This window comes from Miniopterus natalensis, chromosome 17 (assembly GCF_054644295.1).
Source record: "Miniopterus natalensis isolate mMinNat1 chromosome 17, mMinNat1.hap1, whole genome shotgun sequence".
Lineage (NCBI taxonomy): Eukaryota > Metazoa > Chordata > Mammalia > Chiroptera > Miniopteridae > Miniopterus > Miniopterus natalensis.
In genome coordinates, this window is record NC_142097.1 from 719409 (window position 1) to 960294 (window position 240886).

At 48.0% G+C, this 240886-nt stretch overlaps 1 protein-coding gene and 1 long non-coding RNA gene across 7 annotated transcripts; one reads left to right on the forward strand and one right to left on the reverse strand.

The window, feature by feature from the left end:
* Positions 1 to 65980: 65980 nt before the first annotated feature.
* On the reverse strand, positions 65981 to 73994 carry LOC107539208 (uncharacterized). The gene is made up of 4 exons (XR_001603377.2): positions 73640 to 73994; positions 71907 to 72119; positions 71712 to 71799; positions 65981 to 68263 (listed from the first exon to the last, which is right to left on the reverse strand). It is a non-coding gene; the product is annotated as an uncharacterized LOC107539208 (long non-coding RNA).
* Positions 73995 to 74893: 899 nt separating this feature from the next.
* On the forward strand, positions 74894 to 225415 carry MPRIP (myosin phosphatase Rho interacting protein). 6 transcript variants are annotated; one of them, XM_087825734.1, is made up of 25 exons: positions 74894 to 75061; positions 104671 to 104748; positions 106834 to 106899; positions 156697 to 156848; positions 162610 to 162694; positions 168458 to 168686; positions 169837 to 169996; positions 174625 to 174766; positions 175581 to 175694; positions 177326 to 177382; positions 178586 to 178654; positions 180927 to 181016; positions 185077 to 185186; positions 188518 to 189082; positions 190893 to 191009; positions 193636 to 197499; positions 200980 to 201127; positions 204830 to 204947; positions 206225 to 206384; positions 207392 to 207511; positions 208362 to 208448; positions 209055 to 209217; positions 214504 to 214589; positions 215122 to 215183; positions 218668 to 225415. In XM_087825734.1, the coding sequence occupies exons 1-24, from the start codon at positions 74939 to 74941 to the stop codon at positions 215152 to 215154; spliced, it is 6936 nt and encodes a 2311-aa protein (XP_087681860.1). In that variant the 5' UTR covers positions 74894 to 74938; the 3' UTR covers positions 215155 to 215183; positions 218668 to 225415. The 6 variants fall into 6 exon arrangements, with proteins under 6 accessions (XP_087681860.1, XP_087681858.1, XP_087681859.1 ...); XM_087825732.1 differs by lacking the exon at positions 215122 to 215183; XM_087825733.1 differs by lacking the exon at positions 215122 to 215183 and having other exon boundaries at positions 169840 to 169996.
* The last annotated feature ends 15471 nt before the right edge of the window (positions 225416 to 240886 follow it).

A 240886-nucleotide genomic window follows, 5' to 3' on the forward strand; every position in this document is an offset into this window, starting at 1 on the left:
CTGTGATGGACAGGAGAGGATCCTAGGGAACCTCTGTGCTCACAGGCTGCCCCTGCTCCAGGGGCTCAGGCAGGCAGGGACAGCTTCTCTCAATGCTGTCTTCTCTCAACTGCTCCTCTCATCAGCCCCGCTTCAAGCCAGAAATGATCTTTCCTTCTTCAACACTCCCCTAATCTCTTACACACACTTGTGACTTATTATTTTGAAATGTGTATTACTCAGAATAAACACTAGCAGTCCCATGTTGGCTTCAAGGCATCTCTGAGCACTTCACTCTCCCCAGCCTAGCTCACGGCTGCTTTAGCTCCTTGGCTGCTTCAGGCCAGTCTTGCTTCCAGTCTTTGCAATTGCTGTTCCTCTGCTCAGAATGCTTTCTCCCATTCCCTCACTTCTTTCAGGTCCCTGCTCAAATTTTCTGCTATCAGGAAGATCTTCCCTGGCCATCCTATCTGGTATAGCTCTCTCTCTCTCTCTCTCTCTCATACACACACACACACACACACACACACTCGTGCATGTGCAACTCCTGGGGCTTATTAGAAAATCCTGAGACATGGTACATGGACCCCCTCTGTGGCCGGCTGCCTTTGGGGCACCACAGGATGGATTTTTAGTGAGTCCTGCTGGCACATCCCTCAGTGATTCCTCGGCCATTCAGCTTAACAGACATGCCCTTTCCAATTGCTAATAATCTGACCCATCTGTATTTCACTTAACATTATACCCTCTAAGAGTAAATATAATTATTACAATATTATTGACTGTTCTGTGTGCTGTACTTTACGTCCTGGTGACCATATTTATAACTGGCAATTTGCATACATTAATCCCGTCCTCTTTTTCACTTACCTCCCCAACATCCCTCTTGTCTGGCTACCACCAATTTGTTCTCTGTGTCTATGAGTTTGTTTCTGTGTTGTTTGTTCATTTATTTTGTTGTTTAGATTCTACATATAAGTGAAACCATACAGTATTTGTCTTTCTCTGTCTGATCTACTGTATTTCACTTAACATTATACCTTCTAAGTCCATTCATGTGTCACAGTTAGCTATATTTTATTTTTCTTTATGAGTAAGATTCCATTGTATCTTTTTTGTACCATCAGGTTTTTTTGTTGTTTTTTGTGTTTGTTTTTTTTTTAAGAGAAAGAGAGACAGGAAGGGAGAGGGAGAGAGAGAAATATCGATGCAAGAGAGAAACATCGATTGGTTACCTTTCATACACACCTCAACCAGGGACCAAAACCCAAAACCTGGGTATGTGCCCTGACTGAGAATCAAACCCGTGACCCTTTTGTGAACAGGACAATGCTCCAACCAACTGAGCCACACTGGCCAGGCCATGTTCCAACACTTCTTCAACCATTCATCTATTGATGGACACTTAGGCTGCTTCTATGTACTACTGGCTATTGTAAATAATGCTGCAATGAACATAGGGGTACATATATCTTTTTGAATTAGTGTTTTGGATTTCTTTGGATAAGTAACCAGAAGTAGAATTGCTGGGTCATGTGGTAGTTCTTTTTTAATTTTTTGAAGAATCTCCATATGTTTCCCACAGTGGCTGCACTGAATTACACTCCCATCAACGGGCATGAGGGTTCCCTTTTCTCCAGGTCCTCATCAGCACTTATTGTTATTGATTGATTGATTATAGCCATTCTGACAGGTATGAGGTGATATCTCATTGTGGTTTGATTTGCATTTCCCTGATGATTAGTAATGTTGAGCATCTTTTCACGTGTCTGTTGGCCATCTGTTTGTCCTCTTTGGAGAAATATCTATTCATATCCTTTGCCCATTTTAAAAACCATGTCTTTATTGATTTCAGAGAGAGGAAGGGAGAGGGAGAGAGAGATAGAAACATCAATGATGAGTCATTGATCGGTTGCCTCTTGCATGCCCCCTACTGGGGATCAAGCCCACGCAACCCAGGCATGTGTGCTGACCGGGAATCGAACTGTGATCACCTGGATCATAGGTTGAAGCTCAACTGCTGAGCCACGGGGGCCCGGCTCTTTGCCCATTTTAAAATCGGATTGTTTGTTTTTTGACATTGAGTTGTATGGGTTCCTTATATATTTTGGATATTAATCCCTTGTCAGAGTATCATTTGCAAATATATTCTCCCATTCAGTAGGTTGCCTTTCTTTTTGTTTGTGGTTTCCTTCATGGTGCAAAAGCTTTTTAGTTTGATGTAGTCCCATTTGTTTATTTTTGTTTTTGTTGCCCCTGCCCCAGGAGACATGTCCAAAATAAATATTACGAAGACCGATGTCGAAGATTTTCTTGCCTATGTTTTCTTCTAAGAGTTTTATGGTTTGGAGCCTTACATTTAAGTCTCTACTCCATTTTGAGCTTATTTTTGTATAAGATGTATGAAAGTGGTCTAATTTAGTTTTTTACATGTATCTGTTCAGCTTTTCCAGCACCATTTATTAAAGAAACTGTCTTTACTCTATTGTATGTTCTTGCCTCCTCTTTGTCATAGATTAGTTGACTATATACATGTGGGCTTATTTCTGGGCTCTCTATTCTGTTCCATTGATCTATGTGTCTATTTTTACGACAGTACTATGCTGTTTTGGTTAATACAGCCTTGTAGTACAGTTTGATCAGGTAGCATGATACCTCAAACTTAGTTGACTTCCTCATTATTGTTTTGGGTATTTGGGGTCTTTTGTGGTTTTATATAAGTTTTTAGAATGACTTGTTCTAGTTCTGTGAAAAATGCCATTGGTATCTTGATAAGAACTGCATTGAATCTGTAGATTGCTTTGGGTAGTCTGGACATTTTAACAACATTAATTCTTCCCATCTGCGAGCATGGTGTATCCTTCCTTTTCTTTCTATTCTTCTTCAACGTCTTATACTTTTCCAAGTACAGGCCTTTTGCTTCCTTGGTAAAATTTATTCCTAGGTATTATTCTTTTTGATGCAGTTGCAAATGGGATTGTTTTCTTAATTTCTCTTTCTCATAGTTCATCATTGGTGTATAAAAATCTAACCAATATCTGAATATTAATTTTCTATCCCGTTACTTTACTGAATTCATTTATTTGTTCTAATAGTTTTTTAAGTGAAATATTTAGGGTTTTCTCTCTATAGCATCACGTTATTTGCAAACAATGACAGTTTTCCTTATTTGTTTCCAATTAAGATGCCTTTTATTTCTTTTTCTTGTCTGAGCACTGTGGCTAGGACTTCCAGTACTATGTTGAATAGAAGTGGTGAAAGTGGACATCCCTGTCTTGTTCCTGATCTCAAGAAAAAACTTCCAGCTTTTCACCATTGAGTATGATGTTGACTGTGGCTTTGTCATATATGGCCTTTATTATGTTGAGGTATGTTCCATCTATTTTCACTTTGCTGAGAGTTTTTATAATATATAGATGTTGGATTTTACAAAATACTTTTCCTGCATCTATTGATATGATCATAATAACTTTTATCCTTCATATTTCTAAAAAAATATATCTTTATTGATTTCAGAGGGAGGAAGGGAGAAAGGGAGAGGGAAATTGAAACATCAGTAATGAGAGAGTCATCATTGATCTGCTTCCTCCTGCACAACCCTAACTGGGGATCGAGCCCGGAACCTGGGAATGTGCCCTGACTGGGAATCGAATAGTGATCTCCTGGATCCTAGGTTGATGCTCAACCTCTGCGCCATGCCTGGCTGGGCTCCTTTATATTTTTTATGAGGTGTATCAGGTTAACTGATTTGTGGATATTGAATCAAACTTGTGTCCGAGGAAGAAATCCCACTCAGTCACCGTGTATGATATTTTTTATGTATTGCTGAATTTAATTTGCTAATATTTTTATATGTTTTTATTGATTTGAGAGAGAGAGGAAGGGAGAAGGAGAGAGTGAAACATCGATGTGAGAGAGAAACATCGATCAGTTGCCTTGTTAGAGATCAACCTGCATCATAAGTATGTGCCCTGACCTGAAATCGAACCAGCAACCTTTTGGTGCATGGGACAACACTCAACCAACTGAGCCACACCAGCCTGGGCAGTTTGCTAATATTTTGTTGAGGATTTTTACATCTATGTTCATCAGGAATATTGGCCTATAATTTTCTTTTTTTTTCTTTTTTTGTAGTGTCCTTGACAGCTTTTGGTGTCAGGGTAATACTGGCCTACTCAAATGAATTTAGGAGCCTTCTCTCTTCAATTTTAAAAAATAGTTTGAGAAGGATACATATTAGTTTTTCTTTGAATGTTCAGTAAAATTTACCTGTGAAGCCATCTGGTCCAGGACTTTTATTTGTTGGGAGTTTTTTGATTGCTGATTCAATTTTGTTAGTAGTTATTGGTCTGTTCGAATTTTTTGTTTCTTTCGGATTCAGTCTTGGAAGAGTGTGTGTTTCTAGGAATGTATCCATTTCTTCCAGGTTGTCTAATTTATTGCCATATAGTTTTCTTATAATCCTTTGTATTTCTGTGGTGTCGGGTATCACTTCTCCTCTTTCATTTCGGATTTTATTTATTTGGACCCTCTCTTCTTTTTTCTTGGTAAGTCTGGTTAAAAGTTTATAAATTTTTCAAAGAACTAGCATTTGGTTTCATTGATTCATTCCATTGTTTTGATAATATCTATTTCCTTTACTTTATCTCTGATCTTTATTATTTTTTTACTTCTGCTCACTTTGGGCTTTGTTTTTTCTTTTTCTGGTTCTTTTAGGTATAAGGTTAGATTGTTTATTTGATGTTTTTCTTGTTTCTTGACATAGGCCTGTATTGCTTTGACTTTTCCTCTTAGACCTGCTTTGGCTGTGTCCCACAGATTTTGGGTCATTGTGTTTTCATTTTTATTTGATCAAGGTATCTTTTGATTTCTTCCTTGATCTCATTGTTAACCCATTCATTGTTTAGTAGCATGTTATTTAGCCTCCACATACTTCTTGTAATTGATTTCTAGTTTTATACCATTGTGATTGGAAAAGATACTTGATATGATTCCAATCTTAAATTTATTTTAATGCCACTCATTTTGTGGCCTCATATGTAGAAAATGTTTTACGTGCATTTGAAAAGAATGTATATTCTGCTGCTTTGGGGTGATAAAAATATCAATGAAATCTATCTGCTCTAATGTGCCACTTAAGGCCACTGTTTTCTTGTAGATTTTCTGTCTGGATGATCTATTCATTGATGTCAATGGGGTGCTAAAGAAACCTACTATTACTGCATCATCATCGATCTCTCCCTTTATGTCCATCAAGATTTACTTTATATATTTAGGTACTCCTATGCTCAGTGCATAGGTGTTTACACAAGTTATATCCTCTTACTGAATTGATTCCTTTCTCATTATGAAATGACCTTCTTTGTCTCTAATTACAGCCTATATTTTAATGTCTGTTTTGTCTGATATAAGCTTTTTTGCTTTTATTTGCATGAAATATATTTTTTCACCTCTTTTCTTTCATTCTCTGTGTGTATTTTGATCTGAAGTGGGTCTTTTATAGGCAGCATGTGTCTTGTTCTTTTATCCATTTAGTCACCCTATATCTTTTGAATGGAGCATTTAGTCTATCTACATTTAATTATTGATAGGTATGTAGTTATTGCCATTTCATTATTCCTATTTTTATCTTTTTAAATTTCTCTTCTTAAAGCAGCCCCTTTAACATTTCTTATAATACTGGTTTAGTGGTGATGAATTGGGTAGAGTAATCTTGGTTGTAGGTTTTTGTCTTTTATCACTTTGAGTATTTTTTATCAATCTTTTCTGGTCTGTAAAGTTTCTTTTGAGAAATCAGCTGATAGTCATATGGGAGCTCCCTTGTACATAACTAATTGCCTTTTCTTGCTACTTTTAAGATTCTGTCTTTGTCTTTAACTTTTGGCATTTTAATTATGATGATGTGTCTTAGTGTTCATCTTGTTTGGAACTCCACATTTCCTGGACTTGTATGTCTATTTTGTTTACCAGGTTGGGGAAGTTTTAAGTCATTATTTCTTCAAGTTGGTTTATAATCCCTTTCTCACTCTCTCCTTCCAGGACCCCTATGATGCAAATGTTGGTATGCTTAATGTCGTCTCAGAGGTCCCTTAAACTATCCTCATTTTTAGAATTCTTTTTTTCTTTTTCCTGTTCCGACTGGGTGTTTTCTGTTACTTTGTCTTCCAGATGGGTGGTCCAGTCCTCTGCTTCTTCTAATCTGCTGTTGATTCTCTCTAGTATATTCTTCATTCAAATTACTGTATTCTTCAGTTCTGATTGATTATTTTTTGTGTTTTCTCCCTCTGTATTGAAATAATCACTGAGGTCATCTATTTCTCTCCAACGTCCCTTGAGCATCCTCATGACCGGTGTTCTGAGCTCAGCATCTAGTAAATTGCTTGTCTGCGTTTTGTTTAGTTCTTCTTCTGGTGGTTTGTCCTGTTCTTTCCTTTTGGGACGTGTGTCTTTGTCCCCTCATCTTTACTGTCTCCTGTGTTTGTTTCTCTGTATTAGGTAGATCTGCTACCTCTCCCAGTCTTGACAGAGTGGCCTTATGTAGAAGGTGTCCTGTGAGTCTCAGTGGTGCAGCAGTCTCCCTGGTCACCTGAGGCAGGTGTTCCAGTTGTGTCCCCTGTGTGGGTTGTGTGTGTCCTTTAGTTGTAGTTGGGTCTTAATTGATTCTGGCACATCAGTGCATGGGACAGACCCTCAGGCTGACTGGGTATGAGGGCTGGCCATGGCTATAGTGGATGAACTGTTGTGCACTGGCTGACCCCATGGAATAAGAGTCATTTAGGTAGGACTCTGGTGCCAGCTGAGGTCCCCTGTCAGGTGTGTCAGTTGTGAAACTGATTGGGTAGGGCTCTAGTGTGGTCAGAAGCTGGCCTCTGGGTCCCTTGAGTCTGCCTCTTGGAGGGGCTACTGTGTAGGCCAAGGTCAGCCACTCCTGGTTCCAGACTTGGGGTTGCTTGATTGAAGCTACAAAATAGTCTGTGGTTGGTTGCCACTTGTGCTGGACTTGGAGGTGCTTGGGAAAAGCAACACTTTGACCAAGGCTGGCTGTTATTTTTCCTTGGCTTGGGACCCTTTGGTGGGCACTATGATGTGAGCTTGTTCACATGCCAGGCTTGTTGACACTTAGTTGGAGCTATGATAGGCCAAGACTGGCCGCTGTTTATGCCAGGTTTGGAACCACCTGGTGGGATTTACATTGCAAGTTGAGACTGTTTGCTACTTGTGCTGGGCTTGGGGCTTCTTGGCAGGAGCTACAATGCATGTTGAGGATGCTGCTGCTTGTGTGGGCTTGGTGGACCTTTGGGAGAGTCTGCAGCACAAGCCTAGGAAAGCCACCGCTCATGTGGGTTTGTGGTCCTTTGAATGAGTCCACAGCATGAGGCAGGCTGCTTGTGTAGAGGAGCCACTGGAAGAGACTAGGGCTGGGCAGGTGAGTTGGGTGGGGCAGGTCTCAGTGAATCACCAGGGCAAAGTGAATGATGTTAGCCAGGTTAATGGAGAGCACAGACTTAGGACCTGCCTACACCTGGCAGGATGGGTGTGGAGAGGGCTCAACAAAGTAACAATGGTGCTTGCCAGTGATTCCAGCCCAGGAGAAAGTTTCCTCCAGTGCTCTTGGTGAAGTTAGTCAATTTAATTCCTTCCAGTATGTCCCTGGTCCTTTTCAAGCTGCTGCTCCTGTGTTGCAGCTTAGAGCAAGTGGGTTTGTGGCCAAGTGAGTCTTTGCATGGTCCCTTTAAGAAAAGTGCCTCAGTCTCTAGCAGCCCTTTGTCTTGGTCTTTCTCGAAAGCAATCTCCACTGGTTTTCACAGACAGATGTTATGAGGACTCATCTTCCCTGCTGGGGAAACGTGTGTGGCTGGAATCCCTCCTTCCTCAGCAGGGTCCTCCAAAGCTGAGCTATTTCTCCCAATTCATAATCACCACACCACACATGTGTGCAGTGCATGTGCCTGCTCTGCACCTCTGCCCTTCCTACCATCTTCACATGGCTTCTTTATACCATTAGTGACAGAAATTCTGTTCAGCTAGTCTTCAGGTGGTTCTCAGTGATGGTCATTCTATCATTTAATTGTAATTTTGATGTAATCATGGGATGAGGTGATCTCAGTGTTTTCTACCTCTGCCATATTGACCAGAAGTCCATTATTCTTGTGTTCTTTGTAATTATCTTTACCTCTCTCTAATGAATCCACCGTTTGTTGCACTAATCCTTTGTTAATAATTCTTTATAATAAACACTCCCTATTCTAATGATGGTGTGGTTTCTGTCTCTTAATTGATCACTGATGGATGCAGGGTGACATAGTTCCAGCTCTGTATCTGCCCACAGACCCTAGTGTGTCCTGCATGTTTGACAAATGTTGGGTGAATCCATGGATAAATGATAATTCTCTTTTTGGTTCACCAGTTATAATGGTTTCTGGTTTTCATCCATCTATGGGAGGGAGCAATAAGAAGATCTAAATAGTGTAAATGAGCAAACCTATATTAGGCACCTATGGTGTAAGGTGTTTTCTAGGTGCTGTAGAAGATCCAAAGATAGTTATTTCCAAAAAGAATAGGTAATTTGCTTGCATTTACTCAAGTTTAGGAAAAACCTTTTGTGATTTTTCTAATCCAAAGCCACATGGTGGATCTTACTTCACGGGGTGTGAAGGAAAAGTAACTGACATCAGCTCACAGACTCAGAGGCTCGAACAGTCCTTGTCTCTACCAGGCTGGGCATTCATTCCAGCTGAGGGCTTCAATCAACTTCTGAGCATTGAGAAGCACTTCAATGGAGAAATGACCCTACACTTTGGTTTCCCAGGCTCTAGGAGAGCAATAAGGCATGGAGTCCCTGGGCTCAGAATTAGATCTGGGCTCTAGTCCAAACTCTGTCCTGACTGGCTATGTATCCTTGAACAAGTCTCTCAACACCTGTGAACCTCAATTTTCTTCGCATTGAGCGTCAAAGTTCTGACCAGGCTGGGTGAAAGCCTCTCCTCTCTCCTAGCCCCTGAGTGGTGGTATGAACTGATTAAACTTTCTCTGGAAGGCAGTTTGGTAATATGAATCAAGACTAGGGATCTCACCCTGCAGGGTGTCCAGAGGCCAGGTAGATAATGGAATACAGTGAGCTCCTTTAATACAAGGACAGTTCTGATCTTTTAAAAAACTTTATTGCAGTAAAATTTACTATTTTAACCATTTAAAAGTATGCAGTTCAGTGTCACCTGGTGCACTCACAATGCTGTGCTGCCATCACCACCGCAGAGTTCTGATGCTGGGCACAAAGCGTTTGAGGCTGCCTATCACTGCTTGAGTCAAATTAAGCAGAGACTAGGTTGAATCATATATGAGTGGTTGTTCCAATAATGCCTGCAGTATGGGGAGAGCAGCTGGTCACCCTGGAAATTCTGCTCTGCCTCCCCCTTCACCAGTTGGCTGATTTTATATGGGAGAAAAGGAGAAGATAACAACATTGTAGCTAAGATTATCCTTATTTTCAAAGAGATTGCATCAAGTTTTAGTTTGGCCTACTCATAAACATAATAAGAACAGTAATTGCTCAAATAGATCATATAGGCCCTATAAATTTGCTTTGCTGGAATTTCACAAGGAATCTTCAGGTTGAGCTTTGGTCAGTTCCTCAGGGTGTAGAAACCAAGCCACACAGTTGTCATCTGGCTTTGCCTATAAAACTGCAGGTTTGGGTGGATTCCTCAAGTTTTTGAGGTCCCCAAAGGTGTCTTGAAGTACCCCCTTGCTACATTTCAGGAAAGCAACCTTCGGTCCTTACCTGGAAAGACTGCCATGAACCACATGACCAAGCTAGGTACCAGGCTCTTTCTCCAAAGGGCTTATAGGCTTCAACGTCAATCTTCATTCCTTAAAGCTTTCTGGTGACATCCAGAGTCAAAGTCATGACATTGACATTCCAGTCAGACATGACATTCCAGTCAAAGTCTTGGTTAATAAAACCACACTTGGAAACTGGCTTTAATGTCCTTTTATGAAGTAATCAGGTTCTTTTTTAAAAATATCTTTATTAATTTCAGAGAGAAGAAGGGAGAGGGAAGGAGGAAGGGAGAGAGAGAGAAAGAGAGAGAGAGGGAAACATCAATGATGAGAGAGTCATCATTGATCTGCTGCCTCCTGCACGCCCCCTACTGGGGATCAAGCCCACAACCTGGGCGTGTGCCCTGACCGCGAATCAAACCTCAATCTCTTGGATCCTAGGTCGATGTTCAATCACTGAGCCACACACAGCTGGACTGAAGCAATTAGATTCTTATTTGGTTTATGCAAACAAGCATATTGCTACAAGAATAATAATACTTACTCATTAAGAGTTTCTAAATTCTGGAGGGATAAGATAGGGAGAAAAATGTAAATGCCTCAATATTGCTTATAAAGGTATAATTTACCAAACTACTTTAAGAAAATAAATGTTTCCTTATATCTGGAAAAAAGATTAAAAATCAGCAATATTTTCAACAAAAATATTATAAAAACTATAATTATTTTCAGTTTATTCAGTCCCATAACCAATTCTGTTTCTCCTGATTCTTCTTACCAGTACTTCTATGAATTCAGGTGTTTCCCAGAGTTCTAGTAATCCTCACCCAGTTCAAGGGAATGATCTGAAAGGTCATTCTCAGAGATAAGCAATTTAAAATAAGTCAGAGTCCTTTCCGTGGATCTTTGCAAATGTAAATGCATTATAACAAAACAGTGACTGTCTCAAAATGGCAAAAAGAAACTTAAAGTGACACAGTTATAGTTCTGGTCATAAGTCACACAGAACCCTGTCCTTTTTGTAAACACAACACTCCAGAACAACAATTAGAGTTATAAATGAAAACATATTAGAATTTGTAGACTTCTGGAGATTTAAAAATAATCTCATTATTATTTCTTTATTTGACAGAGCTTCCCATGTACCTTAAATATAAGGGAATGGTGCCTCAATCCTTGAGGCGCCCCAGGCCTACTGGAATGACAAAACGAATTCCAGGTCAAGAAAGGTTCCTTAAAATTCAAACCCTGGGAAGGCTGTCAAACATAGTAGACTAAAAGATCATATATTATGATGATGATGAAACAGCATTAAGTTGTTTATTCATTCAAAGTGACAACCAAAGATATTAAACACAAGCATAGGCTGGTAGAACTTCAGTTCTTACAATTAAGAAGATGGGCTTTCAAGTAATCAAATACCCGATTAACATAACATAACCAGTTCAATTATATATAATATAGCCTCTTAGGAAAATACAGGAAAAGCTCCACTTTCAGCAGACAGGAAAGGGACCAGACAAATTCTGCATTAGTTTACAGCACTTTTGATTCATTTATCTGATTAATTTATTATTCAGTCACATGCTCCTTTTTGTTTCTTCTGTCTACATGATCTTTCTCAACTTGCACAGACCTGCTGCAACTTTCCTAGTCCCTTTCAGTTTTTTTCCCTTAACTCATTCAGAAATAACCAACTTTGGAACCACCTATTTTCAATTCTATATTACCAAAACCTTATCATTTCTTTCCAATTTAATTAGAATTCTTAACTCTTAGAAACCTTGGTCTTTTTAGTGACAAGTAAATAATTAACATTCCTCAGATTTGCAAGTACATTTTATAACTTCAGAAACAGCCCCCCCTTTTTCCCACCAGAAAATGTATTCACATTTTTAAGAGACATAAAATATAAGATATATTCATTAACAGATCCAAATCCATTCTCCAGTGTCTCTGCAATAAGAAGCCAAAAGTAGGAAAACTCAGATCAATAAATATTTCAGTAATCTTGTTATTTCAAAATATCTATATATTTTATATTTTTTATTATTTAACTCAGAAAGCATTTTAAGTTACCAAAGACTTTGGAACACCATATTTAGATATCTATAATTATATTGTAAAACTTTATCAAAACTCTTCATTTTAGTTTTATCTTTTCACTATATCTTAACAACTCTATAAGATTTTAAAACCAATTATTACCCAAGGCATTTTCTGGGCAAATTTTGTAACAGGGATAACATGACATTGACAACTTTTTGGAGGCTGGAGACAAGGTTGGGGGAGAAGGGAGATAACAGTCCCCGAAGCTTGTTCCCAGAACTGCAGCAACTCGCAGGCCTCCAGCGGCTTTGGTGTAAAAGTACCATTTTTTCCTTTACAAGGTGAGGAGTGCCCTCCCCTGCTGCTACTTCTGCAGCCTGCTCGGGGGCACTTCTGCAGCTTTGACCCTCTAGGAGAAAGACTTGAGGGGTTTAAAATATTTATTTCCCATACTTTTCTTTCTGAGTAGAACCCTTATGATGTAACAACATGAAATCTTGCATAAAAGAAGAGGGCTTATCCCATTTCAAAACAGAAACAAAACAACATGTAAAGTAAATAAATGAATACTATCAAAAGGGACTGGGACACTAGCCTTATCTCCAACCAGCACAGCAAACACCCTTGGCAAGGTCTGAGTGGCACAAAGACCAAACAGCAGAGACAGAGGATTCCCTGTGTTCATAAAACAGCAAAGAGCAAACCAAGTCCCCAAAAGATAAGAAAGCCAGCAAAGAACATCTATAACCAAAGTTACATTATAGACAGATAAGAACTCTCACTAGCTAAGCGTTTCCAGCAGCTGATGCCTCGAGAGGGAGAGCAGGAAGGGTCCCCTAGGTAAAATCTCTCAGCAGCTGCTGGGAAATTCCTGTGATCCCAGCCATGGGCTCAGCCCACCACAAGCAGCTGGGGCCCCCAGCCAAGTGGGATTTGCCCCGTCTTTAAACAAATTAAACCATACAACAAAGAGACCCAAAACAACAATCAACAGAGACACTCTTATGTACAATATTTACAGGTGTGCACAACCCCAGACAAGAGCTTCACACCATGCTCCTTGCTTGTCCAGCCACAGAAACCTCAGAACGCCCTGCATTAAAAAAACAACACCGAAGCAGGGCAACGTCTCCTGTCCCAGAGCAGATCAGGCCAAGAGCTCATCAGAGACCAGGCAAGGACTGTGGGAGGTCTCCTGCCACCCAGAGTTGATCAGGCTCTCCCAGATGAGAGGCAGCAAATACTCCTCATGTCATACAAAGAAACGCTTGATTCAACTTAGGTGAAAGGAAGGAGATTGCTGTAGCTAAGAGTGGACTCCTCAGGAAAATTCTTGGCAGTACTGCAAGTAAAAAAGGTCCCAATTTCAGCCCCAGAAACCTGCAGTCCAGGCAGCCAGCAGGGTCTCCAGTACTTACCTGGGAAGAAATCCCACTTGGGGTCCCAGCAGAGTAGTCGCTTTTATATTGGACACAATGCTGAGGCTGCCTGTCATTATTTGAGCCAAATTAAGCAGAGACAGGGGAGAATCATATATGAGTGTTTATTCCAATAATGGGGGAGAGCAGTCAGTCACCCTGGAAATTCTGCTCACCTCTTTTTCTGTCAGCTGGCTGATTATATACGAATACGGGAGGAGATAACTCATGCAGCTTCGAGCTACAAGTGTAACAAAGAAAGGGAGGGTCTGCAGTGGAGGGTCTGCAGTCCGGCCTTCAGGAGCTCAAAGTCGATAACCCAGTGGCCAATCTTCTGTGGTGTTACAAACAGCTCAGCCCTTTCCTGGGCCCAAAGAATGGTCAGCATTCCTGAGGCAAACTCCAGGAGAGGGTCAGGTCTGGGCTCAGCAACCAAATCAAAGTGTGTCCTGTCCTGGTCTGTTCTCAAAATGTATTTCTTTTCTGAGTAATGGGCCCACCAAGGCGCCTTATCTTTTTACAGCCTTGTTTCAGCCTCCAGTTTCCCAGGGTCTGTAAGAAAACCTCTTGTCTTCAGTTAGTAAGGCAAATGATTATTAAACAACTGTGGCTCTATTCTTATTACGTGCCCTTCCCCTTGTCATTTCCAGGACATTTTCATCACCTCAAAACGAGGCCCTGTACCCATTTAGCAGTCACTCCCCATTCCCCCTCTTCTCAGCCCCTGGCAACCACTAGTCTGCTTTTTGTCTTCATCACATATTCTGGATATTTATAAAAATGGAATCATACAATGTGTGAGCTTTTGTGTCTGGCTTCCTTCTTTAGCATGTTTTCCAGGCTTATCCATGTTGCAGTACATATCAGAACTTCATTTCTTTTCATGATTGAATAACATCTCAGTGTATGCACACACCACATTTTGTTTTTCTTCTATTCATAAGTCAATGGACATTTAGGTTGTTTTCACCTTTTGGCCATATGAGTAATGCTGCTGTGAACATTTGTGTACAAGTGTTTATTTTCAGTTATTTTGGGTATATTCCGAGCAGTGGAAATGTGGGGTTATTGATAACCCTATGTTTACTTTTGGGGGAACTGTCCAACTGTTTTTTGTAGAGGCTGTACCATTTTTCATTTCCACCAGCAGTGTAAGAGGGTTCCAATTTCTCCACATCTCTGCCAATACATATTTTACTTTTAAAGAAAATTATAGGCATCCTAGTGAGTGTGACATGGTACCTCATTGCAGTTGATTTGCATTTCTCTGATGACGTTACATTTTTTCATGTGCTTGCTGGCCATTTGTATGTCTTCTTTGGAGAAATAGCTATTTGAGTCCTTTGTCCATTTTAAAATCGGGTTGCTTTCCATTTTTGTTGTTGAGTTATGAGTTCTTTATGTATTATGGACACTAACCTTTATTAGCTGTATGCTTTGCAAATGTTTTCTCCCATTCTGTAGATTGCCTATCTTTTGATAGTGTCCTTCACTGCATGAATGGTATTAATTTTGATGAAATCCATCTTATCCATTTTTTTCTTTTGTTGCTTGTACTTTTGGTGTCATATCCAATAAATCTTCACCAAGTCCAATGTATGGAGCTTCCTCCCTTAGTCTTCTAAGAGTTTAACAGTTTTTATTCTACATTTATGTGTTTGATTCATTTTTAGTTAATTCTCACATACATGTGAGGTGAGGGTCCAGCTTAGTCTTCTGTGTGGATGCTTAGTTGCCCAGCACCATCTGTTGAAGAGTCTATTGAATGATCTTGGCACCTGTCAAAAATAAATGACCAGATATTTATGGATTTACTTGTGGACTCTCAGTCCATTTCATTAATTTATGTTTATCCACATGCCAGTACCACATTGTTTTGATTGTAGCTTTGTGGTTAGCTTGAAACCAGGAAGTGCGAGCCTTCCAACTTTGTTCTTTTCAACATTATTCTGTGTTTTTGTTTTTTGTTTTTGCTTGTTTGCTTTTAGCTTAACCTTTCTTTATTTTTTTATTTTTCAAAATATTACAGATGTCTCCTTTTTTCTCCACTGACCCCTTCCACCCTGCACCCACTCCCTGCCCAGGCCTCCACCACACTATTGTCTATGTCCCTGGGTTATGCATACATGCATATAAATTCTCTGGTTAATCTCTTCCCACCTGCCTGCCCATCCCCAACTTCCTTCTGAGAGTCGTCAGTCTGTTCCATGCTTCTATGTCACTAAGTCTATTTTGTTCGTCAGTTATTATGTTCTTTAGATTCCACATATAAGTGAGATTATGTGATATTTGCCTTTCTCTATCTGTCTTATTTCACTTAGCATAATTCTCTCCAGGTCCATCCCTACTGTCTTAAAGGGTACGAGATCCTTCTTCTTTACAGCTGCATAATATTCCACTGTGTAAATGTCCCACAGCTTTTTTATCATTTTTTTATTTCATTTTATTTTATTTTATTTTATTTTTCCCTTTTAAATTTATCTTTATTGTTGAGAGTATTACAGGTATACCATTTTCCCCCGCAATTGACCCCCTCCACTTCACTCCCACTCCCTCCCCAGGCCTTCGCCCTGTTATTGACTGTGTCCATGGGTTATGCATATATGCATATAACTTCTTTGGTTAATCCCTTCCCACCCTCCACCCCCCTTCCCTCTTTCCCCTGAAATATGATCATCTGTTGCATGTGTCAGTGTCTCTGGATCTATTTAGTTCATCAGATTCTTTTGTTCATTAGCTTCTTCTTAAAGAAGACCCTTCAACATTTCCTGTAGTGCTGGTCTGGTGGTGATGAACTCCTTTAGCTTTTCCTTGTCTGAGAAGCTCTTTATCTGACCTTCAATTCTAAATGATAGCTTTGCTGGGTAGAGCAGTCTTGGTTGTAGTTCCATGTTTTTCATCACTTTGAATATTTCTTGCCACTCCCTTCTGGCCTGCAAAGTTTCTGTTGAGAAATCAGCTGACAGTTGTATGGGTGCTCCTTTGTAGGTAACTAACTGCTTTTTTCTTGCTGCTTTTAAGATTCTCTCCTTGTCTTTAACCTTTGGCATTTTAATTATGATGTGTCTTGCTGTGGGCCCCTTTGGGTTCCTCTTGTTTGGGACCCTCTGTGCTTTCTGGACTTGTAAGTCAGTTTCTTTCCCCAGGTAGGGGAAGTTTTCTGTAATTATTTTTTCAAATAGGTTTTCAATTCCTTGGTCTCTTTCTGCCTCTTCGGGCACCCCAATAATATGAATGTTGGGCCTCTTGAAGTTGTCCCAGAGGCTCCTTATACTGTCTTCATATTTCTGGATTCTTTTTTCTTTCTGCTCTTCTGGTTGGGTGTTTTTTGTTTCCTCGTATTCCATATTGCTGATTTGATTCTCAGAGTCCTCTACTCTACTGTTGATTCCATGTAAATTATTCTCCATTTCAGTTTGTGTAGCCTTCATTTCAAATTGGTACTTTATTATGTTATCGATTTTCTCAGTTGTTTCCTTAACAGTCTGCTTAAACATCCTTATAACCAAAATTCTGAACTCTTTATCTGTTAGCTTGCTTGGATGTATTTCATTTAGTTCCTCTTCTAGAGATTTCTTCTGTTCTTTCCTTTGTGACATGTTTCTTTGCCTCCGCCTTTTGGCTGCTTCCAGGTGTTTGTTCCTATGTATTAGGTAGAGCTGCTATGTCTCCTGAAATTTGTGCAGTGACTTTGTGTAGTAGGTGTCCTGTAGGGTCCAGTGGCTCAGCCTCCCAGTCATCTGAGCTGGGCCTTCTAGGTGCTCCCCTGTGTGGGCTGTGTGCACTGTCCTGTTGTAGTTGAGCCTTGGTTGCTGTTGGTGTCCCTGGGAGGAATTGACCCCCAGGCCAATCAGCTGTGAGGACCAGCTGCAACTACAGCCAAAGAGCTGCTGTGCTGGAGACACCCCTATGGAGCAGGATTTACTCCAGTGGAGCTTTGGTGTTCACCAAGTGCACCCCTTGAGTGTGTCACTCATGGATGTGGTAGGGTTGTAATCCAGCGTGGTGGAGTCTGACCACCAGGTGCACTGTCTCTGGGGCCTCCCTGGAGGTGCAAAGTCAGCCTCTGCCAGTGCCTTGCCCAGGGCCACCCAGCATGAGCTACACAGCAAACCGTAGTTGGCTGCTACTTGTGCTGGGCTTGGTGGTGTCCAGGAGAGGCCAAGCTATGAGCCAATGCAGCTGCCGCTAGTGCCAGGCCTGGGGCCGCTTATCAAGCCGCATGGGGCTAGCTGCTGCTTGTTTGAGAGATTTTAGGAAAGTCCTAAGCATGAGGCTCGAGGGGCCACTTGCACAGAAAAGCCCCTGGAAATGGCCTGGATGAGCTGCAGGTGGGGAGGGGCGGGGCCTCCGGGAATCACAGGGCGGGGCCGAAGGTGTGAGTCAGGTGCTGGCTACCCAAACATGGCGCCTGCCTGCCGGCTGTGTGCGGGGAGGACTTGCCACAGGAGCCATGGCCTCTGCCAGCCCTTCTGCCTGGGAGGAAGCCGCCCTCCAGCTCTCGCCCGGATCTCAGGCAGGTCAGTTCCCCCCGGAGTGTCCCGGGTCCTTTCAGGCTGCTCCCGGCGCTGGGCTCAGAGGGAGCACGTCCGAGTGAGTCCATGCCGGGCCCTTTGAGAGGAGCTGCTGGGGCTCCCGCGGCCTCCGCGACCCTCACGACAGTCCCCGCTGGTTTCACAGCCCGGAGTTGTGGGGACGTCTCTTCCCAGGCCTGGAGCCCTGGGCTGGGGGCCTGCTGTGGGGCTGGGACCCCTCCCTCCTCCCTCCTCCGGGAAAACTCTGCCGCCGAGATTTTCTTCGGCATTTCAACCACACCATCGGGTGTGGGCCCGCGGCCGCGTCTCTGCGATTCAGCCCCGATCCGCCCCCGTCTGCGCCCCTCCTACCAGTCTCGGTGCTTCTTCAGGTCCCTGGTTGTGGGGCTTCTGTTCAGCCAGGTTTCAGGGGCTCTGAGTGAGGGTGGTTCTGTATTTTAGTTGTGATTTTGATGTGGTTGCAGGAGGCGGCGGGTGCAGCTGTTACCTACGCCACCATCTTGTTTCTCCTCTGTCCCACAGCTTTTTTATCCACTCATCTGCTTATGGGCCCTTGAGCTGTTTCCAGATCTTAGCTATTGTAAATTGTGCTGCTATGAACATAGGGGTGCATAAGATCTTTCGGATTAGTGTTTCAGGGTCCTTAGGATATATTCCTAGAAGTGGGATCACTGGGTCAAAAGGCAGCTCCATTTTCAATTTTTTTAGGAATCTCCACACTGCTTTCCATGGTGGCTGCACCCGTCTGCATTCCCACCAGCAGTGCACTAGGGTTCCCCTTTCCCCACACCCTCGCCAGCACATGTCATCTATTGATTTGTTGATAGTAGTGATTCTGACAGGTGTGAGGTGGTATCTCATTGTGGATTTAATTTGCATCTTTGATGATTAGTGATGTTGAGCATTTTTCCATGTCTCTTGGCCATCTGTATGTCCTCTTTTATGAAATGTCTATTCAGATCCTTTGCCCATTTTTTAATTGGATTGTTTATCTTCCTCTTGTTGAGTTGTATGTGTTCTTTGTCCTTTTGAAATTAGCCCCTTATCAGATGCATCCTTGGCAAATATGTTTTCCCAGACCGTGGGGTTCCTTTGTATTTTGAGGCTGTTTTCTTTTGCTATGCAGAAGTTTTTAGTTTGATGTAGTCCTATGTGTTTATTTTTTCTTGTTTCTCTTGTCCTAGGAGATGTATCAGTGAAAATTCCACTATGTGGGATGTCTGCGACTTTGCCGCCTATGTTTTCTTCCAGGATTTTTATGGTTTCATGACTTACATTTAAGTCTTTTATCCATTTTGAATTTATTTTCATGTATGGAGTAAGTTGATGACCTAGTTTTATCTTTTTGCATGTATCTGTCCAATTTTCCCAGCACCACTTATTGAAGAGACTGTCTTTACTCCATTGGATGCTCTTGCCTCTTTTGTCAAATATTAACTGACCATAATGGCGTGGGTCTATTTCTGGGGTCTCTGTTCTGTTCTATTGATCTATGTGTCTGTTCTTGTGCCAGTACCAGGCTGTTTTGATTACAAAGGCTTTGTAGTATAGTTTGCTATCTGGTAAAGTGATCCCTCCAACTCTATTCTTCTTTCTCAAGATGGCTGCAGTTATTCAGGGTCTTTTTTGGTTCCATATAAATTTTTGGAATATTTGTTCTAGCTCTGTGAAATATGCTGTTGGTATTTTAATAGGAATTGCATTGAATCTATAGGTTGCTTTGGGTAGTATGGACATTTTAATGATGTTAATTCTTCCAATCCATGAGCATGGTATATTCTCCCACTTGTTTATATCTTCCTCTATCTCTTTTTCCAGTATCCTATAGTTTTCTGAGTACAGATTTTTTACATCCTTGGTTAAGTTTATTTCTACGTTTCTTATTTTTTAGTTGCAACAGTAAATGTTATTTTTTTTTTTAGTTTCTCTTTCAGAGAGCTCATTGTTGGTATATAAAAATGCCATCAACTTTTGAATGTTAATTTTGTATCCTGCTACACTGCCAAATTCCTTTATCAAATCTAGTAGTACTTTGGTGGAGTCTTTAGGATTTCTATGTATGATATCATGTCATCTGCAAATAATGACAGTTTTACTTCCTCCTTTTCAATTTGGATGCCTTTTATGTTTTCTTCCTGTCTGATGGCTGTGGCAAGGACTTCCAGTAACTATGCTGAATAAGAGTGGTGAAAGCGGACAACTCTGTCTTATTCCTGTTTTTAAGGGAAATAGTTTTAGTTTTGAGCATTGAGTATGCCATATATGGCTTTTATTATGTTGAAGTATGTTCCCTCAATTCCCACTTTGCTGAGAGTTTTTATCAAAAATGGGTGCTGGATTTTGTTGAATGCTTTTTGTGCATCTATTGGTATGATCATGTGATTTTCCCCCCTTCATTTTGTTTATGTGATGTATCACATTTATTGATTTGTGAATATTATACCAGCCTTGCATCCCCGGAATAAATCCCACTTGGTTGTGGTGTATGATCTTTTTAATGTAATGCTGGATCTGGTTTGCTGGTATTTTGTTGAGGATTTTGACATCTATGTTCAGCAGGGATATTTGCCTGTAATTTTCTTCCTTCGTAGTGTCTTTATCTAGTTTTGGGATTAGGGTGATGCTGGTCTCATAAAAAGAGTTTGGGAGTTTTCCATTCTCTTGAATTTTCTGGAATAGTTTGAGGAGAATAGGTGTTAATTATCTTTCAATATTTGGTAAAACTCACCTGTAAATCCACCTGGCCCCAGACTTTTGTTTGCTGGGAGTTTTTTATTACTGCTTCAATTTCATTAGTTGTTATTGGCCTATTCAGGTTTTCTGCCTCTTTTTTTTTTTTTTTTTTTTTAATATATCTTTATTGATTTCAGAGAGAGGAAAGGAGAGGGAGAGAGAGAGAGAGAGAGACATCAATGATGAGAGAGTCATTGATTGAGCCCGCAACTGGACATGCGCCCTGACCGGGAATCGAACCCCAATTGCCTGGATCCTCGGTCGACGCTCAACTGCCTCTTCTTGATTCAGCTTTGGAAGGTTGTATGCTTCTAGGAATTTGTCCATTTCACCCATGTTGTCCAGTTTGTTGGCAGATAGTTGCTCATAGTATTTCCTTACAATCCTTTGTATTTCTGTTGGGTCAGTTGTTATATCGCCTCTTTCATTTCTGATTTCATTTATTTGGGTCCTCTCTCTTTGTTTCTTAATGAGTCTGGCTAAAGGTGCATCAATCTTATTTATCTTTTCAAAGAACCAACTCTTGGTTTCATTGATCTTTTGTATTTTTTTTTAGTCTCCATGTCATTAATTTCTGCTCTGCTCTTTATTATTTCCTTCCTTCTACTTCCTCAGGCTTTTCTTACTGTTCTCTTTCTAATTCTTTTAGTTGTTGTGTTAGATGGTTTAGTGGAGCTTTTTCTTGCTTTTTGAGGCAGGCCTCTAATACTATGAATTTTCAGGATTGCTTTCACTGTGTCCCATAGATTTTGGGTTTTCTGTTCATTTTTGTTTTTTTTCCAGGAAGTTTTAGATTTCTTCCTTGATCCCATTGGTAACACATTCATTGTTTAATAACATGCTATTTAGCCTCCATGTGTTTGAATAGTTTTTAATTTTTTTATAGTGGTTGATTTCTAGTTTCATACCATTGTGATCTAAGAAAATGCTTGATATGATTGAAATCTTCTTGAACTTATAAAGGGTTGTTTTGTGCCTTAACATGTGGTCTATTTTTGGGAATGTTCCATGTGCACTTGAGAAGAATGTATATTCTGTAGCTTTAGGATGAAATGTTCTGTAAATGTCAATTAAATCCATTAGAACTAGTGTGTCATTTAAAGTCTCTGTTTCCGTGTTGATTTTTTGTCTTGATGATCTGTCCAATGATGACAATGGGATGTTAATGCCACTCACTATGATTGCGTTGCTGTTGATCTACCCCTTAAAGTCCACCAAATTTTTTTTTTATGTATTTAGGTGCTCCTATATTGGGTGCATATATATTTATAAGGGTTATTTCCTCCTGTTGGATTGATCCTTTTAGTATTATGTAGTGATCTTCTTTGTCTCTTGTTATGGTCTTTATTTTGAAGTCTATTTTGTCAGAAATAAGTATTGTTAGTCCAGCTTTATTTTCCATTTTCATTTGCATGGAATATTTTTTTCCATCCCTTCACTTTTGGCCTGTGTAAATATTTTGCTCTCAGGTGCGTCTCTTGTAGACAGCATATATTTAGTTCCTGTTTTCTTATCTATTCAGCTACTCTATGTCTCTTGATTGGACCATTTATTCCATTTACAGTTAAGGTTACTATTGATATCAACTTATTTAATGCCATTTTCCCCCTTTATGCTGGTGTACCTTTCTCTCAATATTTCTTCTCCTTCTTAAAGCAGTCCTTTTATCATTTCTTGTAATGGTGGTTTGGTGGTACTGAACTCCTTTAGCTTTCTTTTGTCTGGGAAGCTCTTTATTTCACCTTCAATTTTAAATGATAGCCTTGCTGGATAAAGCAATCTTGGTTGCATGTTCTTGTTTTTCATTACTTGGAGAACTTCATTCCACTCCCTTCTGGCCTGAAGAGTCTCTGTTGAGAAATCAGCTGTCAGCCTTATGGGAATTCCCTTGTAGGTCACTGCTTGTCTCTCTCTTGCAGCCCTTAATATTTTCTCTTTGTCCTTGACATTTGCCATTTTAATTATGATGTGTCTTGGAGTGGGTCTCTTTGGGTCCCTCTTGTTTGGAAACCTCTGTGCTTCCTGAACTTGTGTGGCTTTCTCCCTAGCGAGCCTAGGGAAGTTTTCTGTCATTATTTTTCCAGCAGTTCTCTATCCCTTGCTCACTTTCTTCCATCTCTGGAATGTTGTTTTGCTTCATGCTCTCCCAAAGTTCCCTTAAATTATCCTCACTTTTTAAGTGTTTTTTTTTCTTTTTGCTACTCTGATTGAGCGGTTTTTTTCTACCTTGTCTTCTAAGTCACTTATTCTATCCTCTGCTTCATTGAGCCTGCTTTTAACTCCTTCCAGCATATTCTTGGTATCAGATATAGTATTCTTCATTTCTGATTGGTTCTTATTTATTATATCTAGCTCTTTTTTTCATGCTGATGAAGCTTTCACTAAGTTCCTGGGCCTCCCCATTAAGTGTCTTGTGGTTCTCATAAATTTCCTTGAGTACCTTTATAATCATTACTCTGAGCTCTATGTCTGATAACTTGCTTAACTCCATCTCATCAAGGTGTTTTTCTGGTGATTTTTCCTTTTCTTTAGTTTGGGGGTTGTTTCTTTGTCTCCCCACTTTAGTGACTTAGTGTTTATTAGATATATTTGCTGTGTCCCAGTCTTGTGGGGTGGGATTTTGTAGTGTATGTCCAGTGGGACTCAGAGATGTGTTTTCCCTACACTTCTGAGCTATATGCTCTAGGCATGTCCTTTTTGTGGGTGTCCCTTTTGTAGGTTCTTTGGGCTCGCCTGTTGTGATTGGGTCTAGATTGTTGTTGACCTGTTCATGGGAGGAGCCTCCTCTCAGGTTGGCTAACTATGAAGCTCAGCCACAACCACGTCATGTGAGCTGTTGTACAGGTGCTGACAGGGCAAAACAAAACACAACCAAACTGCCAGGAAACATACAGGAATTTACAAAATATCCTGACAATCACAATGAAAACCACCCAAGAGAAAATAGAATTGGGAGAGTGAGGTGAGGAGAGAAATGCTAAAGCAAAAAAGAGAGAAAAGGATATTATTGCTACTAGTAAAAATAAAATAAAATAAAATAAAATAAAATAAAATAAAATAAAATAAAATAAAATAAAATAAAATAAAATAAAATAAAATAAAAATATTTTTAAAAAGAGAAGTTACTGGGAGATAACAAGGGCAGAGAAAAGATTCTGAAAAGAAAGAAGGGCAAGCAAAAAAAGAAGGGTAGGGAGTAGAAATAGGAAAATGGTTGAAAAAGAAAAACAAAAGAAAAACGCAAACACAAACAAAGAAAAAGACAGGAAGACAGTGGCTAAAAGGGGGAGAAAAAGAAAAAAAATTATGACAATGGAACAAGAAGAGAGGGAGAGGTAAAACAAGGGCAGGGAAGGAGGCCAATAAGATATATAGAGGAACAGTAGAGAAAAGCAATAAACTCATTGGTTATAATGATAATATCCCAGTAATAAAGCAGACAATATCAAGAAAATCTTGATAAGAGAACAACAACAAAAAAACCCAGAACAAAACAAAAACACAAGCAAAGCAAGACAAAACAAATCCTAAAAAAATTAATTAAAAATTAAAATCAATTAAAACATTTAATTGATTAAATGTTTTAAAATTTTAAAAATTTTAAAAATTAAAATTAAAAAAATTTAAAAAGTCATCCAGGTGAGTTTTGTCTGGATGGCTTATGTTGTCTGTGACTCACTGTTTTGTATACTGATTTCAGGCCTCCTGGGAGGTACTTGTGAATCAGCCAATGTCAGGAGCTGTCCAGGTTTGACTCTGGTGTCCTTAGGTAGTTGGATGATCTGAGGCTCTCTGTGGACCACCTCCACTTGTCAGCTATTTTGCCTCCCCCTTGTGGTTGCCTGGTTTTACTCCAGAGTCTTCTGTAGAGTCTTTAGGGTGCAGGGTGGCTAGTGTAGCTCAGGATATTGCTCCCCTTACTTAGAGGTTTTACTGTCAGGGATTCACTGTGGGGAAGTTAGTCTCTGCTCCACAGCCAACTCCTCAGTCTCCATCCTCTCCTCCAATTGTAGTTCCCCATATAGTGGCCTGCTACAGGTTCAGATTGACTTCAGTCTGTTGCCTTTTCTGAAGGGAAAGTTGCAGTGTCCTGGCCTCAGTGGGTTTGATCAAAAGAGACTCTGGTGAGCACATTGCCTGCCCAGCCCCCAGAAGGGGTTTTAAGCTTTTCCTCCAGTTCCCAAACAATAGTCCCTGAGAGTCTTATTCTTGTATTGTTGTCCTGTGAGCTGTTCTCTCTTCCCCCTCAGAACTGTGCCCTGCAGGGAAGATCTGGGGCTTCAGTGAGCTGAACCAGCCCCTTTCCTGTTGGGAGTGGTGTTCCTAGCCTGAGGGAGAGGTAGGCATGCTCCATCCCTCCTTTCCCAGTTCTGATTGGCTGATTTCACAGGGAGCTCAGTTCGAATTCTATACAATGCAGACACAAATCCAAGCTTTCACTGGTCTGTCTCCCCTGTGCAAGTTAGGAAGGTGGATGCCTGTTCAGCAATCAAAAATGCACAAAGCAACAAACAGGCAGAAAATCTACTTTGCAAGGATCTGGCGCCCTTGCACCTACGATCCAAGCAGGAGGGATTGCCAAGTCAGCCCCTGTGGGTTTCCTGTATAGCTGGTCTCAGAAAAGCTGGGGAAGCTCTGTGCATACTATCCCAGTTCTCTTCAGAGCAGATCAAAAATCTCCAATTCACCCCACCAGCAGCTCTGGTGGCTGGAAACCTGATCCACCAGCTGGAGGCTCCAGCCCCTCACTGCTGGTGGGAGGGCTCTCTTCCCCTTCTCCACACCACACAGTTCAAATACTTTCTGAGGTTCTACACAGCGCCTTACAAGAAAACAGAGGGTCCTGTTAGGTCGCTGCTGAGTGCAGCCCTCTGGCCGCTTTCTATTTAAAGCCACACCTGTGGGACAGACTTTCCTGCATTCAGCACCTGGAGTGAAAGTCTCCTGTCCTGGCTGCCACCATTAGGTGCATTGTTTCACTGGGAAGGCACAGCCCCCTCCTCACAGGCACACTGTTCCCCTTGCTCCCTCTGCCTGCCCTGCAGGGGCTCTCCTTCCCAGGTTTGAGATTCCAGCTTTTGGATGCCAGTCCACACTCCCAAGGGAAGGGAGCTTTGCAGCCTCTAACCCTCGAGCCTCACAGCCCAGCACTGGCTTCAGGGGGGACTCCCCCTTTTTAAGCCCCCCCCTTACCAGACTCTATGATGTTTCTTCAGTGCTCCTTACTTGAAATATGTCCACTCAGGTATATTTCTCTTGTTTTTCCAAGCACTATTTTAGCTGTAAGTCCACTTTGTGGCTGGGAGCAAGGGTGGTCTGCTTCTTGTCACAGTGCTGCCATCTTCCCTCTCCTTCAACATTATTTTGGATATTCATGATCCCTTGCAATTCCATATGAATCACAGTATCAGCTTTTCCATATCTACAAAAAAAGGCCATTGGGATTTTTATAGGGTAGTATTGCATCTTAACAGTATTAAGCCTTCCAATCCATAATTTCTTTAATTTCAAATGTTTTATAGTTTTCAGCATACAAGTTTTTCACCTCCTTGGTTAAATTTATTCCCAAGTATTGTGTTCTTTTGGATGTTATTGTAAATGAAATTCTTTTCTTTTTTTTAAATATATCTTTATTGATTTCAGAGAGAGGAAGGGGGAGGGAGAGAGAGAGACAGAAACATCAATGATGAGAGAGTCATTGATCGAGCCCACAACTCAGGCATGTGCCCTGACCGGGAATCGAACCCTGATCACCTGGATCCCAGGTCGATGCTCAACCACTGAGCCACGCCTGGCCGGGCTGAAATTATTTTCTTAATATCCTTTTTAGATTGTTCATTGCTAGTGTGTAGAAAAAAAATGATTTTTGCATGTTAATCTTGTACCTGGAAACTTTGCTAAATTTGCTAAATAGAACTAATAGTTATCCAGTGGGTCCTTGGAATGATCTGCCTGTAAGACTGTGTCCCCTTGTGAACAGAGGTAATCATACTCCTTCCTTTTTGATCTGATGTCTTGTTTCCTTTCCTTGCCTAAGTACTCTGGCTAGTATTCCAGCACTATGTTGCATAAAAGTGGTGAAATGGGCATCTTTGGGTTTTTTCTATCTTAGGGGGAAGCTTTCAGACTTTCACCAGTGCATGTGATGTTACCCATGGGTTTTCACAGATGCCTTTATCACATTGTGGAAGTTTTCTCTATAAGCAGTTGGGTGAATGTTTTATCATAAAGGGTGTTGACTTTTGTCAAATGCCTTTCCTGCATCAATTGAGATGACCATGCAGTTTGTCTGTTTGTTTGTTTGTTTTAAATATATCTTTATTGATTTCAGAGAGAGGAAGGGAGAGGGAGAGAGATAGAAACATCAATGATGAGTCATTGATCGGCTGCATCCTGCATGCCCCCGACTGGAAATTGAGCTCACAACCTGGGCATGTGCCCTGACAGGGAATTGAACCTCAATTTCCTGGACCCTGGGTCGATGCTCAACTGCTCACACCCTTTTTTTTAAAAAAATTTATCTTTATTGTTGAAAGTATTACAGGTGTCCCATTCCCACCCCCCATTGGCCCCCTCCACCTCGTTCCAATCCCCTCCCGAGGCCTTCACCCCATTATTGTCTGTGTCCATGGGTTATGCATATATGCATATAACTTCTTTGGTTAATCTCTTCCCACCCCACCCCCTTCCCTCTTCTCCCTGAGATACCACTGTCTATTGCATGCTTCAGTGCCTCTGGATCTATTTTGTTTGTCATTTTCTTTTGTTCATTAGATTGTTTTTGAAGACCCTTCAAGAAGGGTCTGATACTGGCTTGGTGATGATGAATTTCTTTAGCTTTTTCTTATCTCTGAAGCTCTTTATCTGACCTTCAATTCTAAATGATAGCTTTGCTGGGTAGAGCAATCTTGGTTGTAGTTCCATGTTTTTTCATCACTTTGAATATTTCTTGCCAATCCCTCTGGCCTGCGGAGTTTCTGTTGAGAAATCAGCTGACAGTCGTATGGGAGCTCCCTTGTAGGTAACTAATTGCTTTTCTCTTGCTGCTTTTAAGATTCTCTCCTTGTCTTTAACCTTTGGCATTTTAATTATGATGTGTCTTGCTGTGGGCCTCTTTGGGTTCCTCTTGTTTGGGACTGTCTATGCTTCTTGGACTTGTAAGTCTACTTCTTTCACCAGCTGGGGAAAGTTTTCTGTAATTATTTTTTCAAATAGGTTTTCAATTTCTTGCTCTCTTTCTTCTCCTTCTGTTACACCGATAATGTGAATGTTGGGCCACTTGAAGTTGTCCCAGGGACTCCTTACACTATCTTCATATTTCTGGATTCTTTTTTCTTTTTGCTCTTCTGGTCGGGTGTTTTTTGTTTCCTCATGTTCCAAATTGCCGATTTGATTGTTGATTTCCTGTAAATTATTCTTTATTTCAGTTCGTGTGGCCTTCATTTCTAATTGGTTCTTTATTATGTCATTGATGATCTCACTAGTTTCCTTAATAGTCTTACTAAGATCCTCCAGCATCCTTATAACCATTGTTTTGAACTCTGAATCTAGTAATTTGCTGGGTTCCATTTCATTTAGTTCCTTTTTCTGGAGATTTCTTCTGTTCTTTCCTTTGTGACATGTTTCTTTGCCTCCGCATTTTGGCTGCTTCCTGGTGTTTGTTTCTATGTATTAGGTAGAGCTGCTATGTCTCCTGGAATTGGAAGAGTGGCTTTGTGTAGTAGGTTTCCTGTAGGGCCCAGTGGCTCAGGCTCCCCAGTCACCTGAGCTGGGCCTTCTAGGTGCTCCCCTGTGTGGGCTGTGTGCACTTTCCTGTTGTAGTTGAGCCTTGGTCGCTATTGGTATCACTAGAAAGAATTGACCCCCAGGCCAATCGGCTGTGCCGACCAGCTGCAGCTACAGCAGAAGAGCTGCAGTACTGGAGACACCCCTATGGAGCAGAATTTACTTCAGTGGAGCTTTGGTGTTCACCGAGTCTGTCCCTTGAGTGTGTCACTTGTGGATGTGGTAGGGTTGTAAACCAGCATGGTCAAAGCTGACCACCGGGTGCACTGTCTCTGGGTCCTCCTGGGAGGTGAAAAGTCAGCCTCTGCCAGTGCCTTGCCCAGGGCCACCCAGCATGAGCTGCACAGCAAACTATCGATGGCTGCTCCTTGTGCTAGGCTTGGAGGTGTCCAAGAGAGGCTAAGCTATGAACAAATGTAGGCTGCCACTACTGCCAGGCCTGGGGCCGCTTATCAAGAGGTATGGGGCATGCTGAGGCCAGCTGCTGCTTGTTTGAGAGATTTTAGGAAAGTCCTAAGCATGAGGCTAGAGAGGCCACTTGCATAGAAAAGCCATTGGAAATGGCTTGGATGAGCTTACAAATAGGGAGGGGTGGTGTCTCCGGTAATCCCCAGGGTGGGGTGAAAGGTCAGATCGATGGAGATTCAGAGAAGTTGCCTGCCTGCTGGCTCTGTAGGGGGAGGGCTCGTCAAAGGATCATTGGTCTCTGCCAGCTCTTCTGTCTGGGAGAAAGCTGCCCCTCCAACTCACTCCCTGATTCCAGGCAAGTTACTTCCTCACTGAATGTCCCAGGTTCCTTTCAAGCTGCTGCCCAGTGCTGGAGCTCAGAGGGAGTGCGTCTGAGTAGCCATGTGCGGGCCCTTTAAGAGGAGCTACCTGGAAGTCCTGCAGGCTCTGCATCACTCAGCCACAATCCCTGCTGGTTTTCACAGCCCGAAGTTGTGGGGATTTCTCTTCCCGGCCCTGATGCCATGGGCTGGGGGGTCTGATGTGGGGCTGGGACCCCCCTCTCCTCCAGGAAACCACTGAGATTTCCTCCTGGTTTTAAACTGCAGCACCAGGTGTGGTACCGTGGCCGGTCTCCAAGATTCAGCCCCCATCTGCCCGAGTCTCCACCCCTCCTACCTGTCTCGATGCTTCTTCAGTTCCCTGGTTGTAGGGCTTCTGTTCAGCTAAATTTCAGGGAGTTCTGAGTGATGGTTGTTCTGTATTTTAGTTTAATTTTGATGTGGTTGCGGGAGGCGGTGGGTACCGCGGTTCCCTATGCCGCCATCTTGTCCTATCCTTCATCCTATTGATGTAGTATATTACATCGATTGGGCAGCTCTGATTTTCCAAGATAAGCTGGAGATCTGAATTCTAATAGAAATCTTATTTGTAATAGTTGACATGCATTAAAAAAATTGAGAGCCAAATTGGCTTGGGGACACTAGTCTGAAATCTCTAATCAAGAAACTTAGAAATCATTCCTCCCTTTAGGAATTCCACTTCTAGGGATCCATGCATGCGTAAGAACTAATCCACACTGTGGTTAAAGTTTTAAGCCTACCCTTGAGCCTCTTCCTAAAGAAGTCCATATCTGGAAAGGCCCTGAATGCCCAGCAATAAAGGGCCTGAAGAGCCGTGTTTGCCCCAGTGAACAAATGCTTTGCAGCCACTTAGGGTGGTTTTAATGATGACTGAGGAAAGCCAGCAACAGATGAAGGTGATATAATATTAACAATTGTCATTTAATATAGTTATAATTGTTGTATATTCTAAACATACCCACCCCTTTTTCTTAAAAGAAGCGGAAGGATTCCCCAAGGCCTCCCTCCTGGTTGGGTCAGGCTGGCTCAACAGTGGGTCATTTTCCTGCCCACCTTCCACCTCCCCAATCTTTTCCAAACTGAGCATAATGTGTAGATGTAACTTTTCTTTTTCCTTTTTGGTGCTTTCCACATTTGATTCACATTTTAATCACAGACGCACATTTCGACATGCTTCGTGCTTCCATGTTCCACACACAGATGCCCTGCATGTCATATACAAGAAATGCTTTAGGCCAAAAATTCATTCCCCTACCCAGGCCATCCCCATTCTTTTTTTTTTTTCTTTCTTTCTTTTTTTTTTCTTTTAAATAGATCTATATTGATTTCAGAGAGAGGAAAGGAGAGGGAGAGAGAGAGATAGAAACATTAATGATGAGAGAGTCATTGATCGAGCCCACAACCCGGACATGTGCCCTGACCGAGAATCGAACCCCGATCGCCTGGATCCGAGGTCGACGCTTAACCGCTGAGCCATGCCCGGCCGGGCCCCCATTCTTTCTATGCACTTCAGTGAAAACCATCTGGACCATCATTTTTGGTATTGCTGGCTGGCAGGACCCACCCTTCTTCCAGAATTAAACACCATGCTGCTGCTTTAAACTGTTAAACTGTAGCCCTCTCACTAAGCCACTAGGGTAAAAGCGCCTTCTTGAGATGCAGTTATGAAGCAGGTGCTATGCCACAGAAATTCGATCATTCTTTCTATGGTTCATTCTGTAAAACCTGAATTCCATCTTGAGCACTCCAGTCCAGGCGTCAATGACCCTGCCTTGATATGAGGGAAACATCCTGCTGCAGTTTGAACACTGACTTGAGGACTGTCCCCCTCGTGCCACCTACGATGGGAAGAACAGGGCCTGGGGCACAGGCTGGGCTTCCCAGAAGAGGTGACGCCTCAGTTGGGTGCCAAGAGGCAGATGTAGGGGAGAAAAAGCTACACAACCAATGTGTCCAGTGCAATCACAACTGTGATGTGAGCCCTATCCAGCAACCCACAGGTCCTGCTGGGGCTCAGGAGACAGGAGGTAATCCCAGGGGACCAGGGAAAGCTGCCTGCAGGAGGCAGCATTTGAGCTGGGCCTCGGTGCTGGGCTTAATATTGAGCCCCCCAAATTCATGTCCTCCTGGACCTGTGAATGCGACCTGATTTGGGAATAATGTCTTTGCAGATGTCATCGAGTTAAGATGAGGCCACACTGGATTAGGGTGGGCCCAGATTCAATAACTGATGTCCTTATAGGAAAAGGGAAGTTTGGACCTATATGCTCAGGGAGGAAGGTCATGCGAAGACAGGCAGAGATTGTGCATCTGCAAGCTGAAAGCAGCGAGGGACACGGTCCACCACCGAAGCCCCCCTTCGAGCTTCTAGTTGGAGTGTTGCCCTGCTGACACCCTGAATTCAGACTCTAGCCTCCAGAACCGTAAGAGAATAAAATCCTGTTGCGTTCAATACCCAAGCTGTGCTACTTTGTTACAGGAGTTCTGGACTGCGGCGATGACGGAGACCCTGTCATGAGAGCGCCCTGGCGCCACTTCCCGGGGGAATGCCCTTGCTGCCAGGCTAGGGTCCCACTTCCAACAGAGCGCCGGCTTTCCCAATTGTGACCAGCAGGTGGCGCTCCTGGCCCACGCTTCAGCCCCTCTCCCCTCCAGGGTTCTGGAGCCAGGCCGGGGTAGGGGCAGGCTGCCTGCCCTGGGCTTGCTGTAGGGGGAGCAGGCGCTGGGGAGCGGCAGGGGCAGGGCTGAGGCAAGGAGGCGACGTGGGGGATGTGCACCGGTGGGCCGCACACCCTGCCTTCCCAAGGAGGCTGTGTTGCCCTCCCTTTGCAAGGGACTCCTCCCTAGAGGCAGACGTGTGGGGTGAAGGTCATGATGTCCCATGAAGTCTTTGTGGACAGCATTTCCCAGGGATGCAGGGCTCTGACCAGGGAAAGGGGTTGTTGCCCCCTTGCCCAGGCGCAGGAGGGCTACGGAACCCCAGGCTTGCCAGTCTGTAACCTGCTTCCAGACCCCTGGTGTGTGTCTGAATGTGACAGTGGGGAGGAGGAGCAGGGCCCCGAACAATCAGAATGCCTGGCTGGTGTTCCTTGCAGGCTCAGTTTGGGGGCGCCCCTCACCAAGGGAATGATGTTCACCAGGCTGTTTGTGATTATATATTCTTGGAAGGTGGGAGCTGAAAGGGGCCCTCAAAAGTATTGTTTCCCACCCCAGACAACAGCAATACTGATAGTGACACTAGCCGCCGCCTTTATGGCTCCGTTCCTGGTTCCTGGGCATCACTGGGAGGGCAGACAGGAGGGTCTGGAGCCTTGTGTATAAGAACTGAATTCTGGATACAACAACTCCTGACCTGAGGGGTTGGGAGGAGGGCCTCAGGGTCAGACTCTGGGACAGGGATTCAAGGGCAAGCACTTGATTTAGGAAGTACTGTTGGGGAAGTGGGCAAGTGAGGCAGGGAAGGGAAGGAACTGATAAAGGCGTGTTAAGGATGTTGCCACTGGGCCCGGGGATCAGTCCTGCTGCAAAGCCTGGGAGAGAGCATGAGGCATGTCCCAGAGTCCACCCAAGTGAAGGGAGCTGGGGTCCTTGTGCACCAACCCCACACCCTGTGGGCTGAGAACTGCTCGGCGACAGTAACTCCCAGAGCCCCCTGCTTTAGCTCACCTGCTCTTACACCTGGGAAAAGCCCTAAGTCCCAGACTCTGGCATGAAGAAATGGGTTCTGGGGGTATTATGAGGGGCAGGGCAGCAACAGTGTCCACTTAGTAGCTGTATGACCTCAGGCAGTTACTCCTCTCTGTGTCTGTGTCCTCGCCCGTTAAGGAGCCTGCCTGATTCAGTGAAGGTAGAGGGCTTAGTCCAGTGCGCAGGAATCTGAAGAGTCCACGGGTAAGTCCTGTTTCGTCCCATTTTGCAGAGGAGGAAGGTAAGGTCAAGCGGCAAGCCTTGAGCACACCACCACGCGTCACAAGGGGCAGAGATGGGCCCGTCTGACCTGGAGCCAAACCCTCAGGACTCGCTGTTCAGTGCCCTCCTGGGGGTGGGTCAAGGCAGCCACTGGCCTCTGGGTGCCTCCCTTTCTCCCTCCCTCACTGAGCAGTGACTGTAGCATTCACCCCCGTCCTCAGCAGGACCTCCACCCAGAAGCACCAGCTCTTGGCTGGGCTGCCCCTTGAGGGTCCAAAGGACACAGGCCTGCAGCATTCAGCGGCGGGAAGCCGGAAGAGGAAGGGGCCTGCAGGACCACGCCCCTCCGCAAGCCTGGTGAGTGCCCTGCCCAGCCAGCCCACCGCAGCCTCCGAGAGCCCGGACTGCAGGCCCCTGGCGCCGGCCCCCACGGGTGCGGCTGCCAGGCTGCTCCTTGTGTTCCCTCTGCTGGGCACCCCGACACTTGGAAGCAAACTCTGTGAACAGCTTGGCCTCCCGCAGAGCGACTGTCCACTCACACATGTGCTCATTCATTCATGCCTTTGTTCCCCTGTCTTCTCCAGCTGAGCCCAAGCTGGCACTGGGGTCTGGCCTCTGGCTGTGCCCTTTCCCATGCCTCCCACCAACTTGCAGCACAGGTTGCTTTGGCTGTGCAGCCAGCAGGGTCGGGGGGCAACTGAGCAACTTGTTGGGGGCGGGATGAAATGAGAAAATCCCCATCATAAGCCCTCGAGAAATGTGACCTAACAGTATTATTCTCTTCATTAATATGCAGGGATGCCAGACCCTCTGCCACAAGTTCATCAGTGTGAGAGGATGTGCGGCCGTGAGGCAGGAGAAAGCAGGACCCGGGGTGAGGACGTTTTAATGGAGGCCATTGTGAGCCTTACCCTCTGCCAGGAAGGAAGGGCCCTCCAGGCAGCCCTGCCGACTGCTCCAACAATCATCTGAACAATCATAGTCAACCCTGTGGAGTGTTTGCTGTGCCAGGTACCGTTTCAATCATTCACTCAATCCTCCCAACCCCTCTGTGAAGCCTCCTCTCATTTCAAAGGTAAGGAAATGGAGGCCCAGAGAGGTTCATTAACTTGTCCAAGGTCACACAGCCAGTAAGTGGTAAAATCCCAGTAAAGCTGACTTTTGTGAGGGCTCTAAGCTCTGTGTGCCTATGCACAAGCCAACTGCCCCCTTGAACCCCCACCTCTGCTGTGACAGGACCCACATGCTCTCCATGTCCTCTCCCAGTGGCACCTTCTTGAACTGCAAGCTTTGTCAGTTGATGAATCATCCATCTCCTCTCCAAGGAGAAGCTGGTCCCTGTCACTTAATGGTGGAGTCAAACCACAGACCTCTCCAGCCCACCTTCTCCTGGACCTCCCCCAGAGGCCTCGTCTGCCTTCCCATGAGCCCACTCTTCAGGAGGCCCCGTGTTACATACCCAGCCACCCCGATGACACCGGAGTCTTAGACGACATCCAGGAGCTCTGGGGCAGGCAGCCTCCCATCCGGAGGGCTGGGGCTCAGGATCTGTACGCAGCAGCCATTCAGCAAACACCCATCAACGCTGAATAAGCAGCGGAGGAACGCAGGCTTCGGCGGTGATCTGGGCCCTTGGCCACATTCGGGTCTGGGTTAGAATTCCAGCTCTGGGCCTCGCCCGGCCTCTCAGGGTTGTTGTGGGTGAACATGAGGTGCATAATGCGGTGAACTCTGTTAATGCTCACCCCACATCTGGGTCCCCTTATTCCGATGGGTGCAGCCACCCCCAGCGACTGGCACTCCCCTTCTTACTGCGCCTGCTCCTGGCTCTTCCCCAGACGATGCCAGTGGGCTCGCGGAGCTGAGCCAGGAGTGCCTGCAGTGCTCTCTCCCCCGCCTCGCCCCACTGGCCTCCAGCAAAGGACTGACCATGGCAGAGTCTGAAAGCCCAGCCTCCATCTCAACTTTCTCTGAGATGGAATTTACAACCCTGAGCTCCCTACAGTGTCAGGCTGAGGCAGGGGCTTCTCTGGGATAAACCACCTGCGCATAAGTGCTTGTCTCAGGCCAGCTTCCAGAATCCACCTGGGATCATGCATGCTCTCCCTTCCCCTCCCGAGCGTGAGCCCCCGACACTGTCCTGTAATATAACTTTCCTTATCTCAAGAGCACCCGCGGTTAACAGGCTCTAACGTCTAACTGGTTCTGAGGAAAGGACTGCACTTCTCCCCAGGCCCCCCCACGCGCCTGTGGCGAGGAGGGAGCCAGCAGCAGCAGCGGAGCCCCTGCTAGAGCATTTTGTTTCAGAAATGAGGCCAGCTGGTCTTGGTGATTGCCAGCCTTAGGATCCCTTGCTCCTAATGTCCCAAGTAAGGTGGACGGAACCTGGGATTGGGTGTTGACTAAGAGCCTGCTCATGTCCGGTATCGGTCTTCCCATCCTCACGGGAACTGGGCGAGCAGCTCTAGCCTACATTTCCCACTTCCCCACAAATAAGGATGGCGAGTGAGATCCGAGCAGAGGTGTTGGGCAGGACTCCCAGAAAAAATCCAAAAAAAGCACTGTCCCTGGCCATTCTGGGACCTTGAGGATGGAGCCAAACTAAATATGGCAGAGCAGAGAGGCAGAGGCCCTGCAGGCTCCCGGTGGGGCGCTGTGACAGCCACGCCTGTCCTGGGAGTCCCTGGTGTCCTTGACTTGCAAGAATAAACCTCTTCTTGAGCTAAGCCTCTCCTTTCCAGGGCTCTGCTGCTTGCAGCTGGATACAACTCCTAACTGATAGAGATGTTGCCACAGGTCAGCAGCTTTGATCCTAAGCGAAACAACAGGATTTTCTCTCCCCGGCCCCTCCCTCAACAGGGCCACCTGGTTCTGCTCAGAGAGACTTAATTATAGGAGCAGGTGACTCTTTTACATCATTGAGAAAGCCACAGCAGCTCCGGGGCCCGGACCTGCCCAGGATAATGGGAGAATTCCACCTCTGGAATAGGCCGCAGCCGTGGCAGGCAACACCTGATGCCTCACGGAACAGGGAAACCGAGCGAAAGGCTTTGCCCCGCCTCTCCCTCTGCAGGTCCCACAGTCGCCACCTAATTACAGTGACGAGGAATCCAGTGCTAAAGCAGCCTGCTCACAACGGTGGGCGGGGCTGGAAAGAGCCAAAGTCCTCACACAGTGCGGTGGACAAACAACCGTGCTGTGCTGCTGTGTTCCCCCGGGGAACACGGCGCAGGGATGTGAACGAACTGCTGACGGCTCACACAGAAGGCTCCTGTGGGCGTCATGTCCAACAGACGTCAGTCACAAGGATCATCTCTTATATGACTTCACTTGGGACATAAAGTTTAAAACCAGCTGGGGAGTCAGGATAGCTGCTCCCCTCAGGAAAGGCGGCAGCCAGGGTGAAGAGGGCTCTGGGTGCCAGTGACACCCTGTTTCTTATCTGGGCAGCAGTCTCACAGGCGTGTTCCCTTTCACGACTTGTGAAGCTGTGTAACGTGCTGAACGCGGGAGTCCGTGCTGATGGCGCCAGCGGAGGGAGCTTCTCTCGTTTGTTCAGATCGCAGAACAAAGTGCTCGGCAGGCTCGGCGCCTGGCGGGGCCCTGTGCTCCGTGGAAGGGCGGGCTGTTCCCTGGCATTTAGGGCAGCTTTAAGAGGGGACTTAACTCACAAGAATGACCGTCACTGTGGGCGCTTGAGGTGCTATGGGGGGGGTCGGGTGCGGGGTATATTGAGCATATGTCTAGCCAGACTGCCTAAACCCGCCCTCAGGACCGCGCTGGAGGCCCTCCCCTCCACGGCCACCCTCGCGAGGGGCTCTGTTGTCTTCGTCACAGGCCTGGGGCAGCAGAGGAACAGCATCGGTGACGCACAAAGCTCAGGGCACGTACCTCACACGCATCAGGTTGCCTTTACAGGAAGCCTGTGAGCTCGTTACCATTACAGTCAGGGCTAACCAGGGTTATTGTGGTTGCAAGTGAAGAAAACCAACGCAACTGGCTTAATGAGAGAGAATTAGCGAGAGACAGAGAGAGGAAAGGAGGAAGAGATTGACCTGTTGGTTCAGCATCTTATTTTGGGCTCTTCCCAAAGTCACATATTTAGGGGGTGGTTCCAGAAAGCACTGTGTGAGTGTTGGGAAGCAAGAGGGGACAGGAGGGGCCCAGGTAGGTGTGCCAATGAGCTGGTGACTGCTGGAGGGGCTCCCGGAGCCCCGTAGAACATTTCTTAGGATTATACTGAACACCGAGGAAGTTGGGCAGTTATCACTCAGCTCCTGTCTCTCATTGGTTGAGGGTCACTTTGGGGCACTAACTGGCCTTCTGGCCCACCTCACTTATGTTCAGGTCCCACCAGTGAATTCTGCAGGTAACCTCCATGAAGACAAAGGGGACACAGGCAGGGACTAGATGGCTAGACACGGTCCCTGGGTGGTGTCACTAACTGTGCCTCTCTGTGCCTGGACTTCCCTTTCGTATGTGCTCTCACATCCCCTGAGCCTCCACAACTCCATGGCAGGGAGTGCTGTTCCAGAGAAAGTCACAGAAGGGGCGCTCTGAGTCCAAGTGTGGCCACCTGTCCTTTTTTGGTGTTGTTAACCTCACCTGAGGATATGTTTACTGATTTGAGAGAGAAACTCCAAGCAGTTGCCTCCTATATGTGTCCTGACTGGGGATCAAACACAACCTAGCTATGTGCCCTGACGGAATCGAACCCATAACCTTTCGGTGTATTAGATGACACCTAACCAACTAAGCCACCCGGCCAGGGCCACGTGTCCTTGCTTGAACAACTGCTGAGGCCCTGGGAGTGTCACCGCTCGGTTAGGCCCCTAGCCGTGTGCTCAGAGCTGAAGGGGGCGGTCTGGGCTCCATACACAGACAGACCAATGGTGGCTTTCCAGAGAAAACTCAGCCTGTGAGCCAAGTGGGTAAAAGTGCAAATGCCGTCTACCCTATATGACAGACAGGAAGACTGAGGCTCTCAGAGAGTGTGACTTACTCCCAGTCACATAACTAGTAAACGATGGAGCTGAGCTTCAGATTCAGGCCTGTCTGACTTCAAAGCTCCCACTTAAAAACTGTTTGGGATGTGTGTGGAAGGGAGTATAAAAGTGCTTCATAAATATTTTTCTTGTAAAAAAAATTTCAAACATCCCCGAACATCCCTCTAACGTCCCTGACCCCAAAGTCTTGGTCTTCTCCCCAAGACAGCTGTCCATATAGCATCTTTGGGGGAATTAGAAAAAGGCCCCTTCTCTGAATGAATTCAGCCCTGCACACACTTGGCTTTGAGAATGCTGCACAGGTGGGGCCACACCACCTTCCCCCTGGGTTGAGCAACTTTGTGCAGGGCACACCTGGCCTGTTTGTGCAAGTCCTGCCTCTGCCCCCCTCGCCAGCAGTAGCAACCACTGTCATTTTGGCACATATCCTCAAACACCTTTTTCTAAGTATTTACTTACCACCAGTATGCTGACCCTGGATGCTGGGCTTAGGGTGTTCAGGGTCAGCATACAAGGGCATCATTTCTACTGTCTTCCAGATGCTCTGGAATGATCTAGAATTATGTAAGGCTTTCCCCCATGCTTGCTCCCGCTGATGTTGCCTTTCTGCCTTCTCAGACCAAGCTTTCCTATGTCTAGTCCTGTGACCCGAGCCATGCGCAGTTCCTCATGGCCCATCACTGCCTGTTACTGAGTCTCATGCCTCACCTTCCCTCCAGACCAAGCTGGCCACGCGCCCTCATGGATCAGAAGTCCAGAGAAGCCCGCCAGGCAAGCCCCTACAACAGACTACGTGGTTCTTTTTATAAACAAACAGACCATTAGGAAGCTGTTCTTCTTGCCTCCTGACCAACAGCAGGGCAAGTAGGGGGCATGAACAGCCTTAAAAATATGTCCGCAGATGGAGCTGCTCAACAAACTCCATTCATCCCAATGGCTTCCTGCCTGGGAAGCCAGGAGGACACGCCCTGCGCTGGGCCCGGCTCCAGGCCGCCAGCACGACAGCACCCTCGGTGTTCCCGGCTTCCAGGACCGAGGCTCTCGGGGAGCCCGTGCCAGGATGCAGATGCTCTCTCCGTGCCCTCTGTGGGCTCAGAAAGACCCTGCCAGGCTTGTTCTAACTTTCTACCCTGTTTTCATTGGCAAAGTGTTCTAGCTAATGTGGCAGGGGAACCTCACTCTCAGGTGAACTGGCGAATGGCTTGTCTCCCCTGCTTTGCAATCTGCTCAGGTCAACACGTGTTCACTGAATGCCTCTTACATTGTCTTGGTTTACCTGGGAGATGTCAAGTGCCTGCTATGTGCTAGGACTTCTGTGCGCTGTGTGCTGGGGGATGCAGCCCAGAGGGAGGCATCAGCTCAGTCCTCCAGGAAGACGGCAGCAGATGGAGCTGGAAACGTAAGCTTTGTGTTGGGGGAACACCTGTGGAAGTAAAGGGGGGACCAGCAGCAGGGAGGTCCTGGCCACAGTGGAGGCTGCAGGAGGGCAGGGGGAGCCTCAGCCAAGCTGCTGTGCACTCCAGAGCAGGGCCTGCCCTATCAGGGGCTGCCAGCTGGCTGCTCTGTGCCAGCTTCTCTCTGGAGGGGCCAGCAGGGCGGAATGCAGCGGCCTGCCCCTGGGGGTGCCGGGGGCAGGTGGCACTCCCTGTGCACTGCAGAGGCCCGGTGACAGTGCCTTAAAGGGGGAGAACATGCCCTCCTTCCCTCCTTTCTCCCCCTGCTGCTGAGGGTAAAGCCGAGGTGGCAAGTGAGCCACGCGGGCCAGAGAAACGCTTAGTGAAGGCGGGAAAGGAGCCTGGGTCCCTGAGTGACTGCACGGAGCAGGGTGACCGTGCCGTCCTTGCATGCCTGCCTCCAGGCCGTGCGCAGGAGAAGTGGGCCTCCATCTGTTTAGCCACAGCCGCGCATGCGGCGGAACCTGCATCCGAGACACGGGGCCTCGGTCCCCTCTCACAGCAGGACTCTGCCTAACGGGAGTGGCTGGAAAAAGGCTTGATCAGCCGCAAGCCCCGCCCTCAGCGCAGAAGCTGGGTTGGCAGCAGGCTGGACAGCAGAGGGAGGAACTCCTTTGGGGCACATAATGATTTTTTCTATTGGCAAAATACATATAACATGAAATTTAACATTTTAATCATTTTAAGTGCGTAGTTCAGTGGCATCGAGATATTCACATTATTGTTACCACCATCTCCAGAACTTTTTATCTTCCCAAATGAAGCTCTTCCCTTTCAATACTAACTCCCCGCTCCCCAGCTCCCCGCCCCTGTGAACTATAATTCCACTCTTTTTCCTTGAGTCTGACTACTCTAGGTGCCTCACACAAGTGGGATCATACACTATTTGTCCTTCTGTGTCTTGCTTATTGCATTTGACACAATGTCCTTACGGTTTATTCCTGTTGTAGTATGTGTCAGAATTCCCTCCCTTTTAAAAGCTGCATGATATTCCCTTGTATGTATAGAGCACATTTTATCTGTCCATCCATTGATAACACTTGTGCTATTTCTGTCTGTTGGCTGTTGTGAATAATGCTCTTATGAACATAGGTGTACAAATATCTGAGCCCCTGCTTTCAATTCTTTTGGAGATACACACACACACCCCATATTCTATGCATGGCCTTGTTGTTGTTGCTGTTGCTATTGCAAGGATTTTTTCATTGATTTTCAGAGAGAGTGAAGGGGGGGAGAGGAGAGAGAGAGAAACATCGATGTGTCTCTCTCACATCGATTGATTGCCTCCTGAACATGCCCCAATCGAACCTGCAACCCAGGTATGGGCCTTTAACCAGGAATCAAACCCATGACGCTGTGATGCACAAGTGGACGCTCTAACCACTGAGCGATGCCAGCCAGGGCTCTATGCCTGACTTTTTAACCAGTTTTTAGCATGCTATCTTGGTATGAGAGCTATAAGACTAAATTAAAAAGACAACAGTGGCAGAGAAGTACTGTGGCCATTAGACCCGTAGAGAAGGTAGTCAAGGGCCGCTCCTCTGTATCAGCTCGTCCCTCGTCCCTCGTCTCCCAGCAGGGCAGACTTGCCCCGCCACTGCGCACTCCCACCTCCACAGGTGCTCCCCGCATTAACCCAGCGGCCCTCTCCTCAGCCTACCTCCTCTAGGTTACAAGGACAGGGCCGGGTCCTCTTCGGCCAGTTTGCCATCCAGCCTGACCAGCTGACTTCATCTGCTGCCCAACCAGTGAGGGAATGCCTACTATTACTGAGCCGGCTCCCCTCTACCCTTTACGGGACATTTGGGGGTCATCATAGGTAGATGCCCACAGATGGCTTTGGAATGTAAATCCCCCTGTGTGGGGGCACGTTTCTCCAGAGGAGTCATAGCCTTCCTCCTGTTTTCAAGCTTTATCACTGAAAAGACCCCCCACCCCCACGCACCCTGGCCACGGGGACTGGATGCGTCCACCTCACTGGCTTCCTCTGTGCTGGCGCTTCACTGGTTTCCCTCCATGGAAGCCCCAGCTCCTGTGCATTTAGCATTTCGGATGGAATTGTCCTTCAAAGGTGCGCCCCTGAATTTCCCTAAATCCTCCTCAGGTTGGAGGTGCCCCGGCCCCATTCTCCCTTCTGCTCAAGTGCACAGACCAGCCCTTCTCAGAGCACCCTTCCTGCACCAGGGGCTTCGGGATTGCCTGTGGATGGACAGATGAGAGTGTTGGAAATGCGAACTCCTGGGCCCCCCGGACCCCCTGCCTCAGGGACTCGGATGGGGGCTAGGAATCTGTTTCACTGGCAAAGACAGTTCCAGCTCCCAGCTCCCAGAGCTGCCTGGAGGGTCGGATGAGCTGACAGGATCGGCAGCAATGGATTCTAACGAGCCTCCACTCCTCCCTCTCTCTTCTTTTTAAAATTGATGTATAATTTACAGCAGACTTAGGTCTGCAGCTCATTGTCCCTTACAGGTGTGTACGCTGCTGTAGCTACACCCCAGATAAGAGTATAGACCGTCCCAGCACCTGGAAGGCTCCCTGTGTCTCCTCCCAGTCACCCCCACCCCCAGGAAACCACTCCCCTGATTCCATCATCGTTAGTGAGTTTTGCCTGTTTTTGAACTTCATTTAAATGGAAACATTCAGCTTGTGCTCTTTTTCTATCTGAATGCTCCTGTCCAGCTTCGGGACTCCACCTCAGGTACGGCGGGTGGGGGGCTCGGTCCTCCTTTGCTGTGTAAGTGCCGTGGTACGAACATGCCACACCGATCTCTTCTGCTGCTGGCGAACACTTGTTTCCAGTTTTTGCAGAAGGAGAACACATTATTTGGGAGGAACATAAGCACTTGTTTCTCTTGGGTGCCTCACCCCTTCTCATAAGCTTTCTGACCGCTGCTCATAAGCTCTGTAAGAATAAGGCACTTCCTCTGTCCAGCTCTGTGGCCTGCTGTGCAGCACCCGCTCAGAGTCCAGGTCCCAACAGGGTGGGCTCCCTCCCGGCTGAGAGAGTGCTGCTTCTGTCTCAGCAATCAGCCCGTCCTGTCCACTGGGCGCTAAGCCGGGCCAGGGCCCTGGGCACCGTGACCCAGGTCTGAGGCTTGCGGGTTTACAGGGCTGGGTACCGAGGCTGATGGTGTTCTGTTGGCGCCATCTCCGGGGAACTGGGGGCCCATGGGCACGCTGCTCTGCACAGAGCAGTGATGTAGGACGTGCTTTTCCCCACGGCGGCCTGACAGTGCAGCCTCCTCCCAGCTCGGTGCTCAGACCCGAGGAAAGGTTTCTAAAATGTCACATAGCTGGCTGATTTTCAAACGGGGGTGGTAGAGGTTAGTGTGAAGTAGTGGGTGGAGTTGTCTACATGCCAACAGAAAGGTCACCTGGAGGTCAGGTGACAGGGGCCAGAGGTGGGGCTGAGATGCATCTGCAAGCTCCAGGCTGCTCTCCAGAGGCCAGGATGTGAACAACTCCAGCTAGGCAGTGGGGTGGGTGTGTCCTCTTCAAGCCACCCCACTTGGATGTCCACTTGTGGCTCAAGGTGCCCAGACTCCTCCACACAGACCAGAGGGATCCTCAAGAATACAGGAGTGGGGGGCAGGTTGAGAAGGTGGGGTGAATGGCACCAGGCACCTTCCCTCTTGAGTCATGGGAAGGGAATGGAAATGAAGCTTGGGCTGAACCTGAGATGGCCCAGTGTACCCTCTCGGCCTCACCTGGCTCTGAAGCAAGTCTCACCTGCCAAACTGTGGCAGTGTTGCTGGTAGAAGTGGGGTTCTTGCAGTGTCATGAGAAAAAGCATTTTGGGGGACCCACAAGGGAGGATGAGGTCTGCTGGTAAGACTTGGGTGAAAATAGAAGGCGCCTGGGTTCCCAATGTCCCATCTCTGCCTGTCCCGCCACAGAAAATAGGGCCAGTGTCCAGAGATTCTGTGCTATCGTAAAGCTCAGCGCAGCCCGGCCTTCTCGCCGCCCGGGTAGCTTCGCTGGCTGCAGGCCGTTCCTGTGCTGGGTATCCAGGCCCCTGGGAGCCTGCGCTTGGAGTCCGCATGGCCATGGTTACGGAGAGATGTGTGAGCACATCGGGCAAGCGAGGTCACGGAGAGAGAGAGCTCTTCTTCGTTCCTCTGGGTTTATGTTATCTTGGGCTTGGGAAGACCAGGAGCTTTCTCAAAATAACCAGTCAACTTCCCAAGCCTTCCCTGGCTTCTAATGGGTCCCTTTCCAGGTTAGACAGACAGGCCTCTCTAGTCAAGCATCTCCCCCTGCACCATTTGGACTTCTATCGCCTCCTGCCACCTCCTCAGCAACCCGGTAGTGGAGGGGTGTTAATCCTTGCGGGCAGTGCTGGGAGCCCCTGGAGGGTGTGTGAAGCTGTAGCTTCCTGGTGAAGCAAACAGGCTCCTGCTCCCCCGCTGACCATGCTCCACGGCGTCTGACTGCCTCCTGCATCCTCGCTTTGTGAATACCTAGCTATCTAGCTAGTAACAGTGGGGCTGTCTTTGGGGGTAAAGCTCCCGCCACCTGTGCTGAAGGTAAGTGGGGAGACTCTGGGAGAGCAGGGAGGAACTGGGTTAGCCCTCGAGTAACTCCTTGACCCCGGCCTGGGATGCTGGGAGGCGTCTCTGAGAGGAAGTTGTGAAATCTTCCTTGGGCCTAATTTGGGTTTTGATTTGGAGCCAACCAGGCCTATCCCTATGGCTCTGACAATGTTTTTAAGTGGCGGACATTCCTTCCAGGGCTGCTCTGTGAACACTGAGTTCTTTGGCTCTTCACCCAGCTCCTGTGGTGAGGCCGTTTGGTTGGCTGAGCAAAGCGTTCAGGTTCAGGAAGGAAACGGCTGCACCATGCGGAGAAGGTGCGGACCGCCTTAGTGTACAAATAACGGCAGCACCTTTGTTGTCGTTCATAGTGTGTGTGGCGCGTGGCCCGGAGCACCCCACGTGGGTCAGCGCCACGACCTTCAACAACCTTTCCCCGAAGAGCAGAGTGGGGAGCCCGACCCGGTGGCACGGCAGCCAGCAGCAGAGCCAGGGTGCAGCCAGGCAGTGGCACGGAGCCCGGGCCGCCCGCAGAGGGCTTGCCCCGGGCCGCCCTGCGCAGGGCTGCGTGAGTCACCACCACCCGGCCGGCCAGGAAAACGCAGCCGACCAAGAGAAATGGGCGCAGGACACAAACAAGCGATGCACAGGCCAGCAACAGAATGGACACACCTGCAACCAGGAAACGACCAGGTCCAGCGGGGACGTCTCGGACTGGCCAATGCTTCAATGATGCGTGATAACGGCACGCTCAGCGGGGGCTGGGCCGGCCTCCCTGGCTGCTGGCTGCTGCTCGGCAGGGCCGCCCGATGCCCGCGCGAGCCCAGAATCAGTCCTCCTGGGGAGACTGGCAGGGGCGGCAGGGGGACCGACACAGCTGCTCAGCACAGCATTATTTGCATGGTGAAAACGCAGAAAAATACCACAAATTCCAAAAAACGGGATAATGGGCGTACTGCTAGGGGTCCATTAGAAGTGGAGTTTTTTGAGGAAATTTTCGTAACATAGGAAGATGTTCATGTTATAATGTTACACGAAAAGGGCAGGATACAAAACCAGGCACAGTGTGGGAAGGAGTGTGACTGACTGCTGCGAGCCAGTCCATGCACGAGAGCTGAGGCCGGATCCCAGGTCCCAGGAGAGCCCTGCGCCCGGCACCCGCCTGTGCACGCCTGAGCTCTGTGTGCGTGTGTTATCTTACAATTTTCTATTCTGAAATAATTTCAAACCTACAGAAAATTTACATGAGTTAAAAAAAAAACTTCTGTATACACTTCAACTGGAGGGGCTCATGGTTAATTTATCACATTTATTTTCTCTCTCACCCTTTGTGATAATATATTACGTATTATACATTATATATGCTATGCTATATATAATGTTATAATTATATATCATGATATATATATATAAATATATATATATCATATATATATAAAGTTGTTTTTCTGAACAACTTGTGAGTAGACTGAAGACCTCAGGCCCTCCACCCCAATTATTCAGTTGACTTCCTAAGATCCTAAGATCAAGGGTATCCTCTTAGCGACAGGATGGTGATGAAATACAGAAGTTTATTGTAAATCTATCTAGTATACTGTCCCTTTTGAATTTTGCCACATGTCCCAATAACATCCTTCACAGCACTTTTCCCCAACCCACCCTCCAAACTGTTTGGCCCCCACTGTTTGGTCCTCACAGCTTCTTCGTTCCCTTTAATCCTGGAATAGTCCCTCAGCGTTTCTTTATCATTATTTTTAACAAGCATAAACAGTTGCTTTGTGTTCTAATGTCCCAGCTTTGTGTTTGCCTGGTGTTGTCTTGTGATTAGATTCCCACTGTGCGTTTTCGGAGGATTCGGGAAGTGTGTTGGGTCTTTCTTGGGCATCACAGCAGAGTCACGATGCCGGCCTTTCTCCTCATTGGTGACATTAACTTTCATCAGTTGGTGAAGGTGTGCCCACCAGTTTCTCTAGTGTAAAGGTAGGTGTTCTCTTTGTAATCAGTAAATAATTTCAGAGTGGTATTTCTTTGTAAATGTCCTGTGTGGAAACCAGAGCCATCTGGCTGTAAGTGGTAGCTCGGGTGAGCTCAGGTGCCTTATCACAGGGAACCCAGGGCAGGAGGAACCCAGATTCCTCCTGGAACCACAGGCAGGGCCTCCAGGAGAAGAGGGTCAAGTTCAGGGCAACCTCATCTACTTGTCCCCTCAGGAGCGGATGTCCCTTCAGGGCCCCAGCCAAAGCACACCTACATTTTTCTTGATTTTTCAGCATTCCTGGGCCCTTGGCTTCCTCTGAGGTAGCCTTTTTTCCTGCCCCATCTTTGGTGGGGCTCAAACTCAAGCTTCACCCTGCAGAGAAAAGGGCACCAAGCAGTCCCTTGTCTGACGTGGAGAGTCCTCTTGGGCAGAGCTCTCGGGTCTAGGTACCTCCTAGGATGCTGGTGCCTCCGGCTGGCCTGTAAGGTGGACCTCACCCTGCCTGGGCATATGCTGTGTACGACTGCACAAGTCAGAATTTAACCATGGTGCGTCGGGACCACCATCTCTACGCAGTCCCTCTTCCCTTTCCCCCTTCCCCTGGCACAAGTGGTGTTGGGGGGCATGTGAGGATGTTGCAGGGAAGTGAGCTGGGGCTACGGTTTTGGGGGGGCTGAATGGGCTTTACTTGCGTTCACAGCACTTCCTTGTACAGTTAAGTTTTTTCCAGGCGTCTCAGTGTGGGATTGGCTTCCAGGAATCCTCCTTCCCCCAGGGCTGACTCACCTACCTGGCGTCTGGACCCTGAGGTTCAGGGGCAGGGTGGTGGTCAGCACGTGGGTTGTGGAGGGGAAGCAGAAGCAGAATGCAGGGAGTCTCCCTAGTAAATTATGCAAATGTCCCTCTCTATTAAATTATGCAGCAGGTCCTCTACTCCACGCCAAGATCCCCAGGACGTCAGCGGGCAGCCGCCTCCCCACCACCGCAAGCATGGCTGCCCCAAGAATTCTGCCTACCTTGACCGTCCCCTTTCTTATCTTAGGGCTTGCTTCTGAGAGTGGGGTGTGTAAATTTATGAAAGGAAGACTGAAAAGTAGAGAATCTTTTGGAAAAGTAAATCTTTCCCTATTTTGCCTGCTTTGAAAACTGTAGATTTTCCTGGCACATACTCACCACATCATGCCATTTTCATAGTCATTACATGCTATTTCCATGTTCACTACATACTATTTTCATACTCACCACGTCATTTTTATACCAACCACATGCTGTTTTCATGCTCACCACATACTATTTTCATACTCACTTCATGCTATTCTCATACTCACCACATGCTATTTTCATACCACATGCTGTTTTCATGCTCACCACACACTATTTTCATACTCACTACATGCTATTTTCACACTCACCACATGCTATTTTCAATATAATAGTGGATATGAGTTTGCCAGCTGAGCCAGATTTCAAAACAAAAACTTCAAAACCACTTGCTGCTTCCCAGCTGGGACCTGGGACAAGTGGCTTAGCTCTGGAAGCCTCAGTTCCCCAACCTGTAATAATCAAAAGACCTACCTCATAAAGGTTGTTGAGGGATTAGATGGGATAATGCACATATAGTGCTTCCCCCAGCGTGTGGCACAGACACTGCTCAGTACATGTTAGCTGTTGCTGTTGTCTCCAGTGTTTTCATTAACGTTACGGCACTGCTGAGGAGCCGTCGGGCACAGTGCAGGCCCTCTGTGCACGTGGGAAGGGGGGAGTAAGGAGCAGGCTGGGAGAGGGGGCGCTGGGTCACAGCTCTCAGAAGCAGACCCTGCTTTGTAGGGCACGGTGTCTAAGGACGGGCACCCTGGGGAGGGTGGGGGGGGAGGAGGGAAGCAGACAAAGAAGAGAAGAAGCCAGGCAGGGCTGTGAGCCCAGCAGAGACCTACCAAGGGGAGCTCCAGGTACCCTCCCCCACGGGGGACTGAGCCACAGCCTTTTCCAGCCCGAGCAAAAATGCTGGGCTCTCATGCTTCCCCACCTGTCAGTGACCAGTTAAGGGCCATCCTGAGGGGTGGTAACAATTCCAGTTCTCTTCAGGGAGGGACAACAGCTCCAGCAGTATGAGGACAGGCCCCTGGGAAGAATCTCAAGTGAGAACCATTGGGAGCGAAAGCACACTCAGGCCAGGCAGGGCTGCATGGAAACACCGGGATCCGACCTGGGTAGAGCTAGAGCCGGAGCCACCGTGGGACAAAGGGCTGTATCCTGAATTAGGAGGCAGGAAACCAAGGCTTTAACAATTGTTTGTGATACATAATGCTCTGCCCTTGAACCTACATTTCACGTAATAGTTATCTAGGTGATCATTCCAGATGGAACATAAAAAGGGCCTCACCCTTTTTTAACAGCTTCCATGGTCGTTGAGTGAATCTGTTATTGTGGGGCTTACCATCCTCGACGAATGGGCGTTTAAGTTGTTTCCAGTCTTTTGCTATTAAAACAGTACTGCAGTAAGTCTCCTGCACCAGTGTCACTTGTGCATATGCCAATGTCCCTGCAGGACAAACTCCTAAGAGTAAGTGTTTAGGTCACCAGGCATGTGCATTTAAACATTTTTGATAGCGGCTGTTCGTCCAGTCATATAGGACAGTGCTTGCCTCCCGCCCCCACACCAAAAGAGTGTCATTGACGTTTTGGGTCCCTGCCCATCTGATAGGCGGAAAATGGCGTCGGACTGTAGTTTCAATTTGCATTTCTGTTTTGAATAAGACGAAACACCTTTTCATAAGTTTAAGAGTCGTCTATATTTCCTGTTCTGTGGGCTGCCTGTTCGTATTCTTGCCCATATTTCTATCCTAGTTTTATTTCTCTTCTTGACTTATAGGTCCTTACATATTAAGAAAATTTGAGTCTTGAGCAAAATGTCTCAAGGATGGAAGCAGAGGAAGTACATTCATCCCAAAGGCTGCCCGTGAGTTTTGTTTCCTAAATCTCATGACCAGGTCGCAGTGCTTGGTCTTCACTTGTCACATTGCTTCCGTGAGCCCATCTGGCCCTCCTGAGGGCGTCCCTACTTGCCTTGTTTTGACTTAACATACCAGTGGATTTCCGCGGCTTCAGGAACCTTGATGTGTATGCGCTCCTTCACCAGGGAGAGAGCCTGAGCTGGGGTTGTCTCCCTTCCTCCAGTAGGGACTCTGTTTTCTTCACAGCCATCTCCCACTGCCGGACCCAAGATTACCCTGCCAGGCATTTGCAGCCTTCTCTGCCCTGTCCTTACACCTAGCCCAGGGTCTCACTCTTCAGTTGGAAGGTGATTGGGCTAAGAGCTTCTGTGCTTCTGGCTCTGGGAATGTGGGCACCTCATCTGCCTTAATAATTATGTCCTAGAACCTCAAAGGGCAGAGACAGCAGAGACCTCGGGGCATGTGGGGACCAGTTGCCTTCGTGGGTGGAGGAGACATGGTGCATAGGAGATGCTTGCCAAGGTTGAGCACCTAGTCAGGGATACCTGTGGGCCTGGCACTCCTGTTCAAGATCACTGTTGAATGTTTGTTCATTTGTTCAGCAAATATTCCTGAATGGCTGAGCACCATAGCAGCAGACAGGGCGACTCAACAAGTGAGCAGCTAACCTCATCTGAAATACAGCCCTGATAACTGCTGTGCAGGGACAAGGGGGCCATAGGGAGAGTGTCCCAGTGTAGAGGAGTGTTGGTCAGGAGACCATTCCTGAACAAGATGAGGCAAGAATGGAAACAACAGGGCAAACTGCATACAAGGCAATGGGAACGAAATGAGAAAGGCCTTGGAGCTGGAAAGGGCTGCCAAGGTTCAGGGAACTGTTGGAAGCCAGCCTGGCTGGATGCTAGTGGGATCCAAGACACATAAGGCTCAGGCCATTGCAGTCCACACTGACCAGAGAGACAGACTTTTATTCTGAGTTTTCTTGGGAATAACTGGGTGTCCCTCAAAAGTTTGACATGCTCATGTTGAGGTGGTGGGGGTAGAGGCGAAGAGGTGTGACTTAGTGTAGAAACCATCATTCTTTAGATGGCCTCAGAAAGATCCTTAAAGGTTATAGCTGAAGCAGGCATAGAACTACCTTGAGCCTTCCCCTGGAAGGGCTTTTTCTGTGACACACTGAGCCCCAGGGGAAACTGCAGAATTAACCCCGTCACCCTCAACCCTGGAGCAGCCCACAGCCAATGCCTAGTGGGAAGGGTGGCACCAGCTGGCTGGTGGTGGGACTGGGCTGATTCTGGGGGGCATTCTGCAGGGAAGGGAGCTCCCAGTGCCCGCTAATGCAGCCCATCTGGGCTCCTTCATTTTCCGGGCTTGCTTCCCCACTCACTATGGGTGTTTTAGGATCATTTCCATGTAAACCACCTGCACTCAGATCCTTGTCTCAGGCTGGGGGACTCTAATGAAGGCGGAGCTCTTCCACACCAAGGCCACAGAAAGCTGGGATCCCACTCTTCCCGCTCTGCTCACTGCTGGCCCCCAGCCCAGGCAGAGTACCTGAAAATGGGAGGCACCTGGCAGATGTTGTTGGGGTGTGGTTCCTGCAGAGAAGGCCAGGAAGTCTGAGGGATGTCTCTGAGACCTTGGAGAGGCTCAGCCAGATCTCCTGGGCCCAGGACTCTCAGGCCTTTTACCAGGTGAGCTGACCACAGGTGTCAGGATGGGCTCTTCTGCAGGGCTAATCACCGTCCACAGCAGTCCTGCCAAACCAGATGGGGAGCCTGTCTGGCTGGGTGCAAGGTCCCTGGGACCCCACACACTCACTCAGGGGCAGGTGGCAGCAGACAAGCACCATGGCAGCATCCCCACTCCCGGACCCCCTGATAGGGCCCACTCCAAATCTGCCCTGGTGCCACACCCGGGACAGGCCTCGACTTTAGGAAGAACCCAGGGTGGACTTCAGAATAGCCTCTCATCATTTAGCATTTCCAGTGTATGGATGCTGGGCTAGGGCAGTGGGGCTCTGCTGCTTGGTCCCATGGAACTTGCAGCCTAGTGGGGGGGGGATTAATGGAGCAAGGGTTCGAGTTCTCGAAGCCTTTAGTGCTGGGCAGGAGGTGAGGAGGCAGCTCTGAGGGCCAAGTACAGAGGCGCCTGTTTAGGGCACAGGCAGGGAAAGTAGCTCAGAGAGGGTGGCCTGCAAGGATTAGTTCGGGCAGGGTGACAACAGGGAGAGAGATGAGGCAGGAAAGAGCAGGTGTTTCGAGACCCAGCAGGGGAGAGAGATGAGGCAGGAGAGGGAAGCAAGGCCAGGCCGTGCGGCCAGGAAGCCCTGGGGGCCGACCATATGTAGTCCTAGGTGTGCTGAGAAGCTACGGGGGGACAAGCTGAGCAGGAAGGTGACCAGGACTGAGCCCTTTTTAATAACTCCTGTGCTGTTGGGACTCGGGAAGAGGCTGTGACCATTCTCACCACATGGGACGTGGGGAGGGCCTGGGCAGGAGTTGGGCCCTCACAGCTTTCGATTGGTGACCTTGTTCACTGCCGACGTCTGCCCTCTGCCCCGTTTACACATGAGGGAGCTGGGGCTCAGAGTAGGAAAGGGGGTTGCCAGGCCCCAGCTCGGCCGGGACGAGGTCAGCTGATGCCACGCTGCTTTCTTCCCGCCGTCCCATGTGCCTCGGGCAGCTGCTGAGGCGCCTTCACTTCAGTGAGAGCATTTCGGTCTGTCGGAAAGAAATACTGGGAGAGAAGAGAGTGGAGGAAAGGTGAGGGGAGGGAGGGTTCACCTGTACCTGCCTGGTGGCCTTGTGTTTCCGCTGCACACGCGGGTACAGCAGCTGCACCCGGTGACCAGCCCTGGCCCTGCTTCCCCCGTCCTCCCCCGGGTGCCCCAGGCTTTGTTTGGCACTCATGCCCCTGGCCAGGAAGCTAGAGCACACAAGGATGACAAACCAACAACTAGGCTGCATGCGATTCACAGCCAGTGGGGAAACAAGGCCAGTGCGCCAGCCTCTGCTTCCGTGTCCTCATGGCCTAGCTCCACCCACGAGGCCAGGGGGCTCTGACCTCGGCTCTGACCCACAGCACCGACCTCACCTCCTCCTGCTCTCGCATCTCTCATTCCGCGGCTGCTGGGACAGCCTGTTTCACCCCTCTGGAGCAGATGATCCTTAGAGATCCTTCTGGCAAGTCCGGGCGAGCAGGGGCTAAAGGCCAGCCTGCTGGCTCCTCGCCCAGCTCTCTGTTCACAGCATCTGGTGTCTCTACCAGAAACCCATCACCACCAGCCTGTGCTGCTGGACTGGCCTTCCCAGGACTGGCCCTGAGGCGGGCCTGAGTGGTCTGGTGCATTCTTTCTTAGAGAGAGGTCGAGGGCAAGGTTCCTTTGCACTGACAAAACTGTCATGCCCTCAGGCAAGTCCCTGTTCCCTCTGGGCCTCAGTTTCCCCTTCAGTAAGGAGGTAGAGGAAGGTCCCTTCCAACTCTGAGATCTGGCAATTTGGGGGGGGGGGGGGCAAAGAAAATTCCCAGAATCCCTGGGAGTCCTAAAATTGCCCGTGCCCTTTGTTCAGCAATCCTGAGAAAGGCTGAGCTCATAAGGCCGTGAGTAGCCAGATGGCAACATTCTTGGGACTCCGCTGAAGTAGGAGGAGCCCATCAGCTCAGCCACATGTGGCTCAGGGCAATAGGGGCTGAACATTTGGGTCACAGGCAGCCGGGTGCCTGGCCTTCCCAGAATTTCAGTGATGCCTCGGAGTGCCGGGCCCCAGCAGGGAGGCTACACAGTCTTATTTTGCAAGGTTTCAAGGAAAGAATGCCAGTCTTGTGGGAGGAGACTGGGTCTGCCTTCCCTCCCATCCCCTTCTTGGCTTCCCCTAAAGTCATTCCAGAGAAACACTACTGTACCTTCTCCCTGAAGGATGGGACCTGCTGGCCTCCTTTCTGGGCTCAGCAGGTGGGGGTGGGGCGGGGGGGGGCCTTTCCTTAGACTGGGGTGAGCATGACCTCCTCTACCTCCACTTCCAACCCACAGGAGGGTCCCAGTTCCTCTCCTCTAGAACTAGGGCTGCATTTCAGCCACCACGCCTAAAATTTCACCATCATGGCGCAAGTCTTGCCAGTTAAGGCATCACTGTGTGCGAATATGTAGATTTTCCTGCCATGAAATACACACAGGATGAAATTCCAACAGGCTCAGGAGAACATAGTCGGCTTTGCTTCACGCCTGCCACAAACGCCCGGAAAAAGCTTCCATAAACAAGCAGGGCCTGGGAGCCCAGAGCTGCACTGCCCCAGATGGGCCCTGTAGGCTGCTCCCATGGATTAGGGGAGCTGGGACCCCATGATCAGCTAAGATGGGGAATCCCAGGGCCTTAGATCTGCTGGTGCTGTGAGTTAACAAGGAGGGCGTGGGGATAGAATAAACTTGAGTCTCAACTGTGCTCCTTCCCAGCCATGGGACCTCTGGCCAGGGCTTTGCCCCCCTGCGCCCCATCTTTCAGATGGGGTAATTATGGTCCCCCTCTCAGAGCTGCTGGGAGGCTACAGCTCGGCCTGAAGCCCAGAGCTGCTGCCTGGCACACATTCAGCATTTGATGAGCAGCAGTGATGAGTCATATCGTGCGTGGCTCCCAAACATATTTGACCTCCGAGACCTTTACGTTGGGCCATGCCACCGGACTGCCTCTCTACTGGAGGGACATCCTGGGGCTCCCATCCCTGGTGGTTGGCAGAGGGAGGGCTACTTGGTAAGGCAGGGGGCTCCTCATCAGTGCATGAAGCAGGTTACTGAAGCCTGGTCGGGGTGAGCCTTCGAGTAGGGGGAGGGGCTGAGACACTGGCCCAGGCAGGGCCCAAGGGAGCGTGGGGGGCTCCTTCCGATAGTGGCTGGCCCACTGCTCTCAGGAGGCAGTCCACACTCGCTCTGAGCTCGGACCCGAGCAGGTCCCTGCTAGGAAGGCAGTGAGAACACCACAGATGTGATCTCTGTCCTCGCAGGGCTTATGTCCAAGGCTGTCCAGTAGCACCTCTGTCCCGGTCACAGGGTCACAGGGAAACAGGACTCTGGGAAAGAAGGCTCTGGACCCTTCTTGTTTTCCTTAATATTAGACCTGCCCCTTCCTTTCGTGCGTCAACAACGATTATCTCCCTTCAATGGTTGGGGACTCATTCTCTGGTATGTATTTTTAAAATATATTTATTAGCATTAAAAAAGATGAAACTTTTCAAACATCCAGAAGAACGTAAAGAAACAACAAATGTCTATGTTCTCAGTACTCTGACTTAACACATGCGAACACACTGCCACACCTCAGATCCCTTTCTAAAACAAAATTAAATTGCACACCAACAAATGAATGGATAAGTAAAATGTGGCATGCCTATGCAATGGAATATTTATTCAGCCTCAAAAAGGAATGGAATACCAATACATGGTACCACATGGATGACCTTGGAACACATTATACTGAGTGAAAGAAGCCAGTCACAAAAGACCACATCGTGGATGATTCCATAACTATGAAATGTCCAGAACAGGCAAACCAACGGAGGTAGAAAGTAGACTTAGCAGGTGTTGGGGGCGGGGGGCAAAGAGGTTGGAGACTGACTGCTTGTGGAGTGCAGACCGTGCCCTGTAGTCAGATCATGGTGCCAGTCACACAACTCTATGAATAGAATAAAAAGCACTGAATTGTACACTTGAAACGAGTGAATTTTTTGATATGGGAATTACAGTTGACCCTCGAACAAACATGCACCAACACCCACCCCTGCCCTGTGCAGTCAGAACTCTGAGTATAACTCGATTCCCTCAAAACTTAACTGCAAATAGCCTAATGTTGACTGGGAGGCTTACCAGTAGCATAAACAGTCGATTAACACATATTTTATATGTTATATGTATTTTATGCTGCATACTTACAATAAAGTAAGCTAGAGAAAAGAAAATATTATTAAGAAAATCATAAGAAAGATAAAATACATCTACAGTACTCTACTGTATCAATACTATGAGTTTGTCATCTGTTTATAAGATGAATCGTTTCTCTATCAGTACCTACATCAATACAATGTTGTCTTATCTGATTCAAAACACTAAATGCTATACATGTTACTAACACTAGGCATAAAAAAATGAAAAGATAAAGTGAAAAAGAAATTCACATTTATTTAGAGGCACTAACGATTCATACATTGCTAACAAAGCAGCAGCAATATGATTGCTTCTTGATAGCTTAGCCTACGCACTAATGAATGGTTACAAAATGTTATGGCATACAGCATTACAGTCGTATTCATAATACAGCACTGGAAACATTGTGACATTTTTAAAAATCACTTCTCTGTGATGACAGGCTGATCGAAGTTTCCCCAATGATGAGTGAGACAGAGGGGGACACTATACAGTAATATAATTCTTTGGAAGCAAAGTTATAAAACAATAAGAAAATTAACACATTAATTCTGTGTTAAATATCACTCTCCTTATGTCTAAGTAAAAACACGCTATCCACTTCCACACCAGTCTTACACACAACGCTCTGCATTGTGAATCCTTAGGCGAAGACGAGAACAGTGACACAAAGCTCCCACAGTTCTTGCTACAGTTACTAGGCTTCCACACAGACGCGCCCTGCGGCCTGGGCGCGAGGCAGTGGCCCACCCGCGTCGCCCTCCGGCGTGCGGTGGGCTGGGGAGGGGGCGGGGGAGAGGCAGGCACGCTCAGTGTAACTTTATGGAAATACATCGTAATTTCTGTCCCACTTCTTTGCTTTTTCATTCCTTTAAAAACGTCCCCAGCCCAGCCAGTGCAGGTCAGCAGCCGAGCGTCGACCTAGGACCCAAGGGGTCATGGCTTGATTTCTGGTCAGGGCACACGCCTGGGCTGCAGGCTGCACCCCCACTGGGGCAGGGCAGGAGGCAGCCGATCACTGACTCGTCGCTGACGTTCCAGAGCTCCTCAGAACAATGGCATCTTCAGTGGTGTGATCCTTCTGGACTCTCACGGTGTTCTCTCTGCTGGGGTTCTCTTCCATAGTCTCGACAGTCCTAATCCTTTCCACAGAGTATCGCGTGTAATGAGCCTGAGAGGTCCTATGACCCTTGGTCTAGAGGCTGATTTAGGAACATTGTGCTTGGGGTAAGTAGGCCACTTTGATGCCATCGGTGTTGAACTCATAGGGTTCTGGGTGGCCAGGGGCATTGTCCAATGTCCAAAGAACTTGAAAAGGGAGTCCCTTACTGGCAAAGCACTTCCTGACTTCAGGGACAAAGCACTGATGGAACCAATCCAGAAAAAGAGCTCTCGTGGTCCAGGCCTTCCTGCCGTACAACCAAAAGACTGGCCACTGATATTTACCTGTTCCCTTCGAGGCTCAGGGGTTAGCAGATTTATAGATAAGGGCAGCCCTGATCATAAACTCACCTACATTTGCAGAAAACAGTAGGCTTAGCCTGTTCTTTCCTACCTTCAGTCTGGGTGCTCGCTTCTCGGCCTCATTAATAGATGTCTGATGTGGCATTCCACCCCCCCCCCCCCCCGAATCGGGCACTTTCATTAAAAACCTATTCAGGAAGACACTGTTTCTCCTTAATGATTTTCTTAATGGCGTCTAGGAACTCATCTGCTGCCCCTTGGTCAGCAGGAGCTGCTTCTCCTACTATCTTGACATTTTTAAGCCAAACCTGTTTGGCTTACATTACAAGAACGTAATGCCAGGAAATGCCTTCCTTTTGCTTTACGTTGTCACATAATGACTTCACTTTTTCTCAAATCATATTAGTCTACAGGTATGCCTTTTTATAGCAATCCTGCACCCACATAAAAGCCGCATTTTCAATACGAGATTAAAAGGTATTTTGCAGAAAGTGCCAGGTTTCTGTGCCTGCTCGCGGAGCTGCTGCAGTGGCTTCACGAGTGCCCTCCTCTTTCTTACCGTGGTCCTTAGGCCAAAGTCATTTTTCTTGAACTGCTGGGCAACCAGAGCTGCAGACCTCATCTATGGGACTTATCAAGCAGCTCGGCTTTTCCTGTAATGTTCTGACTTTTCTCTGCTTCTTGGGAACACATCTGGCATCACTAGTGGCACTTTGTACGGGTCCACGGAGGAACGCGAGGTTTACGGTGCTGCACAGCACAATGAAAAATACACACGAAGCGGGGGAGATCACTTTTTACTGCAACGTGCAATTTACTGGAAAGACAAAATGCTCACATGGAGATGATCAGTGTGGCACGGTGTTTAAGCAGATAATCTCAACACGAGCTCCCTGAGGCAGCAACAGGAGGTGGCGACGAAGTGATTCCAGCAGCGCAGCTCGTGCCACAGCTGATTTTGCGCAGCGATGACCTAATGCTCATCTTTACGCTTGCTTACGCTTCTCCTCACTATGAACAGTGCCTTGTAGGGTCTGTGGTTTTGTGTGCAAATGTTGATAAATTTTAGCTTTTTATAGTAGATTTGTGTATATTTTATGGTAGTAATAAAATAGACTAATATATAGATATATTTTATGATTTTATGACATACCTAACTTTTTCTAAATTTTAAAAAATATTTCTGGGCTACACAGTTTGAGTTTTTTCAAATTATTGCAAATCTCTAAAAAAATTTCCAATGTTTATTGAAAAAAACCTGCATATAAGTGGACCGGTGCAGTTCAAACCTGCACTGCTCAATGATCAACTGTATAGCTCAATAAAGCTGTGTATCAGTTTGGTAGGGCTGCTGGCACAGAGCACCCCAGAGCTTAGAAGGGGAGCTTAAAAGACAGAAACTTACTGTCTCACTGTCTCACGTTCTGGAGGCTGGAGGTCCAGTCTCAGCAGGGCTGGCTCCTGCTGAGGCCACGAGGGAAGGGTCTGCCTGGGCCTCTCTGCTTGGCTGGCAGGAGGCCGTCTTCTCCCTGGGTCTCTTCACATAATCTTCCCCTATGCATGTCTGCCTGTGCGTCTAAATTCCCCCCTTTTGTAAAAGCACCAGTCATGTTGGATTAAGCCAACCCTAATGACCTCATTAAGACTTGACGCCCTCTGTAAAGACCCTCCCCAAGGAAGGCAACGCGGTCATCTTTCCCATTGCTGTGGTTATTAATGTAGAGTTTGGGAGCATTCACAGCCAGGGTAGACTTGAAGCGTCCGTGGCTGTTCGAATCCAGGTCTGCAGCATCTCTCTGGCCCTCTGAGGGGCTCTGCCACCTGCACCCCAGACTCCTGATCCAACACTGCCCTGGGCCCTGTGGTCCCAGCACTGAACCCCAGGGCAGCCTAACCGGCCCTGCAAAGGTCCCACAGACCCAGAGGCCATAGGAGCAGAGTGCAGGCTGGCAGCTTCAGAGACCTTCAGGGAAGCCCATCCAGCCTTGGTGCTTGTGAGTTGCCCATATCCCTGTGGGGCCAGAGCTGGGTGTTTGGGGTGCTCGGGACACGGAGGGGCAGTGGGGCATCCGAGGGATGCTCTGGAAGATTCCTGCCCTGGGCGTTACCTGACTCCCCTCGGTGGATGGATCCCCTCTTCCTGGGGCCAGGACCAACATGTGGTCCTACTGAAGCTTAGCCCTCCTTCCCTAGGTGCCTGGGGCCACTGGAGGGACCCAGGGCTGGGGAGGGCAGCCAGGCCCTGGCCAAGGCCGCAGCAAGGCCCCCTGCTCTCTGCAGACCCTTCTGAAAGCGAGCGGGCTGCATGGCTAGCTGTCCTGGAGCAGCGATTTTCAACCGGTGTGCTGCAGCGCGCTGGGGTGCCGCAAGAATTTTTAAAACATGCAGTACCTGGCTATTTAGTAAGGGTGCTGACCTCGTTTCCCTTAGATAGTTACATAAAAAAAACTGACAACAGCCAACACAACAGCAGCCATCCAGTGAGAATGAATCAAAATTATACCTCTTTGTCAGCTAGGCAAAATATGTATTTTTGGGTGTGCCACAGAATTTTAGTAATTAGTTTATGTGTGCCGTGCAATGGAAACGGTTGAAAATCGCTGTGCTGAAGAGCAGCTGGACCCATAGCCCTAGCCGATGCTCCCTCTGGTTCTCCACCACGTGGCCAATGACCAGCTCTCTCAGGTGCGTTTCCTGAAAAGCAGATTCTGAGACAAGGACTTGGGGAGAAGTCATTTTGGGAGGAGATGGTCCCAAGGAGCACCAGTAGGAAAGTGAGAAGGTTGATGGAGGGGGCGGCCAATATAGTGAGCATTAGTGAGTAGGCGGGGAGACAGGAGGCCGGCTCACGCCCCCTAGGGGCCCACGGAGCCGGCCCCCACTCCCCAGTTCTACCCCGGGAGGCAAGGAAGCTGGGACTCACTCACTCACATCCCTCCTTGGAATGAATGCTCAGCACTTCCATCTGCCCCTCCAGAGGTGACGAGCACAGAGGGCCACTGGCTGGGCAGGGACCTCTAGAAAAGCCAGAAAAGCCAGTGTGAGCCCCAGCCAAAGCATTTATCAGCTGTGCTACTTGAGGCAAGTCCCATGCCTCTGTGATGAATGAGCGAAGGAACCAGAATGTCTACTCGTGAGAGGCAGAGACAGGGCCAGGCCTGCGCTGCTCCCTGCTTCTCTGCAGAGCCCAGGTCCGCCCAGAGTCGGCACGCGGAGAACTGAGTAAATATTTGTGGAATACACGTCTCACGGCTTGTGGTATAAAATTTTCATTATTGATAATAACTACCAGTTATGGAATACTTCCTCTGGGCCAGGCACCGTGCTAAGGGCTTTACATCCCCTCTCGCCCCTGGAGGGTGTATCCCCCTCCTGAGAGGTGATGGCCCCAAGAGGCAGGGAAGGGGCTTAACCATGGCTGCTCAGCATGGACGCAGCACCGAGATTTAAGCCAAGCTCCTGTGTTTCTTTTTTCAGATTTATTCATTTAAAAAACACAAAATCACCCAACTATGTATAACGCCCATACCATAAAGTGCATATATCTGAAGGGTACAGCTTACTGGACACATGCACATGTGTGTGATTACCACCTAGATCAACACCAGAGTATGTCCAGCAGCCTAGCAGGCTGCCCTGTGCCTCTTCTAATGCAACACCCTCCTCCACAAGAGGCAGCCACTCGTCTGACTTACAGCACCATAGATTCATTCGTCTCTTCTTGAAATTCTTGTTAATGGATTCACATAGCACGTGTACGGCTTTTGTGTCCGGCTTCTTGAACTCAGTATTATGTCTCTGACCTTCGTCCGTGTGACTGCACTTATCTGCAGTTTATTTCCCAGTGTTGAGGGTGAACATGTGTAAACACACTATGGTGTGAATATATCCCATTCCCATTTCCAGTTCTTGGAAATAAATAAAACCACTATGAACATTTTTTATGTCTCCCTAGGTGGACACAAGCACCCGTTTCTGTTGGGTTGATGCCCAGGAATGAATGACTCAGTCATTGAGTACATATCTGTTTAGTGTCAGTAGGTTCTACCCAACAATTTGCCAACGTGCTTGCACAGGTGGAGCCTGCACTTTTAGCCATCAAGGCACATTGTGTCAGGTGATCAATAAAGATTTTTCTGAGCAAATTCTGGACCAGCCCCTGTGGAAGGGTAGGTGACTTTGATGTGGTCTCTTATGTGCAAGGAACATAATCAAGATGAGGATCATACACTAATAACCACCCTAGAAATTAGACTCTAAGAGACTCTAAGAGTACTTTACAGTTTGCATCCAGGACATTTCAGTCTCACAACAAACAGCCCCTGGGACACTGGTGTGTGTGGGGGTCATGACCCAGTCCCTTTATAGACGAGAAAACGCAGACCTAGTGAGGGAGGTGATTTACCAAGGTCATGAATAAGAATGGAAAGAATGGAACAGAGCTGGGACACAACCTCTGGGTCCTAGCATGTGGTTCCAGAGCCATGTCTGGTGTCCACCATGCTTCTGAGAGCTGTTCGATGTCCTTGTTTAAGAACAAGGAGGATCGGGGGCCATGCTGGGTGTGAGTCCTGGCTCCTATGTTCACTAGCTCTGTGAACTTGGGCAAGTCACCCAGGCCTCGGATTCTCCATCTGCAAAATGGGAATGAGGATCACACTTCCTCTTCAGAGTTGTGAGGACTGAATGAGTTAGTGCCCTGAATGGTCATGACGTTGCGTAAGTATGATAGATGTTGTTTTTATAGTATGTCTTATTTTTTTCACTCTCATTTTAAAAGTCATCTATGTGTTTGAAAGGTGATAGTGACATCCTTATTTCTGGAGCTGCTCGGACCATTGCAGGGAAGTGGAGGCCAGTCTTCCTCTAGCACCTCCCCAGTCATCCTCTCAGCCTGGACAGACACCCTCTGGGTGGGGTTGTCAGGAAAGAATCTTGGCAGGTTGCTAACAATGAGCTGCATTCTTCAGAGGCGGCCCAAGTCCACCCAGCTGATGTAAGCCCAGGGTGTGACCAAAAGCACCCAGGAGGGCAGGTCTGCCTGCCCCGTGGCCAGTGGAGACACCAAGTGCCAGGGCTTGGTCCATTAGCAGGGCCAGGTTGAGGCCACAATAAGCATGACTTTCAACTGTGGCTTTCATTAGCTGTGTGACAATGGACTGCAGGGCCCGGCACTGTGCACCACAGGCAAACACTCCCAAGCTGCAATCATGCTTACGGTGGGTGGGAGTGTCCAGGTGGAGCTTGGCAGGAAGCAGAAGCTTGAGGATGAATGGAGAGCTGGTATGTGGAAAGGGAGTGTGCTGGCAGCCTCACCCAACCTCTATCCCTCCTGCATCCCCCTCCACCCGGCCTCTGAAGCCAGGCCTACCACTTACTGCCTGTGCAACTTTGGGTGAGTAACCTCACCTCTCCCAGCCTCCAGTTCTGGATCCAGTCAACAGGAGTGTGGACCCCTTCGTCCAGGGGCTGTTGGGAGGGTGCAGTGAGGTGTGGGGTTGCCTGACATGCTCACCTGGGCCACACATTCATTCCAGAAACCTCATGGAGCCACTCCCATGTCCCAAGCACAGTTTCAGACACGAGTGTGCAGAAGGAAACAAGACTAACAACAGCTCTGCTTTCGGGGAGCTGAAAAACAGACGACTTCAGAGCGAGAAGTGCCAATCAGGATGGAGAAGGAGCCATCCTCGGGATCCTGGAAGAACCTTCCAGGCAGAGAGAAGGGCAAGTGCAAAGGCCCCAAGGGGAAGTGATTCGGGCATTTGAGGAACAGACAGCAGGCCTCTGCAGCACCACCCCTGGGAGCGGGTTACCTGACCCACTCCTAGGGCCTTTACGGGTCCCTTCCATTGGTAATGCATGGCTATGCCATCAGCTTTTTTACAGGAGAATTTTCTCCCAAGGTCAAACCAAAATCCCTATGGTTATTGCAAACTGAAGCCTGAGCCTGCTCTTCTAGTGCCCCCTGGACCCAGCACAAACTGGTTCTTCCTGTCTCCTCCTCATTAGCTCTGAGATAATCATCGGGTAAAACACCAAACATCTTCCCATGAACCCAAGACAAGTAGATGGGCCTATCTTATCAGTCCCATGAGTGCAGAGAGAGGGTCCAAACCCTGGAAAAGAAACTGGACCCAGGGCACCTGGAGAAGCCTGTGTGGGAGGGGAAAGAGATGGGTGATGCTAATGAAGGTGAGTCAGTGCCCAGTAACCAAGAGGAGAGAAGGAGGAAGCTTGGTGATCAAGTGAAGTTAGCCTCAGGTACAGCTCGATCCAGGACTCCGAGGTTTGGGATGTGACTGGTGGCTCTCTCCCTTTTCCCCTCACCACCTTGATCACAGTCACCTTCTTCTTTGTGACACAATGTCATTCTCACTAGGTCTCCCTCCTTTCACTCTTGCCCCCATGAACCCATTCTCCACACATTCTAAAAACCTTGTCATCCCTGCTTAAACCCCCCATGGCTTGCTGATATCCTTAAAATAAAGCAGAAACTCCTATCAAGTCCTCAGAGTCTCCATTGACCTCCCTAATTGCACTTACTCTCCTCTCCCCTCACTCTTTCCCTTTGTCCCTTAAACACACCGTTCTCCTCCCTACCCACAGACTTTGCATCTGTCGTCCCCTCTTGGTACATCATCCTGTAAACGGCTTCCTTTCACCAGGACAGCACAGATGTCACCAGCTTGGGCCATCCAACACCCAGCCCTTCTGTTGACTCTCCAGACCAGCGCTGTCCAGTAGGACTTTCTGTGATAACAGAAAAATTATCTCTCTGTGCCACCAAGCACAGGACCCACCAGTACCATGTGAACCTAATGAACACCTGAAATGTGGCTACTGAGACTGAGGAACTTCTCATTTTATTTAATTGAAACTTAAATTGGTTAGCAGCTACCGTGTTAGACAGAGTGATTTTAATGTATCGCAGGGTGTACTTTTATTTCCAAACCTTTGGGACTACTTGACATTTTCTTATTTCTTTGTCTATTATCTGTCTCTCTGAATAGAGTATAGCTTCATGAGAGTAAGGGCTATGCCTGTCTCATCCATAGCTATATCCCCAGGGCTTAGAACTGGGCCTGGTATGTAGTAGATACTCAGTACTTATTTGTTGAATGAATGAATGAATGAATGAATGAATGAATGAATGAATAACTCCTATAAACCATGAACTCTGGAGCTAGCCAGCTCTCTGAAGGGAATGCTAGTTTTTCCAGGACTTGCTGTGTGACCTCAGGTCAGGATCCTGCCCTCTCTGGGCTCAGTGTCCTCATCTGTAAAACGGGACTGAACCAGAGGTTATCCAAGGGCCCCTCTGGCTCTAAGTCTCTGAGGCTTCCTTCTTCTTTTATTCTGCCCAAGTTGCCTCCAATTTGCCCATATCCTTGATTCCCCATACCTTCCCCCAACTCCCCCAGTTACATCATAGGAATGGTGATGAGACAGGCTTCCTATACCCGAAGCCTGTGTTTGGGGACTGATCAAATCAGGCTGGGCTATGCTCATCTTCTATAAACAATGGCTTTCATGTAGCTTTGTGGGAGTTGATGAAGTGGTGGCATGCTGTGGGAACTGTGTCCTGCATCAGAGACTCTCTGGCCAGCCAAGGGCCCCAGGAGCCAGGCCAGGGAAGCTGTTGCAATGTGTGTGTGCACCAGGAGTGGATTCCAGGCTCTCCAAGCCCAGACCCTGCAGCCAGCCCACTCCTACCCTTCTCATCCTGTGGTTAAGGCTTGAGCCTGGCAGGGGTAGCTCAGACCCTACATGCTTCTTTTGAGGACTTGCAGGAACCAAGAACAAGGAATCAAGAAGCTGGTGCTAATTGTGAGTGACTTGAACCCTAACCTCCTGATCCCCAGCTCCAACACTCACACACATTCACACATACACATGCTCAGCCAGAGACACACATATCTACAGACACTGACATATACTCACACAGAGGCATGGACACAATTAAAATACCCATCCATAAAACAGGCATGCAAACAAACACAATGCAACAAATAGACAGACGGATGCATCTGTACAACACACACACATTCATTCAGTTACAGACCCATGGATAAACACACCAATACATATGTACACACATAACATGGTCATGCCTATGTAAGGCCTCAAAGACAGCCAGGCCCCACCTGGACATGCACGACATAAACCCCCAAAGAAATGCTATATCCATCACACACACACACACATGGATAAACACACCAATACATATGTACACACATAACATGGTCATGCCTATGTAAGGCCTCAAAGATAGCCAGGCCCCACCTGGACATGCACGACATAAACCCCCAAAGAAATGCTATATATCACACACACACACACACACACACACACACACACACACACACAGCACGACATAAACCCCCAAAGAAATGCTATATATCACACACACTCACACACACACACACACACACACACACACACACCCCCCACACACACACACACACACACACACACCCCCCGCCGTGATCTGGTGAACCAGAGGGTTAGAGCCCAGGCATCAGGTTCCAAGCAAACCCCACCCCCAGCCTGGAGCACGCACAGCTGCAGGCCCGAAGAGCACAGCCTCTCCCTGCCCTCGCCCGCTGGCCCTCCTTCAGGCCCTAACACAGATGGGCACCAAGATGGGCTGAGTCCAGCTGGCAGCCTACGCCGCCTATCCCGTTCAGTGCCAGCCCTCTTCTGCCTGGCCATGTGACCCTGAAGGCCCTCCTCCAGCTGAGTGAGCCCTGAAACTTTATGTAACAACCAGGATTTTCAGTTTGTTTTGAAAAAAGAGAAGATCTGTCAGGAATAGTTCCAAGGGCTACAGGACAGAAACTGCTCGGGCCACAGAGCTGCTGCCCATTTTAGAAGGATGTTGAATACTCCATCTCACCAGTCACTGCAGTCTTCACAGCGTGGCCGCTCGAGGCTTCTGGGCCTGAAGCCCCAGAAGTATATGCTTCCAGACTTTTGTTTCCCTACATGTGTATGTATATGTTCATGTATATTGATCTAATCATGTATATGCACACACCTTATTAATTTTTTAACAAAAAAAATGGGTTCATTCAGCAAAAACTGTATGAGACCCATATGCAGATTTCCCCTTCATATATCATGAATACATATCTATGCTAATAACTGTTGTCAACCAATGATTGCTGGAACCAATTCAACCCCAACCGGAACCCCCAGTTTGGGGTGTGGTGAAGAAGGAAACTATTCAGTGCAAAACTGCTCAAATGTCATACAGGAGGACTATGAAAACAACAGGACTGGGAGGAGGCCCTGGGGGCCAGGTCCCTCTGCTGAGACAGCTCTGCTCCACTGCTCGCTTTCTATGCTGTTCTGGCCTGCTCTGTGCCCGTCTTCCCTGGCCCGTGCTGGTTGGCTCTGCTCTGCCCCCTTGAGACATCATCTGTTTCAGCTCCCCAGGAAACAAAACCTTCAGCTTTTGGTGGGAAGGGAAATTGTGCTCTCAGAGCCAGAGGGGAGCTGGCTTATATAGACAGAAGTCCCTACCTCCAGTCCCTGATTCTCTGTCCTCATGCAAATAAGGACTCCAAAGCCTTGCAGTTCGATTGGTTCAAAATGTACTTTCCTGATTGGTCAGAATGGAGCCACTCTGCTCTGTTGGTGAAAATGCTGATAGGGATATAGATGTGCAGCTCCAATTGGTTGAAATAGGGTTCCAGGCTCTTTTATAAGGGCTGGCTCAGGTGGCGGGAACACAGTGCAGTTCAGTGCAGAGGCAGGTAGATCAGTGCAGGCTTCTCAGTAAATTGCAATTTGCATAAGAGGTCCCTGTGCAGAAATGGTTGCTAGGCTCTGTGTGTATTTTTTTATTTTGAGCCCAGTTAGCCACCAGGAGCCTTTCTTAGTAGGTATCTTCTTTCTCAAGGTCCACAATATCTATATTGTTTTTTTAAATAATACTAAATTTTTGGTAACTTTTGATTTAGAGCAAAGAGAGCACAGAGTTCCAATATACTCATCCAGCTTCCACTAATGTTAACATCTTACATAACCATGGTACTTTTGCCAAAACTAAAAGAACTTAGGTTAGTAAAATATTATTAACTAAACTACAGACTATATTAGGATTTTGCCAGTTCTTCCACAAATGTTCTTTTCCTGTTCCAGGACTGCATCTGGGATCCCACATGCATTCAGTCTAACTTGTTTCCTTCAGCTCCTCTGGTTGGTGACAGTTTCTGAGTCTTTCCTTGTTTTTCATGACCTTGACAGGTTTTTTGTTTTAATATATCTTTATTGATTTCAGAGAGAGGAAAGGAGAGGGGGGAGAGAGAGAGAAACATCAATGATGAGACAGTCATCACTGATCGGCTGCCTCTTAGACACCCCTGACTGGGGATCAAGCTCGCAACCCTGGCATGTGTCCTGACCGGGAATAGAACCCCGATCGCCTGGATCCTAGGTCGATGTTCAACTGCTGAGCCACGCCCGGCTGGGCATCTTGACGGTTTTGAAGAGTGCTGCTCAGGTATTTTGTAGAACGCCTCTCAATTTGAGTTTGTCGGATGTTTTTCTCGTAATGAGACTGGGGTTATGGTTTAGAGGGAAGACCACAGAGGTGAAGTACCCTTCTCATTGCATTACATCAAGGGGCACTTGATATCCACATGATTTGTCACTGCTGATGTTAAGGTAGGAAGCACCTCCTGGGTTTCACCCTTGTAGAAGTACCATTTCCGGCCCTTTTGTTCTACATTCTTTGGACACCAATCATGAAGTCCATGCCACACTCAAGGGAAGGGAGACTAAGTTCCATCTCCCTGGGGGGAGAATCTATATGTGTTATTACAAACTGATTTTAAAAGCCAGAACAATATTCCATTTTATGGATCTGCCTTCGTTTAGCTGGTATCCTAATGTCATACATTTCTTGCTTTGGTTTTTCCTTTTACAAAAAAAGCTGCAAAGAATCTCAACTTCAGATTCAACAAATATTTTTCAAGCAACATCTCTGTAACAGGCACTGCACACTCTGGGGAACAGTGTCTGTGTACCTCTTTCATTTTGTTTTCTTAGAACAAATTCATGGGTTGGGATTGCTGGGTCAAAAGATAAGCACATTTTTAAGGCTTTTGATAAGCATTACTAAACAAACCTCCAGGAAGGCTGTACCAATGTATTCTCTGATTGACACTTTTTGTTTTCCAACTTTAAAAAAAAATTTATTGTTGAAAGTACTACAGATGTTCCCTTTTTTCCTCCATTGACCCCCTTTACCTTGCCCTACCCCCAGGCCTTCCCCACACTATTGTCTGTGTCCATGGGTTATGCCTATATACATATAAGTTCTTTGGTTAATCTCTTCCCACCCACCCAACTGTTTTTTTCTTGTTACAAAAATAATTCATGTTTTTATAAGATAACTAAAAATTATTTACTAGACATTTGATAATATTAAAGAATTATTGTTGTTTTTTAGGTGTGATATGGTATTGTGGCTACTTTTTAAAAATAGTCCTTATCTTTTAGAGACATGTACTGAAGTACTTATGAAAGAAATGATATGAGTTGGAGATTTGCTTCAATATAATATGGGAGGTGGCTGATGGGTGGGGTGTGCCTGAAACAAGACTTGTTGTAAGTTGATGATTGTTAAAGCTAGGTAATGGGAACACCAACCTTCATCATATGACTTTTTATATATTAGTGAAAAACAAAACTCTGTTAAAAATTTTAAACACACTATAAATCTAAAGATTAGGTGAGAGTCCTCATTCTTTTACCTCCCAGGGTTAATTACACTGTATGTGTTTCCAGTTTTTGTTTTAAAAATTATGAATATTGTAGATACATATATACTTACAACAGGAATGAGCTATCACCATACACACCATTTTCTCACTAGCTTTTAAACTTGACCACATTTCACGTATGGTTGGTCACTTCAACACCTTCCATTCTTTCATAGTTTTGTGGCATCCCCTGTATAAAAAAAACATGATTTATTTATCTGACCCTCTAATGGCAGACAGTTGGCACATCTCCAATTTTTTGTTTTTAAGAGTGATGCAGTGAACATCCTTTTACATAATATACTTTTGTGTGCCTGGGTGAGCAATTCTAAAAGTGGAGTCACTTGTCCAAAGGGTGTGCACATCTAAAATTTTAATAGACTGACTAAATTGCTCTTCGGGTGGACTTTGTACATCTAATGCTTTGGCATTCCCTCCTGGTATAAATCTTAGGACTATTGTCATTTGGTGTCTGCAGTAGAAAAGCATCATGGAGCCCTAGCTGGTTTGGCTCAGTGGTTAGAGCATTGGCCTGCAGACTGAAGGGTCCCAGGTTCAATTCCAGCCAAGGGCATGTACCTCGGTTGCAGGCTCGATCTCCGGCCCAGGTATGGGCAAGTGCGGGAGGCAACCAATTGACGTGTCTCTCTCACATCGATGCCTGTCTGTCTCTCTCCCTTCCCTTCCCTGAAAAATGAAAAGCAATGGAAAAAATATCCTCAGGTAAAGATTTAAAAAAAAAAAAGAAAGAAAGAAAAGAAATGCATCATGGAGTTAGAGCTGGAAAGTGCCTCTGAGATCCTCTGATATTGCTTCCTGTTTCCAGGACAGCCACCTTAGCCTCAGGGAAGGGCACGGCCAGGCATCCCGCCTCCCAGCAGGGCACGCAGCATCCTTGGCTGGAGGTTGTGTGAGCAGTGGTTATAAATATGCTGCCCATGTCTGAATCCAGGCTTACCATTTACATTGTATAACCTTGAATAAGGTACTTGACCTCCCTGTGCCTCACTTTCCTCATTGGTAAACTGAGAGTAATACTAATCCTGGATGGCAATCAGGGAGGGGGTGGGTATATTAATTAAACATACGTTAATTACAACAACCATTTTAATTAAAATATGTGTTCATTTGGGGTGGCTTTGAGGACACTGACAGAAGATGAGGGGAGAGTCCTAAGGACCCCTATCAGGCACCACTTGACACTGCCAGAGGTGACTTCAAATGGTGATAATCGGGTTGAGATGATAAGTGTCAGATATGCAGCACCTAGTACAGAGCTAGCACACTGTCAGTGCTCCAGGGCGATGGAGCACTGACCAGGGAGACCAACCTTTCTGAAACCCTGGCCAGAGAAGGAAGGCCCAAGCAATAGGAAAAGAGGGGTCCCAAGAGACACGGCCAAATCTGAATCACTATTTGTTGTTATAAAAGTTTTATTAGGACACAGCCACATTCATTCATTCATGTATTGTCTATGAATGTTTCCATGTGACAGTGGCAGAGCTGAGTAGTTGCAACAGAGAACATAGGACCTGCAAAGCCTAAAATATTTACTATCTGGCTCTTTACAGAAAAAATTTTCCAAGCCCAACATAGGAATTATAGGCATAATAAAAAATAGTTTTTGAGCACTTACTATGTTTTAGATACCATTATAAAAATTTCATGTATGTTAACTTACTTAGTCCTCATAGTAACTTAATGAAGCAGACACTATTTGTGGTAGCTAGTCTCAGAGATGGCCCCAGTGAACCAGGTCTCCTGGAATTCACATCCTGTGTAGTTCCCTGCCCACCTTGAGTTGGTGATGGCTTTGTGCTGACTAATCGAAAGCAGAAGTGATGCCACACCAGTGCCCGGCCTAGCCTCTTAAGACAACTGGTAGCTTCTGCTTCCCCTGCTTGGAACACTCTGGGGAACCCTGAGGTGCCACTTAAGAGACTCAGGGAGAGACCCTGGGGAAAGGAGAGGCTCTGAGACAAGGAGAAGGGAGCAGTCCAGCCTGGTCACCATCTGATTGCACTGGCATGAAAGAACCCCAAGCAAGACCAGCAGAGCTGCTCAGCTGAGCCCAGTCAACTCACAGAACAGTGGTTAAGCCACTCCTTTCAGTAGGAGTGGGGTAATTTTATGCAGCAACAGCCACCTGAGATGTAACCTCTACTGGGACTACCCCAGGTCTGACTGACCTCAAAGCCTTTTCCTCTCCACTCTCCCTTAATGGCTGACATTAGAATCTCCCAAGGAGCTTTTCCAGATGCTAATTAAATCAGAATATCTGAGAATGGAGGCCAGGAGTAGGTATTTTTAAATTCCCCAGGATTTGAGAACCTTGGCTCCACTCACTGTTTCTCTGCCTGGCACACTTATTTAAAAAACAGATTCCTGAGCTCAAAAAATAAGAAATACTGATTCTGAATGTCCATGGGAGGGCCCCAATAACCTGTAGAGTTTAGCAGTCCCCCCCCCAGGTGAATCTTATTATCAATTATTAGAACAGAAAGTGTGAGAGGACAGCCAGCTCTCAGGTTCAGAGAACTGTTTGGCAGTTTCCTATTAAGTGAAACGTACACTTATGTTGACTCTGAGAATCAATGTACCTGTTAAGAAGGGCTCCTGGTGGCTGACTGGGTTCAAATTTAAAAACAGAGCCTAGCAGCCATTGCTAAATAGGGGCTTCTCATGCACACCACACTTCAGGGAAAAGCCTGCACTGAACTGCCTTCCAGCACTGTGCTCCCACCAGCTGAGCCAGTCCTTAAAGAGGAGTTACCGGAATTGTATTTCAACCAACAGGACCAAAATGTTCCCTGTCCAATTGGAGCTGCACTACTATAATAGCCTCATTAGCATCTTCACCAACCAACCAGAGTGTATCCATTCTGACCAATCAAGACAGTGCTTTTTGGGCCAAACTGTGAGGATTTGGAGTTCTTATTTGCACGAGATCATTCAGGGATCCAGGTGGTGATAGAGATCAAATGTGGCTACCTTTGTGGGTGTGTGCCAGTGTGTGTGTGGCACGCAAGTTCTGCTCCCTGACAGGTTGCAAGGACACTTTCCAGGGCAGCTGTCAGGTGCACAGAGCAGAATTTACCTGCATTTGGGGCCCACTCGAGAGGCCTTTGCATGTTTGTTTATTATTTCTTTGAGATGTATTCAATAAAGTGAGTACATCTTAAGTGTATAGCTCAGCCCTGGGCGGTTTTGCCCAGTGGTTAGATCCTCAGCCTATGGACTGAAGGGTTGTGGGTTTGGTTCTGGTCAAGGGCACGGCTGCAGGCTCGATTCTTGGCCTGTGCAGGAGAAAACCAATTGATGTATCTCTCTCACATTCGTGATTCTCTCTCTCTGTCTCTCCCCCCTTCCTTCCATTCTCTCTAAAAAGGCAATGGAAAAAATATTCTCAGGTAAGGATTAACAAAAAATAAAGCACACAGCTCAGTGAGTGCTTACATGTTTACACGATTTTGCCCTTGAGCATAATGCTGTTCTAGGCCCCTGAAAACGGAACCCATGACTATACAACACAGACCCTGTTTGCGTGGGTTGGGTTTTATAATCTGGGTGGCAGATATGACAATTAAAGAACAGCAAGTATCATTTATTCACTTATCATGTGCTTTTTGAGCACCTACCCTGTGTGAGGAACTGAATTAGGCACCAGAACTGCAGCAGGAACCTGGATCCAGTCTGCCCTCATGGTGCTCATAGTCTAGTCAGGTCCTGAAAAGTAGCACAGTGAAAGGTTAAATATACTTATTTTACTTCCTAAATATTTCCCAAATTCATTATCTTCTTCCCTTCACCCTACCCTTAGTTCAGGTCCCTACCTTCTCTACTCTCCGGGCTATTGTAGTAGTTTCCTGATTGATCACGCTTCCAGTCTTCTGCCTCTGATTCATTCTCCAGACCAACAGCCCTTATTTTTATCTAAAAAATTGAGCTAATGGTTCTCCATTGCGCAGGCAACTCTGGTGTCAGCCTGTGTGAGCTTCAGTCTTCACTTAGAGGGTCTACATTCTGACCACAGACAAGTATGTTTTCTGTAAAATGGAGATAAAATAATTATACTGCAACAACACCTATCTCCCTGAAGAGTCTGAACTCTAATCTGTCATAATAGGTATTCCTATGCATATGCTAAACCTCCACATGCACCAACTATTTAATTCTCCCAATCATTCTCATTGCTTGTTACTGTCATCGCTCTGAACTATCCAGTAATATCAAGATGCTTGTGTTCATGGACACACCCACTGCTTTCAAAGCCCTGAGCGCTCTCAGTCTGGAATGTCTAACCTCTCCCTCCTCCCGGCTGGGTCTTAGCTCAGGACTCAGCCCGGGCATTGCCTCCTCCAAGGAGCTGTCCCTGAAGCTGCACGCGCAGCTGGGTGCCCTTGTATGGATCTCCACAACACCCCAGATTGAATTTGTCTATCTGCCTCCTGCTTTTCCACTTGCTCAAGTGTGAGCTCCTTCCAGGCAGGCTTGAATCAAATGCTTCTGTATGCCCCCAGCTGTGGACCACTCCTGTTCAGGGCACTTGCTGGATGTGTCCACTGACTTGAGGAGAACATGCATTTTCTTAAGGGAAGTGGCCACTGAGTTGACCTTGAGGTACTGGCAGGACTTTTAAAAATTATTTTAAAACAAGTTGTACATTCACATAATATCAAACCCAAAGGGAACAAAAGGGCTTACAGTGAAAATTTAAAAAAATAGGTCACCTCTCAACCACCCAGCTCCCCTCCCCAGAGGCTGGCAACCATTGGTATCAGTTTCTGGGTATTCTACACAAGCAAGAATCCTCTGTCTCCTCACACCCCCAACTATTTTGCAAAAATTTCAACCAACAGAAAAGTTGCAATAATAGTGCAATAAATACCTTCTGTCTAGATTCACAAATTAACATTTTGCCACATTATGCTCAATATTTTACAGGATTATATCATGTATTGCTCACAGCAACCGTCCGATCACGGCAACTGTGTGGGTGAGGCGGCCGAGGCAGCGGCAGGGGGAGGGGTGCGCGGGCCGGGGCGGGGGAGGGGTGCGCGGGCCGGGGCGGGGGAGGGGTGCGCGGGCCGGGGCGGGGGCGGGGTGCGCCGGCCGGGGCGGGGGCGGCGCTGCGCGCTCTCCCCCGGCCGCCGGAGGGGCCCGCCGCCGCCAGCTCCCGCCGCGGGACAGTGTTTTCTTACTACACTGACATCTACCCGGGGGGGTCCGGGCGATCAGCGGCCAAGCACGCAGCACCGGCAGTGCTCGCTGCTTCCAGGACCCTCCCGCGCGGCCCGCCGCCGGCCCGCCAGCCGCCGCCTCCGAGTCGCCCCCTCCGTGGCGCGGAGCCCGCGCCTCCCGTCCACAGGCCCCGGGGCCGGCCTGGCGCCGCAGGGCGACCGCCACACGCTGGTGGGAGCGCGGGCCGGCGGCTCCGGCCCGACCCCAGCCGGCCCGCCTCGCCCTCGGCCGCTCGCCCTCCGCCTAAACCCCCACTCCTCGGAGCGCCCCGTTTCCCAGGAGCGCACCCCTCTGGGCTCCCGGGCCTTCGGCCCGTGCGCCTCACCTTCCGCCCCCGCGGGCTTTCGGCCCGGGGTCTGCACAAACGAGCTGGGACGCCCGAGCCTCGCCCCAAGCACACAGCGGGGTGGGCGCGCCAGCTCCGCGTCGGGCACAGCCCTGCCCTCGCTGGTCCCCACGGAGCCGCAGCCGCTGGAGGCTGGCGTCGCTCGGCCGTCCCTGGACCCGACCTCCGATTTCTTGACTCCTCTGTGCCCGCTTTCTCGTGCGTAAAGTGGGGATGAGAATGGCGAGGCTGTGAAACTTGAACGCATATCAAACACTTGGAACGCTGCCTGTGATGTCTACGGCTGACGGGGTGCAGCGGGCACGCGGTAGGTGCCAAACTAATGCGCCAGGGCTGGGCTCGGGCCCGCAGACGGGCTCTGGAGGGAGCTGCCGGGAGCGAGCGCCCGCCGGCCAGCTGCCCGCCCGCTTCCGCCCCGGCCCCGCCCCCGGCCCCGCCCCCGCCCCCCACCGCCCCGCCCCGCCCCCGCCGCCCCGCCCCGCCGGCTCCCGTCGGCCCCGCCCCCGCAGCTGTCAGGACCCCGCGGTCCTCGGCGCGGGTCCACCAAACCTGAACGTCCCACGCCGGCGCCCCACCTTCCCCGCCTACACAAGTTACCTTACGCCGGGCCGCCCTTTGTCCCCGCCCCTGGCTTCCATTGGTCGAGAGATTTCTTTGTTAGCTGAAGCTCGCCGCTGCCATTGGTCAACAGGGCCGCCGATCGCGGCGAGGCGCGGCCCCTCGTGCTTCCCCCTCCCCGCGCCCGCCCACCCTGCGCCCCGCCCGGGAGTCCGCGAGGCTCGGCTACCATTTGCTGCGGCCTCGGGGCGCCGGGGGCAGCGGCGGCGGGACCCACGACAGGGACCCGCAGCGACCCGCTACCTGCGAGGCGGGCCCAGGCGCGGGGAGGCATCGGGCCCAGGAGGCCGCGTCCATGGGCCCGCGAAGGCCGGGCGGTGGCCGTTCGCGCGGGCAGCGGGGTCCGCGCGCTCTGTGAGGGCCCGGGGCGCGGCCCGGCGCGGAGGTGCCCGGGCGCGCCGTGCCGCGCGGCGCCGTCGCTCGAGGGAAGGCCCGGCCCGCATCCCGGCGCCCGCGGAGCCGCCGTGACCGCCGGGGGCGCGCTCCGGCCTGGTGCGCGGCCCGGCTGCGAGGCTGCGAGGCGGCGGCGGGGGGCATGCCGCGGCCCCCGCGCTGAGCCGGCCGAGCTCCCGAGCCCGCCGTGCATGCTGCCGCCCCTGCGGCCGCCGCCCGCCCGCAGCGCGCCGGCCCGGGCCGCCGGGCCTCGCCGCCGCGCCGGCCATGTCGGCGGCCAAGGAGAACCCGTGCAGGAAATTCCAGGCCAACATCTTCAACAAGAGCAAGTGTCAGAACTGCTTCAAGCCCCGCGAGTCGCATCTGCTCAACGACGAGGACTTGACGCAGGTGAGCGGGCGGGGGTCCCGCGGCTGCCCGGAGACCGAGACGGGCCCGCGCGGAGCCCGGCGCCCCCGGCGGGCTGGAGGGTCCCGGCGCGCGGACGCCGCGCTGGGCGCTGCCGGAGGCGGCCGAGGCGGGCGAGGGTGGCAGGGCGCCCTCCGCGCCGCCGGCGCCCCGGGCCCGACGCCGGGAGACCGCAGCCCGGCCCCGGAAAGAGCAGGGGTTGCCCCGTTCCCGAGGCGGGCGGGGCGGGGGTGCATCTGGAGGCCCCCGGGAAAACAAAAAGGAGCAGGAAAAATGTGCGTGAGTCCTGTGTGTGAGGATGGAGTTGGGGGGAGGGCGAGAAGTGTATTGATGGACTCGGGACAAAGGGAAAATCCTCAAGTATGCCGAAAAATAACATCCTTTCCCGTTCCCATAGCCCTGCCGTGTGATTCATGCTTTTTGGGTGACTCAAAAATGCTTGGTTTTTCTTAGTACGCACAAAGTGCTTGAAGATTTGTTGCTGCTTCACAGGAGCCCCCCCCACCCCCAGCTCCCCTAGAGTCTCTCTTACGACCCGACTTAGACTTGTCCACCCAGAGTGGCCAAGGGATTAGGACTGGCTGGGTGGACTGTGGGTTTCCCTCTCATCAGACCCATCCTGCCCTTTCCTATATGATTGTCACTGTCGGATTGGAGAGAGGTTAGGGGTCCTGGAGTCACTGGAGTGCCCTTTGTTGACAGTAGGGCTGGGGGCTCCTCTTCCCACCCTTCCTGCCCAGCTGTCCAGTCACTTGGCAAGGAATGAGACCTGTGGGTCCCGGGGAAAGGTGGTTCACTTCTCTTTGCTTTAACTGTCAAATCAGGGCTTTAGGATAGTTCAGTAGCTCCTAAACCTGCATCAGAGTCACAGTCTTTGAAAATACAGAGTCCCAGGGCCCCATCCCTGGAGTGATTTAGGAGATGAGGGAATTTGTATTGCTAACAGCTTCCCAAGGATTGTAGTCCCCACTGGCCTTTGGGACCTTGCATTGGTTGTTCTCTGAGCTCCCCCAGCTCCTGGGTTCTCTGGAACACTGGAAGGGCTTTGGGACTTTCAGATTCCTTGGATTTCCTGACCCAGTCTTGTCTCCGTCCCCTTGGGGTGTGTCTCTGGCCCCTCCCGCAGTCTCCATCTTCTGCAGAGCTTTCTGTCAAACCCCTGAATGAGACGGAGGGAGCTCCTTTCACATTCCATTCTGGGGAGACCTAGTTTACCCACTACTTTTTCAGGACCCCTTAGAAGGAAGACACTGCTTTGAAGTGCACCCTCCTGGCTATAGTGCTACTTAAGTGCTCACAGGGTTTGACTTATTTACGTGGCTGACAAAAGTTGAAAGTTGGGCGGCAGGGCAGGAGGTATGGCCTGGGACGTAGTGCCTTCCTGTGAGGTCAGGTTCCCAACAGCCAGGAAAAGACTCCTTTCATGTAAAACCAAAAGCTTAACCAAACACGAGGCTGCCCTCATAGGATTTTTAGGGCTGAAGGGCCAGCCCGCTTGGGAAGAGTAGAGCTCAGTTTCCTGGTAAGGTGTTCCGGGCTGTGGGTTGGCCTATAAGGGAGCTTCCCTTTTCTCAACTGGATGCCTTTTTCTGGGAAGCAGTTTATGTGGTGATGAGGGTCCTGGACCAGGAGTCAGGATACCTTGCTTCTAGTCTTGGCTGTCACTTTCAGCTGCGTGACCTTGAACAAGTCCCTTTGCCTCTTTATAGTTCATTTCCTTTTCTATAAATTGGGAGTAGAGATTCCTGGCTTACTTCACTTACCAGGCTATTGTGAAAAGCAAGCACTGATATCTTACTAGATTTTTTTCTTATAATTTAAAAAACAAAAATCACCTACAGAATAGTAAACTTGGTTTTAGCAAGTTCCTGAGCTTGACAAGGGTTGTTCTGAGAGAGTTTCCTGGTTATTCCAGGCATCTGCCACACTTGGTAAGTTGGGTACTTACACCTCACAGGGCCTCTTTTCTCATTCTTAAGCTTAGATATTTGAGTTGAATCTGTTAAAAAAAATTTTGAATCTATTGATTATTAATTTGATTCAAAGGAGTGGGGTCACAAATTTAAAGTACTTTCCTCTTTCACTGTATTCACAGTTGAATTGTGAGTTTTAAAACAGGCTGAATTTTCCAGGGCACAACTGGAATGGTAGTTTCTGAAATAATGAGTGGGGTTATTTGTTCTGGGAGAGATTAGGTCAGCCTTCTACCTCCTGGGATCTTTCAGGAAGAAACTGCTCTTGAAAAGAGGAGGGCGACTCAGGGCTGTTGCTAACAGCCTTAGCTGCTGCTCTCTGCATCCGGCCCCGTCCCAGCTTGTTACTCTCATCCTCATGACTCCCAAGTCCCTGCTTCCTGCTCCCTTCCCCACCCTGAGCTTATTTTAGTTCATCAAGGCTGGAAGATAGATCAGTGATGATTTGAGGCCACCCCCTCTTTAAGAGGTGAGGACACAGAGATCAGTGGATCTAGTGAGGCAGTGAGACTGGCTTTTGTCCTGGGATATCAACTTGCCCGGGGCAGACATTTCTCTGAACCTTCTGATTTGAGCTTATTTCCACAGCTGTGGGTTGGTTTGTTTTTCCCCCAGAGAGGTACCAAAACCTCTTCCAGGGACTGCATTGTAGCATCAGACCTGGAAGAGACTTAAGATCAGCTAAGCTACTTTTAACCATGAGAATACCGGACCCCAGAGAAGGGAGCAGCTTGCCCAGTGCAGGTACACAGTCAGGATTCTTCATCCACTGTTTTTTTCCCTACTCATGTTAAGGGCTACAGTGGCTATCCCATAAACACCTGGTGAGGAGAATCGAGTTGAGGATGATTATGTTACAGAAAGTTCCTTGGAGAGCAGGCTTCAGGTATCCCACTAGGGACCTTGAGATTGCTGGCTTGGAACAGATGAGTTCCTTAGTCTTTCCTTACCACTGGAATTCAGAGTGACCCAGGATAAGTGATAAGCAACAGTCCTTTATTACTTGTCATGGCATCCTCTAGTCCCAGCACCTGTTCACAGGGTGGGTCTATCCTTCAGTTCTTTTCCTATGCATTTCCTGCATACATATGGACTCAAATACACAGTTTAAACCTTTTAAAACCTAATCTGTATGTATGTATTTACAACATTGTTTCTGGTTAGTAACATGTCTTACAACTTTTTTCATGGTATTAAATATAAATTAACAAAATCATTTTGTATAGCATACCATTAGGTATGTAATATCATTTTACTGTATTGATGGACAGACAGCAAAGGTACTTCTGGGTCTTGCTGTTATAAACAGTGAATGCTTCTATATGCTTTTGGGTGTATGTGTGCCTACATGATTGCAGGTATTTCTCTGGGGGCAAATACTTAAAGAATGACTATGGGTTGACATCAAGCTCATTACATTTTTTTATAGATATCACCAAATTGCCTTTCTGAAATGGCTGTGTCATACCATTGCCAGGATTAGATATTATCAAATGATTTAATTCTTTAATATTTTCCCTAATTATCAGTGAGGGTAAGTCTCTTTTTATAGTGTTTATTGAATATGCTTGATTTCTTTTGTGCATTGCCAATTTCTGTTGTTTGCCCTTTTTATTTTTAAATGGGGTTAGTCCCCTCCCCACCCCCACCCCCACCCCCATTGATTTGTAGGAGCTTTCTGTGTATACTCTAGGTCAGGGGTCCACAAACTTTTTCTATATAAGGCCAGATAGTAAATACTTAAATTTATTTTTTTTATCCTCACCCGAGGATATTTTTCCACTACTTTTAGATAGAGCGGAAAGTCGGGGGGAGAGAGAGAAACCTCGATGTGAGAGAGACATATCGATTGGTTGCCTCCCACACACTTCCCCACCCAGGCCAGGGAATGAACCTACAACCCAGGTTTGTGCCCTTGATCAGGAGTTGAACCCATGGCCCTTCGTTGCACAGTCCAACACTGACCACTGCGCACACTGGCCAGGGCAGATGGTAAATATTTTATCCTTGTGGGTGGTACAGTCTTTGTGGCAGCTGTGCAACTTCGCCAGTATAGTTCAGAAGTTGCTGTGCAAAGTGGCTGTAGACAGTACATAAACTAATGGGAAATGACTGTTTCCAAAACATATTTACAAAGCCAGGCAGTTTTCAGGATTTCGCCTGTGAGCCGTAGTTTGCTGACTCCTGCTCTAGATAATTAATCTGACACCTGTCATATAGTGCAGGTATTTTGTCTCAGTGTCACTTGTCTTTTAATTTTTATGTGTGGTCATTTCTCTTTATCATATGGTAGTTCTATATATGAATGCAGTTAAATTTCCATATTTCCCTTTATAGTTTATAGTTTTGGGGTTTTTTGACATTCAAATTTTTATTTATTTTTTAGTTTCTGTTTATTGTTGAAAATATTACAGATGTCCCCTTTTTTCCCCATTGCCCCTTCCACACCACACCATAGACACAGTTAGTAGTTTTTTTAAATTTTTTTTTAATTGATTTTAGAGAGGAAGGCGGGGAGAGAAACATCGATTTCCTGCCTCCTGCAAGCCCCGTACTGGGATTGAGCCCACAACCTGGGCATGTGCTCTGACCTGGAATTGAACCAGCGACCTCTTGGTGCATGGTTTGATGCTCAGCCACTGAGCCATACCACTGGGCTATAGTTTGTAGTTTTAATCTTATGCTTACAAAGGTCTTCTAAGATTATAAAACAAATGCTTTTGTGCACATACTTATAACAGCATTATTCACAGTAGCCAAAACATAGCAACAACCCAAGTGACCATCGATGGATGAATAGATAAACAAATTTTGGTTTATCCATACGTTGGAATATTATTCAGTTATAAAAAGGATTGAAGTACCAAGACATGTTACAACATGATTGAACCTCAAAAACATGATGTAAAGTGAAAGAATCAGACACAGGTTCACATACTGTATGACTGAAATATCCAGAATAGGTAAATCCATAGAAACAGAAAGCATATTAGTGGTTGTCAAGGTTCTGGGGGAGGTGGAATGAGTAGTGCCTGCTAATGAGATCAGGGTTCTATTTTGAGGGTGATGAAATGTTCTAGAACAAGATAGAGATGTTGGTTGCATAGCACTGTGAATGTACTAAATGCCACTGAATTGTTCACTTTAAAATGGTTAATTTAAGTGCCAGTGGGCTACATTGAGGGGTTTACGTAGGTACTTATATAACCATTTAGAAATGTAACAGCTATTCTTGGTTTCAGGCCTTAAAAAAGCCAGTGGGCTAGATTTGGCCTACCAGGCTTAGCTTGCCAATCCCTAGGTTAGAACAGCCACATATGTCATTTAAAATTTTCCAGTTGCCGTATTCAAAAAGTAAAAAAAGAAACAGGTGAAGTTAATTTTGCTTATATTTGACTTAACCTAACACTTCCAAAATATTATCATTTCAACATCTAAAGAGTTATGTGCAGTTTTACCTTTATGGCACCTTTTAGTTCAGACTAGCCACTTTCCAAGGGCTACGTAGCCATGAGTGGCTGGTGCCTACGGTGTAAGACCAGGCAGCCGTAGCTGCAGCTGCCTGGCCCAGAGCTGGGCCATTAAGACCCTAGGGTGAAGCACAGGGTGGGAAGGCCGTGATTGCAGGTTTTTCTCCTCCCTGGGGGTGTTGTCAGATACTGGTTCTTTCGTTACTCCTGTTTGTGTCCCCCACCTCCTTAGTGGTTTTTTGCTAATTTTTAGGGGTTCTTTCTTTGAATGTTACATCTTCTTTGGTGATTCTTTTTCGTGTGGTTGAGATCTTTGGGCCTCTGATTCACTCCCTCTGCAGGGGCAAAAGTCAGGAGGGTGCAGGCCAAGTTGGCTTGTCCTGTGTAGATTGAGAGCCTGGAGACAGGCTGGTGTGCCCCTCCAGGCTCCTTACTAGATGTGGTTACTGCTTTCTGACACAGCCCTTTGTCTTTGCTGAGTGTTTTGCAGCTGTATCCTAGCTGCTTTTTTCCCTGCATTCTAGCCTGCTACTTGACCTTTGTCTCCAAATTCCTTTTCCCTTGCTACACAGAGGGACTACAATGGAAGACCTATGTTCTATTCTTGGCACAAACTGTGCAGGGTGACCCAGGAAGGTCACTTACGTTCTCTGCACCTTGGTTTCCCACCCATAAAGCGGGTGCCCATATTCTGTGTATAGGGAGTGCTGTGCTAATGGAATGAAGGGAAGGTGCTGGCCAGTCCTGTGGAGGTGGCTGAACCCCCTCTGTGGTAATTAATACTCGAGGAAGCGTTCTGAGGATCACTCCTGTGGGGAATAGCCTTCATTTAGGCTGTCTCCTGATTACAAGGACCCTGGTGTTGATCAGCTTGAAATAAAGAAATTTCACTTGCAATGTTTATCTTTAAGTTCCCAAGCTGCCATTTAGCCTTGAAAGAGAGGAGAACGCATTGAAACCACAGAGAAGAGACACAGGGAAGTAACTTCTACTGTGACATCCTAATGCTGTGTGGGAAGGAGAGTAGGTGGGCAGGGAGAGGTGTGAAGAGCACTGGATGCTAATTTGGAAGCATTCAACCTGAGAAAAGAGGCTTTTCATTCATTCATCCTTGAAAACTCACTCTCCAAGCCTCTCTTTCCCGTCTGAAATGACACAGTTACACCTGGTCAGTGGTTTTGGAACTTCCATTACATCTTGGAGCCTTTTACTTAAAGGAATCACATATGGAAATGCCATATGTGAAACATAAAAAGCGACACAGTTCTGGGCTATGTGAGGTAGGAGCCTAGGTCGTGGCTTCTTGGCCACCTCTGCTTCTCATCCCTGGGGCCTCCTGTCACTTGCCTAGATTTTATGGTTCTTCCATTTTTAGCAGTTGAGGTTTCTGTGAAGTCATCCAAGGTGGTTTCACGGCTGCCCTGGGATGGAACCCCTGAATGCCCAGCCCTACTGCTCCCATCATATTATCACTTCCTTTGGGGGTGAGAGAGCCAGTAGTTGATTTGCTGGCATTTTGTCTGTGTAGACTGGACCTGGAATCTTCCAGACAACTCACTGTTTTTTTTTTCAGTCAGGGTCATCCTAGTTCACATGAAACCACAGCCGGTTTTTTGCCTGGAGCTTGTAACCCTCTGGGTCCTTCCTCCCTTTGAGCTCCATTTGGTATTTGTGTGGTGCACTGGACACTGGCCTGCCCAAGTCTTTGGGGCAGGTTGCAGTGAGAGTGAGCAGATGGGCCTGTCGAATCCTCCTGTGATCTCATTCTGCATTGGCAGCTGGGGAGGAGAGCAGGGCTTGTGGCATCGTGGCTACCAGAGAGGTTGAGTGACCTGATCAAGGTCACCAAGCTGCCTAGCTATGAATTGTGATATAGAACTCAGTTCCATGAGGCTTCTACGTCAGTGTTCCTGTGGCCAGGAGTCTGTCTTCCCTCTCACTTTGACTTGTAAACTTGTACTGTTTCTGTAGCAGGCAGGGGTATTGCAAAATAAATCAAAGCTGTTTAATGGACTTCTAATTCCTAGCATGGGACCAGGGATCTGTAGAGGCTGGTTGATCTCCTTCCATTAAGCAAGTGAGGGATTGCCCCCAGTTAGCAGATGGAGCCACTGAGGCTCAGAGAGATTCAGCGACCTGCCTAGGTTACAGGAAGGCCAGTGTGAGTTTTTCCAAAGTCCTGTTTTGTCTCCCTGTCTGATAACCCTTGCTATTAAAAACAGGGCCTCACCCTGACTTGGATTTCTTAGTTGCTGGGCTGTGTGGGGTACATGTAGGGATTACGGCAGTTTTGAAGATTTTGCAGGTCCTCATGCAGGTTCTGAAATCTCCTCAGCCTTGGGGTATCCCATGTTCTTCAGACAGGCTGCTTGTCTATGGCAGTGACCTCACCTTTGGCATAGCCCTGAACAGGAAGTACTGTTTTTTCCCCTTAAACAAATTCAGAATCAGGAAATAGTTGTGTCCTTGATCTCTGTAGGTCCTAAAGCACAGATTTTTTTTTTTTAACATTCCTTTTTTTTTTTTTAAATCTTTATTGACTTCAGAGAGAGGAAGAGAGAGACATAGAAACATCATTGGTGAGAGAGTCGTCATTGATTGGCTGTCTCCAGCACGCGGGCATGTGCCCTGACCGGGAATCGGACCGCGATCTCCTACATCCTAGGCCGATGCTCAACCGCTGAGCCACGCTCGACCGGGCTAAAGCATAGGTTTTAACAGGCAGACCAGCAATACTTCATGCCCACCTTCAAGACTTGGTCTCTTACCTCCGAATAATCCTGGCCTGTAGCTAAAGGGGCCAGTGGGCAGTGGCTGCTGGGAGTCTTATTTGAATCAGAGAAAGAGCCAGCGTCTCCGGGTCTCTGGTGTCACACCTGGAGTCTTTCTATTCGGGCTGGTGAGCGACCTGGATGCAGGGAGCCTTGGGCTCACTAGAGTTGGGGTGTTTATTTGTCTTCTGTCTGGGGACCCATTCTGACCTAGAAATGTGACACAGTTCCACTTTTCATTTAAATATGCTCAAGTAAGGGAATGGAACTGGGGGGAGGAGGCTTTCAGTTCAGATCTGGGTTAACATCCTGGCTCCATATTACTGCTGATTGAGCAAGTTACTCAGAGTTTAAGTGTGTGTATCCCTCCTCTGGAAACTGGGAGCTATAATAATACGATGTCTTTGAGTGTATATGAGGATGGGGGAAGGTGCAAGAAATAGCAACTGCCGAATTTGTGAAAGCTTCGGTATATAGTGACGCTCAGTAAATGGGGTTCATTCTGCAAGCACTGCCCCTGAGAGGGGACCTGCTTCTGTGATTTTGTGGACCAGCTGACCCTCACTCTGCTTCTGTGTACCTCCACGTTCACAGAACAAAAGTCCAGGCTGCCTCCTCTGCCACTGAGCTTCTTGGCATCACCCTAGCAACTTCCTCATGTCAGTCCTCAGGGATTGGTAGGGCCATAGTCATTTTGCTTATTTGGGCTTGATTTTTCAGCCATGTTTAAGTAGAAAGATTGAATTGGTTTTAAGAATTTTTAGTGGGCAGGAAATGAAGAGAACAGGTGCCATCAGCTCGAGTTAACTTTAGAAGGCGTGTGCTGATCCAGGGTATAGTGGCTAGTGGCTGGTGCAACAGCTACCTCCAAGCCCCTGCCAAGCCCACAGGAGTGCACAGTGCAGGTCCCATGAATAGCAGTGGCTGATCCCAATTTCAGAAGTCACTTTGATTGGAAGTGTCTGAGTTGCCATCAGCAAGGTGCGGGGATTAAGAGAAGCTGCTTATCTACTGGTATCCCTGGGAGCGGTTGTCTGATAATTAAAGTCCTCGTACCCTGGGGCCTGAGTGAAATGGCCAGAGGAGGGTAGGGAGCAGCCAGGTTCAGTCCCAAATCGCTGGGCAGGTGGGCAGGAGATCTGGACAAGTTATGTCCTTGCCCTTTGGTTACTAGCATTGATTCAACCAACAGCTGTGTCCTTCTGGTCTCCAACCCCCTCCCCTCCCAGCTTTTACAAAAGAAGTGCAGTCTTCTGCCAAGGGGGCCCTTCTATAAGGTCTTAACAAGTGGAACTGGCTCCTTGCGAGAGCCTGTGAACAAGCTCTTCTAACAAGCAGATTCCATCTCTGCAAAGAGACCCTGACTCTCAGTCCCCCCATCTCCCTTCCCATCTACAAACCCTGTGAGCTTAGGAGTCACCTCCTTTGGGGAGCTGGGCCAGCTATCATGGCCATGCAGCCTTTTATGGTGCAGAGGTTTTCCTATACTTAAGTCAAAGGAGCAGTTGACATGCTCTGGGAATATTTATTGAGACCGTGGTGGCATTCATAGCAAACAGTAATTGCTGTGTGCCAGGCCACTATTAACTCATCTATATTCACAGGAGCCTTATGAAGTACTAAAGAAATTAGAAAACTAAGATGGAGAGAGATTGTTGTAACTTGCCCAAGGGCAATACAGTAAGTGGTAGAGCTGGGATGCAAACCTAGGCAGCCTAACTCAGGGCCTTCCAGCATGTTTCCCTCGCTGACTCAAGTGGTGTCAGGGGGGCTTCTGGATGCTAGACCTCTGGCTGTGTGTGGCCCTTGGCCCCTCGTGTCCAGGGAATAGGGTCTGTCCTGGCTTAAGGGTGTGTGTGTGCTGGGGAGGGTGTGGCTGGAGGATAAGGCTTGGGCTGAACCTAGGTCTCATCTCTTTTTCCCCTACCTGTTTTTTAATGGAAGCACTGCTTTTTGATGGACAGAGTGTGATGCTTTCATGAAAAGGTGTTGCCCCAGAAATTTGTCCCCACACTTTCTCTAGCATTATTCCCCTTGCCACAAGTGGTGTCATGCTCCCAAAATCCCATGGCCATGGGCTCCTTGTCAAGACCAAGTGGAGAAGAGGCTTTTAAAAATGTCACTTTTCCCCTCTTTCTTTAGCTGTTGCAGTCCAGGAAGGAGGAGCCCTGAGCATGGGCTGGACTTGCAGGGCAGGTGTGTGGGCAGAGGGGTGAGTGGGTAGCTGAGTTGGGGAGTGAGAAGGAAGAATGAAGAGCAGGCCATCAGCTATGATGTGCCCTTGCCCTCTGTGTCTAGGATCTAGTGAGCTCTGTGTGCACATGTGTGTGTGGGGGGGGGAGGGGTGGTTAGATGAAATTCATATCATAACCATTTTTTTAAAAGTTCAATTCAGTTATATTTAGCACATTCACAGTGTTGTGCAAACACCATCACTCTGTAAGTTACAACATTTCATCACTCCAAAAGAACACTAGTAACTATTTACTGGTTACTCTTTACACCCCACTCCCAGTCTTCAGTAACCATCAGTCTGCTTTCTGTCTCTATGGATTTACTTATTCTAGAAATTTCATCAAAATGGAATCATAGAATATGTTACTTTTTGTTTGGCTTCTTGCACAGCACATTTTCAGAGTTCATGTGGTAGCATGAATCAGTACTTCAGTGCTTTTTTATGGCTGAATAATATTCCAGTATAAGGATATAGCACATTTTATTCATCTGTTCATCTGTTGATGGATGCTTAGGGTGTTTCCACCTTTTGACTGGTGTCAGTAGTGGTGCTATGAACATGTTTTTGTTCGAACACCTACTGTCAGTTATTCTGGGTAGAGACCTGAGGTGAAATTGCTGGGTCCAGTGGTAATTCTGTTAGTGCTGTGTTTTGAATCAGTGCATTAAGCCAGACGGCACTACAGACTTTTGGGGGGGGCAGTGGAGAAGGCACAGGAAGGAGTGGTGGAACCTGGATGATACTGCCCAAAGCTCAGTGCTCCTCATTTAGAGGAGTCCAAGATGAAGAACTGGGGCACAGGGCAACCCTTAGGGTTGCAAATACTGTTTGTGGCTTTGAGGTGGTGGCAGCTATGTCTGTGCACAGGGGTGGCCAAGCCATTCTGAACTTCATTCTCTCCTGTACTTTTTTTCTAACTTGAAGATTAGCTGAGCTGCCAAGAAGCAGCTAAGTTGGGGCTTTAATATTGTTGGGAGGGGGGTTGAGGGGTATTCGACTTGAAGAACAATGTAGGGAGACGCTGGTGCACTCCAGAGTGGTGAGATTCATAGGGAGATGCTGGTGAGAGGGCCATGGTGTCTGATATTGGGCTTCCAAAGGATCTTGGAGGCAGATAGAGGGAAAAGACCTTATCTGGCCTGTTTGCCACTCTGTTACAAATTTTTAAACTTTATTTCTTTAGCTGTAGAACATGGAGCCTCTTAAAATAGAATTTGGAGTTCACATATGTGAAGGCTGGGAGGAAGAAGGCACCACCTATGAGACTATCTCACCCCAGCCCCCTGTCCACCCTACTGTCTGCGGTGGCCTTTGAAACACAGCCTCTGGGAGTCTTCACTGTTTGAAAAACAGTGATTTATTTACTCTAACCTTTGCATTAATGTTTTTTAATATAATGAAATATTTGATGCATACAAAAGGGTGTTAATTAGCATGTATGTACAATATATGTACGGTATTCCTGCAGAACACCTAGGGAATTGGTATTTCTGGTGTTTTAGCATTAGTGTCTGGGATCCAGAAGAGGGGACCCACAAGCAGGTGTTACCTGCATAGAGTTCAGCCCATCTCTAGCCCTCCTGTCCATGGTAGAGGTTTGCCTTGTTGACAGGAAGGTTTCCTGGCTTGGCTTTGTGGAGGAATCATTTCTAGATGGACTGTAAGGCAGCTGCACGGGCCAGGTTTGTGTGAGCTGTGGTCTTTTAAGGTCGCGCTGTTGAGGAGAAAGGACTCTGAGTTGAGACCTAGAGATAGACCGGAAGGCTCATTTGTGTTTGGCCTGACAGAGAGCTAGAGAAGTATAATCAGGTTGGGGTAACACTGCTAGCAAAACACCGAAAAGCAGGGATGTTGTGGGGGCAGGCCATGCCAATTATGATCTGAGGATGTGTTGCTGTGGGCATGGGGCAGTCAGCTAGGTCAGTGGGTCTCAGACTTTTTGTTCTCGGGACCCCTCTATGTTCTTGATTATTGAGGCCCTCAAAAGGGTTTTGTTTATATGGGTGACATCCATGACATTTACTGTATTAGAAATTAAAACTGAGAAATTAAAACATTTCTTAATTCATTTAAAAATAAACCTGCTACATGTTCACATATATAACAGTTGTATTCTGAAAAGTAACTTTTCCAAAACAGGAAACTTTTGCTGAGAAGAGTCATATTATTTTACCTTTTTTGCAGATCTCTGTAACATCTGTCATAATGATAGCTGGATTCTCATATCAACTATATTTGATCTGTTGCATATCAAGTCCTGTAGCCTTTGGAAACCCAACTCTACATTAGTGAAAGAATGAGAGTGAAAAAGGCAAATGACGACTTAGTATTTTTGTAAAAATAGATTTGGCTCACGGACTCCCAAAAGGGTCTCTGGACTTGGGCCATTTGCACGAAGGCCCCAATGCCTTGATAGGAGCAGCAGTGAGTACACCTGTCATTATGGAATTGATGCAGGTACAGATTCTGGGCTGACAGCTGAGGCAGCCCTCGGAGTGAGGTGTCAGAGGGTAAAAGGGGGCCACTGTAGACGAGAGCCTGCCTTCTCTGGCAGCCTGTACTTCGGGGACTGGCTCACCCTTACTTCCTGCTGCCAAGGGCTGTCTTGAGGAATAATGAAGTGCTAGTAAGATACACAGCATGTGGTAGGGACTCTATGGGAAAACAGTGGGGTAGCTTTCATTCTTCTGACTGTTAGTGGAGTCTGAGACTTGGAAAAGGAAGTCGCTTTGCTTTTATGTTTCACCACTGTGCTATGTAGATTTCAGAAGGGAGGAGTCAGATGACTAGAATGTTTTAGGATGGAGACTGGAGCAGCTACAGGGCCTGCTGGGTCGCCCATGTAGGGCCACAAGAGGTAGCTGAGATTAACATACTGGGCCAGGCTGTTTTCCTCCTGTGGCTGCCACTGATTTACTTTGTGGCCAGAAGGCAAGATGACCCTGGTCTTTTCATCTGTTCGCTGAGTGGTGTTTGATAATTTCCAAGCCCCATTCCAATTCCTGACCTGGAGCTTGGTGTTGGGCACATGAGTAAGAGGCATGAAGGTGGCCAGGTGGATTCGATCTTTTGGATATCAAGTCCTGTAGACTCTGGAAACCCAAATACGTGTTAGTGAAAGAGTGAGAGTGAAAAAGGCAAATGATGACTTAGTATTTTTGTAAAAGTAGATTTGGCTCACGGACTCCCAAAAGGGTCCCTGGAGATAATGGGGTTGGAACTAGGGTTGGAAGTCAAGGTGAAGAGGTTAGATTTGGATTCCTCAGCCTAGGAGTGGTGGTTGAGTCCTGCTCCCTCTAAACATGTAGACAGGAAGGGAATTTAAGGGAATCTTGGAAGAGGTCTCAGGTAACACATTGGGACTTTTAATTTTATTTTTTGGGAAGCTTGGATCAACCCACAGAATCTGCCTCAGGAAAATTCCCTCTTCTCTGGATAAAAATGCTCCTCAAGTCCTGGCCTTTGGATTTGGTGACTGGATAGGAATTTTAATGTTAATTTTTTAAAGAAAGCATGTATCCTACCCCTTCTTCCTTCCCTGATCCTTTCTCCTGCCTCTCCAGCCCTTTCATGTCTTTGCTGGTGGCAAAGTCTTTGTGGAGAGGCCTATGTAGGTTCCCTTTGACAGGTTTTCAGCTTCAGCCTGATCTGTATAGCTGAAGTTGCCAGACCCCCAGGCTGCTTATAAGGAATCTCTCAGGGCCCCCTCTCCCCCTTCCTATACCCTCTTCAACCCTTTTTCCTTATTTAGCTTTTGAGGAGCTAATTCTCCAAACTTCATATTGATAGTGGTGTTTATTTATTTGGTCTGTTACAGGAGGCTTAAAAACAGCCACCAAACATGTACAAGAATGTTAATGGCCGCCCAGAGGTGTCAACAGCCCCAGTGTCCAGCAAGTGGAGAATGGATAAACAAAATAGCGGCACGTCTGTGCAGTGGGATATTATTTGGCCATAAAAAAGAAATTGACACATACTACAACATGGGTGAACCTTGAAAACATTATGCTAAGAGAAATAAGCCAGTTGCAAAAGACCACATCCACATAGTATCTGATTCTATTTATAGGAACTGTCCAGAAGAATCAACTCTAGAGACGGAAAGTAGAGTAGTAAGTGGTTGCCAGGGGCTGGGGTGGGGGTGGGGGACAGAGGGTTAGGGAAGTGATAGCTAGAGAGTACAGGGTTTCTTTTTGAGGTGACGAAATGTTCTAAAATTGATTATTGTGATGGATGCACCACAAACTTGAATTGTACACGTTACATGGGTGTATTGTATGTGAATTATACCTCAAAAGAATTATATCCCCAAAGTTATTACCCCTACCTTGTTTTTGGTTTGTGCTTATAATTCACATTTTGCAAACTGTTACAGGCATACCTCATTTTATTGCACATTGCTTTATTGTGCTTCCCAGATACTGGGAAGTGGTTTTTTTTGTTGTGGTTTTTTTTGTGTGGTTTGTGGCAAGCATGCATCAAGCAAGTCTGTCAGTGCCATTTTTCCAATATCATTTGCTGATTTCATTTCTCTGTGTCACATTTTGGTAATTTTCGAAATATTTCAGACTTTATTATTATATTTACTACAGTGATCAGTGATGTTACTATTGTAATTGCTTTGGGGTACCATGAACCATGCCCATATAAGACTGTGAATTTAATCAGTTAATATTGTAAGTGTTCTGACTTCTCTACCAACCCACTGTTCACCCAGCTCCCTTCCTCTTCATGGGCCTCCCTTGGCCTAGGAGTGATGGCTCAGTCCTGCTCCCTCTAAACATGTGGGTAGGAAGGGGAGTCAAGGAAATATGGGAGAGGTCTCAAGTGACACATTGGGATTTTTAATTTTATTTTTTGGGAAACAATACACAACAATATTGAAATTAGGTTAATTAATACCCTACAATGGACTCTTTAAGTGTTCAAATGAAAGGAAAAGTTGCACGACTCTCTCTTTAAACCAAAAGCTAAAAATGATTAACTTAGTGAGGAAGCCATGTCAAAAGCCAAGATAGGCTAAAAGTAGGCCTCTTGCACCAAACAGTTAGCCAGGTTGTGAATGCAAAGGAAACATTCTTGAAGGAAACTAAAAGTGCTCCAGTGAACAGACGAATGGTAAGAAAGTGAAACAGCCTTATTGCTGATACGGAGAAAGTTTTCGTAGTCTGGATAGATCAAACCAGCCACAACATTTCCTTAAGCCAAAGCCTAATCCAGAACAAGGTTTTTACTCTTTAATTCTATGAAGGCTGAGAAAGGTGAGGAAGCTGCAGAAGGAAACTTGGAAGCTAGCAGAGGTCAGTTCATGAGGTTTGAAGAAAGAAGCCATCTCCATAACATAGAAGGGCAAGCTGAGCAGCAAGTGCTCATGTAGAAGATGTGCCAGGTTATCCAGAAGATCTAGCTAAGATGATTAATGAAGGTGGCTGCACTCAACAACATATTCCAATGTAGACAAAGAAGCCTTATATTGGAAGAAGATGCCATCTAGGACTTTCATAACCAGAGAGAAGTCAGTGCCTGGCTTCAAGGGACAGGCTGACTCTCTAGTTAGGGGCTAATGCAGCTTGGTGACTTTAAGTTGAAGCCAGTGCTCGTTTTCCATTCCAAAAATCCTAGGGCCCTTAAGAATTATGCTAAACCTACTCTGCCTGTAATGGAACAACAAAGCCTAGATGACAGCACATCTGTTTACAACATGGTTTACTGAATCTTTTAAGCCCACTGTTGAGACCTACTGCTCAGAAAAAAAGACTCCTTTCAAAATATTATTGCTCACTAACAAGGCACCTGGTCCCCCAAGAACTCTCATGGAGATGTACCATGAGATTAGTGTTGTTTCCATGACTGCTAACACAGCACCCAGCCCTTGGATCAGGAAGCAATTTTGACTTTCAAGCCTTATTATTTAAGAAATACATTTTGTAAAGCTATAGCTGCCATAGATGGTGATTCCTCTGATAAACCTGGACAAAGTGAAAACCTTTGGAGACCTTTGGAAAAGACTCACCATTCTAGATGCATTAAGAACATTTGTGATGCATGGGAAGACGCCAAAATTATCAACTTAGCAGGAGTTTGGGAGGTGATCCCAGCCCTCATGGATGACTCTGAGGGGTTCAAGACTTCAGTGGAGGAAGTAACTGCACATGTGGTGGAAACAGCAAGAGGACGAGAATTAGAAGTGGAGCCTGAAGACATAGCTGAATTGCTGCCATCTCGTGATAAAACTTTAACGGACTTATTTAAAGGAGTTGCTTCTTGTGGATGAGCAAAGAAGGTGGTTTCTTGAGATGGAATCTACTCCTGGTGAAGATGCTGTGGAGATTGTACAAATGATAACAAAGGATTTAGAACATCACATAAACTTGGCTGATAGCAGTATCAGGGTTTGAGAGGACTGACTCCAGTTTTGAAAGAAGTTCTGCTGTGGGCAGAATGCTATCAGACAGCATTTCATGCTACAGAGAAATTCTTTGTGAAGGGAAGAGTCAGTCAATGCAGCAAACTTCATTGTTGTCTTATTTTAAGAAAGTGCCACAGCCACCCCAACCTTCAGTCATAGCCATCAACATTGAGGCAACACCCTCCACCAGCGGAAAGATTACGACTCACTGAAGGCTCAGATGATGGTTAGCATTTTTTAGCAATAAAGTATTTTTAAATTAAAATATGTGCCACGTTTTCTTGTTGCACACTTAATAGACTACAGTATAGTGTAAACATAACTTTTATATGTTCTGGGAAACCAAAATATTCGTGTGACTCACTTTATTGCAGTAATGTAGAACCAAACCCGCAGTATCTATGAGGTATGCTTGTGTTTGACCTCTTCCTTTCCCATCCTCCTGTCTTTTCCTGTTTTACACTTGGTACCCATATGGAGCTCATGTCATAGATGCTGCTCTTCTACTCTCTGTCTTGGTTACCCTAGGTCCCCAGGAGCATGCTGTAAGGACATGCATGGTGTTGGCCTCATCCTCTCACACACACTTACGTGTGCATGTGAGCACACATGCACGCAGCTTGGAATTCAGGTGTGGTCAAATATATGGCAGCATTGTGGAACATGTTCTGTGCCAAAACCAACAGGCCATCAGATAACATTACTTAGAGCTCTGGTTATTGTTTCACCAAATATTTATTGAGTGTCTTTGCCTCCACCCTGTGCTGCTTTTGCTTTGGCAGAGGGGGTGGGGCTGTCAACAGATTGTTTTGAGGTTTGGGGCTTCTGTGGTAGCTCTGGAGGAGTGAGTCCCGAAGGTGCCAGATCTCGTGGAGTTCTTGGGATGTCTTTGAACCCCAGACCCCATAACATGCTGCCAGGTGGGGTGGCACCGTGCGTAAAGTTCTGCCACCGCATTTGGAGGAATTTCGAACCTCTGCACATACCAGCCAACCTTATGCTGGCTCACCTGTGATGCTTTTCCTGGCTCATATCCTGACTTTTATTTCTGAAGTTGGTCCTTTGCTCATTCCTCATGGATATCTCTCCCAGACCTTGTCTCTTTCATTGTATGGAGTTCCTTTCCCTTTGTTCCACTCTTTGTGCCTTTGTCTCATTGTGGGTATTCTCAGTGGCTTTGTCATGTTTGCACTGCCAACCTTTGGCAGCAAAGGTTGGTAAACTGTGTTTCTTCAGAATTAACGTAAGCATGTCCTGGCATAATTGCTAGGGTCCCATCCATTCCCCAAAGTTCCCCAGTTATTTACAGGATTGCCTACTTATGAGGCTCTGCTTTTCCTGGGATGGGGTGGAGGAGGGAGTCTTTGCTCACACATCTTTGCACAGGTAGGAGAGACTCCTTCTGGAGAAGAGCCCCACGGTCTGTGTCAGCTCCTTAACAACTCATGTGCCCAGCCAGCCTGGTGAGAGCTCTGCGGAAGGATGGTTCACGGTCGGTTCATTCTGTAGTGATGAGTTCCATACAGGGCCCACACGCAGGCCATGGGTCTCAGCTGCAAGGACGTCTGGGGGAGTCTCTGAGTGACGTGCTAGTCAGGACTAGATTACCCAGGAGAATACCCCACTTGGGAATGTACTTCGGCTGGCTTCAGCCTTCACCTTCAGGAGTGGCTCACGGACATGGAGAGGCAGTGTCAACTGTTAAGGGCCAGATTCGGGGCCAGGTGGCCTTGGCTCACACCCTAGCTCTGTCACCTTAGATAAGTCTCTTAATCTTCCTGTGCAGCTCCATTTCCTGATATGTACAATGGACGTAGTAATGGAATATACCTCATAGGTTGTTGTGAAAATTGAAGAATTAAGTGATGTGATGTACCTGGAGCCTCCTAAGCCATGGGTGTTAAGTTCTGGTGACAGTGGAGAGCAGGACAGATGTGTCTAGGAGAGGAAACCAATGGGCATTTTAAACACACTCCCTGGTGTGCTTACTTAGATCAAGTCTGTGTCCTCCAGGCCACATATCTGATGCTTTCTCCCAGCCTTTCTCAGGAGGCTGGACTTCTCACCCCGGTCACGGGACCCCAGGTCCTGTCATGTTGAGTCACTTGCAGAGGCTGTGGCACAATTATGAGTACCTTTGTTTAGGCCAATTGTTCTCTGCTGATTTTTGGAGGCAGATAACGGGTCCTGGAAGCTTGTGCTAGCAGATGGTGCCCACTTTGAGGAATGTAGGTTGGTTCCAGAACAGAATGGCCAACAGGGCTTGAGAACCCCTGGATGAGTCTTAGAGTGGTCTGTTCCAGCATGGTTTGGTTCACATGGTCTTGTGGGAATAAGTTTGTATGTGGTCTCTCAAAGGGTTTGCAGTGATTACCAATGCTGATTGGCCCTGGCAGGTTTGTTCTAAAAGAAAAGTCCCATTTTCCTGGGGCTCGTTGCCCTACTGGGCACCGTCAAGGTGTGTGCTGACCCCTGATGTGGGTCAGGCAGGTGGGCAAATAGCTATGCTAAAAAACTTCCCTCCTCAGTGTACTTAGGCTTAGAGCTCTCTGGTTCTCTTGCCATCCATCTGGGTGGCCATAGGACACAGTGAGGTCTTGGCAGGAGTGAAATCTGAGACTAGGCTTTGACGTGCTCACATCTCGTTTTACAGACTTAACATCTAAATGTCCCAGAAAAGATAGGTAACCTTGAAATCTCCTGAGATTTACAAACTTATAAAGATGGCCAGATGGCTGCTACCCAGCATTGTTTTTCCTTTTGGAATTGAATGTAGGAAATATTAAACAGTCTGCTTGCTATAAGTGTAGAAGCGTTTCCACAGAAACTCTTGCAAAAAAGAAAAGGGCAAGGAACCAACCTCAAAACCATAGAAGCCATATTAGCTGTGATTTACTTGCACATATTCTGCCCATAGATCTTTCAGTGAGCACTCTACCAAAGGGCCATTTGCTTCCTACTCAATGCTTGAGTGCAGCTCCCTAAGCCCCACCTTTGCCATTTGCATGCTCTGTTCCTACCCTCAGAGTCTGGAGCCCTGGGGTCCCTCTGGATTGGCCTCTACAGTCCTGCCCATCACACAGTTCTGGGACTCACACTCGCCAACTCCATGGTGAGGCTCAATCCCCTGAACACTGCCTGCCCCCAAGCCCTGCCCTCAGTTTCGTTTGAGCCCTACGTGTATGCGTGGCCCCATGTAGGCACTGGGATGTTATATCTCTGATTCTGAGGCATTGTTACCCAGTGTCTGATGTAATTAAAAATATGGAAAAGATATGTGTATTTTTCTATGTTGTAGATTATGAAACAGATTCACAGGGATAATGTCTTGCACTGGGCCATACAACGACTAAGTCATAGAACCAGGACTTCAACTTGGGCCTCCTGATTCCCAGGCCAGGTCTTTAACTACTCAGAGCTGTTAGGTCATGTCATTGGTGGAGAGTGAAGTATAGGGTGCTATATAGTAGCATTACTTTACAAAAATCAGTAAATACAAACAAAAAACCTGAAGACTTGTTTATGATCCCAACAGTTAACACAATAGCTGTTGTCTTGTTGACTCCTAGCCTTTCTCCATTTGTATGCATTTTATAAACAGATAAAACAGAGACCATGTTTTTTACACCCTACCCTTGTGGCTTGTTTACATGTCCGGTCTTCACTGGACCAGAGCCCCTCAGGGGAGGGACTGTGTGCACTTCATGTTTTTATCTCTGATATCTTGGGTAATTCCAGCTTCAGAGATTCCTTGTGATTTTTTTACATAGATAATTATGTCATCTATAAATATTGTATTTCTTCTTTCTGATCTGTGTGCTTTCTATTTCCTTTCCTTACCTTATTGCACTGGCTAGAAATTCTAGCACCATGTTAAATAAGAGTTCTGAGAGTGGATGTCATTGCCTAGTTCCTGATCTTAGAGACGAAACATTTAGCCTTTCATCATTCACTATTATGTGCAATGTTAGCTCTCCTGCTTTTTTGTAGATACTATCAGTTGAGGACGCTCCCTTCTATTTCTGCTTTCCTGAGGTTTTTGTTTTCTAAATCATGAGTGTGTTTTAAATTTTATCAAATGCTTTTTTTGCGTTTAATGATGTGATCACAGACTTTCTCTTCTGTAACCTATTAATATGGTGGATTACATTGATTTAAAAAAAAATTAAACCAACCTTGCATTCCTGGAATAAACCCCACATGGTCATGGTATATAATTCTTTAAATATGTTGCTGAATTCTATTTTGCTAATATTTTGTTGATTTTTGCATGTGTATTTATGAGGAATATTGATCTATAGTTCTTCCCACCCCCTTTTTGGTACTGTGTCCGATTTTGATATTAGGCTAATAGTAGCTTCATAAGATGAATTGGGAAAGTTTTTCTTCTGTTTCTGAAAAAGGCTGTAGTTAGTTCTTTAATTTTAAACATTTAGTAGAATTCTCCAATAAAACCATTTTGGCCTGGAGATTTTTTTTGGAGGAGTTTTAAAATTACATATTTAGCCCTGGCCAGTGTGTCTTAGTTGGCTAGAGCATCATCCTGTGCACCAGAAAGTCATAGGTTCAGATCCTGGTCAGGGTACATACCTAGGTTGTGGGTTTGATCTGTTGTCCGGGTATGTGCAGGAGGCAACCGATTGATGTGTCTCTCTCACATTGATGTTCTTCCTCTCTTTCTCTTTCTCTCCCATTCTCTCCCCCTTCCTCCCTCTGTAAGGTGAATTGAAAAAATTAATAGTGAGAGGGTCTTTCAAATTATGCTTTTTGAGAAATTGGCCAATTTCATCTAAGTTGTCAGATTAATGTTCATAATATTCCCTTGTTATCCTTTTGATGTCTGCAGGATCTATAGTGATAGCTCCTGTTTCATTCCTAATTTTATAGTGTCTTCTTTTTTCTTTGTCAGTTTTGCTTGAAGTTTGTCAATTTCATTGACCGTTTTCGAATAATCATCTCTTTGTTTTATTGATTTTCCTGTTCTTCTATTTCAATTTAATTGATTTCTGCTCTTTTTTTCTTCTTGTTTTGGGTATATTTTGTATTCCTTTTTTGGCTTCTTGAGTTGGGAGCTTATTGATGGGAACCTTGGCTCTTTTCTAAACTAAGCATTTTAGTGCTATAACACATTTTCCTCTCAGGACTGCTTAGTTGTTCTTAGTCCCACAAATTTTGATGTTAAAACATTTAAAAATTTTCTTTGAGATTTCCCCTTTTTAAAAATTTTTAAAAAATTCTCACAGGCTATTTTTTCCATCACTTTTCAGAGAAAGTTGAAAGAGAGGGGGAGAGAGAAACATTAATGTGAGAGAGACATATCGATTGGTTGCCTTCCGCATGTGCCCCATCGAGCCTGCAACTAATTACGTGCCCTTGGCTGGAATCAAACCCAGGACCCTTCAGTCTTCAGCCAACGTGCTAGCCACTGAGCCAAACCGGCTAGGGCTGTGATTTCCTCTTTTACCCATGGATTATTTAGAAGTATGTTGTTTAGTTTGTAAATGTTTGGAGATTTTCCCGTCATCTTTATCTTATTGATATCTAGTTTGGTTTCATTGTGGTCACAGAACATACTCTATGATTTCAATTTTTTTAATCTATTGAGGTTGTTTTATGGCCCAGAATATGATCTATCATGGTATATGTTCTGTGGGCACTTAAAAAGAGGGGGAGGGATATTCTGCTGTTTGGTGGATTGTTCTACTAACTGCCAACTAGATTCTGTTGGTTGATGGTGTTGTCGATTTGTTTTTATTTCCTTGTTGATTTTCTGTCTAGTTATTCTATCAGTTGTTAAGGGGGGTGTTGAAGTCTCCAACTGTAATTGTGAATTTCTTTATTTCTCCCTGCAGTTCTTGTTTTTTGCTCCATGTTACTTTGCAGCTCTGTTTCTTGGGGCATCGACCCTTTTAGCATATAATATTCCTTTCTGTCTCTGGTCATTTTCTTTGTTTTGAAGTCTGTTTTATCTGATGCTATATAGCAATTCCACTCTCCTTAGATTATTATTTGTGTGATGTATTTTTTCTATTCTTTTACTCTCAACCTGCCTGTGAGTTTCTTATAGACACTGTATAGTTTAGTCTTTGTTTAAAATCTGCTTTGTCATTCTGTATCTTTTATCTGGTATATTTAGACCATTCATGTATAATACAATCATTGATATGTTATTCCATAATTATTTTTTTTTCTGTTCTCTTTGATTTTTATTTCTCTTCCTGCGTGAACTTTTTTATTTTTTTTATTTTAGAATTTTATTTTTATCATAAATTTGATGACTTATAGTGATTTTTTTCACTATAGGTTTTTTTGGTGGTTGCTCTAGGCATTACATTATATATACATAAGTTACCACAGTCTACTGGTGGTGTCATTTTATCAGTTCAACTAAAGGGAGTTCCTCCCTTAATATCCCTTTACCCTCTCCTACGCAGTTGTCTAAACTATTTTCTCTACATAATTTTGAACCACATTAGACAATGTTATTTATAATTTTTGCTTCGTCGTCAAACATAATTTAGAAAACTGAAGAGAAAGAAAGCCTGATTACATGTATTTTTGCTTTCTATGTTCTTGCTTCCTTTATGATGATCCATGTTTTTTTCTTTTATTGTTTCCATTTTGTTTAGAGAACTTTCTTCAGCCATTTTTTTAGGGTAGGTCTGCTAGCAAATTCTCTTAGTTTTCCTTCATCTAAGAATCTCTTGATTTCCCTGTTATTCCTGAAGGATATTTTCACTGGGTATAGGATTCTGGGTTGACTGTTGTTTTTTTTCAGCATCTGAAAAGTATTGTACCACTTTCTTCAGTTCTCCATGGTTCCTGATGAGAACTCCACAGTTATTTTATTTGTTTTTCTCCTACCCATAGCTGTTGTTTTTCTCTGACTGCTTTCAAGATTTTTTCTTTGTCTTTAGTTTTCAGAAATTTAATTTTGATGTGTCTTGGTATGGATTTCTTTGGATTTATCCTTTGGAATCACTCAGCTTCTTGAATTTATAGGCTGTTACTCTTGCCACATTTGGGAAGTTTTCAGCCATTCTTTTTTCAAGGGCTTTTTCTGCCCTATCCTCCTCTCCTTCTGGGACTCTGATGACACAAATGTTATACCTTTTGTTATGGACCCATAGGTCTCTAAGACTGTTCTTCTCTTATTTTTTCAGTCTGTTTTCTCTCTGTTGTCTTATTGAGAAGTTTCTATTGTTTTGTCTTATAGTTCACTGATTCTTCCCTTGGTTCCCATTATTTTGCTGTTGAGCCTATCTGTTGAGCCTTTTATTTCAGTTATTTTTCAGTTTAAAAATTTCCTTTTGGAAGGATAAAAGAGAGAGAAATATCTCATGGACATGGACAATAGTGTGAGGGGGATGGGTGGATATGGTAGAGGGCATAGAGGGGATAAAAGGTGATGGAAAAAATTAAATAATAAAAAAAATTTTTTTTAATTAAAATTTCCTTTTGGTTCTTATGTCTCCTGTTTCATTGGTGAGGCTTTCTGTGGTTTTATTTATTCTAAGCATGTTCATAATTTCTTATTGAATCATTTTAGCATGGCTGCTTTACAGTCAGGTAATTCTGACATGTCTACCTTGGTGTTAGCTTCTGTTGAATATTTTTGTTCATTTAGTTTACAACCTTCATGGTTTTTTGTATCACAGTGACTTTTCGAATTGAAATCTGGACATTTTCATGTTATGTTAGGTGACTCTGGATTGTGTTTGACCCTTCTCTTTCAGTTGGACTTTTCTGACACTGCGTCAGCAGGGGAATGGGAATCACTGCCTTTTATTTTTAGGTGGAGGTAGAAGTGCAGGCCCCCTGCTTGGCCTTGGTTGACACCTCAGGTGGGATGTGACTTGTTACTGGGAGGAGGGGGGCGGAGGGGGGTCAGCTTTCCACATGTCCTCCTCTGACATTGCCCCAACAGGGAGAGTGAGGAGGTCTTGTTACTGCTGGGTGGGGATAGAAGTCCTAGCTCCCTACCCTGCCTCCCGACATCTCCCTGGCAGGAGTGCTGGGGCATGGCAGAAGTCTAGCCTTTGCTGGCATGGCCTGAGTGGGGCTACATCTTTTCTGTGGTGTCTGGCTGGAGCTGGGTGGTTATTGTCTAAGAGTTTTCTGTTTTGCCAGGCTGTTCATTCTCTGGCTCTTTGGCTCAAGAGAGTGGGCTTTTATTGGGGCATTTTTGTCTGTGCCCATTGGCATTTCCAGGTTTCTCCTCTAGTTCCCCGTCTGGGACAGTGAGGCAAAAAGAAAACCCAGGGCATGCACCTCCTTTTCGTTTTTGGGTCCTGAAGTGTCCCCATCCTGCCTGCCTTCTCTTCATTTTTCAGTCTTCTCTGGTTTGTCTTATATACAATGTCCAGAGCTTTATTTGTACTTAGGAGGAATAGGGAAAATTACGTCTACCCCATCTTCCAGGAAGCAAAAGTTTCAGGGAACCATTTTTGGAAAGGCTTTGGATTGAGGAGTCTGTCCAGGCCACCAGCAGCCTCTTCCCAGGGAAAGTAAGAAAGAAGTGCAGCCTCTGCTTCATTGGGTGTATGGGGACGGCTGAGTTTAATGGGAAGGGAAGCAGGTCAGGGGATACTTTCATGTGGTAACTTTTACATGGGGTTTAGGCCAGTATGCTTTCTCCAGGGTAGCCTGCTTGAAACAGAACTCAGTTCCATCTCTTGGGTCCTTACAGCCCAGCTTTGATCCTCAATATCCACAACAGATCCCTGCTTCTCCTGCACACCCTCCACCCCATTCCCCTACAAATGAAACAAAAAACAAAACAAAAACAAAAATCCAGCCACCCAGCCAGAAAACAACAGAACTAGCTAGCATACCTCTGAGAGTTTGTAGAGCGTATTCTGTTGGGCCAGTTTCCTTGGATTGTCTGCATTTCAGGTTATTATGGGTTCTCAGGAAGAGAATGCCTTCCCATCCCTCAGAGGCCATGCCCCAGATAAGGTGAGGATTGAGAGGAAGGACTGCTGCCTCACAAAACCTCTAGTCCTATGGGGACAGGGGCTCTGCTGGGTCCTTCTAGACTTACTGACACAACTGGGTCTGCTGTTGTCATTGTTAGATAGTCTGAGAACTGTTGGGAGAAGCTGCAGTACTTGCTGTGCCAGGTCACCGGGTCAGGATGGCAGGTGCTCTGAGAGTGGGTGTCCTCGTGCCTGGCTCTTCAGGCTATGGACTGGGTGCCGGCATCTGCATGTTCTCAGAGGCGTGGAGGAGTCTGAAGGAAGGAAGCAGCATGCACTGCTCGGCACAGCTAGGTCGCCCCCTTCCTCATCATCCTCACACATGCAGTCATTCCTGCCACTTGCCTGTGCCCACAGAGTCCTCTCGCAGGCCGTCCTCCTGTGTGTGTGGGAGGGGGGAGCTCACCTTCTTCACAGTCATTTCTGCTCCCCTATTTGCTCGCTTGCATGGTATTGCAGGGCGGCAGGTACCTTGCTGTCTCCCAGCCACCCTGGAGTTGCACAGCGGACACCTTGTGGTGGTTCTTGTCATTCAACTGTAGGCACCAAGTCAACTCTTTAGGTGCTTCTTGCTCTACCCTCTACTCTGTCAGCCCTGTGCCTGCCGCCTCTTGCTCCCCCTCTGGCCACTGTGTCTGGCACATTCCACCTCCCTTCCTACAAGCCAGTGGACCTGGTTATTCCCTTTTGAAACCTTTGTCCCTATATTTTTCAATTAAGTTTCCCAAATCTGGCGGGTGGGGTGGGGTGGCAGAGTCACTTGAAAACTTACAAACTGACCCTCTCGGCCCCTCCCCAGATATGGCCTTCTTGGGTGTGAGAGGAAGATTCATTAATTTACATTTCTTTTGGACTGTGAACCCATGAAGATAGGAGCAGTTTATTTCTCTCTGCCTTCCATTGCCTGACACAGGCCTTGGGAGATGATTTTGTTTAACAGCTTTACTGAAATAACATTCACATACCGTATAATTAACCCACTTAAAGTGTACAATTCGATGATTTTCAGTATATTCCCAGATGTGTGCAACCATCATCACAGTCACTTTTAGAACATATTCGTCATCCCAAAAAGAAACCCTGTACCTCTTAGCTTTCACCCCCCAATCCTTCTACCCCCAACCCTAGGCAACCACTAACTACCTTTCTTCAGTATGGATTTGCCTTGGTAAGTGTTCTTGATGGAATGCTACCTGCTTCTCAGCCTGTTCCTCCTCCCAGAGCACTCGTTTCTTGCCCTGTGCCCTACTTTGGCCCAGCCTCCCCATCTTTCAGGACAACCTGCATATCTGGAAGTGTACCTTTTGGGGTGATCTGTAGAAGGAAGTCATAGCCAAGCAAGGTGGGTGCTGGCAGGCTCCCTGGTGTACAGCACATGGGGCTGTGCACACAGTAGGCCTGAGTAGACATTTGTTGAGTGAATAATGACACTGAAGGTGGGCTGGGGTGAAACAGTGGCAGGTTCTGGGGGAACTTGTGCCAGTCCCTTAGGTCTCCACTGCCCCTTTTGGGGACAGGTCTGGTAGATATAGCTGGTAGTGTGAAGTTGCCCCAAAGCCCTGCAGCCAGAGACTAGGAGGGTGGTATACAATTAAAACTAAACAGAAGTAGAGGAGACATAACTGTCATCTCAGCTCCAATTTTACAGATCAGAGAACTGCAGGCTGGGAGGCAAAGTGGGGATTCACCTGGCCCAGGACACCCACCACAGTGCTGACCTCCATCCTTTGTGCTGGCTTTCATGGGGTCTGCCAAGTGTGCATGCCCCTGAGTGATGTGGGAGAGGCCTAGTGTGCTTGCGTGCCTAGGGGATTGCTGTGTGCCTCTGGTGTTTGCTGAGAAAACAGACCTCTACTCTCTTTGCTCTGCTTCCCCAGGCAGAATTTCATTCCTCACCCAGGTCATGGCCCTCCTGAGTTGTGTCCCTCAGATCCCTGGTTCCCTGTCAGTACCCACTCCCGTGTTTCATCAAAGCCAGCCTCTTACCTCCTTCCTTCAGCCCACACCATACCCCTTGCCCAAGGCCCCTTTTACCTGCTCTGTTCACGTTCCCAGGGAAAAACCAGTGCTTCCCTGGGGCCTTGAGGAGCCTGCAGAAGCCAAGAAAAAAAGAGTGTTCTTGGCTAACCCAGATGCTCTGCGACCTCTGGCAAGTGACCTTCCCTCTCTGAGTCACAGATTCCACAGCTATAAAATGAGATGGTGTGACAGGGCCTTCCAGTTTGGAGAGTGTTAAATAAAAAGCTTGTTAGGAGGACCCCTAAGGCTTAATCCGAGATCAGTCCTATGTGTAAGGTAGAGGCTTGGGGTTTAATTTGTGTTACTGTCCTCCAAAGGGTAGTGGACAGATAGGCCTGCTTATGCCTTTTCCTGCCCCTTCTCACCATCTATCTGGGTGTGGCTAGAAAGGGAGGCAGAGCCAGAGTGTCTGTCTGGATCTTTTAGTTCATGTTGAGCCCCTACTGCCAGGGCCTTGGATGAGGGGGACTCTTTGAATATAAAAATACAATAGTAGCTAACATTTATTAGGCACTTGTAGGCCAAACACTATACTCATTATTTTTTTCTGTTTTCTTTTTTTAGATATGATTCACATACCATAAAATTCACCCTCTTAAATTGTACAATTCAGTAGTTTTTAGTATATTTACAAGGTCATGCGCCATCTCCACTATCTAATCCAGAACATTTTCATCACCCCAGAAAGAAACCCTCTTAGTGTTCATTCCCCATTTCCTGTTTCCTCCACATCCTGGCAGCACTAATCTGCTTTCTGTTTCTATGGATTTACCTGGAATCATACGGTATGTGGTCTTTTATGTCTGCCTGCCCACACTTAATGTCTTCACGGTTCATCCATATTGTAGTGTGTGTCAGTACTTCATGCCTTTTTATTGCTGAATAGTATCCCATCGAATGGATGTACCAAGTTTGTTTACCCTTTCATCTGTTGTTTTGCCTTTTGGTCATTGTTTATAGTGCTGGTGTAAATATTCATGTCCAAGTTTTTATTAAGCACCTGCTTTCAGTTTTCTTGGGTGTATATACCTAGGAGTAGAATTCTGGGTTATGTGGGATTCTATGTTTAACCTTTTGAGGAACTGCCAGACTGCTTTCCACAGTGGCTGCACCTTTTTATTGCCCTTTGTGTTACCCCATTCTTCCTCACATAAGTTTCATGGGGTGTAGATATAATTATTGTCCATCCCCCTCCCTTTCAAATGGGAGAACTGAAATTCAAAGGGTTTTCAGCCCAAGTCATACAGCCAGTAATTTGATGATTCTTTGGCCAGTGCTAGCTGTGATCACTAAAGCTGTCTCTTCTCCCAGACCCTGTTTTGTACCGTTAGGGTGAGGGCTTTTGACTGTATTGTTCACATGATATAACTAGTGCCTGGCACACCTTGGCACTCACATGATTTTTGAAGAAAATGTCATTTTTTCCTGGTCTTGGTGGCTTGATCAGGAACTTGAGAGAGGTATCTGTTTCTTAGGAGTTCTGAACAGTTTCTCAGCTTCCCACTGGGTGTTGCGTTCCAATCTTCATACTAGCTGCTGCAGACCTCCCATGAGCCTCTTGCTATCAAACATCTTTCTTGGAGACTCAGCCTGTGGCTGGGGAATGAGCTGTGTGGAGTGTGCTAAGCAGAGGTGACTTCTGTTTCTTGCTAGTGCTTGTCATTAATTTGACTGTTGAAACCTGTTCTCTCTCTCTGGTTCAAGGCCATTGATGACCTGCCATTTTCTCCTCTAGGCAAAACCCATTTATGGTGGCTGGCTGCTCTTGGCTCCAGATGGGACTGACTTTGACAACCCAGTACATCGGTCTCGGGTAAGGGAATCAGTGAACTCCCGGGGTGGGAGGGACCAGAGAGGGGCCCATCTAATGGCACACTGACAGAATGGAAGAGGGAAGTGGGAGTTGACAGGGGGTCATGGGATGGTGGAACCTGCAGGGAACCCCACTTGGCAGACTCGGAGGACCCACAGAAAGTCTCAATTACACATCAGTAAACCTGGTGCTCCCTTCACAGTGAGAAACTCTCACATGGTGCTACCTGTTTCATGGCTCGGTTTGACTCTAGAAATAGTTAAATGGAAAAGGCAGAAGGGCAGTTCAGCAAATGTTTGCAGTTATGCTAATTAGGCTCCCAGTTCTGTCAGTGCCAAGGCCCTGCCTCCTGCACCTCCCTCCTTTCCTCTTCATTTTCCTCTCCTCCCTTCCTCCCTTGCTCTAGGGGCTCAGCAAATACATGCTAGTGAAGGGATGAGGGTCTTGAGGACCAACTTTGCTTTTGTTGCTTTTCCCTTGGGCCTTCCAGCCAAGGGCCGGCCCCTGCTGTGCATGGGCTGTTGGAGCAGTGAGATGGTCAGACCAGCCTTGTCCCTGACCAGTGGTTTATTCCTCTGCCAGGTGAATAAACTTCAAATAAAATGCCATCTTTCTTTCCTACACACTCTTTTCCAGGTGCTGCTGCTTGTACCCTATAAATTGCTCCAGCTCTGCTCCCTTCCTGTCCTCTGCTCACTCAGAGAGCTTCTGACCTGTCTCTTGGTTTCTGCTACCCCTAGCCTGAATGCTGTATTCTGAGGTGGGGCTCATGGTGCCCCGCGGACCTTTATTTTTTTCTTGGTCCTTTGGGATTCCTTCTAGATGGGTTTTGTCTCTAAACACTACAAATAGGTGCCTTGGAAATGTTTCTTGGGAAGAGTTTCTCCCTGAACAACCAGCGTGGAACCATCCTCTATAGGTCCTCTTTGTGAGGCCATTTGAGTGTCCTATTTCTGCCACTCAGGTAGGAGAATTGTGTTCCAATGCCTGCAGTAACCAGGGAGTAGCTCCCTTTCCCACTTACATTTAGGTCGTACAGAATTGCCATTTCCAGCTTCCAATGGGAAATCATTATTATAAATGATGTAATTCTGGCCCAAAGCAAAGAAACATGATATTTTAGTTAGTTCTTATGGCCTTATTGCTACTAAAAGTATGAATTATGTTGGGCTTTTTGAAACATTGAAAAATATGAGGTTATGGATCCTCATGAAGAAGGCACATACCCTCGTGGTCCTTTTTATTCTGCTGTCAGTGCCGTTGGCCCCCAATGCCAGGCCTTTGGTTGGAGAGTAGCGAGGGCACCCTGCCAGTAGCATACTCCCTGGACATCGGAGTTCCCACTGGTCTCATACCGCCTCAGTTTTGACTTTGTTAGCTCACTTCTCAGTGAATACTAGAGCCTGGCTGTCTTTTTCCCTTCCATTACCTGTGGATCACTGGAACAACCTTGTATAGCAGGTTTCTAGATTTTCTCAGAAGTGGGGAATCAGTGCTTGATTCTAAGGTTATTCCATATCATGTCAGATAATTCACAAAATAAACATTGACACATATTATGTTATAACCTCTGTGCTGAGTACATAAAGAATACAGCCCTGGCCTGTGTGGTTCCATGGACTGAAGGGTCATGGGTTTGATTCCGGGTCAAGGGCACATACCTGGGTTGCAAGTTTGATCCCCGCCCCACGGTTGGGGCCCGTGCAGGAGGCAACCAATCAATGTGTCTCTCTCACATCGATGTTACTCTGTCTTTCTTTCTCTCCCCCTCCCTCCCTTCCACTCTCTCTAAAAATCAGTGGGAAAAATACAAAAAGGTGACCAAGACATTTCTGCTTCCGAGGAGTTTGCAAATTAATATAAACCAGACATCTTGTGTGGAAGCACACTGGGTGGTTTGGGCTTCTCCTTTGGCCCAATCCTGACTAATAAATCGCCATTCTTTCGCCTTGGGTCCCTCCTTTCCTGCCTCAGACATGGAAGCTTCGAACCAGCATTCTTTAGATACAGGTTGGTCAGGCACAGGGACTTAGCAAGTGGAGATGGGGCCAGACCCTGCTAAACACCCACTCTGCTCCTTTACAGAAATGGCAGCGGCGGTTCTTCATCCTCTACGAGCACGGCCTCCTGCGCTACGCCCTGGATGAGATGGTAGGTGTCCTCCGTGGCGCACTCCCCATCTCCATGTCGCCAGGCCACTTCATTGTGGTTGCATTTGCATCATCTGTGTGCAATCACTTGGGCTTCTGTTTCAGAATCTGGAATTTTTGAAGAACTGTGGCAACTGGTAGAGATGACCTTTAAAACCAAGACCTTTGGTTTGAGGCATCTCCAGTGATCATGGGTGAGAGTTAGTGGTGAGGAAGAGAGTCGCTTTTGTCCAGGCTGATAGGAGTTGGACTCAGCCATAGCCCTCTTAGTCAGAAGTGGAGCAGGCTGTGGAACTGCAGGGACAGATGGGGGGCTGGCTCTGGGGGGTGTATGTGGAAGTTGAGCACACATGCCTTCAACTGCTATAGTCTCAAGACTGCCCCTTGGTTCCATTGCTGTAACTGATCTTATCCAATTGATCTGCAGAGGTCTCATGGTTGTCGTTGTTCTTCTGGTCACTAGGCCAGGGCATACTGGTTCCTTCCTGTCCTGCCACCCACCTCATATGCTTCCTGCTTCCTGGGCTGGATGAGTGTTTATTGCTCTTGGTCCAGAGGCAAACTCAAAAACCAACCAAGTAGAATGTTCTGGCTTTTCTTTTTCCACCCATTTTGTGTCCTGACTTTTTTCTCTAAAAGAGATTGGTCCCCTGACTAACCTAAGGTATGACTGAATTCCAAGCTTTATAAAGGGTTGAAGATGGAGGATTTGAGCACACCTTTTCTGGTTCCATTTGAATATGTATATGTGCATTCATTTGGACAGCATTCTAAAACTGGGATTATCCTAGAAAATCTAGTCACACCATGTAAAATGGGTTGGCCCCATCCCACCCAGAGTTCATTTCTTTGCAGGAAGGGTGAAAGCAGGTTCTGGAACTGTGAGCAGAGATGACTGTCCTACCCAAGGACTTCAGAGAGTATGTGGACGCTTGGATTTTAGGGTGGTTATTACAGCTCATAGGGGAATATGAGTGGGTCCATTTCCACACGTGGGTCCTAATCTTAGTGGTGTGATACTCTCTCTATTTTGTTTCTGGGATGAATTAATGGGTATGATATGTAGGTATGGAATTATTAGGTATGACACCTAGTTCTTTATTGACATCACTTTATTGGTTCCTTCTTAAAAAGAATTTTCTTCCCTCTCATTCTTTCTGTGAGCACATTTGTACAATGTGAAGGGGCCACAGAGGATTTTTACCGTGGAAACGTCTGCGGTCCAGAGTAGTTTGAGGTGACTGGATTGGAGGTGAGTGCCATTGGGATGGTAGAACTTGGTAGAGGTGGGAGCAGGGGAACTGATTTCACTTGGACACTTGTTTCCTTTGGGGAAAGGAAGCAGGCGTGGAGGCAGAGCCAGCACTTCCCCTGTGTGTTCTCCCGACTTGGCAGTTGTGCCTGCAGTAGCTCTGGTGTGGGAGCTGGGCTGCTAAGAGCCCTGAAGTTTACTTTGTCCTTCCCTCTGCCTGGCTGACCTGTTTTGAAGCCCTGCAAAGACTAACAGTTAGAGAAGGGGCATCAGAGGTCACTGGATTGTATTCAGATTGGGCTGGGGCAGTGAACCACCCTGAAGAGAGTTCCCTGGACTTTCCCTGTAGACCAGTTATTCTGGTCAGGAAATCTTTCTTTAGGTTTAACTGGATTCCAGCACAATTCATTATTCCTTTAGCTTAGTTGCACAAGCACAAAGAGGGTGGCTGCTGGGGACACCTTTGTGTGGGCACAAATGCAGAGCACATGCTGCATCCCAAGAGCCATTGAGCCATGAGGACGGCACCTCGCAGTACATTTTGGTCTCTCAGCAACCTGTATGCTGGTTGGGTATTATTTTGTGTGCTGTTAGGGCGAAAGTGGAGCTGTGCTAGTGACATGAGAAGAGAAAGAAGCCTCAAGAAAAACTTGGACTGCAGAGAGGGCATTGAGGAAATGCCCAGAGTTGAGAGTTTTGGGCCACTTTCTGGCAGATAACCTTGGTGTTTAAGATTAAGACTTACCCTGTGAGCCAGTTAGTGCTGATCTGCCCAAACTGTGGGCGGACAGATACACTGCATTTCCAGGGAATAAAGTGGCATTATTTCTATGAGTGACAGTTGCTTTGAAATACCTTCAAAGCAACATTTCACATTGTAAAGGTTTTCCCTTATGTATGGGGGAGGTTGCAAGGAAGCGTCTGGGATGCACTTGGGAAGAGGCTATCAGATGCCAGCTGCCCAGTGGTCAGCATCAGCGGCCATTGCTGTGGGGCGTACAGGTGGGCTCCTGTTTCCCAGTGGTTTGCATCAGGCCTTGTTCTTCATGGCTATTTGCTGGAATGAGTATAGTCCAGAATCCTGGAGCTCCAACCCAGAGGTCAGCTTTCCTGAAGCCTAGACTCCTGCCTTCACCTGGCCAGCCAGGCCCTGATACCTGGAGCAGGACAGCTTTTCAGGCAGGCTTGTGTGTGAACTGAATTCTAGCCATGCTGGGAGTTTTCTCTTGAGTGCCGAGAACTGTGGGCCTCAGTTGGGGACCACAGTGCCTCTAAGGGCTCACTGTCCGGATCATCTTTGATTCTCACAACTGTGTGGAGTGGAGGGGGTTGCCACTGGCACCTCGTGGGTGGAGGCTAGGGATGCTGCTAAGCATGCTGTGATGCACAGAACATCCACCCAGATGTTAGCAGTGTCAAGGCTTAGAAACCCTGTGAGATCTTGTCAGTGACTTTCTTAAATTTTTTAAAATTAAAATATGAGTTATCATCCCTGTTCTTAAAAGGTATGGAAGGACTCAGCCATCAGATTTTTTGAGAATGAGGAGGTGATGGAGCAGGGTTACTCTGCTGGCTGGTGTGGTAACTGCCAGGCAGGGAATAAGGGTGGGCCTGTTTCTGGTGTGAAGGGGTTTCTATGGAGTGTCCCTGCATATCAGTTGACCACAGGGCTAGCAGAACCGCTCGTGCATGCCTTTACCTGGGGAGCATATAGGTACCACTTCCTGTGGCATGTTCAGACCATTGTGCCTGTATAATGGTCCCATCTTGGTGCTAGTATCTAAGAGCAGCCGCTCTGAGCAGCCAGTGGCCACCACTGATTCTACCACTCCTGCCAAGCTTGGCTCCAGTACTCCCCTGTCCTGCCTAGACCTCCATAGCTAATCTGCATGTAATAACTTTTGTAGCATTTTATAGCTGGGCTGTTCCCTTAACACTTAGTCAGAATCTCTTTCAAATTGTCACTTGACTTCTATACAATATTACTATTTGTTTTAATTTGTTTAAATGTTCTCTTACCAACTAGATTGTGACGTGTGTGTTTTTTCTTTTCCCATTGTTGGGCCCCCTGATAATTCTTGGTATCTTTCTGCATTGTCTGGCCTGGGTGTACGTGGTAGAAACCCGGTGAATATTTGCGGAGTTGAAGTACCACCTTTGTAAATGCACTGTTGTAGAATTTCTGCTTTCAGTTTGAGAAGGTAGGAGCTGGGGCGCGTCTGGGAGAGGGATTAGGTGTGTTGCGGGTATGCAGCTCCTAATGCTTCCTCAGTAGAAGGGAGAATGCCCTCCAGAGGGTTCCCGAGAACCAGCTGGGGTGAGCTATCTGGGCCCCTTCACTGGGACCAAAGGGGCATAACAGTTGCCAGGAGTCCCAGGAATAGGAGGAGGGCCTCAGTCCTGGGTCAGGGCTGCTTTGAGAGGCTTTTCTGCTTGGGGGTTTCTGCTGGGTCTGGGCCTCCAGGGGCTGACTGTTGCCTTTCTACTTCCAGGCAGCTCTGAGTTGAGACAAACCTTTGGGAATTACTTTTTCTTATTTGGGAATTTTTTCTTGCTACGCCCACATACCCTGTAACTGGTGGGTGTGGAGGAGAGGCAATTTTCCCAAAAAAGGAAAACAAATTTCCCAAATGCAAGCTGAAATGAGGTGGGCTCAGAGCAGCCTTACAGACAAGTGAGGGAGCCTGAGCAGTTTGGCTGGGCCTCTGGTTTTTCAGGGGTGGACAGAGCGAAGGATCTAGAAACTCCAAACTGCTGCCTCTCTCCTCTACTGTACTTTTGTTTTTCCTTCTGTAATCTGCCCATTATTGTACCAAATTCTACCACTTCTTGTTGAGCTTTTGGGGACAGATGTTAGTCTAAGGTGCTGGCCTCATTAGAACCCAAAGGTCAGTTTGGAAGGCTTTCCTGGAAAGCACCGAGTCCAGAGGGGAAGTAGGGCCGGAGTTTGAGGCAGAGTATCCTGGGCAGGGAAGTTTGGGGGCTCTGCTTTCATGTTCTCCTCTTCCCTTCTGGAAGCAGGCAAAAAGATGACCTATGGCTTGTTTGTTTTCAGTTGTGGTGAAATGTATGTTACAGAGTGTATCACTTTAGCCATTTGTGAGAGCACAGTTCTGGGCGTTACGCTCGCTCACATTGTTGTGCAGCGGTCACCCCTGTCCCTCTGCAGACTCCTCATCTCGTGAAACCGAAACTCTGTCCTGTTGAATACTAACCCCCCGTTCCCCTCCCCCGGCCCCTGGCAGCCCCATCCTACTTTCCAACTCAATTTTTTTCTCTAAGTTCTTCATATAAGTGGCACCATATAGTATTTGTCCTTCTGTGTCTGGCTAATTTCACTTAGTATGATGTCTTCAAGGTCGATCCATGTTGGAGCATATGTCAGAGTCTTCTTCCTTTAAAAAAAAATGATGTGTCTAATGCTCTTGAACCTTGTCTGCTGAAACAAACTGGTTTCTCCCACGTGGAAACCAAGGTACCCGTGCTTCTGTATCAGGTGTGTGGTATTAAGGGGCACCTTTTGCTGTGTGAGGCTTCTCTCTCTTCTCTACCTTGAGAATCCTTGAGAGTTTGGACAGATCAGAGCTGCATGACTTTGTAGGTGCCCTGCTGCCAAGGACTTAAGCTCAGCTCACATCCCTAGACATAATAGGGAAACACTTTCAGCTTTGGGGTATGTTCTTTTCTTGCAGGGGAAGCTGTGGGTTTGTCAGTTCCATAGTTCTGGCCAGAGAAGTTACTCTGGGATGTCTGTGCTCATGTGTAAAGCTGGAGCTTGGTTTGAATGCTCTTCAGAGGACACCAAATGCTAACAGGTTAGGTTTCTGGCTTCTTTACAGTTTGCTTCCTGTAGGACAGAGTCCGGAAGTTGCTTTGACCTCAGGACCTTTGCCCACTTTACTCTTGACAAATTTAGGCTACTTCTGGTACTGAGTCAAAGCCCTGAGTAGGACACAGATGCCCAAGGCCATAGGAGAGTGGGGAGGAGGGACCTCACAGCTCAGCCCTACTGCCTTTAGGACCTGTCTTTGAGTTCTCTTGCTCCTCTGCAGCTGAGCCCTCTATCCCTCATCACATCATTTTGCAGAGATTGTCCTGCATGAGAATCTCCTGAAGGCAAGACTCAGGTAGCCACAGTTTAAATAACCACTTCCTGTGATTTTTAGGAAGCACTAATATTTGAGAACCACTGCTTTAAGCTCTGGCTTTGTTTTCCCCCAGTTGGAACTTTTCTAGACAGGCTGGCGTATGTGATTCATTGGTAACTGTCGTGGCTGTTGTGTCCATAGCAAAGAGCTGCAGGGGAAGGACACATGGCCAAAAAAATGTCCCTCTTGTGGTGAAGCTTACAGCCTGCTAGGACCCATGTGAACATGCGAAGATTAAATACTATGATGTGCATGTTATGCAAGTCAGTGTGTGGCCTGGGGATTCAGAGATGTCTTCTGGAAGGAAAGATGGGGTCTTGACCTCCTTCCTCTTGTCGTGGAGATTGGGGAGGAGCTGCCAGTGCTCTGTGTTGGCTCTTCAGGAACAATGTTTAATGTGGTTCTCACAACATGAATTGATATTATGTACATTTCACAGATGAAGAAACTGAGACCAGAGAGATCGTGGGGCTGCTCAACTTATGAGTGACAGAACTTTGATTTGTAAACAGGTGAGACGCCTTCTGGGAGAAGGATGGTGTCTTTTCTCAGTGGTCTTGTTCTTTGCTGTGTGCCTCAGCCAGCCTCTGCTGTCTGAATACAGTGGCACAGTGGCACTGGCTGAGGGCCGGGCTGGGCTCTCAGCATCTTGCCCACCCCTTGGTGTCATAAGTAGCCACAGACTGGCAGTTACAGTAATTTCCCTGTGTCTTTTAAGCTCGTTGAACTGCACAAACTTCGGACCGCAGTCTGGATTTTGAACATGAATTCAGAGGGGTGGAAAAATCAGAATAAAGAGTTAGTCCCCATGCTTGTTTATGAGGCAGAGAAACTTCCTCAGTCACGGGAATCTTTGTGTTTAAAAGATAGGTTGAGATGGGGATCAGAGAAGAGTTGTTACAGGTTAGTCTCACGTTTTTAGGTTGACTTTAAAAAATATCATGTGGTGGGCCTTGCTTTGGCCTTCGTGCTGTTTGCCACGTGGTTTCAGCCTCGATGTAACGGAGGAAGGCCTTTGTAGTAGGTGCTGGTGGCCTGTAGTAGGTGTTGGTTTGGTAGTCTAGAAAACGTGGGGTTTTTTGTGTTTGTTTGTTTGTTTTAAATCCTCGCCCAAGGATAAATTTATTGATTTGAGAGAGAGCAATAAAGGGAGAGGGAGAAAGATCAATACAAGAGAGATACATCTATTGGTTGCCTCCCGTACATACCCTGACTGGGAATTGAACCCACAACCTAGGTATGTGTCCTGTGAATTGAACCCGAAACCTTTCAGTGCATGGGACAATGCCCAACCAACGGAGCCACCCAGCCAGGGAAGAAATATGGGTTTGAATCCAGCTTCTCTGTTTTTGTCTGAGCTGTCTTGAGCAGGGTCCACATCCCTGCCTGTTTCCCTCCATAGGAACCTTGCAGTGTTGCTGGGTCTGCAGTGAGCCTGGGAAAACCTTCCTCCTCTCCTCTGCTCAGCTGCTCTTCCCCAGTCCTTTGCTTGCTGTGATAATGGTAGTTTTAAAAATTAAAAAATTAACTTTGAACTCAGAAGTGTTTTCATCCTTACATCGGCCCCGTGAGCAAGATGGAGGCTGCTGAAGAGGGAGCGCAGCCCCCGAGGCCCTGCCGATGCACACACTCCACTGAGGTCTCTAGGTGCTGTGATGCACAAGTTGGGAGGCTCTGTCAAGTGAAATTCTGCACAGAACCTTGATACAGGTTTTCTTTTTAAATTTTTTTCTTTAATGTTTTTATTATTTCAGAGAGAGGAATGGAAAAGGGGAGAAACATCAATGATGAGAGTCATTGATCAGCTGCCTCCACGCCCCCTACTGGGGATCAAGCCCGCATCCCAGATACATGCCCTGATTGGGAATAGAACTGGTGACCTTTCCATGCACAGGATGATGCCTAACCATCTGAGCCACATCAGCCAGGGCAAATACTTTCTCTCTTAATTTCACTTTTTTGAAGTTGTATTGTCTCTGGTCTGATTTGCTTTCTTCTTAGTTCCCTTTCTGCTGAATTTGGCCTTGGGCTTTTTGAAATTGAATTGAATTGAACTGTGACCTCCTGGTTTATAGGTACACCCTCAACCACTGAGCCACGCTGGCTCATCTTGATACAGGTTGTTAAACAAATACAGTCTGGTGTTATTGTAGTTGAAGTTGTAGAATAGTTCTCGCCCCTCCATACCCAGCCCCTCCCCAGCCGTAGCGAGGAGTGTGCCCTGACTGGACGGATGTCCTCCTGCGGCAGAGTCATCCACGTGCCTGCACGGGCAAAACACCTCTTCTTGTGTCAACCATTTCATTAACTCACTTTTCCAAAATAATCAACTTGTTTTTAACCTTTTAAAAGTAGTAAGTGCTTGTCAATGTTAGCTGATGCGTGAAAAACAATCTTTCTAGGTAAACTTTGAGGCCAGTGCAGGTGCTGATGCTTGTGAGGAAAAGTGGAGAGCAGCTGGGAGACAGGGTCCACATCCCTGCCTGTTTCCCTCCATAGGAGCCTTGCAATGTTGCTGGTCCTGCAGGGGGCCACTGGCAACTCAGTGGGCCAGGGCCCAATGTGTTCAGGAGTCATGGACCATGAGTCCAGTGTGCTGAGGTGTTTTACCTCTGCCCACTTTAGTTTTTTGGACATGGGGTCCTTAGATCTAAGGCCCTTATCCCATCTTTCCTTAATCGTGAGAACTAAAAATAATTTTCACCTCTTTGGGAGAGATGTAATAATTAATTGCGTAATGATTCTTAAGTATGTTAAAGATAATATGTAAGCTGTAAGTATATGTTATGTGTGCCAGGGCTTCCTTGGTTGGAAGGTGAGGCACTAGTGCAGTCCTTGCGGTATTGCGTGGTCATCTGGTGGCAGGGAGTAGATGACAGGATGAGGGGTGGGTGCTGGGAAGGGGGCCCCTATGCTCAGGCTGTGGGCTTCGTGCAGGTCACTTTGTGTTAGAACATCTTTAGGCCAACTTTAAATTATTTTGAAATGTTAAAGTAAGTAAGTGAACAAGGTATGATACAGATAACCCAGGTGGGATGGGAAACTTCCCAACTGACAGTGAAGTCCTGTTGTCAAAGGGTCAGTGGTCAGTAGTGAAGCTTATAAGTGCCACATGCCTTTTTCTCTTAAATTTTATTCACTGTGACAGATGGAGACTTCACCCATTAGAATGAACCTTGCAGACCCAGGGGCATTTTCTCTGTGTCCCTCTAGGATCTTCAGTGCAGAGGTAGTTCTCTGGAAACTGGGAGCTGAACTTTAAGTCCCTCCCCTTCCCTACTTTTAACTTAAGTTGGGGAGGAGCTTGGAGACATAGGCTTGTTAAGACATTTGAGCCTGATGTCTATTGGAAAGTGCACCATTCTGCCTCTGGTAGCTTTTTCTTGTCATTTCCAATTCTGCATGCTGGCCCAGGTGACATTTTCCACATATGGAACAGTTGGAGGATGGAGGCCACCAATGGTTAATCATGGGACTGTTTGGATGAAGAACAGAGCAGACTTCTAGAAGGTTAGAGCAGAGGGGTTTCTAGAGATGACCCGGTCTAGACCTTTGTATTATTGGTGGGGAGACCCAGCACAGGGGTTCACAGACTGACCCATGGGAGCTCAGCTGGTTAATGTGGAGTGATAGCCAGGTTCCCTGATTGCCTTGTCCAGATCTGGGGAGTGATGGGGACAGAAGGGCTTGCTGTTTTACATACGGGGGCCTAAGTCTGGGGCCATGCGGACATTTGTACTTAGTGTTGGGGTCTGTTACATGGACAGCCTGAGCCTTGGAGAGGAAGGAATTAGAGAAGGAGTCACAGGAATGTGGCTGAAGAGGTCAGGTGAGGGGGAGCGTAAGTGCCTGTCAGGTGGGTCTTACGCCTGTGCCAATCACCCTCGTCATTGTCAAGAGCCAAGAGGAGACTCAGTTCAGACATGATCTTCCTTCCTCTGTCCCTTATCCCCAGGTTGTTGATTTCCACGGGGCCTCCCTCTACAGGACAGTGAGCACCTTGAGGCAGGACCTGTTACTTGCCTGCATTGACAGGACTTTGAATAATGTCCAGGTGTGGGAGAAGCGCAGCACGTGTTGCCCGATAGGGTAGTGAGTCCGTCTGTCTGCCATCGTCCTTGACTTGGTGCTTGAGTCTGTTGTAAACATTTTAAGAAGGCCTCCCCAGCCCAGCCGGGCATGGCTCAGTGGTTGAGCATCAAACTAGGATTCAGGAGATTGAGGTTTAATTCCCGGTCAGGGCACATGCCCGGGTTGCGGGCTTGATCCCCAGTTGGGGGTGTGCGTGAGGCAGCCGATCAGTGACGACTCTCTCATCATTGATATTTCTCTTTCTTCCTCTCCCTTCTTCTCTCTGAAATCAATAAAGATATATATATTTTTTTAAAAAAAAGGCCTCTTTCTGAGAATCCACCTTCTTTGACTTTCAGACCACACCGAGGACTTGGCGACTTTAGGTTGCTCAGTGAATGCCTTTCTGTCGCACTGGGACTGTCCAGTGTGCTTACCTTTCTTCCTAGTTACATGAGTGGTGGGCCAAGGACAGCAAAGTAGTAATTACCTGCTTGCCTCTCTCCAGTGCCCATGAGCCATAGTGAGATACCCATGTTCTTCTCTCTGTCTTCCCCAGTGTGCCTGCAGCTGGCTACTCTGGGGAGACTTCTGGACACCCATGATTAGTTAACAGAGGAGGCTGACAGTGGTTTTACATCTTGTCCACTTGGGTGCTGTCTGTCTAGCCCTTTGAGTGTGTGCAACTCTTTTAGTGATGGAAGGAGGTGATGGGGTGGTTGGAGCAGCAGTTCTGTTGGGCTGGTGAAGGGATTTCTCTTGCCCTTGCTCTGCACAGGGATAGCAACAGAGGATGGGCTTAATTAGCACCCTTGTTGGAGATCTTCAGAGCAGTGAGTAGACTGTGTGGCCTGCAGGGTGTTTGTGATAATGGTCTGGGTGGCTCCCTCCCTGCAGAGAGAGAAATGACTTCAGGTATTAGGAAAGTTAACAGCTTGAAATAATTGGTTAGGAAAGTAATTAAGTAGCGGCAGGGAAAGAACTGTTGAAAAAGAGTCATTTTAGGGAAATTAGCAACAGAAAACATTTGGGTTGAAAAACAGAGCCAAGTAACTAGTACTAGTGTGTTCATGTGTGTGCATATAACGCTCACACACTCACATGCACCCATGTCTTGGCAACATGAAGCCAGGCTGCATAGTCTCCCAGGGACAGGGTCCCTGCACCCTCACTTCTTAGGCCCCTCACACCCCACCGCCTACACAGCTCTTCCTGCCTGACCATGTCTTTTGCTTTGGACCTTCCTGGAAAATGGGCAATACATTGTGATAAGCCGATCCACTTAGGTGTTAATTGTGAGTAGGCAGCTTAATGTGTTAGTGTCATAATCTTCCCTACCTCCACTTCACAAAACAGTTTTTCAGAAGAATCTTTTCTTTGGCAGGAAAGGGAAGGGAAGGGGTTGTCCTTTATGGTGGGAAAGCTCTCTAAACCCAGGGAATGATTCCACTGGTGGAATTTCAGAAACAGTGGTAAGCAAGTGGGCATATATTAAGGAAGAGGGTGTACTTCACATTATATCATGTCCTGAACTATCCTGAGAGCTGGTCCAGCCCATGTACACATGCACATTGATGAATCATTCATTCACAAACATCTGTTGAATGCCTCAAGTGTGTCAGAAGTAAACTTCAAGGTGGCTTCATTTGGGGAGTACGGTGTACTGATAATACACAATGCAGTAGGTGTATTAGCTCCCTGTGGCTGCCATAACAAATTACCGCTGCCTAGAGGCTTAAAGCAACACAGATTTGTTCTCTTACAGCTCTGGAGGTTAGGAGTTCACAATCAGTCTCCCTGGGCAAGGCTGGAGTCAAAGTGCCCGCCGGTGGCTCCTTCTGGAGGCTCCAGGGGAGAATCTGGGTCCTTGCCTTTTCGGGTTCCAGGGGCTGCCTGCACCCTTCGGCTTGTAGCCCCTTTCTAACATCGCTGCAGCCTCTTGCTTCCAACACTGCATCTCCTTCTCTTCTGGTCACATCTCCCTCTGCCTCTGTTATAAGGACACTTGTGATTACATTTAGGGCCCACCCGGATAAGCCAGGATAATCTCCCATCTCAAGGTCCTTACCTTAATCACATCTGCAAAGTCCCTTTGCCAACTAAGGTCACATTCACAGGTTCTAGGGATTGGGAAATGGGGATCTTTTGGGGCTATTTTTCAGCTGACACAGAGGGTGTGATTAGAGGGAGCTAATGCAAAGTGGTCTGGGAACAGAGTAGGGCTAGCAGACTCTGCCTGGAAGTTTCCACTGAAGAGATGAGCTGGGCTAGGTCTGAAGGGCTAGAGTGGTATTGCCTTAGACTGGGCAGGAGATCAGTGGGAAGGGCCGGCCACCTTCTTGGAAGAAATGTGACTTCCATGTGACCAGAGGGTGTGGCTGCCTCCTCTTCACATCATTACCCTCTCTAGTTCTTTCCTCAGTTCTTATTTGGGCAAAGTTAAGTAGTGCTCCTGGATGCCACTGCCAGGCATGAGATGTAGGCACCAGAAATGGGAAAGGCAGTACTTAGAAGAGGGAAAGGAAGAAGCTGGGGCCACCGAAGATTGTCCCTGATGGAATAGTCCCACCAAGTGTTGCATGTCCCTCCTTCCACAGCTGTCTGTGTTTTCAGAGTGTGTCAGTCATGGAATGTCAGCATAGGAAAGGACCTGAAAGGACGAGTCCCTTGTGCTGATTAGAGAAGTTATTTAGCCCCAGTCATGCAATGTGGAGACTTGCCTCATGGAGCTCTGATGCTACTCCGACTCGGGTCAGCTTGTTGAGACAAGCCCCTCAAAGTGAAAGGTGCAGCAAATAGCACAGCCCAGCATTCTTTCCAGATGGCCCACAGGAAGATGAGGGAGGAAGAAGTCTCTGTGCTGTCATTGAGGAATCTGTTGTCCCATTGGTGAGATTGGTTTTGTGTTTACTTCTGACAAGGGTGGTGTTGCTTACCAAGCTGTGGGACACCAAGGTGCATGGATAGGACAGTGCAGGTGGAGGAGAACAGAAACTCTGAAAGTCTTGGAGGCTTTGAAGGACTTTGTTATGACCCACCTCCAGCCTCATGGGAGCACCCTTGTCCTGGAGCCGAGGAGAGGGGCGTTTGAGGCGTGAGTCCAAGGCCGGACTCTGGCCCGCTTTTGCTGTACCTGCTCTCTGTCCCTCCTCAGGTAACCTTCCTTTTGGGCTTCCTAGATGGGAGGGCGGTGGACAGACTGCCCTTCAAAGTCCCTAATATAAGTGTTTCGTTTTTCTTCCTCTGGACCCTCTGAGGGGGGCTGCACCTGTCTCCCTGTCAGCCAGTGAGGAGGATATGGTGGCCCAGCAGTGCTTTGAGGTGCCCATGCCTCAGCAAGAAAGCAGTGTATGAGGATGCTTATTAGTGACATCAGGCTGTCTGTCTAAGGTTGCGGTGGCTGTAGCTGGGGCAGAAACCTGAGGCTCACTTCCTTCAGGTAACTATGTACATTGTTTGGAACCAGTTTGCCTGTGATAAATGTGATAAATGAGGTAAAAAGAAATCATGCACCAGTCACAGTGCTAGCTGCTCTCACTGGGTTCACATTTAATTGCTAAAATGGCCTTGTGGGGAGAGCAGTTAACTTGCCCAAGGATAAGATTTTTTTCCCCCTGCAGAGCTGGGGTTCTTGCATCAAGCCATGGGTCAAAGACCTGGAGGGTGGAACTGCTCTGGCTCAGTTCCCATACTCTGAGCTGGGGCTCAGACATCCCTACTGGCTCAAGGATTCTGGAGTTTTGCATGGTTAATGTTTGAAGAGCTCTCCTATGGCAGGATAAACCGTAGCAGAAGTCTTTACACCTTTGTGGTGTGGTTGGTGTTAAATCTTTTGGATTGCTGACACCCGTTGAGTGCACGAAGTGAAGTGCCCACAGCATACCCGGCTTGCACAGAGAAGTGACAAGGGGCAGTTAAAGAGCTAGGCCGCCTCTTTTCCTCATTCCACTGGGGTGGGGTTGGGTTTGACTTAACACCTGGGTGTGGAGGACGTGCCCAGCCCTATATCCAGTGCATTCTCAGGAGGAGATCCAATCAGCACTGCCACATATTCTGGTCCCAGTGATGTGGGAGGCTGCCCTGGCTGTTTCTGAAGGGACCAGGGGAATGGTAGATGTAGTGTGGTGTTGGGAGAGTCCTTGGAGGCATCCTCTAGTCCAGCCCTTACTTTTGGCAGATGAGGAAACAGAGGGCCAGAGGGTTCTCCACAATCACCTGCCAGTAGCTTTCAGGTTCTCACTTGGGATTGTATGAATATGGCAGTGTCCTTTCTTAATGAGCTGTGAGTTCCTGAGAAACACACTTCCATGTTTTCTGTGCCAGCAGATCCTCATGTCTATAGTAGGCACTCAGTAATTGTGGGTGAATCAGAACTGTTGTTGTCCAGGATCATACAGCAGTTGTTGCAGCACCATGCTGGACAGCCTGTCATTGTCCAGGGCCCTCTTCACTATGTCACGTTGCTCACAGTCTTCCTCCCTGTCCCATCTGGCTTAGGAAGGTGGGAGCTGCTAATGTTCTTGCCCTTGGAAAAGCTGAGGGTGTGAAGATAGGGAGGAGGCAAGGGAGAGGCTGTGGTGGTGAACATGGACTGGGATAGGAAAGTGGTGGCGTGTGTGAAGGGAATGCATCAGGTTTCTTGTCTTTTGGGGGCTTGCGTTCCAAGATGAAGGAGAGAACACAATTCATGTTCTATGAGAAAAGGTTAGGAAAACAGCGTTGACCCAGGTGCACCTGGGCATGGTTGCTGCATAAACATTAACATTTGGAAGAGCGAAGTGCAGTCAGAGTATTATTATACATGGAAGTTTACTATTTTCTGGTGATGCTCTGGCAGCTCACACTGGAAGAGGGCAGGTGCTGGGGCTGAGCTTCAGATGAGAGCCCTTAGCAGGAAATAGTCTGGCACATGCATTCCCTCTCTCGTCTGTACCTGTCTGTCTGTCCGTCTCTCTGTCTCTCTCATTTTGAATTGCCCATAGTATCTCATTGCTTACTTCCAACATATTCTCTAAGGCATCCTCTCTCCCTCTTCCAAGCAAAGGCAGTGCTATAGTGCAAAACATGGCAAACATAGAGTCATTGTTTTCAACTAAACTTACTTCACCCATGTAGCCAGACTCAACTTCCTCTGCTTCATATCCTGAGACTTGTTATAATAGTGTGGAAAGCTTGTGTTAAGTGATCAGAAAAAGAGTAACTGCTTTGAGTCTGTGTCAGTCAGATACACACTGGCTTTTATTTATTCAGCACAAACAACAGCCCTGTCCGCAAGGACTGAGTTTAAAAAGGTGCACATCTGTAATCTTTTGTCTTCTCTTTCTTACCAAGGTGGGAATGGGAGATGGAGAGGCAAGAACATGGTTGGTGGGAATTTTTGAAGGTTCTCCCGATGCACCTTTCTTTCTCTTTATTTGCTTCCCTTGGCCTACTGGACAAGGCCACTGCTTTCACTGAAATAAACACAATTCCTGCCTTTCTGAAGCAAGAAAAGAGAAGTAAAAGTTTCCTCTTGGGGCCACTCAGCATTTTTATCTTTCTTCCTACATAGGCCTTGTAGGAAAAGACACAAGCTCACGTAGTTGATGTTGATGGACATGCCAATATCTGCTTGGAGGGGACTTCTTACCCTATTGCTGTGGGCCCCTGTGGATGCAATGAGAGCGGTGTTTGAGGGGGGCTGTTACCACTGTCCAGGGGGAAAAGGAAGGCCCAGTTAACTGCAGAAAGGAATGGACATGGAAACCAATACCTATTCTATTTGTTCATTCATCCATTCACTAACCACTTATTTGAGAGGTCACAGGTGTTTGTTCTCAAAGGATGCGCTGAGGGTAGCCTGTGCAATGATTTGAAGATATGGAAGTGGGAAGAGGTTTGTTGTGTAGAACTTCTGGCTTAGTAGTGTATGTGAACCATCTGATAGTTTGGTAGCAATTTTGGTCATGCTGGTTTCTTCCGTATATTATTTGCCTTTTCCTGTCTGGGAGAAAAGCATTTGCCAGATTTTAAAACACATCCAGTTATTTGGTTTAAGCTTTATATTAAACCCCAAAATCAAGTGTTCAAACTGTAACAACCTTAGAAATGATCTTTTCATAACTCCTTCAGGCAACACATAAATGTTTCCTCCACCAGTGCCCTATTTGAGGTCTTTGACTTAGGGGAACAGTTCTTTATTTCTAATGGTCTTGCCCAGTGAAGAAGGTAATACATGAACACATCCTAAAGAGAAGTAGCATCCAGAACTAACTACTTATCTGAGAGCACAGGAGGAAGTTATTTTATATTCTCATTGGCATGACAATGGGCAGTATTTGGGAGGGTTATGTAATATGTATCCATTTCTCCATTGTTTACTGTGGGATCTTACTGTGCTCCCTGACATACGTGAAGGCTGAAAATGGGCCACATGGGAATTTTAAAAGCATTGTGGGGGTTCCCCCCCCCTCAAATAATATACATACATATTTTACAGTAAATAAGTAACTAGAGTCTTGTAATACGAGAGTCCACTGAGCCTGTTCCCAGAGGAGGCCATTTCCATCTTTGTGCTTGTAATCACATGTTTATACTGCTACTTCTTGAGTTTATTTTGTTTGTTTTTTAATATATATTGATTTCAGAGAGAGGAAAGGAGAGGGAGAGAGAGAGAGAAACATCAGTGATGACAGAGTCGTCATTGATCGGCTGCCCCCTGCATGTCCCCGACTGGGAATTGAGCCCGCAATCCAGGCATGAGCCGTGACCGGAATTGAATTGCGATCTCCTGGATCCTACGTCGATGCTCAACCACTGAGCCATGCCTGGCTGGGCTGCTTCTTGAGTTTTTAGAGACTCTTACTCTTGTACACCATAAGATAGGAATTAGTTCTTTCATCTGCACAGCTTTGCCACACAACACATGCGTACATATGTGCAAGCACATACATACTCTTGCATCTTCTCTTACCCTTCCTCTAGCCTACCAATATAGTTAAACTAAATTAAATATTAGGGTTAAATTAGTAGTGTTTAAATTATTATGACAGTGTAGAAAGTGTGCACATTCAAGCCATGTAGGAAACTATGATGATATTTGTTTTCCCATTTGGTTTCTCTTGCAATTAATAATCACACACACACACACACACACACACACACACACACCCTTCATTGTTTGTCTATTTAACCTTAATTGAACTCTTAACTTTCTTACAGAACTATAAAACTGCTCTTAGTGTGGGCAAGTACCTAGTACAATGACTCCTTTTTCTCAGGGTAACATCCCTTGTGGAGCCTTCTGTCCTCTTGTTCCAATTGGACTGGCTCTCCTCCAGGCCTGCTGCACAGCTCTGGACCTGGGGTTTGCCTTTCATTACCCTGGAAATTCCCTTTTTCCCTCTCCTGGTTGTCTTAGATTGATATTTGTTTGTTAACTTTTCCATTTGGTGAAGCCCCTTAACAAAGACACATGGGAAGAAAACATTTGAGACCTTGCATGTCTGAAAATGCCTTTCATCTCCACACTTGATTGGTAGCTGGACTGGTTATAGAATGTTAGATTGGAAATAATTTTCCTTTGAATTTTTTTTTTTTTAAATATGTCTCTTGATTTCAGAGAGGAAAGGAGAGGGAGAGAGAGAGATAGAAACATCAATGATGAGAGAGTCATTGATTGGCTGCCTCCTGCACGCCCCTGACTGGGGATTGAGCCCACAACCCAGGCATGTGCCCTGACCAGGAATCGAACCCCGATCGCCTGGATCCTAGGTCGACGCTCAACCGTTGAGCCATGACCAGCTGGGCATTCCTTTGAATTTTAAAGGCATTGTTCTTTGTCTTTAACTTTCACCATTGCTGTTGAAAAGTTTATGTACAAAGGATCTGATTCCTGATCCTTTGTAAATGAATGGAATTTTCTCTCTGAAAACTTTTAGGAGCTTCTTGAATTGAATTCTGAAATTTCATGAAGATATACCTTAGACTGGATGTATTTTTTTAGCTTGAGCTAGAAGCCTGTGTATCTTCCAGTGTGGCAAGTTCTGTCCTTCTGGTCTAGAAAGTTTTCTTGTATTTTTTTTCCCTCTGGTATTTTCCTTTGCTTCATTTTCCCAGAACTCCTTTTATTTGGCTGTCAGTTCTTTTGGACAGAGTCTCTAATTTTATTATTTTTTTGCATTGCTTCGTCATGCACGAGATTTCATTAACCTTGTGTTAAACTCTCTTTCTTATTCTAGCTACCATATTTTGATATTTTTATTCTGATTCTTGTGCCAGCGATTCTATTTTTATTTTTTTAGAACTCATATTTTGTTCTCTGTGTATTCCTTTTTATAGTATCTTATTCATGTTTCATGGATGCAATACTATTAAAATTTTTTTTTTTAATTTTTTAGAGAGAGGAAGGGAGAGGGAGAGAGAGACATGGATGAGAGCAAAACATTAATCTGCTGCATCTGCACTCCCCCTGGTGGGGATTGAGCCCCCAACCTGGGCATGTGCCCTGACCAGGAATAGAATTGGCAACCTTTCCATGCACTGGATGATGCCTGACCATCTGAGCCACACCAGCCAGGGCAATACTTTCTCTTTTAATTTCAGTTATTTTGAAGTTCTGTTGTCTCTGGTCTGATTTGCTTTCTTCTTAGTTCCCTTTCTGCTGAATTTGGCCTTTGGCTTTTTGAAATGAGTGGTGATCCTTTGCTGAGAGCTTGTATTTAAGAATGAGACTGAGTGTGCAGGGTGTATGTGGGGGTATTGACTGGTTGGCCTCGCCTTAGGAGGACAGTCAGGCAGGGAATCGGTGACTTGGGGAGACCCTCTGATGTCCCCAGATACAAATCCTCTCATCTCTAGGCTACGGAGAATGCTAGTTCAGGGTCTTTTTGTTGGGCTGGCCGGTTCCCTAGATAAGGCCCTTTCATCTCCAGTCTAGGGAGATCTGTGGGCAGCAAAAGGACTTGGAGTTGGATCTCAACTCTCAAGTTGTGGACTTTCGCAGAACTTTCACCCTCCTCCCCATACGGTGCCTGCTGCCCCCTAGTCAGGAGCCTTTCCAGAGACCCACCCTTTTGTTGCTATTAGTGGGAGCTGAGCCCCTAGGGTCTGGTGCTTTTACAGGTGCTAACCCATAGTCAGAGACACCTGGGGCCTCCAGACCGTAATCTTTCTGGTGTTCCAGGGCAGTGCCAGCCTGTTTCCTCCTGGTTTCCCTATGGAATCTTTCTTTGCTCTATCTCGTCACTTTCCATGTATGCAGCCGCTTTCTACATTCTAAAATTTAATTAATATTCCCATATTACTGCTGTCTCCTCTCATTGTTTTGTCCTTGAGAAATTGTATCTTTTAAAAATTCCTTTGTGGTCACATTTATTAGGGTTTGAGCAGGGACTTTAACATGATGCTGTCCGTGCTTATTCGGCCGTGTGTAACTGGAGGTGTCCCTCAGGCCCTTCATGAGTTGGCCTGCATGAAGGCACGTGCTGGTGTCCAGGGTGGACAGACCTGCTCTCTGCCTCCCCAGCCCTCTGCCTCTGTGCTGTTCCTCTGCTCTCTGTCCTTGTTTTGTCCTGTGTGGGTCATGTTCCTCTGAGTCTGCATAGCTCTTTGTGTGTAAATGGTGCTGGTGCTGGTGCTACTGCTGCTTTGTGTGTGTGTGTGTGTGTGTGTGTACGTGTGTGCATGCGTGTGTGAGAGTGAGCATGCGCGCCTGCCTGCCTGCCTGCCAGGAGATGTATGTATTTCAGCTCCTGAAATAAATGTATTGTCTATAACTTGTTTTGACACCTTTTATGAGGAATTACAGATTCTTCTAGTTGGAACCCAAGGGTTAATAATGACTGCTGTTCCCAAAAAGTTAAAGAGAGACGGTTTATCTCGTCTCCTCTGGTGAATAAGGCCTTTTACTGATGGGGCCCAGTCACCTACTTACACCAACAATGAGACCCTTGTTGTCGTGGCCATGCAGGTTCTGTAACTGATCCTCTGGCTGCCTTGAGAAATGCCATCAGGGAGATCTGCAGCTCGGGCTTGTCCTTATCCCAGGGCCACACACGCAGCCCACATAGCGCGGTTGTATTTTCCTTCTTCCCACACCAAATGTTTTCCCGATGACTCTCCTGGGGACCTTTGGAAACCATGAGAGACGTTGAATTCACTCATTCATTCGTTTGCTTGCTGTGTGCCGTGGATGGGCTGGGAGTTGGAAAAAGGAATATTAAAGGGGGTCTTTGCCCTCCAGTACTCCAATAGTGTGTAGTCAGGAAAATGGAGGGGTCAGCGATCATGGGGTACATAAGTGCTGGGAGAGAGAGAGAGAGAGACAGACAGACAGACACACACACACACACACACACACCCCCCACTACAAGGACCAGAGCCAGGCTGGCGAACTCTGGGGCTCCCCCTAGAGGAACAAATCGGGAATAATCTGAAGGTGGAGAGGGAGGTGCTTCTAGGTAGAGTGTGTCTGATGCTGAAAGTGGGATTGGTCAAAGCACCAAGGTGCTGGTAGAAGATAGGCCTAAAGAAATAGTAATTCCTCGCCCCTACTGCCAGCAATAAAGTGTGTTCATGGTGAAAACTTTGGGAAACAAAACATGCAGAAAACAACGTTGCCCATATATTACCCAGAGATAAAAATGTTAATATTGTGGTATATATCCTCTTAGGGTGTTGTATACTTGTATGAGGCCTAAAAGTAAGAATTTAAAAAATAAACCAGTTAGCTCTGGCTGGTGTGTCTCAGTGGTTAGAGTGTTGTCCCATGCACCTAAGGGTTACAGGTTCAATTCCTGGTCAAGGGTACATACGTGGGTTGTAGGTTCAGTCCCTGGCCCCAGTCAGGGTACGTGTGGGAAGTAACCAATAGATGTGTCTCTCTCACATCCATCTCTCTCCCCCTCCCTCCCTGTCTCTCTAAAAATCAATGGAAAAATATCCCTGGGTAAGGATTAACAAAAAAATAAAAACAATAAACCTGTTATTTTTAATAGAAATGTTCTGTCCAATAATTCCCATGTCACCCTTTGAAGCGAAGTCTTTAATAGCTACACACTCTTCCATCAGTGGCTGTTTAGTGTATCCCTTGCTGTTGGACAGTCAAGTTTTCAGGTTTTTTCTTTTCTTTTTTTAATATAATGCTTCAGCAAACTTTCATAGAAGTAGAATTGCTGGGTTCAGAGTGTGTTCATTTTTGAGGCAGTTGATAGGTATTGCCAGGTTGTGTCCCAGAAACCCAGTAATCCATCGGCGGTAGGAGGGCATCTGGGGTTACTTACTCTCTTCTTCATTTTCCTTTTCTCCAGTTCCTACGTCCTGATGTGTGTAGCTGTTCTGGAGACTGTGGAGAGATGCTTCTTGAGTGAGGCACCCCACAGACATGTAAGACCATATTTGTGGTCTTAAAGAACTTAGGTAGCTTGACTCATTGGAAGCCTGCAGATAATTGAAAAGTTCTATTTTAGATTGCGCTTGATTCTTCCACTGTCAACCAGAATCAGCAGCAAAGGGATCCTGGGTAACTGGTGCCTCACCCCCACCCTCTTGTTACCTCCCACGCTGCTGCTGAGAGTTGAGAAGGCTGAGAGCAGGCAGCTGAGAACTGGCCCTACGGGGGAGGGGGGGAGGCGCTGCACCCACTGTCTTGCTCTAACTCAGCGGCACCAATGCTGCTGTGAACATTTGCCCAGCTTTTTAAAAAATTCGCAAACTGACTAAACGGTAGTAGCAAAGAGAGTGAAGTGGCCTGCAGGGATCTCAGTTTTCAGCGTTTCTCCTTTTCCCTGGAGTCTTATCCTGCTCCTGCCACACTCCAGGCCCCTTACTCTCTGAACCACCCATTTGACCTTTCAGAATTGGGATTGAAACAAAGTCAGTTCTGGCCCCAGAAGGTCCTGCTCCCTTAATTCCCATGTCTCTAAAAATATCTGAACCACTTCCTGCCCAGTCTCCTCCCTACAGAATCTGCTTCTCCCCTCAACTTGGGGGAAGAAATAAGATCTCCTTCTCATTGCTCTCTCCAGGCTCAGAATGGAATAAATAAGAAACACTGAATTTCCAGTTAAAAGAGGGAAGCTGCCTTTGTTCCATCTGGAGAGCAGCCACTGTGCCTGGGTCCCGGTCCACACTGGCGGGTCTGGCCTTCTGCTCTGAGAAAGGAATCAAGGAGGGTGAAAGGGGAACAAGAGTGAGGACCTCATTCTCTTCCTTCTGTGTGTGGGGTGGCCGAGGAAGACTTAGCCCTCCTGTATCAGGCAGTAGCCTGAAGTGAGTCTTGATGTGGGAATGAAGCCGGGCTCCCAGGCCCCTGGCTGTGTGCCTGTTCAGCACAGACCAAAAAGGAGTCTGTGGGAAGCCTCTAACCTCCGAGCTGCTGCTCCCAGAGCTTTCTCAGGCATTCTTGCATTGGGGCCGAGCCTGAGACCCCTGCCCTGCCCCACCCCCAATCCTTGGATGCTTGCCTAATTGAGGCTTTATTTATTTCCACATTTTCCCAGCTCTGTATAAAGACACACAAGTAAGCGGGTGAGGCCTACAGATACTCTATGACTATGGGGATGGGATAAAGGGGGTGGTTGGGGGGAGAGGAATACTCAAGGGTCTGCTTCTTTCAGGGGAGCTGTGGAAGGGAGGGGCAGGGAGGGAGAACTTGGCCAGAGGAGTTGCCAAGCGGGGCAGCTGTGGGAAGAATCTCCCTCCACTCAGAAACCCAAAATAGCCATGTCAAGGCATAAACCTTGCAAATGGGGAGCCAGCTGAAAACCATTTGCTTCTCAGTCCCTCCTCCCTCTTCTTCCCTCTTCCCCCCAGGCCCCTTCTTTCTAAGCTCTTGCCCAGTCACAGAAGGAATAGGCCACCCAGTACTGGTTCCAGCAGAGAACTCCCAGTATAACCGAGGCACACCTGAGTGCACTGCCAGCACCATATTCTAATGTAAAAAGGCATCCCTTTATTTGCTTTTCTTGTAACTTTGAATTTTCCTGTTCAGATTTCTGAAAGTGATGCAAACCTGTAGCTAAAATGTAGACAATAAAAAATACGTAGACTGGCCTGGCCGGGCGTGGCTCAGCGGTTGAGCGTTGACCTGGGATCCAGGAGATCGGGGTTCGATTCCCGGTCAGGGCACATGCCTGGGTTACGGGCTAGGCAGCCAATCAGTGACTCATCATTGATGTTTCTCTCTCTCTCTCCCCCTCTCCTTTCCTCTCTCTGAAATCAATAAAGGTATATATTTTTTAAAAAATAAAAAATACATAGATCGGATTGAGTCTTGAAACTAAGGGTAGCACTCGTATGCAAGAGAGCAAATGCCATGAAAACTTTTTTCCAATTATAAAATTAATATATTTGTTGTACAATTTTGTAACATCAGGAAAGCATAAAGATGAAAATATAAACCGACTATCTAGAGAAATCCTCCAGTGTGAACATTTGGAGTTTAAATGATGACAGGCCCTTTTTTGGTATACTTGTTTACTTATTTATTTAAATATATCTTTATTGATTTCAGAGAGAGGAAAGGAGAGGGAGAGACAGAGATAGAAACATCAATGATGAGAGTCACTGATCGACTAGCCCGCAACCCGGGCATGTGCCCTGACTGGGAATAGAACCTCGATCGCCTGGATCCTAGGTCGACGCTCAACCGCTGAGCCAAGCCCGGCCAGGCTGGTTTACTTGTTTAGAGTAATCACATCTCTCAACCTTCCAGGCGTCACATATGATGCCAGCCTGTCTGTCACATGGGCAGTCAGCAGAGGGCGTGTAGGAGTGGACCCTCCTTCTGGAGAGATGGTGTGTCGGCTCCTCTGGGGTTGGGGGCTGACCCTTGGAAGCTGTCTTAGTTCATTTGGGCTTCTATTATAAGTAACATAGACTGACTTTTAAACAATAGCAATTTATTTTCATAGTCCTGGAATCTGGCAGCCCCAGATTAGATGTAGCATAGTTGAGTTCTGGTGAGGGTCTTCTTCCAGGTTGCAGGTGGCCACCCAGATCCTCACATGGCAGAGAGACGATGCAAGTTCTCTCCTGACTCCTAGAAGGACAGGAATCCCATTCATAAAGGCTCCACCCTCATGACCTAATCAAATCCTAATCACCTCCCAAAGGCACCACCTCCCAATACCTGGGTAGGGTTTCAACATAGGGATTTTGGGGAGATACAAATTAGTATGTAATAGAGGCCTTTGGTGACTCTATCCAGGTTTCACCTCTGCATAGCAGCAGTCCTGGGCAGAGGGTTGCATAGATGGAGACAGGTGTGGGGTGGTGACAAGTTACCCTGGAAACTTACAGCTCACCATCCCAAAGGGATTCTGACTTGAGATCGAGGTTAGCCAGAGTGCCTCGATACCCCTCCTGAGTGCCCAGGTAAGTCTGGCCAGAATTGGAGTCCACTGTGCAGAAACTGTCGCTGGAGAAGATAGCTCCAGTGCTTGGACAGTCCATATGTGCAGGCACAAGCTGGGCTTTCCCCACTCTGGACCCAGTCAGTCAAAGTGAAGCTAAATTGAATGAGTCTTTCCTCAAGCAATCTGTAGAAAATACATCAGTTGAGACATGTGTAAGTTTGAATTTCAACTGTACCACTGCTAGCTGACCTTGGACACTTTTTGTAACCTTGCCAACTCTAAATTTCCTCATCTGTGGAATGGGGAGACTATAGTAACAGCTTTTTAGGATGATTGTGGACATTAAACAAGAATTCAGTGGACCTACATTTCCGGTCTCTCCTGGCACCCTTGTTTCATTGGGGGATTCATCTTGGGGCTAGGGAGAGGGAAGGGAAACTTCTGGCCATGGCCAGCTCTGCTCATCTTGGCCCTTCGAGCAGCAAAAGCGTGCTTCACCCTGAAGGCAGGCCCTTCCTCTCAGGTCCAGGAATGCTTGTCACCTGCTTCACAAGCAGAGCTTAATGTTTTGGTAGTGTTACCGGTAAGACCTTGGTTCTTGTCTTCGTGAGGGAAAGCTTTCAATCAAGAGACAAAGTGTAGAAAAGGAAAGAATTTATTGACCACAGCAAAAATATACTTAGGATGGTGAAACAAGAAAGGATACAGAAGAAGCAACAGGAGAGCCTGGGCTGGGCTGCTCTGGCTCACTGGGAAGTCAGAGAGAAGGAAGGGGGACTTGGAGACAGGTTCAGGGGGTTAGCCAGGACAAGCTGCTACTGTCCATTGCTCCCCTAGTTGAAAGTCTCATAGGGTCCCCTAGAGGTTAGGGGAACATGTGCCTGTCGGGGAAGGAGAAGGGGAAGGGAATGGCATGGGTGTGCTCCATTTTCAGGGATTTTTAAGGGCTGGGCATTTAGGGGAGGTCTTAGGGAAGGATAATAGAATATTCATCAGCTTTATGCTGATGAACCAAAATGAGATTTATTCTCTTAATTTGTCTGTCCTTGGGTAGGGTTGGCAAATGGCACTCATTGGATTTCTCCTATCTGTCTCCTTGGGTAGGGCGATTTAAGCTATCTACCCTCTGGTTGGGAGGAGAAGTGTAAACCATTTACTCTTAAGTGTCCCTGTTTTAGGAAGATAGGGTTTACTAGGTGGCTACAAACTGCTGTTTTACTATCTGTCTTAGTTTCCCTATTCCGCTTGTCCTGGAATTTTCCTACTTTCTTACTGTGCTATTAATAGTAGTATATGCAGGTTTTTAAAAAATATATTTTTTTCATGTTTTTTAAAAGGGAAAAAACCTTCAGAAACATTTTGTCAATAGCGTAGACAACAGCAAGGACTCCAGTTGTGCATATACTTTCTTATTTTTTGTAATTATTTTTTGAGGGTAGACTTCTGTGGGTTCTTAGGGATTTTGTTGCAAGTTTGCAAACTGCTCAGGCAGTGGCAGTCTGAGTTTTTGTGGGAGGGCCCTTCCAGGCCATGCGCTCCCCACAGCTGTGCCTGGACAGCCTGTGGCTGTGCTTTCCCCTGCTGACCCCCAGCAGGTTGGGGGCCTGGCCTAAACAAGGCTTGATTTACCTGTGATTTGAGCAGCAGTCCTAGGAAGATGAGGACTACAAAGAGGGAACTTCTGGTTGAGGATAATCATCTGAGAGGTACTTCTAGGTTTCCCCTCCCTATTCTTAAGGGCTATTGCTATTCAAGGTAGCCCTTTAGTTAAGGCCAGGCCTTGAAGTAGGAAGATGATATCCATCAGTTCTAATAAGCTCACCAGAGGCCCTTCTGTCCTTTGGCCTTTACGAGGACCTGCCTCGTGTTCTGTTCTGTCAGACATTACAGGAGACCCCAAAGAAGTAAACCTCTGATGCTTCCCACTGGTTCTGACTCTTTTCCATGTCTTATGCTGGGGCCAGTGAATGGCCCAGGGTTGAGGCCTCACACTTCTGCCCTGTGATCAGGAACAAGGGCACATAGGAAAGGTATGAGTGATTCCATGAGTCACTCACTTCTCATCTGAGCACTGGTGACAGCCTCCACCTCAGGGACCTGAGGAGTCAATGAGATAGCTGGATCGAGTGCCCAGCGTATTGGGTGTGCACACCTCTGTTGCGAAGGTGGCATCTGCTGGTGGCATACCCATCCTCCCTGTCTTCTGCATTTCCACCCCAGCTAGTGGACACCTGCTCCTAGGGAACCGTGGCACACCCAGGTCTCTGTGAGCAGCTTTTTTAGGGTTATTTGGGACTCCTGGGCAGTACAGAGGCAGATGTTCTGTGCTGTTTGTTCTGGGCTTACCTCTGGAAAAACAGTTGGATGAGAATCTTCTTCCTGCCCTTACCCCACCAAACCCCATGTTCTTCTGTGGCTTGACCTCATTTATGTAACCCTTTTGTAACCACTCTTTCCAGCATGTGCTCCTAGAGCTGGTACTGTTTGTGTGCCTCACACACTTTAAGCAGCATGTGTCCATAATGCATGCTTTGGATGTCCGTAGCTTGGAGTGTGCCCAACTCCAGGTATGGCCAGCCTCTCGTGTTCAGTTCTTTCTGTGGGGTGCCTTCTCTCTCCTTGTCCTACCTGTAGATGTTTAATCTGTTCCCTCCATCCCCTGAGGTCTTATTTCCAGAGTCAGAAGGCCTGCTCACTCTAGTAACGGAGTCACTTCTTCCTGACGCTTTGGTGAAAGTCTAAAGTAAAAGTTTTGGCAAAGCGTAGAGCTAAGGAGGCCTCACTATCTCTGCTGGTCCAGTCAATTTCCCATACAGAGGAACCTGGAACAGTGGCCCTACGAGCTTTGGAGCCCCGTGTTCTCGGTAGGCACTGCTTGCGGGAAGCTCAGGTTGAAATGCTCTTCTGACCCCAGGGCAGCAGCATCGTGGTATCCAGTTGCCCTGGCTGTTTCGGAAGCAGTGGCCTCTACTTTTGGTAAGCTTCCTAATGAGAGGCCTTTCTGAAGCTTAACCAGCCCGCCTTGTGTTTTGATCCAGCTGTCTGTGCTTCTCTTTTTATGTAGAAAGAGTTGATACTCATGCCCCAACCAAAACAAAATCTGTCTCTGTTGGAGACAAAGGCTCTTGCTATCGAAACCCTGCCCTTTCACAGCCCCCGCTCTGTTTCTTAAGTAAGTTCCAGTGGGCTGTCAGCATTGATGCTGGTTCCTTTCTGGTAATGATCCCTGTTGGTGAAGAAGCAGCATCTCCCTCTCTTATCTGCTGCATCAGGATAGCATGGGAGTGAAGAGTATTGAAAGAGATGGAAGCATAATTTTCTGCAGGAAAACAGATTGATTTCAAATATGCTCTCCTTACATCCTGTCTCAGACAGTGGCCCTTTGCACACCATTTCCCGTAGGTCTGACGCCCTCGTTTTATTTTAAGCTGAAGAATCAAATCTTTGAATAAAGCTGCTTTGTCCTTTTTAGCAACAGGACATCTCATAGGACGTGAGGCAAGGGGTTTTCTTGGGAACAATTATCATTTAGCTTTTCCCCAAAGGAACTTTTTATTACTCTGGCAGCTATAAGAATGTATAATATACTCACATCCTGAGCGAAAGGTTTCATCCTGCGACCCCCTCAACACCATCTGGATTGTGGGCTAGTATTTCAGAGACAATTGAGGTCATCTAGTAAATTCTCCTGGCCCCTCAGCTCATCCCAAGTATAGAAATCCTGGGACTAAAGTTAACTCAAGGCATTTAATTAGTTTCAGAGGAGATGTAGGTAGGACATGTATCATGCTGGGGAGGAACACTGGACATGTGTGCCTGGGAGGGTCATTAGAAGGCAAGAACTTTAGTGGCAGCAAGACGGGAGAGGGTTCCCTCTGGATGCCTCCAGGGACTCAGCCTATCCTGATTGCTTGTTGGACAGCTGTGGCGTTGTGGACATGGGATTTTGAGGAAGACCAAGGCTCCTTGCCTACTTCCTAGCTTGCTTGGCCCCCTCAACTCCTCAGCAGGTCTGAGCCACCCCCTCTTCACTCTGATGTAGGAGTAATGCTTGCTTTGTATGGTTTTGTGAGGAGTGAATTTGAAAAGCATCCAGGTGCAGCCTCCTCACTGGGGCGTGCTGGAGTGCATGCTCCATCATGGTGGCAAGGGCCTGCTCCTTTTTGTGCCAGGGTGTCCCAGAAGTTTGGAGAAACAAGTGACCCTGTGAAGCAGTGGTTCTAGCACACTGTCCTGGGTGCTATCTAAGGGGCATTGTCTGGAAAGTGGCACTCTCTGGCCATTCCACTCGGCATCTTGGTTTTTGACACCTGTCCTGACCAGCACTCTGTAATAGACCCAGGAGCGGAACCCTCAGGACCTAAACTTCTCTGTCGGAAAGGAGGTACCTTGTTGTTTGCTTGTTCTTTTGTCCTGTGATCCATGAGCATCTACTTTGTCTCTGCTGTTAATCTAGCAGATAGGAGAGGCCTTCCTTTTGATCTCAGGGAGCTCAAGGCCTTGCTGAGGGCAGGCACACGGACACTTGTAGAGGGAGATGCTGCAGCCCACTCACAGGTACCAGGTGGGGGGAGGTAGAGAGCTGGGGGGGCAGCCTGTGGGGACCCCTGAGGAGGTGAGGTCAGAGAGGCATGCATGGGAGAAAGAAAGGTCCTCAGAAGGAGAGGCAGGAGCTTTCATGTCTGCGGGCACATAGTCTAGCCTGTCTGGGGGAGACTTGGGGTCACACTGTCTATGTGAGGGAGGAAGGAAGTGGAAACTTCTTCCCACCCCTGTTGTCCACATCCCAGAGTTTCCTGGTTTAGCCAATTATTGGGGAGTATGTGTGTCTTACACCTTCCCTCCTTCCTACCACATACCCTAGATGAGAACCTGGTTATTACTTTTATGGAGAGGATGCTGGTCCGAGGCCTTGTGTGTGGGGAGTGACTCTGCTGAAGCCCCCAGGAACGGTAATGAGATTGGATGGACTTGTTGAGGTCAAGACAGTAGGTTTGGTTGTTAATATAGAACCTCCTTGTGGCAAACATAACATTTTTTTACTTTCTCTTTGGCATGGGCTGCTTGAGTTCTTAATAAATTCTTATACATGGAGATATCTGAGAAGTGAAGGCCAGTGTTCCCAGGACACCTAGGAGGGAAGGTGCTCTATGACCTGGGCAGGGACTTTTTATTATTTTATTTTAAAATAATTTTATTGTTTTAGAGGGAGGGAGGGAGGGAGGGAGGATTTGTTGTTCCACTTACTTATGCATTCATTGGTTGCTTCTTGTATGTGTCCTGACTAGGGATTGAACCCACAACCTTGGCATATCGGGATGATGCTCTAACCAACTGAGGTACCCAGCCAGGGCTGGCTGGGCCTTTTTAATACACTTTAGTTTCTTGATTTTTAAACTCACGATTCCTCCCCAATACAGGACATCTCCCACCCAAAGGGAGGTGTTTAAAAAACCTTTTATTGAAGTAAACCATACATGCAGAAAAGCGCACATACCCTGGGTATAGCTTGATGAATTTTCACAAACCAAGCTTATCTGTGTAGCCAGCATCTGGATCAGGAAGCACAGCATCTCTAGGTGGGTTTGGGGGAGCTGGTCTGGGGTAAATGTCTGTGGGGTGCTGAAGTAAGGCAGGGTGCTATCCTGGGCCTCTGTGTCTCCCTCAGCCCAGCACGGTAGAGGTGCTCAGTTCATTCTTCCTCATTATTCATGGGGGGTTGGTTCCAGCACCCCTCAGACACCAAAGTCCACAATGGTCCAGTCCTTTATATAAAATGGTGTATGTAGTATTTGCATATAACTTGTACATCTTCCTATACACTTTAAATCATCTCTAGGTTACTTACAATACCTAATACAATGTAAATGCTGTGTAAACAGTTGTTATACTGTATTGTTTAGGCGATACTGACCAGAAAATAAGCCTGTACATCTTCTGTACAGACATAGTCGTTGTAGGCCTAACTACATAGTGCATGTCACCAACAGTTCAACTTTTTCTTTTCAAACATTTTTCAATGATGTTTGAATCCACAGATGCAGAACCACTGGAAACAAGAAGGCTGACTCTGTACTTATTAGTCCATTGAGTGGCTGGATGAGTGAAAGGAAACTTGAGTCTCACACTCGGTATTTCCCAATGAGCCTGTGGTTATTTCTGGGCGTTAATGCTTCTTGGTCCTTTGCAACTGACTTACAGAAGTGCCTCTGCCCTGACGACTTGCTGGTGGGTGGCAGCAAAGGGAATGCCAGTGTGAGCAAAGCCTGTGGTCTCAGGAGAGTTGAGATGTCACCGTTTCTGAGAAGGAGTGCCAAGAACACTCTGGAGACCACTTTCCGAAATACCCTCCCCCTGACTAGGCCTGTTAGAAGCCCCCCAGGATCCCCAGGGCCGGGAAAGGCCCTCCTCCCGCCCCACATGCACTGCATGGTGCTCTGGAGCTGGGCGTGGCCCTCCAAGGACTGGTGCTGGTCCAGAGCTGAGTCTTCCTGAGTGTTTCAGTGTCTCTGAGCAGTTGAAGGCCTTGGCCAGACCATTGGAGAGGTTTGGAATGGAGAGCCCTTTTTCTGGGAGGCAGGTCAGCCTCTGTTATGAGCAAGACCTTTGTTTATCTCAGAGACAGGATTTTCGTTAGGGTTGAGAAGCATCATGGAAAAGTACCCCATGCATCCACAAAAATTGCTGCAAAGCCTTCATAACTGACCGATCTGTATGTTTTCTCAACTGTGGAAGGAGACACGTTGGGAGTGGCAGATTAATAAAGATGGATCTTAAAACATCACTGTGTCAACGTAGAGCCTCAGGAAGTGTAACTTGGGAATTCCAGTAGGGAAGAGACTAGTGAGAACATCCAGGGTAAGGACTTCTTTCTCAAATGCAGGCCTTCTGTAGTGCTTGCAGAGGATCTTGGATCTTAAGAAATCCTCTTACTGGATTGGTAAAGCCTTTGGAAGCAGTGAAACCCAACGCCTTCTCTCTGAAGGTTTTAGATCTTCCACACTTTTTGGTTATTTTCTTTGCTCCTGTTCCTGCCATTTGGAAGTTTAACCAAGAGGACATTAGGCTTTGGTATACTCTAGGCTCCCTGCCCTGAGAGAGAGGCTGTTGGTGCTTTATCTGTAAATTGAGGAGAAACTCTTGGGTCTGGGAAGAAAAGAGTATTTTTTCCAGGGTTCTGAACTTTTACCAGGTGGCTTCAGCTCCTCCCAGTGAGAAACCCCAAGGATCCTTGGGAAGGAGTCTAAGAGCCTATGTGGGACAGGAACTTCGGTCCTGCTGCCAGCTTTGGGTAGGGTGGGGAGTGGGACCTAGATAGGCTGGGCACTGTTTGGGTTGCTTCTGTGTCCCTGGCATTTGGGCACAGGGCCTGTACTTAGAGGGGTTTGGGGGCTCTTAGTGTCAGGCCAGTTTTCTCCAGGCATGCAACAGGAGTGAGGGCCCAGCAAGTGTACCCTGAGCCTGGCACTGTTGGTGCAGGTGAATGCACGGAGCAGGTTTCCTCTCTCTGCCCTTTGTCCTGGGTGCCCTAGTTTTCCTGGAGTCTGGTGTCTCCAAGGGTAGAGGGAAAGGCCTGGCTTATATTCAGGGAGACTTGGTACACAGGCCCCAGGCCCAGGTTATCCTGAGGGCCCCCTGCCTTTTCTTTTTTTCTTTTTAAAAATATGTTTCCATTGATTTTTGGAGAGAGAGGAAGGGAGAGGAGGGGGAGAAAGAGCAACATCGATTGGCGTCTCCCACATGCATCCCAACCAGGGATCAAACCAGCGACCCTTCTGTGAATGGGATGACACTCCACCAACTGAATCACACTGGCCAGGGCTCCCCTGCCTTTTCTTATCCCCTCTGTCCCACTCAGTGTTCCAAAATCTGAACAGGTGGGGAGCCTAGTGATTCCTGATACTCATAAATTTAGTGTCAAGTTTTTTTTCTCTCTAGCTTGTTTGGATTCTTGGAATAAATCTGAATTTCTCCCCACAAGGTGATTTGAGGTCCTTTGGGCTTCCAGGTTTTGTTGGACCTGCTAAGCCAAGATCTGTGGTAGCTCCAGGTTGTGAGGCTCAACATGCTCTGCTCTGGGTCTATATGTAGTTGCCAGGAAGGGGGAGTGTGTGTGAGAACTACCAGTGGCTCTGCGGTTCAGCACTGCCCCTGTGTTGGCAACAAGCTCCCCCACACATGCTGTGCTCCATTCAGATGCTTGCACTGACCAGAAGCCAAAGGAGCTGGACCCAGAGCTCAGGGCAGGGGCTGTGGAGGTGGGAGTCTGCTTCCCACATTTCTTGGGCTCTACTCCCTCTCATCACACAGAAATGTGGCAGCCCTGGACATAGGCTGTATTCCCTCACCTTTCACATGTCTCTTGTAGGTGGTGCAGTTGCCTGACACTGTGTCTACCTTCCCACTTTCCCAAGGTTCTCACAGTGTCACTAGAGAGGAGAGGACTGCCTTCCCTTCCCCTTTCCCCTCAGGCTGCCCAAGGATATAATTTTCTTCACTAATTGTGGCTGACGGGGCCTTTGGTGGTGCTAACTCAAGCACTGGGTGCTGGAGCACCTTATGAAATCACATTTCCAGTTATATCCATCCTCCCTATATATCTCCTTGGCCCCCTACTACCTCCCTTTAGCAGCAAGCTCTTTACAGATGCGTTTTGTCTCTACTCTCCTTCTGTGTCATTGCTTTCATTGGTTCCTCTTTGGTCTAGCCAAATGCTGTTAGTGATTTAGTACAGCTGGATGGCCAGCCAGGGACAGGCAGCCAACTGTCAGAGATGCCTGCTGTGCCATCAAACCTTGGCTGGACATTCGAAGCACTAGGAAACCTTTCAATAATTTCAATGCCCAAGCCCCACCCCAGAACATTAAATCAGAGTCTCTGGGAATGGAACCGCTATTTAAAAATCTCTCCAGGTGAATCCATTATTCAGCAAAAGCTGACAATCATTGCTTTAAGCTCTAAAACCTTCCAGTTTAAGACCACTTGTTTCAGAAGAGACAGCTCTGACAAGGCTGGAAGGGCAACTTTGCCAAAAAGTACCTTTAACCCCCTCTCTTTTTCTTCCTTATATCTTCTCCTTACTGTCTCCTTATATCTTCTCTCTTACTGGTAAGGCTCTGGTTTCCCTGCTTCAGACCCCAGTACTGGAGGGTGACTGGGAAGGCGCTGCAGATGGGGCTTGGTGGATGTTATGGCCCTGACAGCTATGTTGCTTTCAGTCTCACTGTGGCAAACGGCAGCTTGTTTTTTCTTCATCTACCTGGCTGGCCTTTAGGCAGGAAAGCAGTTAAATCACGTGTAACAGCAGTACTCTCTCCCTCCTAGGAGGGGTGGCAGCAGCCAAAGGCCTGGTGGGTTAGAATGTGAAAATCTCCATATAAGGCCGAGGCTGCTTTAGCCTGCCTGCATGCCACCCAATGCCTCCTCTTCCAAGCGCTGCTCTCTCCAGTGGCTTTCCTCCCACCTGCTCTGGTCTCGGAAGAGACAGCTCTAACAAGGCTGGAAGGGCAGCTTTGCCAAAAGGTACCTTAGCCCCCTCTCTTTTCCTTCCTTATGTCTTCTCCTGACTGTCTCCAGTTTCCTCCCCTCCCTTCTTACCCACATGCCCTCGAAGAGAGGGCTTAAAACTCATGCTGAAAGTATAGAATACTTAACTAACATCTGCTCCATCCATTGCTGAGCGCTTGGGTATATGGGGAACTATCACAGCTGCTGCTTCTGCAGTTCATGGGAAGGGATTCCAGGCAGTGGTGTAAAAAGGAAATGTATACTTTGCAAATGAGTAGAATCTGCAGATTAAGGGCAAAAGGACTACATAAGCACTGTGCTCTAGTTGAGAAAGTCCTTTCCCACAGGGTACTGGTTAACAAGTCTGAAACCACTATGCATCTGTGCTGGGATTAGGCAGTTAAGTAATTAGATGGTGTAATTGGAGTCAGAGGTTACAGAAAAACAAGGGGGAGGCTGGAATTACCCATGTGGCACTGGATTAAGAGTTGAAGACATCAGTGTGTTTAGCATAATAGAGACACATAAAGAGATATGGATCGAGGTAGGTAGGTGTATATACAGAGTTATAGACAACTTTATTTCCTTGTTCTGTTAGCTTAGGCCTAGAGAGAGCAAAACCCGAACTGCAGCGATCATACCTAGTATCCAGATCTTGGTTTCTACTTTGAGTCTCCAATAAAAGGAATGAGTGCTCTGGAGAAATGGCCGATTCTAGGACTGAGAAATGAAGTGCCATTGGAGTTGCCCTTGAAGGGTGGGAAGGACCCTGTCCCTGCCCAGGAAGCCCAGGCTGGTGTCCAGCCACAGGACAAGTGGAACTGGGATCATGGGAATGAAGCTAATAAGTGAGTGGACTCAGGTCATGGTTAGAACAGTACCAAGGGATTTACCTTTACCTCCCCAAGGCCCTGAGCACTCTACCGCTCTGACCTGTTGCCTGAAATCTCCGTCTTCTGCCTCTACAATGGATGAGGGTGGATGAAAAGAGCTAGTGCGTGATCGAGCAGGGGAATGACTGTTGAGGCTTAAACTAGCATTCTTCTCAGGACTAGTTATACGTGAGTTACAAGACTCTCTTTCAGACTTTTCTATTTGATTAAACCAAGGCAGCAGAACCAAACTGGGAACTGAGGAATAAGTCATTCACCAGCAGTTTCATCAGCACCTTGAGGCCTGGCACTTCCTTCCTGTGCCCTGAGCTTGATATAGGTCAGACTTGCTTCAGGCCTCCTCTGCCAGAGTTGTCCTTCTCCTTTCCTGTGCCTCCCTCCCCGACCTTCCGCTTACCTGGCCCATTCAAAATGAACTGCCATCCCAAACTCCTTTTCCCACTCCTACTTCATTTTTCACTGTGGTCCATAACCACCCCCACCAACAGATACACTGTATATTTATTTTACTTGTCTGACTCTAAACTGGAAGGTCAGCTTTGTGAGGTCAGAGATTTTTGTCAGTTTGTTCATTACTGTATTCCTAGTACCTAGAATAGTGCCCAGCACATAGCAGTTGCTCAGTGAATATCTACTAAATGGACGAGTGCTGTTGGTAGCAGCCACTTTGCTTTCCTGAGTGTTTTTCATATATCTACACTGGAGATGATGCCAGCCTCAGATTTATGGGAACAAAACACCCATTTGTTGAGAAACCCTTAGTTAATGTGCTACGGCTTCTCCCGTGACCTCTGTCTTCTCCTCCAAACCTCGCCAGACAGATATGATCCTTGTGCTACGAGGAGCCTCTGAGACCTGTCTCTGTCTGTCCTCTTTGCACCATGCTGTCCACAGGCTGTGTTTTCACCTTCACGCCAGTGCTGCTCTCACTGAAGCGGGTGCCATGTCTTACTCATCACTGTGTCCCCAGGGCCTGGCATCCAGTGCATGTTTGTTGAAATTAATGATTTTTGGAGACAGTGACCCTGTCTTGTATCCCTAGCCCCTCCTCATTCAAACCTCATTCTCTAGATTAAACAGCCCTGGCTTCTTCAGCCTACTCCTGCAGACTCTATTTTGGACCCCTTTCTCCACTGCTTGTTGTTCCTGTGCGCCAAGTTCTGTTTATTTCTGGCCTCTGTTGAGTGCTGACTTGTGTGAGCCCTGTCCCCAAGCCACCTTCTCTGTGTTCCTGTGTGGGAAGCCCAGCTTTGCTGGAGGAAGATGGTCTCTTTGGGCTGGGGTAGGGGCTTCCTAGAGAGGCATTTCAGAGCAGTAGATAGGGACTGAGAAGGAAACAAGGGAGGAAAGAGGCTGTCTCCAGACTGTTGCCAATACCTTGCCCCACCCCCACCCAAAGGACATGGGCCTCAGAATAACTGAGCATTTCTTCTGTTGGTGGCACAAGCACTAACCATCCCATTCCCAACTCACCATGTTCTTGCTTCCCTGGCTCCAGGAAACCACCTGGTGGTCCTTAGCCCCATGGGTGCTGAAGTCCATTCTGCCTGGCCGCCTGTGTGCCTATGGGCCATCTCACTCCTTTGGGCTCTGCTTCCTTACATGCTGGTACCTGATCATATCTGAGGCCCTCCAGCTATGATGGACATGGTTCTCTGCCAAAAGGAAGCTATTTCTGTTGAGAAGTGACATGAGACTGTCAGCTCAAACACACTGGTTTCATGCTTGAGAACAAAGCCGAGTTCAAGGCCTTTTCTTGGTCTCCATCCTTTTCAGCCTCCCTCATTCCTCAGACTCTGCCCTGTGGGACTGTTCCTGCACTGCCCTTCTGCCCTGGACTCACTCCCTTCCCTTGACCTGCCACACCTCTCCCCTAGTGAGGCTGTCTTTTCAGCCCCCAGCCATCTCCAGCAGGCCTCCTCTGCTCCACCAGTGGACGTCTCGGGTTTTCTGTCTCTTCAGCTCTCGTGACCTTGGGGACATCCCAGGGTTGCTGCTGGAACTGTTTTGTGCCCCAGGGTTAGCTGCAGTAAAGGCTTGAGGGTGGCAGCTGGCTTCTTCACATAGCCAGCTTGTGACCTTGCCTTCTATATGGCCACTGGCGCTGGCTCTGCCCTCTCTCTGCATCTTCTTCCATTCTTATCCTGCCTGTCTGAATCCTGTTGCTTATGGTATCAGCCTAAAAGGACCTGTTTACTATGAAGACAGAGACATAGAAATGCAAGAGAAAGGTAGCTGGAATATAGACCAAGTCAGGAAAAAATGAAGAAAATGTAGTTCTTTAGTTTAGCACATATTCACTGAGTCACTGAAGCCCAAATTCTGGGAGTCATCCCTGGCTGCTTTTTTTCTCACCCACCACACACCTGAAGTCCGCTTGGCTCTACCTTCAATATATCCCAGACCCAACTGCTCTTCACCCCATATGCCATGAGCATTCTAGTCCAACCATGTTTCCTCTGCTGCATCACTTGTTGGGTTCAGCGTGCTCTGTGAGCTACACTCAGGCTTCCTCCCTCTCTCACCTCCATTGCAGATCACATCTTCTGGCCCAGCAGGCTATGGCCACTGAGGACTCCCTTGTCCTACTAGCAGTCGCCTGCCAGCTTCTTCAGGCCAGACCCAGCTCATCCTGCTCTGTGGCCTCAGAACTAGCTTCCTTCTCCACTGGGGCCTCTGCTTGGGCTCTTCATGTGTCCACTTCCCCAGGCATTTCTATCCTCGTACCTGCTTTCCTTTCATTCCTGTCACTTACCATTACCTGAAATCAGATAATTCTTTGTATTTCTCTTATTTTCCTTCATCACCATAAGAATAAAGTGAACTTTTCTTAGTGTGGGCCCTTTGCCCTGTTTTCACCTCTATTCCCAGCACCAGCCAAGAACAGTGCCCCCCCCCCCCCCCCCATAGATGCTCAGTAAACAGCTCCAGTTTGTTCCTAAACGTTTGCCTGGCAAGTCCTAAGGTGATTATATGGTCTTCTAGGTAGGGAGCTGAAAACTTCTCCTGTTATCAATGGATGTTATAATCCATGTGAAGCAGAAGGAGACAGGCTCATGGGTCCAGACACGAGTCAGAGAGGTGACAACATACTTCCTCCAGGAGTCTTCTAGGTCACCTCCCAAACTGTGTGACTCACCAGGAGCAGAGGGTGAGCCAGAAGAGCCAGGAAGGAAGAAAGGGCACAGGTGCCAGGTGGTAACCGGGACAGGCAAAGCTATGACGGTGGCTTTAGTGGTTTGGCTGATGGGGAAAAAGATCGATTTGCATCAAGGGCTAGAGCTAAGGAAATAAGCTTTCTGGTTCTGGGGTAAACCAGGCCAGTGTGTTAAACTATACCAATCCTGTTTAAGGCAGAAGGCACATACCTGTGACAGGTACTCACTTGGATGTGGTGTGTATCTGGGATTGTCATACCTTCTGTTAGTGTAGGTGGCTGGATATTAATAAAGGAAGGGAGCAAGGGAAATCAGACGTTATTAAGCATAATAAAGTAGGGGGCATAAGCCTGCTTCACCAGGAAGCAACAGCTTCACACATAACAGGGGATAACAGCATTGCCTAGCCAAGGAGCTTAACTCCCCTCCCTTCCCCCATGTAGGGAACAGCCTGCCCTTGGTCCCTAGGGGAAAGCTGGGGGTTCGTGGGGTAAGCACATGTGCAGTGGAAGCCAAAGTGGCGACCATAAAGGCCTGTCTAGCCTGGGAAAAGGATCGGGTTGGATAAGGGACATAGAGCTTGTCAAGATCTAGGACATAGATTGGTTAGGGGCTGGACTCACCAGAAGCCCAGGAAAAGCTTGGGAAGTTGATTGGTTAGTTTAAAAAAGTGCCTGGTCTGTCTCAAGCTTGAGCTAATATAATCAGCCTAACAAAGAAGCCTTTTCTCTCTCTCTCTCAGTAACACTCCATAACGTCCTTGCCTCTTTCCTCAGCAAGTTCTCTCTTCCTAGCAACCATGTGGCCCTAGCAGCCGTGCAGGACTGGGCATGGTGCCAGTTGGGGACAGACTACACTAACTGGATGGGGACAGACATGAACTAAGCTTTGGCATGGCACAGCACTTTTGGACCCTGGCCTTTGTATTGGGCTTTTACCATGGCAGGACAGACAGATGGGACACTGGAAACCCAGAGGCAATCCTGTGATTTTGTTTCTATGATGAATCTTACTACTAAGCCTCAATCTCCCATACGTGGGTCTCCCAGAATGCTTTCCTTGAGATCCCATGTAAGAACCCCACTTCCACCGGCAAGACTTCCAGGAAACTAATTTATCATTCAAGTATAGCTGTGGTGTGGGGTATTGATATCTTTAAGCAGAGGAGAGCAGCAGGATTGAGGGGAGGAGAGCCCATGCTTTGGGCTCCCACGCTTTTTTGTGTGTGGAAGGATGTTCCTACGTTTGAGCTGAGGGTGGGAAATGGGGAGAGGTAGGAAGCTGGGAGAGTGGGAAGTCTGTGCCCACCAATGTCCCTGGGGAGGACCTCACACAAAGCCACTAAGAGTTGGGCCAGAGTTGGCCAGGCTTCATCTGTAGAATGACCAGTTCCACACAAGGAGCGTGTTGGCCTAAATGAGGCACTTCTTTCTGACTAGAATCCCAAGTTGCCCTGCACTTTTGTGTGTGTGTGTGTGTGTTCAAATATACACAACATGAAACTTACCGTCTTAACCGCTTTTGAGTGTGGCATTGAGCACATTTACCTTGTGCTGCCATTACAGCCGTCCATCTTTAGTCTTCTCAAACTGAAACTCCGTAACAATTAAACAATAATATCTGTCCTTCTGTGTCTGGTGTATTTCACTTAACACAATGTTTTCAAGGTTCATCCATGTGGTAGCATATGTCAGAATTTCATTTCTTTCTGTAGCTGAAAATGCTTCATTGTACGTATATACCACACTCGGCTTACCCACGTGTCCATCAGTGGACACTTGCGTAGCTTCCACCTTTTGGCTTCTGCAAGTAATGCTGCTGTGAGCATGGTCTTCAAATGTCTGTTTGAGACCCTGATTTCAGTTCTTCGAGGTATATACCTAGAAGTGGAATTGCCAGATGATATGGTAATTCTACGTTTAACTTTTTGAATGGCTGCCAAACTATTTTGCACAGCAGCTGCACCATTCTGTCTTCCCACCAGCAGTGCACAGGGTTCTAATTTCTTCATATCCTCGTCAACACATACTTTCAGCATTTTTATTATAACCAACCTAAATAGGTATGAAGTGTTTCATATCTTCTTATGGTTTTAATTTTCATTTTCTTAATAGCTAATGACACTAAGTATCTTTTCATGTGTTTATTGGCCATTTGTTTATCTTCTTTGGAGAAATGTTTATTCATGTCTTTAAATTTATTTATTTATTTGCTGTTGAGTTGTAGTTCTTTTTGTATTCTGTATATTAATCTTTTATCATATACATGATTTGCAAATATTATCTCCCATTCTGTGGATTCCCTTTTCACTGTTGATAGTGTCCTTAAATACACAAAAGTTTTAAATTTTGATAAAGTCCAGTTTATCCATTTTTTCTTGTTGCTTGTGCTTTGGGTGTCATATCTAACCATTGTCAAATCCAACGTTATGAAGTTGTTGCCCTTGGTCTTCTAAGAGTTTTATTGTCCTTGCTCTTACGTTTAGGTCTTTGATCTAGTTTGACCTCACTGTGGTGTATAGTGTGGTGGGCACCTGGTTTTTGTGGAGTTCTGCTACCATGCTGGCTGGGTGGGGTGAGGAGGTTGAAAACCATTCTTCCCTGTGTTCCTCTGCCCCCAGTCTTAGGAGTAAGGTGGACCTTGGCTGGGTGGTGATGGCTTCCCAAGGAAAGCTCCCCTGGCAGAGGGCCCTTTGCCGCTTAGTGAGAGCCTGGGTATCTTGCTGCCCAGCAGCCTGGGCCAGCAGGCCAGTCTGGCACAGCAGGTGTGAGAAGGAACTTCCTGGTCTTGGCAATAAGTGAAAAGGACCCTTGTTGTGTTCTTTTCTCCTTAAAAAAAGAAAAAAAGTTTAGCTGACCCTAACAATGCCCCAGGAATTCAGGGAGTTTGGCTGGTCAACAGAACCCTGAATGAGTCATTTATGCAGCACCTCACCAACTCCTCAGCATGTACAATATTGGGCTCACTTGTCCCTCTTCCCACAGCTCTGAGGTTGCAGGCCCAGCATGGGCACTACACTGGACACAGCTGTTGCTTCTTGCTTGGGATTAGCAAGTGCTCCCCTGTATTGTGGGATCCTTTCTGCTGAATCCATGGGAGCCCTGATGCCTCAGAAAGCCCACTCACTCCTGGACAGGGCTAGAGCTGAGTCTTGAAAGAGGGACCTCCTAGGAACAGGAGTGTCATCTCCAACAGGAGCCACCCCTCAGCAGAGCACTGTCTCTGCCTTTTGTGGAGACACAGTCGGAACCTAGTAAGTCAAAAGTTAGCTCCTTGAGGATGGTCAGCCCTAGCTGCTATAGTCTCTTTCTGTAGTAGGGGTAAGATGCTCAGGTGGGTTAGGAGTTGGAAACCTGGACTCCAGTCCCCATATCTCTCTGGGCCTCAGTTTCCATGTCTGGAACATGGGGCAGAGGGAGGGGTATCAAGCACCTTCCAGCCCTGGGCAGGAGGCAGCAGCAGCGAGTGTTGCTCCCTCACCAGCTTCTTGAAGGGCCTGGCCTGCTGGCTGCCACACCCACCCAGATTATTTTCTATATCTCTGTAATATTTTGTTTTATTTTTAAGTGTACAAGTCATTGTCTTTAAGTGTATTCACAGGGTTGTACAATCATTACCATTATTTCATTTTAGAACATTTTCCATTCCCCCTCCCCCAAAGAAATCCTGTACCCCTTAATTATCACCCCAATTCTCCCTCAGCCCCTGGCAACCACTAATCAATCTACTTTCTGTTTCTATTGACTTACCTATTTTGGACATTTCATATAAATGGAATTATGCAATATTGCTATACCCACCTCTTGCCATTCAACTTTATCATCTTCTAGTTACTTCAGTTTTGGCCCCAGGGATGGTGGCTACAGAGCAGTACCGTGGGCCCCTGGAAATGGGACTCCTTTCTGGGCCCTAAATCTCCTTCAAATCAACTCCTCCATCCCATGCCCCTCAAATAGTGGAAGATTGTTACTGTCAGGCCTTTGCACATGTATCATCTCACTATCCTCTTGACATACATAAGGTTTGGTAAGGTTGGGTATTCCTATTTTATAAACAGAATGTTATTGATATTTGTCATAATAAATGTTAATATTAATAAAATATTAATTTAGAAATAAGGCATAAATATATATTATAAATGAATCTGCAGTATAATTTTAGAGGGTTGGTTTGTTCCATATAGCATTCAAAAATATGTCCTGAAGTTCATTTTGGGCAGTGCCAACATAGGTATATAGAGTAAAATCAAATTAGTTTTATCAAGGACCTTGCAGTCTAGCATGGAGAACAGATGGGCAGGCTCATAAGTGGACTAGGGGCTATATGTAGGGTCGTTCCCTTCAGAGAGGACAGGGTGACCATCTAGGAGGTGAGGGATGTGAGGCAGGCATTCTGGCAGGGGACAGCTATGACAGAGGTCGGCCTGTTTAGCAAATATCTGAGGGTCACGGGCAGAGGGTGAGGCGGGAGTGGTGGAAGGCCTCAAACACAGGGCTGAGAGCTTCGGCTTGAGGCTCTTGGAGCAATTGAGGCAGAGTGTGGCCGAGCCACATCTATACTTGTGAAAGGTCTTTCTTGGGCCAGTCCTGTGACTACAGGGAAACCATTGTAACCAAGGCTGGCCTAGCCCCTGGTTCTTCCTGTCTGAACAATGCTGAGGATCTGAGCTCTGTGCCCAGGAGAATAGCATCCACAGACCTCACCGCTGTATGCCAGCTGCTTTTACCGCACCTGCCGTAGAACAAATCCCAGGTTTGAGGTCCCATCTCCCTGATTGGTTTGGATCGGTGGGGAGTGGGATGAGGAGGACGTGATGCTTAGATCTGGGCTGGGTGTGCCTACGAGCTCGTGGGGAAGGGGGCCAGAGACGCATTGCAGGTGAGCTGTCTGGTGCTCCAGAGGACAGGCATCCCTCCTAATGTTGGAATGTGGCTGAAAACCAGACTCTGATCTTCCCCGGGGTCTAGCGTTGGGAGCCAGGGAGGCATGGAGAACGAATGCGAGCCGCTTGCCCTTCGATAAACCCCTTGGTTTGGTCCGTCATTTACAAGAGCCTACTGTTAGCCATCCTAGGGCCAGCAGCTGGCCTCAGTGTTGGCATAGAGACCTGGCTCTCCCTCCCCTCTCAGGTAGTCAGTGATGCCTAGAGCATCTTCCAGTCCACCCAGACCGGTTCTTTCTTCACCCTGCCAGCCTCCTTTCTGTCCTGGGATAGGAAAGAAATGTGCCCAAAGCTTTCTTCTCATCTTCCTGTGACAAGCATTTAGGGAAAGTATATTGAATAAATTGTCTTCTTACCACCTCCCCCTTGCTGTGGTGGGGACTGTGTGTTTGCACTAAGAAACAGGAGGGGAGGGGAGGTAGCCTGGGTTGTGTGCCGGCTCTGAGCCCTGGCTTCACAGTATCATTTCTAGTCTTACGACAACTCCATGGAGTGAGGGATTTCTTTATTGTGGTAAAATACACATAGCATAAAAATTCAACATTTTAACTACTTTAAAGTGTACAATTTCATTGACATCTAGTACATTTATAATGTGCAACCATCACCACTATCTAGCCCCAGAACTTTCTCATCGCTCCAAACGGAAATTCCATACCCATTAAGCAGTCACTCCTAATCCCCCACTCCCCCACCCAGCCCCTAGCAACCATTAATATGTTTCCTGTCTCTATGGATTTTCCTGTTCTGGATATTTCATCAAAATTAAATCATATAATAATTGTCATTTTGTGTCTGGTTTCTTTCACATAGCGTAATGTTTTCAAGGTTCATCCATATCAATGTATTTCATTCCTTTTATGGTTGAGTATGTTCTGCTGTATGCTAGACCACATTTTGTTTATCCATGTGTCTATTGACGGACATCTGCACTGTATCTACCTTTTGGCTGTTATCAATAATGCTGCTACAGACATTTGAATACAGATTTTTGTTCGAATACCTGTTGTCAGTTCTTTTGGGTAATGTCCCTAGGTGTGGGATTGCTGGGTCAGGTGGTTAACTCCATGTTTAATTTTTTGAGGAACTGCCAAACTATTTTCCACAGCAGTTGCCCCATTTTACATTTGAAGTGAGAAACGTTTTTACCCCCTGTTTTACACTTACAGAAATAGGCTCACAGTCTGCAACTTGCTGAACATTACAGAGATGGTGAGTGGCAGAGCTAGGATTCTATTCCAGGGGTAGGGCTCATCTTGGCTAGTGAGTTATGGAAATGTAAATCCCAGAGTCTCTTAGATCTTTGGACCTCTGTGGGGAGGAATGGGCTGGGAGCATAGTTGTCTTTGGCTCCAGCCCTTCCTCTCGTCCTGGGGTGATGGGCATCGATGTGACAGGTCCTCACCTCCAGTCTGGCTGGCACAGCATCCTCCCAGGGGCAGCTGAGTTTTGTAGCAGGTAGGCGTCATGTTGGAGACCTAAAGGTCAGGGAATCACAGCTCCTTGCAGAGGAGGCTATGTGAGATTACAGAAACAGACCTGGCACCTGAGGACTAGCAGTGAGGCTATGGGCTCAACTCAGCCTTGGGGATGCTTTGTGCAGCTGGCAGCTCCAGTGTGTGGGGGATGGTTGTTATTGCCCTGTAAACCATAAGGGCCAAGAATTTGCAAGAGGCTGACAAAAGACTGAACAAGGAGCTTTTTTTTTTTTTTTTTTAAAAGCTTCCCTTTATTTTTTAAAATATGTCTTTATTGATTTCAGAGAGAGGAAGGGAGAGGAAGAGAGAGAAAGAGAGAGGGAGAAACATCAGTGATGAGAGAGTCATTGATCGGTTGCCTCCTGCACACCCCCTGCTGGGGACTGAGCCCACAACCCAGGCATGTGCCCTGACCAGGAATCGAACCTTCATCTCCTGGATCATAGGTTGATGCTCAACTGCTGAGCTACACTGGCCAGGCAAGACTAGGAGCTTTGATGGTTTTTTGCCATTTGAGAAATGGGAAGTCACCTCCTGTGGCACTTGTTCATCTCTGCCGTCCTGTGGTCCCTGGGGGACAGGCAGGGGCTTTGCTCAGTCTGGGTCTGGGTGGGGTCATGACTTCAGGTGTGGCTTAAGACTCCTTTTTTCATGGGTTTTTCCAGTTTCCCCTGAGAACTTGGGCTTTGGCGATATCTGTGTGAAGAGTGCTGCTTGTTGGAGAGGACTGTGGCCTTGGTGGGCTGAGAGTCAGGTGGCCCATTCTACACCTGGGTGTCATGTGGGACTGGTACTGGCACTGCCTCTTGAGAGAGGGACTCATGACTTGTTAAACTTGGGCCCTGTGAGCAGCTGGGCAGTAGCAGGAAGAGCCAGGAGAAGGTCTCTGTGAGCCTGACCAGCGCATGCTCCTCCCAGGATGTGGGGTTCTAAGGGTGCCTGGGATGGGGTGCAGTACTCAGCAGGTGCTCCCTAAGGGCCACCTTTCTTCCATAGAGAACTCAGGTTCAACTTCCTCAATCCTAAAGAAAGGATGTGGCCTCTCCTTGGACCTGACTTGCGTGGTCTAACCAAGCCCTCAGCACAGCTGCCCACAGGCCTCTCTGTAAGGGAGCTCTTGGGCATTATTATCATCACCTTTGGGGAGGGCAGGGGCGGGAGCATTCCTGCTTGGGCCCTGTGTGATCCCATTATGAGCACCACAGGCTCAGCAAGCCCTCACTGGATAGGCTTGGTTCTGCCAGTAACCTTGAACATGACTTTGTGCAAAGTGGTTGCAAGGACCAGGGAGAAAAGGCACTAAGGAGGGGCCATACTTGTTTCAGGTAGTTCCAAGGGGCAGGAGGTCCCTTCCTTACTGATCCCCAGGTAAGATATCTGTAAATCTGGCCATAACAGTGCCTGCCTCCTGAGGCTGTCATCAGGGTGAATGAGTCAGTACCTGTAACTACTTATTTAGAGCCCTGCTCAGCCCAGTAAATAGTTAATACGATTCTTGCTGCAAAGGCTTTCACTGAAAGATAGATTCTTCGTACCTTACCTGGAGCATTTTGAGCCCCTGCTCCTGGCCATGTCAGATGTGCTGGCTGACTGCTGTCACCAGTGTTTTTACTACTCCTTAAGTTGGCTTTGGTGAATATCACAAAAGACACAAAATGCATAGATACAGTAAAAATATTGTTCCATAATTTTTATTCCACATGTGTGTGCATGCACATATGTGTGTGTTCATCCCAGTATGAAATGCACAGTTCTCTGTCAGTCATGGTCAAATGGGGTTGAGTTTCCGCTTGATAGGCTTTTTCTGACCTTGAGATTTTACCAGCTCTTCTTTGCCTGGGGGGGAAGCCTTTGTTTTTGTGGGACTCTTGTTTTTCCATCTGAATGGGAGGTAGAGTGTGGGGGGCAAAGTGAATGATTCCCATTCCATCCAGGTCTTTCATAAGAGTCGTCTCTAGTACTATAAGCACAGCTGCCTGAAGGAAAGCCCTTCCACCCCCTCAATAGCTCTAAGTGGTCCCTCTCTGTATTTCTGTCTTACTTTCCTCTTCTTTCCCCCTGGCTCAGAGAAGCTCACCTTCCCAAACTCCCAGGATCCAACAAGAAATGACAGAGGCCTATTTTCCTTCAAGTGCGACTCCTTGGGCCAGGGGTGGGCGTGGAGGTTCCCAAAGTGGTGAAGCAGGATTTTCCTAAGCCCCTGACAGGTGCCCGCCTGCAGTGGGCAGAGGTCCCCGTGGCCTCTTGTGGGCCAGCGGGGAGAGGATAAGTAAGAAGGCTGGTTCTGAGCAGGGTGCGGCCATATTCTTGGGAGGAGGCCCATGTCTGTGCCCTCCTGCTTGGTCACCTCATGCTTAAACCATCTATAGCCCTCTAGCAGCTCTGCCGTCTTAGCTGGTATAGTATGGAGGCCAGAAGAGGACCAGAGTTCCCTAGATGGCTGGAGGGCTGTCGGTGACATTGCTGGGCGAGGACTGAACCCATAACCTGTCAGCGTAGCAGAGTTGGATGGCCTACAGACAGCCATCTCTTTCTTGAGAAAGGAAACGAGCAAAAGTAGGTAATGCTCAGCCTCATAGGAAGCCTGGATTCCTAACCTCTGGAGGTGCAGAATTAGGGCACGGAGATTGTTGGACAGAGCTGGCTTCTCTGCTGACAGCATTGGGGGTGAGGGGTTCCCTCTCGCTGGATTTGGGTTACAGCCTAGATATTTGCCCTTGCTCTCCCAGCACAAGGTCCAGGCGTAGCTGAGAAATGGATTGTTAAGGAGCAGTTCTCTCTTCAGAGTGCTGAGAATGAAGATTGGTGTGGCCTGTTCCTGGACAGAGGTGGGGCAGGCCAGGCATAGGCCTGAGCGTGTCTGGAGACCCTTGGTTGACTCTGTCCCAGTTCTGTGAGTGCAGGAGACACAGCTGAGTGTGGAGTGAGTAGTAAAGAGGCAAATGGGGTCACAGATTTGCCAGCCTCAGAAGGTTGTGGGAGTAGTCGGTGAAAGGATACAGGGGACCAGAACCTAGCGTTCAGTAAGCACACAGGACAGGGAGAGGCATCACAGAGGTGCTGCTGGTGGACTCAGATGGCATGTTTTCATGGCAGTTGTCAGTGTGTACCTGGACCAGTTTCCCTTCTTTTATGACTGCTCCCTTACTCTGCTCCTGTAATAGGACTTGGTACTGCCTGCCTAGTGGTAATATTTAAGGAAGCATGAAAGAGGTTGTAATTGTGAGATCCTGTCACAGAGGTGGTAAATAAATGTTGGTTTCCTTCAGTCCTAGCTTGTTATTCCTTTTCCTTTTATTGGCACTTCTGGAAGGAGGTAGAACCCTCATTTTGCGCACAAAGAAACTGAGGCCCAGAGAAGTCTGGCAGTGTGGTTGTGACAGAGCCCTGCAACCATGTCAAGCTTCAGGGCCGGCTGGGAAATCTTGTCTATAGTTGGTAGCCATGTGCCCAGTGAAAAGAATTACTGGCAAGAGGGAATGGTGAACAGTTTGGTCACCGAGCCCTGGAATGGTAAGTAGTATTTAAAGAGGAGTGTGTGCCACTAGGTGGTCCAGAAAGAAAAAATATTAGAATTTCTGTTGATGGCTTATTGTCCCCACTTAACTTACCTGTGTCTGTGTTATATATGTGTTACAGTTTATAAGTTATTGATTCCATGGCACAGAGAGATAATGTCTTTAGTCCATTCATCTGTGCCACAGGTGGTATATGTTGGCAGCATTGCGAGACCACAGGCCCAGGGGTTAGGTTGGGCATCAAGGCCAAGAGAGGAAGTCACCTTGGGAAAGCCCCTCTGCCATCCCCTCTCTGCTCTTGATCCTGCTCCTGGCTCACTCTGGAAACAAGTCCATTAGGCCTACACTTCACAGCTCATGACCTTAATCCTCACAGCGATCCATTGCATCATGTCCTCTTTTCACATGCAAGAGGACCCACCTCAGAGAAACCATGTGCCTTGTTTGTGCCAGCAAGGAGCGTGCACTTCTGCTTGGGGAGGCTGAGCTCTCAGAAGGCAGAGGTCACCACCCTTAGTTTGCCCAAAGAGGGCATAATGCCAGAGAAGGCCTGGGGTTAGAATTTGTGAAGAGTGAGGGGCTGGAGCTAGAGCAAGGAGGTTGGGAATGCTGGAAAGACCAAGCAGGACTGTCCTGGACTGGATGCTGTGTCCTTGCTGCTGTAGAACAGCTCTCATCTCAGAAGGGGAACCCAGGCCTAGGTGCATGTGGGCCTCCCCAGTCAAAAGGCAGGTGGGTGGGTCCTAGGCCATCTCCCTTGCCCTCTGCTCCTGAGGACCCCCACACCCCTGGTTAGGTTACAGGACAACCCACCAAGCCCCTTTTCTTCAGGAGAGCTCAAGGACTCTCCAGGAATCCCTGGGAGAGAGACTGCAAGACTGCTTCACTCATGGGGAGCACTTGTTTTGTGTGGGTATGGCCCACCCTCAGAAGAGAGACTCTTGCCCTCCTCTTGTCCCCACCTGGGGGTCATTTCTGAGGCCAGATGTTCTTTGAACACATAGCTGAGGGTAAAAGCTTTTTCCCCACCTGAAGGTGGAGGCCTCCATGCGAGCTCATGGCCAGTCCTCCTGCCCTCCCACCTCCATCCTGAGCTGGGCCCCATAAGAAAAGGCTTTTTGGAACTGGGAAGCTAACTCCTTCCACTTCCTATGGGCCAGTGCTCTGGTAACCCAGCACCCCAGCACCGGAGATGAGAGAGGTGGCAGTGGGTCAGAAGAGCTCATAGGTCAGCCTGGAAAGTTACCAGGAAGATCATATGAACTCGAGCTGGAGGGTTTGGGAACTACCACCTTCTTTACATCAGGCACATGGGACAGGTTTTCCAGTAGTGGGGAATAGTTGGTCTGGGCTTGACACCTGCACTAGACCCAGCGTCCTGATTTTCAGACCAGGCCCTTCCCCTCTTCCCTGGCAGCAGGGAGCTCACAGTTGGGTGGGGGTAGGACCTACTTAGAGCTTTAGAAGGGAGGCACCCAGTGAAGCAACCCGCAGAGGGCTGCCATTGCCTCTTCTCCCACTGCCGCCTCTCCAGGAACGGGACCTAGGATATGCCGAGCTCTTGGGGGCAACTCAGTGGAGAAGCTGACAACTACCCGGAAGTGCCCCCAACTCCAATAGCCATCCTGGTTTCTGAAGCATGGCAACCTATCTCCTTTCCCAAAGCATCATCATGTTAGGGGGAAACTAGAGGCCAAAGGGGGCTAACAAGCCATCCTTAGGAAGATCCTCTCGGTTAAGCCTTCACCTCATTTGGAATTTCTTAAGGCCTGCTTTCCTTGTTTTTGGTTTTCTATCCCTAATTTCAATGTCTAACAGCTTTGCTGTCAGAAAAGGAAAATAAGTTGTTTTCTGTTGTTCTAGCGCTGGCCAGGCAGCCGTACATCCCTCCTCACGGGCAGTCCTGGAAGGTGGCGGTAACTCATTCTCTGGTGGGCTTGGCCCCCCAGCCCCGCAGCCTACCTTCAAGGATGCGGCTTCTCTCTGGCTCCCTTCTTGCCTCTAAAAATAGCCTTGCTATTTTGAAACCATCTCCTTTGGAGCTTTTTCTCACTGTTTTGTTGGATAAGTAACTGCTCTTAAGACCAGGCTCTTAGCTACCTCTGTCATCCCAGCTGTCCTCAGGGAGTGGTCCCCTTCCTGTCTCTACCTCTTCCCCCAGTGCTAGCTGGGATATTGTTTTCCAGCAAGGAAGAAATGTCCAGCTGGGCAGCTGGGTATCCTCTGAGAAGGGAAGGCCTGTTACCCTCCTTCCTGGTGGCAGTGAGGGGTGGGGAAGGGCAGGTAGGAAGTGAAGCTTTGAGGGCCAGGGTGAGGCAGAGCTCATCCTGTGCCTCTGTTATAATTGGGGGTTCATGCAGCTACGAGAGGTTCAGGTGCCTGTCATGAAGCCACAAGGGTCAGAAAAGGCTTGGGGATATGGGGACAGTCCATGCTGCCTTTACTGTGCTTCCTTAGAGCTGGCCTCTGAGTGTCCCTGCCTCATCTTCTTGCAGCCCACGACCCTCCCTCAGGGCACCATCAACATGAACCAGTGCACAGACGTGGTGGACGGAGAGGGCCGGACAGGCCAGAAGTTCTCCCTGTGCATTCTGACCCCTGAGAAGGAGCATTTCATCCGGGCAGAGACCAAAGAGATCATCAGCGGGTGAGTCTGCTCTGTGCATTTTTGGAGTTGGTGCTCCCTGCCCACAAGCAGGTTCCTGGACTGGGTCCCTTTGGCACAACTGAACAGCTTTGCCATCACTTTCTTCCCTAAGTGTGTCCACTCTTCTCAGTTCCCTTTCTCCATTCACAGCCCCACTGTTTGCCTAGTCACCACATCAGAAACTGGCTTCACCTTCCGTTGCCATTGCATTATCCCATGTCCACACATTCACCAAGGCTATCCCTCAAATCCTCCTTTTTCAGAGGGCTTCCTCTGCTGGCTCTGCCCTGGTTCTGGGGCTGCCACGGCTTCCATAAGCCTCTCACTGGCCTCCCTCTCTCTGTTCTCACCACACCCTTACCTTCTATCACTCCACCACAATGGTCTCAGTCCCCAAAGCACTGTAACCTTGTCTCCCTGTTATCTAAAACCTCATCACCTGGGGGTCAAGTCCAAGTTCCTTGGCTGCCCTGGGGGCCCCTTCCCAGCCCTCCCGCCTCACTTCCACCACCCTAGGCACTGAGGTACTTGTCGCTGTACATTCCTCAGCTGTCTCCCACCTCTGTGCCTTTGCTCTTGCCCTTCCCTCAGTCTGAAATAACCCCTCAACTTCCAGGCTGTTAAAGTCAGCCTGAGTGTTCACTCTGCCAGGAAACCCTCCCCTATGAATTACTTAGCTCCATCTGCTGACTCCTATAAAAGGTGAAGATTATCTGTGTGCATGTCTGGCTTCCTCAGCCAGTAGTGGCCCTTGACAGTGGAGGCCATGTCTCACTCCTCGTGCCCACACACAGGAGTCTCTGCAGTGCTGTTTCATGCACTGGCTTCTTTGTCCAAGTGGAAAGAACAGAAAGTTTCTGAGCCACCCCGCTCTCCTGAGCACACTGTGCAGAGGCTTAGAGGAAACCCTAGGAAGTGAAAGGTGGGCCCAGGTTTTCAGGTAGCCAACAGTACAGAGGAGTGAGCTCATGCCCCTGAGCCCATGCAGCATCTGCCTTCAGGAGCCCCTGCTCATGGGGCATTTGCTACCAGCTCTGTAAGGCCCAGCCACAGGTGGTATGTATACAGGAAGTATATGTGGCCAGAGCTCAGGCTCTGGGTCTTGGAGAATCCCACTCATCCTTTAAGGTAGAGAGGGGTGCATCTGAGGCTGAGAAGGTGTTTGGCAAAGTAAACTCGGGATTTAGGCTAATTATTGCAAAGTAGAGGGGATTAGAATGTGAAGCCCCTTGTTTCAGCAGCTGAAAGGTTTCTGTGGGCTGCCTGGACTTCAGCAGCACTGGCAGGGCTGCTGCTTGAGGAAGCAAGAGCACACCCCAGTTTTTGCCAAGTTTAAATCCACACCGTGGTAGGGGCGGAGCAGACGGGCCAGGTGGCCCTCTGCTAAGGGTGCTAGCTTACCCCAAATCCTCCCCTGGAGAGAGGCAGGTTTGCATTTCTAACCTCCGGGGTCAAATAGGAGGACACTTGGACTCTGCGGTTCCTTGGTCTTAACCCTAAACCATACAATTGAAGAGTGTAAAGGGCTTTTACAGAGTCTCATGACAGTTGGAAGACTGAGGCTCAGGGAAGAATGGAGCCTGACTAAGGGCCCCTTCCAGGTCTGAGTGGCAGCATGGAATTGTTTGCACTGCCTGGTTCACACTTGTGTCTTGGTCTTGTTGGGCAAGCACACCCTGGCCAGGGTTCTACTGCCCAACTGGATTCCTTGGGAGACCTAGCCCTCCCCTTGGGGGCTGAGTTCCAGAGATGGGTCTGGGTGACAGGTAGGGTAGGAAAGGGTGGTCCAAGGTCCCCAGGATAGTCTGGGGAGTGTGTGAGTTAGGGAACCAGGCCAGTGATGTAGTAGTGTGCCACATGGCATTGGAATGATGATGATGATGTCTGGCATTTGATGGTGTCTCTGGCAGGCGGCCTAAGTCCTACTGTCAGACACTTGGCATAGGTCACGGGTACTTGGCTCTGTCCTGAGCCACTCTCCTGGGGTCACTTCTGTCTGTGTGTATCGGGCCTGCCATTTCCACGCAGCTTGGGTAGACAAGGTAAATTGGGTTCCCAGACCCAATTCCACACTGGTGGGGGAAATGCCCCACACCAATAAGCAATTCCTGGACACCAGCACTGTGTCCAAGAATTCAAGTCTCTTCTGACACACTCTACCTGGGGCTAGCATCACATCTTCCAGGTTAGGGGTTCAGTCCCACAAGACTGCTCCTCCCATCCCACCACCCTCTGACCAACTGGCTATAAATGGAGCTTCCCACCACCCCTTCTTGGGTTCAGTTAATTTGCTAGAATGGCTCACAGAATTCAGGAAAAGCCATTTACTCACTAAATTACTATTTATTACAAAGGTTATTAAAGGATACAAATCAACAGCAAGATGAAGAGATATCTAGGGTGAGGTCTCAAACAAAGGAGCTTCTGGCTTCTGGCCTTTGGAACTTGGAGCCCAGCATGGTGGCATGTGGAATGCATTCTGGTTCCCCAGCCTGGAAGCTCTCTCAATCCTGTCCTTTTGTGTTTTTATGAAGACTTTTATTATAGGCCTGTTCTAGTTATTGATTCAAACTCCAACCCTCTTCCCTCCCAAAAAGTCCTGGGTGTGAGACTGTAAGTTTCAACTCTCTAATCACCTGATTGATTCTTCTGACAACCAGCCCCATCCTTAGGGGCTTCCAAGGTCACCTCATCAATGTAACAAAAGATACCTTTATAGTCCTTACACTTAGGAAATTCCAAGGGTTTGAGAGCTGTGAGCTAGGAATTGTGGACATAAATATATATGAGAAATCTATTTTAGTCATCTGAATGGCCAAATACATATTTGTTATAAACCACAACATTGCACAAGGTCATTAGTGGGGTTGGGACACCAAGTGCGTATGCCCTTGGGGTCCGTTCTAAGGGCAGGCAGCTTGGGAGGCAGCTTGTTGGCATACCCAGAGACAGAATAAGTCCTGTGACTGCTTTTCCCCTCCTGGTCCTGAGTCTGGACCCCTCTATTTCCTGTCCAATGGGCAGGGCTCTCTCCAAGGCAACCTGCCTTCAGTCCCCTGCAGTCCCTTTTTTGACCCTGGGCAGCAGCTTCCTCATCTTTCCCACCCAGTGAACACTCAGGCCTCCTTTAGAGAGGCAGGTGGGACAGTGTGCCTGGAGATGGACTTTTGTACCTGTCTTTTTTCCTTTCTCTGCCTCTCTCCTTCCAGATGGACCCTCTTCCCTTGGCTTCCTCTCTGACCTCCTGGGTTCTGCTGCTTGTCATGGCTTCTTTGCTGGGTAACTTCATCTGTGGGCTCTGGGGCCTTGCACTTGGTCTAAGCATTTGGGTTCCTAAAGAGGTGCAGACACTTTCTTCTGGCTGGTGAGGGGAGCTGATGGCCCCTCAGCCTTCTTTCCTGGGTCTTCTCTGAAATGGAGCCTTCTGAATGACCTGAGGCAGCCAGGTCTTTCCCGGGGCTGGATGGAGAGAGAGTTGGCAGTTCTTTCCCAGTTTCCTTATGCTAGGAGGGAACCTCCAGGATTTTGAGGCACAGCTTCACACAGCTCTTTTAGAGGTGGGATTTATTTAGGTGAGAGTTGGCAAGGTGGAGGGTTGGGGTAGACTCCCCTGTGTTCTCCAGCTGGGCTGGGTCAGGACTTTCTCTTCTCACTTACCTGGCTCTGCCTTCAAAGTTGGTGACCACGTATGTCCCTGGTACCCACGTTCACCCCTTACCTCTCTTCCCTGGGTATATATTAACATTCTTAGCATATCTGGATAATGTTAGACACGTCCTACTGGGCTTCCACGAGAAATCTGAGTGCAGAGGACCTAGCTCATCACTTGTTTCAGGGCGAGGCATCTATGAGCCTCCAGTCACAGCACCACTGAACAGGGACTGAGGTGCCTAGTAACCCCGGCCACCCTCACTTTGTGCTCCGCCCTGAGTCTCTGACCTTGTTCAGGTTGGCAGGAGCTTCAGAAGCTCCATTTAGTTAGCAGTGCAACCACAGTGCTGATCTCCTCTTCCTTTGAGGCCCTGTCCTGCAAGACTTGCAGCTTTGCCCAGCTCCATGGTGTTGCCAGTTGATAGCAACTGGGCCAGTGTGCAGGGGCTAGGGCACCCCAATGGACCTGCACCTCGCTGCCATGTTCCCTGCACTCCAGGTGACTTTTCTGAGCAATCTGTTCTCCCTTCCAAGGTACAGCTTTAAGAGGTGCCTTCGACAGACATGGTTCCTTCAAGTGCCCAAAAGAAATTTCAACCCCTATGGCAGTATAGAAACCCCACAATCATGTTAACTCCTCAGATTACAGGAGTGAGGTCCTTTGAGGGCCTGTCTGCCTGTCTGCTGTCTTTGCAGATACAGTTGTGGCCTCCGTTCTCTCTTTGGGGCTCACAGAGAAGTGACCTACAGACCCTGTGCCTCAGGTCTCTATGGCACAGATAATTGTTGATTTTCTCAATAAATCGACTATCCTGCCCTGGGCTGAGTTGCGGTAAGGGTAGCCCCTGATCTCAGATGCTATGATTCCCCACAGCCCACTTTCCTGGCACCAGCTGTCAACTACACAACCAGCACACCCTCCTGAGGCTGTCCCAGAAGGCCATTGACTATATGGCCAGCCTTCCTCCACCCCAAATTAAGGAAGTACCTCTGAGTGCTAAGACACCAGCCCTTTTCCCTGTCCCAGGCTTGGAGTGCTGGTAGTCACAGCACCCTCCAGCCACAGTGCTGCTAGTGCGGACTCTCCCTCACATTGCAGCTCAGCCACCACAACCGGCCCTTGTCACAAGCTGGCAGAAGATTTAACATGGACCCTAGTATTCTGGGAAGAAGTGGACCAGTATTCCCTGTGGCACCATCTCCTCTGGAGAGAGCACTGGGACCCTTCTTCACCAGGCCACTCCTGACCTCTGCTCCTCCTATCCCCCTTCTTCCAAGCCTCCCAAATGTTACAAAGCTTCAGTGAGGCAAGTCGTCATAGCAGGGCCTAATCTAGGCCCTGGTTTCAGAGAGAATGACTGAAGTTTAGAGGGGCTGGGAGCCTTGCAGGGTTGTGGTTAGAGGGTAGCAGATCCAGATCTACACCCTCTGCTCTTCCTGCACTCCCCTGCTGCCTTTCTTGATGATGTTCTGGAGTGGAATTTTCAGCATGTGGGCCCTGCTGTAGGTCCCTGGGCAGCTCTGCCAGGCTTCACCAAAGCTGAGGTGCCGAGCGCCCTCACTGTATAGGTGGGGCCCAGAGGTGAGTGAATGGGTCTAGGAGCAGGTCAGCTGCTCAGCCCCTGAAGTGAGTTGGTGTGGGGAACTTTGGTTGCAAGACTCCTTGTTTCCTACTTTGAGAACCCTGAATGGCTCCCAGTCTAATGCATCTGTGCGCTAACCAGATCCATCTTGGAGGGTAGTTATAGAGCCGAGTCTGAGCACTGAAGATAGGGACAGTGACATGCCTGCACTCTGGAACCAGTGGTCAGGTCTGCCACTCCACCACACTGCAGCTCACGTCCTTCCTGGGCCAGCTGCACTGTGGTCATTGAAGGATCAGCACCCGAACCTGGTCCCCGCATAGTCTGTGCTTGCCATGGGCTGCGCTGCTGTCAGTTCCTGTCTGGCAGTGGCAGGCTCTAATCTGGCTGGTGCTTGGCCCTGTTCGGGTGCTCAGAGGCCCGCCACTGGGTGAAGCATGGGACCTGGTACTTGGACCACTCAACAAGGCAGGATCCTATTCCCTGAGAGCAGGGGTCTGACCTACTCTCTTCTCTTTTCTCCCCAGATGGCTAGAGATGCTCATGGTCTATCCCAGGACCAACAAGCAGAACCAGAAGAAGAAGCGGAAAGTGGAGCCTCCCACACCACAGGTAGGCAGTGGGTTTGCCAGTTGGCTTCTCCGCAGTGGAGCTGGGGATAGAAGTGAGAGAATTTTGGAAAGTTAGACGACCCCGCCTAAAATTGGGGGTGGAGGAAGGGCCCAGGTCAGGGCTGAGGTAGTGGTCAGCCCAGCCTGTCTCTCTTCTTCCTTCTGATGGCTTGTGGGCTGCAGTCTGCATGCTTCTCTCTGAGCCACTGGGCAGGACCCATTGCAGGGACAGGGTGGCCTGCCTGTGTGCTCTGGGGCTTTCCCAGGAGACTTCCACCCAGGAGACAGGTGATGAGTAGCAGTAGCACAGCATGTGTCCATTGCAGGGACAGGGTGGCCTGCCTGTGTGCTCTGGGGCTCCCTCAGGAGGCTTCCACCCAGGAGACAGGTGCTGAGTAGCAGTAGCACAGTATGTGTCCCTTCTCCTGGCTGTCCTGCCTGCTGCTGGGGAACAAAGAACATGCTGGGAGGGGTTGCTTGCTACACACATTCCTCATATGCCTCAGCTCAGTTCCACTTTCCACATAGCGATGACTCTGAAGACAGGAGGCTGAGAAAGGGGGCTGGGCAGGGAGGTCCTAGAGTGTTCTGGCCAAGTGAGGGGCTCTCAGGGGACCCTACTCCTGCTCTGGGCTTTCACCATAAATGGAAAACACTGGCGCTGGTCTTGATTTTTGTGTCCCTGCCCCACTTCCATGTGACCAGAGTGGGAGGTGGCTGGGGTGGCCTCACCAGTTCTAGTCCTCCCCCAGAGGCCACTTTCTTCCTCCTTCCCTCCCATGCCATGTACAGGGGCTCGGTACCAGAAGTGGTTTTGCAGCTCCATGCCATGCTGTACACTCCTGGGGCCCTGGTGTAGCAACTTAACCTTTCTGAGCCTCAGTGAACTGATTTACAAAATGGGCCTGTTGAAATCTAGTTAGACTATTGTGAGCATGAAAGGAAGTACTGGGCTCAGTATGGGTGCTCAGTAAATGTTACTCTTTTTCTCTCTGCTCCAAATTTTACTGTTACCAAGTGTTCTTGCCTTGCCTGATCGAGTCTCACAGTGACCCTGAGAGTGAACAGGATAGAGATTGGGATCCCTTGGCATCTTGCAAGGCCCAGAGCCTGGCAGAGAGTCAGCCCATGGCAGAACCAGGCTACCCCTGAGGTTAGCAATTCTCACTGGCTGCTCTCTGCTTCACCAAGTGACAGAAGTCGGCCTGGGCAGGATCAGGAGGTGTGTGCTGGCCTGGGTTCCTTTCTTCCCTATAACCCCCACGCCCTGCGGGTTCCCCTGAACATGCATGACTTGGCTTCTTGCCGATAGAGTGCAGCCCCAGAAGGTAGTGTCCCTGGCAAGAAATTGGCAAGATGCACTAAGAGCCATCCTTGGAGACTGAAAGTGCAGCTTCTTGCTGGGGACTAGCAGATACACATGCACATCCCCCAGAGCTGCCTGGTTTGAGAGAAGGATGTCTGGGCAGAGTAAGTGTCCAGGGCTCCACTGCATTTCTAAGTAAGGCACCTCCATGTGTAGAAGACCACTAAGCCCAGCCCCAGGAATTTGGTTGTGTTCCAGCTCCCTAGCTGTCCGCTTCCCCATGATATCTCCTCCCCCCAGATACTGCCAAACTTTACCTTTTCAGTTGGTAGCAGGAGCCACGTGATCAAAATGTGGGGAAGTTACCCACTTTCCCGAGGCTCCTGGGGTCCCAGCTTCCTCCATTCAGTCTCTCTTGAGCCCTGACGGAGGCCGGCCTGGATGGGTTTCTTCCTTCTGCTGCTTGCTTTCCAGACTATCACATTGGAGGCCACTGGTCTCTGGAAGCTGTGAACTTTCACCGGGGTCCATGCCCCTGTAAGGTAGTTCCATGGGGTGTTGTGGAGCCTCTCCAGAGGAGAGTTGGGGATCTCTGGTCAGGTTTTTCCTCCACAGTCTGATGCTGAAAGTGTTTTAGTATCCCAGATGGGACTGTGGGGAAAGCCTAAACCCTTAGTGGCTCCCGTAGAAACAAGAACCCCGGCTTCTTTTTCTATGGCCCAGGGTAGTTTCAGATCAAACCAGTGGGGAGCTGGAAGCATTGCTCTGCTGTACCCTGCCCTCTGGAAACTTAGGCAGGAGAGCCCAGGGTTCCCTTCATGAAGAGTGTCTCAGGAGTTGGGAGTTGGGGCCTTGGAGAGTATAGGCACCAAGTGGTTTTCTGAGAACGTCAGAGAGAGGGGCCCAAGCCGGATCCTGAGGGATGATGAGAATCAGGCTGCAGAGAGAGCACACAGCCTCTCGTTCAGGGCCGGGGGCTCCCAGCTGAGTCCAGGGCAGGAAGAGGAGACAGGCTTGCCCTGATCAGAGCCTTCAAAGCCTGGGGCCTAAGAGGCATGGGCTCCCGGGAACTGCTGCTTACTCGGGCCCTGTTCATTCCAAGAGGTGCTGAGATAGCTAAGAGAAGCAACGATAATCTACCAAGGGTATGACCAGGGCAGGAAGGATGGAGATCTTACTGCCCTTCCCCCCACATTCCAGAGTTGTGAGGCCAGGGGACACTTGTCTCCTTAGCCAGGTGTGCAAGCCGGGTGCTCACTTTATCAAGTGGAGCTTTGGGAGGCTGGCTCCTTCCATCTCCTCAGCTCCCCAGGCTCTTGGTCCTTGCTCCTGCCTTCAGAGACCATAGTAAAATGTTCCCTGAGGCACGTCCCTCCTGGTATAGCACTTGGGCCCATTTAGGGTCACGTGTGCTGTGAGTTGCCACCTCTGCTTCTTAGTCATCTTGTTTTCTGCTTGGGAGCAGAAATACACCCTACTCCGGGTCAGAACCCTTCCTTCCATTGGGTCCCTGCTCGGTTTCCATGCCCAGGAAGTAGGAAGAAAGGCTTTCTGTGAAACCACTCCAAATAGGGGGTCTGCTTAGCACATGGAGGACACAGGCCCCTTGGCTGGGGCATGCCTCCTTACCCTTTTTTGTCTTTCCTCCCAGCTATGAAAACCCTTTCTGAGCAGCCAGATAAACAGCAAAGATTATTATAGTGTTGACAGTCCTACGAGCAATGCAGCTGTCCCAGCGACACAGGGACTGGCACATAGAAAACCTAGTGCTTCTCCTCCTTCCTCTTGTATAGGCAGCCAGGATCTGGGTCAGCATGAGCCTCAGCACCCTCTTTGCCACAATAGTAACAGTGTGGGGAGCAGAAGTTGGTGCCATGCAGCCCTGGCCTGGCTTGTGCACAATCTTACTCTCCAAACATCTGCTCTGGAGAAGAAAAGTAACTGTACCCAGAGTCCAGGGTTCTCCACATCATCCACTCTCTCCTGGAAGCCAGCATGGTTTTGTCCCTGCTGCCAGACTGTCTCTCTGTTCCTGCTGACTTGGCAGGAGGAATCAGGCTACCAAAGGAGAGAAAAAGGACTCCTTGTGGACCTTGGCCACCCTCAGGGCCCTCGTGCTCTGGGAGAGTCCTCCAGAAGTGGGGAGCATGGGCAGGGAGCTGTGGTCGTCACCAGCCCTGCACAGGTTGGGAGGCCCAGGGGCCAGGAGGTGGGTTTATCACTGCTTGGTGCTGGGAAATGCATGTGTTCCCCAAGTTCCCAGACAGAGCCCCTTAGATCTTAGGCCTGGAATTTTCTCTGTCTCTTGGGGATTCCTGCCACCTCACCCCCACCCCAGTGCTAGGGTCATGACCCCAAGCATCAAAGAGGGCTGCATGTGTGCCATGGGCACTTCACCCACATGGTGGGGCTGAGGGCACCAGCAGCCAGGCCACTTCCCTCATGAGCACAGCTGCCTGTTCCTTACTCTTTGGCCCTTTTTGGCAACCTCTGCCTGTCCTGGTCTAGCATCCCCTCCACAGAGGGGATCAATTCACTGAGGATGGTCTTCACATCACCCGCACCCCGCTCCGCAGGAGGAATCCAGCTCCACCCTGAGCCCATTAGAGCCAAGCCAGCCCAGCCTCTGGCCTGTGGCCTTTCAGCAGAAGGCCCTGGGTTGTTGGGAGGGGCCACAGCAGGAAGACTTAGAGTGACTTAGAGAGCATTGCTGCTGGGGCATGAAGGGAGGGCAGCGGTGCTGACTGAAGAGACAAGTGGCCCTGGAGTTGAGTCTCCTTAGCTCAGTGGTTCTGTTGGAGCCCCCAGGAAACTGTCAGAAACCATCACTGTTTTCTTCCAAGAAGCCCCCTTCTTCTGAGGGGACAAAGATCTTGGGAATCTCCAGCCTGGGAATTGGGCCTGCTGCAATTTTAATGCAGCAGGAAGTCGTGTGTGTCCTGGGTCTGTGGGAAGAGCCCCCCGGCTTTATCCTTCCTGTAAGGCGTGGTACCTGGGCTTCTTGGTGGGTCCTCCAGGATACCCATCCAAGGCACCCCCAATCCTGGGCCTTTCTCCTGCTCCTTTGACTCCTGGGGCTGGAAGACGCTTGAAGCCTCACTTTTTCCCTTATTGGCTGAGCAAGCCTCTCTTCCCCCACTGCGAGGTGGGTTGGTGTGGACTGGGTGTTACAGTGCCGATGCAGAGCCCAGCACATAGTTGATGCACATAGTTGTTAGTTAATGCGCCAGTGGTTATACTGGGTCTGCATGGGAACACATAACCTGTGTTGGTCGTCTATAATTCTTACAAGAGCCCCAAACCAAATATGAGTTAAAGTAGGTTTTCAAGAATAAGGTTTGGCCACCATGATGGGAGTGGGAGAGTGGCCATTTGTACATCACCCCCCATGTTTTGGGGAAGACAGTTAAGATATATATACCTCACTTTTGAGAGGGCCCAAAGCCATCTAACCCCCTCAGCAGCTGGCACCCAGGTCTTTGGGCTGGGCAGGGGGCTTGTGCTAGGATGTGAGCTGGCACACTGCAGGGCAGCTGGTGGTCCCGGCTCCACTGTTGTCTGAGCTCTAGTTTTTAGTGTTGAGTGAAGATTCTCTGTGTACTCTGGGATTGGATTCCCTGTGTCCAGCTAACCCACCCTTGTCTGGGCTCTAGTTGCAGTATTGAAGTGCCCTGTGCACTCTGGGATTGGACTTCCTGTGTCTAAGTGCCTCCTGCACGAATGCTTCTCCCACGGAGCATCAACGCTACTGACCTGGGAGAGATGGGATTGAGACTGTAGATTCCCATCAAGCTTGTACAGGGGTTGGGTGGGAGGGTGTGAGTGCAGATTTGAGTGGTATATTTGGTTTGCATCTGATGACTTCTTCCTTTACACACTGTCCCAGATTCATTTTAGCGTCCTAGGACCAAAAATAGGAGTGTAGGTGAGGCCAAGGGCTGGCCCCGATATGGATGCTGTGTGAGCACATGCTTTCATTCACCCCACTGGGCCCATCTCAGTGGTGTGTTCTTTCCTCACCCTGTTTCAGCTTCCTTTATCATATCCCAAGCACCTGGAAGTCTAGGAATGACAGATTGAACCACCCACTTGTGGTCTTGCCTTTAATGTCTGGCCCACTGCTCTGGGCTCTGTCTAGTTTCGTGGGCAGGGAGAACTTGCGTGTGTTTGGTGTTAAGGATATGAGCAGAAACCCTAAGCCTTTGTTCCATGCATTTGCCAGACCTGGCCTGAAGCCCATGGGACCAAGCTCTATGGGGGTGCTTGCTGAGCTGCAAAGGAGAAAAGGCAACATTGCTATCCAGAAGGAGCTTCTACCCTGACCAAGACCTCTCTATTTTCTGAGCCTTCCCTTTTGGGAATTTTGGGCCCCTGACATTGTGTAGTTGATCTTATAGCAGACACTCAGGCACCCAAGGCCCCTGGCTAGCTCGGGCTGGTGCTCCTGTACCTCTGCAGACACCATCTCTCCCCCAGGAGCCAGGCCCAGCCAAGATGGCCGTCACCACCAGCAGCAGCATCCCCAGTGCTGAGAAAGTCCCCACCACCAAGTCTACACTCTGGCAGGAAGAAATGAGGGCCAAGGAACAGCCAGATGGGAGCAGCCTGAGTCCAGCTCAGAGTCCCAGCCAGAGCCAGCCTCCTCCTACCAGCGCCCTCAGGGAACCTGGGCTGGAGGGCGAAGATGGTAAGTGGTGGCCAATGCAGTGCTGGATCAGGCTCTGTCCCTACAGAGCTGGCACTTAGGGCTCAGTCAGGGGCCTGCACAGCTCAGTTGTGAGCCCCACACCTAAGACTCTCTCACCTCCTATGTCCATCAGCCCTGGGCAGGGCCTGGCCTGGTGTGGGACTGGGATCCCTGGGCTCCAGCCTTGACTCTGCCCCTCTAGCTCTTGAGGCCTATCTGTAAAGGAGGACAGCACCTGCTTAGTTAGCCTCAGGTGGGTGTTGTGAGAGTGAAAATGCTCTGTAATGAAGTCTGTATGTGGGGAGGCTTATTTCCTGTCCCTTGTGGCAGTTATGTCTTCATGGCCAGGTTTAGCCTAGCCCACTGTGTCCTAAGAGCAGCGGTAGTTAGGGCTGTCTTAGCCTCCTCCCCATTCCATCTGCCAGGCCTCTTCTCTGGGTGAAGTAGGGGAAGAGGGTGCTGGAGAGGAAACAATCGGCACCACCATGCATTGTCCACTTAGCACTTTGGAGTTGCCTGAGCAGAAGCAGGGCAGCAGTCTCTGCCTCCCTCATTCAAGCCCTTGAAGGCTCTACAAATCACAGGCTGGCTTTCGTATTTATGTTTTGTCCAGATCATTAAAGACAAGTGGACAACTGGGACTGACCCAGCTCATTCTGGCCAAAATGCATTTTGTACTAGCTTTGGGCAAAAGTTGCCTCACTCCTCATTTGGTAGTACACACCCATCTGTATCAAAAATTCATTAACTCCTCTGGTTTCTGTACAAGTCCTCTGCTCCTTCCCTCCTCAAAGACTAAATGGCTAGTTGGTTCCTCCTTGATATTTGGTAAGAAGTAGTTGGTGGGACATCCTTTTTGGGGGAGGGAGGAGGATCCTTCTTTTCCAGTTGAGCCCCCAGACTGGAAGTGAAGGGCCTCCATGACAGTCTGACCAAGAGGCAGTCAGGTTAGGGGAGAAATGATTGAGGCACAGTGGAAAGGAGATTTATTCCCATCCCCTGTCTGCCCTTGGGGAACCACATTGGCCTTTGGAGACGAAAGTAGAAAGAAGGCCTCTGTTTGGATATCTGTGGGCTTTTAAAAACATCCTCAGAAACCAAAGATGGCAGCAGGCTGAGAGTCTCTCTTACCTCCCTCTCTTTCTTCCAGAAGAGAGCACCATGAATAGTGACCGCATGGACTGTGGCCGCAAAGTTCGGGTAGAGAGTGGCTACTTCTCCCTAGAGAAGACCAAGCAGGACTTGAAGGCCGAGGAGCAGCAGCTGCCCCAGCCGGTCTCCCCTCCCAGCCCCAGCACCCCCAATAACAGGTATAGTGGCCCCGGACCGCCCTCCCAGGAGCTCGGTCATCCCCTTCCTTCCCCAGGTCCTCAACCCCCCTGTCGAATGGTCTACAGCAGCTACCTTGGCTCTCTGGATGTGGCCAGCCAGCCTCCCGCTCACATGGACTCCGGCAGCACTGGGGGGCGGGGAGCAGAGAGACTGGGGTGCACCTTTGCCTTTAAAGCCAGCAGGCAGTATGCCGCCTTGGCCGACGTCCCTAAGGCCGTCAGGATCAGCCACCGAGAAGCCTTCCAGGTGGAGAGAAGGCGGTTGGAGCGTAGGACTCGGGCCCGGAGCCCTGGCAGGGAAGAGGTGGCCCGTCTGTTTGGCAACGAGAGGAGGTAAGGAGGGGATTAGAGGGCTGAATGCATGTGCGCACACAGGCACACCGACTCTCCCGAACCCTGCACAGTCTGTCCTGCACACTCACACATTTTCTCTTGCACATGGACTCACACATACAGTCTCACACTTATATTGTTACTACTCTTATGCACTCTTCTCACACACTTTACACATCCCCCACCCCCTTCACGTGTTGCCTAAGCTTTCCTTGGGGAGCACGCTTGTTCTCCCTTTCTGTTCAGAGCATGTGGGGATCCTTTCCCTCCTGACCCTACACTCTGGTTCCAGAACTCAGCTCCTGGTGGTCAGAATGTAGGATCTCTGGGTACCCAGAGGTGTGGGCCAGGGGGCAGCTGCTCCTCATGAGTGCATTCTAGCCCTGGGACCTTAATGGCACCTGGGAGGGTACGCTCAGCTGCCTGGGCCTTGTGTGGCTGGATATTTTCCTTCCTGGCCCAATAGTGTTCTCTGAGGAGACAGCGGAAGCAGAAGACCCCAGAGATACAGTGATAGCAGAAACTCTCCTTGTCATTACCAGTTCTAGGTGCGGGTGAAGGGCATGGAAGGAGATGCAGGGGAGATGGCCAAGCCCAGGGAGGCAGGGTGGCAGCATAGTTCTTCCCTTGAGCACTTGCTTCCATAGGAAGCCACAGGGCAGCTGAAGCAGCCTGGGAAGCTGTGGGTGCCTGGCAGCAGCGCTCTCAGGCCTGGCTGTAATGTGAAATGGGGAGACTGAGCAGAGCCACCGCTTCCTGGGGAAAGAGGAGGCTGGATGATGGGCCTAGGACAAGGGTGGGGTTTTGGAACGTGACTGTGGTCTGGGGAGAGCAGGGCTCTGCCTTTCTCTGTCCCACTGGCCCTGCACTTCCCAGAGCTCTGGGGAAAGAGCTTGATTCTATCTCTGAGGCCTCCCAACCCATGTCTGGACCAGAGTGCCCAAGTGCCCCTCCCATAAGAGTTTCCACCCTTAATCTGTAAGCAGCCTTTTTCTCTCTGTGCCTAACAACAGGGTTCTCACCCAGATAACCAGTAGGCTGCTGGAGGCTCACAGACCCCTCTAAACCATTCTAAAGTCTTATGTGTACATTTTTCCAGTGGAAAAAAAATACATAGTTTTCTTTAGGTTCCCAAAGAAGTTTGCTTTCCAAAAAAGTTCCAGAAGTGTTTGCCATGTCCTCACTGTCCAACGAAAGCTAGTAAGGCTCAGAGTCAGGGCATGCTGTGGGGACAGGCCAGGGTGGCAGTGGGCACCCCTTAAGGGGCTGGCAGGGAACAGAGTACATTTCTCTTGTCCTTCTTTCTCTTTTTAACACCTGTGCACTCTCCCACATGTGCCAGGTAGACAGGACCTGTGGGTTAACCTCCAGGATAAGGAGAAGACACCCAGAGTTGTTGGTCTTGAAAGAGAAGAAAACAGAATCTATCTAATTCTGAGAGACAGAGAGAGGGAAACTGACCTGTTGCCTGGGAAGCACCCCACCAAGCAGTGGGTTGGCTTCCTGTTTCATTAGTAACCCCATGAGGTGCCTGTATCAGCATCCCCAGTGTGTAGATGCAGAGATAGGGGCTCAGAAGCAGGGTTACTCCTGGGAACAGCCCAGAACAGTGGAGCTGGGGCACATGTCCGGCAGGATTGTTAACTGGGAAGGCCTTGCTCCCATAACATGACTGGGGCTGTCCTTTAAGCAATTAAGGAAATATATAAGTAAAGGGACTTGCCAGGAGTTTAGGAGGCCAGTCACCAGGGTTGGAGAGGCTTTGTGCTGGCCTGCGGGCAGGCTGCTGTTATGAAGGCTTGTGTGTGGGCAGCACGCCCTGGTTTAGGGGCAGACCAGAGAATTAACATTCAGCACACCTGCTTGGCTTTGAACTCATTCTTCTCTAGTGGCCTGGGGCTGACAGCATCTCCGGGGCTTTGCTTTTCGCATGCTCTTTGCCATCATGGTTTTTTACCTGGTGTTGACACCCCTGGGACCCAACCAGCTCTGCACCCTAACACTGTAATGTCACTTTCTTACTGACCCTGATGCCATCTGGCTGGCTGCTGTCACTTCCCGAGGCCTGCTCTCTGGTCCTCAGTAGCTGACCTTTGCTTGATTGGATTCCTGTCTCCTGTTTGAGTAGAGCAGAACCCCACATTGGCAGGTTGTTGACCACAGATACCTAGAATGGCAGCTGAGCCAGGCCTGCCCAGGGCCCCGCTGGGGATGGCGAGTTGGTTTCCTGAAAAGTTATGGCCCTTAAGCAGTCCTGTGTGGGCTGATCATCTCTGCTTTTCAGAGTTGCTGTTGAGCAAGCATGGGGAGGCCATAGCCCTTGTTGAACTGTTGGTGACTAACACCAGGGTTGGCTCCAGTGTGCTGAGAACCTGGAGAGGTTGACAAGCAGCGGTGCAGCACCTGCTTTGTGTGCTATCAGCCAGCTTAGGGAGGCATTTGTGGTCACACATCTAGTACTTCAAGGGAACCAAATTAAAAACTTCCCATTTTGCCAAGAAAACATAGCTGATTGCACCAGAGCCCCATCCATGTGGAGAGGCTGCAGAAAGGGCTGCTCTCCTCTTCTCTCATCTGATTCCTCGTGTTGCAACCCTGGCAGTTCTGCAGCATGCAGTCCACATGTGACTCAGCCAAGAGCTGTTCCTCATGGCCCTCCTGGGGCTTTCTAGATCCTGGCCTCAGTTGGAGGGGCTCTCCTTCAGCAAGTGGTGGCACCGAGGCCTGGGGGCAGGCCTGGAATCTTATCAAATCTCACCACGATGGTCGGGCATGGGGATGCATCACCCACCCAACCACGCTGAGCACTTGCAAGAGCTTCCTGTGGTTCCGGGAACTCTGCCTCTGCCTTAGCTTCCTGAGCTCAGACGCATGCCCTCTCCTGCTGCCCTTCCTCAGCCTCCCTGCACTGCTGGCTCTGGCAGGCTGGCCTGGGAATAAGTTCTGTTCCTGGAGAAGACTCCGCAGGAGCTTTAGTGCACTGGGGCTCCCACTCTTGTGGAAGCACAGGGAGGAGCAGAGGGTGCAGGTGCCCAGAGTTCTGCCCTTGGTATTGAGCCTTCCTTGATAAAGAAACCCTAAGATACCCATTTTTAATGGCAACCATCCCTGAGCAAAAGCTGTCCTGGGGTGGGGGATGCGGGGAAGGTTCTCAGGTTTTGAGGCTGCTGCTTCTGTTCATCCTTATAGAGTAGATTTTAGTCCCCTGGGCCCAGAGGCCCTTTACTCCCTTCCCCTTGACTCTACACCACTTGTTCAGAACGCAAAACCCTCCCTAAGAGGCAACTTTAGGGCACTTGCCTGGGTATCCCTGTGGGAAGACAGGCCTCTGGTCCTGTGACCTGTCAACGTTCAAAACCCAGGCCCCCAGTGTGCCCCACCTGCCCTCCCTGCGCACACCCATCATGGAGACTCCTTGTGACTCAGAGAGAAAGATGGTCTCCCCTCCTCAGTGATCACCTGGGTTTTGTTTCTTTAATTCTTCAAATAATTTTGATTTACCATTATTTGGTTTTAAAAAGCAGTCCCTTTCTGTTTATTCATTTCCCAGCCTTCTTTTCTTCCAGGTCTTGCCCCCCCACCTCCTCCTGCTGTGTGGCTGTGACGTTACTCGCCCTTCCTCCGCCTGCTTCGCTCCCATCTCAGCTCCGTCTCCAGCCGTAGATGGCCTGATGATGCCGCCGGCCCTTTCACATGAAATCAACTTGCTTTATTTTGTTTTAATTTGGTTTTTGATTCTTTTTACTGTTGGCAGAAACAATGTTAATTCATGGGCCTTTTTCTTGCTAAATTTTGGACACTTTGGGGTGGGGGCTACATTATGATCTGCTAGGAATTCGATGAGGAAGGGGCTGTCCCCTTCCAAGGTGGTGGTTGCCTTCTGATCACGTCTGTGGCTCAGGAGAGGATGCCCGCTGATGAGCTGTGTGATTGCCGAGTGTGTCAACACAACAGGCCATGCAGGGACCTATAGTGTTGGGGGGCAGCAGGCAGAGGGCAAGGGGATGCCCTTGCCCATGAGTGGCTGCCCGCCCCTGCACATCTCTACCCTTTGCATGGGGAGAGAGGGAGCTCAGGGAGGGGTGTCAGAGGTGAACTGACCAAGTGTACTGTGTCCACATGCTACAGAAGGGGAGGCCCAGAGAAAGGCTGGGATGGGCCAGCCGTGAGGGGGTTGTTGACTAAAGGAGCCCCTCTGCAACCTGAGACCAAACCCACCTTGGTCTGTGGAGTGACTTTGTCTCCCCACAGCAGCTTCCTGTCCTCTCTTACAGGAGGTCTCAGGTAATTGAGAAATTTGAAGCCTTGGACATTGAGAAGGCAGAGCACATGGAGACCAATTTGTCAGCCGGGCCCTCACCTTCAAGTGACACTCGCCAGGGCCGTAGTGAGAAGAGGGCATTCCCCAGGAAGCGGGTGAGCACTGAGGCCCAGCAGTGCCTTATGGGGCTTGATGGGGCACATCAGCACATGACCCATACCCTCTGTGAGGCCCTCAGCACACACCTGGGCACACTTCTGCTGGGCTTCCTGCTCTTCTTTCATAGTCATTTGCTTGGGTCTCTCATCTTTTCCAGTTAGTGAACTTCTTAAAGAAAAGCCTGTCCTCTGCATCTTCCTATTAGAGCTTTTTCCATCTCTGCTAAAGGCTATTCTAACAATCGTTAGGTCCTTGGTGGTACTAGAGCCTCTTGTTCTCTGAGGCGGCCTGGCCACAGGCTGAACGCCTTTCTTCTCTTTCTTTCAAGTGGCAGCCATAGCCCTCCCTTCTCCACTCCACAAGGTAGACTGTTTCCAGTCCATCTCCTGAGCAGCCCACCCACCTCTTGTGGCCTTACGTGTCTAATCTTCATCTGCCTCCCCAGTTTTTCTCTGGGCTCCTGAGGTGACCTGCTTTGCAGCCACATAACTCAGGGCTCTTCCTTCTGTGACCCCCAAGATGGAAGGGGTGGGCAGGTGGGCGGGACCAGAAGAGTGACCGTGACTGGTGTGTCTGAAAGACAAAGTGCTTCAACAGCCAGGGCATCTCAGAACGCACTGCCTGAAGCAAATAGCAGAAGGCGCTAGATGGGAAGTCTGGGACGCAGGCTCCTGTCCTCTGTCCTGGCAAAAACAGCATTCACTTGGAACAAGATCTCTACAGTCCTGACCCTCCCACAGCTCTGGCTGCTGGGCTCCCTGCTTCCTGCCAGTGTTGACAATACTGACTAGCGGCTACTCTCTGCCACAGGACCTCCCCAGTGAAGCCCCCACGGCTCCTCTCCCGGACACCTCAGCCTCCCCCTTGTCTCCACACCGAAGAGCCAAGTCACTGGACAGGAGGTCCATGGAGTCCTCCCTGACGGTGAGCCCAGGCGCCCAAGCACCAAGTCCTGGAGATGCTGCTCCTGCTGCTTCTGTCACTTGAGGTCACTGTCTGCTTCTGTCCGTGAATCTGTGCTGGCTGTCCTCTCTGTGCACGGGCCCTTGTGTCTGTGTGTGGGAAGCGACTGCTCTGTTTCTTTCTCTTTTCTGGGCTTTTGTGGGCATCCTGAGCTCTGAGGTCCCAGTGGAGGAGGCCACCTAGCCAAGGCAGCAGAATCCTGACTCCAGGGAATCAGGGCCAAAGCAGAGAACCCCTGTTCTTATTTGGGGTATTTGTTTCTGGCACATTTTGGAGGCAGGAGCCCCCTCTTGCTGGGAGCACTTGTCCTGTTCATGGGGTTTCACCACAGGGAGAATAGGCCCTTGTTCCAGGTGTTTGAGCTGCAGTGGTGGAGGGGGCAGGTAGGGAGTGGTCAGAGGGAGTCCACGTGGCACCATCGCTCCCATCAGGAGCGACAAGCCAGAGGCCCTGGGGAAGAAAGACAGCTATTTGCATGGTGACCTGGGGCGCCTCTCTGCTCTTGTCCTTAGCCTCTTGAGGAGCCCGGGGCTGGTGCCACCTCTCCCCCTCCAGGGCATGGAGCCACCAGCCAGATTGGCATGAAACTGTGAAGCAAGGACAGGTGGTTTTTTACCTGGAGGAAGTTTAATTTTTCCTTGATTTCTGAGTTTTGCTCAAAGGGTTGGAGCAGAGGCTCCCAGACGGGTAGTGTTGGTCATTGTCCTGCCACTGTACATTGTTCTAACTCCCAGTCCTTGGAATACGAAAAGATGTCACATCCTGTTTCTGTTCAAGATGGCTGTAGAAAAGTAGAAAGCATGTGGGGTGAGAGGAAGGATGATCTATGTTCCTTTGAAGCACCAGCCTTATGGGTACTAGACATAAAACACAAGCGGGGCCCAAGTGGGCTGCAGGTGATCCTAACGGGCATGTGAACAGCACAGGTGCAGGAGGGACCAGCAGGGATAGCACCTTGTTCCAGCCCTGCTGGCGGTCCTGCACCCCCTTCTTCATTGTCTACAGTCCTGGCTTTGCTCCTTGTAGGGAAATGGAGACCGAAATTCATCCTGGTACAGATAAGTGGCCTGAGGGTCTTGGCAGGGTTGTTGCTGCCTCTTGCTGAAGACCAGACATGGTCTCTGCTCCTTGGTCTTCTGCTTTCTGTCTTCTCAGTCTTCTTGGCTTCTGCAAGACCTTCTGAATTCTCCTTTTAGCTGTCACTGTAGACCTTCCCCTTCTCTTAATACACTCAGTGACTCTCCGTCTGTGCCTTTCTTCTGCACCTCCCAGGCAGAAGGAGCAAGGGCCTGTCTCAAAGCACCAGGCAGTCTTCGTCTGCTCACAGGGTGATGAGGCGGGGCTCTCTCCTTCGCAGCAGCCTGCCCATCCCAGCATCTCCTCCCTCAGAGATGTGCGTGCTTGTGGAGGGGCAGCAGGCAGCACCCACTGGGGCAAGGGGATGCCATGCAGGCTTGTCTGGTGGGCAAAGAAACCCCTTTTCCTGGTGCCTGCCTGATATGGACAGAAATGCCTGCTCTGTCAGTCACCCTTTGCCCATGACTGGGATACCGCAGTGTTTTCCTCTGAACTGTTCTTTCTTCTTTTCTCAGCCTGATCTGCTGAATTTCAAGAAAGGCTGGCTGACCAAGCAATATGAGGATGGCCAGGTTAGTGTGCAGAGGCCTCTGGTTTCTGAGCGGCTGGGAGTGGCTGCATGGTCGGGCTGGCCTTATCTCTAGCTGTGAGCACTGGCTCCTCCCCCACCTCTGGCCTACCCCCGGTGTCATGGACAAGGACTGTGGCCAAGACCCCCATCTCCTCAGAAAAGTGGAGCTTCACAGCCCCCATTGCTACACTAGGGGGTGGGGCCTCTGGAGAGGTGCCAGGCAGGCCTGCCTGCTGCCAATGTGATAGTACTCAGCAGTGATCTTGGCCTCAGGCTGTGCGGACATCCTCCAACACTAGCTCCCCACCTGATCCTCCTAGGGACAGGTAAAGCCTCTGGTTGTAGGCTTGGCTTGTGTTTGCATACAAGCAGCCAAGTAGACAGCAGCTGAGGGCAGCAAGACTCAGAGATACCAGCTCAGCTGCAGCCCTGGGAGAGCCATTGTGGTACATTCTTACTATAAGATTCAAGCAGGAAGAGCCATTTACATCTGGACCTACCAGCCCCACCTTGACCCTGGTTGGAGCAAGAAGGCCAGACCTCCAAGGAGGCATGAAAAGAAGCCTGCTAGGTCATACCGAGAGGCCCCAAACCTTATCTGCTCTCCCACCTGCTCCCTGAGCGTCTGTGCCGAAACATTCCTTCTTTCTCTCTCCTCTATATTAGTCCTCTTTGCCTTGCCTGAAGACTCAAGTCTCACTGTTTGCTACTCACAGTGAAGACTTGTGAATTTGGCTGGTTGGTTTGCACCTGCTGACTGCAGGTGGGCGCGCCCCTCTGGTTAACCAGCCAGTGGCAATGGCTCACAGGTGGCCTCCTTAGGATGAAGATGCTGTTTTCACAGCCACCTTTCAGCTCTAAGGCCCGGCCTCCTGACTGCAGCCTGGGGTTGAGATTGAGGACTGGGAAGCACTGTTTACCAGCCACACCGCTGTGGGTTACGGAGAGCCCACAGCCTTGGCCCACCCCAGCTTTCTCCCCTGCCCTGTCATTGGGGAGCCAGGGCTTAGCGAGTGCCCTGAAATCATGTGTGCATAGCTGCCTGCAGCCTGAACGGGGTCCTGTCTGTGTGTCTGCCATTGTGGGAGGGGCTGAATGCTCTCTGTTTCACATGTGCTCTGGGAAGTGCCCCAGGACTCTAGCATGGACCACGTTGGAGCAGGAAATGTGCTGTATAGTAGTTGAGTCTCTCTTTTCATTTCAGTGGAAGAAACACTGGTTTGTCCTTGCTGATCAAAGCCTAAGATACTACAGGGATTCAGTGGCCGAGGAGGTGAGTGTCTTGGCTTTGTTCCCACCGGGGAGACAGGTGAAAGGGTTCAGGCAGCATCTGGGAGCCCAAGGCTCCCAAGCACCACTGCTTCTCCTTGGCTATAGCCCCCCCTCTGTTGACGAGTGACTGCATTGCCATCTTGGGTTTCCAGTCCAGATCTGGTGGGAAGTCTGAGCACATTGCAACCAGCTTTCGATGTTCTCATGACTGGTTTACCTGGAACATTGGGGTCTTTTGAGGCACTGCTGTAGACACCTGGGCATAGTGAGTTTGAGCAACTTCTTTGTTTGAAAAACACTGAAAGATGACTTATTTTAAAATTCAGAATGAGCAGTTTTGTTTTTTCTATAGAGAGATTCTGTGGTGTACCGAGTCTTTTGAAGAACTGAGCTAAAATCTTGTCCCTCTTCTGGGTGAGGATAGAACATGGTAGATAGACTTGATCAGCCAGTTGACAGTCCTGGTCCACAGTCAAAGGGTCAACCAGAGGGAGCTTTTTCCTCAATTATAAATTTTTTTATTTTTTATTTTTAGCAATTTAGCAAGTGTAGTTCAGTCCCCTGTAGTTCCACTCCAGGAATTCTTCAGATATATTCCCACATATAGAAAAAGACCTGTGTCCAGGGTTAGTCATTCTGTACTTCTCTAATAGCAAAAGGTTGAAAAGAATTTAAATGTCTATCATTAGGGGCTGGTTATATATATTTACACACCCTGAACCTGAACAACTAAATTTTTAATGGAGTGCGGTGACACAGGTGGGCATAGACAGGTGTGGGTGGCTGCCACTTGCATAACTAGTAGTTCTTGGGGGGTGGGCCCTAGATCCCTGGAGACACTATAGGGGGCTGGGATACTCAAAACTGTTGTTATAAAGTAAGATGCTGTTTGATTCTTTTTTTTATTGTATTCACATTTGCACTGCTGGCAAAAGCAGTGGTGGGTGAAGCTGTTGGTGCCTCAGCCCAGTTACGGCTGGAGCAGCAGGTGTCCTGCTGCCATGTGTTCTTCACCACCACACATGCAGGTATTAGAGAAAGTTTCTAATTTTATTAAGTCTCAATCCTTGAAGACCCATCTTTTTAATACTCTGTGATTCAAAATGGGAGTAAGCATAAGTCACTTTTGCCGCACACCAAGGTACGATGGCTGTCCCGGGGAAGCACTCATGCCTCTCTCTGCACTGCCCGTGGGGCAGCAGCTGCTCCTGTGGAATGCCCTCCTTGCCTGAAAGAACAGCTAGCAAACAAACTGCTCCTTCATTTTGGGTGTTTAGGAGGCGTAGTTTTCAAAATGAACCAAGTGAGCCTGTTCCTTTTAGGAAAACAACTGACAGGATTTGTTGCCAGTGCTACAAGATGAGCTTTCAAGCAAAACTTGGAACTTTGGGAAACTTGTATTCATCATCGTGAGCCTGACAGCTTTCCTTTACTTACAGACTCCTGACCAAATAGGTGGTGATACTGACAGATGCAGTATTTGATCTTACAAATGAGATGTCTCAACATTAGAAAGTGTGTAACTCACTGTCTTCCAAATGACTGATACATAATGCTGCACAGTTGTGCATGGGTAAAAGATCCATTCAGAGGGCAGGGTAAACTGGATTTTAATGTAACCAAGTACAGAAAGTTCCTTGATGTGACTTCAGATTCCATTTTGTAGTTAACCTTCAAGAAACTACCACTTATCCAAAATATAACCACAGTTATTTAAAGACTTAAAATACATCTCCCCTTTTCAACTCCATTTTTGTGTAAGGTCAGACTGTCTTCATATAGTTCAGCCAAAATAGTGTGTCCATTAGACAGAATGCAGAAACAGACATGCCAAAATAGACTTTAAAGAAATTTGTAAAAATTCAAAACAATACCACTCTAATCACTGATTTTTTAAAAATATGTTTATTAAAAAACTAAATGGGCTTATTTGTATTCTCAAAATGTTTAAATATTTTTCAGTTTAATTTCGAATATAGTAAATATCAATAGATAAAGCTCATATAACTCTTTGGGGTCCTCAGTTTCTAAGAGCATAAAGAAGTTCTGACAGCACATTGGAGAACCTTCAGCATGGGGTATCTTTGCCAGGATACACATGGGAAATGGTGGCATTGATGCTTCCACATAGTGTAGGACAAGCAGTATCCTCGCTGGCAAGGGTATATGCTCAACTAAAAAAAAGGTCAACACACAAAATCGTTCATGAAAACTTGTTTGTCTAGTATTGACTTTTATTTCTAAACCTCTTAAGGTCTTATTTCTCTCTGCAGGCGGCTGACTTGGATGGGGAAATTGACTTGTCTACATGTTATGATGTCACGGAGTATCCAGTCCAAAGAAATTATGGCTTTCAGATACATGTGAGCCCAGGGGTGGAGTTTGGAGACAGGCTTGGTGTAGAGGTGGGAACACAGGCTGGACTGGCCTGGGGTGTTTCTGCGAGAACCTGATGTCCTAGTCCAGGGGCACTGTGCACAGGCCTGACTTCACATGCTTACTCAGTAGGTGCTCTTTCCCATCAGTGTTGGCACCTCGTCCTATTCCTTCCTCAGTCCTGTGGCACCTGACCCCCACCCCCGAATTTGTAATCTCAGCAAAAAAATTAGACATTAGCATCTTTCAAGTCTGTTTTGAAGCTTTTTGAAGGTTCTTCTTTGTTTTCAGTCCTGGAGTTTGGGACAGTTGGAAGGATATGTAGGATATGGGGAATAAGAATGACAGTTGGTTATTTAAATTGCAGAGTGCTAGGGTTTTATTCACTTATTCTTTAGTTTACCCTTCCAATCATAAATTTGAAAATTCTTGAAGCCCCCTCCCCCACCTTGTAAGGGACTCAGACGAATAGGTCATTGCCCTTGGCCTCAAAAAAATATTCTAGTTAGATAAATAAGACAGTTCTCATTGGCCATTTTATTAAAGTTGGTGGCTCAAGGGCTACCTGCGTTACCCAGGCTCAAGGTTAGGACACATCCCCTAACTGCCACGTCTGCTCTCTCTCGAGTGCCCTAAGTCATCCTCAGGTTCAAGAATTGGCCATAACGACTCAAAGAGCACAGGAAAGTACTGTACTTACAATTGTGGTTTCATTTTAACAGAAGGATATAAACCTGAACCAGCCAAAGGAAGAGACACCTGGAGAATTGATGGGAGGGCCCTTAAACATAAGCTTCTGTGTCCTCAGGGACACGTTACCCTCCTGGTGTTGCTGTGAGTTTCCAAATCAGGAAGCTCATCCAAAAACTCAGTATCCTGAGTTTTTATTGAGGTTTCTTAACTGTCATGATTGATTGAGTCATGTCCATGTGGTCAAATACAGTCTCCAGGCCTCCCCTCAGGGGTCAGCTGGTTTCACGTGGCCTGTAGCCCCAGCCCTCTCACTCTATGGCTCGTCTTTTTTTTTTTTTTTTTTTTTTTTTTTTTTTTATATATCTTTATTGATTTCAGAGAGAGGGCAGCAGAGGGAGAAAGAAATAGAAACACCAATGATGGGAGAGTCATTGGGGATAGAGCCTGCAACCTGGGCATGTGCCCTGACCGGGAATCGAACCCTGATCGCCTGGATCCTAGGTCGACGTTCAACCGCTGAGCCACGTGCGGCCGGGCTATGGCTCGTCTTTAAAGCATAGCAGCCTCAACCCTGAATAACAAGGGTTCACAGGTTACTTCTCAGGAGCCAGTACAAAGACCAGGCCTCTTTGTGCAAAGCTAACTCTTTCCTCACAGAGCCCTATGAGTACATGATAGGTAGGGAACAGCCTGACAGGCAGAGCTGCCACTACAAGGGCTGGCCCCTGGCGCTTTGTTTCTCACAAAAGGCTGGAACTTTAATAGGGTCTTACCTTCAGATTTTTGGGTGCAAAAACTCAGTTGTATCATTGGACTCAAAGCAGATCAGGCACATTGAGACTGACTCATATTAACCAAGCTTAAAAGGAGACTGAGGTTCAGACCCAAAGGCCAGAGTGTTCTTTATAAGACGAAATCCTGCCCCCATCCTCCTGGCTGCTGGCCGTGGCATTCCCTCCCTGTGGGTGCTAACCCATAGTTGGAATTGCGGAGATGGCTCTGCATGAGGCCAGGGCAGGAGCTGGTGGATCTTAGGGTCTCAGCCACCCAGCTATGATGCTCTCCTGCCCCTGGTCCCTGCAGGAGGAACAGACATGCTCCATGAGCTGGGCCTGAGCCTCTGTCTTCGGACAGCATTGGGAGACAATGATTTCTGGCTTTCTAGGCCCCACGCTGAGTCCACCTTCACCTGACCTCCCCACCCCAAAGGTTTCTCTGGGCAGGGTATCCTAAGGTAAGAGGTTGCTTGTCACGTAAGTCAGCTCCCATCACTGAGCAAGTTACAACTTAATTATTCTAGGGTCTAAACCATGTGGTTTGCTGTCACCTGTCAGTCTGACCCCCTTCACTTTACCCTGAGGCAGGAGTTTATTCCAAGTTCTGATGCTTTTCCATGAGCCCCATGGACTGAAGGGACTAGGTCAGGAGAGATTGATTTCAGTGTGGGAGAGCGGGTCCTGGAGGGTCTCAGCTTGTGTCACTAGGGAGCTTTAGGATCTTGAGAGGCAAGGGTGGAGGAATGAGTATGCAGTGTTTATAGCCAGGCCACCAGATCTGGTGGCACCTACAAGGGAGCTAAGTACAGAAGCCAAGCAGGGGAGCCCTGAGTGTCTGGTCAGAAGTCAGTCTGAACCTGATGTTGTGGAATGTACTGGAACGTGGAGGAAGACACAAAGTAGTTGTGCAATAGTAAGACACATCCAGCAGGACATGCAGGAAGGTGAAGGGTGAGGCAGGAGACTAAGCAGGCACAGTGGTGGTGGGCAGAAGAGAAAGGAGTGGCTGAGAGGCACTGTGGAGGAAGCACACCTGAGCCATGGTTCTGGCCGTGTGAGGGAGGAGGCAGGTGTGAGGCCTTGTGCCGAAGTTGGGCAGCAGAGGTGACTTCACAAAAGGAGTAGAGCATCTGGAATTCTGGCTGTGATGGGCTCTCTGAGAACATTAGACAGGCAGCCACAAGTGTGGACCTACAGTTGGGAAAGAGGAAGATGAGGTCATGGGAAAGAACATGGAGATTGGTGGGAGCAGACTGCAGAACAACCATAGCTGGGAGTGGGAGGAGGCAGAGGACCCCAGCAGAGTGAGCAGGTCTCAGGGTCACAGGGAGGGCCAGGGCACAAGGGGGCAGTGCTTCAGATTGCTTGGAGGCCATGCCCCCACCCTCAGAGTACAACAAGGGAAAACCAGAGGAGAGGAGTCATGGGCTGTGTGCTGTCTCTGATGGGCATGCTGGTGGGGCCTAAGGTGGAAGATGAGGTCAAGTCCAAGCAAGTCCCTGGCCACACCAGTACCCAGCCCAAAACCATCGTGGTAATTTTATCTTCCCATCAGCTGATTTGCTAACATGTCTCATGGATTTGTTCCTGAGTAGCCTGAGCAGCTTGAAGAACAGGACTGACACCCTCACTTCTGTGAGGTAGCTGCCTATAGGTGCAGAAGCAGAGAAATGGACTCCATGCAGACCGCCACCCGTGTTTCCCATCCCTCTCCTCCTTAGGAGGTGCTGGGCAGGGCCCCTTGGTGGTGCAGGGCCAGGTGCCCCAGAGGACACTTTACTCCCCACCCTCACTGGCCATGTTGCCTCCTCTCTGCTCCCCCATCTGGCTTCCCTCCCTTCCTGTCTGTGCACTGCCCCACACTACAGATGTGTTCCTCTGTCCTGACTGATGTCCCACCAGCTCCTTCAAATCACAGAATCGAGTGGTTGTCCTAGAAGTGCTCCCTTCCCTCTTCTCTATCACCTCTGCCATCACTTAGATAATTCTAATTTCCTGGACAACTGCCCAAACCACCCAGCAGGCCTCCCTCCCTCTTCTCAGCCCTAGAGACACAGTCTCCATCACACCTGTGCCTGCCTGTCCAGCCTCGTGCGTGCCTGTCCTCTCCCTGATTGCCCTGTGTGCTGATGAGTGTGGCTGCATGGCTCTAGGCCTGGGCTCTTACTGTTTCCCCTGCCTGGGATGTGCACCTCCTCCCCATCCACCTTCCAACCTTCCCCACCCACAAAGCCCAGCCCTGCTGTGCTGTGGGCCTTTTTTCCCCCACTGCTCCTCACATGTTCACACTCTTTCCCTCCAGTCTGGGAGTTTCTTAAAGAGCAGGGTAAGTCACCTCAGTGCCCGGACATTGTAGGTACTCAGTAAATGCGTTCTGAATCCAACAGAGGGAGATACTTGAGTTTTCCATTACCATGAAAGCAAATTAATGTCCACAGTTTTGCTATTTCCTTTATCCCAAGTGGGGTGTACACGGTGCTCCTGAGACAGCCACCTGGCTACAGTCTTCCCTGCAGGACTTCTTTTGAGGGTGGGCAGGCCAACAACGGTCACTGATAGTGCCTTGTCTGTTGTGTAGACGAAGGAGGGTGAGTTCACCCTCTCTGCTATGACGTCTGGAATCCGGCGGAATTGGATCCAGACCATCATGAAGCACGTCCATCCGACCTCTGCCCCGGATGTGACAAGGTAAAGTCTGAGGGAACCTCCTTCCCCAGGGGCCACTGCCTCACTTTTCTGTGGGTTGGTTCTTCTGGGACCTGAGCTCTACACCTGGCCCAGCAGGCCTTCTTCCTGCCTCCTTTGTCCTACCGTTGGCTGGCCCCGCTCGTTCTCTTTTCAGCATCCTGGTTTTCTGTCAGGTGACCTTTTCTTCCTCTAACCCTGGTTGGTAAGCCACACAAGTAGCATTTGTGCCACTGTCAGAACGGAACTTCGTGGGCTAAGCTCCCGCTGGTGTCGGGGAGGGCACTGGGCTTCACTGCGGCTGTGCTCCAGGTGGGTGAGGGCAGCCTGGGAGGCTGCATTCATAGGCCACCATAGCATTTCTTTCTCTCTTCCCCCCGCTTTTTTTTCTACATCTGTTGGATTTCTGTGCAACCAGGAAAAGTTCTCATAAATTCTCGGTGCCGGAGCCTGAGTTGGAAAACCATTCTCCCCCATAAGACTCTCTGGTTCATATATCTCCTGATTCACTGCCTTCCTCCTCCAACCCTGATGTTAGAAACTTGCTGGTTTCCACTTGAAAAGAAAAAGGACCTGGCTCCACTGTGGGGACCTGGCTCTGTGGTACCCCAAGCGCTACTGCCCTGGCCTCAGGCCTTCAGCCTCGCCTGCTCTGAAACTTGTCATCGACATTTTTCAGGCTGTAGTTTGAGTGACTTCTCAAGTGTATTTCTTGCATTGTAGGCCGGGCTGTGGTTGACCCTGGTGCCTGCCATGTGCCCCCTGGTGGCCTGGGGCAGCTGTGGCCATGCCAGATCTTTTAAAGTCCCTTTCTTCCTAGTGACACTGCATCTCTTTGAACAAGAAGAGAGGAAAGGAACCCAAAATAACTCTTCTCTTTTGTTTTTTCCCATATTTATTAACATTGTTAGTTTGTTTATTAAACAAACAGAATAGTTGGTGGTTCCTGAGTTGGTAAGGCCAGGAAGTGGTGACCGGACACGCTTTTCAGTGTCCTGTTAGTGGAGCACATCCTGTGTGCAGAGATGCAAGAGGCACTTTGCCCTCATGGGGCTGCGTCCCATGGCAGCCTCAGCAGCTGCCCCTCTGCTCTCTCCCATTCAGGAGCAGAGGCCAAAGCCTAACAAGCCCCACACTCTTTCTGAGCACTTGGGGATGCCCCAGAGCAAAGCAAAAGAGGCAACTCAAGCTTCTCTGCCAAGGCTATTGCGTTCCTTACAAGAGGCAGGGTGGTTCGGGCAGTGGACACACAAGGGCCAGGTGGCCTCAGGTCAGGGCCTCTCCTAGCCACTGGCACTTACCTGCTCACCCTGTCCCAGCCAGCCCTGGCTGCTCAACTAGGGCCTGGGCCTGTGCATCAGAGAGAGGATCTGGCTGGGGGATATTAGCTTGGGATCTGTTAGGGCAGGCATGTGTGGCTTTGCCCTCAGAGCAATATAAAGGACACACTCGAGCACACTTGTGTGCACATGTGGCTTAAAAATGGCATCTCCCAGCCCTGGCCCAGTGGCTCAGTCAATTGGAGCATCCTCCTGTACACCAAAAGGTTACAGGTTCAATTCCCAGTCAGGGCACATACCCAGGTTGCTGATTCAGTCCCCAGTCAGGGTGTGTACAGGAGGCAACCATTTGATGTTTCTCTCTCACATCAATGTTTCTCTCGCTTTCTCCCTCTCGCTCTCACTCCTCTCTCTCTAAACAATCAATAAAAACATATCCTCAAGTGAGTATTTTAAAAAAGAGTGCATGTCTGAGGCTGGCATGCATGTTTCTCTTCCACGCTGGGGCACCGGCTTCATGTGGGGACTATGGGTACACAGGGACTGGCATTTTGTTTCTGTAGGAAGGTTGACATGATTGTCTTTCTGACTGGGATTTACTTCAGAATTAGTGGATACTTTGTTTCCCTGAGTAAGCTTTGTGCTTGTTCGGTGAGGGCTTTTATGGTATGAAGAAAATAAGGATTTTTTAGTGCTACCAGGCTAAGCCCCAAGAACATATTAGAAATAGATATAAACATCAGAGGCGCTGGGTGAACCTGGGTGCTGTAGGCCCCTGTATCTGGTGGGGAGTTGTAGGGGCTTTCTGCCTGGGGGCTCCAGGGGTCCCAGGAGGGGCTTCCTCTGTTGGAGAGACTGGTGGGTCTTGACATGGCTGCTGCTTCCAATTTTCCACGTCATCCTCAGCCTGCTCCAGTTCTCAGTTCAGGGGCATCAGAAGGTCTGTTCTGGAGAATTTTTATTCAGATGCATGTGTGGTCTTAAATTAGAAACGTACACCATTCTGAAGCACTTTGTTTTTTACTAGTTAGCTGCTGGGACAGGTGGCCCCAGCTGGTGCTAGTGACTCCATTCTCTTTTCCTGGGGTGCCTCTTTCCCTGGCTTCTTTCTCTTTGGCCCCCATTTAAACACCGGTGCTCCCTGGAGCCCTCTGCTGGCCCTCTCAGCCCCAGATGGCATCCTATTCTGCTTTTTGCCCCCTGGCCCCCTGTTCAGGGTACGGGGTCTTAGGCTTATCCAAAGAGCCTGGAGATCTGTGCCTCAAATCACCATGACTGATGCCTCTGCCCTGCCTCTGCCCAGGTTTGTTCCTCTTCAAGAATCTTTGCTTTGGGGCAAGTTGAGAAAAGGCATGGACTTGCTGCTGGGCAGGCAGAAGTGCCATTGAGGACCTGTTCTCCAACTGTCAAGTGGGCCAGTGCGTGGGTCGGGCTAGTTGGTGACAACTGGGACATATGTCTCATTTGTCCACAGGCCATCTCGGGCCTGTCCATCTGACTCAAATACCATACCAGCCACCAGGGTGGTTTTCCTAAGACACAGACCTGACCATGTTACTTTACTTCTCTGCTTATTAAAAACTTGATCCCTTCAAGGGACATGGCCAGTCTCACCCACTCTGTCACCACTGCCCAGTACGTGCACGTCACAGGGTCTGTCTGCCTCACGAAGGGTTTAGACAGCGGCTGTGCCTGGTGCAGCCTGACGGGGCTGACCTTGGCTCTAAGTGGGAGGGTGTGTGCTCCCTGTGCTTCATCATCCTAGCAGGGGCAGGGCCATTGTGATGCTCCCCTACAACATCTCCTCAGTTGGGGACCCTCGTAGTACCCTCTGCTGGAAGCCCCCAGGCTGACTGTGGTTCTTTTTGCATCCCCACTCAGAAGTCACTTTGAGTTCCCCCCAAGGAAATGATGACAGTGTCCTTTCTCCCCCTGCTTCAAGGGATCTGCAGCAGAGGTAGAAAAAGAATGTGGGGAAAGCAGTGGAGCTGCGGCCCTCTGCTGGGGTGAGCACCAGGAGCTACACCTGATAGGCTGTTTGCCCCCTACCCCAGCTCATTGCCGGAAGAGAAAAACCGAAACAGCTCCTCCTTGGAGACCTGCTCAAGGCCGAGTGAGAAGCAAGAGGCGGGGCCCAGGGAGCCAGACCCTGAGCAGAAGAGGAGCCGTGCTCGGGAGCGGAGACGGGAGGGGCGCTCCAAGACCTTCGACTGGGCTGAGTTCCGACCCCTGCAGCAGGCCCTGGCTCAGGAGAGGGCCAGTGTCACAGGGCCACCCAACACCCTCCCTGAGGCAGAGCCAGGAGAGCTGGAGCGGGAGCGTGCGCGGAGGCGGGAAGAGCGCCGCAAGCGCTTTGGGATGCTTGACACTGTGGACGGGCCAGCCGCTGATGACGCGGCCTTGCGGATGGAAGTTGATAGGAGCCCGGGGCTGCCTGTGACTCCCGACCTCAAGACACAGAACGTCCATGTAGAGATCGAGCAGCGGTGGCATCAGGTGGAGACCACCCCTCTCCGGGAAGAAAAGCAGGTGCCCATTGCTCCTCTACACCTGTCCTCTTCTGAGGACAGAAGTGACCGGCTCTCCACTAATGAGCTGACCTCTCTGCTGGAGAAGGAGGTAATGACCAGGGGCGGCCATAGGTGGACAGGTGGGTGGGTTCCATGCAGCAGCCTTTCCTGAGTACCCCACTGTGCCTGCAGCAGCCTGAGCAGTTCAGCTACGTAACACTGAGGGAGATGTGGTCTCTCCCCTCAGGGCCTTGCAGCCCATTCAGGAAGATAGACACATGGATGGGCAGGTTCTTAGAGAACAGTGTAGTCGCTGAGAGGTACAGGGAGGGTCAGCTGATGCCGGGTGGCAGGGAGGGGGCACCAGGCCTTTCTAGGACAGAGTAGTTTGCCATGTGGCAGGGGCACTGCCATTAGAGTTAGGTGGCCAGAGAAGAGGTTAGTAGGGTTTCAGGGCCTAGGTGGGGGCCTTGTTTACCCTGTTTCCAGCATGAACTAGAAATTTTAGGTGGGAGAGGAATGTAAGCAGAGTTAGATTTTGATCTGTCCTAGGCAGCTCTGGGTCAAGCAGGCCAAAGCTGGAGGCAGCACCCTGGTGACTGTTGAGACCTGAGGAGGTGCAGGGCACCAGCAGCAGGCAGGTGGATTCTAGATGTTTGAGATAAAAAACAGAAGCCTTGGTTAGTGAGCCCTAGAACTCATTTGGCGGGGGCCACACTGTGGAGACTTTTTGCAGAGCAGGCCCCTCTGGGCACCTGGATACAGAGATGAATAAATCAGCCCCTGCATTTGTAGCATAATATGTTTTTTCATGACAGTGTACCCAGAAATCAGATCTGGGGAACTGCAACGGTGGATTTTTACATCTGAACAGGGAGTTCCTGGCCAAGGAGGCAAAGTGTTAGGGTTTCATGTTTCAAATGTATTCTTTCACATAAGTAGCTAATTAAGGTTAAAGATTTGTCTCTTTGGTCTCCTTCACTTCTCTTCTTTTTCCTAATTTATTAAATTCACAAGGCTGACGTTTATCATTAGCATGAACACTTTGATTTTATTTCCATTTTCTATGCCTAGTGACGAGATAATAAAGGCGAGATGCACTAAATAACAGTTCAAACTCATATTGCTCTAAGCTGCCAAAATAGGCCTACTGGCCAGCAAGCCACACACTGACCCATAAATTTGTTTTAAACAGCAATGTCTGAAAGTCAAGGGTCTCCATACCTCTCACAGCACATCCTGGCAGTGCCCTGCCTATCTGCTGTGCTCCATCTCCCGGCTTACCATAGCCTCGGGACAGGGCAGGCAGAGTGGCCTACATAGCCCAGCAACGTTAGGCTCCTAGGGAATATTTGGGGAAGAAGTGAGTGAATGAATGACTGAATTCAAAGCATTGAAAGCAAAGAGTGTAAAGTAGCTTGCTTGCTTTCCATGTCTTGTGGAACTCTTCAGGAACCCTCCTTGCAAACAGAATTTTATGTGGAATCCATTGTATAAAAGTGGAATTGTTGCAGTGGAAGCCAAGGCAGCAGAGGGAGTGAGGTTTGCCCAGGGCAGCCCTGGGCTGTTTTACCGTGCTGAGGAAACTGAAAGGACACAGTGGGATGATCTTCCCTCTGATGCAGGCACAAAGCCTCATTTCCTGGTGGGGTCTGCATATCGGAACCTTAAGCAGGTGTGGAAATTATGTGGGCTTTCAGGGTAACTGGTCTGCCGTGTTATATGTATATTTACGGCTTGAGCTGGAGCCTTCAGTTCCAGACACTGCAGTGAAGGGCAGATCAGCTTATCCCTGACCTGTGGGTGTGTGGATGGCCAGGGAGGAGTCTCTGTGCTCAGCCACTGTGGGCCTCTACTGTGCTGCTGATTCTGTTCGTTACCATCATTTTGCTTAAAAATGTGTGTCTTTTTGTCAACAGTTGGAGCAGAGCCAGAAGGAGGCCTCGGACCTTTTGGAGCAGAACCGGCTCCTACAGGACCAGCTGAGGGTGGCTCTGGGCCGGGAGCAGAGTGCCCGGGAGGGCTATGTGCTGCAGGTAGGGCTGAGGGGGTGCCACAACGCTCGAGATGCACTCAGGGACCTCCATGTGAAGGGCCCTGGCAGGCTAGGAATGTGCAAAACCTGCCTGAGCAGGGCCGCCTCTCCCAAGTGCCACCCTGTGGGCTCCTCTGTCGCAGGGTCACAGCTCTAGTGCAGTGGCCCATGTGTATTTTCCTTATAGTATTACATTTTGGGGAATCTGCCTGAAATTTATGTGTCTAAGGTTTTTTTCTTTGTTTTATAATAAAATAATTTTGGTGTTTTTTCCTTTTGACTCTCAGAGTAATTCAATATATATTTATTGCAAATGTCATGTATTTGCATGTCATTTCTAATAGTTTTTACAAAAGCAGTATTTGGCCTGTTTTACAGATCAAGGAAATTGAGTAGCATAGCCAGTCACGTGCCTCCTAAAGACCAAGTTAGTGGCAGAGCTAGCACTGGATCACCTGCCCCTGTCCGTGTCTGTGCATACCTGTAGGGCAGGCCTGGGCTGTTACTACTAGCCAGTGACCCCACTTCTTTCTTTCTACTTAGATTGAAGTTTGAGGGGGAAAACGTGGCCACCCAGCCCTGAGCTAGCCCACACAGCCAGCCTAGAAGGGGAGATGAGGAGGGCCACAGCCTGGGTCCTAAGCCAAGAGCCCAAACCAGTATCCATTGCCAGAAATCTCTGTGGTCAGCAAGCAGATTCACAGAGAGCAGTGCGTACTGCTGAGGGTGCCTCGCCAGGCATTAGATCAGCTGGACAAATGGGCCAGGGTGGGCTGTCTGTCCTCAGCATTCTAGGCCCTGTTCTGGTTCTGCAGTAAAAACAACACTCCCTGCCCCATGGAGTGACATGCTGGTAGGGAGAGACAACTAACAGATGAGTACTGGGGAAAAGCAAAATGGGGTGGTGGAACCGGGCTCTCTGCCAAGGCTGAGGACCTGGCCTCAAGTGCAGGCCCTGACACCAGCAGAAGGTAGTGTCCCCTCCCCACAGCATAACCTCTCCTTGCCTGTGTAGACTTAGACCTTGTCCCTGAGGAGCCTTCCAGCTCTCAGTGACCCAAGTCTCTATGAATAGTTGCTATGTCAACATTTCCAGATCACCATACCCTGGCTGCCTCAGGCCCAGCCGTCCGGGGCAGCATGTGCACCTTCTGGGCTGAGTCTGCCTTCCTGCCTCTGTCCATGCCGTTGTTGCATGTTCCCTCTGCCTTCTCTTTCTTTCATTTCTTTTCCCCCCAGCTTTAACCCTGTGTGCCCTGCACCCTCCTCCCCAGCCCTTTCAGCTATAGTTATTGCTGTAGTTAGTGCCCAGTTCATACTCTCGAACTGGCAACGGTGGACACTCCTCTTTTGTATACAGCTCACTCTGGGCTTTCTGGTCATTTGTGCAGAACCTCCAGATTTGGAGAGCATCCTTTTAAGCCTTGGTTCGGCCCCCATCCTACACAAATTTACCTCACATCAGATGGTAAAGATACTAGCAGCAGATTTTGCACATTGCTAACCTAAGAACTTTCCTCTGTGTCTAATCTGGATGACTGCATGAGCCTGCACCACAAGCCTGTCAGTCGGTACTGGTCAGAGCTGGCTTCTGAACACCTTCCCGCCAGGTCTAATAGCAGGTTGCTTTTAACCCCCCTTTGTGTTTTGGGAATGAACAAGGACCTTGGAGACTGAGGGTCAGAAGGAGTCTGCCTGGGATGGGCGCTGCGCTAACTGTGCTGGGAGGAGGAGCGTGCATGGTTTGGACTTGCTGTGGAGTATAACTTAATAACGTAACTGAGTGTCACATCTGTGGCTTCCCCAGCAGACTGAGAGGGGCCACAGGCAGGCCAAATTCTTAGACTGGCTGTTCTCACTTTTGTTCCTGTTCTTGTTTTTTTCCTACATTATTCTGTCTATTCTGCATGCCTTTCCGTCTGGGGAGTTTTGTTTCATTTGTGTTTTGTTTGTTTTTTGCATGTTTCACTTCCTTACTTTGAATTCCACGAAGGCTTGTTTTGTTGATGATCATATTTTATTCCATGGTTTTTGTTTTCCCTTCGTTTGTCTTCTTACAGGTAGAGATTAGTTCCTCCTGTTACTGCGGAGGGCGAACTTCACTTCCAAAAGGAAAATGTTCGGATGTCACCTCCTGACATTCCGGAGCAGTTGCCTCCCTCCCTTCTCTCCTTGTCCTAGAAGGAAGTGACATCATCACCTGCACCCTCGTCCTGTGCTTTTTTAGGATTTATTGTCTAGAGCTGTGTACCTTTTGTCTTGCAAAACAAACAGATGCCCATCTCTGCTCCACTCCTCCCTGCCCCTCTCGTCTCCCAGTCTTTGTTTTGCTTACCCATGTGTTCCATTATCCAGTTTTGTTTGGTTTACTTCTCCTAGAAGCTTTTCAATTAGAGTTGTTTTGATGTTGTTATCCATGTTTTCTAATTACCTGGAAGCAGCACTTATCAAAATAATTAAGATGATTTGTTGGACCTTTTTTTTTTTAATGAAAAAAAAAATTTGTGCAAAGGATAAAAGGCAAACCCACCAAGGAGCTTTTCTGTGATTGACCCTGGCCAGAGGTGTGACACTCAGAACTGGGAAGCCCGAGTGTTACTAACCAGTGTTTAATCGGTTTTTTTAAGACTGAAGTGGCCACCTCCCCATCTGGTGCCTGGCAGAGGCTCCACAGAGTCAATCAAGATCTGCAAAGGGAGCTGGAGGTCCAGTGCCGGCGCCAGGGGCTGACCACGCAGCAGACCCAGGCCCTGAAGCGCAGCTACGGGGAGGCCAAGGATGCAGTCCGGCACCACGAAGCCGAGATCCACAGCCTCCAGGCGAGGCTCAGCAATGCTGCTGCTGAGCTCACCATCAAGGAACAGGCACTGGCCAAGCTCAAGGGTGAACTGAAACTGGAGAAGGACAAGGTCCGTGAGCATTTGGAGGAATGGCAGCACAGCAGGGCTGCCCTCAGTGGTCAGCTCCAGGCCAGTGAGCAGAAGCTCAAGAGCGCGGAGGCCCTGTTGCTGGAGAAGACACAGGAGCTGCGGGACCTGGAGACGCAGCAGGCGCTGCAGAGGGACCGGCAGAAGGAGGTGCAAAGGCTCCAGGAGCGCATCGCTGACCTCAGTCAGCAGCTCAGTGCTAGTGAGCAGGCCCAGAGGCTGATGGAGGAGAAGCTGCAGAGAAACTACGAACTGCTACTAGAGAGCTGTGAGAAGGAAAAGCAGGTGCTACTGCAGAACCTGAAGGAGGTAGAGGACAAGGCCAGCGCCTATGAGGACCAGCTCCAGGACCACGAGCAGCAGATGGAGGTCCTCCAGAAGGAGAAGCTGAGTGCCAAGTTTGAGGGCAGCAAGGTAGTGCACCAGCTGGAGGAGCAACTGGAGATGAAGGAGGCCAGCATTCAGAAGCTGGCCGAGCATGTCCAAAGCCTCAGAGATGAGCGGGATCTGATCAAGCAGCGGTTCCAGGAGCTGATGGAGCGCATCACCCTGTCTGATGGGGATGTTGCTGAGCTTCAGGAAAAGCTAAGGGGAAGAGAGGCAGACTACCAGAGCCTGGAGCACTCCTATAGGAGAGTGGCCCACCAGCTCCAGGGCATGCACACACTGCTGAGAGAAAAGGAGGAAGAGCTGAAGCACATCAAGGAAGTACATGAGAGAGCTCTGGGGAAGAAAGATCAGGACCTCAGTGAGGCTTTGGTTAAAATGGTTGCCTTGGGGAGCAGCTTAGAGGAAACAGAAATGAAGCTCCAGACAAAGGAAGAGATTTTAAGGAAATTGACAAAGGCGTCCCCAGAGGAAACGGAGGAGCCGCCGAGCTCCCCAGAAGCAACAGAGGGTGGCCTTGCACTTCCAGGCCCACAACTCCAAGCCTCAGGCACATCTCCAGGCTTCCCACAACCAAGGCCCGAGGAAGAAGACCCAGGGGCTGCCCTTAGGGATAAGCATGGGCACAGCAGCCCTAGGAGAGAAGCACACATGATGCCCCTAAAGTCAGAAGTGCCTGACAAGGAGGGGTTTTCGAAGAACACAGCAAAATTTGAGCAGGGGGTACCCAGCGTTAAAAGGCAAAGAATCCGGTTCTCCACGATCCAGTGTCAGAAATACGCCCACCCTGATGGGTCCGAGAAGAACTGGACCAGTAGCACATCTTCCGATACCAGTCAGGACCGGTCACCCTCGGAGGAAAGCATGTCATCGGAGGCCACCCTCAGTTCACTCCCTGCAACCAGTGACTCTGACACCTACCTCTCCATAATACACTCCCTGGAGACCAAGCTCTACATTACAGAAGAGAAGCTCAAAGATGTGACAGTGAAACTGGAGAGCCAGCAGGGCCAGAGCCAGGAGGCCCTGCTCACGCTGCACCATCAGTGGGCTGGCACCGAGGCACAGCTCCGCGAGCAGCTCCGTGCCAGCCTGCTCCAGGTTGGCGTGCTAGCCTCCCAGCTGGAGCAGGAAAAGCAGGCCAGGGTGAAGATAGTTGAAAATCACGTAGGGGAGCTTGGCAATTTCCAGGAAAAAAACACTCAGGCCCTGGCTTGCTTAGAAAATTGCCGAGAACAGCTACGATCTCTGCCAGGGTCTGGCCAGGAGGAAGCACAGGAGGCAGGTGCAGGGCCCCTGGCCAGCGTGGAGAGCGTGCTAGTAAGTGCCATCCAGGCCCTGCGTCACTGGCCAGCCCCTGCAGACAGCGGGGTCCAAGCTCAGCTAGAGGAAGGGAGCTTCTTAGAGAAAGGGAAAGAGACTTTGCAGCAGCCACCTCACCTGCCTGAGGTGACGGAGCAGGAGCAGCTGAAGCTCCTTTCTGATCAAATAGCTCTGGAGGCCTCACTGATCAACCAAATAGCAGACTCTTTAAAAAACACGACGTTGGATATCTCGCACATTCTCCACGAGATTTCTCAGTCAGGAAAGTTGCCCCTGGAGTCTGGTAGTGCTGCAGTCTGTCTTGGAGCCCCAGCAGACACCTGGGCTAAGAAGGTGCTGGTGGATGGTGAATTCTGGAGCCAGGTTGAGTCGCTGAGTAAGCACCTGGGGACGGTGGGGGAAGAGGCGGCCGGTGCATCAGGAGGTGGGCAGCAGAGCATCCCACAGGCCCTGGTCCCCGCCCTGGCAGATGCGACGTGGGTTAGGGCAGAGCTCAGCTTTGCTGTGCAGTCAGTGAGGGAGTCATTCCACCGTAGGTTGCAGAACATCCAGAAGACTCTCTGGGGGACCCAGGCAGCCCTACAGCAGCATAAGCATGTGCTGGGGGAAATCCTGGGAGCCTACCAAACCCCTGACTTTGAAAGAGTGATGCAGCAGGTCGCAGAGGCCCTCAAGCTTCCAGCAGGCATTGCAGATGGTGTACAGGCATCCTGGGACTTGAGCCCAGTAGAAGAACTGAGTTATCAAGACACAGCCAGCTTCCAGGAGAACTTCCCTGTGTCCGACCCCGACCAGAGCTCCAGGGCCCTTGTTGCTATTCAGGAAGAACTTGCCTTACAGCTTAAAGATAAGGCCAGCCTATTAGGAGAGATATCTGCCTCTTTAACTTCTCTCCCCCCTGTGGAATCAGTAAGAGATTGTCAGAAGCTTCTTCAGGTGTCCCGGAGTCTCTCCTATCACACTTACTTGGGAGGCCTTGGTCAGTATTCTTCATTATTAGTTAAAGATGCAATTATTCAGGCTCAGGTGTGTTATGCAGCCTGCAAAATCCGGCTGGAGTATGAAAAGGAGCTTCAGTGCTACAAGGAGTCCTGGCAGAGTAGGGGGCCCTCCTGCCAGGAGCACGAGCAGGCAGTTGGAGCCCTGAGGGAGGAGTATAAGGAGCTTCTCCGGAAGCAGAAGCACGAGTACCTGGAGGTGATTGCCGTCATTCAAAGGGAGAACGCAGCGCTCAAGGCCCAGGTCACCCGGCTGGACCAGCAGCAGAGGTACCTGGAGGAAGTGGAAAGCAAGCACAGCGAGAGCATGTGTGCCCTGCGGGGTCAGTACGAGGCAGAGATCAGGGGTGTGGTGGAACAGCTGAGCAGAGCAGAGGACACGCTGCAGGCTGAGCACAGCCGCGTTCTGAGCCAGCTGGGTGCCTCAGTCAGGGACAGGCAGGACTTGGAGAGGCACCATGTGGAGCAGATGCAGACCCTAGAGGACAAGTTCCAGCTCAAGGTCAAAGAGCTACAGACCATCCATGAGGAAGAGCTGAGGACCTTGCAGGAGCACTACTCCCAGAGCTTACAATGCCTGCAGGAGACCCTCTGCCACTACCAGGGGCAGCCCCCGGAAGCCCTTCTGACCAACAGCCCCCACCAGCCCCCTTCCTCCATCTGGCCGGCTGACCAGCCCAAGGATGCTCTGCAGATGGCCACTGGGGAGGCCGACTCCATGACAGGGCTGAGAGAGCGCATCCAGGAGCTGGAGGCTCAGATGGACATCATGCGGGAGGAGCTGGAGCACAAAGACCTGGAGGGCAACACAGCCACGCTGAGAGAGAAGTACCAGAAAGACTTTGAGAACCTTAAGGTTTTGAAGCATCATTTAATTTGCAAAGCAGTCGAGGGGCAGGCATTTTCCTGCTTGTTGGGAGGCTGGGAGGTGGTGTCTGGTGCATTGGACTCTGGGGTGGAGCTGGGAGACAGTTCTTGGCCCTGAGTTACTGTATAAGCAGAATCTGTTCAACGGTTTGATCCTTCCTTGACTTCTTGCTCACGACGGCGTGTCTTCAGAGCAGGGCCTGGGCTAGGGTCCAGCATCCTACCAGCATCCCCCACCAGGAAAGAGGACCAGCAGAGCAGGATCACTGATGAGAGAGGGAGTGTAGTCTCCCCATTATCTTTCCACCTGCTTCTGGAAGCCTCTCTGCATCCCCCCAGCAAGGGAAGTCCCTGCTCTCCCTGTCACAGCCCACCCTCTTTTCTACCCCAGCAGAGCCTATTCTCCAAGCTGGTGCAGTCCCACACTGAAGAAGAGCCTGGATAGTAGGGGCAGAGTTACCCTTGGAGGGCTGCCTCTTAACTGTTGTAGAAGAGCAAAGTTTGGGGTTCCCAAAAGATAGGAATATTTACAAAACAGCGTTGAGAGTCACTCTCCCATCCTAACTGTCTGGGGAGCTGGCATTTGATGGGCATTCTAGGTAGGGACTCTAAGAGCAAAACTTTGAGCTGCTTGTACTCCTCCTCAGGAGCTTTGAGAAATGACCTTTTCTTGTCACTGTCCCCCACATCCCTAACCTGTTTCACATTCTGCCTCATTAGGCAGAATACCCAGACTCTGGCACTCAACGGTGACAATTCCTGGCCCATGGGCGTGTGAAGTAGTCCAGTTTCTCTCCCACCCCCTTCATAACCAGAGACGCCTGTGTGCATGCATGTGGCTGCCCAGTACGCCCCCTAAGCTTCTCAGTGTTATCCACTTGAGCTGTTTGCCATCCCTTGGAGCTACACCCAGTAAATGCCCAGGTCCCTTAGTCCCCAGTCAAGCCTGGGATGCGGTGACGCCCCCTCAGTGCAGCACAAAGCTGGCTCCCAGCTACAGGTGGCTGCTTTGCTGCTGATGCCAAATGGTGTGCTAATGCTGCTGTTCAGCTGATGTCCTGACTTTGCTCCCCAGCAGCTCACTGCCCACCACCAAGACAGGCACATGTGGTGGCCAGCAAGCACTCAGGTGGCCAAGAGGCCATCTTCACTGTTCTTGTCCTGTTCAGTCAAAACCTTTTGAAAACTATTATTAATTGTGAGAGAGCCTCAAGGGCTATTTTCCAGAAGTGCTCAGATGATGCCCGAGACAGTGCATGTAAGTGCAGCATTCAGGTGGATCTCTTACAGTCATTTGCATAGACACTGTGTCTTAGTGCCTTCCCTACTCACAGAACCCGCGCAGCTTTTCACAATACCCAGCACATCTGCGTGGGCAGGTGCCTGGGCACAGGCAGGTCTCAAGTTCACAGGGCCCTAGTGCTCCCCCCACACAGTGAACTGCTTCCTGTCTGCTCCACCAGAGCCTCCTGCATGGTGAGGCTGTTTTCAGCTCCCACGTCAGTCAGCTGGGCATAGATAAGGATTTGGCCAAAGTGGTGACTTCATACCACCAGTTAGCAAGACATCAGAAAGGAGAAAACTGCCTTGTGTTGACAAACTGGCCATAGATGGTTCTGGGATCCACTGTCCCCCAGCAGTGACATAGGTCCACGGTGTTCCCAGACACCCTTGAGACACAGAAATTACAACCAAACAGCACTCTCCAGGGGGCCTGGCTAATGCTGTCACTTTGTGCAGATTTTTGCCTGGGTTGGGGAGACTGGGGTCGGGCTTGATGGCCCCTCCACTATAGCCGCAGGCTGATGCCTTCCCTCATGATTGTGCACAGTAGAAACTGAGGAACTTTTATTGATCCCAGGGATTATTGGCTTAAAAATTAAAATTTGTTTACAGATTTTATTTTTTTTTTAACTTAGCACCTATACTCTTCAAGGAAGCAGTCGGTCTTTAAAGATACCTCAGAGTTTCTATAGGAAGAATTTTGACCCTCATTTAACTATTCTAAAGCACTCAAAGCAAAGACCTACTAGCTGTGTGTTAACCGAGAAGCCATATGTGAACCAGAGCACATGGGAGGGAAGACAGTGGGTTCCAAGCAGGCGAGGGTCTGAGAACCACAGCATTGGATTCCTCCAGCTGTTCTGTGATGTGAGGGTGGTGAAAGGAGACCACCGGCTTTCAGATGGAGCCTCTGGGAGAAGTAATGCCCAGTTAATGATGAACACAGTTAAGACCATATGCCTGGTGCAGGAAATCCATTGCAGTTAAGTCCAGACTAGGACCATGAGTTTGAAAATACTGAATTGAGGACCTCAGGAAGTCCCCACAATTACTGTGAGGGCTCAGACCCCTGGGCATGGTGATTTGATTTCTTGGTGTATTTTTTCTTGAATCCGTGTGCAAGAAGATTGATCAAATAGTATAGGGTTGGCGGGGGGGGGGGGCGGGGGGGGGGCGGCTCACTAGCATTTGGAATGTAACATGGCCACATTTTTTCAGTTTTAAAAATCACTGAAAGGCCTGATACTTATTCAGAAACAGATTTTTGCAAAGGATTTAGACAGAAAGTGTGACAAAACAGCTGCTCATGCCTCCTTGCATCTGTGTGGTACACTCATCTGCCCTGTTGATAAGAGCAGCTGATAAGCCAGGCCTGGACTTCCCAGTATAGCTGTGTGGGATGCTTTGATCCCTTCTTAGGGCACACCTATGTCCGTCCCCTGCGCTCATGTATGTCCATGTAATAAATGAACCCAGGTTGTAACAAGGCATGACAAGCTTGGAGAGCAGCTTTTCTGTTACGTATCCCAGTATAGTTAGTGGAGTCACTAACTAATTGCTGCCCCCTCTGTAGTTCTTCAGAAGACAAAGGAGAAGGAAGACACAGGCTGGAAGGGAAGACTGGAGAGGTTAAACAACCAGGTGAGGGTGGCTAGTTAGTTAGTGGCAAGGCCAGGCCCCTCAGAGCCCTCCAGCTCAGAGAGTCATGACTATGACTTCTTTGTGAAATGCCTGGTTTGTGACTGGCACTGAATGCTACTCAGTGTGTAAACTCACATCAGACACAGCCAGCCCCTGCAAATTCACTCTCTTCTCCCTCCCTCTTGTCAGTCCTACCTGGCAGACATTCAATCAAGTTCCAGGACTGACTGTCTTAGATTCGACTGCAACCTCTTTCCACTCATAATACCAGCTTTTCACACAGGACTCAGAACAGTCATAGAATTGAGACAATTTATAGATGTAAACACCCTATTCTAAGTGCTCAGATAGCATAAAATGCCTAGTAATGTCAGTGATAGTCTCCAGACAGCTGTCAGGTGACCCCACTGGCTCAGTGCTCGCCTTGAGTGTGTTTCTCTAGACCAGGGAGCCTGAAAACAGGCAGGGCTGCTGGCTTGTTAAACAGGACACCCAACAGAGAGGTAAAGGAAAAAATTGATCAAGTCCCTTTTGCATCTTGCAGGCTACATGCGAACGAGGATTTGCAGCAATGGAAGAAACTCACCAGAAGAAGATTGAAGATCTCCAGAGGCAGCACCAGCGGGAACTGGAGAAACTGCGAGAGGAAAAAGACCGCCTCCTGGCTGAGGAGACTGCAGCCACCATCTCAGGTGGGAGCTGGTCGTGGTGACTGGGTTAACCCAGGGGGCAGGACAAGTGGAAGACTTTTCCTGAGCTGAATGTACAGCTCACAGTAATGACTGGTCTTTGTGCTGTGTTTTGGTTAACATTTATGCTTCATTATCCAAGGAGATTTTACTTTTCAATCACAGTTTACATTCAATATTAGTTTCAGCTGTACAGCATAGTGGTTAGACAATCATATACTTTACAAAGTGTTGTGTCGTCCGTCCGTCCCCCCCCCAGTATTTCCAGTACCCACCTGGCACCATACATAGTAATTACAATATTATTAACTATATTCCCTATGCTGTAACGTTCATCCCCATGACTGTTTTGTAATTACCAGTTAGAACTTTTCAATCCTATCACCTTTCACCCAGTCCCCCAAGTCTTCTCCCCTCTGGCAACCATCAGTCTGTTCTCTGTGTCTATGAGCCTGTTTTTGTTTTGTGTGTTCATTTATATTGCCCTTTAGATTTCACTTAACATAATACTCTCTAGGTCTACCCATGCTAATGAAATAGTAAGATTTCATTCTTTTTTATGACTAATATCCCATTGTGTAAATGTACCACAGCTTTTTTATCTACTTGTCTATTGATGGGCACTTGGGTTGCTTCTGTATCTTGGCTTTTGTAAATAATGCTGCAACAAATGAGCATAGGGGTGCATATATTCTTTTGAATTAGTGCTTTGGGTTTCTTCAGATATATGCCCAGAAGTAGAATTACTAGGTTATAAGAAAGTTCCATTTTTAATTTTTTGAGGACCCTCCATACTGTTTTTCATAGTAGCTGCACCAGTCTGCATTCCCACCACCAAGACGCAAGGGTTCCCCTTTCTTCACACCCTCGCCAGCACTTGTTGTTTGTTGATTTATTGATGGCAGCCATTCTGGCAGATGTGAGGTGATATCTCATTGTGGTTTTAATTTGCGCATCTCTGGTGATTGGTGACGTTGAGCATGTTTTCATGTCTATTGGTCATCTGTATGTCCTCTTTGGAGAAGTGTCTATTTAGGTCCTCTGCCCATTTTGTAATTGGATTGTTTGGTTTTGAGTGTTGAGCTGTCTGTGTTCTTTGTAAAATTTTGGATGTTAACCCCCTATGAGATATGTCATTGGCAAATATCTTCTCCCATTCAGTTCTTTGTTTTTAAATTGCTGATTCAGTTTTCTGCTTTATCTAACCTGTGGTTGATTCTTTCTAGTGTATTCTTCATTTTAGACATTATATTCTCGCCCTGGCCAGTTTGGTTTGGCTCACTGGATAGAGCGTTGGCTACGGACTGAAGGGTCCTGGGTTCGATTCCGGCCAAGGGCACATACTTCTGGTGCAGGCTCCAGCCCCAGTTATTTTATTGGGTCTTATTTCTTTGTCTCCCTTTTGGCTGGTCTTATTTGTGTCTGTTCAGTAAATCTGCTATGTCTTGCAGTTGGCATGGTGGCCTTACATAGTAGGTGTCTTGTGGGGCTCACTGGTGCAAGTAGCCCTGGTCACCTGAGCTCGGTGCTCCAGAAATGTCACTTTTATGGGTTATGTGAACCTTTCTCTTGTAGTTGAATCTTGATTGCTGTTTGCTGGTCCATGAGTGGGGTTGACCCTTGGGCTGGCTGACTATGAGGATCAACCCCAACCTTAGTGTGCAAGCTGCTGTGTAGGCGCTGACCCCACAAAGCAGTATTTGCCCCAGCAGAGTTTCTTGTTTTCCAAAATCTCCCCTTGGTTTTGCTGCTTGGTTCCTGCTCTGATGCGGTCTGAATCATGACACTGGATATGTTGGTTCTAGAACCTCTTGGGAGGGAGCGGTGCAATTCGATGTCATGCCCTGCCTGTGACCAGCCTGGGCTGCTCCTTTGGAACTACAAATCGATCCCCTGTTTGTGGTTCTTCTGCTAGGCCTGAGTGTGCATGGGTGAGGCCAAGCTGATCACCAGCACAGAACCTGGAGGCAAGTCAGCAAAACACCCAAAGCACCCAAGATCTGCCTCTGCCTTCAGCCTACCTATTAGGCTCAGTCACTGAAAAAGCCTCTGATAGTATGCGAGTTGCAAGAGGTGGGTTCTCAGGGAGTCAGCAGGAAGGGTGAATGGTGTTCACCAGACTGATAGAGATTGAAAATCAGCACCAGTGCTGGGGCCAGCCTATCCAAAAAAGTCTCAGAATACACCAAGGCTAGTCACCACCTGCGGAACTTTTTGGTGGAAGTCATCAGGCCCACACAGATCAAGCTTTGACTGTATGCAGGGTAGACACTGCATGGGGTAGGTAGCACTGGTCAGACATGTGAGGGAAAAATAGCTTTCACCCTTGAGCCACACAATGTATTCTGTCTCTGAGTCTCTTCAGATCTTCTGGAGAGTCTTCCAAGAGATTCTACACTGAAGGCCCAGGCTGGCCAAGCCAGCTGACTCCTTTGCAGGCATGAGCTCTGTAGGGCAGGGGACAGGGAGTCAGGAGGGTGGGGCTAGTGCATTCCCCCAGGCTGATGCAGTATGGAGGGGAGTGCTCAACACATGAAAGATGGTGTATGTGAGCTGTGTGGGAGAGGGATTCAGTACAGGGACCCTAGCGGTTGTTCCTTTAGCTCCCCTGGAGCCACACAACCCAGTCTGTCCTCGCAGGACTCCAATTCACTCTGATCTGGCCTCCCTCTGCTGGAACCCAGGGTGAGTGGCCATGAGTGAGATTTTGTGCACTGGCCCTTGAGAGAAACCTTGGGTTTCTAATGGACTGCTTTCCCTGGCAGACAGAATCCCCACTGATTTTCACAGCCAGATTTTATGTAGGCTCCTCTTGCTGGCTCTGGTGCTCTGGACAGGGGAGCCCAGCATGGGGTTGAGACACACTCTTCAAAGGGAACCTTTGCAGCTGAGATATTCCTCCAATTCTCAACAGCTGCACATAGGTGCGGGCTGGCCCTTTTTGCATCTCTGCCCTTCCTATGAGTCTCAGTGTGGCTTCTGTAAATCCTTGGTTATAAGACTTCTCTTCAGCTAATCTTCAGCCAGTTATTCAGTTTGATTGTTCTATAATTTAATTGTAATACCAGTTTGGACCAGGGAAGATGTGAGAGTATTTTCTTGGATCCCCCAAGAAAATAATTCTCTGCCTAAAAGGCTGGTTTGGGGAGCTCTTTCAGTGCTTGCAAGCCTAGAGTCAGCACTCCAGCTCTCCATGACCAACACACCAGTTACATGTGAGAGGGTGTTCCAGCCTCATCAGTCAGTCCCATTGGCATTTCCCTCTGATAGATACCAATCAGCATAAGGCCTCTGCCTGGAGTTGCCTGTACTATCAGAGTACAGAGATCCTGTAGCTTTTCCCTGGTGAAAAAGCTTTGTCACAGAGCTGATGTGCTTTCTGAGAAAGCACAGTGCCGTGGGTTTTTCGTTGCCCTCCTTTTATGTAATGGTACTTTATGGTGGTTTATTACTCTAGTACCCGGGAAGAAAAAGATACTAACCTGGAAGCTTGCTTGTGTTATAAACTCATCCTTGAACTTAACGTTGATATTTAATCAGTTTGGTGTTCATATAACGTCAGAAGAACAAATGCACCGGCATCCACCCCAGATAATGGGTTTGGGAGAGGCCAGCCTGACTGCCGATGGATTAAGCATTAACTATGGGGAGCCTTCACACCTGTCTGTCTGGCCTCTTGGTGTGATGCTGTGTCCTTGCCCGTAGCTATCGAAGCCATGAAGAATGCCCACCGAGAGGAGATGGAGCGCGAGCTGGAAAAGAGCCAGCGGTCCCAGATCAGTAGCATCAACTCGGACATCGAGGCCCTGCGGCGGCAGTATCTGTAAGTCAGCTTCCTGCCCTTGGGAGGGTCTGGAGCATAGATGGCCCTTCAGGTGGGAAGCGGTGCCTTTCCTGTGTTTCTGTAGGAGCTGCATAGATACTGGTACTGAGGGCGGCATTGGTGGAGGCCCCTGGGCACTAAGGAAAGCTCAGAGCATTGTTTCCAGAGGGGCTGAGTGCCATCGAGGGTCAGCAAGCCACTGGCTCCTTTGGCCCCAGTGGGCTTCCTGTTACTGAGAAAACAAGAGTAGAACCCAACCACTAGGACCTGAAGACCGAGGTGTGGGAGGGGCGTGTTCAGCCAACCGCTGCAGCGACGTCTGCCCTCAGGCCACCCGGGTTGGTTCTCTCCATCAGCCTGTCTGCCTCTGCAGCTTGCGAGGAAGACGTCTGGTCTAGGGCGTGGCTCCTGATGCTTCGTGACTGCATGGTGGAGGTGGCCACATTCCTGACACTTTAAAAAAGCATGTGTGCCGATTCCCTTTGCATAAGCCCGAGAGAGTAGGGCATATGGCAGCGTAACTACTCAGATTTTTTCCCTCTGTAGAGCTAACACCACTTGGAGCCCTTGAATTGATCACTGCGAGAGCCCTGCTGAGCTCGCCTTTACCAGGGTCTTTGCGATGTGAAAGAATTGGGGCCCCTGCCTCTTTCGGGGCTCCTGTTCAGGGAAGTCAGAGCCAGGGCTGAGTGGATGGAATCCTGTGGACTGCAGTCACAGTCTTCTCAGCTTTAGGGGTGCGGGTCCACAGGGCCTGGACAGCTTGCCCAGAGGCTCCTCGTCCTTGGCGCCACCAGTGGGAGATGGAGCTCTTCTCAAGGAGTCCAGGGGACAGAGAATAATGGTGAAAGGCTTGGATTTTCATGGGTGAATGAGCAGCACTGGGTGATCAGGCACGGACTGCCTCAGAAGTTAGTGCTCAAAACATTGCAGACCTGACTTCTCTCGGGAACAGGGCATTTGCTTTGGTACAAGAAATGAATTCTCTCCTACCTTCCCAAGAGAAGCTTTGTCTGTGGGACTGTTAAGCTGTTTGAAAGAGGACCAGAGAAGGACACAGAATAGATTTCTATAAACCTGAAGTACTTTTTAAGTTTTCTCTTACTGAGCTGGGTACAAACTTTTTGAGACGACAAAATGTGTAGTGCCTGCTCTCTGTTGCCAGCAGTGTTTTCTGTTGTCTCATCGCCCCTCAAGCCTCACAGTGGGGACACATAACCTTTTAGAGGCCTGGCCCTGGGTGGAGGGCAGAGGAGTGAGCGGTGCCCTCTCCTCAGGGAGGAGCTGCAGTCAGTGCAGCGGGAACTGGAGGTACTCTCGGAGCAGTACTCACAGAAGTGCCTGGAGAATGCCCACCTGGCCCAGGCGCTGGAGGCCGAACGGCAGGCCCTACGGCAGTGCCAGCGTGAAAACCAGGAGCTCAATGCCCATAATCAGGTGAGCCCACAGCCAGGTGAGTCTCCATGCTCGAGCTGGGAGCCACGCCTCCACTTCAGAGTGGCTCTGCCTCTCTGCAGACACCTCTCTGAGGTCTGACATCTCCCAGTGTGTTGACAGAAACTCACTGCAGATGGTGGAGCTGTGGTCGTCCTGCCACATGAACCAGCTGTTTATATTTGGACTCTGAGATGTCTCAGTTTCTCTTCCTGAGTGCTTCTGAATTTCTTCTTTGTCATTGCTGGGCAGGGCCTGGGAGGGTCATTGCACCCTGTCCGGGTCTCCCATCCCCAAGGCTAGGACCATGTTTAAATGTCTTCCAGTCAAGACCATACACTGCTCACATTTTTTTTTTTTTACAGTATTGTCAAAATTTGCCTGCTTCTCAGAAAATTTGGGTGCATTTAAAATCCTAACTAATGGACAGGGTTAAGGTGGTTTTAGTGTGACAAAAGCTCTGGGAGTACCAAATTGGACCACAGTCCTCATGACGCCCCACTCATCTCCCCAGGCACTGAGCAGACATGTGTTGGCCTGGTTCAGGCTCAAGTCCTGCACAGGCCCATGGCTGCCCCATTTGGGGGCACTCTGGCAGGACTGGCTCTGCTCAGTCACTTCAATGTCTGTCCTAAGATGACCATTTGTCAGTTGGAAAGAACGTACAGAAGGTGAGCAGGAGGGCCGAATCCTGTAGAAACTCAAGTAAGACAAACCATGAAACAGATCCACACTACTTAGATTGATAAAAAGGTATTAAGGATAATGGGATCCGGCATTCACAGTTCTGCAAAATACTTAGAGCCCACGTTGATGACTTTTACAGGGTGTAAACTGCCGGCTGTTAATACCTCCACATGATAAATCTAAAATGTGGTCAGTCGCGTGCACAAACACTGCTCATGGCTGCCTAATGTCTTGAGAAAACAACCTCTCTCGGTTGTATTGTATGATTGTAGCCCCCAAGAATCTCTGTTGAGTGTCCCTGTTTTATTGTTGCTGTCCCTCAGGAGCTGAACAACCGCCTGGCTGCGGAGATCACACGGTTACGGACACTGCTGACTGGGGATGCTGGTGGGGAGGCTGCTGGCTCGCCTCTCACGCAGGGCAAGGATGCCTATGAATTAGAGGTACTGCTCAGAGCCATACCCCTCTTTACCCAGCTCTGCACTGCATAAGCCCCAAGTGGGGACGACTAAGGAGTGGCCCATAGCTCATAGAATCATTCCAGGGATGAGACCTGGAGGCAGCAAGAGGGAAAATACATGGAAAAAATCCACCTCACCCCAGGACAGGAAAAGAAAACAGTTAGCTTTTCAGGTAGCATGGGAACCATGGCAGAAGAGGGGACCCCTCGAAAGACTGTTAACCCCATCCTCACTCAACTACCCTCCTTCCCTCTGTCTCTGCCAAACCACAAACAGTGACCACCTAAAATGAAACATTTAATAACTATGTGGATACTGTAGCTGCTTGAAATTCTGTAACACTGTTATTCAGGATCAGGTAGATTCCTCTTAAGGTAAAATGATTGATTTTTATATGTAAGACATCCTTTTATGAAAGCACTTAAGAGTCCTTCCCATTCAATTAAAGTTTCATCATGTAAACATCTACTAAAGGGTATGGAAGAGGCAGAGGGCATGCAACAAAAGTTTCAACAGGATCACCTCCTGGACCCCTGCATGGCTCAGTCCTAGGAAATCGCAGTGGCGCCTGGGCTGCGGAGGAGGGTGCTCGCGGGGCTAGGAGGGATTGCAGCAGTTCTCTCCTCTTTCTGTAGGCAATGTTTAAGCTGCTAGCAGTGTTTAACGTTATTTGCTGGTATTTTCAGTTGCATATTGGTGAGAATGAGAAGAAAAGTGCCTGCTCCTCAGTGTGTGGAGGAGAGTTCTCTGCTCAACTTTCAGTCTTTGCTTTCAAGACTCTGAAAGTCATTTTGCTCCTGAATGTCAGTCCCCAATTGCTCTCTCATTCTAGGTTTTATTGCGAGTCAAGGAATCGGAAATACAGTACCTGAAACAGGAGATCAGCTCTCTCAAGGATGAGCTACAGACAGCATTGCGGGTACGGCATCACCACAGGGATGGATCCGCAGAATGGGCTTAGGGCGGGGTGGGGACACGTGTCTCCAGAACTCGCAGAGGTCCCTGTGCTCATCAAGTGTCTTAGGCTGTTCTAGAGTAGATTCTATTTTTATGAGGAATGTGGTTTCAAAATGCAGCTCTCCTAAAAAGCAGCCTTGTGCAGGTACAGTGAAAACTAGGAGCCCCTGGTCCCACCGTGTCCTTGTTCTCCCGCCTCCTTTGTACTTTGGTGGGATGGTGCAACCCAAGAGAAATGTCATCCTGGAAAGTGAAAGTTTGGTCAGCTACCAGTGACCTCCAGGACATTCTTGGAATCAGAGAGGAGGTGCTAGGACCCTTTAGGAAATCTGAGACAGAGAGTGGGTTTTCCAGGAAGGAGTCCTAGGGAGGTCCTTGGGGGTTAGGGCTGCACCAGCCTGCACTGACAGGAGCCCCCAGGGATCCTAGACTGTGTTCAGAGAGAATCTCAGCTCTGCCTGTTTTAGTTTGTGTCCAGTTTCTGCCTTTGGAAACTGCCGGTCAGTCCCCAGAAGTGACAGACTAGCCTGGTTGTAACCACCATCTGCTCTGTCCTTTTATCCTCAAGGACAAGAAGTACGCTAGTGACAAGTACAAAGATATCTACACGGAGCTCAGCATCGTGAGGGCAAAGGCCGACTGTGATATCAGCAGGTTGAGAGAGCAGCTGAAAACAGCCACGGAAGCACTGGGAGAAAAATCCCCCGAGAACACCCCCGTGGCAGGATATGGTGAGTTCTTCATGCTCTGGGTTGTGACTCAGTAACTTGGGGGATTTGTTCATAGAGTTACTGGGACTTGAGTCAAAGCAGAAAATTGACTTTTATGTTTCTGATTTTAGACTTACATTTCCTTGCAGAGAACAGCCAGAGGGGTTCTGGTCCATGGGGCTGGCCAGTGCCCTGGGTGGGAAACTGTTTTCCTGTAGGTGCACTGGTGGTAGACACTGTGCTGATTGCTTTGAGGGGAAGTCACACAGCGTATATTTTTATAGTAATGACAGGTTGTGTTTTTCCATTTTCCAAAGGAACTCAACAGTTTGGTGGAAGAGGCTAGTTGCTTAATACTGGGGTTTTACCATACAGTCTGCAGAAAGCCATGGGAGGAAGAGCCAGAGGAGGGCACTTCCTACTGAAAAGATGTCCTAGTTCACTAATATCCAAGAAATTTAATTTTTCCCTTAAGCTACCAAGGATTAGTGATAGTGGCAGTACTGATGGATGGGTAGAGAGAAAGTCATTTGCATTGCTGCTGAGAGGATAAGGTAGTCTTTCTGGAAGGCAGTAAGGTAATATGAGGCAAAATTTAAAATCAAACTGTAGGTTAACTCTGGGTGAGTAAAGAAATGATAACAATGCCTACTTCTGAGGGGATCCCCAGGTAGCCAGGAGACAGTGAGAGAAGATGACTTAGAATTAGGGGAAGAATGTGTACATGCTGTGACCTGCCAGTTTAACTTCTGAAAAAAACGAGTTTATAGGAATGTGCTGGCAAGGATATTTAGGACTGGATAAAGGAGAAAAAAAAACTGATTCCACCTGAACAATCCTTTTATTTTCATCAAACAGAGGATTGTTTCAAGAGAGATCAGGTAGAGGAGCTTCTGGTCAAGATGGCATTGTAGGTAATTGTGGTACTCCCCTCCCCACAACCACATCAAATTATAGCTAAACTACAGAACAACCATCAATCAGAACTGCCTGAAATTGAGCTGAATAGAAGTCCTGTAAATAAAGATATAAAGAAGCCACATTGAGACTGGTAGGAGGGGTGGAGATGCAGAACGTGCTGGTCCCACACCCATGTGTTGCGGTTAAATATCAGAAGGGATATCTCAGCTGTGGAGGTCCTCCTTGAGGAGCGAGGAGCCCTAGCCCCGCACCAGGTCCCCCAACCCAGGGCCCTAGTGCTGGAAAGAGAAGTCCCCATAACTTCTCTGTGGAAACCAGTGAGGATTGTGGCTGAGTGACACAGAGGCTGCTGGAGTCCCAGGTGTTCCTCTTAAAAGGCTGGAACAGACTACTCAGACTCACTCCCTCTGAGCTCCGGCGCAGGGGCAGCAGCTTGAAAGGTGCCAGGGACATATGGGGAGGAACGGAACTGTTGGCATCAAGACAAGAACTGAAGGGGTAGCTTTCTCCCAGACAGAATGGCTGGCAGAGGCCATTGTTCCTTTGCTCAGCCCTCACCGCACAGAGCCGGCAGGTGGGCGAAATATGAGTCTCATCAACCTGGCTGTTCCCCCTACTCTGGTGATTCCCTGAGACTCCACCTCACCCAATTTTTTGGTCGACCTTAGCTGTTTTTAGTGGCTTTTCCATAGAAACGGCCTGTGTTGCTACTGACCTTACTAAAATCTCTCAAAGGTTCACAAACCCCAAACAGCACATCTGGGCTCAGCATGCCCTGTACTTCTTCCTAAGTGGCCCCAAGCCCGGCACTGGCAGTGGCTGGCCTGACTTCACAGCTTGGTCTCTCCTGGGCACTTCCAAGCCCAGCACAAGTAGCAGCTTTCTGCAGATTGCTCTATATCTCATGCTGGGCAGGGCACAGTTGACACTTGATCTTGGCCTGCATGTCCCGGGAGGCCCCAGAACCAGCACAGGTGGTGGTCATCTTCAGACCACCCTGGAGTACCACCCAACCACCGCCATGAGCAACACACTCAAGGGGAGACCTCATTAGGCACCAGAGCCCTGCTGGAGTGAGTCCTACTCTGTGGGGTTGGCCCCTGCACAGCAACTCCTTTGCTGTAGTCACAGCCAGTCTTCACAGCCCATCAGCTTGGGGGCAAATCCCTCCCATTGACGTGCCAACATCAGTCAAGGCTCAACTACAACAGGAGTGTGCACGCAGCCCACACAGGGCACATCTGGACTGCCCAGCTTGGGTGACTGGGAAGGCTGTGCCTCTGGGCCTTACAGGACACCTACCACATAAGGCCACTCTACCAACTTGGAGATGTAGCAGCTCTGCCTAATGCACAGAAACAAACACAGGGAGACAGCTCAAATGAGGAGACAAAGAAGCACATCACAAATGAAAGGACAGAACAAAAACTGAAAAAGAATTTAATAAAATGGAGACAAGCAATCTACCAGATGCAGAATTCAAAACACTGGTTATAGAGATGCTCAGTGAATTTAGGGGAAGAGTAGATGAACTTAGAATTTCAACAAAGAGATAGGAAACATAAAGATGGAGATAGAATTCATAAGAAAGAACCAGTCAGAAATGAAGGCTACACTAACTGAAATGAAGTATACATTACAGGGAATCAGCAGTGGAGTAGATGAAGCTGAGGATCAGGTCAGCGATTTGGAAGATAAGAAAGCAAAAAATACCCAATTGGAACAGCAAAAATAAAAAGGAATCCAAAAATATAAGAATAGTGTAAGGAGCCTCTGGGACAACTTCCAGCATACCTACACCGTATCATGGAGTCGCCAGAAGGAGAAGAGAGCAAGGAATTGAAAAGCTATTTGAAAAAATAACAACAGACTTCCCTAACCTGGTGAAAGAAATAGACTTACAAGTCCAGGAAGTACAGAGGGTCCCAAACAAGAGGAACCCAAAGAGGCCCACAGCAAGACACATCATAATTAAAATGCCAAAGGTTAAAGACAAAGAATCGTAAAAGCAGCAAGAGAAAAGCATTTAGTTACCTACAGGGGAGCTCCCATAAGACTGTCAGCTGACTTCTCAAGAGAAACCTTGCAGGCCAGAAGGGAGTGGCAAGAAATATTCAAAGTGATGAAAAACATGAAACTACAACCAAGGTGACTCTACCCAGCAAAGCTATCATTTGGAGTCAAGGGTCAGATAAAGAGCTTCCCAAACAAAGAAAACCGAAAGGAGTTCCTCACCAACAAGCCAGTGTTAGAAGAAATGTTACAGGGTCTTCTCTAAGAAGAGGAAAAAGGATAAAAATCTGTCAACAATTACTTTAGATACAAATTGATTAAATGCTGCAATCAAAAGAAATACGGTGGCTGAAGGATAACAAAACAAGACCCCTACAGATCCTGTCTACAAGAGACTCACGTCAGATCAAAAGACACACGCAAACTGAAAGTAAAGGGACGGGAAAGATACTTCATGTAAATGGAGGGGGGGGGGGAAGCTGTGGTAGCAATACTTATACTAGACCAAATAGACTTTAAAACAAAGGCTGTAACGAGACAAAGGACCCAACAGTTCCACTTCTGGGTATTTATGTGAAGAAACCCAAAGCACTAACTCAAAAGGCATGCGTCCGTATGTCTGTTGCAGCATTATTTGCAATAGCCAAGATACGGAAGCAACCTCAGTGCCCATCAGTAGACAAATGGATAAAGAAGAAGTGGTGCATGTGTGCAATGGAATATGACTCAGCCATGAAAAAGAATGAAATCTTGCCTTGGCTGGTGTGGCTCAGTGGTTAGAGCTTCAGCCCACCCATCAAAGGGTCGTGGATTCAATTTCCAGTCAAGGGCACATACCTGGGCTAGAGTGGGAGGCAACCAGTCATTGTGTCTCACATGAATGTTTCTCTCTCTCTCCCCCCCCTTCTCTCCTCTCTCCTCTCTTCCCCCCTCCCCTTCTCCCCCTCTCCCCTTCTCCCTCACTTCTACTGTCTGTGAAAGCAATGGAAAAAATATCCTTGGGTGAGGAGTAACAAAAATAAAAAAGAATGAAGTTTTGCCATCCCAACAACGTGGATGGACCTGGAGGGTATTGTGCTGAATGAAATAAGACAGAGAAAGACAAATGTCATACGATTTCACTTATGTGTGGAATCTAAAAAACAAAATAAGCCTAACGGAAACAGACTCATAGATACAGAGAACATTTTGATGGTTGCCAGTTGGGAGGGGCTTTGGGGGGATGGATGAAAAGGGAAAGGGATTTAGAAGTACAGATTGGTAGTTATAGGATAGTCACAAGGATGTAACGTACAGCACAGAGAATAGTCATCAATATTGTAATAAGTATGTCTGCTGACAGATGAGTACTAGATTTATTGAGGTGATCACTTCATAAACTATATAAATGTCTACTGGGTTGTATACCTGAAACTAATATAATACTGTACATCAACTGTAATTGAAAAATAATTATTTTTTTTAAAAGATCAGGTAGATTTTTTTGTTTTGACATGGACAGAGATCAGTAAATATATTGAGTTAAAAAAGAATCCACACACACAGGACATATGGTATGACCCATTGCATATTTGTTTAGGTAGCCGTTTGTTTATTGATTGATTGATTGATATTTTTTAAAGAAAATGAAAGGGAGGGAAGGATGGGGAGAGAGAGGAAAGAAAGAAAGAGAGAGAGAGAGAAAAAGAAAAGAGAAAAAAAGAGAGAGAGAGAGAAAGAGAGAGAGAGAGAGAGAGAGAGGAGGGAGGGAGGGAGGGAAAAGGGAAATATTGATGTGAGAGAGTCACATTGATTGGTTGCTTCCTACACACGCCACTGGAGCCAACAGTTGAACCTGGGCACAACCCAGGTATGTGCCCTTGACCAGGAATTGAACCCGATACCCTTCTGTGTGCATGCTGACACTAACCACTGAGCCGCACCAGCCAGAGTTTAAGCCGTCATTTTCAAGAAGTCTAAAGGACTATACAGAAAACTGTTAATGGTTGTTGTCTAGGTGGGGTAGATTATGAGAGAGACTTGTTCCTGGCTTCTCAGAAGAAAGGTGGGATAAATGAATAATGGGGACAGTTGGTCTGCTCAGCAGATCATGTGCGGCTCCAGAGTGAGGTGTGCCCGGCCCCTCACAGAGCATGGCTTCACCTACAGTCAGACCGGTGCTGAGAGCCTAGTGAGTGCCCCACATAAAAATGTCCTTCAGTTGTTCTGAAAAAGATCTAGTGTGTTTTATGATTATTGACTTTGAATTCCCTTAAAGTTGTTTGAGGAAATGTCCTGTTTGTGGCAATAACAATCAGCTTGGGAAAATTTTAAAGCTTCAGTCTGGTTCCAGAGGGCTTTAGAAAACAGTAATGGATCTACTTGTTCCTTCAGATATCATGAAATCTAAAAGCAACCCCGACTTCTTGAAAAAGGACAGATCCTCTATCAGTCGGCAACTCAGAAACATCAGGTCCAAGGTGAGTCTGGGGTCCAGCCCCAGGTGTGTGGGGCTTGCAGATGTTGGGAAGAGGAGCGTGAGTCAGAGCCCACTACAGGCAGCAGCAGAGGGTCCCCAGGGTCCCAGAACTCACCTGGCCCCACACACTTACCCTGCTGGGCCAGTGCTGGCGGCTTCAAGCTCTGTGCCTGCTCTTTGCAGCAGTGGAGCCAATTTCTACAGTGACAGTGGAGGGCCAGTCCCGGGAGATGGACTCGGGGTGAATTCTGCCTCAGACCTGCAGGCCAAAGTTCCCCTCGGTCCCCTCCTGGGTCAGCCTCATGCCGCCTGTATTGTTCCTGCACACCCCTAGTTTAACACTGACGCTGCCTGCCTCTGAGAGAGGAAACTGCCTGTACCCCCCCTCGGCCTCATCACAGCAGATCCCCAGCATTCGTTCCTTGCCCCCTGTGCGCCTCCAAAGGAAGGACAGGCGGAGGGTGGGGAGTGATGAGCATGTGGCATTTAGGATTTATTGTGTGTGTCTTATTTTTTGCTCTTTCCTCTGACAGTCCGTAATTGAGCAGGTCTCATGGGATAACTGAAACGAGCCCGCTTCCAGGTCCCTTGTCATGTAGGTAAACCACCTCTCACCATCCACCCACCTGCCACCCTCCAGAGGGTGCTACCTGCATGCACTGCTCACACCTCCTTTATTTAATTCATGCTGCTCCCACAAGCACAGACACAACCCAAGTGAAGGTCCCCTGACCTGTTCTGGGGAGCTAACTGGCACTATGTCCTCGTAAGAGAGTGACCCCTGGCAGAGGGGTGCTCCCCTCCCAGCTTGGCGAGCCGGCCCACAGAGCCAGCCTCCTGGGTGGGCTCGGGCCCAGTCAGCATGCATGTCAAACACTCTGTGCGCTCCATGTTCTCTGGGGAAACCCTCCTTGCCCTCTGTTGAGCCAGACTTGACACCCAGAAGCCACTGACAAGCAGAGCCTCCTATCACTGCAGAGCCGTATTTACAGGCTGAGGCAGCTGAGCTGAAGTGTTCCAGGAGCTGATCCAGCTCAGTAGAGCACAATGACCACACATGACGGGTGCTTTACTAGTACTTTTTTTTAACAAAGCAAAAGCTTTTTACTGGGTGCCATTAAATGTAGTGCTATACAGAAAGGAGGTGGGGAGACTGAGTGCTGGCTGAGACACACCACAGGCCGGCCAGGATGGTTCACCGTCCCTCACTGTGGAGTGTGCTCACCGGCTTAGCAGGTGTGACGCCTTTAACTCCCAGGTGAGGAGGGCAAGGGCAGCAGGAAGAACTGGTGCTGGGCCCGTTCCTGTGCTGGGTGCACACTGATGCAGCCTCAGGGCCACACAGCTCTGGCTCCCTCTCACATTTCTAAGCTCAGCCTCCGTCGGAACCCAAGGCTCATCCTCCTCTGTCTCAGAGGCTCCCATGAGGCTGGTGTGGGGCAGGTCTGCTCTGCGAGGGGCCTCGGAAAGCCAAGGTTTATTCTGCTGCGGGCGTGAGGGCGTGAGCGGCTTGGGACCAAAGGCAGTGCAGCCTAATCGAAACCTCATTTCGGCATTTTTCTTTTAACATGAGAAACATCGTTTAGCAAAAGGAAAACTTGTTCATTGGTTTATGGTTTTCTTACTAAAGATTCTACTCATTTGAGGCTTAACTGTGGCTGCTGTAGAGTTCCCCCGTGCCTGTAAATAACGAGTGACAGAAAGCTTCTGCTAGGACCTTCCAGGGAGGCCTTGCTGCAGTGTGCCCACCCTGTCGGGAGAGATGAGGGGATCCCAGGGGCTCTAAACAAAGGCCAGGAAATTCTGACCAGATCTCTGTCAATAAGCCTTTGCAGCAGGCACGCAGGGAGAGCCCTTTATGTTGCCAGGAACTAGCTGGAACCAAGGTGAAGAGAAAACTGTTAGGCACCCCCAGGAAGGGTCTCCCAGAGCAGGGTCTGAGTCCACATGTGGCTTGGCCACCTTTCCAGTATTGGAAAAAAGCCCTTGGTATGCAGTGCACTCCAGGCCCAGGGAGAAGGTAGGGGCCCTCCAGATGTCCTCATGGACTCCTCCGAGGCCAGGCGGGTGCCTGTGCAGCAGTACCACAGGCCCTCCCGCAAGGGCAGGCATGCTGCTCCCGGATTGTATTTGGAGACACCCCCCCCCCCCATGGAAAGACGGGAATGAAGTCACCTAGAAATTGGACTGCCATTGGTGCTTTTGATGTGGGATCTGACACATATGGATTTGTATCTTTCATTTACGCTCCGTCTCTACCTCATGCAGAAGTGTAGACAGTCTTTGCACCATAAAGCCAAAGCAGCTTCTTGCTTAAGAGCAGCACAGCTTTTCTAGGATGCACCAGAAAGAGCACTTCCCCAGGTCCTCCTGGAGGCCCTGTCTGGTAGTGTCAGTGTGGGGTCATGGAGGCAGTCACCGGAGAGATTGGCCCTGTGGGAGGAAGGAGCCCCGAGGGAGCCGGCTGTTCCCGAGGGCCCTTCTCAGGTGCACAGGGTTGGGGATGTGTGTTTAACAGCTGGAGTGTGCGGTGCTGCATGGCTTTGGGCCTGCTACAGCCTTGGGCTGCCCCTCCTACCCCTGCTCCCTGCCTTCCTGTCCCTGAGAACAGTAGGGCCTGTGACTTGGGGTGTCTCTCAGTGCACGGACGGTGCACACTCAGAGGCAGGGTGCTTGCTGTCCCTTGGGTCTTAGGAGTGGCAGTGCACTGCTGTCTCATGGGAAAGCCCCCAGCTAGGACAGAGCAGTGTGGCATGTGACTGGGCCTGCCTACTGTGGCATGGCCACTCATGGGCCCAGCACCTGCGTGAGGCTGGCTCCCGTGCACACGGCAGCTCCTCGCCTGAAGCACTTGGGAGAAGAGACTTGAGAGCATCTTAGGTGCATTAAGGGAAGTTCGGGCTGGGACTGGGATGTGAATCAGTCCTCCTCCTCTGACCTACTCAGGGGCCGGCTTTAAAGAGACACTCACCAGCTGCTTACGCTGAGTTCTACCTGGACCAGTGAATTTCAAAAAGGTTAGCAGTAGAGCCCTTTATTTTAAAAAAGTTACTTCATTTATTCATTTACACACAGTTCCACGGTATAAACAGCAAGCAGAGCTGTTCTGGGTGAAGTTGAGGGGACAGCAGGTCCCCAGTCCCCCGGACTTTCCCACAAATGCCTGCTCTTACACCTCAGGCTGCACTCTCCAGGCCCGCAGGACTAGTGTGCTCCAATTTTGGGGTTCAGGGCTGAAACTGGTGCACTCATCTGTACCTGCGCTGGAGCCGGCCTAGAGTGCCGTGTCCTCTGAAGCCTGTACCTTTGTCAGCTCTATCATGTGAAGCTGGGAAACACACAGCTCTGCATCTGAGGCTGAGATTTGCGTAAAGGCCCGATGGCGACTAAGGAGCCCAGCCCATCCTAGCCAGCACTGGAATGCCATTCCTTTTCTCATCCAGAAATTAACTCTTTGGGAAAAGCCTCCAGGAATCAAGTGTCACTCCTATCAGGACACACAGATCCACACTCCCAGGGTCCCACAGGAAGAGGATTGGTTTTACATTTTGAAAATCTTAGTAGATATGCTGACATGTTCCCAAATCCCCATAACAGTAAATCCAACAAGGTTTCTCATCAGTGAGGGCCAAGAATTGGGTCTGAGGGTAGCCGGTGCTGCCCAGGAGCAGGGGCTGGTCCCTGGCCTGGCTCTGCCGGAGGTGCCCCAGGGGCTCTGGTCCTCCTCACCGGAGGCTCAGGGTAGCAATCGCAAGGGAAGCAGAGGTGGGCAGGCCGCAGTCGGGGAGGGTGTAGGCAGGTGGGTTTCTCGTCCTCGGCGCAGCCGTCTTTCCCTGGCTGAGTCCGTCTCCCTGCTGCTTGTCTAAGAGCCCTCTCAGAATGTAGCTTCTTATGCTCATGGACTTGTTTTTTCTGATTTTTTCCTTCTCATCTAGATAACACCATTTCACAGGACACGGCTCTCCCTAGCATGCCCACTAACCTCTGAGGAGCCCTTCCCGCCCTCCCCTCCCCACCTCTGACCATGGCTGGCAGCCAGCACTGGCCGGGGCTAACTGTTTTCTCCTGCTCTCCACCAGAGTCTGAAGGAAGGCCTGACGGTGCAAGAACGCTTGAAGCTCTTTGAATCCAGGGACTTGAAGAAAGACTGACTGTGTCCCGTTCAGTTTGAACACACTCTTCCCAGCTTGTGGCTGCACAACCCAAATGCTACTTTCCATCTATACCTTTATTTTTATTGTTGTTGTCATTATTCACTGTGGGTATGGATGCATGAGAGACAGGTTCATGGGTTCACACCATTCCCCACTGTGTTGATCTGACTTCCTGTTGTCTCTACCCGAGCTTTCCCATTGCATTCTAAAATAAGCCAAGCAGTGGGGCTGACAGGGCTGTCTGCTACAGCTGGCTCTATGTTGGATTCCCTTCCCAGTCGTCCACCTCACTCACTCACTGTCAGTATTAAGGCAGCCGATTGATAAGCTAGCTCTGTCTCACCGAGGGCACTGTGTGGGACCGGCCGGTGGCTGCAGCTCTGCTGCACACTGGGTCCCTTGGGGAGAGAACCAGCCACTGGAGTGTGGTTTTGCCTGGATCCCCCCACTGGCAGCTCACTAGCCTGCAGGAGGAGCTGGGGAACTGATCAAAGGCGTGGTTTACAGCCTTCACTAAACGCCACCTTTTAGTTTGAGAGACTTGTATTTGTTCCACTAACGCAGCTTCAAACCACACCCCAGATCATTGTGGTAAACTTTTCACAACCTTGAAAATGTCGAAACAGCCTTTCCTGTTTTGTTTGTTTTTTTATTAAATCTGGCACAAAACCCCACCCTCTCATTCCTTCCTACCTGAAGCACTTGGGAGAAGAGACTCGAGAACATCTTAGGTGCATTAAAGGACATTCGGGTTTGGAGTGGGATGTGGATCTGTCCATACCCTCTGACCTCAGTGGCATCTCCTTTCTTGCACCAGTAACCCTGTCTTTCCATAACTACTTGGCTTGTTGACTTGGCCTGGGATTTCAGTGTGCTCCGGTTTTTGGGTTCCCTCAGGGAATTGCTCAAGGGGGTAGGTGATTCCTCTCTAACCTCAGAAGCTTCACTGCGCTTTAGGAAAGGTGAAGAGAAGACCCCTGTGTTAAGTCAAAAAGAAAGTGCAGAGGATGTCAAAATCAGACGAAAATTGCCCATTGTTTTCTGTTCTTAACTAACCTGAGATCTGAAGAGTTCCCCTTTAGCATTTAGAGAATCTAAAGTAACACTATACTGATAATTCTGCTTAACAGGTGAGTAAGAGCTTTGGAGTTTCTGTTATGGCCGCATGAAAACTATTAATCCTGAGAGGAGAAGTCCAAACACACCAGGTCGGCACCAGCTCTGCTGCCTCAGAGCAAGGTGGAGGCACTCGAGTGGGGCGTTGGGGACTCACTCTGATCACGCCGCCTCTATCGGTCTGTTGATTTGACTGCCAATAGCATGCTTTTGCTTTGTGTTAATGCTTGAGTTAGTCTGATGGTCTCTGGTTATACAGATACTTTGGGGGTAAAAATGTAGAGATCATCTTGCTCAGTTTCTAGATTAAGTTAGTTAGCAAGGTTATCTGAAGAGTCCTGGGAAGGCCAGATGGAGGCCCTCGCATGCTGGCTGCTAGCTGGAGTGAGCCCCCTTCCGCTGGTGCGATCCTGTCCTGCTCACGCATTCCTTCTAAGAGGCTTAGCCACACCCGTCTATCCTTGCTACTATTCTTCCATGTTTTTAAAAGCAAGAGAATGTCAGCTCTGCTTTCTTAATTCTGCTTATCAGACGCCCCTGACACGTAGATTGACAGCGTTTTTATAAAGGACTGTGACTTTTTGTGTCACGCTCAGGATGGGAATTACAGAAGGAATATTTGGGACCCACGTGTCCTCTAGGGCAGAGTGATGCGGTACAGCCTGGCCTCTGCAGCTGTCTGGGCACCATGGCTTCTGTCATTCCTTCAGAATGTGTCTCACCCAGCACGGCTCCCTTTGTGGCTGCCACTGCTCCAGCCTCCCAGAGGTTTCTGGCCAGGTCACGCATGGAGTCAAGCTGAAGACTGTGCTGCAAGGGTTTGAAACCTGCAGGGGTTTTGAATAGGTGAAAAGAGCATTCATTGTATTCACTTGTCCCTTGAGGTTAGATCTCAGGAGTCCTGGTGAACAAATGTGTTGAGTGCAGCATTTGGGGGTCCAGGGCAGAGATGGGGCAGACCTCTTATCACTGCAACCTCTGTAAAGGATCTTCCTGCTCACCCCACAAGCAACAGGACTCCCTCTCCTGGGGCTCGTTTGGTCTGGGGTCACCAGGAAATGGACTGTGAATGCTAAGCTGGCCAAGGAATGGGGCACTCTGGCCCCTCTAACAAAAGGCTGGTCCTGCTGCAGCCTCCCTCCCAGAGTGCCGAGCCTGCCTCGGCCCTGCTGAGCCATTCCACACTGACAGCTGCCAGGCTCTAAGCCAGGCCTGCGCTTCCTCCTGCTCAGTCCTGTTCTCCAGCCAGAGTGAGCAAGCAGCACAGGACACAGCGGGTCTCACGGCCTGCCTGTCCCGCTGCAGTGTGTCCTCCAGGCGCCTGCGAGCACCAAAACCCCAAAACCCTAGCCACCGAGGAAAGAGGAACACTGGAGGCTGAGTCGCTTCTGTGTGTTACACAAAGGCCCTCAGGGCTGAGCCGCCACAGAGGCTGTGGAGGGGTAACAGGGTTGTGAGCCGGTGCTCCGCGCTTACTGCCCCAGCACAAACCAAGCAGTGGTGGGAGCCAGCCTCCGCCTTCCAGGAAGGGACGTGTTACCAGGGACCCGCTCTTCACAGTTGTAATTACTCTCCTGTACATGTTCACTACTCACTTGTACTCTGCTAGCATGTGTGAATCAGCTGTGGCCAGTGTACTAATGGGAAAACTGGACAGTGACTGTGTGACAGTTTGTGGACGTTGGCGTTGATCACGGTGAGCTGCGCGTGCACATGCGGCCAGTGGTGCTCCAGGTCCACTAGCATGCCAGCCCCCGAGCAGACGGGGAAGCTGACCCAGGTGACTGGCTCTCTGCAGCCTCTGGCAGAGGTGTGGCCGTGGATGGGACGAAGGCGGTAGACAGGGCACTTCGCCACTGGAAATGGAAGCTTGTGCAAGAAGGCGTCAAAATGAGTCTGAATTTGTGGGAGGAAGTGATGGCCGTCCTGGAGTGAATGGTGGAGGCCATGGTGGGAACGCTGGGCTTGTCAGGAGCTAAGATCAGAGGCCCCTCCCCAGGAGTCCAGCAAGTGGAAAGGCAGAGTGCGGGCCAGGCCCCACGCACCGGCTGGTTAAGTGGAAGCTGCCTTGCCCTGGTGTCCAGATCCAGCCACGTGTTCCCTGACTGAGCAACTGGGCCCTGGGGTCCTGGCACAGGCCACACACAGGAAGAGAGGGAACTGCAGCTTTTAAACAGTTGTGGCTCGGGAGTCGGCCTGAAAGGAATTCTGACAGATAAAGCCAGGAAACAGAATGGGCCTAAACATGTTCTATAGAGATGCATTTATAATGCCATTTGTTTCACCACAGAGTAGATGGAACGCTAACTGCTTTTTATCACGGCTGCCTGAGGATCCCTCTAGCAAGTCTGTTTTTAAACTCATCCTACAGGTGAAGCAGCCCAGTGCCAGCCCCACCCTTGCAGGGCCTGGAGGCTGGGTGCCAGCTCTGCCACCTCTCCAGCTGTAAAACGACAAGGGTTGCTGCTGTCCCTGCCAGCGTTAGCCAGTAAGACTAGGGGGAGGCAGATGTGTCCTCGACAGGGAGGAGCTGGCAGGCAGTGGGCTCTCAGGAAAGGTTTCTTCTCCCCCACACTTGAAACACCCCCCAGTTCCTGAGGCCCAGGGCTGGATGAGCAGTTCACAGCAGGGCCTGTGGCCTGACGTCAGGGTGAGGGATGGGGGAGGCTTCACTCCCTGCCCGCTGGTGCGTGCACAAGGTCTTCATGGCCAACCACGCTGCACTCCTCCCCGGCTCGTTCATCGGCTTGTCCGGGGCTAAGACATTTCTCCGGGGATTCAGAGCTGCTGTTGGGTAGAGAGGGGTGCAGCCGCCAGCATTTCTTGTTCCCGAAAATAGAAGTTTACCCCTCGTTGCCCTAAGGAGGCTTGGAATTTAACATTTTCCTGTAAAGACACAATTTCAAAAACAGTTCAGACACCCCGTCACCAAAAAAGGAGGGGATTTATGTATTTTCAAAGTTCTACAAAGGAGAGGGAAGTATACAGTATTATACTTCAGAGGAATTAAATTCTAAAGGAGAAAGATTGGCACATTAATTGGAAGCTTCGCTTCTGAGAGAAGGTGTGTCATCTGGAGTGTCTCCCACCCTGAACCCTGGCAGCTCAGCCCCTGCAGTGCTTATGATAAGCAGGAATTTGCTTTATAAATAAACCACCTGCTTGCCCAGCATTTCCTCCGCTCTGTTAGGGCGAGCGAGCATCCCCAGTGCCCTGGTGCAGTGGCTGGCACTGGGCCTCCCTGGAAGACGGGAAGAGAGCTGCTGAGAACTTAGTCACTAGAGCTCTTCAAGGCCCTTGCACCCGTTCTTCCGCCTCGCCATGGGCCTCTGCCCTCTGTCACCCGCAGAAAGAGTGGCTACCAGGCTGGTCTGCTGGGGCGTCTCAGTCCGTGCACATGAGGCCCGCCATCGGTTTCCTCCAGCGTCATGCTCCGTTAACTAGCGTGCAGGCTCCTCTCCCTTGGCTTTTCCGTGGCACCAAATCCCTAAAAGGTCTGAGCTCAGTCAGGTGTTATCAGAATTCTGATTGTAGGAAAGGTCTTTTTATTCCCCTGAGATCAGGCCTAAAGATCAGGTCCTTCACTTTTCTCAGCATCGAGTAGCAGGACACGGGGGCTTCTCCGCAGCAGGCCAAGTGTACGCGTGCTCGCTGCTCTGGGGAGGCGTGAGTGTGGTGTACAGTGGGCAGTGCTGGGTGGTCTTACATGTGCAGACGCTTGAGGCAGCGTCACACCTCCCACACTAAGTTGAAACTTAAATACGGACCGGCCTGAAGGGGGTCTGAGAAGGGTTCCTTATAGGAAACTTGCCATAAGCCCACCGTGGGAATGCACACTGTCAGTCTCTCGAGTTCTGTCTGCTGGAAAAGACCCAGCCTCTTTTCCCTTTTGAGAACAATCTGTTTCAAGTATTCTTGCTTCTCTATAAAGGGCAGAGGCCTACCTTCTCTGAAATCTTTCAACACAAGACTCACAAAGTAGGAGGAATAGCTCAGCACTAGATCACCTGCGTGTGGAACAAGTGACTAGCTGCTTAAACCCACCTTGAGCCCCTTTCCTCTAGGTTCACACAGGACTGTGGCGACAGGCTGCAGCACACTCAGTGTGGCTCCCAGTTTCCCTGGATTTAAAAGCGTTTGTCTTTATCTTCACAGCAACCTGTATGTAATTCAGAGCAAGCAGTGTAAATATTACTCGTTACTGTAGGGACTTTTGTGACAGTGTGATGTTCTTTAATTACGTACAGACACCCTTTTTAAGATGGGGAGAACAGCTTTCGTGTAGCGTCGAGCCCACCCGACAGTAAAAGGAAAAGCTCTGAGACAGTTTTGACCTCAGGGCCGACACACTGGGTAGGGTACGTGCAGAGTCCAGTGAGTGTCCAGGTTTCCCCAGCTCCTGGGTTGTGTTGTGCAATAGCACAAAGGCTGCAGACTCGTGCTGTTACTTTATAATATACATCTATGTCAAATAGGAGGAAACGCTTAGTCACAAAATACTTAAGAATTGGATGGTCCGATACAGGAGGACATTGAAGTCTCAGGTTGCAGCGTTGTTGGGGGGCCTCCAAGGTGGAGTTTGCGCACCGTGAAGGAAATGTCAGGCGCGGCCAGCCCCCCTGCTGTCCTCACGTTCCCACATCCTTTGCTCTTTTCCCCCTTTACAACTAGTTATATCACATATTTCTGTTTTATTTTATAGAAAGCTAGGAGTAGATTAAGAAGAACACTAAATTATTGTGTTATGTTTATATCACAAAACTTCAATTAAAATGGATTTTAGGATTTACATTTAGTACTTACAACATATCTACTGACTTATTGTTAGGATTCAAAACCAGTTGAGTGATAAGAATCAATTCATACAGTTTTTCTAAGTAATATTTATAAAATGTAAGGTTTCTAAGTGGTTTCTCAACAGTTATAATTAGTAATTTTTCTATCAGGGTGACTGTCTCAATTCAGCTACTAAAGACAAAAACATACTCTGCCAAGCATGTTATACTGGGTGAGCTGATACACATGATTGTTCTGCTGTGAGGAGTTAGGAAATAAATCACAGCAGTCACATCTGCCACCGCTAATTATTTTAAGTTAGGTGATACATGTTAAAGAACAAACTTGTATAACTTAACTGGTGTTTAATTTCTGAACTGATGTACTAAATGATAATGTTCACCAGACAGAAAGTCTCATGCAGAAGAAAGCAGAGGCCTGAGGGGCCTAGGTGACTACTTAGCACACAGCAGGCTCCCCGAGAGGCCTCCAGGTGGAGGCAGCTCCAGAGCAGAGGCCCCAGAATGGGCGGAAGAGAAGAGCCTGGTCAGTGATGCCACTCTCTGTTTTGACAATTCAAGAATTTTATGGTTTAGTTTGAGGCTTTTTTTTAAGTTTCTGATCAACTGTTCACTAAAACTGAAGTATTACTTTGTCAAAATATTTATTCCTTTGTGTGACATGCTAGATTCCTATGGATATAGCTGATCATTTCTATTTTGTAAATACTACCTAACTTTACATAAACTATATCATAATAAACTATTTTTGCATCACCCTTTGCATGCTGTGAATGAGGTTTTGTTTAATGGACAGACATATGCAAAATATGCACTTAGGTCAAAAGTCAGAAACTGGTCAGTTGCTTAGAGATTTATAATGAAGCCTTTGTTTTTACTTTTATTACCTGCTTTTTTACAGTGTTTTTAAAGTTTGGGATTAGTTGTCAGCATTTAAAAATCAGATTTCATATAAAAATCCAGTTTCACATGTTCACATGCAATACAGTGTAAGAAAAATTTATATCCAGAATCGAAGGCATATTAGCTTAGTTATAGCCAAAGGATGAGAAATACTACCCTACCCCATGCCTGCCCCTTTATTGTAAATAAGCCTATTAATAAAGTTTCACTTTTTGCTTTAAAAAATGCATCTTACCTCATGACCCAACACACACACAACAAGGACCTGAAATTTCACAAAATAATACTCCGGTATATGCTCCTATAGAATGTGTCTATTCTGTTTCATTCTTTAAAATTCTAATAGTAACCCACTAAATTTAAATACTTTTTTTTCAATATTGCCACAACCTTTGGAATGAGATACGTAAAAACGAGGGAATCCAAACATATTCAGATAAACAAAAAATTAAAGTCTGACTACCCATTAGAAGTCAACTTATGGAATTGGTAATACTTAGTAGAAACAAAGTTGAGTACAGACATATAAAGGATACATATTTTCAGTGTGCTATTCCAGTTTAAGGATGTTTCAATAATTTTCTACCCATTAAAAAATTAGTCAAATGTACACACAGTTTTTGGACAGGGTTTAATATATTCTAATAGCTTAAACACTATTTTTTTAAAGCTATGTAAATGTGCAATTTGAAAAGGCAGTTGGCCTTTGGTAAATCCAACACCCTTTCATGATGAAAACACTCAACAAAAATTAGGAGCAGAAGGGAGCATTTCAGTACAAAAAGCCAGCTATGAAAGCCCACAGCTAACACACTCAATGGTGAAAGACTGAAAGCTTGCCCCTGAGAGAGGAACAAGACAAGGATGTCCTCACTGTATCTATTCAACACTGTACTAAAGATTCTCACCAGAACAGTTGGGCAAGAAAACAGGCATCCATATGGAAAGGAATAAGTAAAACTGTGCCGATGACATGATCTTATATATCGGAAATCTTAAGGAATCCACCAAAAAAATCTTAAATGAGTTCAAGTTTGCAGGATACAAGCTCTATACACAAAAATCAATTTATTTCTATACACTAGTAATGAACTATCAAAATGAAGTTAACATGATTCCATTTGTGATATCAAAAAGATTTTTTAAAACAATGTAAGACTTGTACACTGAAAACTACAAAACGTTAAAGATTTAAATAAATGGAAAGGCACCCCATGTTCATGGATTGGAAGACAAAATTATTAGAATAGCAGTACTCCCTAACTCAATCTACAGGTTCAACACAATCCCTGTCAAAGCCCCAGCTACTTTTGCAGAAGTTGATCAGCTGATCCTGAGTCATATGGAAATATAAGGAGACCCAGAATAGCCAAACAATGGAAAAGAACAAAGAGGACTCATGCTACTGGGTTTCAAAACTTAATACAATATTTCAGTAATCAAGACAGTGGCTATAGATTGGGATATAAATCAATAGGACAGAATTGAGAATCTAGAAATAAGCCCTTACAGTTATGATTATTTTCAACAAGGGTGCTAAGACCCTTCAGTGGAGAAAGAATTTTTTCAACAAATGGTACTGGGACCACTAGCTATGCATATGCAAGAGAATCAATTTGGGCCCCCTAACTCACACTATACACAAAAATTAACTCAGAATTGATCTAAATAGCCCGGCCAGGCGTGGCGCAACGGTTGAGCATCGACCTAGGATCCAGGCGATCAGGGTTCGATTCCCGGTCAGGGCACATGCCCGGGTTGCGGGCTGCAGCTGATCAATGACTCTCTCATCATTGATGTTCCTATCTCTCTCTCTCTCTCTCTCTCTCTCTCTCCCTTCCTCTCTCTGAAATCAGTAAAGATATATTTAAAAAAAAAAAGAATTGATCTAAATATAAGAGCTAACAGTGTAAGACTTGTAAGGAAAAAAATAGCAAATCTTTGTGACCTTGGGTTGGGCAATAGTTTCTTAGATACGGCACCAAAGCACAAGCAGCAAAAGTAAACACAAACTGAATTATATCGAAGTTAACATGTTGGAGGGATCACAATACTGATATCAAAGTATATCAAACTATACTACAAAGCTACTGTAATCAAAACAGCCTATTACTGGCACAAGAACGCATATAGATCAATGGAACAGAACAGAGCCCAAAGTCAACCCATGCCTTTATGATCAATATTTGACAAAGAAGGCAAAAGCATACAATGAAGTTAAAAACAGTCTCTTCAATAAATGGGGCTGGGAAAATTGGACAGGTACATGCAAAAAAATGCAACTAGACCACCAACTTACACTATACACAAGAATAAACTCAAAATGGATAAAAGACTTAAATGTAAGACATGAAACCATAAAAATCCTAAGAGAAGACGTACACAGCAAAACCTCAGACATCTCAGAATATTTTTGTGAATATGTGTGAAGGCAATGGAAATACAGAGGAAAATAAGCAAATGGGACTACATCAAACTAAAAACCTGTGCAGCAGGAAATTAAACATGGCGGCAGACTGAGTGGAAGCTACACTGACTCTCCCAGGACCAAACTGGAATTATAGCTAAAATAGAGAAACACAAGCCTGAATAATCAACTGCAACTGAAGACGAGCTGGAGAGCAGCCTCATAACCAAAAAGAAAAAGTGAAGACAGCATAGAGACTGGTATGAAGTGCGGAGGCGCGAGAGGGCTGGCTGGGCTCCCACAGGCAGCAGCTGAAGGTTCAGAGGGATATCTCAGCTGTGGGGGGTTCCCATTGAGAACTCTGGGGCCTAAACTCCAAGCTGGGCTCCCCAGCCCGGAGCACCATAACTGAGAAAGGTGCCCACATAACATCTGGCTGTGAAAAGCAGCAGGGTTTCTGTCTGCCAGGGAAAGATGGCTGGAAATGCAGGCACCCTCTTAAAGGGCCAATGCACAAAGTTTCATGTGCAGCCACTCACCTTGGGCTCCAGCAGAGGGAGGGGAGAGTGGACTGGAGCTGTGTGAGGGGAATCTGAGGTTGTGGGCTCTGGATATTGAGATCAGAAGGCACCAGTCTGGATTCCTGTACAGAGTCATTCCCCCATACTGCAGAGGCAAACATTTACCTTCCAAACAGCTTTTGCCTGAGGAGAAAGCAATTGCCCCAAACTGCTGGAAAAACCTCTCACCCTTTCCCATGGAATTTCTAAAGCCTGAGGCTCATTAAGAGACATAACAAGCAGCTGTCCCACCCTGTGGAATTTCTACAGCCTAAGACTCATTAAGAGAATCAGATTAATTAGCCTGCAGGCATAGGTAGACTTCAGAGTGCTTTGAGCCTTTTCCTGATCTGCTTCTGGAACCAGGCCTTGGAAAAGCAGACTTTGGTGTGCATCTTGGTACAGTCCAAATGTACCCAGCACCAACAGAGGGGACCTCAAGCTGTGGGTTGTTGATAGCTCCAAACAGGGCACTCGAGGCCACTCACAAACAGTGTCTGACATTGGCCAGCACCAGAGACCATCCAAAAAGACTGAGAGTCCTAGCAGGCCTACCTAATACATAGAAAGAAATCCAAATAGGCAGCCAAAATGGGAAACAAAAAAGAAGACCCAAATGAAAGAACAAGATAAGTCTCCAGAAAAAGAGCTAAATGAAATGAAGATAAGCAATCTATCAGATAGAGTTCAGAATATTGATTGTAAGGATGCTCAACAGCATGAAAAAAAGATAAGGAAACTATGAAGGAAATGAAGAATGACATAGCAGAAATAAAGGATACATTGGAAGGAATAAACAGCAGATTAGAGGAAGCTGAGAATTGGATTAGTGAATTAGAAGACAGGCTAGAAAAAATCACTCAATCAGAGACCCAAAAAGAAAAACCAATTAAGAAACAGGACAGTCTAAGGGAGCTGTGGGACATGAAACATAACAATATTCAAACCATAGGAGTACCAGAGGAGGTCAAAAGTAAGCAAGGGTTAGAGAACCTCTTTGAAAAAATAACAGAAAAAGGACCAGTCAGAAATGAAGAATGACATAGCAGAAATAAAGAATACATGGGAAGGAATAAACACGTTAGAGGAAGCTGAGGATTGGATTAGTGAATTAGAAAGACTAGGTAGAAAAAATCACTTAATCAGAGACCCAAAAAGAAAAAAATAGGAGGACAGTCTAAGGGAGCTGTGGGACAACATGAAACAATATTCACATCATAGGAGTGCTAGAAGATCTAGAAAGTAAGCAAAGGTTAGAGAACCTGTTTGAAGTAATAATGGCAGAAAACTTCCCTAACATAGGAAAGGAAAAAGTCGCACAAGTTCACAAGGCAGAGAGTCCCAAGCAAGAAGAATCCAAAGAGGCCCACGCCCAGACACATCGTAATTAACATGCCACAAATTCAAGACAAAGAATATTAAAGGCAGCAAGAGAAAAGCAATCTGTTACCTACAAAGGAGCTCCCATAAGGCTGTCAGCTGATGTCTCATCAGAAACTCTACAGGCCAGAAGGGAATGGCATGAAGTGTTCAAGGTAATGAAAAGCAAGGATCTGAAACCAAGACTACTCTACCCAGCAAGGCTATCATTCAAAATAGATGGTGAAATAAAGAGCTTCCCAGATGTCCCCCCCACCAAAAAGGGTAAAGGAGTTTATCACCACCAAGCCAGCATTGCAGTAATTGTTAAAGGGACTGCTGTAATTAGAAGTAGAAATAGAGCAACATAGGCATAAAGAATTAAAATGGCAATGAATAAGTTCCTATCAATGATAACCTTAAATATAAATGAATTAAATGCTCCAATCAAAAAACAGCTGAATGGATAAGAAAACATGACCCTAATACATGTTATCTACAAGAGACCCACCTCAGAACAAAAGACTCACAGGCTTAAAAACAAACAAACAAAGCAACACTTCTGGAGGACTTGAAAGGAGAGATCAACAGCAATACAGTCATACCAGGGGACATTAACACCCCATTGACTTTACTGGATAGATCTTCCAGGCCAAAAAAATCAACAAGGAAACAGTGACTCTAAACGATACATTAGATCAGATGGATTTAATTAACATTTATAGAACATTTCACCCCCAAAGCTTAAGAATATGCATTCTCCTTAAGTGCACAAAGGACATTCTCAAAGACAGACCACATGTTAGGACACAAAACAAGTCTCTACAAGTTCGAGAAGACTGAAATCATATCAAGCATCTTGGATATTTACACCATGGAATACTATGCAGCTGTAAAAACAAAGGATCCCTTAACCTATGAGACAGCATTGTGGGACATGCAGAGCATTATGCTAAGCGAAATAAGCCAGTCAGAGAAAGTATTACATGATCTCACTCATATGTGGAATCTAATGAACAAAATTAACCAATGAACAAAATAGATCCAGAGACAAAGAAGCATGGAACAGACTGACCAACCTCAGAGGGAAGGTGGGGTGGGTGGGTAGGGAGAGATTAACCTAAGAACTTATATGCATATATCCATAACCCATGGACACAGACAATAGTGTGGTGCAGGCCTGGGGGGAAGGAGTACAGGGGGGAGAGGATCATTGGGGGAAAAGCGGGACATTTGTAATACTTTCAACAATAAAGATAAATTTTTAAAAAACCCCTCTTGTAACTCAACAATAAAAAGGCAACCCAATAAAACAACAGGCAAAGGACATGAATAGACATTTCTCCAAAGACAATATATAAATGACCAGTAAGTGCATGAAAAGATGTTCAATATCATTAGTCATCATGAAAATGCAGGAGAGGGAAGATGGCGGCCCTGTGAGAAGCAACAGAGCGCCCCTGCTTCCAGCCTAAAACACTATGTAACCAGCTTGGAAAAACCAGAGAAACATACCTGAGTGGACGGAGTGCGAGTGGGGAGCACTGGAGGGACATCACGGAGTCTGGTAAGAGAGGACGGTGTAGGAAGGAGGAGTCCCCCTGAAGCCTGTGCTGGGCTCTGAGCCTGGAGGTTTGGAGGCTGCAAAGCTCCCTCCCCTCGGGAGTGCAGACCCGCATCCAAAAGCGGGGATCCCACACCCGGAGCGCCAAGAGGGGAAGGAGCGCCCTGCGCACAGGGCAGAGGGACCCAGGGGAGCAGTGAGTCCCGGAGGAAACGGTGCCTTCCTAGGAAACAAAGCCTCTAATGGTGGACGGCACCTTCCTAGGAAACAAAGCTTCTGATGGCGTCTAATGCTTGGGCGCTGACCATAGGAAAGGCTGTTCCAAGGCCTGTGGCAACCAAGTGGTAAGGGACCAGAGGACTGCACTGAGCAGCAACACATGGGGACCCTCTGCCTCCCTGTGGGCCATTGTGTTGGGCCCCAGAAAGCACTGAATCTGTGTGGTGTGGGGGAGGGGAGGAGCCCTCCCGCCCAGAGCTCCCCGTGCGGGAGAGGCTGGGATCAGTGACCAGCCCCGAGGGGTGCCCTACTGGCACTGAGTTCCCAGTGCCGAGAGGTTGGAATCTGTGACCAGCCCTAAGGGGCGCCATGGTGGCGCTTGAAGCCGCCCCAGCTTTGCTGAGACCAGCAGTGCGGGGAGCTGACTTTGGGTCCCCTCCCACTGGGTGCCTTGGTGCACAGGGGGCAGGACCTTGCAGGGCAGACCCTCTGCTTGTGTGTTGCTTTATGCGTTTTTGATTCTGATGGCAGAGCTGGCTCCCACCTTCCTGCATGCACCAGAGGACAGACCAGCGGAGGCTGCGATTGGGGTCTGCACAGTGGACTGTCTGAGGGGCGGGTCTGGTGCCACCAGCCAACCAGAGCTGGGCAGGGAGGGGCAGAGCCCACCTGCCTCTCCAGCAGCCAGGAGCACCACCCCCAATGGGAAAGGGGCGGGTCCCTCTCACTGAGGCCCCAGACACCCCCGCAGGGCACAGTCCTGAGGGGGAAGGGAGAGCAGCTCACAGGACAACTGAACAAGAATAAGACTCTCAGGGATTGTTGTTTGGGAGCTGGAAGAAAAGTTGAAAACCCCTGCTGGGGGCAGGGCAGGCACAGGGCTCGCCAGAAGGTTCTTAATCGAACCCACTGAGCCCAGGCTGCTGAAACGGCCCAGACAGAAAAGGCAACAGGCTGAAATCAGTATGAAGCTGCAGCAGGAAAGAGCCTGGGGAACTAGAATCAGAGGACAGGGTAGGGACTGAGGAGCTGGCTGTGGAGCAGAGACTAATGTCCCCACAGTGAGTGCCTGACAGCAACACCTCTAAGTAAGGGGAGTGACACCCTGGGCTACACTAGCCACCCTGCACCCTAAAGACTCTACAGAAGACTCTGGAGCAAGACCAGGCAACTACCAGGCTGCAAAACAGTTGACAAGAGGAGGTGGCCCACCGAGAGCCTCAGATCAACCATCTACCTAAGGGCACCAGAGCCAAACCTGGACGCCCCTCACATTGGCTGATACACAAGTACCTCCCAGGAGAACGGAAATCAGCACAAAAAACAATGACCCTCAGACCACATAAGCTGCCCAGAAGAAACCCACCTGATTGACTGTCTTTTTTGTTTGTTTGTTTTTTCTCTTTTTCCCTTAGGAAGAAGAAAAAGGGGGGAAAATCATTTGTTTTTTCTTCTTTTTAAATTTTATAATAATTTTTTTAAAAACATTTAACTAATTTTTTTTCCTATTTTTTATATAAAAGAATTTTATTTTGCTTAGTTTGTTTTTAGTTTTGTTTCTCTGTTTTGTTTTGTTTCTTTGCTTTGTTTTGTTATATCCTTGCTTCTACTATCAAGACTTTCTTGATATCCCTGCTCAACGACTGGGACTTTATCATTATAACCAAGTTTACCGCTTTCCTCTATAGTTTCCCCCAGATCTCTTACCAGACTCCCTGCCTGCCTGGGCTTTATCTCTCTCTCCTCTTGATCCATTGGCATAACTTTTTCTTTTTTCTTTTTCTACTTTTCTTTCATTCTTTTGTTATCCTCCCTTCTGTCTTCCTGTCTTTCTGTTCAATTGTTGGTTTCTCTTATTCTCTTTATTGTATTTTTATTTTCTCATTTTCAACTAGTATCCTATTTTTATTCTCTCCCTTAATTTTGTGCTGGCCCTTCTTTCAGAATCTTTTCTCTGCCTCTTTTATCTCCCAGTAGCTTCTCTATTTATTACATTTTAGTTTATTATTATTATTTTCTAAATTTTCATCACTATTAACAACAATATACTTCTCTCTCTCTAACTTGTTACTTTTCTTTCTCTCTTTCATTTTCTTAAGCTTTTTATTTTGTGTGTGCGTGTTCTCCATTCACTCTCCCAGTTCTGTTTTCACTTGGGTTGTTTTCATTGTGACTGTTAAGATATTTTGTAAGATACTCCTTGTTTCCTGGAAGTTCAGTTGTGTATTGCCCTGCCTTGACAGCACCCGTACAACAGCTTACACGACAAGGTTGGGGCTGAGACACACAGTTACCCAACTGTGGGGAGCCGCTGTGGCCCTAGGCACGGAGGACCTGCCTGGGTGAGCTGCAGAGGTGCTCTCCTGCTCCCTGACCCAGTCCTTGAGGCACCAAAGCAATACTAATTTAGCTTGCAGCCATAAATTCTAGAAAGGCTAATTAGGAAGCTGGCCCCGGCCTGAAGGGTTAAAGGATAGTTAAGCCACATACCAAGCTAAGGACTCAATCCTCCCCAAAAGTTCCCATTAGAAGCCGAGATAAAGATAGTTTCCAAGGCCTGAGCTCCTGCAGGAGGCGGGGTGTTTACTCTGAAAAAGCATTCGTAGGACCTTGGAGGAATTACTTTGTATCGGGCAAGGGGAAGGAATGCGGGGCAGGGTGCTATTCAGCACAATCAACAGTGCCTGTATATATTGAGCCGAGAAAATAAACTCGGGGCTGCGGCAGTTACGAGCTGCAGTCCTCCCGATCCCATCTTTTTTGTGTCTATCTTTTCTCCATCCTCACCCCTTCCTCAGGACCGTTCAACTCTGCCGGTGGGCTCCGGCAGCCACCCTAAGAGGAGAGTCCTCCCAAGGACTGGTGAATGACAATCTAGACCCAACCACAAAAGGAGAACATAAAGGAACCACAAAAGGGACACCCACAAAAGGGACACGCCTAGAGCATAGAGCTCAGAAGTATAAGGAAAACACACCTCTGGGCTCCACTTGTCTCACAAGACAAAAATCCCTCCCAACAAGACTGGGAGACAGCAAATGTATCTAATATATAGATACAAACACTAAGACCTACCAAAATAGGGAGACAAAGAAACAACTCCTAAATTAAAGGAAAAATTGCCAGAAGAACTCTTTGATGAGATGGAATTAAGCAATCTATCAAAAATGGAGTTCAGAGTACTGATTATGAAGAAGTTCAAGGAATTTAATGAGAAAAACAAGGCAATAGAGGATAAGATCAAGGACTTTAGGGAAAACATGAAAAAAGAGATATATAACATAAACAAAAAGCAGACAGAATTAAAGAATGCTGTATCTGATATCAAGAATACACTAGAAGGAATTAAAAGCAGGCTCAATGAAGCAGAGGATAGAATAAGTGACTTAGAAGACAAGGTAGAAAAAATCAATCAGGGCAGCAAAAAGAAAAAAACACTTAAAAAGCATGAGGACAACATGAAGCAAAACAACATTCGCATTATAGGAGTGCCAGAGGGGGAGGAAAGACAGCGAGGGATAGAGAACTTGATGGAGGGAATAATGACAGAAAACTTCCCTAGGCTGGCAAAGGAGAAAGCCACACAAGTTCAGGAAGCACAGAGGGTTCCAAACAAGAGGGACCCAAAGAGACCCACTCCAAGACACATCATAATTAAAATGGGAAATGGCAAGGACAAAGAGATAATATTAAGGGCTGCAAGAGACAGACAAGCAGAGACCTACAAGGGAACCCCCGTAAGGCTAACAGCTGATTACTCAACAGAAACTCTTCAGGCCAGAAGGGAGTGGCATGAAGTTCTGCAAGTAATGAAAAGCAAGAACATGCAACCAAGATTGCTTTATCCAGCAAGGCTATCATTTAAATTTGAAGGTGGAATAAAGAGCTTCCCAGACAAAAAAAGGCCTAAAGGAGTTCAGTTCCAGTAAACCAGCATTGCAAGAAATGCTAAAAGGACTGTTTTAAGAAAAAGAAGGAATAGTGAGAGAAAGGTACATCAGCATAAAGGGGGAAAATGGCATTAAATAAGTTGATATCAATAGTAACCTTAAATGTAAACGGAATAAACAGTCCAATCAAGAGACACAGAGTAGCTGAATGGATAAGAGAACAGGACCCAAATATACGCCGTCTACAAGAGACCCACCTGAGAGCAAAAGATCCACACAGGCTAAAAGTGAAGGGATGGAATAAAATATTCCATGCAAATGGAAAGGAAAGGAAAGCTGGAGTAGCAATTCTTATTTCTGACAAAATAGACTTCCAAGTAAAGACCATAACAAGAGACAAAGATGGTCACTACATAATACTAAAGGGATCAGTCCAACAGGAGGAAATAACCCTTATAAACATTTATGCACCCAATATAGGAGCACCTAAATAAATGAAATATTTCTTGGGGGACTTTAAGGGGGAGACTGACAGCAACACAATCATAGTGGGGGACTTTAACACCCCACTGTCAGCATTGGAGAGATCATCAAGACAAAAAATGAACAGAGAAACACAGACCTTAAATGTTCACATTTCATCGAAAGCAGCAGAATACACATTCTTCTCGAGTGCACATGGAACATTAAAGACAGACCACAGGTTAGGGCACACAGGAAGTCTCTACAAATACAAGAAGATTGAAATCATATCAAGCATCTTCTTGGATCACAATGCCATGAAATTAGAAATCAACCACTATAAAAAAAACTCAAAAATATTCAAACACATGCAGGCTAAATAGCATGCTATTAAACAATGAATGGGTTACCAAGCAGATCAAGGAAGAAATCAAACACTTCACGGAAAAAAACGAAAATGACCAGACAACAACCCAAATCTATGGGACACGGCAAAAGCAGTCCTGAGAGGAAAATTCATAGCATTACAGGCCTATCTCAAGAAACAAGAAAAAGATCTAATAAACCATCTAACACAACAATTAAAAGAACTAGAACTAGAACAGCAAGAAAAGCCTCGAGGAAGTGAAAGGAAGGAAATAATAAAGATCAGAGCAGAAATTAATGACATAGAGACTAAAAAAAAATACAAAAAAATCAATGAAACCAAAGAGCTGGTTTTTTGAAAAGAAAAATAAGACTGATGCACCTTTAGCCAGACTCACTACGAAACAAAGAGAGAGGACCCAAATAAATAAAATCAGAAATGAAAAAGGCATATAACAACTGACCCAAAGGATTGTAAGAAATACAAAGGATTGTAAGAAAATACTATGAGCAACTATATGCCAACAAATTGGACAACATGGGTGAAATGGACAAATTCCTAGAAGCATACAACCTTCCAAAGCTCAATCAAGAAGAGGCAGAAAACCTGAATAGGCCGATAACAACAAATGAAATTGAAGCAGTAATCAAAAAACTCCCAGCAAACAAAAGTCCTGGACCAGAAGGATTTACAGGCGAGTTTTACCAAACATTCAAAGAAGAATTAACACCTATTCAAACTATTCCAGAAAATTCAAGAGGAGGGAAAACTCCCAAACTCTTTTTATGAGGCCAGCATCATCCTAATCCCAAAACCAGATAAAGACACTACAAAGAAAGAAAATTACAGGCCAATATCCCTGATGAACATAGATGCTAAAATCCTCAACAAAATACTAGCAAACCAGATCCAGCAATACATTAAAAAGATCATACACTATGACGAAGTGGGATTTATTCCAGGGATGCAAGGCTGGTATAACATCTGCAAATCAATAAACATGATACATCACATAAATGAAGGACAAAAATCATATGATCATACCAATAGATGCAGAAAAAGCATTTGATAAAATCCAGTACCCATTTTTGATAAAACCTCTCAGCAAAGTGGAAATAGAGGGATCATACCTCAACTAAATAAAGGCCATATATGACAAACCTACAGCCAACATCATACTCAATGGGCAAAAACAAAAACCATTTCCCTTAAAAACAGGAGCAAGACAGGAATGTCCACTTTCACTCTCTTAATCAGCATAGGTACTGGAAGTCCTTGCTATAGCCATCAGACAGGAAGAAAACATAAAAGGCATCCAAATTGGAAAGGAGGAAGTAAAACTGTCATTATTTGCAGATGACATGATATTGTACATAGAAAACCCTAAAGACTCCATCAAAGTACTACTAGATTTGGTAAATGAATTTGGCAAGGTAGCTGGATACAAAATCAACATCCGGAAATCAATGGTATTCTTACACACCAACAATGAACTTTCAGAGAGAGAAACTAAAAAAACCATCCCATTTACCACTGCAACTAAAAAAATAAGATACATAGGAATAAACTTAACCAAGGATGTAAAAGACCTGTACTCGGAAAACTACATGACACTGAAAAAAGAAATAGAGGAAGATTTAAACAAGTGGAAGAATACACCATGCTCATGGATTGGAAGAATTAACATCATTAAAATGTCCATACTACCCAAAGCAATTTATAAATTTAATGCAATTCCTATTAAAATACCAACAGCATATTGCACAGACCTAGAACAAACATTTTGAAAATTTATATGGAACCAAAACAGACCACGAATAGCGGCAGCCATCTTGAGAAAAAAGAACAGAGTGGGAGGGATCACATTACCAGACCTCAAACTGTATTAAAAAGCCATTGTAATCAAAACGGCCTGGTATTGGTACAACAACAGGCATATAGATCAATGGAACAGAACAGAGTCCCCAGAAATAGACCCACGCCATTATGGTCAGGTAATATTTGACAAAGGCGGCAAGAGCATCCAGTAGAGTAAAGACAGTCTCTTCAATAAGTGGTGCTGGGAAAATTGGACAGATACATGCAAAAAAATGAAACTAGACCACCAACTTACACCATACACAAAAATAAACTCAAAATGGATAAAAGACTTAAACGTAAGTCATGAAACCATAAAAATCCTGGAAGAAAACATAGACAGTAAAGTCACAGACATCCCATGTAGTCGACTTTTCACTGATACATCTCCTAGGGCAAGAGAAACAAAAGAAAAAATAAACACATGGGACTACATCAAACTAAAAAGCTGCTGCACAGCAAAAGAAAACAGCCTCAAATTACAAAGGAACCCGACAGTCTGGGAAAACATATTTGCCAAGGATGTATCTGATAAGGGGCTAATTTCCAAAGTGTACAAAGAGCTCATAGCACTCAGCAGGAGGAAGACAAACAACCCAATTAAGAATTGGGCAGAGGACCTGAATAGACACTTCTCCAAAGAGGACATACGGATGGCCAAGAGACACATGAGAAAATGCTCGACGTCGCTAATCATCAGAGAGATGCAAATTAAAACCACAATGAGGTGTCACTTCACACCTGTCAGAGTGGCTCCATCAACAAATCAACAAACGACTTGTGCTGGCGAGGGTGTGGAGAAAGGGGAACCCGGTACACTGCTGGTGGGAATGCAGACCGGTGCAGCCACTGTGGAAAACAGTGTGGAGGTTCCTCAAAAAATTAAAAATGGAGCTGCCGTTTGACCCAGTGATCCCACTTCTAGGAATATATCCTAAGAATCCTGAGACACTAATCAGAAAGAATATATGTTCATAGCAGCGCAGTTTAAATAGCTAAGATCTGGAAACAGCTCAAGTGCCCATCAGTAGATGAGTGGATAAAAGCTGTGGGACATTTACACCATGGAATACTACGCAGCTGTAAAGAAGAATAATCTCATACCCTTTGGGACGGTATGGATGGACCTGGAGAGTATTATGGTGAGTGAAATAAGCCAGGCAGCGAAAGACAAACATCACATGATCTCGCTTATACGTGGAATCTAAAGAACTTAATAAACTAATGAACAGAATAGATTCAATGACATGGAAGCGTAGATGAGACTGACTAATGTCAGAGGGATGGAGGAGGGCGGGTAGGTGGAGGGGGAGAGAGTAACCAAAAAACTTATATGCATATATGCACAACCCAAGGACATGCACAATGGTGGGGAGAGGACTGGAGAGGGGGGTGGGATGGGGTGGAATGGGTCATTGGGGAGAAAAAGGGACATCTGTAATATTTGAAACAAAAATAAAATTTAAAAAAATATATATATGAAGAAAAAAGAGAAAATGCAAGTCAAAACCACAATGAGACACTATCTCACAGGCTGGCAATGATTTCAGTCAGATAACTTTTTGTTGGTGAGGATGTGGAGAAAAAGAAACTCTCACACAGCACAGATGGGAACGTAAAATGGTGCATTCACTTTGGAAAACAGGCTGGCAGTTTCCTCGGTGGCTAAACAGAGTTATGTGCCCCAACAGTTCCACTCCTAGGTATTTACTCAAAAGAAATGAAAACATGTCCCACAAATGTGAATGTTTATAACATCATCATTTGTAACAGCCAAAAGGTAGAAACAACCCAAATGTCCATCAACTGACCGATGAAATGCATGCAGTCCATCCATAGAATTGAATATTATTCAGCTACAAAAAGGACTGATACATGCTACAACATGAGTGGCCCTTGAAAACACGGTAAGTGAAATAAGGCAGATACAAAATGCCACAGTGTTGTATTCCATTTTTATGAAATCTCCAGAGCAGGTAAAGCCATAGAAATGGGAAGCAGATTAGTGGTTGCCAGGGACTGGGGTTGGAGGGAATGGAGAGTGACCACTAATGAGACAGTTTCTTTCTGGGGTAACAAAACTGTTCTGGAACCAGAGAATGGGCATGGCTGTACAACTCTGCTAATATACTAAAAACCACTAGATTGCATGGGTAAAAGGGTGAATTTCATGGTATATGAATCTCAATGTAGTGTCATTTAAAAAATAGTTGCTTTAAAAACAAATTCACTACAACCAATACAGTGCTTTAAAGTACAATGTAGTTGTGTTGGTTCATTCAAACACTCCTGCTGTGATAGCTGTTGGCAGACTGTTGGGCTGTGCACTACTACCATGACTATTTGTTTTTTAATCACAAGGGTTACAAGAGTTTAAAATATTTTAAACTCAGTTGTGCCAATGTGTGATTCTCTTTGCACAGCAGGTGTGTTGTTGAGCTGCCCCAAAGTTTAAATGACAACCTTGAACTGAAACCACGAGTCTGAGTCTGGGGTTAGGGAGGTTCCTTGACTCCTCTCAAGTAGCTGCCCAGCCTTCTGGGGAAATTACTACTTCTTTTCAAGCTTCTCTAGGGGCAGCCATGACAGAACCTTGTAGGCAAAGAGCAGCTTCAGAGCACCCCCTGCTCAAGTCCCCTCCCAG

Bases quoted from the DNA above. Each gene is read 5' to 3' on its own strand.
- MPRIP (XM_087825731.1), top strand. From the start codon at position 74,939: ATGTCGGCGGCCAAGGAGAACCCGTGCAGGAAATTCCAGGCCAACATC. The intron at 162,695-168,475 runs GTAGGCAGTGGG...TCTCTCCCCCAG, and splicing joins TGGAGCCTCCCACACCACAG to GAGCCAGGCCCAGCCAAGAT. The intron at 175,695-177,325 runs GTGAGCCCAGGC...TTCTTTTCTCAG, and splicing joins CCATGGAGTCCTCCCTGACG to CCTGATCTGCTGAATTTCAA.